The sequence below is a fragment of the Callorhinchus milii genome, unplaced genomic scaffold (genome assembly GCF_018977255.1).
Source record: "Callorhinchus milii isolate IMCB2004 unplaced genomic scaffold, IMCB_Cmil_1.0 Scaffold2, whole genome shotgun sequence".
NCBI classification, from domain to species: Eukaryota; Metazoa; Chordata; class Chondrichthyes; order Chimaeriformes; family Callorhinchidae; genus Callorhinchus; species Callorhinchus milii.
In genome coordinates, this window is record NW_024704743.1 from 29982226 (window position 1) to 30270583 (window position 288358).

The 288358-nt window shown below is 40.4% G+C and overlaps 2 protein-coding genes and 1 long non-coding RNA gene across 5 annotated transcripts; 1 reads left to right on the forward strand and 2 right to left on the reverse strand.

Moving 5' to 3' along the window:
• Positions 1 to 4049: 4049 nt before the first annotated feature.
• Positions 4050 to 116786, forward strand: LOC103184914 (doublecortin domain-containing protein 2; the record flags this gene model as incomplete). Of its 2 annotated transcripts, none has more annotated exon segments than XM_007903170.2 (9): positions 4050 to 4101; positions 32110 to 32186; positions 32897 to 33028; positions 45407 to 45553; positions 48191 to 48245; positions 61445 to 61634; positions 94465 to 94565; positions 106491 to 106916; positions 115681 to 116786. In XM_007903170.2, coding segments are annotated over 9 exon segments (1306 nt in total), but the record flags the coding sequence as incomplete, so codon positions are not given.
• A 3422-nt stretch (positions 116787 to 120208) lies between these two features.
• On the reverse strand, positions 120209 to 128651 carry nrsn1 (neurensin 1). Of its 2 annotated transcripts, none has more exons than XM_042332235.1 (3): positions 128488 to 128651; positions 122734 to 122943; positions 120209 to 121001 (listed from the first exon to the last, which is right to left on the reverse strand). In XM_042332235.1, exons 2-3 carry the CDS (start codon positions 122920 to 122922, stop codon positions 120603 to 120605), a joined length of 588 nt encoding a protein of 195 aa, XP_042188169.1. In that variant the 5' UTR covers positions 122923 to 122943; positions 128488 to 128651; the 3' UTR covers positions 120209 to 120602. The 2 variants fall into 2 exon arrangements, with proteins under 2 accessions (XP_042188169.1, XP_007901363.1); XM_007903172.2 differs by lacking the exon at positions 128488 to 128651 and adding an exon at positions 127696 to 127757.
• A 79703-nt stretch (positions 128652 to 208354) lies between these two features.
• Positions 208355 to 208689, reverse strand: LOC103184913. Its single transcript, XR_488588.1, has 2 exons — positions 208553 to 208689; positions 208355 to 208451 (listed from the first exon to the last, which is right to left on the reverse strand). It is a non-coding gene; the product is annotated as an uncharacterized LOC103184913 (long non-coding RNA).
• Between the last annotated feature and the right edge of the window lie 79669 nt (positions 208690 to 288358).

The window sequence follows — 288358 nt, forward strand, 5'->3', positions numbered from 1 at the left end:
AGGCGCTGGCGCGAGCCAATCAGGAGGGCCTCGGTCTTGCTGACATCGAGTTGGAGAAAGTTGTCCCTCGTCCAGGACTTGATGTCGGACAGTCAGTCGGTTAGGACGCCAGTAGTCCTGGAGTTCAGGGTGGAAGCAGAGAGGTAGAGTTGGGTGTCATCTGCATACATGTGGAAATTTACCCCATGTCTGCGGATGACGTCACCAAGGGGAGCATGGAGAGGGTGAAGAGGAGGGGACCGAAGACAGAGCCCTGAGGAACACCGCATGAGACAGTGCGAGGGCTGAAGGAGAAGCTGTTTCCTGAGACGAAGTGGAGGCGTTGTGAAAGGTAGGACCTGAACCAGTCAAGGACAGAACCTTGAAGGTTGAGGTGGGAGGAGAGGTGGTGGAGGAGGATTGAGTGGTCCACGGTGTCAAAGGTGGCAGAGAGGACGAGGAGGCAGAGGGAGCCCTGGTCACACATAGTCAGGATGTCATTTGTGACCTTGACCAGAGCAGTTTCCGTGTTGTGGGCAGCACGGAAACCGGATTGGAGGGGCTCATAGAGGGAGTGAGAGGAGAAGAAAGAGCGAAGCTGGGAGGCAACAGCTCTCTAGGACCTTGGATAGGAAGGGGAGATTTGAGATGGGCCGGTAGCTAGATAGCTGTGATGGGTCGAGGGAAGGTTTCTTCAAGGTGTGGGTGATAGTGGCTGTTTTGAAGGGGGAAGGAATTGTGCCAGATGACAGGGAGAGGTTAATGATGTTCAATCAAGAAAAATATATTTGGTTCGCCAACCAAAAAAGCTACCACCGAGCTAGAGTGTTGGGAGGGATCAGGTGCAAGATTTTTGAAAGTAGGGTAAAGATGGTGGTTTTAAATAGGAGGGACAGCTTGCCAGAAAACAAGGGAGAAGTTGATGACATTGGCTCATAACATAAGACCATACAAAATGCTAGACCAAAAAGACCAAGGTCCATCTAGTTCACCTTCCACCTTCCTGGCGGTTGCATGCACATGTCCCAAACTATCCATGTACTGTATCCCATATTATTTCCTAAAACAAAACTATCTAATCTGTGTTTGAAAGAATCAATACTTCCTGCTTTAACCATCTCCCTGGGGAGCCTGTTCCACAGGTTCTAGATTCCCTCACTTAAATAGTGTTTGCGTAGATTTGTTCTGAATTTACCCCCCTTGAATTGCAGGCCATGTCCTCTGGTTTTACTATTCAGGACAAGTTGAAACAGCCTGTTGTGATCTATATTGTCTTGCCCCTTTGGAATCTTAAGGGCAGTAATCATGTCGCCTACCAATCTTCTCTTTTTCAGAGTGAACATGCCCAATTTACTTAGTTGCTCCTCATAGTCCAGTCCTGCTGACTGGCACTGGTCCCGCTCATCCCTTGCACCCTCCGCCCCTCCATTGGCGGTCGTGCTTTCAGCCTCTACGCCCTGAAACTCTGGAAGGCTCTCCCTCAGTCCCTCCGCCTTGCCCCCTCTCTCCCCTTTTTCAAGTCCTGTCTGAAGACCTTCCTTTTCGATCGTGCTTACGGCCACCAACCCCTGCCCCCCAGTCAGGCTTGGAGTCAGGCTCTGCCAGTGTTAAGCACTCTGAGACGCTACACTGCATGGAGGGTGTTATATAAGTGCAAGTTGTTGTTGAAGTCAACATTTGCTAAAGTGGACGCTAAGTATCACATGACAAGTTTTGAAAAGCAAATTTTGCTAGGTATCCTGGTGAACAATCCTTCAGATTTACTTCATTCACTTCATGGCTGTATTTGGGATCTTGCTGACTGAATTGCTTGCTGAATTGTCCTACAGAAACAGTCTACATGATAATCATCCCTATGAAGTACATGAGAGATGTTATGATGCGATAATGCCTTTTTATGTAATGTTAGGACTGGGAGAAGGCTGTGGTAGTGGTGGAATACTGCCATTAGAGGGCAGGTGTCCAGATTTGAATAAAGGAACTTAGGAGAGAATAATATTCGGGAGCTGCTATGTGTTTAGAGATTGTCCCCACAAGAGATATGATGGGTGTGTGGAGTCCACTGTCTGGCAGGTTTTCTGGGTCTGTAGACTTATTTGGCTTTTTTTTTCACAAGCCCTCTTATGGTTTTATGTTAATGTTCACCAGTTTGGAATATTTTGATAATAATAATCCTTGCATTTATTTATTATTTATGTATTATTATTGGAATATTTTGGTAATGTACCATGAGTTCACATTAAATCTAGTGTGCAGACTAATTAGTTCTGTGAAATTGTTAGCTCATTGAGCATGTTTACAGAACGTCTGATGGGCATAAATTCCCCTTCTAGGAATTGTTAATATTCCACTGAGAGAGGAAGTGACTTTTATTTGAATACATTATTTTACTTGGTCAGCCTGGCGCAGTGATAGCTCTCTCGCCCTTTAGTCAGAAGGTTGTGGGTTCAAGCCTCAAGTTCGGACTTGGCATTGCATAGTCTTGAAATAACACAATTACACTGCAATGCAGTCCTGCATTGTTGGAGGTGCTGTCCTTCGAATGAGATGTTAAAAGTGAAATCCCGCCTGTTTTGCTCAGGAGGATGTGAAAGATCCCTGGCACTATTTGAAAAGAGAAAGAAGTTTCTCCTGGTGTCCTGGCCAACGATCGCTCAAAATAAAAATTGGTCATTCATGGACAGTTTGTGGGACATTGCTGTGAGCAAATGAGCAAATGAGCTGCCATGTTCACTCACACCTACACAAATCCTGTGAAGCACTTTGGGACTTCCTCACAATGTGAAAAGTGCTTTCGCAAATGCAAGGATTATTATTATTTTATTATTGTTGTGTTAATAGTATATAGTTCAGGCGGATTAGTTCAATTTGACTGTTAAAAAAAGCTCTTGACAGTCCTGAAAACTTATTAAAATTAATATATAGGAGATTGAAACCTTGTTCTCCACAAATAAAGATTAACATAGAAAATGCGTTTGGATGATGATATGAGGTTCGATTTATGAAAATCCTGGGGTACTAAAATTAATTTTTAAAGTTTAAAATTTTGGTTGATTAACTACATTCCGGGATCATGTAGAATTCTATACTGATGAGAAATATTTGTCTGTGCATCTGTGATTAAAATGTACATTATTAATACTTGCAATATTCAAGAAAAAAACTACCTTAAGTACTTAAGCAGCTTCATGTATTATGGAGAATAATTCTCCATGATTTTGATTTCTGTATGAATTATAATGTTATATAAAACGTCTTTTTAAAAAATATTTTTGCAACGTGAAAAAGTTAGATAAATCAATTCCCCTTGGAATTCTAACACAAATATTTTGACTTTTTTTAACCAGAGATCCTTAATGATATTTTTTTACAGAGAGGGTTTATTATTTCTAGATAATTTCTCTCTAATGTCACTTTTCATTGAATTTTGCTATAATTTGGGATGTTTTAAAACTAATGGAAACTATAAAAAATGTGATTCTTTTTTCTCTCCCCAAGCAGTATTTTAGCTGAAACATCCAAAAGTATGCATTCTTTAGAGCTGTCAGACAATAGGGATCTCAGGCTTTAAACGCTCCATTCATATTCCTTTAGCTAAAGATACAATATAAATATGGTTTTAGGACAATTACTTCAATCCTGTGCCTTATTCCCCAAATCATCTGAGGACGTGGTTTCAGCAATATAGTTGATGCTATTGTCTGCAGTGCGTTGATGGATCAAAGGGAAGTTCTTGCAAAGCGAATAAGAGAGGCACTTCACAAAGACTCGCTTGCTTTTCTTCTCTTGAGACTCTTTAAATATATTTTATATTCTGTTGCCTCTATGGTGACAGTTTAGTTTGCAACAATAACAAGTTGCATTTATATAGGGCCTCTTATGTCAGTAGAAACCCCCAAGGCATTAGATACACCTCAGACTGGTGTTAGCATCATAGAGCTGGATAAACTGCAAAAACTGCAAACATGCCTCCAGGCTATAACTTTTGTGTTGATGTTTCAAGTGCTATACTTGGTTCTCTTTAAAACAAGTTCAATATGAAGGACATTAACTATTTTTTCCTCTCTCAGTTATTTTCAGATAGGAGTAAAAAAGAATAAGACAGTGCCAAAAGATATTCAGGTATGTTTTTTCACTAAACTTTAACCAGGTTTTTTCTTACGTTCCATTTTCCACCCTGAATTTGAACGTCAACATTAATTAAGCTCCAAAAAATTCCAAAGCCCAAATTGGTGATCATTATAGTTCATTTGAGTTCCCACTGTAACTGAAGAGCAAACACTTTAATGTTCTAACAGCGTTTGTTCGGTTCACTTTCATTCTTGAATCATTTGTCTTTGGGTATACTAACCAGTAGGGAAAAAAAAATCTAGAAACCTTGAAAATTCTTCATTTCAATCTTGATTTGGAAGCTGGGCTTGTTTTACAATCTGCAGGGAGACTGGCTAAATGCAGCGATGCTGTGATAGAGACCCAGATACAGGTATCCATTTGTCGCTCACCAAACCTCATGTTTCATTATGGAGATACCTGTCAATAGCTCATTTGCCATTGTAACCTACATCTCGTCAGTGACAATATATAGCACCACATTCCCTCTGTCAAGGGACACCTTTGTGAAGGATGCATATATTGTACATTGACATTGAAGTATATCGACTTTGACTGGCCCATTTTTGAGTGTTTACAACTCTTAAAATTTGTAAATATTTGAGAACTTATTATATTATATATAATTTTAACATTTTGAATAATTCTCCATAATTTAGATTTATGTATGTATGTATTGCTTCTAATGTATGGACTATTTCAACATCCCTACTTCAGCAGAGCAATGAGGTTATTCCAATTATGTTCCAATGATTTATCTTCATGTCAGCTTGGCTCAGTTAGTAGCACTCTTACCTCCTGAACAGAAGATTGTGGGTTCAAGCCCCACATTGGGAGTTTGAGCTCTGACACTCCAGTGCAGTGCTGGAAGAGTAGTAGAATCTTTTGTCGGGTGCTGTTTTCCAGTGACATATTAAACCTGTTCAGGTGAATGTTAAGGATCCCATGGCATGTTTTGAAAAAGAAGGGAGCTTCTCCCAGTATCCTAGCCAACAATCCTCCAGATAAATTGGTCAATCATTTCTTGGCTGTTTATGGTATGTTGCTGGTTATGCTACGTTGCTGTGCACTGCACTCTACAGCAATTATGCGTGAAGCACTTTGAGATGTTACAGATGTTTTATCAAATGGCAGGATTATTGCTATTTACTCAAATGTATTTAGTAAACCGTAAACGTGTTTTTTTAAAAAATGATAAATAATAATCCTTGCATTTGATATAGCGCTTTTCACGCTTTTCTTCTCAACGTCTCAAAGCGCTTCACAGAATAGACTGTAAAGTGAATTGACCATATATTTGTGGGCGAAACGCAGCAGCCAATTGTGCACAGCAGTGCCCCACAAACAGTTGTGGATTGAAATGACCAATTTATTATTGTTTTTTGTTTTGGAGGGATTATATTTCTCTACACTGAGACAACAAATCAAATATGTTTTGCTTCAGTGAAAGACCAAACAAAATTAAACCTCCCACTGGTATTTCCTTGTTAGAAATTCCCTGTGTGTTTGTCGAGTAAACATGAGATTAAGCGTTCTGTGATGCTCCAACAGTTGACAACCTGCTCATTGCCGAGCATTACACGTACGAATGGTTTCCTATATAAATTAGTAGAGGGCTGGCAGAACCTATCCATTATCCCAGCATGACGCATTACTTTTCACTAAAGGAGGGGAGAAAGGAAACTGAACAGATTAATGGAATGATGAGATTGTACTGTATTTTATATTTGCCAAAAAAGTTTAATTATTCAACATTGAGACTTTAACTGGCAAAACAAATCTCACTTTCCACAAGTTACATGCCATATACACTGAATTTTATGATGCATTTCAAATGAATACATCATAAAGACTTCCTGAAGCTTTTTTAATTGTGATTGGTGAATTCTCTACCCGAGGGTGGTAAAATGCATACTTTCCAGCATATAATTTTCTGGTTTTCCATTGATGCATTTTTGCATTATTTGGTGCATTAAAATAATAATAATCCTTGAATTTGATGTAACACCTTATCACGTCATTGAGATGTCTCAAAGCGCTTCACAAGATGTAGTGGGCTTCCAGCATAGAGACAAATACAAGAGGTGTTAAATCTGTTTTAGCTTTCTGAAGATCAACTCTATTATAAATAGTCGTGTCATACTTGATTAATCAATTGAGGTTTTCACATGTAAGATCTTATATTGCTGAGACCTGGTTTAAACCCGGATTCTCTAAAGGCAGAATATGCAGTTAATTGCCGCACAGTTTCTGCATGCTAGCAAATAGAAAGAGTGCCCTAACATCTTTACATTGGGGTACTGTCCCTTAAACTTTTAACTTTTACTGTCTCTTTTAAGCTCTTAAAATTGAACAGTGAAATGTTATATAGTTTAAAGAAAGGTATAAAGTATGGGTATAAAGGTTTAAAAGTATAGATTTTATAACAACAAATTATCTTTACCCTTATTAAGAGCTGTGCATAAATATATATTTTTAAAAAACTGCATAGTGAAGCATGATACCATACTTCCAGAAGGTTATTTTATGTGCGAGTCTTGATCATAGTTTTCACTCTTGCTCTTAACTTTCCCGTGGAAACTTACCAACTCACTATTTTGAATTGATGTGAAAGGAAAACCTGCTGCGATCAACTGCATATTCTCCTTTTAGAGAATTGCTGGATAAAATACATTTGTCTGATGAGACTACATCTTCTAAAAGCATCATCAGATCTAAAATTAAGAATGACTGCCTACTAAATGAGAGTAGAGTGCAGAATGAAGTACATTTGAACATTTGGATTTTAAAAATAATCCTTCAACAACCTCCGTCGACAGGGTGACCAAAAAGTCGTGAAATCATTACAATGTCTAAAAAGTCTTAAAGAAATTATTTTTTGTTAATAGGGTAGATTCACGACTTTGGTCATCCTGTATCTTGTGCCCTAGATGCTATCCTGCATGAAGGATACCATATAAATGGAAGATGTTATTGGATTACTTTTAATATTAGCAGTATTGTTTTAAAAAACAGTTTAGTTCCTACTTGTACATTTCTCGTTCACTTCAGAGCTCGTACAAGTGACTAAATATTGGTAGCATTATAAAGTAATCTTGCACTCCTAGTAAAATCAGTTATGATCTATTTCTTTCGATATTTCTTTCTCTAGATGTATCTGTTTATATGGAATTCATAAGACTACATTTACAAATCAATATGAAGTAGTGAATACAAATTGCAATATATTTTCAGTACAAGTGCTAAAACTCAGAGATTGGCATGCGTATCTTTCCAGTTACTTTATCTTAGGACTCTGTAATTCATTGTATTTTCCTTTAGCCTTACCTCGGCACTTAATGTGTGATTGTGACTCTGTTGGGGGCAGAAACATTAAAAGCTGTTTCTATTCAGGTCTGATGCTGAAAACTTTTTTATGTGTTTGTACTCTGTTGACCTTGCTTCCATTTCCTTTTCAACGTTTAGTTTATGGTCTTTACCTGCCCTTACAACAGGTTACCTCAGAATTTATGCCACTTATTATAGTTACCTTTGGCATCCTGCCATATTTCAGGAGTTGTAGCTCTTGCCTTGTTTCTCCTGTAAGATGTGAGTGACTGGGAAAGGCTGAGATGTAGCCTTTCGTGCAAAGCTCACAATCTGATGAGCTGCACTCAAGTTTCAATGGACAAACTCCAGCACTTGGCATTTGAAACAGTGAAACTTGGGCTCCTGGATTATTACTGGGGGTGCAGTAACTTTTTACTGATGTGGTTGAGTGGTCTGAAATTCTATTTGGTGTTATAATAATCTATAATATTTATAATCCTTGCAGATGATGCAATAATAATCCTTACATTTGATACAGTGCTTCTCATGTCTTCCAGCCATCTCAAAGTGCTTCACAGAATATACTGTAAAGCGAATTGACTGTATATTTGTGGGTGAAACTCGGCAGCCAATTGCGCACAGCAGTGTCCCACAAACAGTCATAGATTGAGTGACCAAATTATGTATTATTTTTTTTCTTGAGGGATTATTACAGGCATTTGGAGTAAGGAAACTTGCCCAAGGTTTCACTCTGCCGGGAATCGAACCCAGATCTCTCACTTGCAAGGCTCTAACCACTGAGCTATAGGACTCCAATATAGCACCTTATCATGTTGTTGAGACATCTCAAAGCACCTCACAGGATACACTGTAAAGCGAATTGACTGTATATTTTGTGGATGAAACAGTGCGAGAGGTAGGCATGCTGAGGAATTTGTGATAGCTTTAATCCATTTTCCCTATTTCTTAAAAAGCAGAAAACCAGTTTAAAAATTAAGAATGAATTTAAGAATTTCCAGACTTTGAACAATCAGAAACTTTAAGACATTATTTTGAGGCCAACATAAGGTGGGAACTGGGGCCTCTGACCTCATCGTCCTCACAAACTGTTGCCTTTGGTTCTTTCTGCCATACTAGGGAATTGTTAACTCAATTATCTTGCAGTCTGCGCTTCAGTTCTCGTGGTTACTCCCTTCATTTAGCTCCTGATTGGCAACTGAGGAGTCAACTTGTTTTAGCTTACATATAAATATCTTACCCACAGTGTATACCTTTTCAGTCTTTTTTTCAAGTTCATTGTTTGACTGTCTAATAGAATTCATTATTCGATAAAAGTCCTTAAATGAGTGGCTCTGAAATAAGTGGTAGCAGAATAACTTTTCACATTTTACCATTTAAATAAATGGATTGAGTGAATTAACTCTCATCCCAATTATGGCTAAATACACTCGAGTTATTAAGGAATTCTCATTGGATTAAATTTAATCTTGAAAACATATCAGGTGAATGAGTTACATTATAAATTCTCAGCTGAATAAATTAATTGTAAGTAAATATTACTTGGCATAGTGGATGTTAATTGCATTACATAAGGTGCTTCTAAACATGTATAAAATGGGTTTAATTTCCTAGCTATTTAATAGGAACTGTCAAATCAATGATTGGGTCAATTATTTCATAACAATTAATTGAGTTGGCGATCAGATGACTTGATATTTATATTTAACAGCCCAATTCACTGTTGATAACAAAAATCCACTCAATTTTATTGGAACTAAGAAAGGAAGAACTTGCATTTTTATAGTGTATTATGTCAAACATCTCCACTAGCTTTTGCAAGTATTCATTGTCCAGGTTAATGTCTGTTTTTGTAGGGTAATGTGGCAGACACATTGTGTCAGGATGGTCCCACAATCAATTATGAGGTGAATGATCAATTAATCTAGAGGATTGTTAGTCTGGACACATGGAGAAACTTCCCTCTCTCTTTGGATATTTTGTAGAGTTCACCTGTAGAATAGATCAGGAACACAGGAATTGCTGGACGAAAAATACCAAAGTCCATCTAGTTTGCCTTCTACCATCCTGGTAGTCGCATGTTACAGTAACAATGGAGACGTTGCCTAATCATGGCAATCAAACCCCATCCAGCAGTCTACAACAGACTCAAAAACAATTTACATTTATATAGCGCTACTTACGCAGGGTAGAGTCCCAGGGAGTTTGACAGTGGCGGAGCACAACATTGAGCTGGGGGTAGGGGAGGAATGGTCAAATAGAAAGGTTTTTAGGTGCGACCTGAAGATGGGAAGGGGGGATTGCAAAGTGGAGGGAGAGTGTTCCAGAGATTCAGGGCATAGTCACTGAATCGATGGTGGAACAGAGGGCACGATAGACATGCAAGAGGCTGGAGCCAGTTGAGCACAGGCAACGGGTAGTGGTTTGGGGAGTAAGCAAGTCGGAGAGGTAGGGAGGTACCAGGGCATGAAGGGATTTGAAGACGAGCGTTAGTATCTTGAAATCGATCCATTCGGTGACAGGGAGCCAATGGAGCCTGGCAAGAACTAGTTTGATGGGGGTACGGAGTTTAGTGTGGGTGAATATGCGGTTGGCGGATTTTTGGATTAATTGCATTTTGTGGATAGTAGAGTTTGGGAGACGGGCAAAGAGGACATTTGAGTGGTCGAGGTGGGAGGCGACGAACGCATGGATGAGGGTTTTGACTGCGTTTGCGCAGGAAGTAAGGAAAAGCGGTGGAAAGCTTGAGAACCATAGATCCAAAGTAGCTTGTTTTTTGCAAGTATACTACATTCGTCATATGATTCAAATTACTCATATACTGTAGCCCAAAATTTTATTTTCTGAAAGAGTTCGATCTAATTTACGTTTGAAAGAATTAATACTTTCTGCTTCCATTGTCTCCTGAGGGAGCCTGTTCCATAGATTTACCACTAACTCACTGAAATGATGCTCTAAATTGATAACTGAACTAACTAAATACATTCTCAAGTAACTGGCTTGGTGACCAGTTGTCTAGAATCGTCTATAAAATGGGGAACTAATCACGTGCCATTACATTCGGAAATAATCTTTTCAATATCCAAGACAGACTAAAATTTTATCAATGATCCTTGTTATGGTCTACTATATTGACAAAATATTTGTCATAGCAGGTTTGTTTAAAATAGTCTGATGCTCATTGATCTTTATAGATGTTAGGTTTAGATGATCTCACTGCAAACCTTTAACGTTTTAACGGTCTTCAAAGATTTTGTCCCCCCAAATAACTTCAAAGGATATGGAGCTTTCTCATGGACATTTGTTGTTGTAGAAAATAACTCCAAATGGCTGGCTAACTGTTTGTTTTTCTGATCGAACTATTTTAATGTATTACAGAGTAAATTGCTTCATGGACCAAATTAACTATTATACAGTGAAAAGGTTTGTTTTTGTTAGATGTATGGATGTTGCAATTTAGATAGAGGAAATCTTTTGAATAAAATAATTTTCCTGTTCTCTGATATAATAAAAAAAATTCTCCCTTTTAAAGGTGGCAAATTGTTTAACCCTGCATGGATCATCCCTGGGCTGACAGTCCAGTGCAGTAATAATAACCCTTACATTCAGTGTAATGCCTATAGTGTTGAAATGTCTCGGGAAGTACTTCACAGGTAATTGCTGTAAAGTGTAGTGACTGTGTATTTACAGGTAAATGTGGAAACCAACTTGTGCACAGCAATGCAAAACAAATAGTGACTGATGACCTGTAGCTCAGTGGTTAGAGCACTAGCTTTGCAAGCGAGACCTGGGTTCGATTCCCGGCAGGGTGAAACCTTGGGTAAGTTTCCTTATTCTACACACCTGATAATAATCCCTCAAGAAAAAAGAACAATTACAATTTGGTCACTCAGTCCACAACTGTTTGTGGGACACAGCTATGCACAATTGGCTGCCATGTTTCGCCCATAAATTTACAGTCAATTCACTTTATAGTATATTCTGTGAAGCACTTTGAGACATCTAGAAAACGTGAAAAGCGCTTTATCAAATCCAAGGATTATTATTATTATACCACACTTGACAGTAATTTATGTGAAATGCTTAGAGAAGTTTTGCTGTGCTAAAGCGCAATAAAAATGCAAAGTTTTTTTCTTTCCCTCTTTCCCAAACTAACCGCCCCCACTACTTGTGAATAGATATTTGTTTTAAAATATTTTTTAAATGACTGCTTTTCCGTCTGGGGAAGCTCTATGTGAGCAAGTGCTCTTGAAATCGCTTCAGCACCTGTACTTGATAGCTGCCTCTTTTTCCCTTATTACTGTTTAAACCATTGTGGATCATGTATGGCACAGTTTTAACATCAAAAGGTGGTGGAATACCAAGTGCTTCACAAGAACTAGTGTGACAAACACCCCCTCTTAAGTGATACCCTTCTCAATGACTGTTGAAACGCCAGGAAATCCATACTTACATTACATCTTGCCGAGCAAGATATTGGTTACCGGTTAGCGAGATACTGGCTTTACTCTTTTTTTTTGTTTCGTAAAACTGTTATGCCATTAACCAGAAGGCCAATGAGCAGTGTGACCAACGTCTCAGATGGGTGGTGGGAAAGGATATCTGTGTCCACACTCGGGACCCAGTCGATATGCTGAATATCATTGTCACTAAATTCATGTTGTGTGTTAATTGGTGCCATGGTTTTTAATTAGCATGTCAGATCTTTGCAATTCTAAATCCAATTATTTCCTAATAGCTGTCGGGTGGTGACCTGATGTTTTATTCAGACGGAGGCTCTTGAACTTATTCAATTGATATGGACTCAATTAGGTGGGGGAAAAAGTATTCTTTGGAAACCTTATTGCTGGATTAAAGGAAGCAGACCTTTTCCTGACTGTCTCCAGTGACCCTCAAATGTCAAGTCATCCTGAAGGTGTGAGTAATAACATTTATCCTAACAAGAGCAAAGATTCTTTGTCAACTATGTTAATTAGGTGCGGTGCACAAATGAATGCTGCTTTGCATTTATTCCAAGAATTTAGAGTCCTGTAAATTGTTGGTTAGAGGACTCACCTCGTAAGCGAGATACCTGGGTTCAGTTCCCAGCAGGGCGAAATATTAGGCGAGTTTTCCTATTCCACATGCCTCTGTTTAGCTAGCAGTAAATAGGAACCCAGTTGTTACTTGATTGATGGATTGCTTTTCAGGGAGTAATAATTCCTTCAAAAAAAATTGGTCACTTCAATCCACAACTGTTTATGGGATATTGCTGGGCGCATTTGGTTGCTGCGTTTTGCCCACAGAATATACAGTCAGTTCACTTTAAATTATATTTTGTGAAGCGCTTTGAGACGTCTCAAAGACATGCTAAGTCGCTATATCTTTTTTTTACAAATTTCAATAATTTAGTGAGTATAGTCGTTATACCCCCAACAAGTGAATCGTAACATAACCAACGAAAAAAAAATGCTTTGACCACATACAACTTGGTTTATAACGGTAAAGCAAATAATTGTTGATTTTTAAAATTAATTATTTTTCTCAACAAAACTATGCTTAGCTCCTGATTGTCTTTACGGTTGGTAGGACTCCTTCTACAGTGTTGTTATTCAGCTGAGTGGGAGGATTCAACCTGACTGAGTGTATTGCATTTATTATGTTCCATTAAGGACAATTAGAAACGCCATTCCCAAGCTGCATGGTATATGTGTGTATGCGCTTTAGTAACATTAGAAAGGAAACAACTTCTGTATCTGACATATGCCGAATGCCAATGTTTTGTGGAGGGGTTTGGCTCCGATTCACAGCACAGTATGGCACGTTATGTTCTGGCCAACAATTCCCCAAATAAAATTGGTCATTCACTTCATGGCTGTTTGTGGGTCATTTCTGTGCTAAATTGGCTACCGTGTTCACCCACACTTTACAGTATATCCTGTGAAGCGCTTTGAGACATTTTCCTGGCACGAAAAGGCGTCTTACATTTATCAAATGTAAGGATTATTGTGACCAAATGCAAAGACTATTCATTTAACATTGTGGGTTGTAACATTGATTGACATGGGAGGAATCGGTCTCTTATTGTTGGCAAATAATGCCTCACCTTTTGCTAATATAGCCACTTGGGAATCATTCATCCATTAACTGCAAGAAAAAATGCCTGTGCCATTAATTGTAAGAAAAGTTCTGTACATTGCAACGACTTATGAGGTTTCTACTGAGTATAGGCCAAAGTCTTGCAAAGTCAGTGTGACATACAGAGGTTTCTCCGCAAGAAATGAGGTACACATTGTAGGTGCTTTCTTCCTGGTTATTTTTATTGCCCTGTGCCATTTTAGCACTTTTTGAACCTTATTTACAAAATATTTTACAAAACAGCCAGTAGTCTTAATTAGAGAAGATGTGCTGCAGTCTAACTCTGGAACATAACGATCAACCGTTGGTTTATTGGTTTAACTGTTTTATTTATTCTTGTGATATGGGGAATACTTGAGGAATAAAGGAATTAATTTGTCCTAACTAGGTGTGGATTCCCTCTTTTAGAGTCTGAGTTTTGCCAAGTTTTGTGGCCGGCTTTATATTTGAGGATTATTGAGATACTTACGGCATGGCACATGGTCAATAATTACAATTTCTCGACAATACCTGAACATGACAATAAGATGCCTAATTTACTGAAGTGGAGCATTTAAAAAAAAAACATTTTGCAAACCAAAACTGTAGTTTCAACAAAAATGAAATGAGGGTAAGTATTCTTCTGTGTTCAAACTTATAAATAGCATTTCAAAAATATTTTTAATTGTTTTTGAAACAGTAGAATAATTAAGACAGTTGTCAAATAGGTTCTGAAAACAAATATCCAGTTTAAGTGGTACATACAGTATCAGGCATATTGTGTTGAATACAATTTGAAAGTCATTGTTATCAGCGATATCATTATTTATCGAATTCAGTCAAGCAATAAACAATGGCTGTCAAGTTACTGGTATTAGGACAGACTGGATAGGTCTCTCCCTTTTTCACTAGAGAACAGGAGAACCTAATAGAAGGTTATAATTATAAAAGGGTTCGATAATATAAATATAGGAACAGGAAGAGGCCATTCAGCCCTTCGGGTCTGTTCCGCCATTTAATTAGATCATGGCTGATCTGTACTTCAACTAATCCTTTCAACTCCAATTTGCTGCTTTCTCCTCATATCCCTTAATACCCTGACCTACCAAACATCTATCAAATAGGTTGTTTGCACTGGTTGAGGAGTCCATAACCAAGGCGCACAAAATTAGCTAGTGACTGGGGGATTTAAAAGAGAATTTGGGACAAACTACTCCAAGCAGAAGGTATAGAAGAATATAGAATTTGCTGCCTGAGGCAGTGGTTGAATCACATAGTGTAGATGCATTCTAGAGGAAGCTAGACCTTCATATGAGGGAGAAGGGAATAGAAGGGAATGGGAGGGAGTAAGGAATGACTTAAAAACACCGGCATAGATGGCTTGGGCTGAGTGGTCTGTTTCCCTCCTCTACATTCTTTGTAAATTAAAGTAAGTTTAGAGTAACCAGCATTTTGAATCATGTTTAGTACTGGCACACAAAATATACACCCTATATGAGGTTAGCTTCTGATTACATTTCATATTTTCCTGGGAAGATGTTCATTCCTCTGAGATAATGAGCAGTTGGGTCCTTGAACATAGATATAAGAACGATGGACCACAGAAAGAAAAGGCTGCAGCTTCAGACACCTACCTATCTGCAGGCTGAGAAACAAGCAAGCTGTGGAAGACTGCCCAGAAGCTGACCATATAATAATAAAAATAATAATGATCCTTGCATTTGATATAGCTCTTTTCATGTCTTCTAGACGTCTCAAAGCGCTTCATAGAATATGCTGTAAAGTGAATTGACTGTATATTTGTGGGCGAAATGTGGCAGCCAATTGCACACAGCAGTGTCCCACAAACAGTCGTGGATTGAAAATGACCAATTTATTATTGTTTTTGTTTTTTGAAGGGATTATTATTAGGTGTGTGGAGTAAGGAAACTTGCCCAAGGTTTCGCCCTGCCTTGAAATGGACCCAGGTGTCTCGCTTGCAAGGCAAGTGCTCTAACCACTGAGCTACAGGATATCTCTCTCTCTGTGGAAAGCAGCCTGCGAAGGGCAAGGGCTATCTCTGTGACAAGGGGAGATAGAATTAGAAACACATAAAAGAAAGATGTAACTTTGAAATAGTTGTGTGGAGGGTCAGCACGCTTCCCAGTGGAATTGATATTGATTCTACTGTATCTATGTATGTGTACAGGGGTGAGGGAATTTACCTCCAGTAAGAAAGTGACCATTAAAAGTGAAAGAGGAGTAGTGGGTAATTTGGTTTTGGTTCTGTTTGCTAGGCAGAGAAGTAATAACAGTAGTAGTGGTTGGTCCAGGGAAACCCAGAAGTCAGGTTAGGCAGTATGAGCTCGGTGCTGGGCGAACAGCTGGTTGTGTCTGTTGAGTTTATCGGAGCCACTCTCTGATTTGATGTTGCCATTGTCAATTGAATGTTGTTGTGTTTGACAGGTTGGGTCCGAGGGTTTACCAATCGCCAGTCCCTGATTAGTGTTGGTATTACAAGAGTCAGCTAGTTGTCCCTGAGGTTTTTCCAGGGGTTGATCTCTGCTGTGTATTTCGAGGTGTGTTGTTCGCCTGGACTACTGAGCAGCCCCTGAGTGCATGCTGTGTGGTAAATGTTTTGATCACGTAGATATGTTACTTTGTTATTGTGTTGTTATATGTAGTATAATTTGATTACAGATTATTAAACCTTGCGTTTCATCTTAAGCAATAAACACTATACTCTTACCACTGCCTTTTGAATTATTAACAATATAGTATGTTCTAACTATGGTTAGGACGATTATGGCAATGCACTCAATTTATGGTGACCAATCCAGATATGCTGATCAGAGAAATGTCAGAACCTTGGGTCGTAAACCGTCCAGAGCAGCTGCAGCAGAATTAAGTTCAGATGTAAATCTTTCAACCCTCGCACCTTGAAGTAAGCATGAAGATCATCAATCCAATGTTCATCGACCATGGAATCTGGCATGAGAACAAGAAATGTTTTCATGGTGGGGGAAAAAGAACCCAGTGAAGCAGAAACTGTCCTTCATCTGCCAGGTATGCAAGAAGACCACAAAGTACATGCTGTACATATAGTGATCATGCAAAGCAAATAGTAAGCTAAGTTTCAATCATTACATGGGCCTTTGTTCTCTTTGTTACATGAAATAATAGGGAAACCTCAAGTTTAGGTAGTGAGAATGATTGGTGGTCTAATAAAAACAGAAAGAGGAGTTTTCACCAAGGAATGTCATTTATTGCTTCTGCAGTACAAACTTGCACAATGCTGTGTATGGGTGCAAGGTTACTATGTTGGGTCTGCATGTGTAACCCAGTATTAGCCAGTTTGGGATTGCTGTCACTGGAATGGGTGTGAATCTGGCTGCCCTTAATCCTACATGCTAATAATGGCTCACCTTTTGCTGGTCCATAAATATGGGAATCATTCTTCCACTGTGGGTACAAGTTCGTTAATGCAAGAGTTGACTAGATATAGTTTGGGGAAGAGAGGAGATTCAGGGATTGTATAGCGAGTAAGTGAGATTAAGAACAGTCAAAAAATAATACTTTGAATAAAAATATACAAATATGGAAAGGTTGCAAAGTAATAAATGGAGGGGAATTCTAGATCTGCAAACAGCTTGGAATCCATTGGAGGATATCGCTACAGCGCAGCATAGCAGATTAAATTTAGCCAATATTTCTTGGTATATATGTCATGCTCCTCTGGCCTCAATTAATCTGATGTTTTTGGCTACCACTCTCATAATATAAAAATAATCCTTGCATTTGATATGGAGCCTTATCACATTGTCGAGACATTTTGAAGTACTTCACAGGATTTACTGCAAAGTGTTGTGGCTGTATGTATTTTGTGGTTGAATGCGACAACCAATTTACTTGCGGCAACCAATTTGCGCACAGCAATGTTCCACAAATAATCAACGTGTGTGCGACCAATGTTTTAGGTGGACTGTTGGTCAGGAAGCTGGGAGAAACTCCCTTCAGTTCTATTCTGCTTATTTTCAAGGAAGTCTTCCATTAGCTCTGAAGGTTTTATTTGACCTGAGGTCATCGATTGCCTTTGTCACGTTGTAACTGATGAGGTGTAAGCTGATGCATTTTGTTCACTATTCTGTGAAATCAAGCCTCACTATTACGATTTCAAGTCAAAGTAGTCCTTATCAGGGTTGACCATATTGGAATTTGTACTATGCTGATTGAAATTGAGTCCGTGCTCCAGGAAAGAAAAACATTTTGTGATGTGATAGCCAGATGTGTTATCGTTTTGGTGACTTTATTGTAGCAATATAACCCACATAACAATGCAGCAAGCTCAGCAGCCACCATCAGATCGTTCTGATTTTTATATTTAAGTGATATCTTAGTGCATTTCAAGTATGTATAGCACATTAAATTTGACAGTTCAAAAAAAACTTTGACAGAAAATGTAAGTTGGATTTTATGCAACAGTGATTTTTGTTCAGTACAGTATTACCGCTTCAGCTTTTAAGCTATTCCTTCTCTTTCAGTGCATCTGTGGTTGGTGCAGCACAATGTTTTTGGGTTTTCTTTCAATCAAGCAAAAGTGGGGGAAAAAATTGGAGCAATGCAGACACTGAGGGATAACAATTTTATTCTTTGATTGCGAAGAGGTAATTCATCACGAGAGGATTACTACCTATTGACGTTTTTACATCTGTCTGAAGCCCTAATCATGCAATTGGGGGTGGGGAGGAGATTAGTCTGAGTGAACTTGCCCTTGTTAATACTTGGACTAATATGCTAGTGCTGTTCGGTTGTTGTTTCCTAGTAACCATAGTTTACACTTGGCACTTAGCACCAATGTTTAATTGGTTCAGGGACAATGATATAAATATTACCAAGAGGTTCAGAGCTTCTGGTCACGTTTGTAAAACAATTATGTTTTTCAGTTGCTTTGTTTATTTTTTGTTTAACTACAAAAGCAACCTCAGGGTGTGTATGAAAACAAATTTAGTACTGCAAGAATAATACGGCAATAACAAACTTCAATGTTTTGCATTGCATTGTGTTATTTTAATAGATATAGACTGTGCAGGATGTGCTATGGAGAGGAGGAATAATGTGGACACTTGTGGTGCTGGGCTGATTAAGTAGTGTAGTGCAATAGATCAAAGATTTATAGGTCAGTAAAACTCTTTATTGGAGTGAGTAACTACCTAAATTGAGATTAATCGTGGAGATGTAGCACCAAGGCAATTACAGAAAATTCTGCTATTTATGTTTAAATTTAAAAGAACAGAATTAATAATTCTTGCATTTGATATCGCGCCTTATTACATCATCGAATCGTCTCAAAATGCTTAACAGGATTTACTGTAAAGTGTAGTTACTATATTTTGTAAGTGGACGTGGGAACCAATTTGCACACAAAATCTCACAAACAGCAAGGAGGTTTATGAGCAATTTGGTTTGGGGTGCTCAGGAGAATCTCCTCTTCACAAATAGTGCCAAGGGATCTTTAACATCCACCTGAACAGGCAGACTGCTAAATGTCTCAACTGAAAAGTCGCATCTCTGCCAATGCAGCATACTCCCAGCACTGCACCAGCCGAGAGTGTCAGCCGAGACCAGTGGTAGGCAATTATTTTGGCTGGCGGGCCCCTTCACGAGTTTTGGTAAGCTTCGCGGGCCACACACTTAATCGAGATGCAAATGTTTAATAATAGCTCAAAATCAAGTCTTACACTTGCACATGCATAAAATAAAGTCTATATAACTGACATTCATTAAAATTAGGTTAAATAAAAACAATTCATTGAGCAGGCATTTATTCGATATTTATTCATTTATTCACATATTGATGAGAGTGTGAGAAGCTCACTCAATGGGAAGAATGAAAGCGCTGATGTGAGTTAACCAGACAGTTAAAGTCAGGCATCGTCTCCGTTGTTGCAATGCGGAGTACTGCTGCAAAATGATCATCAGTCATCACAGATCTGTGTTTTGATTTATTGAATTTCATCACAGAAAATGTCTCCTCGCATATGTACGTTGATCCAAACAGCACAAGTATCCTCCGGGCATGAGCCTTTATTTTTGGATAGGTATATTCATTAAGAGAGGCATAAGGAGTCCTGTAGTGGTTAGAGCACTCGCTTTGCAAGTGAGAGACCTGAGTTCAATTCCAGGCAGGGCGAAACCTTGGGCAAGTTTCCTTACTCCACACGCCTAATAATAATCCCTCCAAAAAACAAAACAATAATAAATTGGTCATTTTCAATCCATGACTGTTTGTGGGACACTGCTGTGCGCAATTGGCTGCCGCGTTCACCCACAAATATACAGTCAATTCACTTTGCAGTATATTCTGTGAAGCGCTTTGGGACGTCCTCCCAACATGAAAAGCGCTATATCAAATGCAAGGATTATTATTATAAAAACTGGGAAGCTGCACTGATTTGAATTGCTCCGCAAGCAATGGATCACATGCAGGTCAATAAGCTCGAGTTGGAGGTCAAATGGGGCTTTGTCAACATCAAGTGAGAAAGGTGAAGAGACCAAAGACAGGTCATTTTTGATCAAATTGAAATCCTGGAATCGGCGAGAAAATTCGGCATGTAAGTCAAGTAGTGACTGAGTATACTTTTTAAGGCTTTGATCGCAAACAGTAATCTGCTGCAAAGTTGGAAAGCGGGCAAACAGCTGATGTGATAAAATAAATAATTTTATCATAAATGACTTGACATTGCAATACAAATTGTGCACAAAGGCCCCCTTCCGTCGCAGTTTTGAATTGAGTTCATCCATGTGGCCCATGATATCAGTGGAGTCCTGTAGCTCAGTGGTTAGGGCACTCGAGAGACCTGAGTTCAATTCCAGGCAGGGCGAAACCTTGGGCAAGTTTCCTTACTCCACACGCCTAATAATAATCCCTCCAAAAACCCAAAACAATAATAAATTGGTCATTTTCAATCTACGACTGTTTGTGGGACATTGCTGTGCGCAATTGGCTGCCGCGTTCGCCCACAAATGTACAGTCAATTCACTTTACAGTGTGTTCTGTGAAGCGCTTTGGGATGTCCTCCCGACGTAAAAAGCGCTATATCAAAAATGCAAGGATTATTATTATTATTATCAACGGCAAATGTGAAATCAGAGAGCCCATTCGCATCATTCAGCTGTGGGAAATCCGAATCTTTTTGTTTCATGTCCAAAAATAAATCAGTCTCTGTTCTCAGTTCCCACACTCTTTTCAAGACCTTTCCTAAACTAAGCCGTCTTACATTCGTGTGATACAGGACATCCGTGTGCTCGGATTCCGATTGCTCAAGCAGAGTTACAAATTGCCTGTGGTTTAATCCTCTTGCTCAAACGGAGTTGACCACTTTTGTAACTGTGTCCACGACATTGCTGAGTTTTAGAACACTCTTACAGAGCACCTCTTGGTGGATAATGCAGTGTAGAAAGACAATATTCTATTCTGGATTTGTTTCTTTGACTTGATCTTGAATTCTTTTCAGTAACCCAACGTTTTTGCCTGTCAGATTTGGGCTTCCATCGGTGGTCACGTTCTCCATTGTTTTCCATTCCACTCCTAATTTTAAGATACATTTATTTACTGCCTCCAAAAAGGCTTCTCCAGTATCTTTCATTGACTGCATTGATGCTAATTCTTCTGTGAGCTCAAAATGTTTGGTGACACCTTGAATAAAAATGATCAACTGGGCTGTGTCTTTGACATCACAACTCTCATCGAGTGCCAGTGATAAACATGCAAAATTGCTTACTTTATTTTGTAACTGCAGGTACAGGTTCTCAAGAGACATCCTCGACACGCCTCACAATAGTTCGCCTTGACAAGCTAATGTTCTCGAACTGTTTTTTCTTGTCTGGGCATAAAATTGAGGCAGAGTCAACCATACATTGCTCTATAAATTCTCCTTCAGAGAATGGTTTGCTGTTCTTGGCCATTTTGTGCGCAATCACGTAATTCACTCTTGTAATCTCATCGTGGGACACAAATTGTTTTATGGAAATGCTTTGCTCTTTTTGCATTTGAACAACCATCTCATCAGCTTTCTTTCCTTTTTCTTTGGCAGAAACGTTTTTATACTTGCAAGATTGTTAGCTCTCAAAATGGCGATTCAAGTTGTAGTCTTTGAGCACTGCCACACTTCCTTTGCAAATTAAGCACACATCTGTTCCACCCACACTGGTTAAAAAAAAATTTAGAAGTCCATTCTTTGTTGAATATTGGCCTTCAGCCTCCACTTTCCGCTTCTTTGATAAACTCATTTCGAATTAACGTCCTTTTCAGTGAAAAGTATTGCCGCGGTTGCATGTTTGAAAATTTGCCGATCCGTACATTTTTGACGTCAGCCTGATTCAACCCTTAAGGAAGTGTGCGCACAACTAAGGCGTGTGATTGGCTGATGTTCCCGGTCAGAATCAAATGCGAAATTTGTGCGACTTTCTGGGACTGAACAAACTATAATTTTTTCTATCGCTAGACACAATGACGGGCTGGATAGAATCATTTGGTGGGCCGGATATGGCCCGCGGGCCGTCTTGTGCCCACTCCTGGCCTATACTGTTAGCTCAAAGTCCTGATGTGGGCTTGAACTCACAACCTTTTGACTCTGAGGTGAGAATGGTACCCACTGAACCAGCTCAAACGACTTGCAGCTTGCTGATGTGGCCATTCTTCAGGGGCCCCTCGCTTTCCTCCCGCCTGCCTCCTTTGCTCCCTCTTTCTCAATGTGATCCTCCCCCTTGTCTATTCATTGTCTACCTTTTTAAATGGTCGTTTTATGAGTGGGCTTTTGCATATATGACAGATAATGACTAATTTAGCAACTCTGTGGAATATGAAAAACTTTGGTTGTCTTATTGCTGTTTGGATTTGTTTCAAGATTGTACCTGCTGCAAACTTTTTGCAGATGGTGGAGTGGCCTGGCTTTATGGGAAATGGGGAAATTTCCCGAGTGCCAGGGTGAATGGTTCCCGAGAGCCCCAATGATTGGCTCCCAATACTTACCACGCAAAGCCCAACATCTGGGTGAGTGACTGCTTGGACCAGCCAATTTTCGCCCAAAGTTGTCCTCCCTGATCGATGATAGCTATGATGGGAAATCACCACCTGGATCCCTCTCGGCTGTTTAAACCCTGACAACGTTTTTAAACGCCCTGAGGGTGTGAATCGATCCGCTCCCCCATTTTACCTCAAAATCTTGAGTCCTTTCGGGGAGCCAGACCGCCACTGTGTGTGGACTTATAAACACTAAATTACCGACTCTGTAATTAAGTATCTTTATTCCATCAGGCATTACATTGAGAGAGAAAACCGAAACATTAAATTCTGGGAACTGTCCATATGTGTCCTTCAGTGAAAAAAAATTAATCTGTCTGTTGATTTCAAATGTTTCATTTAAACCAAACTGATTTCTTCTCCTCATACACTGGGTATCCTATTTGATGTGAATACGTTATGGTTAATACAGTTGCCTAGAGAAACCAATAAATGATTAAATTCTAAGTGCATTGAAATAGGCAGGAAATCGGTGATTTTGAATGGAATTTGTTAAGAAGCAGTATTTGTCCTCAGCCCTGCACAATCTTCGGGTGAGACGTTAAATCTGCCTGTTCAGTGGATGTTGAGGATCCCATGGCACTATTCGAAAAGACGAGGTAGTTTCTCCCGGTGTCGTAGTCAAAATCCTCCAAATAAAAAAAAATGGGTTACTCACTGTTTGTGGGACACTGCTGTGTGCAGTTGGCTGGCTGTTAGGACAGTCACTACAACAACAACTTGCATTTATATAAACTGTAAACTACACTGTATAGAATATCCTGTGAAGCGATTTGAGACATCTCAACAGTATGCTATATGAAAGGCAAGGATTATTATTATTTTATAAGCTTTGGTACTGGTAAAATTGCCTTTTGCTGTTGTTTTGTCTATTAACTTTGGTGATTTTATGTTATGTTCCTCTGTGTAAACTGGTTTTGAAATCCTTATATAATTAGACAATCTTAACCCTATGAATAATTAATAAATGTTTACCGTTCTATGACCAAGACAACCCATTAACTCAATCCGCATATTGACTTTTACATTAAAGACTGGGAAACATCGCAGGTTTTAATCTTTTTTTAACCAGCAATGTGCGTTCACTTTTGTTGATGTTATGAAGTTGTTATTGTATTTATGAATCTCAGCATGCAAGAAGAGAGGGTTTTACAAATGCTGTTATTAGCATCCAGCAAGTAATTATTCCAAATATCATTTGCTCTAACAGTTTTCTGTGTGGCAGTTACTTGTTGGTTATTACCCTTATGTCCCTCAAAACAAAGCATGGCAAAACTGACAATACATATTCATACAAATGTTCATAGACTGTTGACTGTGGATGCCAAGCTGAGGAAGGTGAGGGCAAAGATGGCCAAAAGAAAGGTCTTAAGGCGGGTGGCTTTGCACTTTACAGTAAATTCGGTGAATGCTTTGTGATGTGAATACCCCCAATGTGAAACTTGTTGTAATAAATGCAAGGATGTCTTATAGCTTAGAGCACTCGTCTCGCAAGCGAGAGGTCCTGGGTTTGATTCCAGGCATGGCGAAACGTTGGGGCAAGTTTCTCTATAGGTGCTGACAGCATCACCATCCATGGTTGTACACTCCACCTTGCTAAGCCAGTCCGGAACCTTGACGTCTTGTTTGATCCTCAACTATCCTTTCTACCCCACATTTGTTCCATGACCTGCTCTGCCTTGCCCCACCTCCGCAACATCGCACAGCTCCAACACACCTCATACATGCTTTCATCGCATCGAGGCTTGACTATGCAAACTCATTGCTTGTCGGCCTCCCCAACTCTTTCCTCCATAGGCTGCAGATTGTCCAGAACTCTGCAGCCCGCGTCCTCTCCCACACTAGGCTCCGTAACCCTATCACCCTCATCCTCGCCCGACTCCACTGGCTTCCCATCGCACAGAGGATACCGTTCAAGATCCTGGTCCTCACATTCAAAGCCCTTCATGGTCTTACTCCCCCCTACCTCTGCGACCTCCTAACCCCCTACCATCCTGCTCGCTCCCTCTGCTTCATGTCCTCCACCTCAATCGCCCCATTATTGGCGGGTGGGCTTTCTCCCACTCTGCCTCCACCCTCTGGAACTCCACCCTGCAGTCCCTTCGCCTCGCCCCTTCCCTTGCCTCCTTCAAGACCCATCTCAAGACCCACCTCTTCGACCGTGCTTTCTATCTCCCTGCTTCCCCCACTGCCCTACAGCCTCCCAACTCCGACCCCCAACTCCGGTCCATAACTCTGTCTGTCCAGCACCTTGGAATGTACTCCCGATGTGAAAGGCGCTATACAAATGTAATTTTGTTGTTGTTGTTTAGAGTCACTATTAGGACCCTGTTTGTTAGGCGATTGGTAGATCTCTTTTCCGGGCGTAATAATCCCTTCAAAACAAAAAAATTATAAAAATAAATAATAATCAATTGCTCACTGTTTGTAGGACACTGCTGTGCGCAATTGGCTGCCGTGTTTTGCCCAAAAATATACCATCAATTCATTTTACAGTATATTATGTGAAGCTCTTTGAGATCTCTCGAAGATGTGATAAGGTGCTATATCATATGCAAGGATTATTATTTATTGAGTGCATTGTTTATTGGTTTAATGGATTACGAGGGGAACGGACAGACAAGGTGGCAGGAAACTTCCTTCAGCAAATAGAATTTCTTCTCCTTCATAGCCACAATAAGGAAAAATATAATAAAGGGAAGTGTATATAAAAAAAATTGGTGAAGAATTAGAAGCATAAATGCAGCATCAAATGAGTGCTAATATTTCAAGCATCACCAAAAGTGGTGTTATTTTTATTTCCTACTTCACTCACTCGCCTACAGGATTAATTATATTTCCCGCCCTTTCTTTGTGACCTTGCACAGCACTTGTTATTCAATGAGAGACTGAATTTCAGGTTTAAACGCTTTATGGTTAGCTAACAAAATAAATGTTCTTGATTGAGTATTTTGTGAATTATGCAATCAATCAAGAAATATTCAATCCAAAAAAACTGAGAACCATACTACTGGTTGAACACGGACTTACCTAGGTTTGTGTAAATGTTTAGGTAGGGGCAGGGGGTGCTTCTTGACAGCCCCACAGGCTTGGCGACCACTGCTCTAGATTCTGGTAGGAAGGGAAAATGGAGAGAGTAAATGAATTTCAAAGCTTCTGATGTAGTACTGCATATCCATTCCACACTTTTGACGAGAAGGGTTATTGGGATGCAGGATGCGCGTTTAATGCTTAATTGAGTTTAATGTTTGTCAAAAGAAAGACTGTATGTACGCAGAGATATCTCAAAAGCCCCCAAAACTTATTCAGCCTCCCTCGCTGAAGTTTGGGGTCTTGTCTTTGTGTCTGCCTTTTACCAATGTGAAGTTCTATAGCTCAGTGGTTAGAGGACTCCCCTCGCAAGCGAGAGGACCTGGGTTCGATTCCTAGGCAGGGTGAAATGTTAGGCAAGTTTCCTTACTCCACACTCCTGTGTTTACCTAGCTGTAAGTAGGAACCCGGTTGTTAGTCCGTTAGCGGATCGCTTTTCCTGGGGTAATAATTCCTTTTTTAAAAAAAAATGTGGTCACTCAATCCACGACTATTTGTGGGACACTGCTGTGCGTAATTGGCTGCCGCGTTTTGCTCACAAATAACATAACATGTAGGAGCAGGAGTAGGCCATTTGGCCCTTCAAGCCTGCCCCACCATTCAATCATGACTGATCTTCGAATCTAACTTCATGTACGGTCAAATCACTTTACAGCACCTTCAATTCCTGTGAAGCGCTTTGAGACGTCTCAACGATGTGATAAGGGCTATATCAAAGTATTATTATTATGTTTCTGTGTCTGTGTTTGTTAGGAGATGGTGGAAACTATCAGTGCGGGTCAAAATAGGAATTTTTTAACATGTATATATGCATATATGTATGTGTATGTACATATATATATTTTATTTGTCTCTTTCTGCATGAGGTATTATTCTTTGTAAGTCAAGGTGAGCAACTCTAGTGATGGGAATTAGAATTCTTTTTCCTTTTGTCCTCCACGCTGGTAGAAAGCTACCTCCCCCTACGTCAATTATGGCATACATCCAATGTAATGCTGAACTCCCTTTCGATTAGAGTAATTAGTGTCCCTTCTCTGCAACGTGTGCTATGTCAGTGGATATTTTGATCTTTCCCACTCATTACCTTTGCAACTCATTTCACAAGATTTGTCTGGATGAAGAAGGCTCTTTGGCCCCTCTGATCGCATCCCTCCAGAACACCCACCCTACGGTCCCCATCTTGCTGCATCAAGCTACTTTTTAATTTAGTCCATTGACGTGCCTCTACCAGCTCTCATGACAACCTGTTCCATGTGGTCGGCCCTGCGACGTCTCACTTGCCACGAGCGTCTCCAGGATGGAGTGAAATTGTAATTGATTGACAGCGGACACCCAAGTGGCTCAGGGCTGTCAACCAGTGAGGGGTGGAGGAATGGGGAATAAACAAGGGATGTAAATGGAGGAGTCAAATCAGGATTGATCCATTCACAAACCGCTTCAGGCTGTCAATCACCTTGGTCGGCCAGTAATTGGTCCCTTTCCTGTCCAATGGGAACGGAAAGGGAGGTTGGCGCCGCCGCTTCTGCTTCTCCACTGGGTGGGAATAGGTTAGGGAATTTCGGTTGGCCTCGGAAGCCACTTAAACCAGACAAAATGGCCGGCTTCGATGTGTCCGGCTTAAACAGCAGCCACTGCATTTATTCTGAAATTGCCCTTTACAACTCTAAACTTGTGTCTTCTTGTTCTATTGTTATGATGCACCACCAATTTATGATCTGGATTTACGTTTTTAATCCCATTAAAAAAATTTTGCACATCTCTTTGAAGTCCGCTCTGAGTCGTCTCTCTTGAGACTGAAGAGCCCTAGCTTGTCTAGTCGTTGCTCATGGTTGATTCCTTTAGCACTGGGGATCATCCTCGTTGCTCTTCTCCTAACTGTCTCTAGGACCTGGGCCGGACCCTTATATCACGGTGACGTGAACTGTACACACTATTCAAGTTGAAGAGGCCGGATTGTGAATTACTATTCAATACAGATAATATATTCAATACTATGTCGGCTCAAATTGACCTGCAAACCCATTAACAGTTGTGCATGAGTGAGGCCAATGTGTGTGTCATAGTGCTTTAGAGTTAGAACAGTGGCAATGTGTAGCCTCATACTGGTGATTCACTATCAAGGAATTTCTGATCTTGTCTGGACTCTCATGGGGAGGCAGTGAATAGAGGTGACCCATTTCTCCACAGGAATTGAAGTCTTGGCAGAGTCGGTCTGTCTCAGTCCATTGGGCATAAATAAAAGGGAAAAAAGGTTAAACTGTTGTTTAATGATAACAATAGTAATAATTCTTGCATTTGATATAAGAGTCTTATCAGGTTGTAGAAATGTCCCAAAGCTCTTCACAGAAAATACTGTAAAGTGGTTTGACTGTGTATTTGTGTGCGAGTGGAAGCGGAAACTACCTGAGAAAGATAGGGTGATTTGGAAACCAAAAGAGAACTTAAAATCTTGCTGCCTTTTGCTCAAAACCAAGGTTACTACATGTGCAAAGATTAAGTTTCGCTACATTATGCTTAATTTATTTTTCGGGCAGTACAGTGTACCAAATAAGGGTTACCTGAATCCATATTCAGGTTCTATACCATATTGTTCATGTTGTAATTGTTTAATTTCCTTGATTGTATGAAGTGCAGTGACTGGCCAAGCTACAGATACAGGAAATGGGGTTGGTGAGATCAACTTATCTGTCTGATGTATAAATCACACCTCAGTGCAGTTATTTCTGACCTGCACACAATTTTTTTTATGTCATGTAAAATTTCTTTGAGTGTGCCGAGATACTTTTATATAAAATAATTGGACAAGTTGCTTGCTTTAAGGAGCTTCACCATTATTAGAGTGGAGTCCTGTAGCTCAGTGGTTAGAGCACTCGCTTTGCAAGTGAGAGACCTGAGTTCAATTCCAGGCAGGGCGAAACCTTGGGCAAGTTTCCTTACTCCACACGCCTAATAATAATCCCTCCAAAAAAAAAAACAATAATTAAATTGGTCATTTTCAATCTACGACTGTTTGTGGGACATTGCTGTGCGCAATTGGCTGCCGCGTTCGCCCACAAATATACAGTCAATTCACTTTACAGTGTGTTCTGTGAAGCGCTTTGGGACGTCCTCCCGACGTGAAAAGCGCTATATTAAATGCAAGGATTATAGGATTATTTCAATTTTATTGTTGGCCTTTGTCAACAATAAAATATGTGTCAGCCTGGCTTATTGATGGCACTCTTGCCTCTGAGTCAGAAGGTCTAAGTCAAGATGACACTCCAATGGTGGTGTGTTGCATTGTCGGAAGTGCCTTCCTTCAGATGAGAGACTAAACTGAGGACCTGACTGCCTGGACGTTAAAAACCCCATGAAACTATTTGAAAAGAAAAGTGTCCTGGCCAACAAATTCCCCCAATAAAATTGGCCACTCACTCCATGGCTGTTTTGGGGACATTGCTGACTCCTGAGTTTCGCCCGCAAAATACACAGTCACTCCACTTTACAGTATATCATGTGAAGCGCTTTGAGATGACTCAATGATGTGTTAATTTGCTATATCAAACAAATCAAATACAAGGATCATTATATGTTGCCTCTATAATTGTGTCCCATGTTTTAGAACTAACCTTTTTTTAGTAGGAAATTATTTAGCCAATTGAAGAATAAAGTTATTCAAGAGCATGGGAGTAGGATCGGGGAAGATATCTCCATTGGGAAGCAGTGGAACAAACTACGCATGTTAACATTAGATTGCAATTGGACAAAAAAACAAAGAATTTTGTATTACTGTGCGGATTTTAAATATTCTAGTGCTCTTTAAATATTGGTTAAATTCAACCAATGGTGAATCTACAGGCACATTTGACTGAATTTATATTTTAATTCATTAATAAAGTTGCCTTTTTAGAATGGCAGAAACTACTTCTTCCCACATTCAATTTCTGTTGAAGCGACTGAGAATTTGGGAATAGGGTTAGAATTTCTTGCTTCCCTGAATTACCCTTCAGAGGAGACTGGAAAGTCCATTAATTCGCAGTGATCTGATTCTGTTTCTGGTGTCTGGAACATTTAACGGGCAAGATGAAAATTATACATGCAACTAAACTGTCCACCTAGTGCTATTTAAGATTGAAAAGCAAACCGTCTGTCACTGTCATAGATGAAATTACCAATGGTGCACAAATTAAGCTTTGTAAAGCTTCACCATTCATCTAAAGATTTGTTATTCAAGCTTAGAACTTGATTTATCTCATAGAGCAACTCCTTTCTTGGGTACTATAGTGACAAGCACTTTGAATAAAACAGACACTTAAAATGCAAACCACTTTGGAAAGGATAAAATTGGTTGCATGGCTGAACTCACATCATTGCACTTGAAATACGAAAATGCATAAAATAAACCAGTTTATTTGCTCATTGCTAAGATAATTGACTATCAACAGTTGGCTCACTCAAGATGCTACAGTTGATCTAGATTCTGTTAAATAGTTGCTTGATAAAAATGTTGATCGCAACTAAAAGACAGAATTATGAATTACCATCAGAAATTATGTCGCTAGTCCACTGTAGGTATGGCCAGTTTTTCATTGAATTAGCTGATGTTCAGATTTTTGCCAGTATTTTACTCCAGTGAAATTTTAAGTGTACAATTTTGTAAAGTTCTTAAATTCATTAAGCCTTAAGTTGGAAAACAGTTTTGCAATATTAAATCTGCAGCAGTAGAAGTATCAGCCTAGCTCTCAACTGAGTCAGAAGGTTGTGGGTTCAAGCCCCACAGCAGCATTTTGAACTTGTTATCTAGGCTGACACACCCAATATATTGCTGGGGTGTGCTGCATTGTTCAAAGTAACATCCTTCGGATTAGATGTTAAACCGAGGTCCTGTCTGCCCGATGAGGTGAACTTCGAAGATCTCATGGCACTATTCAGAAAGAGAATGGAGATTTTCCTTGGTGTTCTGGCCATGCGGGATATTGATGTATGCAAATTTGCTACTGTGCTTGCCTACATTCATTACGTGACGTGAAGCGCTTTGAGACATCCTCACAACATGAAAGGCGCTGTATAAACATAAAACATGATGAGTAGCTATATCAAATGCAAGGATTATTATAAAGAAAGAAAACAAAGTAACAACAAACATTTATAGATGTAACAAACACATGCTTACATCTGAAAGTCCCCCCCCACCAAGCAATACATTAATTTCAGCTGTTAGACTTCACTTTTTTTAAGTGAGAGATTACAAGTGGTTTGTGTATCTATTTGAATCATTGTGGTATCAGAGAATGATTATTTCTGTAATATCTTTGAGGTCGTCAATGTATATGTTTCTAAATCATTTGTGGAGAGAAATTCCAGCTGGGTCTAGACTTACACTATTTATGTGGCATTTTGCAGATTTTAGCAAATTCTAGAATTCCGTCTCAACTTTGAAGCTGCTTTTCCTCATTTGTTGAAAGAACTTAAAGAAAAACGGCTTCAAAATTAAGGCTGTATTCAAGATTCTGCCATTTTTTGTGTTGTATCTAATGTACAACAAGATACAACAAGATTCCATTTATAAAGCGCCTTTCACGTCAGGAGGACGTCCCAAGGCGCTGCACAGTTGGGTCAGGACCCGAGCAGGGGGGAAATGGTCAGGGTGAGGGGAGGGAAGGAAGGGAGCGAGGAGGGGGGAAATGGTCAGGGTAAAGGGAGGGAAGGGAGGCAGCGAGGAGGGGGAAGAGAGTCGAGAGGGGAGCTGAAGGCACGGTCAAAGAGAAAGGTTTTGAGACCGGCCTTGAAGGAGGAAAGGGAGGAAGCGGCGAAGGCACTGGGGGATAGAGTTCCAGAGCCTCGGGGCTGAGAGGCTGAAGGCCCGACCACCGATGGTCGGGCGGTTGGGGCGGGGGACGTGGAGCAGACCGGAGCCGGAGGAACGGAGGGTACGGGCAGGTAGGTAGGGGGATAGTAGGTCAGAGAGGTGTAGAATATATGGAGCAAATGTAGACCTAGTGGAAATTTGTAAACAAGAAAAATAATGTAATTTCACAGAATTTGAATACACGGAATACTTTAAATTAAAACACTTTTTTTTTGTGTGTTTTGTCCTGATGCACAGAGCTGTTGCCTGGTTACCTTTCATAGTAAATCCCTTGTGCACAGGAATGAAAATGCTCTTAACCTTCAGTCATTGTTGCAACAACAATGAGAAGATCTTTGGAATATTAATAGAAAATATGGCACATTAGTGAGGTACTCTCAGCTGCATGTAAATTACTCTATTAGTATAACCGCAGCTTATTTAAGGAAACTGCTCAACCAACAAGGTGACACTTTGAGGAAAGTATCTTCTATATTTTACATTAGTGGATAGTAGATATCAGATTTGTGAAAGTGTTTTTTAAATAAAGTGATACTCCTGCATTTCTCACCAGTTGTAAGTGAACTATAGCAGATAATGCATGTATTTCTTCATTCAGATACGGCCTGTTGCCCACAGCCGGATAATAGCATCAGCAAGGTTCCGGAGGCCTATTCAAGAGCCTTGTACTATTTGGTGAGTAAAGACCAGAAATGATCTTTAAAGTAGTGAATTAAGTTGTATCATGTTAAATCGCTTTGGGATGTGAGTGAACCAGGCAGGGTCTGACAATAGCGTTTGTTCCCCATCCCTATTTGCTGCACAGCAAATTGTTAGATCATTTCAGAGGGTGTTTAGAATCAACCAGAGCTGGGGTCTTGAGTTGCACGTGAGCCAGCGTGAGTCAGGATGGCGGATTTCCTTCCCTAAAAGACATTAGTGAACCGCTTGAGTCTTTACAACAATACGGCAGCTTTGTGACTGTATTTCAGGTGCCTTGTCAAATTGCCAATTATTTGGTACTAAATTGCCTAAATCTCATTGCAGAATTTGAACTCATGACGTTTGAGATTCTAGTCCAGTAAAATTACCAACATTATTAAATTGTAATACTTTTTTCCTATTGTTGACTGAGCTATCCAGACTCATTTTATAACCTTTTCTAATGGGCATGACAAGTTAACATTAGACTGTAAAACCATTGATAATTTGTGAGGCTGTGTCAAGTCCTTAGTGGTCTGGTGAAGGATCTGCTCTTGCGTACCAACCTTAGTATTCATCTGAATTTATCTGAGTGGTTTTCCTTGCCTTTTCCTTCAGTGATTCATAGCACAGACATAGTGTTGCTGCTTTATGTGTGTTTGCCCTGGCCATTTGTTTTCATTATATAATCCTCTCTCATTTAGTGTGATTGCAAATGGAGACCTCTTAAACCCTGCCGTCCGGCTGCTGATACCTAAAAAGATACTGAGACAGTGGGAACAGGTTCTCGGTATGATCACGGAGAAAGTAAACCTTAGAACTGGAGCTGTAAGAAAGTAAGTCTTACCCAGAATGACTGCTGACTGTACTAACATGACATTTGTTGATGATGGGAACATTATGTGACTTGGTCAGTGATGTAAAGTCCAGGTCAAGTATACTATATGCTTGGGGAAAAGAACTTTTTTTTCTAAAAAAAGTGCTGATCCTCCACAAGGCTACGTCAGTGTATAAAAAGATGTAACTAACTGTCATGATTACAGAACTGTCGACGTTGAAAGTGACATTTGTTTAGCAGTGGACTGCAAACTTATTTAGACTATGGAACTACAGTATTTATTTTGAAATAGTGAAATAGCGTCAGAATGGGTTGCGTTTTTAAACTGATTTAACTGATTGCTGATCCCAATAAGTGATGATTGCCATTTTTTTTTGAATCGAAGGAAAATATTTAATGACACGACATGCAACAGAGATCATTTGCGATAGGAGCAGTAAAGTGAGAGGAGTTATGGAGTGGGGTGAAAAGAGCGTCTCATGTGTGAGTTGCACTGACGATCTATTTCCTGCATACAGACTACACTATGGCCCATTATAACAGGTGGACGTCTATGCAGCAAAAAGGAAGGGACATCGGTGACCTAGTGACCCACAAGTCAGAATGGGTTTAATGTGGGAACCAGTGAGCTGTGCTCGTACGCATTGAAACTGTCTGGTATACCTTGCTACAGCACGGGATCCCAACCACTGTGTTCTAACAAAGCCATACCGTAGTTTACATTCATTGCACTTAATTTAATCTGAACAGATTATGAAGGTGTGAGAGGTCACAAGGAGAATGAAGAAGAGAAACACTCAGTTTGGTTCAAGCTTCAAATTTGTAGTTCTGCTGGCATCCAGCACAATAACTTCATCCAATAGGTTGTCACAAAACAAAATAAGAGTTAAAACAGGGAAAATGATAGAAATAAGAACATTTAAGCTATCCCTAAATCAAAAAGGATATATACTTTCCTTAAGTAAATATCCTATTCTGTTACTTGAAGAAGAGCATTACTCAAGTTCAGTGTGTTTTTTTTTGGTTTGGTCAGTTTCTAAATTGAAATTATAACAAGGTACACAGAAGGACACACACTTCTGGGAGACTGTTTGTGCCAATATGTAAAATAACTGTCTTTGCATTTGGTATAGCATCACAGCATTTTACTGTAAAGTGTAGTGACTGTATTTTGTAGGTGAACGCAGCAGTCAATTTTTGTATGGCAATGCTCGTGGACTGACATCAAATGAATCGCCACAATTATTTGGGGGATTGTTCCCAGCCACCGGGAAAAATTCCCTTCTCAAATAGTGCCATGGGATCTTTAATGTCCATAGAGAGGAACTTGGTTTAAAGTCTCATCCAAAGGATGGCACCGCCCACAATGACAGCAAATCTCCAGCATTGCGTTGTGAGTTCCAGGTCAAAGTTTAATATGGTAACAAACTCTTAAAAGTATAAAACCATGGGCATGATATCCTCCCTCCCCTTTCATAGCAAAATTTCACCCAAGTCTCGAAAATGTGATAAGGTGCTATATCAAATGCAAAGCTTATTATATTATAAAATGAGGAGAAAATTCTGGCCATTTGCTTAATTTGTCCTTTGATATATAAATGAATGCACTGCTTCCTCCTCACCTTTCTCCCTCCAAAACTTTCTCCAGTTGTCAGCTGTTTGTTTTGTTGCTAACACATTAGAAAGTTATTCTTCTCCTTCACTCAACCTTCATAAAAAGTCTTATATAAATTTTGCAAAGTCTTCCTTGAATGCTTTTTTTAAAAGCATATTTTACTAAAGTAGCCGCCATACCCATTGATCTTTTGATCTAGGTTTTGAATGCATTCCTGCTTTGTACAACAGGGCAGTCAATTGAGAAACCCCTGCATTAGTGGGTGCCATGTCCGTTGAAACCTTTCTCAGGTCTGTTGCCAACCTCAATCGTCGCCAGTTCCAGTTTGGCCTCTCATAGTAAGCGGGCAGGAAAGACTTTGAATCAACATCAGCGCAGAGAGTGGATCAGTCAATTGTCACTGCTTAAAAGAGCTAGATTTCTATTAAAAGTAATTTATGTAATGTTGAGACAGTTATCAGTTGAAATAGTTTGTTTAACTTGCAGAGTTAATAGTTTAATAGTTAATCTGTGCACTGAACTAATAATGTATTGTGAACAAGAATACTGAAAAATAGTAGTTATTCTATTTAACTATTCCATGGTGCATTGGTTTGGATCAGTGGAGGGAAGAGAGATGAATGAGCAGAACATTAACTGGCCTCAACCATTCACATTCCTTCAAAAAATGTCTTAGATCCTGCTTCAGTTAAGTTAACAAGAACTTTAATTTTAATGGGTCATTTACTTCAATCCTTTTTGTTTGTTGAAAGCAGTCTGCAGCAGTCTAATATTTTTCTATAACAGTTTGTGAAATTTGAAGAATCAAAAGCCTATTCTACTGCGCTGTCTGGCATTGTGTTATTACCATTATGGTAACTTCAGAATTTTTTTTCTTAAAAGCATTTTAAACACAACAGAGCACATTGGCAATAAATGTCGGTGATTAAGGCAGGAGTACTACTATCTATATTTGCAGAGGGCCCCTTTGCCTGCTGGAACCTCTCTGCTGTGTTCTCAACAGTTGATCACGTACTCCTCCGTCATCCACCTTAGTGGGACCGCATTTGCCTGGTTTGAGTCCTACTTAACCGACCACCATCACTTCGTTTCTTCAAATGTTTTTTCCCGTCCCCGCCACCACCTTGTCACCTGCGACGTACCCCAATGGTCCTTCCTTGAACCCCGTTTAATTATTTACACGTACCATCTCAGCGATGTCATCCACAGATACAGGGTCAACTTCCACATGAACGGATGGCACCCAAATCTACTTCTACCCCTCCAGCTGCAACTCCAGGTCCGTTGATGTTCCGTCAGCTGGATGAGAACAAACTTCCTATGTTGTACTTGAACATTGATAAGATGGAAGGCACACTCCTTGGCTTCTGTCAACGTCTTCTGTCCTGTGACTCAGATCTCATCAACCTCCCTGGCCTATCCTTCAGACTTACTGAATGTTTTTTAAACTAAATATATATATATTTGTTGATATATATTTACTCTTATCTCAGCCAGTATTAAACCCATTACAGAAGAAAAGACGCAGCCTGTTAATATTGCGTTACAGGACGCAACAGACCCAGCCCCTTGTGGTGAGGGGGTTCCCTTTGCGCACTCCACTTTGGTGGAGGGACCAAAGGCTTTCCCGCCTCAGGGTTCTGGCACCTTTGCAGGGCGCAGTTACAAATGTGGTCCGGACAAGTTCACAGCACACAGGATGTGTGTAAGCTAGATGTTGGGTTCGATCCCCAGTTGTCTTTCCTACCCCACACCCGATCCCTAACCAAGATCACTTCCTCCACCTCCATCACATCATGCTTCCCATGATCTAGCCAATTTCCATTCCCCTTCAGATGCTCCCTTCTCATTCTGTGCATTCTAAACTTCTGGAACCAATCCCCTGAGTAGCAGTATAAACATTTTGCTAATTTCTAAACATGTAGCATTCACTAAATTTTGCTTTGTTATTCCATTTGGTGAATTTCCCATTATTGTTTTTCTTACAGAAGATGCCATATCTTTTTGTAAATTGGTTATGTTCTTTATTCTCCAATCCTCAGATGCCACAAATGTTTCTAATGAGCACCTAAATATATCCAGCAGAACATGACCAATTTCAATTCCTCTTGTCTCTGTGGCACACCTTCATCCACTTTGTATCCAGTGGTGCATTTATTTTTCTCTATACAATTTTCTTGTAGTTTTTATGTTCAATTGAATTATGTTAACAGTATGTCCAGAAACCCATTGTTCCTCCATGTATTTCCATTGTAGTACTCAAACAATTGTGCTTGATCCTTCACACATTTATCCAATGCCTTTTCCTGATCCGTTGTTCTATAGTAGATTTTAATACAACAACTTGCATTTAGGTAGCCTGACAAGTGAACCAGAGGCAGTAGGGAGGTGACCATAAGCATGATCAAAATGGAAGGTCTTTTGGTTGGATTTGAAGGTGGGCAGGGAGGGGACAAGGTAGAGGGAGAGAGTTCCAGAGTTTTGTGGCGTAGTCACTGAAGGCATGGCCACTGATGGTGGAGAGGGTGAGGGACAAACAGGAGGCCGGAGCCACCTGAGTGGAAGCAGCGGTGTGAGGGCATGAAGGAGTTTCAAAATGAGTGAGAGGATCTTGAAATTGATCCGTTCAGTAATTGGGAGCCAGTGGAGCCTGGCAAGGGCTGGTGTGATGGGGTACAGAGTTTTGTGCGGGTGAGTATCTGGGAGTGGAGTTTTGAATGAATTGAATTTTGTGTATAGTGGAGCTGGAGAGACCAGTAAAGGAAGACATTGGAATAATCCAGCTGGGAAGTGACGAAAGGCATGAATGAGGGTTTTGGCTGCTTTCGATGCGAAGTATGGACAGAGGGGGGCAACATGATGGAAAAAAGCGGTCCTGGTCAGGGAATGGATGTGGGTTAGAAAGGAAAGGTGGGGATCGAACCTGATGCCTAAGTTGCGCACAGGTTTGGTGAGTCTGAGGGAAAGCCCATGAAGGTTGAAGAGTTCCGACCTGAAGGAGAGAAGATGTTGACAGGAGCCAAAGAGTATGGCTTGTGTCTTGCCAACATTCAGCTGCAGTAGATTTGTGCTCATCCAGGCCTTGATGTCCGTCAAACTGGGAGTTGCAGCTGGAGAAGTAGATTTGGGTGTCATCCGTGGAAGTTGACCCCATGTCTGCAGATGACATCACTGAGAGGAAGCATGTAGATGAGGAAAACAACAACAGCAGCAGCAAAATTACATTTATAGAGCACCTTTCCCGTCGGGAGGACGTCCCAAAGTGCTGAACAGTCAGGTATTGGGGCCTGAGCATGGGGGAGGGGTGATGTAGGGTGAGGGAAGGTAGAGAGGTGGGAGGGAGACCAAAGGTACAGTCGAAGAGAAGGGTCTTGAGACCTGTCTTGAAGGAGGCAAGGGAGGAAGCGTGGTGAAGGGACTGTGGGATGGAGTTCCAGAGTGTGGGGGCAGAGAAGCTGAAAGCCCGGCCACCAATGCTAGGGCGGGTCGGGCGGGAGACATGGAGCAGGCCGGAGCCCGATGAACGGAGGAAGCGGGCAGGTTGGTACGGAGTCAGCAGGTCAGAGAGGTAGGAGGGGGCAAGGCCATGGATGGCCTTAAAAGTGAGGATCTTGAACTCGATCCTCTGAGGGATGGGGAGCCAGTGGAGTCGGGCGAGGGTGGGAATGATGGGGTCAAGGAGCCTGGTGTGTGAGAGTACACGAACTGCAGAGTTTTGGATGATCTGCAGCTTGTGAAGGGAAGAGTTGGGAAAGTCGATGAGGAGGGAGTTCCCATAATCAAGCCTTGAGGTGATGAATGCGTAGGTGAGGGTCTCGGCAGCCTGAGGGGTGAGGCAGTGACGGAGTCTGGCAATGTTGCAGAGGTGGTGGAAGGCAGTGCCGGTCATGGCGCGGATGTGGGGGAGAAAGGACAGTTCAGGGTCAAACAAGATACCCAGGTTCCTGACTGGCTTAGTGAGGTTGAGTGTGCAGCCGTGGAGGCTGATGCAGTCAGTGCCTGAGGTGCGGAGGCATCTGGTGCGAACCAATCAGGAGAGCCTCGGTCTTGCTGATGTTGAGTTGGAGAAAGTTGTCCCTCGTCCAGGACTTGATGTCGGACAGGCAGTCGGTCAGGACAACAGTAGTCCTGGAGTTCAGGGTGGAGGCAGAGAGATAGAGTTGGATGTCATCCGCATACGTGTGGAAATTTAGCCCATGTCTGCGGATGACGTCACCAAGGGGGAGCATGTAGAGGGTGAAGAGGAAGGGACCGAGGACAGAGTCCTGAGGAACACCGCACGAGACAGTGCGGGGGCTGGAGGAGAAGCCGATGATCAAACAAGGGCGGGAGGAAAAAACATTTACCGAGATGTATTGTTGGTGGTTTGTTAAGTAGGACTCGAGCCATGTGAATGCAGTCTCACTAAGGTTGATAAGGGAGGAGAGGTGGTGGAGGAGGATGGCGTGATCGATTGTTCAAATGCGGCAGAGAGGTCCAGGCCAACGAGAAGGTAGAGGGAGCGCTGGCCACAGAGAGAGCGAGAGAGGATGTCATTTTTTATTTTAACAAAACTAATAGTTTCTGTCTCTTAATAATTCTTACCATGATCGACAATATTTCTACGTTATGCAAGTTTGTGTAACTCCTTTATTAACCTGTCTTTCACGTAAAAAAGACGCCTCCTCCTGCTTTATGCTTTCTTTCCTTACGAATAAACATTCCTAAGGTTTAGAAATTTTAACCAAAGGTGTGCAGAAAGAGTTGCTATATTAGCATATGAATAGCAAAGCATAAAATTGTTAAGTGCTGCAATTAGAGAATAATTTGCCTGATATTTGTCTGAGGATCTTTGTCAACATGTAACAAAATAAGAGTAAATGAGGATAATGATACTGCACTCTAATAATAACCATGTACTGATGTATAATTGCGTTTATTCTGTCGCTTAGGAATTTAGCAATGGTCATAAAGGTCTTAGAACATCAGATTCTGAGGTTGGTAAAACTCAATGCACTGCTCTCACCTCTGAAAATGTTGAGTGTCTCCCACTACAGTAGCTGCTGGAGATCTAAGGACTGTTAGGTTAAAATAGTCTAGACTGACACTCCAGTACACTGCATTGTCGGAGGTGCCATCCTTTGAATGAAACATTAAATCCAAGACCTGTTTACCTGTTTAAATGGACATTAAAGATCCCATGTCACTTTTCAAAAAAAAAAATTTTTTTTTCTTTCTGTGTCCTGGTCAACAATCCGCTCAAGTAAGATTGGTCGTTCACTTCATGGCTGCTTGTGGGACAGTGTTATGCAGAAATTGGCTACCTTGTTCTCCTACAAAAATACAGTCACTGCACTAATTCCTGTGAAGTGCAGTGTGAAAGGCGCTATATCAAATTCAAGGATTAGTATATTATGAAATAACTGCTATAATATGTTGTAAGATCCAAAAGAAGTCTGTTAACTCAATGAGTGGTATACTTTATGTGCACTGTGATGGAAAGTTCATTAAATGTATCTTTTGATAAAACTACAAAATGTAAAGTTAAACTTTCTCTTAATTGCCTTTAACCTCTTCTGCTGGAAGGAATAACCTAAGTTACATTGGGAACTTTATTTGATTTGGGCACCTTAATTTGTACTCACACTCTTACTGTAATAATTGGCTCCACTGTTAATGGCAGCAGATAAGTGGGGCCATAAAGCTATGGGAAGGGCTATCTTGTAAAACGGGGATTTTCAATATCTTTATTATCAGAATCCCATTTTCAAAAATAACTAATGAAAATGTCACTATTTAGGCGATCATGAGAAGATAATAATAATCATCCTTACATTTAGTAAAATGTAAAATCAACTTTCACGTCAGGAGGATGTCCCAAAGCGCTTCAAAGGACATACTGTGAAGTGCAGCGACTGTATTTTGTGGGTGAATGCGGCAGCCAATTTGCATGCAGCAATATCCTACAAAGTGAATTTCTCCCATTGTCCTGGCCAACAATCCCCCAAATAAAATTGGTCATTGACCCATAAAGTGAATGACCAATTTTATTTGGTGGTATTGTTGGTCAGGACACTGGGAGAAATTCCCCTTTTATTAGCAGAATAGAATGTTATCAAGCGTGTTGGCGGGAGGGGTGTTGTCAGAGGATGATGGAGGAATAAACTGCTATCAGTTCACACAGGCTGAAAAACAAAAAAAAGTGAAATCATCTGTTATAGTGTTTTCCACCTCCCTGCCACCCAAAAGCAAAGTGTCAACTTGTGGGTCTATTTTGTGCCCTGAATACACCAGGTGCAAAGCATATCACAAGATTGGTTTGGATGAAGAAGGCCCATTGGCTCCTCTAACATCATCCTTCCAGAACATCCACCCTACTATTTCCCCCCACCCACCCCATCACTGCATCAACTGCTTTTTTTATGTATCCAGTGTCCTCCTGGCCTTAACCACATTTCTGGCAACCTGCTTCATTCATTGATTATTCTGAATAAAGAAAAGCTTCCTCGTATCCGTCCTGAAATTACCCTTTGCAACTCTAAACCTATGTCTTCGTGTTCTGCTGCCTTAGTGCACCCTAAAGTACTATTCTGGTTTGAGTATTTGAATCCCAATTAAAAGTCTTATATTCCTCTCTCCGGTCCCATTGAATCATCTTCTCTCAAGACTGAAGAGTTCTAGTTTGTCTAATCGTTACTCATATCCTGGGCCAACAGAAAATTGAGCCTGCGATTTTTTCGTGGGATCCTGCTTTTTGCTCAGGTCCGGGCTCTGGTTCCTCTGTGTGCTTCTGTGGTGGATCGGCTCCGGACACACGTGCACGGTGGGTGTCAGGAACGCGGCAAAGCCACTAGCAGGAAATGGGTTTCGCTCACCCTGAGGCGCCACTGTTGAGATTCTGTATTTCTCTCTTTCTGCCTATATAATAATAATAATAATCCTTGCATTTGATATAGCGCTTTACACGTCGGGAGGACGTCCCAAAGCGCTTCACAGAACACACTGTAAAGTGAATTGACTGTATATTTGTGGGCGAACGTGGCAGCCAATTGCGCACAGCAGTGTCCCACAAACAGTCGTAGATTGAAAATGACCAATTTATTATTGTTTTGTTTTGGAGGGATTATTATTAGGCGTGTGGAGTAAGGAAACTTGGCCAAGGTTTCGCCCTGCCTGGAATTGAACTCAGGTCTCTCGCTTGCAAAGCGAGTGCTCTAACCACTGAGCTACAGGACTCCAGATGTGTGTGTGTGTATCTCTCCCTCTATGTCTCTGTCTGAGTGGGTTTGTTTGTGTCTGTCTGACTGTCTCTCTTTGTCTGGGTGTGCGCTTGTCTCTCTCTGTATCTGTGAGTGTGTGTGTCTCTCTCTCTGGGTATCTGTGTGTGGTGGCTGGACACGAGAGGCAGGAGGTGGTGACATGTTGGAGCCCCGCAGTCAGGACACTGGTGAGCATGGTGAGACATGCTGGTGTTCGGTGTATCTCCAGGCCTTCAAATATAGTGAAGGGTGGAAACGGATCACTCAGCCCTTCTCTGGTGTTTTTCCCCTCCCCCAAGTGGAACACCCAGGTTTTGTTAAAGAAAACATTAATAATGATGTTATTTCTTCATGTTTATTTTTTATCAATTAAATGAAAATAGGTAGGTGAGGGGTTAAGTATGCCTCTCAATAGCACCAATCAATTTATGCAACATTTGTCAAATTTCTCCACAATTTTTGGCAAACATTTTCAGAATTTTCCATTGGCCCTGCTCATAGCTTATAACAATTATGCACCATGTTTTTGTACGAGTATTGTGCACGATGTATGTGTAAAGGCACATGCACTGAGGAAATTACAGGTATCCTCAATTATGTCAATAACTATCAATGAAAGGCTTTATTAATTACAGAATTAATTGCACAATTAAAGGCATCTCCAGCTCCCTCTGTATGTGTGTGATGAGAAATTCAACTGTGACACATCAAAAGTGTAATCTAGGGAAAAGCTTAAAAGATGCAGCACCTTTCTAATTACACCTATGGAGAAATTGTACAAAATGTAAAACCTGTTGATTACTTCTGATCTGCCGTTGAAGGATAAATTATGACAAATCTTTCAATTGTGTTAATTGAATAAAATTCAATAATTATTGATAGGTGTGTTTAAAATTATGAAGAGGTTTGGTAAAGTGAACATAAATAGACTATTTCCACTTAAGAACATAAGAACTTGCTTGGTGAAAGAAGACCAAGATCCATCTAGTTCGACTTCCACCATCCTGGCAGTCGCTCAACAAGTGTGCCAAAGTCTATGCTGCATCCTGAGATATTATTTTCTAGCAGAAATCTATCTGATTTATTCTTGAAAAAAAAAAGACATTTTCTGCTTCCACTGTCTCCCTAGGGAGCCGGTTCCATAAGTTTACTACTCACTCACTGTAGTAGTGTTTCCACAGATTTGTTCTGAATTGCCCCCCTTCAAATACAGGCCGTGTCCTCTGGTTCTACTCTTCAGTACAAGATAAAACAGCTTGACATGGTCTACATTATTGGTTCCCTTCAGAATCTTAAAGATGTCAATCGTATCGCTCCTCAACCTTCTCTTCGAATGTGAACGTGCCCAGCTTATTGGTGAATCTGTAACAAGGGAGTGTAAATATGAGATGGCTATTAGCGGATCTAAAAGAGACTTTAGGAGGAATTTTACACAGAAAGTGGTGAGAACATGGAACTCACTGCCAGAAGCTATGGTTGAAGCACAAAGCTTCAGCATATTTGAGAGGAAACTTGAAGCATGTATGAGAGATATGGAATAGTGTATGAGGATGATTAGGATGGGTGGAGGCTTTTGTGGAGTATAAGCACAGGCATGGATAAGTTGGGCCGAATGTTCTGCTTTGCTGCTGTAGATTCTATGTTATTGAATGTAATTTGCTTACTGTTCACATTATTTTATACCAGTCTCGCCAACTAAGTGCTTTAAAATAGACCTAGGATGCAACTTTTTTTTATTGAAATAAATGAAACTCGCAAAACAATCTGGAGATAATATTTATAATTATAATAATCATTGTATTTGGTATAGTGCCTTATCACGATTTTGAGACATCTCAAAGTGCTTCACAGGATACAGTGTAAAGTATGTATTTTGTAGGTGAAATGCGGCAGCCAGTTGCGCATAGCAATGTCTCACAAACAGCCATGGAGTGAGCGACCATGCAGAAACTCATCACCATGCTTATAAGCATACCAACTAAAGTTTAATGCATCCCAGCTACACGTGGACATTCCAGAAATGTTTATTGGAATGGAATGTGCACTGTCTCCCCGAAGGGACGCATCCTACTTACCTAATTCTGGAAAGTATTAGGCAAAGGTCAAGAGCCAAGGCTTGGAAACCTCAGAGTATGTGTTGGGGTACTGCTGGAGTCTAATCAGCTAAAACTGGACTGCTTGTCCAACTAGGACCACTCTTACCCATTAGGGCTTTGGCATGTAGTGTTAAATACTGAGTGGGAAGAGTCCCAAACCCCCTGTGACTGGTCTGTCTTTCCAGGTCCTGCTGATGCACCAAGCAGGGTGTGCTTTCATCAGCAATGCCCTGAATTACTGTGTGCCCACTTGGCTTAGGAGCTAGACTACCAAGATTGCCACAGAGGGTTGGCTGGATTCCGACATTCCGTTGCCAAACACTGCACGTAATACATGTGGAACACTGTCTTTGTGAATACACTGCACGTAGGTGCCTTTCACCTTTAAAATTAGGAATGCTGGGATGGGAGTTAGTTTCTCGATTGAACTTTGTGCTTCTTGCCTGAGTGCAGATGACAAGGCAGATGATACAGTGAGGGCTTACAAGTTCAAGGACTGACAAGTTCGCCAGTTGTATAAAAACATTGGTATCTGCACTCTTGTTGCAGATACCAATCAATCAGGTAAAATGGGATCTTGTCCCCTCTATTCCCCATAATTTTCCCCATCATCCCTCCTCTTCCCCTCCACCCAATTTAAAGACAGAATTGTATGGTAATGTTTGCTGGCCTTTCGGATGGTTTAGAAGCAGTAGTGGTACCCAAACTGGCATTTTAGCCAGTCACCTTCAGGATGTTTGACATGGCTATGATTGTTGAATAATAATAATAATAATAATAATAATAATATTTCTTGCAAGGATTATTATTATTGTTTGATATAGCACCTTATCATGTCTTTGAGATGTCTCAAAGCATTTCACAGAATACACTGTAAAGTGAATTGATTGTATATTTTGTGGGCAAAACACAGTGGCCAATTGCACACAGCAGTGTCCCACAAACAGTAGTGGATTGAAGCGACCAATTTATTATTTTTAATATTTTAAGGAATTATTGCCCCCAGAAAAGCAATCCGGCAAACGACTAACAGCCGGGTTTCTACTTACTGCTAAGCAAACAGACGCGTGTGGAGTAAGGAAACTTGCCCAACATTTAGTCCTGCCAGGAATCAAACCCAGGTCTCTCGATTGCGAGGCGAGTGCTCTAACCATTGAGCTACAGGACTCGACTATGAGTATTTGAGCGTTACCATGGTAAGCTAATCAAGCAGAGGTTACTCAAGTGTTTCAGTATGTGCTAAAATATCACTGCTGAATGTGGCCATTATTGTACACTCAAGGTCACACTGTAATCCCAAAGATTTAGAGCTTGAAAACTGCAATCATTATTTATTGTACCATATTTTTCAATTTCTGTAGGTTTTGTAAAGCGACTTTATGTAACAACATTTAAGATATTTGATTATTTCACTTAATTTCTTCTAGGCTTCATACGTTGGATGGACGATCCATCAGTGATGGCACAGAACTGGAAAATGGAAGTTTTTATGTAGCTGTGGGCAGTGACAAATTCAAGAGGTTGCCGTATAGTGAATTGCTTTTCAATAAGTCATTCCCAAGAAGATCTAATGGGTATGAGTACTGCTTAAAATAGCACTGCTGAAAAGTTTTTATAAAGTGGATAGTTTTGTAATAATAATCCATGCATTTAATATAGCGTATTTTATGTCAGGAGGACATCTCAAAGTACCGTAAAGTGTAGTGACTGTGTATTTTGTTGGTGAATGCGACTGAAATCTCTCTCATTCATATTTGCAATGATGAATTTCAGTTCAATTCAACATGATGGTATTTCTCCTACGATGTACCTTAGGTCATCCTGAAAGTTATACCAGTCTGGTGCATACACGAGATTGGATTCCAACCCTGAATGAAGGTTGTTTACTCAGATAGACAGCTGCTGAAGTATGGCCAACACAAACTCCTCAGTCTTGAATACTATAAATAAATGGTTCTGTATAGAATAATACAGAGTGCAATGAGCACAAGATTCCCAGCAAAAAAATGATAAGATGCTAACTCTTTGTTCTCACATAGCTGGTGTCTTTAGTCACAAGTAAGAGATCTGTGCTCCTTTTCATTCTCTGCTTGTTATGTTCTCCAACAATAACATTTCCCCGGAGTTCTGCTTCCAATTTATTTGTTGTATATGCTTTCATTCCTTTTACTAATCTCCCTGAGTCCTAAGTTTTTTCAGGCACATATATTCAGGAACAACAATTTGCATTTATTTACCCCCTTTCACATTGGGAACACAATGTGTTTGACGCGACTGAGAGCCTGAAATACAATACAATATTACATTTGTATAGTGCCTTTCATGTCGGGGGGATGTCCCAAGGTGCTGGACAGTCAGGGATTTAGACCTGAGCATGGGGAGGGGTTGGGATAAGAGAGGGTGAAGGGCAGGGAGGGTAGGAGGGTTGCTGAGGACGGTCGAAAGGAGGTCTTGAAACATGCCTTGAAAAAGGCGAGGAGGGAGCGAGGTGAAGGGAATGTGGAATGGAATTCCAAAGGGTGGGGTCAGAGAGGCTGGAGGCCTGATCGCCGATGGTGGACTGGGCGCGAGATGTGGAACAGGCTGGAGCTTGTTGAGCGGAGATGGGGTGGGGGGCAAAAGCACATTCGAATAGGTAGGTTCTTGAGGCTGGTTTTGAAGGAGGGGAGGGAAGGGGAAAGGCAGGGGACTTCCGTGAAAATTCTCACATTCTTCTTTCTACGACTATTGTCTTAGAATGAAGAATGTGAGAATTTTCACGGAAGTCTTAAAATTTAAGGTTGTCGAGCCTCAAAAACCTACCTATTCACCTAGGTAGCAAAAACAGTAGAGCGGGTTATTTTTTAGAAGGGGAGAGATTAGAATGTGTTAGCGTTCAGAGGGACTTGGGTGTCCTTGTACACCAATCACAGAAAGTTAGTCTGCAGGTGCAGCAGCAATTAGGAAGGCGAACGGTATGTTAGCATTCAATATGAAAGGATTAGAGTATAAGAGTAGGGAAGTCTTGCTGCAACTGTATAGGGCCCTGGTGAGACCACACCTGGAATACTGTGTGCAGTTTTGGGCTCCTTATTTAAGGAAGGATGTACTTGCCTTGGAGGGGGTGCAGCGTAGATTTATTAGGTTAGTACCAGGGATGAAGGGGATGAGTTACGAGGATAGGCTGACCAATTTGGGACTATATTCTCTAGAATATACAAGAATTAGAGGGGATCTTATGGAAACCTATAAGATCATCAAAGGGCATGATAGAGTAGATAGTGGGAGATTGTTTCCCCTGGTTGGAGAAACTAAAACCAGGGGTCACAACCTTAAAATCAGAGGCCAGCCCTTTCACACTGAGTTGAGGAAGAACTTCTTCACTCAAAACGTGGTGAATATATGGAACTCACTCCCCCAAAGGGCTGTTGACGCTCAGTCCTTGAACATATTCAAGACTGAGATAGATAGATTTCTTATTGCAAAAGGGATTAAGGGATATGGGGATAAGGCAGGGTCAGGTTATTAGCTGGAGTTAGATTAGAAGATCAGCCATGATTGAATGGTGGGGCAGGCTCGAAGGGCCGAATGGCCTACTCCTGCTCCTACGTGTTATGTTAATTTGGGAAAATTCTTAACTGCAGTCTTTAATCTAGAATCTGATTTTCCAAATGAATACTGAGTGTAAGAATTCTAAATTTAAATTTATATATTGCAATTTTAATCTTAAGGTTACCACAAGGAATTTCAGGCCTCCAGAAACCTGTTCTGCACTAAGGCTGCTTTGTAGCTAGCGATTGGGAAATGGAGGATGAATGAACCGTAGTTATGTCCCTATGATTTTCCCCCCACCCCCCCGACCCTGTCTCTGAAAGAAAATGCTTGGTCTTAAATCTCAACCTGAGCTGCCATCAAAAGTCTTGCTTTCTCAAATGAACATGATCACAGATGAGATTAGGAATTCACCTTGCAGTAAATTGCTCGAGGAAGTCTCCAAGCAACTACGTAACTGACGTCCTAACATCTAACGTACCACTTCAGAAGATAATTGGATCCCTATTTTATCTCATCCTTTATCTGTTTTCACTGAAACCAAAATGGTTAAATATGCAGATGTAATTGTCTGGTTGAGATTCAGTAAAAGACTAATACATCATTAAAACATTATTATTTTATAATGAAAATAGTGCAATACTGATTCCACTGGTTTATGTTTGATTTTTTTATCTTAGGTCCAAAGCAGCATCACTTCCACCCATCCCTGGATCTAAGAAGTCTAAAGAAAATGTGAGTTGCTTTGAGATTTGTGCTATGTAATGCTTGGCATCTAATGTTTGGTGTGCTGATGCCATTGGAATCTTTGTCAATGATCCACTGAAAAATGATCTGTTTCTGTTGAGCTGAATTTTAAATGCAGCTGGAAACTAAAATGTTTTTGCATTAACTGGTGCATTGGAATCATTAAAAGACAATAGCAATTTACATTTATGTAATGACTTTCATGTTGGGAAGACATATGAAAGTGCTTCACACAGCCCCTTGCCTGGTCGTGGTGGTGGTGGGTGGGAGGAGAGAGAGAGGGAAAGATGCCCAAAAGTGCGATCAAAAGATTAGAACTTGTTTTTAATGTAGTGGCCCTAGTCAGCTTCCCTTCAAACCATGTCACAAGTACAACTGAGAAAGGAGGCAGGCAAGTTCCCCCTCCTGTCATTGCAGCTCTTGCGTTGCAGCTCTGAGAGTAAGTCTGGCAATGATTTGCCCTCTTAATTTTTCTCCGTCACCCCATTGTTTGTTCTCCACTTTCCATAGCAGAGTGCATAAGATTAACATTATAGTCAACACTATACTGAACAGTATAACTAGATCATACGGCCTGTGATTGACGTGGGGTAAAATCAAAACAAATCTGCCGAAACTCTACTTCAGTGAGCGAGTAGTAAACATATGGAACAGGCTCCCTAGGGAGACAGAAGCAGAAAGTGTTGATTCTTTCAAGAATAAATTAGATAGATTTATGTTAGGAAATAATATCTTGGAATACAGTATATAGTTTGAAACGTGACATGTGCATGCGACTACCAGGTTGGTGGAAGACGAACTGGGTGGACCTTAGTCTTCTTTCATCTAGCAATTGTGATGTTCTTATGTTCTTGACGCAGGGGATGAACACGCTTTTTGACACTCAGGGATACTCTGTGCTGGAGCTCTGCAGTGCTGCTGCAAAGTTGTAATTCAGTCAAACTATTTAGAAGATATCTTAGATAGGGAACAATTAATAGATTTTTATCTAAATCCTAATTTACTGCAGCTGTGACATCTGTTGCTGTTCTTATAATATATACAGTAGGACTCCATTATACTGAGCTTTGTTATAATGTGGGTTTGCACACACAGCCCGCAGAAAATGTCAGTACAGACACGATGACCCAGAAGTCATTCGTTTTTTATGCAGATACTGTCTGGCGCACAGTGGAAGTGCTAAATGGCAATCATGCCCTATTATAGTTGTGATTTTATGGGCTGGTTGGGATTTTTTAGATCTGTTGTATGTTTTGCTACACCAGTATGTTATACCACGTCAGTGTATATTCCGTTGTTTGTCTATGAATTACTGAAATCTCAGGAGATAATAACCTAACTAAATTTTAAACACCTCCTGGTGACCAACTGAAAATAGTGATTTTTCTTTGCACTACGTCTTCCTAAAGAAAAATTCCATTAAAAAGATGTAGCAAAGTAAATGCTACTTTAATGATCGGCCTCCGTTAAACTCCTCAGAGTGCACCCCATCACATTTGTATTCATTTTAATGTCTTTCACGTCAGGAGGATGTCTGAAAGTGCTTCACAGGATGTACTGTGAAGTGTATTTTGTGGGTGAATATGGGCATATATTGGTTATGCTCCTGTTTTTTCTCTTCTATCAGCATTGGGATTATGATTTTGTACCCACTTGGCCACACTACAGAAACTGTAACAAAGTGAGGTGGTCAGTGCTCATCATTTTGCGCAGTGATATTCCAGGTGAAATTTTGCTGATTCAGTACTGATCAGAACTTGAACCTGCAATGTAATGATTTGTATGGCTTAATGTTGACCAGGTGTTGCTTTTAGCCTCACTTTAATTGTGATTGGAATTTGCCACGTGTCGGAGATATTTAAAAAAAATGCATTAAAGATTTTAAAAAATTTACTTGGTGAACTGCATGATTCACATATAACCATAGGTTCATAGACAGTCTAGAACAACGAAGGGGGCCCATCACATCAATCTTGTGCCCACTCTCTCACTGGAGTTATTGCACTAATCCTATTCTGCTGGGGACAGAATACAGCTGAATGAGATTGTTACTGGATACCTTGTGTATCAGTTATATGATGTCTCTTCTTGATGTCCAGCAAAAATATAGTTTGGCCCTTCTATTATTTTCATCTATCCTGGAAGTTACATGTTGAAAAAAAATAGAGTTTAAAAAGACTAGCCTGCATGCATGAGCCATTTACCTGTTTGGCTGTGTGCTTGCACATGCATTGTTTTGAAGGTGTTTTTAAAGCCATGTATCTTTTATGACTTGGCCACTTTCATTGCAGGTGAAACTGGTTTGGGTTTCACTACAGATTAAAGTTAGCAATGTAAACCCTGCTGGCCGAAAGGATGTTATAAATAATATATATGTCAATTCTGTAACTTCTGGTACATAAGCTTGGGGTTAAAACTCGATGGACTTCCAGTGATTGAATCACCACTGTTATTTCTTCCATGAGGATGTTATTGTTTCTCAGATACATGTAACGCCACATTACTGGTAGTTCACTGCAGGGAAAGAGTGCGTGTCCTCTAGTGAGGCTCATCTATGCCATGCTGACGGCTGAGACTTCAGCTCAGATCAGAGAGCCTCTGGTGGCAGAGGTTATACAAGTTGCGGTGACAAACACAGGCTTCCCTGTTGCAGATGCAGTTTAATTATCAAGGCATTGTCTCTGATGGACAGGTGCCTGTAACAATTTCCTGACTAACATTTTTCAATCCCAATGTTTGTCATGATAACTACATTCCCCCCCCACCCATCTCATCAGCAGAAACAGATACCAGGAACTCAATAGGACTGGGAGTTAAATTGTCCTTCCCATCATTGCCAAGACAAACACGAGAATAAAGATGTACATTCTAATTATTAAGGGCCAAAGTGTTTTCAAGGCATAATCTCATTGCTTTGTTTAATGAGACTCTTAAGACACCAGTGACGAGGACTTTACATTTTGACTTCATCTGAACCCTGAGATGAGATTTTCTCGCAATCACACAGGTATCCATTATGTGTCTATATATAAACATAAAAGGGCTAATCAAGAACAGGGATGCACCTCGAGGAGATTGATTTTAAATGAAAACAGATTGTTTGAGCTCTTCTCGGAGCATGGTGCATACAGGTAGCAGAAAGCTGGGAGGTCTTGGATTTGAAACCACTGGGTCTGGGCCGAATGTCCTATCTCAACTGGGGCAGCAAATAGTCTCATCATCCCTGGTTTGGGGTGGAAATAATCAGATTGTTTAGGCAACTGATTGCTGTCCAGAGATCCCAATGGAGGGCGAGTGGAAATCGGGCAACGACAGTAGTACGTTCAAAAGTGATGCCTCCTACCCCTCCCTCCTGTGATTGAAAAATTGCCATCCCTCACTGTCAAGATGTCAATTCTGACGCCTTGATTGAAAGATTGTGTGCTATTTTGGGCAGCCAACTTTCAAAAAGAGATTTGGTGTACAAACGAGATAATTCTGGCATTCAATACTCCTACAAACCGTGGTGAGAAACTCACAGTAAATTAGCCTGCTTTGGGTGAAAAGAAAATTGTGAGAGGAGTCACGATACAAACTTTTAAAGCGCTGGGAGGAATAGAAAATGCAAAGGATTCAAGCTGCTTATTTAACAAGGACTTTGAGTATAAAAGTACCAAAACCACAAAGAACTAGAGATCAGAAGATATTCATAGAGCAGTAATCATTTAGAACAGGCTCGCAAGCAAAAATAGTTTTAGAATTAGGAATATTCAGGGAAACCATGGAATTGCATTCAATGCATGGTAGAAAATGGACCATTCGGCTTAACTAGTATATGCCGGTGCCATTATTGTACATGAGCCTCCACCCCAACTATTCCACTCTCCTCTACCCCTCTATCCCCTTCTCCCTCATGTATGCATCATTTTCTCTTAAATACAATGACAATTTTTGCTTCAACCGTAGCTTTCGGCAGTGAGTTCCACATTCTCACTGCCATCTACTTGAAGAAGTTCCTTGTAAACTCCCCATTGTATGTATTATTGTTAGCATATTTATGCCTGGCTTGTTTTGGACTCGCCCATAAATGGAAACAGGATTATCAATAATAATAATAATAATAATCCTTGCATTTGATATAGCGCTTTTCACGTCGGGAGGACGTCCCAAAGCGCTTCATAGAACACACTGTAAAGTGAATTGACTGTATATTTGTGGGCAAACGCGGCAGCCAATTGTCCACCTTATTGAATCAATGCACTAGATTTTATCACCTCTGCTTGTCCCCTATCCTGCCATAACCTTTAATGTTTCTACTTCCCAAATGTATATTCAGAATCTTCTTGAACCCCTCAATTAACTTAGTATCAAAGGGGTTTTCTGGAGCAGTGCATTTCTAAAATCGTATTACTCTCTAAGTAGAATTTCACTAAGTGCGTTAATTAACTTCTTTAAAAGGACTATAAAAACATTGTGGGCTACAGTGGTAGACACTGAGGAGAGAAATAACACATTTAAAGGTTCAAACAAAGGCACAATCAAAGAGAGATATGTATTAGAGGCTTTTTGAAGGTAAGCGGGAAAGTAGCCAGACAAAGATTTGGAGGAGAGTTACAAATGTCGGGGAATGGTCGCTGAAAACTCAGAAACTGATGGTGGTTGGAAAACAGAAACTGATGGTAATTGGCCAGTCAGAAGAGTGGAGGGTATGAATGTATGTATAGGACTGCAGGAGGTTGTATAGGTAGGGTAGGGTGAAACTGGGAGAATTTAAAGACAAGAATGTGTACTATGATTATAAAAATCTTATGTTGAATTTAACTGCTTGTCTAATCATTGGTTATAACCATAATTCATTCATGTAACACTGGGGATCATTCTCATTGCAAATAATTTTCTTGTTATATTTCTGATTATGTTGTTTTCTGGTAAACAGACAAGATTATCACTTGATAAAATTGCAGTTGCACTTAATAAAATTGATAAAAATGCCATGATCTTCTGGAGCTGGGTTCAGTTGTCTTCAAACAAGAAATTTCAAAGATTTTTCTTCCTGTTGCTTTATTATTCAGCACTTGTGACCTATCTTACTCAAGAGATTAAATTATTCGGGGTAATAACTATGTTCAAACGATAAACATTTGTTGGTCTTCATGTGCAAACATAGGTGTAAAGAGGGAAATACAGCTGCACTAACTTGTAGAAGTTATTTACTTCTACTGACGCGAAAGGCGCTCTATAAATGCTATTTGTTTTTGTTATGGTGTCTTTGTTTATTTTTGTTTAAAAATATCCAGATATTTATTTGTTTTCAAAGACCTGACATGTCTTCTAATTTTAGCCTAAAAGACAATTTTATCTTAAAAAATTAACATTATACAGATCTGTGGAAATTTCTTAAAACTCAAATGTTAATTTAGAAACCGGTTCTTTTTAAGAACTGCAAAAAAAATTCCAAATTCAGATGGAATTTTTTACAGTTCTGCAGGATCATAAATTTTAAGACAAATTGGTTTTACATGCTACTACTAGGTGGATTTTTGGTCATTAGGTCTAGATCATTTAGTTTATTTGGACTGAAAACTTCTTAATTGAGGTGAAACATGATTTTTTTTTACAAAATGATAAAATATTATAAAGTTTTGAGTAAACTTTTTTTAAAAATTCTGTTTACCAGTCTGCTGCTTGGTGACCTGAATTGTGTCGATCTGCATATCAATTGGATGTGATGTTTTTGTGACTATAGTAACACAATATTCTTCTGCATCTTATCTCTCCCCAAACAAAAAGAAAGGATAAATATCTACCAATGTGGTGAGTCTTAAAGAGGTTTTTTTGGGGGGACCATTACCAAAATTAGCTGCAATTTCCATCCTAAGTGCATGCTGCAAAGTTTGGTAAATTTTCCAGAGCGAGGAATAAACCCCAATTGTAATTTGTGAAGCACGACAGTGTGATTTGCATACCTTAGTTCTTGTGTAATCAAGGTCAATTATATTAAAATACAATTCCGAGATTAGCACTTAGTGCACTTACTGTGCTATTTCTGTCACTTCTGTGTAAACCTTTGATAGTTTAATGCCATGATTTGATTAATGAAAACCAACTAGCAAAATAGTGTGTTCCGCTGAGGATTTCCTTATTTCCTAACTAATTCCACTATTTGGTTCCTGAACTTCTTTAAGGGCTCAGATACTGTAGGAATGATACATTCTTAAATGATGGCTGGCAACATGTTTTGACATGCCCAGTAATTGCATTCGCTCAACACTGAGGCCGCAACCAGATGTAAGAATTAGTTCTCTCAGCTGGGAATGGCAGCAGTTTCCATGATGCATGACTCTGTTTCCCTCTGGTGGCTATTCTTTGCTATCAACTCAACAGTGCATGAGAGGTTTCCATTGACAAAGGCCCTTCTACCAACAAAATAATATTAATCACTCCGTCTTCGAGATGTCTCGAAGAGCTTCTCAGAATATAGTGTTAAGCGAATTGATTGTATATTTTGTCAGCGAAAAGTGCCCTTCGCCCAACAAAATATTTTCTTCCCATTACAGCATTCAACATCTTGCTATTGCACACTATAGTTTTGTTAGAAAATTATGACATTGAGCTGCATTAGCACATCAAAAGCTAAACTAACATCAAAAGCTTTGTTTTGTTGAATAGATTCATGTTTACTTTTGTAGCCTCAGTATGGAGCTTATGTTTATTTTATTTTGTTGCATGTTTAACAGCATTGGATTCCTTTGCCTATCATTTATTTGGATTAAAGGAATAATCATTGTAAAGTTGTCGTGCCCAAATAAATTAGCTCAAAAACAACAATAGCATTTATACAGCGCTTTTCATTGACCGGGGGGAGGGAGTAGGTGGCCGTAAGTACAGTCGAAGAGGAAATTTTTTAGGCAGGACTTGAAAGAGGGGAGAGAGGGGGTAAGGCAGAGGGATTGAGGGAGAGTGTTCCAGAGTTTTGGGGGGTAGTGGCTGAAAGCACGACCTCCGCTGGTGGGGTGGAGGGTGCGAGGAAAGAGCAGGAGGCCGGTGCCAGTTGATCGGAGGTGCCGGATGGTGGATTGGTGAGTGAGGGGGCGTTGGAGAGGTAATGAGGTACCAGGGAGTCGAGGGATTTGAATGCAAGTGTGAGGATCTCGAAGTCAATCCGTTCGGTGATGGGGAGCCAGTGGAGTTTGGCCAAAACTGGTGAGATGTGGGTACGGAGTTTGGTCCGGGTCAGTATGCAGGTGGCAGAGTTCTAAATGAGCTGGATCTTTTGAATAGTGGAGCTGGGGAGACAGGCAAGGAGTGCGTTGGAGTAATCCAAGTGGGAGGTGACAAACACATACACAAGGATTTCGGCTGCATTTGGGGTAAGGTACGGTTGGAGGCGGAGGTGGTCCATGTGGCGGAGATGGAAGAAGGCGGTCCTGGTCAAGTGCGAACTGAAGATGGGCAAGGAAGAGGAAAAGTAGAGGGATTGAGGCAGAGAAGTTTAGAGTGATGAAAATAGTGATGCAATTGAGTTACTTTGTCTCAGTATGCACGAGTGAAACAGTCACTGAAATAAACAAAGGAAAGGAAGGCCCTTGATCTCTGAGCTGCACAATTAGAATAGAGACATGACCTGGGCAATACAAAACACAGGCAGTCTGCGCTTTCTCACGGCAGACCATTGGAAAGGGGATCCGGTAATTCTTTCCCTATGTACTTTAAATAGTGCACACTCTGCCTCCCTGCATATTTATGTTAACACTTAAGAACGAGTTAAAGTTAATCTGAATGGAAATAAAAGACCTTACTTTATGAGAGACCTTGCATGGACATTGGTGCTAATTGCCTCTCCCACCTTCACTCATTTCTCACGAGGAAAGTAAACTACCATCAGATCATGTTCTAATACTACAATGGCTTGTATTGCTGATACAGCCATTAAAGAACCATGAATTTACAAATGAGAAAAATCAGTGTCTATTTCAAACCTCAGCAGAATTCCTCAGAAAATCATCCTGTGCCTTAATATAATAACATAATCTCCAAAGACTGAAATTATACACTCTGCTAACTCACCACAAATGTAACTTTTCAAATGATTTATTACTTATGAATTTGAGTGGAGAATAATTCTCAGCTTTTCTTTTACTCACTTGCAAAACTCCTTCCAGCATGAAATGAGAATGCATTAATTAAACTTGGTGACAACTCAGGTTATTCTAACCAGTTTGATGCAGTTTCGTCACAATTGGTATGAACTGTAAATCATTAATAACCTATGTCTAGATGGGCTATAGATATATTTAATTTTTTTTACTGATACTGGTGTATAGTAACAGGCTTCTCAAGTACATATTTTCAATAGTCTTATTTGCAAAAGGATAGGGCACTCTATTCAGTGCTCAGAACAGTTTCAGGTACTGCTCCCAGAACCAGTATAGTATAATCAATTGTGACAATGCTAGTTTAAATTTCTACCTTTGTTGCTCAGATCGTCTCTGTCAATCAGTGGGCAGCTTTAGGGTGGAAAGATTTCCTCTGTTCAGGCTTTCCCACCCTGTGCAGGCACCTGGAGGCAGTGCAGAAAAAATTGAGGTTGGCAAAAAAGACAGTAAAGAATTTAATAGATGGGTGAAATTACAGTGTATTAATGATATAATCAGGCTCTGTCAATGTCACTAATTTTGAGAAGTTCATGAGTAGAATCAAATGTTAACCATAATAATAATCATAATAATAATCCTTGCATTTGGTATAGCGTTTTATCACATCAGAAGGATGTCTCAAAGTGTTTCACAGGATTTACTGTAAAGCATAGTGTATTTGTAGGCAAACACAGCAGCACAGTTGTGTGCACAGCAATGTGCCACAAACAGCCATGGAGTGAGTGACCGATTAGTAACCCTAATTGTTGAGGCTACAGAAACTCCCTTCTCTTTTCGAATACTGCTATGGGTTCTTTAACATCCACCTGAACAGGCAGATGGGGCCCAGTTTAATTTAACGTCTCATCGAAGGAAGATGTCTCCGACAATGCAACACCCCCCGGACTGTATTGGAGTATCATCTTAGACTATGGGATTCCGAGTCTGGACATGGGATTCCACGTGCTAACTGTACAAATATATCGCACTAACACACTGTGTAAATTACATGTGGAAAGTGAATTACAGGCAGCATTAATTGATTAATCGTGCATTTTAACAACCATTGAACATGATTTATTAAGGCTGTGCTCCGTGTCCTTGATAAACGATGATATTCCCAAGGAGGATGTTGTGAGTATGACTGTCACCAAAGAATGTGTTCCTGTAATGTCGAAAAACGTAATCATTTCTTGCCTGTTTTCTGATGGGGATGTAATCGCAGTCAGCAAAGGATGTCATGACTCCCTCAATTGAAACATACGATTTGATAAATATTAATAATTATACCAAGTGTTCTGAGAAATAAGGATTCCAGGACTCATTTTACTTGCCGTAAGAGCAATATCAGAGTTTCCATGTTTTACACAAGGGTTAAGACACAGAATTGTTGAGTACTCTGTAGGCAATGTTCTATTTTAATTACTTAATTATCCTTTTAATTGAAATCTAAGCAAACTGAGCTTTGGTGTTGCATTGCAGGATTACCTGTGAACCTTTCCAGTTAGATCAATTAGACTAAATAGAGCAAGTAATCTTTACATCGTGTTTGAGCACCGGTTCATCATTAATTCTCCGATTTGTCAATCTGGCCCACTTGGTAGCATTCTCCCCTCTGAGTTAGAAGATTGTTGGTTCAACCTTTATGTTGGGACTTTGAACTCACAGTCTACGCTGACACTTGATTACAACAGTGCTGGGGGCGTTGTGGATTGTTGGAGATGCTGTCATTTTGATGAGATATTAAATCAAAGTCCTGTCTACCTCCACAGGCAGATGTTAAAGATCCCATTGTATTATTTGAAAACAGTTTCCTGGCAGATGATTCCCCAGATAAAATTAATTATTCACTTTATTTGTGAGTCTGTTTGTGTGACATTGCTATGTGTAAATTGGCTGCTACGTTTGCCTATAAAATAGACAGTCACTACACTTTCTAATGAATCCTATGATGCATTTGAGATGTCCTCCTGATATGAAAGTTGCTGTATTAAAAGCAAGGATGATTATTTTAATATCATCAATTCTCTTTCAACGGCTTCTACTCTTACACCCAGACAGTCACTCCCTGTTTCTTCAAACACACTTGATGTTTGATGTCCCCATTGTTTGAGACCTTCTTTCAAATATCCTTTTACATGAAGTGCCACAACATTTGTTGCTGTGCGACTTATTGGGATGTGACCCTTTATTGGAAATGCATCATAAATGTGATGAGGTCAGTTTTGATGCAACAATGTCATTTTTACTAAAACTTGTCTGGCTAGAAAACTAGGCTTGAAAGTCAACGTAATCCCATTTGGATAACAGGCGGTGGGAAACCAGCAGAGGAACAAAGGAGAAAAGTGACTGTACAGGATAAGCTTCTTCTTTTTGAAACAGAGGAAGGAGTTTGGAATTTGTAGACCCCAAAAGGTTACCTAATGGATTTACTATACTTTTATCAAAGTACAAATTGACAAGTGATGATTAGTTTGTTTCTGATCATTTAGAAATGGGGATTTTTTTTGCTTGTTGGTGAATTAATCATCTTCTGATGATGTGCAGTTGTAATAACAACAAATTACATTTGTATAGAGCCTTTCACGTTAGGAGGACGTACCAAGGCACTGGACAGTCAGGGATCCACATCCGTGCTTCTGGTTGGGATTAGGAGGCGTTCGGGAATGTGGGGTGGGTAGGGGTAGGAGGGTGACCAAAAGCATATTCGAAGAGGAGGGTCTTGAGATGGGTCTTGAAGGAGGCAAGGGAGGGGGCAAGGTGGAGGGTCTGTGTGATGGATTTCCAGAGGTTGGGAGCAGAGAGGTTGAAGGCGTGCTCGCTATTGGTGGGGCAGGCAAAGCGGGGGAACGTGAAGCAGGCCGAACCCCCTGAGCAGAGGGAGCAGACGAGTTGGTAGGGGTTTAGGAGGTCACAGAGGTAGGAAGGAGCAAGGCCGTGGAGGGCTTTGAAGGGAGGACCAAGATCTTGAATTGTATCCTCTGAGTGATGGCAAGCCAATGGATTGGGTGAGGATGGGGGTGATGGGATCGCGGAATCCGGTGCAGGAAAGGACACTGGCTGCAGAGTTCTGGATAATCTGCAACCTGTGGAGGGAGGAGTTGGGGATGCCGACAAGCAGGCAGTTTCCATAGTTGAGCCTGGTGTGAGATAAATAGAAATATGATTAGGACAGGATGAACAATCTAAAAGTGTGAAGGTGACTGGCAAGAGGAGCAAATAGGGAAAGATGGATAATTCAGGAGAGCGTGTGAACGTGGAGTCCTGTAGCTCAGTTGTTAGGGCACTCGCTTTGCAAGTGAGAGACGTGAGTTCAATTCCAGGCAGGGCGAAACCTTGGGCAAGTTTCCTTACTCCACACACCTAATAATAATCCCTCCAAAAAACAAAACAATAATAAATTGGTCATTTTCAATCCATGAATGTTTGTGGGGCACTGCTGTACGCAATTGGCAGCCGCGTTCGCCCACAAATATACAGTCAATTCACTTTACAGTATATTCTGTGAAGCGCTTTGGGACGTCTAGAAGACGTGAAAAGCGCTATATCAAATGCAAGAATTATTAATTGTACTAAACCTTCTTAATTATTCATAAACTGAGGCTGCTTGCTTTAAGAGTACCCTATATTTTTATGTCATTAAACCTCTTGGGAACTCAAATGGGTTTATGTTAATCTAAAACAAGATGGACTATTGCCAGTCTGTTATCAATTTGGTTTCAATAATGATAGCTATAATAATAGCTTAAATGGCCACAGTATTTGGGCCCTGAAATCTCTGGGCAGTGAGAGCATGCAAAATAACCAGCTTTCAAAATGGGGATAATTCCTATGTATTTCAAAGTGTAGCTAGGATTAAGTTGTGCACATTGAGAATTGCTGGCAAATGCAAGGATTTAGATTTATCTAAAAATCCAGAAATAAAATTTCGTGACAAACTCCTTAAGAAATCATCAAGTCCTCTGAGGAAAAGAGGGCTTTCATTTTATCTTTCATTATTTTAGGACCTCTTTTAGATCTAGTTACCAATTGTTTGAAACAAGAAAGCTGCATGCTCCATTGCAGATAATACAAAACAATTTATATAATCTGCAAATTCTTTGAAACTATTTCATAAAAGCAGAAGTTCTGATATTTCTTTCATTCTTAGCAATAGGAACCCAGTTGTTAGTCGATTGGCGAATTGCATTCAAGGGGTTATATTTCCATCAATAAATAAATAAATAATAATAATTTGGTGCACAACTGTTTGTGGGACACTGCTGTGCACAATTGGCTGCTGCATTTCGCCCACAAAATATACAGTCAATTCACTTTACAGTATATTCTGTGAAGCGCTTTGAGACATCTCAACGATATGATAAGGCGCTATATCAAATGCAAAGATTATTATATGTCCACTTTGTCCTAATTTTTAAAACAGCTCAGAGTTTATGAAAATTCTTAAATTCAGTCTTAATTTAGAATTTTCAGTTCTTAAAAAGAACGGATTCCAAATGAAGACCTAATTGAGCATTTTCTCACTTTTCTGTGCAATCTTAAATTTTAAGATACATCTTAAAAATTAAGACTAGGTGGAATCTCAAGGGAAGAAAGCAATTCCTTTTGGGCTCTATGGATTTTGTTGCCATTGAAGCAAAGGTGTAACTTTAGTGAATAATGGGACAGTTCATTTACCTTCTCTGAATGTCCTGGTAAATCACGGGATTCCTTAATATTCCCAATAGCATTCTTATAAACCTATAAGAACTCTGCCCCAGAGATAAACTGTATCGCAAAATAGTTTGATGTGTCATATTTAGTTGGAAGGAGCCCCTATACGCATGATTTGGATTCCTTATGAAGGAATATTGGAAATTAGACCCAATTGACTTCATTAATATACCTAAGGGATGTTCAGAAACCCTTCTGAAAGAAACTAGAAATTTGTACTGCTGGCATAAATTCTAGCAAAAGTCTATAATAATTTCTGTAGTTACACAGATATTCTTATTAAAATGAATTGTAAATATCCATGGATGACCTGACTGTATTGAAATATTTAGGTCTCACTGGGCTTTGCTTAATTAATAGGGGGATCGACATGTCAGCTCTACAGGAGCTACAAGTGATATATACCCAGTGACATCACCTCACCTAATAAAGGGAAAAGGCAAGAAGGAACAGTTAGCAACTGGAGAAGAAGCTGTGTTCCAAGTAAAACCCGTCAAAGTGAAGCACAACAAAAATGGTCCTGGGAGCTCAAAAATGATTCCTGGAATTGGTGAGCAGATCCGCTTTTCTTTTTCTTTATATTAAGTGCTTTGGGACTTATATAGCTGCCCTGCATGAGGGGCGCTGTATAATTGCAAGTCGTTGTTGTTGTTAACTCCTTGGTTATGTTATGGAATTATGCTGTATTACCTGAATTGCGACATTGCCTCTGATAGATAGGACTGGCCAGATTTTACCCTGCGCCGCTACGAACTTCAAATCATCGTTTGCTAATGCAATTGGGCTCAATTGTAGTAATTTGCCAAAACAGAAATGATTTTAAACCAATTGGAATTTATTACATGTGCACAATGAAATGCATTGTACTGGCAACAGTCTAATTCGTCAGACAACAACATTGTCCTCACATAATCTGTGCAAATAGGTTATTCTTATTTGATTGTGTCTGCTAGTATTTGAAAATGTGTGCATTGTAATATTTTATTTCAGTTGTCATGGTTTACCAGTATCATTTCTTTGATCTTTTGCATGGGATCTGAGTTTTAGATTCACAAGTTGAAGATAATAATCCTTGCAGAGGTGAAAATGAGTTAATGTTTCAGGTCTATAACCTTTTGTCAGAACGGTTATGACGAAAGGCCATTGACCTGAAACGTTAACCCATTTCCCTCTCTCCATAGATGCTGCCTGACCTGCTGTGTGTTCCCAGCAACTTCTGTTTTTATTTCAGATTCTCAACATCTGCAGTATTTTGCCTTTTGAATAATAATCCTTGCATTTGATATAGCATTGATATATCTCAAAGGAATTAGTTTGTAGTGACTGGATTTTGAAGGTGAATGCGGCAGTGAATTTGCTCATAGCAGTGTTAATAATAATAATCGTGGCATTTGATATAGCGCTTTTCACATCTTCTAGACACCTCAAAGCGCTTCACAATATATACTGTAAAGTGAATTGATTGTATATATGTGGGCGAAAAGCGGCAGCCAATTGCGCACAGCAGTGTCCCACAAACAGTCGTAGTTTGAAGTGACCAATTTTATTGTTTTTTTTTCTTGAGGGATTATTTTCAGGTGTGTGGAGTAAGGTTTTGCCCTGCCATGAATCAAACCCAGGTCTCTCACTTGTGAGGCGAGTGCTCTAACCACTGAGCTACAGGACTCCACAAACGAATACCAATGAATTGAATGACCAATTTTATCTGGGGTATTGTTGGTTAGGATACTGGGATAAACCAGTGTCATGAGATGTTTAATTTCCTGAATAAGTAGATAGTACCTTGGTTTAAGAAAGCATGGCATCTCTGGCAGTCCAACGCTTCTCCAGCACTGCAATGGATGAGGTGCTTGATTTCACAGCCAACCTAAACTATGAACTCAAAGTCCCAATGTGGGGTGTGAACCCATAACCTTCTGATTCAGAAGTGAGAGTGCTACCAACTGGGCCAGGTTGACACCTATGAATATGTCCCATAAGATAGAAACCCAAACAGAATAATTCTTGATCATGTGTCAAGACACCCGGCTGACCCAAAACAAATTTCTTCTTGTCCTACCAGGATTGTACCTGTAGATGGCAGTAAAGGACTGGTTGATAATATTTTAAACCTCAGTGGACAGATTATCTATCCTGCCTACGTGTGACTGAGAATGTTATTACAGTAGGGGCTGACAGACCTGGAGTGTTTAGATTAATTTGAATATTGTGGAACCTTTTTCGCTTTTCGCTGAATATTTCACGTCCTAAAATCTGCTTTCAGCACTATTTGCTACATTGTTATTCATTTTCCTCCGCTCCTCAAAGCCACTTACTCACGATGAGGTATGACTCTCTGGGTGCCATACGGCTTCTGGTGCATCCTGCAAAATGCCATTCCTCATGTGTGAGCCCAGATAATGTGTCAGCAGGATGCCCAAACCAACCCTTTTGTGGCGTTTGTGTATGCGTACCTTCCAGCCGTCTGGAACAGCAATCAAAAAAAGAGGGCGGCGGGGGGAACACACTGGCTGACTTAACCTTCCCTAAACCAGGACTCTGAGGCAAATCTGGCAAATTGTAGCTCTCTAATTGTTTTCCCTGACTAACTCCGCTAACTTAACACAGACCTTCTGTGGGCAAGTATTGTACTGATTGATCATATAATAATCCTTATATTTGATATAGTGATTTATCACATTGTTGAGACATCTCAAAGGGTTTTGCAGGATATGCTGTAAAGTGGTGTGTATTTTCTAGGTGAACGCAGCAGCCAATGTATGCACAGCAATGTCCCACAAACAGCCATGGAGTGAGTTTTTGTTTGGGGGATTGGTGGCCAGGATACTGGGAGAAACTGCCTTCTCTTTTCAAATAGTTCCATGGGATCTTTAACATCCCCCTGGCCATGTAGACGGGACCTTGGTTTAACATCTCATCTGAGGATGGCACTTCTGACAAATCAATACCCCTCCCAGCATTATTTGAAGTGTCATCTTAGACTACATGAGTTCCCAGCTCCGATGTTGAACCTACATCCTCTGATTTAGAGGAGAGATTGCTACCCAACATTAGCATTCCTCACCTTAATAAAGATTGAGATTAGAATCTGATTTAGGAAGAAAATATCCATTGCTGTTGACATTATTTTGCAGGTGATTTCCTGACTCCCATCACATGGAGCACATACCAGTGAGGGCATTTCCATTTGGAGTTAATTGTCCTGAGTTGAATTTGAATGGTATTCAGCCAAACGATGCTTCATATCCAAATACTGTGATCGCATAAATCTTAGTACATTTAATGTGGAGATGAGTTGATGTCAGGCAGTGAATTTAAGGCAGTAATTTAATCTCATGGTTGTGTTCAGGTTCATGATGGGAGTAGATTGCACCATTGCTGCAATTTACTGCCACTCATCTATTCTCGTACATGTATTTGTGAAGTCGGCCCACTAGGTTAATGGCTAAGTACAGCTGATAACAGTTAGCTGTTAATGCATTCAGTGAGCTAAATCTTGTCCACTGATTGTAATAGTACATAAAATTAGATTGTTTTTTGAACTGATTCAGGTGATCAATTGCTCTTCACGCATTGAATTAAAAAAAACTGTAAAATATACATTTATGAAACTGTATTTACCTAGCTAGATCTTAATACTCCCAGAATACATTCCTGAGCATTGTGCGGGTCATGCTGATATCTGCTTAAACGCTTATTTTACTGAATTAAGATCACTTTTCACTGTTTTGATTTTCACTATGTTGGAATTGATGGGTCACCTTCTGAAAAAAATTCACATGGTAATTAGGACATACATATTAAGGGCGTGCGGTATGCAAAAATATCCCTCAGCCTTATTGAAGCATCTCTTTCCAACAGCATATAATATTCATGGTAATATTCATAGACTTTTGCTTATTGATTAGCCTCCTGTGGGGGGTTCACAAACCACAGGTAAAAGTTCACAGAAAATGAAACTCTATGGGGTCTAATTTGCGGTATTTCTTAATGGGTTTCCTTAATAATAGTAGGTTTCCTGTTAGAATTTCCGTTGGCTCATAGGAACTCTGCTCCAGAAATAGATGGATATCAATACAGAGTTCCCATGGGTCGGCACAACGTACTTCCATTTACCGGAAGGAGTATCCATTTGTGCTACTTGGATTCCTTATTAAGGAATCCCATTAAGAAATACTGCAAATTAGACCTCTATATTTTATTGAAAACGTCAGGGTAAATCAAGCCTAAGTGTCTGTTATACAGTACAGATTATTCTACCCTGATCAAATGGATTCTATAATCCTAACAATCCTGGAAATATGTCAAACATTAGAGTTACTTTGGTCACCTATTTGTTTCGGTGCCATTTTTTCATGTGTTACCTATAAGAATAGGCACCTAAAACCATTTTTCAAACAAAGCTAAGACATTTTAAAAAAGCATGTTAAAAAAGCATACGGGATACTAGGTTTTATAAATAGGGGCATAGAATTCAAAAGTCAGGAGGTTATGTTGAATATTTATAAAATGCTGGCTAGGCCTCAGTTGGAGTACTGCGTTTAGTTCTGGGCACCGCACTTTAGGAAAGGTGTTAGGGCATTGGAGAGGGTGCAAAGGAGGTTTACCAGGATGGTACCAGGAATGAAGGACCTTAGTTATGAGGAGAGGTTAGCGAAACTAGGATTATTCTCCCTAGAGCAGAGACGATTAAGAGGGGATTTAATAGAGGTTTTCAAGATCATGAGAGGAATTGATAGGTTGAACCGGGAAAAACTGTTTCCACTGGCATGTGAAGCAGTAACCCGAGGATGCCAATTTAAGATAGTTGTTAAGAGAAACGGAGGGATGGTTAGGGAATTTTTTTTCGCTCAGCAAGTTGTTCGGATCTGGACTGCATTACCTGAAAGGGTAGTGGAAGACGATTCAATAACAACTTTTAAGAGAGAAGTAGATGGATATTTGGGGAGGACAGGATTGCAGGGCTATGGAGAGAAAGCGGGCCAGTGGGATTGAGTTGGATTGCTCTTTTAGGAGCTGGCGCAGACGCGATGGGTCGAATAGCCTCTTTCTGTGCTGTATGATTCTATGATTTTAAACTCTTAATGTGAAATCTTACTGCGACACAGGTTATTATTAGAATTGGATGCAGAAGGCTAGTGATGAGATAAAAGGTGACTTTTTTTAAATTTGGATCTGCTCGACACACAAACACACCATTGGTTTTACAAGAGTTGGGTGTGAAGATGATGTTGTTTGGGGAGAATAATTACCATCATTTGATCATCACAAATAATTACCAACATTTGATCATCACAAATAATTACCAACATTTGATCATCACACAAAGATATGTTTATTCCTTTTTCTGTATTGTTTGTGCTTTACTACTTGTGCACATGTTGTGGATTCCTGAGGTAGTTTGGTTCGATCTGGAGATTTTCTAGGTTTATCCAGGTATTAAACAATTTCTTGAATCTTCATAATGTTATCTACTGAATTGATAGCAATTATATTTGATAAAGGCCCTTTAAGACTTCATATGTCATATAAAGCAAAGGCAAACAAACATCTTGGGTGAATTATTATTAATAATAATCCTTACATTTGATATAGCCCCTTTCATGTCAGGTGGGCATCTCAAAGCACTTCACAGGATTTTATAGTGACTGTGTACCTTGTGGGTAAATACAGCAGATAATTTGTGCAGAAGAAAGGGCAGGTAAATGGGTCTGAAAGTATTGTTCTTTAAAGAGCCAACACATACACGATGGGCTGAATGACCTTCTTCTGTGCTGTCTCATAGTCTATGTTTGCAAAATATACTGTGTTCCCTTGGTTTGATTTTTTTCTTATACTCGGCCATGTTATTTTGTTAAAATATCGTTAATTTTTTTCACTAACTGTATTTATCTCTAATTCCAATAGTTTATTCCTTGCAATGAAGCAAGCCTTTAAGCTGTTTCCTCAGTTCCTCCTTATCCTCATTTAAACCCTTTATTGCTTGAACTCCTCTCTGCACTGAACAACATTATTTCCTTATCTCTTTACTGCACAGCAGCACCCGACTAGTCCTAAATCTTTACAGTACTGATGGGCGGGGATCAGCATCCAAGACTTAGAAGGATGCTGATCAGCTAATGCAATGAAAGCTGCTTGCTGTCTGATTCTCCCTTCAGTGCTACCTCAGCTGAGTGTCTCTTTTGTGACATTGAAACCCAATATGTTGGCCCTCCAGGCTGTTGCTGAGAGGTAAAAAAACAAAATTTCAAAGCAGGTATGAGCAATATTTAACAATTTTTTCTCACTTCCCTCCCCCCACCTCACCCCTCCCCCTCACCCCGCCCCCTTGGTGGGAGGGGTACTTTAAGATGAAACTAGTCTTCCTCATGGTGATTGCCTTTCAATATGGTTGTACTGTACTGAGCTGTACACTGTGGGGTGGTGTAGAAATAGTAAATCTACGTAAATGCTGCAGCAAGTACTCGAGTGTTAATGCAGGTTAAGCCATGGATATGGATGTTATTTAACAGCACTGCAAGACAGTTGTTTAAATCAGACTGGTTAAAATAGTACATAGATTCATTATGCACTAATTTTGATTTAATGTTTTACAAACATCAAAAGGAGGATTGGTTCTCAAAGGAGTGCTTTTGCCCCTTGTGAAGTACAATTTTTTTTGTCATTAATTTTTCTTTTTACAACATTTTTCGTTAGACTTTTGCATTAAGGTCACAAGTGAATTCTGTTCTCCTGCAGGTTTAAATACTGCAAAGCATACCATCACTTGTGCCCACCTGGAAAAAAACATACTGGCCGGGCTAGTGCTGGAAGAATTTATATACATTTTGTAAATTCTGGCACAAAATAAATGTTTTAGTAGTGCAAGTCCTTTCAGAACCACATGTCCTGTATCTCATCGGGTGTATAGGACGTTGCAGTGCATAGACCCATGTAATGCAGTTATAAATTTGCATGAATTAACTGACACATTGGATGGATGCTGAACTTGCCAAGGTAAGTGCAAATAAGCATACAACTGTCAAAAGTGATTTTTCTTGATGATTAATGGAGTGCAGGGATTTCAGTTGATAATATAAGCATCTCCTAGTTTTTGCAGGAATATTTAATGCAATGTCCTTTGACCCCTCTCTTATATGAATTCACTCTTTAAAACCTATTTTTGCATTTCTGACCCCAAAATAAACAACCAGGTCAATATGTGTGCACATAAAGCGTTGAAATCAATTTCCATTGTCACATATCTTCTACATGTCTGGCATTCATTGATCTATTGAACAAGGAGATGGTTCAAACAGTTATTATACCAGGAGTTTAATACCTATACTGTTGCTAAACAAACTGATTCCATAAAAGTTTCTTCCATATTACTTAATTGTGGTCACAGCGTTATGAAATTGGATTGCCTGTTATAATTAATATCATAATGAATTAGTTAGCTTCTGATGCTAACGATGGAATGGGATGAAGTAATAAGCATCAGTTTCTTTCTGCTTCTGAATTCTGGTCCAGAGGTGATTTGAACTGGGAACGTTTAGCACTGGCTAATTATCGTACCTAGCTAATGCTGAATCCTCCCAGCTTGCTTGCATAGTGATCATTACTCATAGGGAAAGATGTCAATTTTCATTGTTTTCCATTTTTGTTGGTTGTTCTGTTGCTCCAAAAGTCTCCACCGGGAGGGAAAACCTCCAATATCTTCTGTGAGCAAGATGTTATTTTAAAGCCTTGTATTCACATGGTCTAGACAGGAGGAAGTGGGTAAGAATTAAAAACCCTCCTGCTTTTTACTTCAGGGTTTTTTGTTTTAACCAGTTCCCTGTTTACTTTCTCTGAAATTCATAATGGTCCTTCTGTGCCTATTTTTTCTACTTTCCTGTTTTTATGCAGAAAAGATATGGAAACTACATGCTTGTTACACGTTCCACATGTTTGTGCATATGCACACACAAACCCACAAACCTACACAGGTACACATTTTTTAGTACTTTGTTTTTAAATGATAAAAAAGTGACAAATATATGCAATACAGCTGTCTATTTTATTGTCACAATCATGAATGCTTAGTACTAAAGACGTACAGAATATTTTTATTGATATAGACTGGTGTCTCTCTTGGTACAAGATGACCCTAAATTCTTTATTTGTTAATATTATTTAGCAGAGTTGTACCAAGACTCAAGTCACTTTTAATTAAATATATGAAATGCCATGGACTGAATTGCATGAATTACAAAATTAATTAATTTTTTAAAGCACAATAGATAATCAAAAAGAGGTTGAATCCTAATAAACATGTAAGTGGTTTGAGAAGATTAATGTTTCTGTTCAGATTAATGCTTGGATCAGAATTTCGACTCATTGCATGCAAATTGACGAATTTGAAATATCTGTACTCCAGTCCATTAAATATTAAATTCTACAACTCAATTAAGTAATAGTGGATGATAGCCTGTACTTGGGAATTCAAGACAGTTTGATTGATCTGAAGGATGAGACCCCGTGTACATTTCTTCAATCATCCGCTGTCTTCAATTCCTCAGTACGGTGCAGAACTGGTGGAGTTTATTCATAGAAACTTACAGCACAGAAGGAGACCATTCGGCCTATCGTGCCTGTGCCTGCTCTTTGAAAGAGTTATCCAACCAGTCCCACTCCCCCGCCTTTACCCCATAGCCTTGCAATTTTTTCCTTTTCGAGTACCTCACCAATTGATCCAACCTTTCCAGTTTGAGAAAACGTTGATTGAATTTGTTGTCTTTTGTGCAGACTAATAGAAAATTCAGCACATTGTGCTTCAGGAGGTGTGGTCATCTTTATGTTGAGTGGAAACCCTGTTTTCAGTGTATCATGTGTGCATTGTAAGATGTTGATAGGTACTACAGGATTTTCTAAACTTTGGGAAATTCATACCCAATGAATAGGAAAATGGCAAACAAAAGAACCCTGCCTGATCACACTGAACGTGAGGCTTTCTGTGTTACCCTAATTCAAGGAATTTGAATTCCCTGATTTTCAAACCTTGGGGTGAAAATGTGACATGTTGCTTTATTGCCCTTTATGTTCATCAATATCTGTGATGCTAATTATATGCTAAAAATGATAAAGTGACCAGATAATAAAACATACACTGGCAGTTGGGTGTGAATCTCGTAATATTCTTTTTAATAGGTTAGATTCAGAATCCCTCAGTGCCACATGTTGGACTTTTGGTTTGTAGATTGTGGAATTGGCCTGGTGGTTAATGGGATATCATCTTAACTCTGTTTTAGTTCAGTTAACCTATGAGGTGTTGTAACTATGGCTGGCTTTGGAATATATGAAAACAGAAACAAGAGGAGGCCCTTTCAAGTCCGTTTCACCAGTTAATTAGATCTTGCCAGATCTTTCGATCCCAATACCCTGTTCTTTTGCCATATCCTAAGATGGCTTCCAGTTCATATAGACCAATCGATGTCTAAATTAATAATAATCTAATAATAATTGCTGCATTTGATATAGTATCTTATCACGTCATCGAGACATCTCAAAGCACTTCACAGACTTTACTGTAAAATGAATTGAGACGTCTAGAAGATGTGAAAAGCGCTACATCAAATGCAAGGATAATAATAATAATAATTTACTTTATATTTTGTGGACGAAACTCAGCAGCAAAATATTACACCCGGAAATGCGATCCACCAATCGACTAACAATCATGTTCCTACTTACTGCTAGGTGAACAAAGGCATGTGGAGTAAGGAAACTTGCCCAACATTTCACCGTGCCCAGGAATTGAACCCAAGTCCTCTCGCTCCTGTAACTCTAAACACTAAAACTACAGGACTCAAAACTATCATTGGGTTGGATTTTTCAACTCATCAGCACCAACATAATTATTAAGTCCTTCAGATGCTATATAAGCACGATCTGGTATGTTGTGTGAGGTTAAAAAACGTGAATGACACAGGTAGATAGAGAAATCAGGGGAAGCAACTGAGTGAAAAGAGAAGCAAAGCTTTTTCAAGAGAAAAAGCACTTTAGCAAGAGAAGGAGAAAATCAAAACTAAGTGAGCAGAGAAACCTAGAGACTGAGGTATAAAGGAAACTGAAGAGAAGCAAAAATAAGTTCTCCTGAATATCATTGATGATTTATTGGTATATTTACCTACAAGTGTCCTTGTACCTTCAATCATGGCGTTATCTGATTCCAGTATAGTGCTGGAGATGCTGTCTTTTAGATGAGACATGAAACCGAGGTCTCACATCTGCCTGTTCAGGTGGATATTAAAAATGTTATGACACTATTCGAACAGAGAAGGGAAGGGAGTCTCTCCTGTTGTCTTTGCCAACAATTCTTCAACTAAAATTGGTCATTCACTTTGTGGCTGTTTGTTGTGCGCCAATTAGGGGAATCTGTAGCTCAGTGGTTAGAGCACTCGCTTCGCAAGCGAGAGACCTGGGTTCTATTCCCGGGCTGGGCGAAATGTTGGGCAAGTTTCCTTACTCCACACGCCTCTGTTTACCTAGCAATAAGTAGGAACCCGGTTGTTAGTCAATTGGTAGATCGCTTTCCCAGAGATAATCATTGCTAACAAAAAACAATAATAATTTGGCCACTTCAATCCACGACTGTTTGTGGGACACTGCTGTGCGCAATTGGCTGTCGCGTTTCGCCCACAGATATACAGTCAATTCATTTATACTATATTCTGTGAAGCGCTTTGAGATGTCTACAAGACATGAAAAGTGCTATATCAAATGCAAGGATTATTATTAATAAGATCGTGGGTCTGAATCTCATTCCATGCTGAGTTTGCTGGTTTCAGGTGGAGTTGCATGGAAAGGCTAAATTAATTCTAGCCTTTCCAGGGTTAGGAAAGGGAAAAGCATCCAGGTTATCGTTCCTGTGTGTATGGCACCCAGGTGGGGAATTGTCAGTTTGGGATGTAATGCCCTCTACAGTCTACCGGTGGAAGCAGATTCAATAACACCTTTCAAAAGGGAATTAGATTTGCAAGGATATGGTAAAGAGCGGGGGAGTGGGACTGATTGGGTAGCTCTTCTAAAGAGCCAGTACAGGCACGATGGGCCGAATGTTATCCTTCTGTGCCTGTAATATTCTATGATTCTATACAGTCGAGTGGTCTGCTGTCACTTACTGCCAAGGCTTACACATGAACTATGGCGACTTGAGCAGGTTATTGGAGGGTAACCAGCAATCAAAGAAATCCACCCCAGCATGAGGAGGTCAAGACCAAGAACAGAGAGGCATGTACTGGTGAGGACAACATAAGTAAAAAAAAATTGAACATTTTAAAAAAAGATAACTTTGAAAGGTTTGGCTGAATATAAATAGATATGTGTGTGTGGGCAAGGGGCTTTAAGAAAGCACTTTGCTGTTATTAAATTAATTATTTTAAGAAATTTTGGCAATGAATCAATGCAGAATTTTTGATATCTTGAAAACATAAATAAGGCAAAATTGCACAATGCAGTGAGGAGAAAGGTTTGCTTGAGTTGGGTCTGTACATCGACGTGTTGGGGATGGATTAGTAATTTTGCGCACTGAGGCTGAAATATTAAGGCCTTAATACACTGTTACTGCATTCTCAGTTTGGATTAAGGGAGGCAGGTATCTGCAGTTAAATCCTGCAAACCCGCTGGAATATTTTGAGATATAATACATGATTCACTGTGATTCTTAATTGATTCAGCAGATTATTGTTTTTCTCCTGCACACCTACAAAGAATACTTACCGATTCAGGGGTAAGTCGGTTGAATTACTGACTTGCTCGTACTGCCCTCCTCTTCCCGCCCTCTTCACTCAGCTAATTTTTTTTACTATATATATTTATTTGTTGATATATACTTACGCTTATCTCAGACAGTATCAAACCCGTTACAGAAAAAAGAAGACCAACAGGTTAATAATGCAGGCCTGCAGCGCAACCCCTCCACGCCACCATCAGTGGCTGTGATTTCAGTCACAGCAGCTCTAATTTCTGGAACTTCCTGCCTCAAATCCTATGCCTCACGCCTTTTTTATCTTTAAAACCCACATGAAAACTTAACTCTTCAAATACACCTATGGTCACTTCCCCCTCCCTCTTCTTGCTCCACGTCCCTCCCCCTCACTGTACAGCTCTAGAACAGCCAAATCTACAGGGTGGAAAAAGGCCATTCAGTTCATCGAGTCTGCACCAGCTCACAGAGCAATCCCATCGCATCACCTTATCCCATGCGTCTCAAGCCCCTCTCTTTTATATGCCTGTGATTACTTTCCTCTCGAAAGCTATGATGTACTCTGCTTCCAGCCCCCTCCTCAGCAAGGTGTTCCACATCTCTCTTTGACACCTTGTCCCACATGAAGGGTGCTATATAAATGCAAGTTGCTGTTGAAGAACAATCACTTTTAACACTGAAGGTTAATTTAGTGTTAGAAGTTCCTGCAGTGTTAGCATGACTTGAGACAGTTTTGCTATGCCACACAAGACCTGTGCTTATTCCACATGTTTTGTACAACTGTTGTGCAGCATTTTAGTGCTCTGCGTCCTTAAAGTAGAGTCAAATTGAAAGGATTTGTGTCTTATTCAGCTTGTTGAGCTGCTTGTATTAGCAGAAGCTCAGCTGAAACAGCGCTGATTGTGTACTGATTCGGTGCAAACTTCGCAGTGGCAGCCAGAAGCAAAGCAATGCCTCATCTGCTGAGCACAGCAGAAGATAATGAATTCCAGCCTCATAAAGAAACCCAGACAGATTTACTTAACTCGTACCCAAGCTGATATCAGTGAGGATTATGAGCTACAGAAGATGACTACTGTCACGCCTGTTTATCTGACCACCGCATGAAAACGCTCCATTTCCTCCCCCCCCTCCCCCCCCACACACACATAAGCAGAAAAAAAGCATCTCATCAGTATTTATGAGAAATAAAGCAGGAAAGCTTTATTTCAGGTCTGGGCTGGACATCTGCAAGTCTCATTAACATTTACTGACCATTTTCTCTCCACTTTATTCACATGTGGGCATTTCAGCTGTGTGCCCTGAGCAAACTCATAACCAAGTGTATCAAATCTTTCACACAAAAAAAGGATTAGGACGCTGCTTGTGTTCTGTCTGGTTAAATCTGGAACTTAATCTTGTGTGTGGTTTTAAAAGACGACTCAATAAAATCACCTCCGAGTTTGCTACTCTGTGTTGTCGAGATAATGGCCTTAAGAGATTTCAACTGTATTGGAGATGCATAGCGTAGAAATTGGCGTTGATGGATTTTCATACTGCTTTATGTGTAATTATTCCTGTTGGCTATGTTTATGTAATGCGACAATAATATTGAAATAACTCTTTTTAAAAGGCACGCAAGCTTAATCGTTTTTTTCAATGCTACTTTCTCTGATTTTTTTTTAAAACTTAGGAACTTTGCAGGCTGTTAAATTCGCTTATGTTAGCTCCCAGCTCTGGCAACTCATTAAAAGAAGGAAGAGGGAGGGGGGAGGGGGAAATGAGTCAGGGAGCTTCATACATCAGCAAAATAACCTGGTGGCTGCCTTTTTTTTTCTTGAAGCTGTCGGGGAAAGCACAATGTGTGCGAGATCCCTGACAGAACCCATTTGTCACAGCTTGGGGGTTGGCTCGAAAGAGAGTCTGGGCTATTCGGTATGTAAGCAAATCCCAGAGGACCCCAATGGTAGCAGGCTGGTGCTGCTCTAACCTTGAGACTCTCTCAGGAGTAGAACAAGGGCAGCACTCGTAATTAGCCACTGGCTGCAGAGACCAATCGCACTGTGGATCTGCTGGAGGCCAGTTCTGCTTTGCTTCCCTGCTGCGTCATGGTAGCAATTTCGGGATTTAATAATGGATGCTGTCCCTGAGAAATTGCTTTTTTTTGCTCACATTTTATTACCAGAAAAGAAGATCTACTCCGTGTGAAAATGGGGAAGGTGTTGTTGTGTGCTGCTGTTTTTCTTATCGGAGAATCTCAATGCCTCGCAATTAATATTTCCCACTGCAATATTACACGTTTCACACTGTCTGACGGCTTCCCCAACTGCTGCTTGAATGTGCCATGATTATGGATCACGCTCTGCAAATTAGTCTCGTATCACAACAATGTTTTTGTACGTACAGCTGTAGTTTTGTCACCGCTCTGCAATGGAGCACTTCCCCACGTCCATACCAATGAACCTTAAGCCCAGAATGTGATGATGTTGATGAAGTTCTTGATTAAGAGCTGCTCACCATCAGAGGGTCAGCTCTGATGGAAGTTTGGAAATAAAAGCTGATGTTTTTCATAATTGTAGCTCAAAGCAAGTACATGCGGGGAATAAAACCAGAGGCACTGATTAACAAATAAACCCCTGTTGTTTTTTCCTTACATTATTTATGCGGTTCTTTTAATTCCCATTGTATCCACGTAGTGGATAACAGGATTCAGTGTGTCTGTGTCTCTGTCTCATGCTAGGCTGCACTCTTTATTCCAAAAAAGGAAGGTTGTTCCTTCCTCATAGAACCAATAAATCTAAACAAATAATGACTGTTGTGTTTGAACGCTGTTGCTTACCTCAATTTGGGTGTGTGTTTTGCATGATGTATGTTTCACAATAGGTGTCAGTCTGGTTCAATTAATAGCACTCTCGCCTCTAAAACTTAGGGTTATAGGTCCCCATGCCCAGACATTGAACTCACAGTCTAGGCTGACATTCCAATGCAGTGCTGGGGATGTGTTGTCTTTCAGGGAAGATGTTAAACCAAGGCCCTGTCTGCCTGTTCAGGTGGACATTAAAGTCCTACAGCACTATTTGAAAAGAGATGGGAGTTTCGCCTGGTGTTTTGGTCAACAATCCCAATCCATCAGATACAATTGGTCATTCACTGGTTGAGGCCATGACATAGAATTACTTGGAATAATAGTCCTTGCATTTGATATAGCATGTTTCCTGTCTTCTAGACCTCTCAAAGCGCTTCACAGAATATACAGTAAAGTGAATTGACTGTATATTTGTGGGTGAATGTTACAACACGGAAACAGGCCATTCAGCAGAACTGGTCCATGCCAGCGTTTATACTCCACGTGAACCTCCACCCCTCCTAATCCCCTGTCAAATATACCTCTATTCCCTTCACCCTCATATACGCATATATCTAAATAGTTTTAAATATTGTGCAGGTTAAGCTTGTTACATTTCTTCTGTTGTCTCTGAGAAAATATACAAATGTAATTCTGTTTTTTTAAAAAAATCATCGGCTGTTTTTTCTATGTACCTTTTGGCCCGTAAAAAATTTCAATTCCTTTCACTGAGGAAACCCAATAAAGCAGTTTCTGAAATGGACATTGATTCAACAACAATAACAACATGTATTTATATAGCGCCCCTCACGCAGGGTAGCGTCCCAGAGCGCTTGACAGTGGTGGAGCACGACTCTGAGCTGAGGGGAAGGGGAGGCGACTGTATAGGTTGAATAGGAAGGTCTTAAGGCACGACTTGAAACTGGGGAAAGAAGGGGCAAGGCGGAGGGATAGAGGAACAGTGTTCCAGAGTTTGGGGGCGTAGTGGCTGTAGGTGGGGCCACCAATGGTGGAACGGAGGGCACGACGGACATGCAGAAGGCCGGAGCCAGTCGAGTGGATGCAGCAGGTTGTGGGGCGTGGGATAAGCAGGTCTGAGGTTCACTGCCACTCTCTGTTTCAAACACGTAATTTTGCTTGTGGTTGACCTCGTTCTGGGAGATAAGTTAAGGAGAGCCTTTGTTTACCTCCCACAACAAGGGTAGCCACAATCAGACTGCTGACAAATAAGAGTTTGGGCTTTCACTGGACTTAGCACATATAAGGTCTATTCCTCCAGAGCAATATAGTGACCCAATTCATTGTAACGTCACCGCTACATTTCATTCACATTTAAACCTTTGCGCTTAAAAATTCGACCCGGGTCTACTTTATTTATTAACTTTATTTTCCTCAGCGCTCCCAAAGCTTGGCAAATTCTTCCAGTCTCAATTTTGACACTAGACTTATTTTAAGAAAGAAACAGCTTGACGCTGTGATGGGAGGATGGTAGGGTGCGTATTCTGGAAGAATGAGATCAAAAGGGCTGAAAGGTTTTCGTCAGCAAAACCAATCTTTTGATTTACTATCCTCCATTGCCTAGAGTTTGGGTCCGCTGTTTATGGAGTTCCTAAAGTATTAACCAGGGCCTCTTCCACTGCAGGATTCTCTTTTGTGTTGTCTTGTCTTCTATTTTCTTCTGAGGAGGAAATATTCTACTTATCTATCGTTGTTCTACCTCCGATACACTATATAAATGCAAGTTGTTGGTTTCCACCATATGGCTTTTAACGGTAAAAGTGGGTGGCAAATACCTTGCCCAATGAACCTTAGAGGTGTTGAAGTTTCTTTTGAGGGACCTAATATAACTGGAGGCTGCCTAAAGTCAAGGCATCAATTGCTTAAAGATAGTCATGCAAAGCCAAATGACTTCATAATTAATAGGTTACATTATTAGTGCAAACAAAGGGGGAGACATTGTCCTCATTGTGTTTGGCTTCGCGGCCCAAAACAGCATCATCAGGGAACCCCTGGAATTGATGCTGAAATGATTAAGGGGATATTTCATCGATATGAAAAGGAAACCATTTTTCAAAGGATATGTTGGCATGGCAATATTCGAAAAGAGATGTGTTCCTCCTGGTATCCTGGCCAATAAAAGAGACAGATAAAATTGGTCACTTGCTTCATAGTGAGACATCCCTGTGCACAAGTTGGTTGCTGTGTTCAGCTACAAAATGCACATTTGCTACATTTCATATTAAAATCATGTGAAGTTGCTTTGAGACATCCTTCTGACAAGGAAGGCACAATATCAAATGCAAGGATTATTATTGTATTATATCATAATATAGTTAATTTGATTAAATTTTATATTGTACCATCATAAAGGCAAATTATTTTAATTCGAGTGGCCTCACATTATGAATGATGGATCCCAGTTGGAGCTCATCATTAATTTTGCTGTAATACCATTTTAGTGGCTTATTTTTAAAAAATGAGATTATTAGTGCCAAAATACCATTGATGAAGCCGCTGGACACTATCTCAGATGATAAAGTACATAAATTCAATGCCTATGACTTTGTTTTGGTACTCGGGGAGTTCGCACACAATATGAAGCCCTATCTCTGTAACAAATAACCATTGATTTCTCATAAAGTCAATTTTGACTTGGAGTGATTAACTGTCGGCAGTGTTAGCTCTGTTTGCATACCTCTACTTTGGTGGTGTGCAGAGAATATAATGCTAAGACTGAATACTACTCATACCTTGATTAAATATCCCATGCTCGGAGGCAGCAGAAAATTGTAGGTTTCTGAACTTAACTTTCTCCCAGCATCAACTAAGTGCCTTAGTTGTGGTTTAAGTATTGCACATTATAATGCACCGTATGCTATTAGTAGGATTCCATGCTTTCAGCGGGATTTTCTATTATGAGTAAAAATGCAAAATATGCTACAGCTAGTAAGCAGCACGTTGTGACTTCTAATTTTTTTGTTAACTGCTTCTTGCAATTTACATTCCTATCCCTTCCATTTAATACAGCACCTTTCATTTTGGGTGGATATCTCAGAGAGCTTCACAGGATTTACTGTGTTGTGCAGTGAATGTGAATATTGTAGGTGAACAAGTAGCCAATTTGTGCATAGCAATGTCCCACAAACGGCCATGAAGTGAATAATAATAATAATCTTTGCATTTGATATAGTACCTTATCACCTCTTCGAGAGGTGATAAGCATTTCACAGAATATATTGTATAGTGAATTGACTATTTTGTGGGCGAAACGCAGCAGCCAATAGGGCACAAACAGTCGTGAATTGAGTGACCAATTTATTATTTTTTTTAAGGAATTATTACCCCTGGAAAAGTGATCCACCATTCGACTAACAACTGGGTTGCTTTTTACTGATAGGTAAACAGAGGTGTGGGGTAAGGAAACGTGCCCAACATTTCGCTCTACCGGGAATCGAACCCAGATCTCTCGCTTGTGAAGCGAGTGATTTAACCACTGAGCTACAGGACTCATATAGTGACCAAAAGGACATTCTAGGAGGAACTTTTAACGTGTATTTTAAATGTGCCTGTACCACTCAAACTCCTATTTTCCATCTGTTACTATATATAGCATTAATTTTATTCAAGGGAGGAAAGATTCCCTCATAAATTCTTTGAATTTCTTCAAAATACATGCTGTGTTGATATCTACTCATGTTAAATTGGCCTCTAAGGAGAAAAAATCCTTCTCTAATAAAATTAGATTTGATACATGAGTGAGAAAAGCAATTTCAGATGTGGTTTTGAAAATAAAATTTATCTTTGATTTTATATCACTTCTGTCTCTCCGTTGTAGATTTGCTAATATGGCAATGAAACTGGACCTTTACATGGTTTCTGAGGCTCAGTACCACATTAGCAGTGCCTTTACAACTGAACCATCAGAGGAGCTGCTGCAATTAATTTTTGTTTTGCACAATAAAGCTCACTGTCCAATAGCTTGCTTCATATTATCGTATGATATTCAATTTTTCATGTGAAATTACTGGTTAATTTCGTATTGCAGGTAATTTGAAAACCTGCCTTGAATAATCCAGCAGCTGAATAGCCTCATTGCATGCTTACTTGCAAAGGTGAATGTTTGTTTAATCATTTTGCTTTATCTGGGATGTTGGATTATCCACCGAAGTAGAATGTATTTATTCCAAAGGACTGCACAGTAAAATCTTTCAGGGCTATTGTTGTTTTCTTGTCCTTTTGTCTAATCGGCTACAGAACCAGAGTTTTTGCAAACAGGGGATATAGTTATCAGGCACAGTTTGATTAAATCTCCTACTGAAGACCTAACGTACTCCCAACGTACTCTTTCTTCAATTCTTATTTGATTTTAGAAGACCTTTAGTTGGAATAGGGCTCCCAGCACACTAATATGGCAATTCATAAGGATGTTACAGTTGCTTCACGACCAGTTTATCTCTAGGGATGAATGAACCAGCCCTTCTCTGGTTGAGATTAATCTGAATTTGCTGAACAACAACAACAAGATTCCATTTATAGAGCGCCTTTCACGTCAGGAGGACGTCCCAAGGCGCTGCACAGTTGGGTTATGACCCGAGCAGGGGGAAATGGTCAGGGGGAGGGGAGGGAAGGGAGGGAGAGAGGAGGGGGGAAATGGTCAGGGTGAGGGGAGGGAAGGGAGGGAGCGAGGAGGAGGAAGAGAGTCGAGAGGGGAGCTGAAGGCACGGTCAGACTAACATTTGTATAACAATATGGCAGAATCTCATAACATTTGTTCTTGAAGGCCAGAGCTAAACTATACTTAAGCTAAACCTGTGCTAGTTTCCATTGATTACCTCATCAGTCTCTTGACTATTATTTTATTAATATGGACATGATAGAGCTCCCTTTCCATCCCCTTCCACAATGCATCTAGTAGGTCAAGTCATTTACTGTTGTGGCTTACACATGAATAATGGCAGTAGTTGATGTACATACTTGTTTCTCATGCACTTGTACCCCAGTAGAAGGAAAAAGGGAGATGGATATCTTCAGGAGAGGGGCAAGGGAAAAATTGGTAGAGTAAAAATATTGATTTGGACAGCTATTCTTTATTTGTATCACTTTCATGTTAAACGTATAGTAACACATACTCAAGATTTTGGTTAAACCTTTATGATTTGATTTTAAAAAGTGTAAAGAGTTTCTGATTACATTTGTAACTGAGTTAATATTTTTTTATTATTTTTTATTATTATAATGTTGGGCTTGATCAGTAATCATTTAGGATCTTTTTTATACCATTGTAAGGGTAAGAGAAAGACATTTATTAATAATCCTTGCATTTGATATGGCTTCTTTCACCTTGAGAAGGATATCTCAAAGCGCTTCACAAGTTTACTGTAAAATGTGGTGACTGTGTGTTTTTGCAAGCGAATGTGGCGACCAATTTGCATACAACAATGTCTCACAAACAAGTTTCGCCCTGCCTGGAATTGAACTCAGGTGTCTCGCTTGGAAGGAAGTTCCTTCCAGTGACCTGGCCAACAATCCTTCATTTTAGAAGGAGTCATCGTGGAGTACTGTCGCTCAGTGGTTAGAGCACTCGCTTTGCAAGTGAGAGACCCGAGTTCAATTCCAGGCAGGACGAAACTTTGGGCAAGTTTCCACACGTCTAATAATAATCCCTCCAAAAAACAAAAACAATATAAATTGGTCATTTTCAATCTACGACTGTTTGTGGGACATTGCTGTGTGCAATTGGCTGCTGCGTTCGCCCACAAATATATGGTCAATTCACCTTACAGTATATTCTGTGAAGCGCTTTGAGACGTCTAGAAGACGTGAAAAGCGCTATATCAAATGCAAGGATTATTATTTATTATTAAGGCGAGCACTCTAACCACTGAGCTACAGCACTCCACGATGACTCCTTCTAATATGAAGGATTGTTGGCCAGTTCACTGGAAGGAACTTCCTTCTCTTTTCAGATAGTGCCATGGGATCTTTAATGTCTATCTGAAGAACCTGCAGATTAGACCTTGGTCTAGTGTTTCATGTGCAAGATGGCACCTCTGCCAATGCAGTGCATAGCCCAGTTTTGCATTGGAGCCTAGACAATGAGCTGAAGACTTGAAATGGAGTTTAAACCTACAACCTTTTGATCAGATTAGATAGTGTACCTTTTGTCTTTCAAGAGAATGGACAAAACTTTGTACATTTCTTTTTTACACATCTACACTATGCCTCGCCACTGAGAACATGACAGCTACTTGGAATTCTTCTTTCAGTGCTGTTTTCTTTGATCTGAAAACTGTACTCTCCTTGCAAGATCACTGAAATAATGTGCTGGTGAATAGAAACTCTCCCCTTGACCCAGTAACAGTGCTTGACATGCAGACAAAATGAGCAGAGTATTGTTTTGGGGTACATAAATGCAAATATTAGCAGAGGTTGAGATGGAAGTCTAGTTCAAGGATCACATGGTTGGTTTGGATTTAGAAGGCTCTTCATCCGATTTGATCTCATCCTTCCAGAACACCATCTTACTGTCTTCCCATCACAGATTCAATCTTTTTTAAATAAAAAGTCCAGCGCCCGAGCCTCAATCACACTTCCTGGCAAACTGTTCCAGTGTTAATTTCCACTGGGTAAAGAAATAGTTTTCCAGTACATAGAACATTGCATTAATTTGTTGCCAGACCATTTGAGAATAGTTAGTTTATACTGTCCCAAAACAGCATGCTATACAAATATGCATGTCACTTAAATACTTTATCATATTACTGATTCTCAATGCCAGGTCTGACTTATGAATCATTGGATACCACACCAAGAAACCTCTGTGTTTCTGAAAGAATCATCATGTTTTATTTCCTGTATATAATTGAATTTGATTCTGTTCTTTCTGAACAAATGTTTTCCTGGCATCTGTTGAATGGCTAATAGCATAATGTTCTGTCTCTAATATACTTTAATGGTTGTTTTCTCTTCCTCTATGTATCTGCCCTGGTTGTAATATAACTAACTTACTTAATGTTACTCTTGTTTCTTATCCTGCCCCATTAACATTGCTCACAAGAAAACTGACTTTTTAATGGGAAATATAAATTACATGAATTCAATTGATTCAATTGAAATTTTCAAGATTGAGGTAGATAGATTTTTGTTAGGTAAGAGTATCAAGAGGTTTGAGGCAAATCCGGGTAAATGGAGCTGAGGTACAGATCAACCATGATCGAATAGAATGGAGGAACAGACTCGAGGGCTTGAATGGCCTACTCCTATTCCTGTGTTCCAATGAAAGATTTGAATGAAGATGGCACTTTGGCACATTTAATCTCATTCTTGCAGAATACTCACCCAACCTTAAATGAGTTCAGTATCCTGGCTTGTACCAGCTTTCCCTGATAAGCAATTAAAGATGTTAATTACACTCTGTGAAAATAAATACTGTCAGATTTGTGCCTAAATTTGTGCTTCACAACCTAGAACCTTGTCGCCCCGTCCCACTATCTTGGCATATCTGAAAGTGTTATTCTGGGTTTACCTTCTCTTTCCCAATTTGCATATTGTATACCTCTACAAGATATACAATATTCAAGACTGAATAGCCCTAGTTTACCTAGTCATTCATCATAGCTTATAACTGTATCTGACATATGCGGAAATCATCTGCATAATAATAATCATCATCATCCTTGCATTTAATATAGAGCCTTTCACATCAGCAAGGCATTGCAAAGCACCACAGCATTTGCTGTAAAGTTCTTCAAATCATTACTAAAAGCTCAACATATGTATCGTTTCCATTTGTCTGGTTTAAGAATACAAACTCTCTTCCTGGAGGGACACACTCTGCTTCCGTAATCCCAGATAATTTAGGTCCAGGTTGGCAAGAACTCAAGTATTCTGGCCCAGAGTTGCAAGGGTTAATACTGCAAAAGTAGACTAATTCAAGTTGTATTCTGGAGCTGATGACATTTTACCTTTGGCATATTCCAAGGTTGCTTGGCTTGTCTTCTCCAAGGTTAGAGTATCCTGTGTGGAATCACTTTTAAAAGTAGCTGCTCATTGCAATGCTGAGGCAAAGAAACTCATTCCATTATTATTTCTGTAACCACAGGTTAATGATTAAGAGTTCTGTGACATAAATTCCAAGTTTTTTTTTAACATAGCTAACAGAGAAATGCTTTAAAGGACTTGCAACCTTGAAGACCTAGCTCAATTCTAAACGGTTTCAAATGCTTAAAACGTTTGGCCACAGAGTGCACAGTATATCCTATGAAGTGCTTCAAGACATCCTCCTGATGTGAAAGGCGCTATATGAAATGCAAGGATTATTGTAAATCCTGATGACTTTATGATCTTGATTTGCTGCATTTTTTTAAAAAAAGATGGCTATACAGATGGCAGATACATTTAATTTGTTCCTAATTAGATAAATCCTTTCATCATGTGAACACATCCTGAACTTTTCTTTTTGGAAAAAATAATATTTCTACCAGCCAGCTTTTTATAGGGGGAAAATAAACGTTATTGAATTGCGCTGATTATATGCCTTGCGAATTGCATGCTCCTTTTACCAGAACAGAAAATAGAAGCTGCTATACACTCTGGTCTGATCTAGCCCCGACCATCTGCTTGAATTACTAGCTATAATTTCATCACCGCCAGAGTCGACCTGCTAACCTCAAACCATCTGACCCCAATTGCTTCTTGTTTACCCTGGGGCTATTTCTCTGGTTCTTCTAAAGGTGAAGCTCTCCATAGTTGGACTCCCAAATGGATATTGCCTCTCATCTTGTAGACAATCCATTGATTTCTGAGGGGAAACGGCAATTAAGGAGAATAAAATGTTGCAAAAATAGCGAAGTCTTTACAGTTGCCCTTTGTAATGTTAACAATAACCACAGAATTGTTTGAGCTGAGCAATCTTTTGCTGTGCAATTTTGTTTGAGATGATCCATGTGTCTCTATTAAAGACAGTCATAATGGTTGCCCTGAATGAGCATTTAATGTCTGTGATATTTTCGCTGGCTATTAATACAAATTGAGGTGTAGTCAATAATGCAATAGTAGGGTTTTTTAACCCTGCAATAATAGGGTTTTTGAAATACTATATTCTGTAAGATTTTGTTGAATTTCCTTGATAAAACTAGCGATTTATTTTGATGGAAGTATACATCAACACAACACATTATATGGAATTGTGGCATGACTTGTGCAATTGTTCTGCTAAACTGTTCTTTTGTAAGGTTATAGATGTGACCTTAATGCAAAGATAATGACCTCCCTCCCAGAAACAATGCTATTTTAGTAAAAAAGCATCTTAGCTTCTGAGAAGACTGAATCCATCAGGAACATTTAGACAATGGCAAATCAATGGCTTATAAAGCAGACCGTCCAATCTGAAGTTTCAGTTTATTCAGTTTCCTTACTCCACACGCCTGATAATAATCCCTCAAGAAAAAAACAATAGTAAACACTTCAATCCACGATTGTTTGTGGGACAATGCTGTGCGCAATTGGCTGCCACATTTCGTCCACAAATATACAATTATTCACTTTACAGTATATTCTGTGAAGTGCTTTGAGACGTCTAAAAGAGGTGAAAAGCGCAATATGAAATGCAAGAATTATTATTTATGAGTATTATTATTCCTCATATCCAAATTGACAGGACGTTAGACAGTCATGCCCCTTAGGTAATTTGGATCAAATCAGTCCAGAAGCTTGCAAGTGACTTAACTTTTTTTATTTTTGTTTATAATGGAGGCAAAGCCGTGGTTTCCATGCGTGATTGATCCACATTAATTGCAACAACAACTTGCATTTATATGGCGCCCTTGATGCAGGGCAGCGCCTTATAGCGCTTAGCAATGGCGGAGATGCTGGTCTCCATGTTTCTCATCCCCGTGCAGCACTATGCTTGAGACAAGGAATTCACTGTGCAAAGAATCACCAAGGGAAAAGCCATGTCATGCTGCTCACAGACTCGATTATAATGACCTGAATCTCCATCTGTAGGTTTGGATTTGTATAATTGAATTTGTGTTTGAATGTGTCCATTGCATAATATACTAAAAGTGAAACACACATACATGTCATGCACACACCACAAACTCATCAGTAATAAAACAATCATACTCAAGTGGTGGCTTTAGTGGTGTGAATGACTTGGGTCTCGCTTGAAGGCAACGGGCATCAGTCAAAACCAAATGTGTGAAGCAATGCTGGGATTCATCTATTGGTACATAAGTTTCACTCATTCTATCGGTAAGTTAAGGACTGACTGCACTTCATACAGCTTTTGTGTTTTAAATCCAAAATGAGTTCAGGGTTTCTTGAACAAATTAATTGTCTTTTGCTTCATCCATTTCTTAGAAATAATAATGATTAAATACTAAACACATTCCTTTGGCATATTATTCATTTGGGTATTGGATTCACTGTTATCTTGTATTGTCTGATCTGAAGCATTGCCCTACATACCATATAAGTGCAAGTTGTTGTTGATCAGTGGAATTTGTCATATTGCATATCTAGTAATCTATTAAGATGCATTTGAAATGAATCAAAGTCAATTAAAAATATATTTCAGAAGGCAGATTTCACCAGCCAGGTGGGGTTATTTGTGATGATGAAGGGAAATCAAGTGGGGAGTAGAAATTATTTCCTGTGTAAAAGCCTTTTCTAATGTGTTGACCAAGGTCTGGTATTAACAGCATTCATATAGAAAAAAACTGCAAGCTGATCTGCTCTGTCTGAGGCTCCACTGTTCCGGCCATGTGTAAAGATGGGGAAAATAGATAAAATGCATAGTGCGGCATAGTATATGCAAGGTGCATGGATTGGGAAGGGAGTTGTGATGAGGTTAACTCAAAATTCAGTGTCAGTTTTTTGAAAGAAAATTCTACAGCATATATTTTCTTTGAAGATCTGCTCCCAGTGAATGTATTTACTGTATCCATCCACACAGTGGATCTATAAAAGCTTAACAAGATTCAGCCTTCTATCGATGGAGCTCTTCTGAAGTCGATATATACATCGATACATTTACACGTTTTTTGAAACCTTGGTTAATGTGATGATCTGTAATGGAAAACAAAGTCCTTCACAGTTCAAAATGTTGGTAGAACACCAAAAGCCAGTCTAATGGCTGTTTACACAGGAAAGCAGTGTTAATATTAGCTACTGCATCATAGATTTATTTTCTCTACTTGATAGCACTGACAAACAAAATGCATTTCTGAGGAATAACTAATAATTTTCATTTATAAGTGGATGCCAAATGATGCAATCTTCAGTTCCTAAGAAAATGATGTGCAAGACAGATGGACTGATAACCATTGTAAATCCCGTTCTTCATTCTCATAGCCTTCTGTAAGATTTAATGAGCTAATGGATTTTTTTTTAAAACGTGTTTTAATTTGATTTTACTTCTTTATGTGGGATTACTCTAGTAAATCACATTAAGAATGTTTATAATTGCATTATCTTTCCAAGTTGCACACCGTGCTTGTGACAGCCGTTAATAAATGCAACTGGTTTCCATAAAATATTCAGAACAGGACATTATTGGAATGATTTTTCATCTCCACCAGTGATCTTCAATCATTTTTGCATTTGAAAATGCATCAAATGTGGGTATAATCTTCTAATTTGTGCTACAGTGAGTCTCTATAATTGAAGCAGGGCTTGAATGGGAGCTTCTGTGAGCTAAATAAAATCTCACTGTGCATGATTTAAAATCTTTAGGCTTCTTCACACTAGAAAATGCAGTGTGCACTCATTCAGCATTTAAGTAATTAATTTTATCAGGTTGTGCCAGACCTGTACATCAAAACTCAACCCCTTTCGAAAATGTATTGCTTTTGTTAATAAAACAAAGACTTCTATATATGATTAAAACTTTTTTTTAAAAATCGATTGAAGGGGTTGTATGATGTACACCGAGTGGAGGAGTTGAATTGAGCATTTGATCTTCAAAACAGTGAACTGTATCCTTAGGGAGTGTGGGCCAGGCACCTCAGGCACTCTTGTACACCTCGAGCAGCCAGTGGTAGAGTGCCACACAGCTGAGATCTGAATGTGATGCATTGGGGAAGGAGGCAATGAAGAGGGAAAGGAAAGAAAACCAGAGTTAAGAGAATAGGAATTGTAGAGATCTTACAGTAACACTGCTTTAACGTCACACTACTAAGTGCAGTTAATAACCTCCTGCAGTGTTTTCAGTAAATCAGGTTTCGGTAACAACAGGAGTTGGTTGCATTTCACCATTGGACTGTGGTCAGGCTGGTTGGTCATAGCGTTAGTCAACCCGCTATTGTCTGTTCTCTCGTACAGGCCAAGTGGAGCCCATTGTTACTTCTCAGTCACACTAATGTTTGGGCTACTGGCTCTTTACAGCTTTCAGAACTGACTATCCATATCATGGAGGCAGAGAACTCACCCAATCCCAATGGAATACTAAAGAAGGAATTGGTTGATGCATCATGTGTTAGAGAGGATTGAGTGATGTACTTGCGTCCTGGTGCCTTTTTGACTGGAGTGTCAGAGGGGTGAGGAATGGATAGCTACAGGTAATGCTAGTAAATAGCAACACAGCACTTTTTACAGTGTGAAACTGTAAGAACAAATTATAGAATTCTATCTTATAAGTACAGGAACAAGAACTAGACAAAACACTTCAAATGTGCTTTGTTCAAATCTTTGCCAAAGTATCTTTGGATATCCAAGTATCCTCAAACTATTGGCTCTTTGAGGATTATTGTGGGATTTCCCTATTAAGTCACACCACCAGCAAGATTTACCAATTTATTCACAAAGAGTGGTTAATTTAGGGGAAGTCACCCTGATCATGAATCTACCTAAATATTCCAATATTCTGTGTTCGCCCATAACAGCAAATTGCATTTATATTGCACTCTTCACGTGGGGAGGACATCCCACTGGTGCCTACAAAACACAAAGTCACTGTACAGTATTATCCTGTGAGGTGCTTTGAGATGCCCTATCAATGTGAAAGTCGCTTTATCAAATGTAAAGGATTATTATTTTTATTCCTATTAGCCTTAATAGTCTATATAATAATAGATTATTATTTTTATTAGTATTTGCACATAATGTGAATGTAATGTGATCATCATTTGATGAATGATCATGTCTGAATCTTTCTCGTGCACCACCTTTTGCAACGATAATTACATTATGCAATTATATTTGCTATTTGTAGTAGCACTGTGCATGACCTTACAATTTTGTAAATATTAAATGCCACCTGACACTCATCTGCGTACTTGTCAAGTGTCTGTAGATGCTTTTGAATAATAGCCTGATTTGCCACACAAATTGATGTCTACAAATGACATTCTATTTACAATACCCTCATCAAGGTCATTACCAGGGAAGGAAAGTCCAGGATGAGTTGTTGCTCTTCAATGAACTGCCCGAGCTATATTAGGAAATCATATGTGTGTCCATATGTAAATCATAAATTCCATGCAGTTTGTCGTACGTACTGCTATATTTATAGCCTCTGACTGAATATTGTGGCGTTTCAATGATCTTGGAAGCCACTGCTTCAGGCTTCAACTCTACTGGGAGACTTCAACTCACACCAGTGATGGGAAGGAGCCACGTACATCATAGAGTAGCTCTATTTGCTCAAAAGGGACAAACTCTTGTCACCATGTATGGTGCTAAATCCGAAGCTGAAGAACCCAAGGAAAACGCCTGAGAATTGCAGGATATATGTTATTTTGGGGTCAACATGAATAAAGACATTGTGTAAAGTGTAAAGGCGAAGGCTTTTTAATCATTAGATAATTATTGATGTGTCCCATCATTAATTTCTTGTGTTTTTTTTAAAAAGGGGCTAAAATTTGTGGTGTTTGATAATTAACACACATACATACAAAGCATTGTGTGAAGCACTAAACAGCCTCAAGGTCACGGTGCCTCCTGCCCAGCGCGCTGGCTCCCAACTCTTGATTTTTTCTGTTTTTGATGGGGAGGAGTTTTGTTTTAAATTGTAATCCCTAGAGTGAGTTTCTTTGTTTTGTTTAATAGTTGTTTTGTGGGCTGGATTGCCACTAGCTGGCAATTGAATGCTGCGATCTGTGAGGCGGAAGATGAATGCTCCACCCTGCTTCACAGATGTTGGCATTGAGAAAGAACAGTGTCGTAGGAGCAAGGTTAGCTTCCACCACCTCCACGTCCTGAGATATTCCTAATTGTTTCCATTTTGACTTCTTGCATTTAGATCTTCTCCTCAACCCAGAAATGTATGCTCTTATTAGCCCAGTATTTTCTTTTACTGATTATGAATGAAACCTTGAGTCTAGTCAGTTTGCTTCTGTTAGAAAAGGCATCAATAGTTTTCCCCATTATACATGATTTACAGACAGGCGGTAATTCCGAGAATTAGGCCTCTTAATTGTTTTCTTTTAAAAAAAATCAGAATCATGTGAAGTTATCAATTGATATTATAACAGATAACAACTGACTAATGAATTTCACAAAGTGTCATCTCTTTTCACTTCTACTTATTTCTTTTCATGACATCATTGAAATTGCAACCTTCAGGATACAAACCATCAAATCTAAACTGGTGCCAACTTATCCATTGGAGCAGACTGCTACAATGCCAATTCCCTGCTCTTCCCTGTACCCATTTATAATTCCTACTATTCAGTACACTTGAATGCAGTCCAATTGGGTCCAATGCTCCTATGAATCTTTTCATGTCCTTCCCTTTCTTAATTACTGTTCCATTGGCGTCCTCTAATTTTCCCCTTAAGTACTGATTCATCCTTCAATTCTCCACCCATTATTACATTTGGAACTGTACTACTGGAGAAAAAAAATGGAAAAAATATTTCCACAATTTTGGCATTAGCTTTTCCCACTATTTCACGGCTTGGTTCTTTGGAGGTCAATAATAATTCCCCCAGTGTCTGTTGGAGTGTTTTTTACATTGCCCCTTTTCATGTGCATTAAGTTTGTAGTTCCTCTTTTCACAAAAAATAAATGTTTCAACTCAGATTTATTAAAATTTTTATAAAATTCATGTTTCCATTTATGTTTACTCAAAGCTCCATATTTACACTCTCCCCAGCACATCCTTAAAATCATACAACTTTTGCTTCATTCTTTCCGTGTCGTATGATAAATTTTCCATATATCTTCTTTAGATTTCTCCTAATTGATTTTAAAAATATTGGGAGAATGTCTCAAAGTGCCTGACAATACTGGCTGGGCACCTGAACTGGGGGTGAGAACCATAGGTGGTGTGAAGTGCGGATGACCGAAATGTATTGATCAGGAATATCCCAGACATGTTGGTCAAAGACACCCACCTCACTGTTCTCAGTGCGGATGTCCAGTATTGGTGAACTGCGAGTTAGCAGGACAGCTCTTTTATTCTTGAGTTTATTTTGTTTAGGAAAGTTGCTCTCTTGCTGATTGGCAATTGAATGCTGAGATCTGTGAGCTCATTCTGAGCACCTTTACGCATGTAGGCAGGAAAACCGGGTTGTGGTGTGGGGAGTGGGAAGAAGGGGTTCTACTATTTGGATATCTGGCAGCATTCCCAGTCTGTACACTTAAAGCGCTCTATTGTTGCTAAATGTGTAATTTCACCATGTCAAATGCAAGGATTATTATTGTATCTTATTTTCTTTCCTCATTGCGTCCTCTTTAGTGAACAAAATCAGTATTAAAATTTAATTAAAAATTAAAATAATAATTTAAAATGTGGGAGAGGTTCCTGTGTATGTGATTTACAAGTGAATGGTGGGTCACTTCCAGAAAATAAACAGTCGCAGTCAGCAAATGCTTTCCAAACAAGATTCACCCCAATTTTCTGATGACTGTTTTATTTAAATTGTGTCTGCATCAATGGTAATTGACACCGACTTGAATTTTCCCATTAATTACAAAGCAAGGGCCTAAGCGGATTTTGACAGTGCTCTAAGTATGTAATACCTGTATTTACAGTATATTTTAAACAAAACTAAGATTTTTGCCTACAGCAGTTGTTTGCCTGAACAATGAAAATTTTATAACTATGTATTTCTTATTGAAAATTCTGTTTAAAATACAACAAATTAGACCTTAAGATATAATTTTTACTTTTAAGGTACCTTTTTAACAATCCTATATGTAACCTGTCTTCATTGTCAATGCGAACCATCGAGCAGAGCACAGCCAATTCCTACCAGAACTAAATATAAATATTTAAACATATGGGTTTATAAACTAGTGCTGGGGGAGAACTAGCTTTATATTTTATGCTGGTAAAATCTTGCTTCTGGCAATTGGAATATAGGGGCTCATTGAGCCTTTTCAAGAGTTTGGGAAATAAAACTGGACATTTATAGACCAATGTCTGTGTCTTTTCCTCAAACATGTATTCCAAGGGTCTCTTTATGTACTCTGACATTATATTTGATATTGCAACACCTGCTGTTTCTGACAGCATTTTCAACATTTGGCCAACTATCCCACCCTGATGTGTTTAACCAATCCACCTTAATTACCATTTTATGGTAATCATATTTCCCATTTGCAGCACTGAAGTGCTTTACCTTACATTGTTTTCTGTGTTAAATACCACCTGTCTCGTTGGTAAGTCTCCTGTAGGTGATTGTGACCCAGAATTTGATCCTGACATACTCAAAATATTCTAAATGCCCATTAAATATACAAATTAATGGCTGTATAATTTGGCTTACGTCTCAGCTTGTAAATTCGTGTCTTTTGACCCAGAATGTTTAGTTTAGCCGTAACTCTCTTGTAGGGGGAGCTTTATTTTTAATTAAATTTTGCATGTTGGGAGGACGTCTCAAACGCAGGATATATCGGAAAGTGCAGTGATTGTGCATTTTGTAGATAAAATATGGCAGCTAATTTGCACATGGCAGTGTCCTACAAACAACCATGAAATGAATGACCAATTTTATTTGGGGAATTGCTGGCCAGCACACTGGGTGAAACTTTTTTATTTTTGAATAGTGCCTGGGATCTTTACCATTCATTTGAACAGGCAGACTCTGGACTTAATTTAACGTCTCATCATTGTGGACACCTCCCACAAGGCAGTACACTCCCAGCACTTGACTGTCAATCTTGAATTTAGTTATTTGGACTCACAACCTGCTGACTCAGAGGTGAGGTTGCTGTCAACTGAGCTAGACTGACACCCATATTACAGTAACACTAATCTATTATCACTGGACTACCAGTGTTCTCTTTTGACGTGGTGTAGGCTATTAATGGAATTGGGTTATTACTGTTGCTTGGACCCCATAATCAACCTGCTATGGCATTTCTAATTGAGTTATTGAGCAAGATTTATTTTTAGAAAAACAGCTTTGACCAATTTTCACAAATGCATTTTCATAAATTCACATGTTTTGGTGAATGTACAAATGTAATCTTCTTGCTGTTGAATGTCAATTGGTGAAAACTGACTTCTTGTAAACTTGGACTTTGTGCTGGTCTGCAAAGGTAAACCTTTAAATGTAACTCCTGATATAACAATGTTTGAGTTATTACTGAAACCAAATGTTATTCTGTATAATGTCCAATTATCCAATTTTTGGATTCTCCACAATAGGCTGATCCCAGTTAGTGTGGATCATGAACTGTCTACTACAATGTAATTGTGTTAGCCTAATAATATAGGATGGATGATGTGATGAATTAGCTAATCTTAGACAATGCAGTGATAGTAAGTGTGGAACAATTCATTCCCAGTTCCTTGGATTAGAGAAGGGATAATCTGCCTGTTCCTGATCACTAACTAACCTCACTAACCAACAATTCCTGCTGGAAAATGTATGGGTGTGGTGCCAGTATCGAGTTGGAATGCGAACAGCTGACATCATTTGCTATCCAAGTTCACATATGACTAAATTACTTGGGGAGGACCTAGAGGGCGGTTGATAGAATGAAAACAAACCTCAGCCTTTAGTAGAGGAAGGGGGAAAATATATATTTTTAAAGCTTTCATTTGCCTCGCAAAGGCTTCTGATGATCAGCGCTGAAATTGCTGTCGGAGGACACATGTAGCAATAGTGATGTGTGTTTAGAATGGGGCAAATCTTGCTTGATGTTGACATTATCAATGTTCCTACTCTTATCAGGAATTTCACATTAAGTCTCTTTAATTCAGGCTTCCAGAAAACCAAACATTTTTTGAAGAATATTGTATGAGCAACCAAGAAAGTTTAATTTAATTTGTTGTGATTTGTTTTAATAAGTTAGAATTGTGCAATGTGCCTACTCTGTTAGTCGGGCTATTAGACAGCTACTAAGATGCTTAATGACTCAGTTGCACTATTTCAGTTGGTTTGTTTTTGGAGATCAGCAATTTTGTAGGGCCCATGTGTGCTTTTATCTATGGCTACTAAAAGTGTCTGCGATATTTGTTATTTATGCTGAGGCAACCATTCTGCTGCGTTCACACTGAATGAACCAGTCTGACTGTGTATTTTTGTTAAAAGTGCTCCACATAAGTCACCAATTAATAAAGATCAATTGAAACCAATCTGGAAGGTGAACAGCTTAATCAGACAACTATGATTTTGCACATTTGTCCCACGTCAAATGCTTTAAATAAATATGATTTTTTTTCCAGTTAGTTTTGTGACATGGAAGCTACTACCAATTGCATTAAATATTGACTAGACAAATTAAACTATCCAAGATTAATTTCTTGAATTGTGAAAGATTTTGGGTGGGTGCCTTACCAAGCAGTAGTTCTTCCATTACACCACCGGTAGGCGTTGTTGTATCATTATTTGCAGTCTGGCTTCAGTTTGATGATGATTTCATTCTTTGCAGAAGACAGCATCTTTAAAGCTTACGAAGAGAGGACAGAGACCCTTGGTGCTGTGGAAGTCCAAGAGGATGAAGGTACACTAGTGGAGCTGCCCATTGATCAGGTTAGCAGTTATGCAAAAGTCAACAGAAAAATATTTTATGATGGACTCGTTTAATAAAGGTATCAATACTGCAATGGGAAAATGATAGGGCTGGTATTATAAAAACAATAATTCTTGCATTTGATATGGTGTCTTATTACATTGTCGAAATACCTCAAAATGCTTCACAGGATTTTATTGTAAAGTGTTGTGACTTGTATTTGTAGGTTAATGTTGTACCCAAAAACAACCATGAAGTGAATGGCCAATTTTATCTGGAGTATTATTGGCCAGGACACCCTAAAAAAACTTGCTTCTCTTTTCCAATTACGTCCACCTGAATAAGCAGACAGGCCGTCACTTTTAACTTCTTATCCAAAGTATGGCCCCTCTGACAATTCAGCGCTTCTCCAGCACTGTGTTGGAGTGTTAGCCTAGACTATGAGCTCAAATCTCTGACATGGGGCTTGAACCACTATTTTCTGACCCCAAAATGAGAATGCTACCAACTGAGCCAGGCTGACACCTAAATTGTAAAGTTAAGCTCATCATTGTAAAGTTATAAAGAATTAACATTACATTTTAATATCCTTTCTTTGTTATTCTCTATTGTTGATGTTTTTGTATGCTGTGTAATGGTGAATGGGTGTAATCAACTTCATCATCTCAGGTGAATGGGTGTAATCAACATCATCATCAATGTCATCATCTCGGGATATAATTTACAAAATGTTACTGAGTTCAACAGACATTGAATTATTGCAAGCAGAAAACTGATGTGAATGTTGAAGCAAAATGGGTTAAGTGCATCTCCTCCAACCTAATTTAAGGGCTCTGAGATGTTGCCCAGCTTGAAGGGCGCTATATAAATGCAAGTTGTTGTTTGTTCCCTCAACAATATCGTGCATAACTAGTTCAAAGAAAATATAGTTTAAAAGAAACTCAATAGACACGTTCAACAAAAAAATAAACTTCAAATATAATTATTTTCATTAGTTTTGTTTTCAGAAGGGGCCCTGATGTTGAGAATTTATCTTTCCATAAAATGGTTTAGAACCATAGAAATTTACAACACAGAAGTAAGCTGTTTTGGCCCATCGTGTCTGTACTGGCTCTTTTAAAGAGCAGTCCTTTCAGTCCCATTTACCTACCCTTGCCACAGAACATGGTAGTTTGCTTTTTTTTAAGGTATTTATCTTGTTCCCTTTTGAATGTTAATATGGTCTCTGCCTCAACCACTGCTCTCGCAGGACATTTCATATCCTAACTACTCTGTGTGTGAAGTAAATTCTCCTAATCTAAGTATCTGCTAGCTGTCTTAAATTTGATACCCTCAAGTTACTGACTCACCGAACAATTTTACATCTACTAGGGAAATTCCACCTGGATCTAGATTTACTCTATTTATGCATCATTTAAAATCACAAACATTATTGAGAATTATCGTGAAGTCCTGTAGCTTATTGGTTAGAGCACTCGCCTTGCAAGCTAGAGGACCTGGGTTCGATTCCCAGGCAGGGCGAAACATCGGACAAGTTTCCTTACTCCACATGCCTCTGTTTATCTTGCAGTAAGAAGGAACCCGATTGTTCATCGATTGGTGGATCACTTTTCAATGGGTAATAATCCCTTAAAAAAAATTCAATCCACTCAATAATAATGGTCACTCAATCCACGACTGTTTGTAGGACATTGCTTTGTGCAATTGGCTGCCGACTTTTGCCCATAAAATTATACAGTAAATTTACTCCACAGTATATTCAGTAAAGTGCTTTGAGACCTCTCGAAGATTTGATAAGGTGCAATATCAAATGTAAGGATTATTGTTATTCACAAGATCGCAAGATTGGTTTGGATGAAGAAGACCCTTCTGCCCATTTGATTGTATCCTTTCAGAATAAAGACCCTATACTACTCCCGTCACAGATTAAAGCTACTTTTTAAATGAGTTCACTAATCCTGACCTCAACCACCCTTCCTGGCAACCTGTTGCAGTCATTAATTACTCTCTGGGTAAAAAAAAACTTCCTGGTATTTGCAACTCTAAACCTATACCTTCTTTCTAGTGTATTGGTGCATCCAGTGTTTTTGTGGATTTACATTTCCGATTGAAAAGAGAAGGGAGTTTCTTTCAGTGCCCTAAGAATCCAGCGAAAATTGGTCAGTCACTTCATTGCTGCTTGTGGGACATTAGTGGGCACAAATTGGCTGGTGTGTTTACTTCAAATACCCAGAAACTATACATTACAATTTGCGCTGCTTTTAGATATTTTGATGTCATAAAGCGTTATATCAATTGCAAAGATTATTTTATTAGAACTACATAAGTGTGAGTCTAAGTGTTTACTAATGATGTGAAGGAATAGGTGCCATTGTCAATTAGCGCACCCTCCTTTCATCTGTGGAATTTGGATCTGCATTTTATCCAGACTGACGGGATTAAATGTTTCTTTTTACCAGTTCTACCAGTGGCCTAGCCACTGCCCTTACAGGACTAGCCGATACAGACTGGAAGGATTGAATCTTTCCCTTTGCGCTGTGAGCTGTGCTTAGCCAGGGAAGCCGTTGGGGTGCTCCAATTGGACTCAGCCTCCTTGAGTTAGACAGGAGAAAAGCAGACAGTGTTCCCACTCCTGCTGATCACAATCCAGAAGGCTCTGTTAGAAGATGTATTTGGATGGACTTCAGGTGAGGGCAGGTTGGGTTTGCGAATGATATCCCTGCAGTTGAATTGCCTGCCAACACTCACACATGAATGACAGTCACTTGGGCAAACTACCAGAGAGAAACCAATGATCATGGAACCATCCCCAGGTAAAAGGAAACATAAATCAAACCTTTAGGAGAGGCAAGTGAGAAAATTGGAGGAGAAAATTTGGTGGAGATTTTAAAATAAAATCTGTTCTTTCTGCTGGTCGAAAGAGTCTGAAAAGTAATGCAGTACGTTTACAGGCCACAGAGGCATTTGAACATGAGGGTGAGGATCTTGAATTCAATCCACGGGTGAATGGGGAGTGAATAGAACCAAGTGAGGATGGAAGTGATGGGCTTGTGGATTCTTCCTTCTGGTTGACTGGTAGACAGTATGTGACTATACATGTGAATTGTGTAAATGCCTGAATAGAAGACAATATAAACATGTGCCCTTCTCCATTAGCCACAACACTGTCATTAATAAACTAAGTCTTAGTTTATGGATCTTCTTTGATGGATCACTTTTGTAATTTTTTAAATTGTAAATCTCCATTCTCAACTCCATCCCAGAGTCCTTCCGACTCCCGCTCTCCATCCCTTTGATCAAACTCCGTCTCAAGACCCATCCCTGACCGCGCTTTTGGTCAGTTTCCCCTCCCTTGGCTCCAACCCCTACCTTGGATGCCTTGCTAGTACTGCTTTGGAGGTCTTGCTGGACTACTCTAATGCCCTCCTCGCCAGTCTCCCATCCACTACCATCCATAAAATCCAAATCACTGAAAACTCTGCCGCCCACATTCTCACCTACACTAAACTCTGCCCCCCGATCACCCTAGTCTTTGCTAGACTGCACTGGCTGCCTATCCCAGAGAGAATCGATTTCAAGATCCTCACCCTTGTATTCAAGTCCTTGCACTCCTCTGCACCCCCCTACCTCTCTGACCTCCTCTCTCCTCAAAACAGTACTTGTTGCCTTTGTTCCTCCGGGTCTGGCCTCCTCCTCGTCCCCCAATTCCTCCGCTCCACCCTCGGTGGCGATGCCTTCAGCCACTATGCCCCGAGGCTCTGGAACTACCTTCCTCACTCCCTTCGTCTCACTCCCTCCCTTCCCATTTTCAGGTCTCTGCTGAAGACCTTTCTTTTCGACCGCGCCTTTGGTCACCTTCCTCCCCATCCCCCTGGCTCGGTTCCGGGATCCGTTACTGTAAAGCGCTTTGAGACACCGTACGGTATGGAGGGCACTATATAAATCCAAGTTGTTGTTGTATATAAATGTAAAATTATATTGTTGTACTAATTATGTTCGAAGATACGATCACAAGAGAGGTTCAGACCTTTCAATCCATCTGATCTCGTCTTTCCAGAATCAGATGTCAGCCTGCCATGTTTGCCTAGATATCGCTTACACTATATATTTACTAAACTTTACAGAAAAACTATGAAGTGCTGTGAGACATTTCAGCATGATAAGAAGCTACATCAAATACAATGATTATTATTTCCAACAGCGCAAAATTACCGTTTCCCTGAGCTGTGTTGCACGCCGGGATGCTTGCAGTGAGTTCCTAGTACCTACCAGCCACCTAGTGAGGCCTCAAGGTGACATGTTTGGCACTGGAATGTTGGAATCGAGCCAGCCCTCTGTGTAGCCCTCTTGGTCGTCTGGTTCCAGGCAAGTCCACAGTACTCAAGGGCACTGCTGATGACAGCACAGCCAGCCTGACTCATTGGCAGGACTTGCAAGGGCAAACGCGTCACTGGGGGCAGGGAATCCTCCTACTCATCTCCTGTTAACCCTGCAAGTCAAAACCTTAATGGGTGGTCCTAGCTGGTCAAGCAGTGGGAAAGCTGGCCAGACAGTGATAACAATGACAAACTTTATGGTTTTAGCTGGTTAGACTCCAGCAGTTGCCCCAACACACACTCTGGGGTCCACAAGCCTTGGCTCTTGCCAACTTGTGCCCTAATACTTTCCAGAATTAGATAAGCAGAATGTGTCCCTCAAGGGAGAGTGTGAGCATTCCATTCCAATAAATATCTGGGATTTCCATGTGTAGGTGGGATGCATGGAATTCTCAGTTTGGTTTGGATACTCTTAAGCATGGTGATGGGTTTCAGGCTGACCCAAAAAAAAGATAATAGTGGTCTTACCAACTCACCTCAACAAACAGTTAATCAAACTGACTGATTCACAAGTGTTTTCAGTTCAAAAATCCTGTGATGAGTTTGAGAAGCCTTTAATACAGAAAATGAGCAGAGATTATGTGGTTTTAAGAAACTGAACCAACACCAGCAATAACCTGTCTGATGTTCCTCAGGTTGTGTCTACATTTGTAAAAATAAAGCAAATCCTACTGTTATCTTGTTATGTGATTTCAGAATCATTTAGCTGAATTTTTTTTAAGCTACATGAATGTAACCAGACATCTTAAAAGTGAGTACTTATCTCAACTTGACACATATATATATATATAAAAAGACAAGCCTCCAGGGCACCGGGTAACATTCTGTGGTAGAGCACTGTTTTTTACCTCTGGAAACTGGATTTAAGTCCAGCAAAGACAGATGGGCTTAAAATCCATTTTCTCCAATGACTGTTAAAGGTACTATGTAGAATAAGTTCTGGCAGCCTAATTTTAGTTCCCAGTGGCACAAGTTCACATCATAAAATCTGCCTTCACAATCACAGCTGGATACAAAAAGTAATAAAGGAAAAAAGAAAAGCTTGCTACTTTAAAAATATCAAATTATATCCTTACTGACACAAAATATAGTTTCCCTTGGCACTTCAAAGAATGTAGAAGTCTGTATTCCTAGTTATGTAAATCTTGTCATGTGAATGTATTGAGTTTGTGTCCTTGATCAAGATTTGGATGAATATACTACCATTGTTTGGTTCAAGAAGCATAAGTAAAACCTGGAATAAAAGATTTGTACCATCAAACTCGTTCCCTCCACATCTTATCCTTTGTTGGGTACAACTGCTGATGATGGGATATAATGATGATACTAATAATCCTTGCATTTGATATAGCGCCTTATCAAGTTCTTCGAGATGTTTCAAATTTACCCAACGTTTTGCCCTGATTGCAAGGCATATTGAGTAGTGAAGTATAATGTTCAACACCTGACATGTTCCTTCCAACACATTGAAGCATCACAACTGGGAATCTTCTACTGAAACTAGGCTTGGTGGTAGCCTTTCAGAAGTCATTGATCTAGATTTTATTATCTTGTCCTGTCCTAACCTTTGTCATCTGTGAATTTCTTAGCTTCACCACTTTCAATAGAGCGGGGGTGAATTTGGCAAGAAAATAATAATTTTGATTATAATATGCAAAAAGTTTGGCTACACATCCCTTTTCAAATGTAATTGCTTGATGTAAATATAATAATCCTTGTAATTGATTATTGTAATATTTATATCAAACAGTTGGAACAGTGATCTGGAACAATAGCCTTTGCGTACTTGTATTGCTTCCAGCAAAGGTGGAGTTTGTTTAGAGGTATTCTTTAATGGACTCCTTGCTAAAGCATACAGTTAGAATTTCCTTAGGTGAACCTCTGGTTCTCTTGACCTCTGCACCTGAAGTAGATTGGAGTTGGTGTAATGTAATACTTCCAATTATCTGAAGGCGTCCTCATTTGCAAATCCTGGATTTTTTAAAATCAATCCCATTAAGTAATACCTCAAATTAATAATAATCATCCTCACATTTGATATAGTGCCTTATCACATCTCAAAGCGCTTCATAGAATAGACTTTAATGTGAATTGACTGTATATTTTGTGGGAGAAATGCGGCAGCCAATTGCACACCAAAGTGTCCCACAAACAGTCTAAAAAAAATGAGATCCTGATGTTTCAATCTTTTGCTGGACAATGAATCTCATCTGGCATGAAAATAAGTTAAATGAAATTAAACATACTGTACCTAAAAATTATATTATTTAAAGTTGTTCTGTTTTTTTTCCAAGGGTGATTTTTTTCCCTCCCTTCTCAGTTTATTGGATTATGTAATGGCAATTTTTTGAAGTAAGTGTTGTCAGATTTTACACCAGGATGAGCTGTTATGGTTACAGGCATGCATATCGAGCTATTAATTTATCGGGGCCAACAAAGATCCTTATGAGCTATTTCACGTAAACCTGTTTAGTGTCTTAATTGATTCATCCATTAATTAAAATTTGGCACTACGTGTGAGGGTAAAACATGCACAAAGAGCATAAGCCATATTATTCAATTAGCTATCTTAATCAGTAATTACTTTTGTAGCCTTTGCAGCATTGTTACAGTGACACAAAATTGATTATTATCTCGTTTCTTAAAATGTATATATTTTTAAAAAATGACAATCAATATAATTTAACAAATTCAAATTGTTCCTTAGGTGGGAGAAATGAATGCATTTCATTATTTTCTTTGTGTGCATAGAATTTTCTTTCTAAGCAACAAGCCTTTATTATTACCACGAGCATTGTTTTTAAACTGTAGTCTTTCCAAATGAAGCGAAAAGATGTGTTTACTTTACTGTTTGTTAGCTTTGCAACTCATGGGTGTAAGAGACTGCTATTAACATTTACGATTCTTGTTAGGACTTTATGCTTTCATTCTGTGGAAACCTTTCTGGGCTGAAATTCCATTGCTGAACCTTTGTTATTCAAAGTTTGTACGTGAAGGGCACAAGTTGTATTATTAATGGTATTATAATTATAATCTTAGCTTTGCACCACAACACGAACAAGCTATTTCTTGTCAGTCTGTGTCTATAATCCTTGTTTTTTTATTATGGGTGCGGGAAGGATGATAGTCTGTTGTAATGAGCTGATCTACAATAAGAAAGAGGGAAAAGTTGTTAACATTGCTGCATGACAATCTGCCTGCTGACAGACTCTTAATACCATCGTGGAGTTGCTCCACCCAATGACTGAGCCTCCAGCAATGGTGCGTTTTGATCTTGCAGGATGTAATTGCGGGTACAGTGCCATGTTGTGACATTTTTGTGACATGATTTTGGTGATGGCAATTGGGAAAAACAGTGTCAATATGAGTGCAGAACGAAAACCCAGAAAAGACAACAATTTTTAAATATTATTGCTCAAGCGTCACTTGCATGTCTCTCGGTGCAGCTGTATGTGAGCAGAGAATAATTCATGCTAACACCATACAATCAAATTAAAAAAAAGATAGGAAAACATATGCAGGAGGTTGACAGCCCAAACACATGGCAGATAACTGAATGTTAGCAGAACCCCCAATGATACCAGTTCTAAAAATTAGCTTTCTGATGAGTTTCCAAGCAGCCCATTATTCCCAGAATCTCTAATAATAATAATCCTTGCATAATAATAATCCTTACTTTGGTGCAGCGCCTTTCATGCGGGGAGGATATCCCAAAGCGTTTCACGGGATACACTGACTGTGTATTTTTGTGGACGTGCTTCTTGCACTCTTTTCCATTCAGTGCTATCCACCAGCAGTGTTGCCAGATTGGACGGGTTGCCGGCCAATTGGTCTAGTATTTTTTTATATAGTGTATGGGGGGAATAAAAGACTTTGGGCAGGTGCCTAATTTGGGTCTATTCAGGGCTGTAGTGAAATCCAGAACAGAACAGCATGTGGCTGAAGAGAAATAAAGAGACAGGCGGATGGTCCAATGGTAGTATGGGTTTGGTTGATGGACAGACAGATGACTCAATGGCAGACTGGGTAGTTGCTGGAAGGCGGGTAGTCCAATGGGAGCATGGAGCAGGTTGATGGACATTTGTTGCTGTTTTGAAACCTAAAATGTAAATAACTAAAGTTGGTCCATCTCTCTCCGCCTCTGATTCTGTTTTTGTATTCCTATGACTGCTTTTCCCCATGCTTGAGAAGTGTGTAAGAGTTTAGTTTATGAATGGTTGGTCCCTGGTGAACTGCACATGTGCTCTTTAGTAAGAAACTGAAAATACCAAGTGTTTTGGGCTTCATTTGAGCTATTTCGGCAACATAATATTTGGGCTACTTTGTGGCTGATATTTGGTTGATTTGGGGCTACAGGTATTTTTAATTTCTGGCAACCCTGTCCACCAGATAGGACAGGCACTGGAGTAATTTCACTCTAACTCTGAATGCTGGTGAATGCAGCGATTTAGCTGCAAAGTGATTAAAAAAATCTTCCCAGTTGAGGCAAGCAAATCCAAACCAAATGCTGGTGTGGTGCGAACCTTCAACCGCTTGATCCATTTTGGCTGCCAGAAAAACATAATCTTTCTGATTTAGCAGATGGAACTTTTTTTAAATGTTGGAAGTAGACACACCAAGTTCAGTAATATTGGAGAACATCATGTCTTCATTGTTAATGTAACAAGCTTTGCGGGCCTGGCTCTTGCTATCATTTCTTTCCACAGTCAATGACCAATTCAATTCCCCCCTTATATATTACAAGGAAAATTGAAGTCATAACAATTATAAAGCTATTACTGACCTGATTTATTATGTATGTAGGTGTGGGCGAAAAGCATTGAAGATGGAACCTTTAGGCATAGGTATAGGTTGTATTGTGTAGCTGTATCAGCTACAGAGATTGCTTTTAACAGATGAAAGGTAACCCTGACCTTTGTTTTGATTCCCTGTTCTGTACATTTTGGGCCTGAAGCTGAACAAATAGGACAAGGTGTACCTGACCTTGAATAAAGCTTACTGTATTGAAGGCTCAATTGTACAGTCTAGCTAGTACATCTTGTGAATTTTTAAAATCCTTTTAAGTGAAGGGATGGTTGGTCTGGAAGTAGATGTGCCCCAAGTATCATTTAACCTCTGTGTTCAGTCACTGTGCTAAATGAACCATTGTGCAATAAACAGATAGTGCTTTCTGGGCTAAGAGAGGCAACCATTGCCACAGCAGTGTCTGATGTCTGGGAGATGGTGGTGAGGGGGAAGATTGTTAAAAATGTAAAAAATATACAGAGTTGCAGCATGTTTCGCACCAGTTGAATCTGCTTAGAATCGCATGTTAAGGCGGTGAATGAGTGAGTGATAGTTCTCCGTGAATATAATGAACTATAATCACAGCCTCAGCTATTATTCACACCCTACCTTTGAAATCACATTTCAAATGCCCCTTGTGTAATAAATGGAATATCATTGTGTTGTCTGTACAATATTTGTGAGAGAAATGCTATATTACACTGCGACTGATTTGATGGTCTGGATTCTTGGATTTTTAAAAAAAATTGTAATATTCCAGCGGTGATAGAATTAAAACTAAACTCCCTTTAAAAATACTTACAGATTGAAATTGTGCCTATATTTGCTATTGAGGACTGTTCTGAACCCCTGCCCCGATTTGGGGTCAGGAATCCTTAAATCACAAATCCTTTTTTATGGTTGCCTAATGTAAGCAGGGCCTGCTCAACATTATCTGTGTGATTTTATCAGTCGAGCCAGGCCAAGACCCAAGTGACAGTGAATAAATTCAGTTGGCATTGCTTGACGTAATGAATGGCAAATGTGGGTAGTTACATTCACTCCATTGTTGCTCGTAGTGTTGGCAATAGAATAGCAGCTTCAGTTGGTTCAACTCTAATATATAATGTATATATATATATAATGGTGCGCAATTTAGGCATCAGGTTAGATCCCCAGCTTTCTTTTTTACCCCACATCCATAACCTGACCAGGACTGCTTTTTTCCGCCTCTGCCACATTGCCCATCTCCATCCGTACCTCACAACCAACGCGGCTGAAACCCTCTTCCACACCCTCGTCACTTCCTGGCTGGACTATTTCAGTGCCTTCCTCATTAGTCTCCCCAGCTCCACCATACACAAAATCCAATTAATTCAAAACTACGTCGCCCAGATACTCAACCGCAAAAAACTCGGTACCCCCATCACACCAGCCCTTGCCAGGCTCCACGGGCTCACAATCACCGAACGGATCGATTTCAAGATCCTCTCACACATTTTCAAATCTTTTCATTCCCTCACACCTCCCTACCTACCCGACCTGCTAACCCCCACTCCACCAACCACTGCCTCCGCTCAGTTTCTGACCTTCTGTTTGTCTCTTGTACCCTCCATATAGCCATCAGTGGTCGTGCCTTCAGCCACTACTCCCCTCAATCCCTCCACCTTCCCCCCCTCCCTCCCCAACTTCAAATCCCATCTAAAGACCTTCCTACTTGATAGAGTCACTTCCCCCCTCCCTGGTTCGTTGTCAGACTCTGCCACTTTCAAGTGATCTGGGACGCTATCCTGTGTGAAGGGCGCTACATAAATGCAAGTTGTTGTTGTGAACACAGCAGCAAATATGCGCAGAGCCATGAAGTGAATCAACAATTTTATTTGGGGCATCATTTGATATGTGAAGCATCTGAAAGTGCTTCACAGAATTTTACCATGAATTGTAGTGACTGTGTATTTTTCAGACAAAATTAGTTTTCCAGAAAAACAACCTTTGTACTCTTATTGTAGATTTATGAGGAAATAATTTGCAGGTTATTTCCAGAAATAACCCACATGCAGTATTTATTCCAAATGCACAAATAGCAATTGTAGGCAAAATCATTCTTTATCCATACAAGCTGTGCAGTTTCTTGGTTCAGAAGTTATTTTTAACAGATCTAAGAAAAATGGAGTTGCTTTCCAGTGTGGATGTAATCCGGTCAGACTCATCTGATGTGGACAGAGTTGTTTTACTTTTATTTGTGAACCACTGAGATTTGAAGTTTATGCACCTCAGTACTGTATGTTAAGATTAAAAAAAGAAAACTCAGTTAAGAGTGATTTTCAATTATTTTAAACATAAATATTTGATATATATATATAAAGAGTAAAACAAAGATTAAGTAATATTTATTGCAATATTGAAGTATGTGTCAAAGAATTAAAGCTCCTCTGAAAACAATAACAGGTCATGGAGTTATGTATTTCCCTATTGTAGTGGGTTTTAACTTAAAGGGGATGGTACAGGCAGAAAGCATGGATAAGGTCTGGTTATCCCATAGGAACAATAAATGTTTGCTCCAAGTGTATGAAATATTTGTGGATTTTGAATGTCTAATGCCACTCTTTTGATCCTTCACAATATATAAAGGATGCCTTCCCTCGTTTCATATTTGTTGCTTATTCATTTTATATTTTTGACTATCCCATCTGTTGAAGTTTGTTAGAACTGTTGAATAGAAATTGTCCCTTCAGTTATTATAATAAGGTGAAAACTAACCTGGTTAATTGGACATTCTCATAAGCCTCCAATTTCTTTGTTCAGAGGCCAGCAGAGACTGTAGACGAGGAGGAAGATCCCCAAGACCTCCTTACAGAAGAAGATATTGATCAACAAAATCGGGATTTGCTAAACAAGGAACAGGAGCCTCATCAAGATTTGTTTTGCAATGAAGGTGAAATAGATAATTTATATCAGGAAGCAAATCCTGAGATTCCTCTGGATGAAGAGGTAAACGGTGAAGACAGTGAAAGTTACCAAGTGGGAAAGGAAAATCCTGAAAATGAGGAGGAGGATTTTGGTCAGGAGAAGGAGAGTCATGGAGAAGATAAGAATTTTTCTCAGACAGAAGATATATACTCAGCTGAGGATTTGCACCAGGAAAAAGAAATTATTTCTAAAGCAGCTGGGGATCTGTTGGATGAGAATGGCAAAGAAAAGAAAATTATTTCTACAGAAGGACATACCAAGGTAAAGTACTTTTGAAATTTCAGTTTTATCTTGCAAGAGTCACCATTTCGTGTAAGGGAAGACATTTAGTTTACTGAGTGTAGTTCCTTAATCAAAATGAATTATTATAACCCCAAGACCAAAACAAATCACAAATTACTTCATATATACTGAGATCTGTTTATACATAACTTGTTTCTTATATTAGCCTCTCTAAAATAGATTGTAAAAAGCGCTCTGTAAATGATTTGCTTGCAGGATTATTTTCTTTTCTAAAAAAATATATATATACTTCATTTTTAATGACCATAAAGGAACATTTGATCCAACTATGAATTATCTTAAGTCCTTGAAGTGAGATGCCAGGGTGCCATGACCTTTGGATGCTCCACAGTCCTGCTAATTAAGGAATCTTTGATCTGGAAAAAACTGAATTTTTCACTCGCTTTATCACAGCCGTGTAAACATTTATTCAGGTAGTGCTGGGTGAGGGTAAGTTTTTCAGTTCAAAACAAAAAGGGCATCATTGCAGTAATGTAAGAAAATGTCAGAACGTCACTTAATAGAAAATCCACTGTTCTGTTCCTTCATTATAATTGGAAAGAATAAAATTGGTGTTTCAGTTATTCCTCAGCTCACCTAGCCCTCCGAAAAATAACAAGTTATTCTAAGGGTTTATTTATTCATCTAATCTTAATTATATTTCTGAATGTTTAGTGGTTTGAGGATTGAGGGTTACATTAAGTTAGGACTGGGTGCTCTAACCAGTCTCCAGTCTGTCAATGCAGTACTAACATTGTTAGTACTGTATAATCTCTTCAAAGTAAATAAATAATAATAATTTAGTTACTCAATCCACGACTGTTGTGAGCACTGCTGTGCGCAATTTGACTGCCACGTTTCGCCCACAAAATAAACAGTCAATTCACTTTACAGTATATTCTGTGAAGCGTTTTGAGACGTTTCAAAGACGTGATCATGCGCTACATCAAATGCAAGGATTAGTATTGTTAGTACACATCTTGCTCATTTGCATACAGGAAGCAAAATGTTATTTGTGCAAATTAGACATTTTAAATTGTCTATTTGAAAAAAAAGGGTTATTAGTCTGCAAGGTAACAGTTGGGTCAGTGGATGGAAAGAGAAGAGGCCTATGTGAATACTTCTGTCACACATTGTTTACAGTGAGAGCCTGAATGTTCAAATAAAATCCTCTTGCTTCAAGGAAGAATGAATGTTTCCTGACATTTTGTTCTCCATTGGGAAATATACAGGGATGTGTTGACACTGTTATGATTTGGTGGTTGATAAAACATTGTGGAGCAATCCTTGCAAAGTTTAAATATTGAACGGTTTGAAATTCTTCACAATGGAAATTATTATATTTCATGTAAATTACTTATGTTGCAATTCAGTTTTCTAAAAAGGAAGTTTATTGTAAAGTTGTAATTACCAAAGAAACCATTAAACAAACATCTTGTTGTCCTGATCTAAATTTGTTTTTATCACACTGACATTCTTTGAAAAATTTAACTACACTTACTATTCACTGCTGCACAGTAATATAGTTAAACTAGTTCATTCACATTTGTCTGCTTTTAAAATGTAATTTCTTTTAAAGGCAGACTTTCACCCATTTAATTTTTCAACTTTTAAGTCATCTTATCCTTGTTTAAAATAGGCTAGTGTTTTCTAAGAAAACAGTGTTTTCTTATTAACTGATTAATCCTAACTTGAATGAAAGTAAAACAAAGTGATCGATTGGTAATTTGATTATTTGAAAAAATATACAATACCAGGTTAATTGATTTGAATTTTGAAAATTGTAACTTAAGTAGGCTTTTAAAACAAAATCTATTTTTTGCAGTTTAGAAAATATATTTTGCTTTGGGAACCAAAGGCAAAGAAAGATTCATTGTGGTAAAAGGTTTGCTGAGTTCCCCAAATAAATCACTATAACAGTTCATAAGATTGATAGTTCACTAGATCTTATCACAGTATGGGACGTCTCACACTTTACTTATTAAGAACATGTTTCAAGAACAGATCAATTCTTAAAATCTGTTTCTTGATGGGTTTATGTTTGAAAAGAGAGAATTGGATTAAATTAGCAATATTTCACACAGCTTGAAACATTTACCCCAGAATCTTCCTGAAACTACATCCATGCAACTCATTTCCAAATTAGACATCATAGATTGTCTAATACTGTACTAACATTCACTGTGATAGTTATTCTCACTTTGTTCAGTGATTATCTCTCATTAACCACTCTGTGTATCTAAAATAATCTTGTAATTTACAAGTCAAATATTTGCACATTAATGTGGAATATCAGTTCCTTTGTGCATCCTCACTTTCCCTGCATATACCCTGCTGTTTTTTAAGAGGAAAAAACTGTTTGGATACATGAACCTTAAGAACCTCTAGGATTACTTTGTACCTTTGTCATAATGTGGTCTAAATTCACAATTTGTAAGAAGTGAATCTCGTCTGTTTTTATGGCCTGTTAACAGGCCTGTAACTGTTATGGCCAACCAATTGTAACTTAGGTTGGACCCTGACTTAAAGAAGATGAATTAAGATGAGTGAATGAATCCCGCAATTTAAGACTACAGCCATCAATTTTAAATTTTTTATTTAAAAATAAAAATAATAATCCTTGCAATTGATATCGTGCCTTATCACATCGTTGATATGTCTCAAAGCGCTTCACAGAATATATTGTAAAGTGATTTGATTGTACAATTTGTGGGCGAAATGCAGCAGCCAATTAATTGTGCGCAGTAGTGTCCCACAAACAGTTCAAATTATTATTTCAATTAAATTCCAAAATTGAGTGACCAAATATATTTTTATTTAAGTTTTTTTTGACGGGATTATTAAGCGATCTGCCAATCGACTAATAATCAGGTTCCTACTTACTACTAGGTAAACAGAAACATAAGGAATCTTGCCTAACGTTTTGCCTTGCTCGGGAATCAAACCTGGGTTGTCTCGCTGGCGAGGCGAGGGCTCTAACCAATGCGCATTGGCGAGTGCTCTAACCAATGCGCTCCAGGACTCCTGTACAGGGCTACAGTACTCAACACAAATCAGGGCACAAATCTTGTTCCTGAATTCATCAGTGAGATTTTTCCTTTATAAAGGGATACAAATGGAAACACTTGCATTGTAGCTGAAATGATATTGTCCGTGGTTTTACAATAAAATCAACATTGTTCATTGATGTTACAATCATGAAACTGCAATTCTGTGAGCTTTTCTTGCCTCACTTATTTCCTAGACCGACTGATGACTTGGTTTCAGTGGCGGATGTTTGCTTTTATTTTCTTGCTTATTCTGACTTTTCTTTCTATGAATATTTATCCTTGCGTTATTATTTCTGAAGACACACAACCTGCAACCATTGAGTTCTGTTCCAGATTTCTGTTCTCAGAGTTGACACCAGATTGTGTTGTAGTGACTTTTTACTCTCATGCTGTTTTCATACAAAATGCTGATATTTTGAAAATGATTTGCTTAATATTTAATCTGCTATAAATCTGATCATTTGTGCCTGAATGGAAATTCCTCCAGATCTTAATAATATGTCTCCTAGATCAATAAGTGATTCCAGAAATTCCAAGATGAAAAGTGGAATGATCCAAATGATGTTCATAAGATTGGTTTAGATGAAGAAGGTCCTTCGGCCTATCTGATCTCATCCTTCCACCCACAACACCATCACAGCATCTCGACATTTTTTAAATGAGTCCAATGCCCTGGGGTATACTATGAAGTGGAATCACTCTGTTTTGTGGGCAAATATACATGTACATGAAGTGCTTCAGAAAAATAATGGGGTTCCCTTCGCAGCAAGAAGAATTGGGAATTTAATGTGTGGACCAAAGGCAGGGACAAGAAGATGACTTTTTAAGAACGGTTTAAAGGGGGTTAAGAGAAACCGCAAGGTGAAGGAATTTTACAAGAACTCTAGAGAGTGGGAATAGGGCTGCAATGGAAAGATTTTAGGATTTGAAAGCCCGGATTAGGGCAGCTATAATGTGGTTTTACATTCTCACGTCTGATTCCTCTGTGCAGCTGTTATTACCAACTCCTTCAAATAAGAACTAGCAAGGTATCTACTTGAGAACAGCATTGGAAGATATGGGGGAGGCCCTTCTCTAAAGGACATAATTCTATCTGAATTGCTAAGACAGAGTGGAATGAGGTCCATGAAGGAAAGGAGGCTGGACCTGAATTGTGGAGGTGGGAAAGCTATCCTGGACTTTTTTGCTTGATTGACTTTGGATCGAAGAGCTTTCTGCTGGATGAAAAAGTGATGGGGTGAAGATAACGATAGTTTATTTTTTACTTGGATTAGTGAAAGCAGGTTTGGCTGAACAAAATTTTCTTGTTCCATACTTTAGCGTGGAGCGTGGAGTCCTGTAGCTCAGTGGTTAGAGCACTCGCCTCGCAAGCGAGAGACCTGGGTTCGATTCCTGGTTGGGCAAGTTTCCTTACAAAGTTTTCCTTTCCAAAGTTTTGACAATGGCTCAGAGAAATGCATTTTATTTGCTTTGTGGGACTAAGTCTCAAGGTTTGTTTCCGTATTAAAGAATCTCGTCACAGTAGAGTTTCTGTGAGTTCACATGGTGTAGATTTGGTTACTGGGAGGAGAGTTCACTTATTAAGGAATCCCATTAAAAAATACTGTAAATTAACGTTCCTCCACCCCCCCCCCCCCCCCCCACACACACACACACACGTGCACAGTTTGTTTCAGGTTTTCTAGGTGACTTTTGAAAAAGTTAAGCAAGTGTGTTTACAGATTAGATCAATCTTCTTTCAGATAGTGGATTTTTTTTTGGTCAGCCGGGTGTCTTAACACATGCGGAAACCGATCACCATGCTTAAGAGTATCCAAATCAAACTGAGATTTCCATGCTTTCCACCTACACTTGGAAATCCCAGAGATAGATTGTTAGAATGGAATGCGCACTCTCTCCTCTGGAGAGACACATCCCGTTTACCTATTTCCAGAAAGTATTAGGCGCAGGTTGGCAAGAGCCAAGGCTTGTGTGTGGTGTGTTCCAAAACCAAAAAAAACAATAATAAATTGGTCATTTTCAATCTACGACTGTTTGTGGGACATTGCTGTGCGCAATTGGCTGCCGCGTTCGCCCACAAATATACAGTCAATTCACTTTACAGTGTGTTCTGTGAAGCGCTTTGGGACGTCCTCCCGACATGAAAAGCGCTATATCAAATGCAAGGATTACTATTATTATTATTATTATGTTGGGGTACTGCTGGAGTCTAACCAGCTAAAACTGCATAGCTTGCTATTGATATTGCTATCTGGCAAGCTTTACTGCTGCTTGTCCAGCTAGGACCACCCTACCCACTGGGGCTTTGGCTTGCAGGGTTAACAGAACCTGAGTGGGATGACTCCCTGCCCCCAGTGACTGGTCTACCCTTCTAGTTCGTCTTGTTGAGCCAGGCTTACTGTGCTGTCATCAGCAGCGCCCTGGAATACTGCGCACTTGTCTGGCTCAGGAACCGGACTACCGAGACTACCACAAAGAGTTGGCTCGATTCTGATATTCCGTTGCCAAGCATGGTACCTTGGAGCCAGTTCAGCTACAAGAAGGTCCTGCTTACCTCCTCCCTCCAATCAGGAATCAGATACTCGAAAGATATAATGATGTTTTTGAGTTCTCAAAAGAACTAGAAACTCAAAAGAAATCCTTAACCTCCCTGAACTGTCCCTCAAGACTCACCAAACCAGTGCGCAATCTAGGTGTCCTTCTTCCCCCACATCTGATCCCTGACCATCTTCCTCCCCCACATTGCCCGCCTCCGACCATACCTTACCCCAAATGCAGCTAAAATCCTTGTGCATGCGCTTGTCACCTCCCGCCTGGATCACTCAAACGCACTCCTCACCAGTCTCCCCAGCTCCACGATTCAAAAAATTCAGCTCATTCAGAACTCTGCCGCCCGCATACTGACCCAGACCAAACTCCGTACCCACATCTCACCAGTTCTGGCCAGGCTCCACTGGCTCCCCATCACCGATCGGATCGACTGTAAGATCCTCACGCTCATGTTCAAATCTCTTCACTCCCTGGCACCTCCCTACCTTTCCAACTCCTCACTCCCCAATCCACCACCCGGCACCTCCGCTCGACTAGCACCGGCCTCCTGCTTGTCGCTCGCGTCCTCTGCTCCACCATTGGAGGTCACGCATTCAGCCACTACGTCCTGAAACTCTGGAACACTCTCCCTCAATCCCGCCATCTTGTCCCCTCTCTCCCTTTTCGAGTCCTGCCTGAAAACCTTCCTTTTCGACCGTGCTTACGGCCACCCCCTCCCCTCCCCCCCACACTGTTTGGGGTCAGGCTCCCCCACTGTTAAGCGCTCTGAGATGCTACTCTGCATGGAAGGCGATATATGAGTGTTGTTGTATCTGGTTCTGTATCATCTACTGGGGGGATTTGGAAATTAGCAGAAGTATAAGATAGGTCTGGAGCAGCCAGTCCCTGTTACCATAGCATCAGATTCTCTGGTTGTCACCTGGAATGAATCACAGTAACTTCCCATTTCATAAAGTGTAGTTTCACATTATACGCATCTCCCTGGACTAGTACGTTCAGCAGTTTGCAACAACGGGATAATTCGCCTGCAATTAGAGCTTTTAGTTTTTATTGCCTTTTATAAACCCAGCCTGTTAGTAATCGTAAACATTTCATGTTAATTATAGAGATGCTGTAAGTCACCCTTTGGTCAATGTGTTCAGCTACAGTTTGGGAGGAGTAACAGTAATTAAAACAGTTGTAATGCTCTTTCAAGTAAACCTTCATTCATTTTAATAAAATCTATATTTTAATTACATTGCTAAATGCAGAATTACCAGTTATTTTTGTCTAAATCTTAGTTTGTCATTGAGAATTCAAAATGGAAAGGATTTGCTTTAACACTCGATGAGTCTTCTGTGAAATGTTATCAAAGCTGAAACATCAAAACCTTATCTTTCATCTACTAAGACATGAAATTTTGCCAGTCTAAAAATTCTGACTGAGCCTTTTACATCTCATTTGATTGAACCCGCATCTCGTGAAGGCATTCATTAACTAGTTTTGACAGAATGCCATGAGGTGGTCTTCTGGAGATTTGGAAACCATTAGCATATTAATTCTTCTGGGTGTGACACATTCCAGATGTATGCATCCTCACTTATTGATTGAAAAGGTGGAATAATGTCAAGTATTTAACGAGGAAGAAAGCTGAAAAAAATGTTTTTCCAATCTGAGAAAGATGGGGCATGGTCCGGGCAGGATGGCGAGTGAAATTGATGGAATATACTTCTGTGTACAGTTCTGGTCCCCATATTATAGAAAGGATATTGAGGCACTGGAGAAGGTGCAAAGGAGATTTACAAGGATGATACCGGAACTGCAAGGTTATACCTATCAGAAAAAGCTAAACAAGCTTTTACTCTTTTCTCTTGAAAAGTGAGGGGTGACCTAATAGAGGTGTTCAAAATTATGAAAGTTTTTGATAGGGTAGACATAGAGAAGATGTTTTTAGTGGAGGAGACCAAAACCAGGGGCCATCGATATAAAATAGTCCCAAATAGATCAAATAGGGAAGTTAGAAGAAACTTGTTTACCCAGAGAGTGGTGGGAATGTGGAACTTGGAGTGGAACTTGAAAGCTAGATAGGTACAGGAGGGAGAAAGGAATAGAAGGTTACACTTGAAGGCTTAGTTGAGAAAGGGCAGGAGGAGGCTCATGTGGAGCATAAACTCCGGCATAGACCAGTTGGGCCGAATGGCCTGTTTCTGTACTGTATATTCCATGTAATTCTATGAATATTTAAATTTGTCTCAGATTTTAAAAATTCAAGGTTATATTGAATCCTGTTCTGAAAGTCAAGAGGTCCCATTTTTGGAGGAGAAACTGCAACAAGTGTTTATTTAGATTTTCACAGCAAACATCGAAAAGCATGAACTGTTAGTTTTCATCCTGCAGTAATTATGAAACATTACAAATTCAGGCTGTTCACAATATAGATACATTTTTTTTCCCTACATGAATCATTTTAACATTTTCCCTCCTCGTTTTGTAGACTTCAGATGTTACTGAACCACCCTAACTGCACTATCTCGGTGTCCCTCAGACTCTTAAACAAAAGCATGGAATGGGAAAAGGACATTTAGCCCACTTGCTCCTTCTATGAACTACGTTCAATTTACCATACGATCTACATGGACTAATTTCATCTCTTGATGGAGGTTTTGCATCCACAGTGGCCATTCACAGCTCTTGATTGTCATATATTCTCCAGCCCCTGGTGAATCACCCCATGCAGAGCAAGATCGGAAATAAAAACTTGACCATAATGTTTATTTTGACATAATCTGCTGTTTTACAGATTCATTGAAAGTTTGTAGCACTGAAGGCTATTTGGCTCATTATATCTGTGCAGGTGTAACTTCGCTAATGGAGCTCTCTAATACTATGCTCCTCTGTTCCTAAAATATTATTTGTCCTCAATGTTTATTCAATTGCCTTTTAAATGCTGTTATGGACTCGATTTCAGTAACTGTTTCTTAAAATTTAACACACTGCATAATTTACCTTTGTATTTATCTGTATAAGAAATGTCTTCTTCTGGTGATAATCCTCAATTGAACCCTCTTGTTACTGATGGTGAAATCAGTGGAAATTATCTGTATTTCCCTTATCGCCACCATTCATTATTTTGAAAACCTTTGTCTTGTGTTTGTTTTCTACAGGATGGTGATCATATGAATGGAACATTAGCCTTGACCAAAACAGCAGAAAGAATACCTAGCTCTTCAGAGACTGACAGCAAAGAAACCATCCCAGTAACGAGTGAACATGCTGTCATGGCTCAGTGAGTCCACAAGGCATTAGAAGATATAAAAAAATGTCAGCACAATTTGTTATGTCCGTTTTTTTTATTTTTACCTTCTTAATCCCTGACTTTTTCACTGCTTTGCTGCTTCCACAGTTGGAATTGTGAACTGTTCTGGCTGGAACCTTCTCGATGACTGCCAATGTCATTCTGTGGTTGGTCATGGGCGAGGCAAGTGGTGGGGTTGGGGGAGAGAGAGGATTGGTTTGCAGTTAGATAGAATGCCCTTGCACCACTGTGGACTCAGCAAGAACTTTGCCAAATCATATAAATTTAAATTTCCAGCAGTGGCAACAAGTGACTGATCCTGTGTCTCTGTCACTCACTGCTGCCTCTGACTTTGATATCTATTATATCTACCAGAGTCTCATTGAACGTTTGTAGATCTTAACAGTAGCATTGGCAATCGGGTGTGGAAGGTGGGCATCAATGTGGCATTGTGTTGCAAGATGAGGTCATGTATTGTTTTGTTCTGTTCAGCTTCAACACTGGCTGTCCGTAGCTCAAATTTAGACTGTTGACATTGTTTTAGTAACCAGCATCTCAGCTTCAGGCAGAAGGATTCTGTTCCTCTTACGATGCCAGACTTCCAATAAACACTTGCTGAAAAATGTGCTTAAAGCTCAGAAGACCTGAAATGCTGGTGAGAAAGATTTAGCGCAGAAAGCATTGACTGATCTGTTAAACCGTTAAACTCAAAATTAAACTGACCGTTTCTTGTCTACATCCAAAATTGTCAACTATTCATTGGAGATAAGCTGACGATTTTTGACATGTTTCATATTGATTGCCGAGTTGATCCTTATCCCCTTCAGCCAGCCTCAGTTGGTGGGAATCACAGTGAATGAGGACGATATCAATGCCTACTGGTGCAGCTTTACCTATATTAAGCAGCTTGGCTAAAAACTGTTATGGAGAGAAAATAAACGTTAAAAAAATTGAAACAAATCTGGTATAGGTATATCAAATGCAAGGATTATTATTATATAAAACAATTGCTGAAAGGGGTATCTGGGTAATATTTTACTGAGTGTAACATGATTTGATACTCAGATAAACCTCAACACAAAATAGAAATACAGCATATTGCAGCTGTATCTATACTATTAAAGTCAGGATGAAAAACATTTAATCAACTACTGACCAATAACAGTTCTCCTTTCATATGTTTGGATCCTTGCAGTCAATCACTTTTATCTCTAATGCCTCACCTACTACCCTTTGAATAATACATCCTAGAATTACTCTAGAAATCCCGAAGGCATGGCCACATGCAGTTTGGTTAGGGTTGGTGCAATAACAAACCGTGGAGGGGTGGGGAGAGCACTGAAAGTAAGTGTATTAGAGTAAGGTAGAGGGCACAGTTAGTCAGACAGTTTCAGTGCTTTTAGGGTAACAGGAAGACCAGAAATTGAAAGGTCTTGGAGAAGGAACAATTTGTGTTTGAAATGTTGAATGGATGTTTCTCTTTGTAAGTAATGTTAAATTTTCTCCACCTTTTGCTTGTCATCTCCCCACGTTACACACCAAGCCGTGACTGAGAAGGCTAGCTGGCACCAACTCCCAGTTTTGCTGGTGCTATTGTGTTACCAACTGCTAAGAAGTGAAAGAGAATGACCCCAATCGTTTAATCTTATTTGCAGCAATGATTGCCACCTCTTCCCCCAGTGGAACAAATAAGAAGGATAAGGCTTATCTATTGGATTCAGCTGTCATGAAGAAAGATAATACTGGATTGTTTACTCCCTATTTCATGTTGTTAATGGTTGCTCAAATTAATAATTGATCACTAGCAGCACAGAAAGATAGTTTATGCAAATGATATAATGATCTGAGTTGTAAATTAACACTCTTACATCTGGTCTATCAGGTCAACCAAATTCTGTATTGTTTTGTAGATTATTCATTAGCGCATGAACACAGGCATGCTCTTCATGTTTATTACAGGACTTTCACTGATCAGCAAAGATGTAGAGCAAATCTAATCTTTTTGCAAAGTGTAGTGCTCCCTGATTATAATCTAGATATTTATTTAAGATACAGTTCTCCCCACTATGTTGATAAAATATTCCTATTGGCCAGTGAATTGGTAACGAGATCTAGGGCATACATTTGTGATGATTACCCAAAACATCTCAAACAGAGTTTAGGAGAATTGTTTTACACAGAGAATTTTTAGGACATAGAATACCATAGTGGTTGAATCATAATCCATAATAGCTTTCAAAACTGAATTAAACAAATATTTGAAAAGGAAAAATAAATAAGGCTATGGGAAAGCCAGGAAAGCGGGACTGAACAGATAGCTCCTTCAGCGACCTGACACAGACATCACGTTCTGAAAACAATGTTCTGTCCAGAAAATTAATTATTCTATTCCATAACTTTTTTAACCTGGGTGCCAACTAGAGAAAACACTCATGGAAGGTATGAAGATAACAAACCAGAACTTCAAGCTGAAGAAAAATCAATGCCTTTTATGTTGTTCTGTTTCAATCATTAGTGGAATAGGAACAAATGACTTAATATAGTATACTGTGAAGGACCACACTACAAGAGGATTGGCCTGTTCTTCATTAAGTGGGATATGTAGCACATGAACGTGTATGAAAGACAATGGACAAAGTAGTGAACATGTTGTGTTTGTTTCTCATCTCTGTTAGAATTGAAACATCACAGTAACAGGAACCTTGTTGTTAGTGGAGAGATTCTGCAGACTGTAAAGCAACAGCTTTGTTCTCTTCATGTTAAAACCAAAGCTCTCTTACTTGAGGTCAACCAATCAGGGGAGGTTTTTTTGTACACCGTGGACTTGCGCTCCACCTAGAACTTCCATTGACTCACTCGCTCCAATAGATAAGACACTTCTGAAGTAAGTGTATTCAGGGATATGGAGAAATGGGAATAAAAGATCTGCCATAATTGCAAACATTGAACAGGCCTGGCAGGCTGAATAGCCCCCTGTTCCTATGTCCTTATGTTCTCTTATAATTTTTCTTCTGTTCCCTCACTATAAAGGTTTGATCTTCTACATGTGCCAGACATCTGCTGGTACTTTGTTCAGGTAGTCAATGTTCTTGCATCAGCCTGGACAGTGTGAGTATTAGCAGACTATTCAACCGTTGGGGATGGAGAGATGCAGATTTGCAGTGGAAATAGTTTCTCCCTATTTACCTTATCAAAGTTGGGGGGGAAATGTATTTTCAGTAAAGTTCTGGGAGTCAGGGAGCATTACACTTTCCAGAAGAATATATTAATTGTATTACCAGTGAAATCTCTGCAATAAGCACGCAGTAGTTTTATTTAACACCCATCACTGGACTTAAACTAAGTCAAAATCATCCTCGACTTTACATTTTAGATTACTATACCATTTAGCCCTATTCTGCATGATGGTTGTGTTTTCACAAGCTCTTAAGTTATTGAGTCACACCAGTAAATATATATGTTGAGTATTGCCTATCCGCTTGTGTTCCAGAGGGGGTTGAAACCTAACCATACAAGGAATGGTAACACACTATCATTGTCCTGTATCCTGTGTTTCTTATATACCCTTAGTTAGGATCTTGGTAGTTTTTAATTCCCACGGTCAATATGTAAATGTTTGTTGGCTGCAAAACGATGGAGGAACTTGGTGTAGGATGTTTTGATAATTCAATGCTTGTTATTTGTAAGAACTGTTTTTTTGTCTTGGCACACATTGTGGGCGTTAAGTTACATACAGCATATACTTTAGCATCAAAGCAGACTTTCGTCATATTTATCTTTCAAAGCCTGTAAAAAGCAGTAGCTTTTATTAACACATGAATGTAGCATTAGATCAACTTTGATTTTAGTCTGTATGTAAACTATAATTTTGTATCATTACTTCAATATTATCAGTATTTTGTTGACCTCTAATGTACTTTTTTATATTTCATTTATGTATTAAAAATAAAGTGACTTATCGTTGTTTAGTGAGTTTTTGTGAGCCGAATCATGGAGTCTAAAACAGATTTGTTAGTGAAAGTGAAATGGGGATTCTAGATGGTGCAGTGGGTTAAGGGTCCTTGCAACAATAACAACAGCAGCTTGCATTTATATAGTACCCCTCATGCGATAGTGTCCCAGAGAGCTTTTCACAATGGACAACATGGTACAATATGGTATCAAAGTAGTGAACAGGTTGTGTTTGTTTCTTGTCTCTTTGCTGATAACCCGGTACACCACTCAGTCTGGTGTTACACTTTCATTGTCACTGAAGGAAATGATATTAAATGTGTTTAATTCTACATTGCTGACAGTGTCTGTGAAAGCAAATGCTATGCCAAAAGGATCGCTAGATAGAGCATGTAACTTTTGAGCAACAGGGAGAAAGAAGAGAAAATGCTGGTAACAAGTTCAGCTTTGCCATCACTTTCAGACTTTATTTAATCCATTTCAAATACTGTACATCCAAAAGCCATTTCACATCAGAATCGGACAAAAAAAAACATTTGCAAATCAGAGCTCTGGAAACACTGCATCTGGATTCTGTTGCTAATTGTTTTGTTGGTGTGCAACAAATGTGCCTGTCCACTTTATAAGGCGACTGACTGTGATATGACACGTACATTTGTACATCACTGAAGATTCTTATATGATTCACTTATTGGATGAAGCATGATTCTTAAGTTGAGCACTTGAGCTATGTGGTGGTGTCTATATTTGAACCTCTATAAAAATATGATAACCATTTAAAAAGATTTGTTCATAAATAGCTAATTTACAATGGCCTATATGATATCTACCATTTAGATTTTAGGATTGAGACGAGGGCTGCACATTCTGAACTTTGGATAAAGTGATGGGAATTCTACCTTGTCCTGGAGTTGGTGCTTTAGTGACTGGCTGCATGGATATGTGAGCTTCCGCTATTCTTTCTTTAAATTTCTGCTGAAGGTATTTTTCTTCCTTTGAGTAGCTTGCGGCAAATGCAGACAGCAAGAGACAAGTGGCCATTATCATTCCACCGATGCAAAAGAGGATGGCACCTGCCAACTTACAGATGACAAGTGCCCCATTGAACTGGACTGCACGACCATCCACTACCAGAAAATCCTCCTCTCCAAACGCTTCAATTTTGGGTGGCACGAGATAGCCAGTCGCGATCACTGCCATACCTATGAGGAGGATGATAGTCCCAGACACAAGTCCGACCTTTAAAACAAAATATAGCACTGGCATAACTTTACATGTAGTTTAGCAGTGATTTATACTTCGTACAATGTAAAACATCAATACACCAAAACAGCTTAGTTATAACCTTTCCAGAAATATTTCCTCTTGGAGATAGTACAAAACTCCAGCGTTAAAATTGTCATACTCTGCAGTAATCATTTTTAGACAGGCTAAGAAGGGCAGGATTAATCTTTTATCGCTACAAGGTCTCTGTATTCATGAGACAATGTTAATTTGCATCTTTATTGGTTAATGCATGAATGTTAATGAAAGTTGTGATGCCTTGTGATCACCCAGAGACTTTTGGAAATTAATCATGTCTTACACCTTCTACAAAGTAACACTTCAGTTTCCCAAAGCATTACCCAAGTTCTAACCTTGGTTCGTTAATTATGGATTTTGCCCATCAATATTATTAAAATTCTGTTGCAGTTTAACCTCCATTGGAATATTGGCTGGTTAGTCAGAACCCCCTCACAGTGGTTATTCAAGTTGTTTATTGTTAAATGATTTCTCATAGATAATCGAGTCTTTCTGTCCCTTTGGCATTTTATGCAAAAACCCACACGCAACACAGCCGAAACCCTAATCCATGCTTTTGTCATGTCCAGCCTCGACTATTCAAATGCCCTCCTTACCGGTCTCTCCAGCTCCACTTTCCACAAAATCCTACTGCTTCAAAACTCTGCCCCTCCGCGTACTGACCCTCGCTAAACTCCGTATCCCTATCATACCAGTCCTCGCCAGGCTCCACTGGTTCCCTATTACAGAACGATCGACTTCAAGATCCTCAAACTTATCTAAAAATTCCTTCACTTCCCAGCACCTCCCTACCTTTCCGACTTGCCTACTTCCCAGTCCAACACCCGCCACCTCCAGCCTCCTACATATTCCTTATGCCCTCTGTTCCCCCATCAGCGGCCATGCTTTCAGCCACTACGCCCTGAAACGCTGGATTGAGGGAAACTCTCCCTCAATCCGTCTGCCTTGCACATTTTCAGATCACGCATTAAGATCTTTCTCTTTGACTGTGCCTATGGTCACATTCCCCCTCTCCTCGGCTCAGCGTCAGGCTCCGCCATTGTTTAGCATTCTGAAATGATACCCTGTGTGAAAGGTGCTATAGAAAAATGCAAGTTGTTGTATGTTGTTTTGAATTGGGCAATAAAGGATAACTCCTGCTATTGGATTTGTCATGCTAATGAATAATTTCACACTAAGATCCACATTTTAATATGGTGGTGCTAAAATATCTCATATTCGAATACTTTAGACCCTAAAGTTTAGGGGACCTTGAGTTTCTTATTAGCTGTGTGGACAATAGTCATTTCAGCAAAGAAGGAACTTTACCACACCTTGATGTCTGTTGTCTAAATAAGGCAATTACGTAAGTTTTTTGTTTATTTACCACCCAACTGCTAGAGTCAAATATCCTTGCCAAGTTGACAACTCAGAGTCAACGCTTGCACATAAATACTTGTCACTTAGAAGAGGCAGTAAAAGGAAAATGAAGGAGTCAAAATAATAATAATAATAGTTTCATTTGATATAACGCCTTATTACGTCTTGGAGACGTCTCAAAGCGTTTCACAGAATATACTGTAAAGTGAATTGTCTGTATATTTTGTGGGCGAAATGCCTTCAGACAAGAAAAAAATGGCAAATAAAATGTTTTCATAAAAGGCATGTATTGGGGAGCATCTAGCCATACCTTCCAGAGAACAGAGCTCCACCTGCTTGGGGATCTCTTGATCTGAAAATCGTCTTCATGTTCCCATATAGATGCAGTGCAATCTTCGTAAAACTGATGCAGATATGATCGGACTCCATAGCGCTGGTGTACTCCATCTGCTGGGTAATTCAAATTCTGTGACCGGCAGATCTCAGTACACAAACTCATTGTTTACAACTGCATTCCGAACTGCAAGACACAAGGGATTGAATTTGGTCAACAGGCAGACTCAAAATGGTCATTCACAAATGCTCCTCCCATATGCAGTCACATACTAATTGGTTTGGCTATTTGGAGTCCTGTAGCTCAGTGGTTAGAGCACTCGCTTTGCAAGCGAGAGACCTGAGTTCAATTCCAGGCAGGGCGAAACCTTGGGCAAGTTTCCTTACTCCACACAGAGCCTAATAATAATCCCTCCAAAACCCAAAACAATAATAAGTTGGTCATTTTCAATCTACGACTGTTTGTGGGACATTGCTGTGCGCAATTGGCTGCCGCGTTCGCCCACAAATATACAGTCAATTCACTTTACAGTGTGTTCTGTGAAGCGCTTTGGGACGTCCTCCTGACGTGAAAAGCGCTATATCAAATGCAAAGATTATTATTATTATTATTTCTACAGTTTGTTGCAAACGTATCAAGATAAACTCCTCACTATAGTTGCTAATTAAAACATGCTTTTTAAAACAAAGCAAAAGGATTTGTTCCTCCTGCAAATGCGGCTGCTCAAATGGCTGCACAATTGTAGGGGTGGGGAGAATTAGAGTAAGTGTAGCATAATTGTTTTCATTATGCATTGAGTACTTTGATGACTCAAGTTAATTTGGCATTGAGAAGCACATTGATTTCTAAATAAATAATTATTTGTTTTAACGCTGCCTCTTAACTATTTAATTTATACCTGCAGGAAATGATCAAGATAGTGATCCTAGCAACCAACGGTCATAGAAGACACAGTGATTCATCATTACATAATAGGTTTACTGACAAACATTGCCAGATATTGCTTGAGAGCAATAAAGAACTAGGACGTATGGTACTTTATGTAAAGTAAATCTTATTTAATCCAGAACATGTACCAAAAACAGAAAACAAAGGTGTTAATTCTCTGTTAGATTAGTTAGAAACACACATAAGGAATTGCAATATGAGCCTTAACTCCAGTGAATGTTAACTTTGAAGGAAAAGGCTTATTACATTTCCTTGTTATTTGCTTTGTGCTGGAAATGATACTTTGTTTATTATGTGGATAAACAGCAAATTGAATTCTCAACCCAATGCGATCCAAGCTCATAGGAAGTAAGGAATGTACATGACTGGATAAATCCATTGGCTGATCCTCACGTGAGGGAAAAAGTATCTATGTACTCAATTTAATTCTTTACCTAATAGCTATTTTGTAAAATAAACAAAGAGCGGTGCACGCACAAAGGCATATTCTGCATTTATTTCACTGAGTGGGTACAACTTTAGAAATGAGAATATGTCACGGGCCAAAGGAAATGTCTTTTTGAAAAGATTTTATAACTCCATTCTGATGCCTTTCATGATCACGATTGAGAGTTTGCATATAATTGGGATGTACGATGTAGTTCTATGAGGGGGAACTACTTCTGGACTCAAAGGATCCCTACTTCAAAAGTAGATTGTGTTGGAGAGTGCACCTACAATGTGGCAATAATGGACTTCCTGATTAATTAAGACGTTCCATTTGAAACATTTTAGACCCAACTGTGAAGTTATGTGCTCTTGGGCTACGTTCACTACCCAAGTTGAGTCTCACTGAGTTGAGACTGCCCAAATACCTTTCACACAGAGCCCTCAAAGGCAGAGACCTCCATCCCATTAGACGAGGCCGCATTCAAGACTTGATCCCTAACCCTGGAGGCAGCAGCTGAACTCGGGTATTGCATGTGAGTCCAGACAAAATAGAAGGACCCATCTCCTAGTTAAACTGATTTTTATTCACGTTCTTTTTAAAACGTATGTCACATAAAAATGATCTGCTAAAGTTCATTACTGAAGAATCACTTTAAGAAGCAAGTAAATTCAATTAAAGAATGGAAGAACTTGATTTTTTCTGTACTTTATCTCATTAAAACGTCTTTCTAGTAATTGCTGCAGTTTCTTGTGACTATTTTTTTGTAGGAAAACATGGCAGCCGTGAGGTGGTTGTTCAGTTAAGCTGGAAATTTGTGGGTGTGGACATGAGGACAAATTTGTTTCTCCCTTTCAAATAGTGTCATACAACTTTAATGTCCACCTGAAAAACAGACAGACAGACCCTCAGTTTTAATGGGCATCTTTTTTGAAGATAGCACCTTTTACAAAAAAAACTGTCACTCAATCCACCACTGTTTGTGCGACACTGTAAAGTGCAATTGGCTGCCGCGTTTCACCCACAAAATATACAGTCAATTCACTTTACAGTATATTCTATGAAGTGCTTTGAGATGTCTCAAAGACATGATAGGCACTATATCAAATGCAAGGATTATTAATAGTATTATTATGAAAAGGTACCAGAAGGGTGTGGGGTTACTATGTCAGCCGGGCTCAATTGGCAAAACTCTCACCTCTAGGCTGTGCATTCAGGCCTCATGTCCAGCTTTTTAACTCACACAAACCAGGCTGACACACCAATACATTGCTAGGTGTATGCTGGAGGTGCTTTCCTTTGAATGAGGCTTCAAACCAAGGGTCCTGTCTTCCTGTATAGGTGGAAGTTAAAGTTGCCATGGCATTAGGTAAAAGGAGAGTTTCTCCTGATGTCCAAGCCAACAATCCCCCAAATAAAATTGATCATTCACTTCATGGCTGTGTAACGAACATGGCTGTGTGCAATTTGGCTGCCACATTTACCTAAAAATGCATAGTCACTACACTTTAGGTAAATCCTTTAAAGCCTTTGAGATGTCCTTATGAGAAATGCAAGGATTATTAATATTATTATTAAGAGCACACCCCGAGTCCTATGTTGCAGTGTCAGCGTAAAATAACAGCTTACATCTATATTTTCTGTAATTTGCTTAATTTCTCCTGCAGTCTTCCCCATACCATACAACTCCCCCCTCCCACCCTCACCCCCAAATATATCTGGGACTATATAGACAGTCAGTGAATGGATATTTCACTTTTCCTACCTATTTGGGTTTAAGCAAATTCTCTGCTTGTCGGCCTCCTCAACTCCTCCCTCTACAGGCTGCAGATCATCCAGAACTCTGCAACCCATATCCTTTCCTGCATCAGGCTCCGTGACCCTATCAATCCTGTCCTCATACAACTCCACTGGCTTCCCATCACACACAGAGGATACAGTTCAAGATTATGGTCCTTACCTTCAAAACCCTCCATGGTCTTGCTCCCCCCCACCTCTGGGACTTTCTAACCTCCTACCAACCAGCCCACTCCATCTGCTCGGTCACCCTCCCCGATCCCGGCCCGCAGTTCGGGTCTGAAACACTGATTGTCCAGCGCCTTGGAACATCCTCCTGACGTGAAAGGCGCTATACAAATTTTGTTGTTGTTGTACCATCTTCCTTTGCCATCTGCCCACAGCAACATGGTTGAGATTGAGACATTTAAATGTGTACGGAATCCGGGAACGAGCTCACGGCTAGCCCTCACTGTATACGGTGAATTCCAACTTTCTATAAAGTGTAAGCAACTTGCATACAGCAAGTAAACCACAAACAGTTATGAAACAAATGACAAGTTTTATCTGTAGGATCGATAACCAGAACATTCTGAAAACATTCCCTTCCATGTTCAAATAGTGCTATGGGATTTGAACATCCACCTGAAGAGGCACCAGTTTAACATCTCACCCAAAGGACAGCACATCCGACAATGCAGTTTTCTACCTGCGCTCGAGCGTCAGCTTAGCCACTCGATCCACGACTGCTTGTGTGACACCTCGGTGCGCAATTGACTGCTGCATTTCGCCCACAAAATACACACACAGTTCACTTTACAGAATATTCTGCGAAGAACTTTCAGACATCGCAACAACGTGATAAGGCGCTATGTCAAATCCAAGGATTATTATAATTAACAGACTCAAAAGTTCTAACCGAAAGCTTGAACCCACAACTTTCTGACGCAAAGACAAGTGCTACCGACTGAGTCGGGTTCGGTGGTGCACAGCACGGAAAATAAACACGAACTGGTCCAGGGAATGTTTCTCTTCCTCTACAGTTTGTATTACGAGGCGACTCGAAAGAATAGCGATGTTTTTTTTTTGCTGTGCCCTTGTGTAAGCTATGGTGATGATGATGAACTCGCTGCTGGAGCTGAGCTACTTGCAGACCTCTCCAAGGTGCTGAAATCTCAAGAGAAAACAAGGGAGACAGATAACCAGAGCCCGCAGCTCAGTGCAAACTAAACCAGGGAACTGGAAAGATGGGAATGTGTCAACATCCAGCTATTTCAACTGGGTCCCATCCACCCCATCCAACAACAACAACAACTTGGATTTATATAGCGCCTTCCACGCGGGACGCTTTACAACTTAGGATCCCGGGACCGAGCCAGGGGGAGGGGTGGGAAGGTGGCCAAAGGCGCAGTCGAAAAGAAAGGTCTGGCAAAAAAAGAAAGGTCTCCCAACACTGGCAATGTAATCGATTCGCATCATTTCACCTTCTTCTCTCAGCATTGGCTGGAACTGCCAGAGAAAAGAAAAAAAAACACTAGTGATCTCTCTGTCTCTCTCTCTCTGTGTGTGTGTGTGTGTGTCTCTCTCTCTCTCTCTCTCTCTCTCTGTCTGTACTCTCTTCGACATCTCCATGGTTCTACCTACATCCAAAGCAGGTTACAGTGTGTGTGTGTGTGTGGAGGGGGGAGAGAGAGAGAGAAATGCACAGAACAGTCGAGTGGATAATTCACAGCGTTTTTCACACACACATACATACACACAAAAACATGTTTCCATTGCAAACCCACCTTCAGACCTACCGACATCAACCTGCTGTTGCATTCCCGCTGTGGGGTGGGTGGTGGGGAAGTTAGACAGACAGGACAGGGAGGGAGGGGAGGGGAGGAGAGGGAGGACATTGCTGGCTGATGGCTGTGAATTTATCATCACATCAGCCTGGATGCGACCAGTAGCTAAATCATTGCAGCCCAAAGCACTGACACCAACCAGCCCCACTGTGCTGTGCAGGGCTGGGCTGTGCAGGGCTGGGCTGGGCTGTGCTGTGCAGGGCTGGGCTGTGCAGGGCTGTGCAGGGCTGGGCTGTGCAGTGCTGGGCTGGGCTGTGCAGGGCTGTGCAGTGCTGGGCTGTGCAGGGCTGTGCAGTGCTGGGCTGTGCAGGGCTGTGCAGTGCTGGGCTGTGCAGTGCTGGGCTGTGCAGTGCTGTGCAGTGCTGGGCTGTGCAGTGCTGTGCTGTGCAGGGCTGTGCAGTGCTGGGCTGTGCAGTGCTGGACTGTGCTGGGCTGTGCAGTGCAGGGCTGTGCAGTGCTGGACTGTGCTGGGCTGTGCAGGGCTGTGCAGTGCTGGGCTGTGCAGGGCTGTGCAGTGCTGGGCTGTGCAGTGCTGTGCAGGGCTGTGCAGGGCTGTGCAGTGCAGTGCAGTGCAGGGCTGTGCTGTGCAGTGCTGGGCTGTGCAGTGCTGTGCTGGGCTGGGCTGTGCAGTGCTGGGCTGTTCAGTGCTGGGCTGTGCAGGGCTGTGCTGTGCAGTGCTGTGCTGTGCTGCAGCTCAACACCCAGCGCATCCTGTTACTGAGACTGACTTACCTGTCAAACGTGACTCGTGCTCCCTGTTGTACCTTTGCCGACGGTCGCCTGTCCCTCTCTGTCTCTCAGTACATGGCCATCCCCTCTGGGTCTCCCTCTACACCGACATCAGCCACTCCAGCTCCAGCTCCTCCGAGCCTGCGCCACCCAACCCCAACCCACCCCACCCCACCCCCTGCCCAGCCCTGCGGAGGCGGCAGCAACACACACACACACACACCACCACCACCACCACCAGGGAAGTGGGTGATCTGAGCAACAGGAGCAGCTCTCTCTCTCTCTCTCACACTCCTCTCTCTCTCTCTCTCTCTCTCACACTCACTCCCTCTTTCTCTCTCTCTCACTCACTCACACTCTCTCTCTCTCTCTCTGCAAACATCCATCACACAGATAAATGCTCAGCAAATCCAATTATCTGCCTATCTCAAAAAATGTCTGCTATATATATATATATATATACACACTCACACACACACACACACACAGTATATATCTTTTGCAGGCGTTTCGCCTATAAAATACTCGGTCAGTCGCGCTATATGCTGTGAAGCGCTTTGAGAGGTCGCGGCGATGTGATAAGGCACTATATTGATTGCAAGGATTATTTATTATTATTATTATTATTATTATTATTTACCAACCAGTCCTTTCTACTTCCCAGTAAAAGTATGTTTTTTTAGGATCTGGCAAATGTCCGCCCTTTGTTTTCTCTTTAATACTCTATTTGTCCAATTTGTGCTATTCCCAAAAGGGGTGGAAAGTGCTAACTGCAATTTCTGAATATTGTATGCATGTGAATAATCAGTCAAGTGAGCAAAACGCCAACCCCCCCCCCCCCCCCCCACACACACATATATACACCACACAGCCCCCACTGCGCTTCCCGACCTTTTGTTCACTTCACCAATGTTTGTAAATTGTTGACTCCAGTATGACCCTTCCGGCCTAACATGGAGGATCATATAAACACTTTGATAATACCTTACATTAGAGTCCAGTAAAATCTATCACCTCTAAGGACCTGACTCACTACCTCCCTGGTGCATTCAGGTACAATAGTCACAACTAATTCTATGGTTCAGCCACTATACATCGCTTATTTCAGCAGTGACATCCTAGCTTTGGAGAAGATGCAAAGAAGGAAACCTGCTTACTCCCCAACCCATTACCCGCTCATTCCCCTCGACTGGCTCTGGCCTTTGCTTGTCCCTTGTGCACTCCGTTCCACGATCAGTGGCTGTGCTTTGAGCCACTATGCCCAGAAACTCTGGAACACTCTTCCGTTATCTACCTTGCCCCCTCCTTCCTCATCTTTAGTTTGTGCCTGAAGACCTTCCTCTTCGACCGTGCCCCTGGCCCGGCCTTGTGCTCCGCCACTGTCAAGCGCTCTGTTACTTTACCTTGCGTGTGGGGCGCTATTTAAATGTAAGTTGTTGTTGTTATCTCATTTAATACTTGGGGTGAGGAATCTGAGCTATGAGGAGAATTTACAGAAGCTTAAGAATAACTACAGTGAAGAAGAGATAATTGAGGAGCAATTCATTGAAGTATTCCAAAGGGTAATGAAATGCTAGATTCCAATATCTTATTCAGTAAATTAAGGGTACACAGCAAGGGATTGTGAAGGGGGCGGGGGGGGAGTGGGGTGAATAGAGTTTATATTTAACAACCTTACACAGAAGGCAGCTAACATGCGGAACAGTTTGCCCTGGGAGGCTGTCAGTGCAAAACAGATAGTGTAGGTGATTTTAAGGGTGAAATGAATTTGGTTTTAAGGGTTGGCTGGTATAGGAACTTTATGTTTTGTGGCAGATGTAAGTGGTCCAGAACAAACTTTCACAATATAACTTCTAATATTTTTCATATTTGTCTTTATCAATTTTTTAAAGAAATTATTTTGCTTATAATGGTGGAGGCGGGGAAGAGAGAGGAGATTTTTTAATTCCATCAATCTCTATTGGGTCCCAGCCCAGATTGAAAGGATAAAGCACAAACCCAGATTTGTAACAACAGGTGCAATCATTTCACCAGTCATGGAATTACATAACCCTCAGCTCGTAAATAACTGTTTTACAAGATATTTTACCTCACCAAACAGCCTCATTACGAAGTGTGGCAGGGCAGCCCTGATCAAAACATTGCCTGTCAATACTGTTCTGGGTTCTCATTCTTAATTCAGACCATGTATAAAGGATAATGACTGGTCGAGTAACTCACAAGCAGATAAATTACACTCAGGATGTGGTTAGATCATATTTATCATGTCACATATTTAATCGACTGTTCCATTTGTTCCACAGCTGACGCATTTTTTAAAAATGTTTTTTTTTCACTTTAATTTTAATGGGGCCATTAGAAAGATGGAAAGGGAACATTCTTTAATGCTTCCCATTAGTTTATTCAACCTGCCTTTCGCCTTCTTCTGATGTGGCTGGCTGCCATCTTGAAAATTCACTCAATGGAGACTAATGTTCAATACACTTGACATCTTGCTAAACAACAAGAGACGGACAGTTGGTTGGGAGTCATAAAGCTAATGTGGATCTTTTACCTTTTGTGATTCAGAATCAATATTTTAAAAATGAAAACATTTCAAGTGCTGTACAGAAACAAATCCCATGGGGACTAAATAATGGCAGATAGCTTTTTATTATAAATAAAGGTAGAGTGATGCATATAGGAACAGGACATGTGAAACGTTTACTCAATGAATGAGTGTCCGTGAGCAAAGGTGAATAAGGATTTTATTCCAATTATTGACCATTATGTTTACAATAGGCCACTCAGGCAATGGTTTGCATCTAAGGGATGACAATTGATTAATACAAACTGATTGTTTTAACCTTGTGAAGCTCGTGTGACAAATTCCAGAATAGGTAATAGGAGGAGGACTTACCTGGTAATAAAGGGCTACAGGAGGAAGCTATTGTTAGCCAACATAAGTGTATTATTATAATCCATGTATATTCACTGCACAGACCATGTATAACTCCCCCTATGGTAAACTTAATGCATTCGGTCTCCTGAGGGAGGCAATTAAAGGTAAATCGCCATAAAAAAGAAATTTCTCCCCAGTTCCCAAAATAACAAGTAAAATCTATGATACAAGTCCAACTCTAACACTGACATCATTCAGCTTTGAGCAGCTGTATTCAATAGACAGCGTACTCTACGTATTTCTAAACAGATTTCCTTCCTAAAGAATTCTTGTTGACTTGGGGAACTTCACTCCAGATGTAGATCTCATCTGAGTGGAATTCCTGTGAGCTAGTGTGATACACATTGTTTTTGGATCAAATGCAGAAACCTACCACCATGCTTACAAATATTCAAACCAAACAGAATTCCATACATGAAGGCCACCTCCATTGGAAATTTCCTTGTGTCTAGAATTGAATGGATATTTGTTCCGTGGAGGGATCTATCCTGTTTACCTAATTTTGGAGATTATTAGGCACAGGTTAACAAGAGCCAAGACTTGGGGGCCCCAGAGTGAGTTGGGGTACTGTTGGAATTTAAATATGTAAATTTGCATAGCTTGACATCGAAAGCAATTTCTGCCATGCTTTCTGCCACTTCTCAGGGCCCCCAAAAAATATTAGGACCTGGAGCCAGTGTCACTGGCACGTTTTCAATTTTCAACTCATGTAGAATTCTCCCACTTCAAAGTCAGTGGCAGTGAACTTCATCCGTGAGGTTAGTTTTATAATCACGGTTCATGTAGAACTAACATCCCCATGCCTCTAATCCTTACAAAGTCTTGTAAGATATTCCTTCTCAATTTAATTTCCTGCATCAAAAAACAATTCATTCTGAAAGTCTCTCCTCAATAATAATAATTTTCTGTCATGTGACCAACTTTTTTGAACATTAACACCGTCCTTTGAAACTTCTTGGCTTCTCAAGATTTCAACTGCATTTGTCTACAAAATACACAGTCACTACACTTTATGGTAAATCTTGTGAGCAGCAGAGAGGCACCCTTTGAGATGTCCTCCCGTGCGGAAAGGCTCTATAACAAATGTTAGAATTATTATTACTGCAACATTACAAATTGAAGTGCTGCCAAAATGACCTCACTCACGTCCTGACATACAATTCCAATTTATACTGTACTGTACGTGGCAAATTAGTATGAAAATTATGTCAATTTGGCACAAAAAGGGCAATATAAATAAGTGCTACAGTCCCAAGTTCCAGAATCATTCTTGTCAATCTTGCCAGTGCATCAATATACTTCTCTAGGTCCAATGTGTAAACAGTGAGAATTTAAAATGAAAACTCTAAAAACTACTTACCCATTGTATAAACAGACAATCAATACCATTACATTAAAAATGTCCTTGAACTCATTCAACATAGCAAACTCATTCATGTGTTATGTAGCTGAGTCTACTTATTGTTTTAATATGGTGTAACTCATCTGATATCTTCTATTGCTTTTACCACAACCACTATAAATGTCCCTCTTCTTTACATATGGATATGAATGAGAGATGAATTGAACCTGTTTTCTACCAGATACAATCAATTTGCGTATGTGTTGACTTTTAATTCTTTCACCCACAAACTACACATTGAATTCACTTTTCAATATATTCTGTGAAGCGCTTTCAGACGTCTCAACGACATGATAAGGCGCTGTATCAAATGCAAGGATTATCATTATTATACCGTATGTAATGGGCTCAATGGTAAGCACTGGCTTAGAGAAGATTCTGCTTTGGTAGGACATTGCCAACTTGTGATGACAAAATAATTATTCAAGCTTGTATTATATAGCATAAAATAGGGAATACCACAATCTGAAGCGATGTACAAACAACTTGATCTTCCCTTTCACATTTGAATGGGTCAGAATCATTCAATTATTTTGCTGTTTTTTGTTCAGTAAAAATGGATGGAGCATTTAGGACTTGCCTTTGCGTTAATAAATTCAAATGGACCAGGTTCGTGAACACTCTCAGTGCATAAAAGAAAGGCAAAATACTGCAGATGCTGGCTATCTGAAATAAAAACGGAAGTCACTGGGAACACTCAGCAAGTCAGGAGCATCTATGGAGTGAGGAAAGTGAGTTAGCGTTTCAGGTCAATGATCTTTCATCAGAATGGAGTTAATACACTCAGTGTATGTTTCTCCAGCCGCACCCAAAGCAGACTGTTCTACAGCTCCACCCCAAACTTCCAGAGAGGATAATTGGTAACTCAATGGAGGCGGAGGTCTAATTTGCGGATTAGGTTAACAACCTATGTACAAGATTTATTGGTTGTGCTTACCATGTGCAAATGCATGTTTACAGAGGGAGTTACAGATGCTCTTGATCATTTTCACCTGGAATTCTTTACATTGGTTACTAGTTTGCCCACAAATATACCATCAATTCACTTTACAGTCTATTCTGTGAAGCGCTTTGAGACATCAAGAAGATGTGAAAAGCACTATATCAAATGCAAGGATTATTATTATATTATATTATTATAGTTGCATTACATAAGTAGGGGATCTGTGTGGATTTACACATAGTTACTCAACTCACAAATTTGCCCCCAGCGATAGCTAAGCTGTGAGTTATCCCATTGATCATGGCTGAATAGCACTTAATAAAATTGCACACTCATTAAATTCTTTGGCAGTATTAACTCCATGGAGCACAGTGGGTTTTGGTTTCCATCATAACTGCTCCCATAAATTCAATTAAATCATTCTAATCTTACAAAAATATAATGGATTTACAGTGGTGATTTCAAGCCAGTAATATCCTTTTGAGCTTCAGTTGCTGGCAATAAACTATCAAACTTTATTATCTTGTTTTGTAACAATCTTCCAGCACAGATCCCCATAAAACAACAACTTGCATTTATATAACCCACTTCACGTGGGGCAGCGACTCCGAGCTGGGGGAGAGGGAGGAGGTGACCGTAAGCGTGGTCGAAGAGGAAGGTCTTGATCTGAAAGAGAGGAAGGTGGGGGCAAGATGGAAGGATTGAGTGAGGGAGTTCCAAAGCTTCAGGGCGAAGCTGCCATTGGTGGAGCAGACGGCACGAGTGACGTGCAGGAGGACAGAGACAGCCAAGCGGAGGTAGCGGTAGTGGAGCGGGGAACTGTTCAGACAAGTGACTGGTGTGTGGTACCATTGCTTTCCAGATTTGGACAGTAGATATATATATGAATGATAATGAGGCAGAACATTCAGATGGTGTATAGATACACAAAAGTCCAAAGTGCGTACATGCACAAACATACATGTGCATAGACACTCACACATGAATACCTGCATAATGCACACACATGCACGCACACACACACACACACACACACACACACAGATACAGTATACATACATGGACACATGCACACACATGGACATCAATACCTGCATGCAACTCCATCTGTTTCCATGCTGTAATGCTCTATATAATTCTATGACTTCATATGAACCCTTCAGTGTGATTGCTGCTTGTAATTATTCTGTCTTTATTCTAAGAAATTAGACTGCATGTGCTCTTGGAAATTATTTCCATATAACTTCGAAATAATCATTATTTATTTAATATCTATCCAAAGAAGCAAATTCAATTCAATGAAGCCAGTATAAATGATTACTTTTGCATTGCAACTGAGCCATTCCAGGGCTCACAGCAGAGGATTGTGTTCAAGCCAGGAGGACGCTATGAAACCTACTCCAGAGTTTGCTGAATATAAAGTACAATACAATACAAAATTACATTTGCAAAGCGCCTTTCACATCGGGTGGACGTCCCAAGCCCTGTAGTTCTAAAAGCAATTGTAAAATGTGTGTACATGTATGTGTGTGCATTTACATGCACGGATGTATTGGTGTCTATCTGTGTGCATATGTACATCTGTGGGTGGGGATTGGGGGGGTGGTGTCTGTTCACAGACATATTTGTGCATGTGGTGTGAATGTGTGGGGACGTGAGTGTGAGTGTGTGAGTGGTTGTCTGGGGACGTGTGTGCCTAGGTATGTGTTTCTGTGTATACAGAGGTGTGTCTCGGGGATATCTGTAGGTGAGTGGGGACATGCATATGTGGTAGGGTGTGGAGCAAATCTTTATTCCATTAATGGATTGCTGCATCATACTGGAGACACAAAATATGCTTCTCAAGTATGAAATACATGAGAATTGATGGATGAAGATTCCACCTTTGCTCTTTTCTGTTGTTTATCGAGGCAGGAACACTAATTGACCATAGGAGGTACTCTTCTCTATTCTTTGTGAAGAAACCAATACGAAAGCTCAATCTGCCTTTGAGGTCTATCCGAGCATTGACCTAGGTGCATGTATCTAACCTCATTTATGTGGATTGGTTGTGACAGTCCTATTTCTGGGCTTATTGATTGTGTGATAATAAATTAGCCATTCAGACAAGTGACTGGTGTCCAGTACCATTGCTTTCAAAATGCAGACTGTAGAAATGGATACAAATTATAATGAATTAATAAGAGATAACATTCAGATGGTATAAAGATACACAAAAGTGCAACACTTAGCTTTTATATTGTAGATGTTGGTGGTATTTTCTTGATTTTTTTTTACTTGACTCTGAGAGCTAAGAGAATAAGTAGATACATAACCCAGTTTAAAGGCCACATGTTCTCCTATCTCTTAAAATCAAGACAAGCACAGGGACATCTTCTACTATCAGCTCACATTAATAGTGTTAGTATTAGTCAGGGTCTTTGCATACCTCACATATTAATAATAATATTAATAATAATAATCCTTACATTTGATAGAGTACATGTCGTTGAGACATCTCAAAGCGCTTCACAGAATATACAGTAAATATATTGTGTTGGTGAAAATATACAGTCAATTCACTTTGCAGTATATTCTGTGAAGTTTCATCCTAAACTGCTGTCAGCATGACTCTGGGCCTCGGAACCAGGATTTTAGAGTTAATGGTTTATGGAGGTGGATGAGCTGGAATTAGATTTCCTTTGTCTCACTCTGTACCAAATGAATGATGTTGCTGGATCACTTTACTCTGCTTGGAAAAGCTAACTCCATTAATACGGCTTTATTACAGCCATTAAAAATAAAATTATTTTAGTGAGCGACCTCCCCATGAAATTCTACTTGTATATTCTCATCATATTTTAAGGATTATGCAGATTTACATGTTTATTGCAGGATCAATGGTGTTTGCTGAGCCAGTAGTTTGCACCTGAACATGATCCCAGTGCCTTGGGACGTCCTCCCGATGTGAAAGATGCTATACAAATGTAATTTTGTGTTCTTTGTATCATTGAAGCCAACGCAAGGCAACCTCCTTTGTCTATTTGGTTACCTCAGCTTGGCAGACTGCAGCATTCATAGTGTTATTGAGCTTCGATGAATGCCTGTGTGTAGGAAGTGAATGTGAATTGATTTTATCTCACATGCTTTGAATTCTGCAGCACAGAGCTCTACCCAACAGGTTACATTCATTTTGAGCCTTTCAGTACCTCGTGAGTATTTTATTTGGAGCATTGTTTAGCAACGTCTGTGTCGCACTTAGCTTCAAAGTTTGGTTTCCTTGGGCCCCAAAATGGGTCTGTCGGCTTCATGTCGATTACATACCGTTATCGATTATCGATTGAAACCGTGTGTAATAAATCAGGCTGATGTAAGAGCAGGGCTATCAAGAAGAAAAGACCTGCAGTAAATACCCAAATTACTTTTAAAATAGTAAAATGACTAAAAACAATGAAAGAAGGAGAAACTATAGATATGAAATGGGAACAAGCTCGGTTCATCAGTCATTAATGAATTGCGTGACTGGCTTTGTCTCTGGGGAATTCTGTCTCGCAGACAATGCTGACATCATTCTTTGTTTCAACTTTCTTCTCATTGCTATTCCCTCAGACGTTTCTCACTCTCAGCAGCACTTTTCCATGTGCCAAAGCTGTCTACCTGCTTAATTGGCCTTCGCGTGCTGTGACCCAATTGCCCTCCTGTCTTTCTTGGAAGCGGCAAGTAAGCAAATTCATATATCAGAAAATAAATGACTTTTCTGACACGACCCTGTGGGGCAATGAGCATCAGTGGTGTAACATCTCGATCTGAGCTGTTTCTCCATGCTCCCAGCATGAAAAACCTGCCAATGCAGCATGAGGCAATCAGTCACACAGCATTACCCTTCATTTTGCCTACTATTCACAAACACACGTAGAAAAAAATCACTTAGAAGCTGCTTCCGGTTAGTTTTGGTCTCTTTCAGGAGCACTACTATCCTGTCATTCTTTCTTCCAGGACTTGTGGTCACAGGATCCTGAGAGGTTCAGATGAAGAAGGTCCTTCAGCCCATTTAATCTCATCCTTTCAGAATCCTTTCAACACTACCATTCTCCCATCACAACATCAGGCTGTTTGTTAAATGAGTCCAGCATCCGGCCTCAGCCATCCTTCCTGGTAACCTGCTCCAGTTGTTAATTACCCTATGAGAAGAGAAATACCTCCTGGTGTCTGTCCTGAAATTGCTTTTTGCAATCGCTGTCCTCTTTTTCTACCACTCTCACAGATCTGTAAGTATTGTGCTGGATTTAGTTTCTCTCTGTCATTTAAAATCCCTCCATGGCCTCGTCCCACCCTACCTCTGCGACCTCCTAACCCACTACCAACACGCCCGTTCCCTCCGCTCAGCCGGCTCCGGCCTGCTCCACGTCCCCCGCCCCACCCGCCCCACCATTGGCAGGAGAGCCTTCAGCCACTCTGCTCCAACCTCTGGAATTCCATCCCCCACTCTGCCTCGCCCCCTCCTTAGCCTCCGCCTCAAGACTCTCCTCTTCAACCATGCCATCGGCCACCCCCCTTCCCCTCCCCTCTCTTCTCCCCCCCTGAGACCAACTTGGGTCTGAAATGCTGTACACTGTCCAGCGCCTTGGGACGTCCTCCCGACAAGAAAGGTGCTATAGAAATATAAGCTTCTTGTTGTTGGTAAAATTGTATATATACCTCTTTCAAATTCTCTCTGAGATGTCTCTCTTCAAGACTGAAGAACCCTAGCTTGGCTAAGTATAGTCCACAGTTCATTCCTCTAACTTTGGAGATGCTGCTCTTCCTCATCACTGCCTCTATTACATGGAAGGCCTCCTTATGTCAAGGCAACCAGAAAACCAGTAAGCAGTCTTCTAGGTATGGTCTGAACAAAGCCTGAGTATAATTTCTAGGGATCTGAACTCAACTAATTTGGTAACATAATCCAAAATTCTGCTTGCCTTATTTATTGCTGCCTCACACTGTTTTGACATCCATACCCTATCAAGCATTCAGCTGGTTCAGTTTGTAGCACTCTTGTCTCTGAGTCAGAAGATTTGAGTTCCACATCAGGCCTTTGAACTCACACTCCAGCCTGACACTTCAATGCAGTCCTGGGGGTGTGTTGCATTGGTGGAGGTGCTGTCTTTTGGATGAGAGGTTAAGGCTTGGGTCCCATCTACCAGTTCAAGTGGATGTTAAAGATTACAAATCACTACTCAAAAAGCGAAAGGAGTTTCTCCTATTTTTCTAGCCAATAATCACCCAGGTAAAATTGATCATTCACTTCATGCTTTTTTGTGGGACATTGCTGTGTGCAGATTGGCTGATACATTTGCCATTCAAATATGCAGTCACTACACTTTACAGTAAAATCCTGTGAAGCATCTTTGATGACATGATATCAAATGCAAAGAATATAAACTATCATTGTAAGACCTTTGCTGCTTCCTGTTTCCACAGCGCCCCAATTTCCTCTCAAACTCTCTCACTCTTTCTTTTTCACTCCCTCTCAGCTTCTCTTAGGGAACATGTTCCGCCAATTTATTAGATTTTAACAAATCATATACTCCCAATGCACCACTCTTTCACCATATCCCTGTATACCTCTATCACCAAAGTATTTGTCTATCTGTCTTTTAAACAACAACAACCTACTTTCTATCGCCTAATTGAGTAGAAACTGTTTTCAACAGTGCCTATATCTACCATGCTACTAAATATTGGGTCATTCTGTACATGAAGATACTACCAGGTTGAAATAAAATGGTGTCTAGGCACACACAAAGATGCAATGCATTTATTAATGAGTTTTCATTAGAGGAAGCTTGTTAAAAATAACCTAAAGCAGAAGAAGTGAATAAAACACTGTTATTGTGTCACAAATTTTTGTGGTATATTTTAAACTCAAGCACTGAGGCAATTGAAATATTTGGGTAATGTAGCAAGATTAGCACTGTTCTCAAGTGCATTATGAAAACTGGTCAGGAATTGTGTGGAGCAGTCAATATTATTCTCAACAATACAAATACATATTCAAAAACAGAAAAATATAATTAGAATTAGATTTCTGAGAGGAGCAACCCTTGAAGATATTGCTTGTACAAAGTGAAATGCGGATGCGATTAATTATCATTAGTGTTGCATTGATTTACAATTTTATTTATAAGTGCTTTGAAGCAGAGTATGAATTGTACTTAAGATACATGCAGCTGAATTCCCTGGAGCTTTTCTTAATGATTGAACCTTAGTTGGTAATACAGTACAAACTGCGCTTTTCCATTTTTAATAAAACCCTTCAGAATAATTTGGTCCCTCGATCCATGACTGTTTGTGGGACACTGCAATACAACAAGAACAGCAAGATTATACTTGTGTAGCGCCTTTCACGTCGGGAGGACGTCCTAAAATGCTGGACAATGTACAGCATTTCAGACCCGAGCTGGGGTCGGGTTGGGGGGGAGGGAGGGGAAGGGAAGGGGGGTGGCCGATGGCATGGTTGAAGGGGATGGTCTTGAGGCGGGACTTGAAGGAGGCTAAGGAGGGGTCGAGGTGGACTGACTGGGGGATGGAATTCCAGAGATTGGGAGCAGAGTGGCTTATATTATATAAGCTATACATTGGCTTCTGCATTTTGCCCACAAAATATACAGTCAATTCACTTTACAGTATATTCTGTGAAACACTTTGAGACGTCTCAATGATGTGATAAAGAGCCATATCAAATGCAAGGATTATTACTATAGAATGTGGCCACTTTTGCAATTTCAGTATCTGCTGACTGTCTACAGGTGGAATATATAACACCACTGGTCTACAATATGATCTGTTTTTAGCCTAGAAGAGCATTTTGTCTTAAAACTTAGTGTTGTGCAAACATGTGCAGAATCCCAACTGATGTACTGCAGATGTACTTTATAGTTAAATAGTTTAATAATAAAAAAAATCTTGCATTTGTTACAGAGCCTTTCACATCAGGAGGTCATTTCAAAGTGCTTCAACAACAACAATAACAACTTGCACTTATATAGCGTCCTCCTTGCAGGGTAGTGTCTCAGAGTGCTTAAGGGTTCACAGGATTTACTGTAAATGTATTATATAGTATAGCAACTGTGTATTGGGTAGGCAAGCATGGCAGCCAATTTGCACGCAGCGATATCCCACAAACCAATCCAGAACTCTGCAGAGTGTATTTTCCTATACAAGGCTCCTTGAGCTTGTTGACGGCATGCTTGTTTAGCTCCACTCCCCATCCCATCTGACAGCAGATCAAATTTAAGATCCTAGTTTCCATTTTAATAGCTCTCCACGGCCTCGCTCCTCCCTACTTCTGTAACCTCCCGCAACTCTATTGTTCCGGTGTCTTCCTCAGCAAACATCGCAATGTTCGTGATCCCAGCTCAATCCACCCTACTATTGGTGGGCGAGCGTTCAGTCATTCTGTCCCTACTCTCTGCAATTCCATCCTGGAGTCCTTACACATCTCTCTTCCCATTTAAAGTACATCTTAGGACCCATCTTTTCAGCTGGGACTATATGAGTTTAAGATCCCAACAAGGGGCTTGAATCCTCAACCTTCTGGCTCAGAGGCAAGAATGGTTCCAACTGAACCGGGCTGATACCTATGAAATACTGATGATAGCTTGAGGGCCTGGTGGAATACCTCTTGATCTAGGATGGATTGTTTAAGTGTAGGTTGTAGTCTCTTTGACTCTCAGTGTGGAGCTGATGATCAATGCAATACAGTTACTGTGGATTCTGACCTGAGAATGGGACAGGCTGAAACCTCAGCTGAGAGGAAAAGTAGCGTTTGGTCCTGTAGGAGGGAAGGAGAATCGTCAGACGTGTTACTGAACAAGTATTACATTGTTCGGTCCTGTTCTCGTACTAAACTCCATACCCCATCGCAGGCTCCCTGGATCAATTTCAAGATCCTCACACTCATCTTCAAATGCCTTTATGCCCTGGAACCTCCCTACCTCTCCAACCTGCTTACTCCCCAACCCACTACTCTCTGCCTCCGCTCAACTGGCTCTGGTCTTCTGCTTGTCCCTTGGCCCTCAGCCACTATGCTCTGAAACTCTGGAACACTTCCTCTATCAATCCACCCTGCCCCTTCCTTCCCTATCTTTAGGTCACACCTGAAGACCTTCCTCTTCGATAGTGCTACCCCTGGTCATCTCCTTCCCCCCGGTTTGGCTTCATGCTTAGTGGATGCTAAGCAGGGTAGCAGGGATGCTACCCTGCATGAAGGCTGCTATATAAATGCAAGTTGTTGTTGCTGTTCACGTTCGCCACCTGCATCTGAAAAATAAAGATCTATTTTATACCATCATTCGTCTGCAGATTTCTGAGTTGCTACAAAGGTGTATCAAAATGCAATTCTACCTTCGAAAGTTCTCAGTCAAGACTGTGGCCAAAATTCACAGGTGGGTTTGTCACAGGATTTGTTACCTTAGCATGTAAGTCAGTCTGGATCCATTTAAGAGAGACAAGATCATATAACAGTAAGTTTTTCTTCTCTAGGGTCAATCAGTTCATGGATCAGATATCCTTCACACATCAGCAAATCCATTATATCGAGGTGCTGTTAATGCATAGTGGAAGCCATTTCTGAGTGGTCATTTTTCGGTTACTTCATTGAGGCTCTGACGGAATATTATTCCATTTTAGTTTTCATTTCTTCTCAATGCTCAGTTTGTGAGAATCTTATAGAAATAGAAGTACAAAATATTACATTTCCACCACTGGCCTTAAAAGCTGAAAATATTCCATATTGTGAATAATAATCTGACACACGAAACTAGATAAATACCTAAAAAGGAGTCAACTTCATGGGTCTGGGGAAAGGGCAGGTAAATGGGGCTGAAGTGATGGCTCTTAAAAGAACCAGCACAGATGCAATGGGCCAAATAGCCTTCTTCTGTGTTGTAAATTTCTATAGTTTTATTAGTTATGATTTCAAATAGCAATTGAGATAACTACTGGAAAGTGTGAATCGTTCAATTTAATAACTCTCCAAGCTCTCCAATCTCAAAAGCCTCATAGAGACGTGCACAGCATCACTTCTATTAAATAAAGAGCCCACCTGATGTAATTCAGATAGATACTTTTTGGTCATTTGGTGTGTCTAACACACATGAAAACCCACTCCAAAGCATTAAGAGTCTCCTAACCAAACTATTGTGAGTTTTGTATAGTGTATATATAGTGAAGGTTTGTTTGGTATGGAATGCATACTTTCTCCCCAAAGGGATGCACCCTACTTACTAATGCAGGTAAGTTTCAGAGTAAGTTTTTCTTCTCTAGGGTCAATCAGTTAATGGGTCAGAAATGCCAAGAGCATCAGGATGACAAGAGCATCATGGAGTACACATTACGATACTGCTGGAGTAGGATTGAAAAAGTAAACCCAGATCAATAATGAGGATGCACCAAGACAGTAGAACAAGAGGACATGGGTTTAGAGTTGTAAAGGAAATTTCAGGACAGATGCCCAGGCATTTTTCTTTACCCAGAGGGAAATTAATGATTGGAACAAGTTACTAAGAAAGGTGTTTGAGGCCAGGACGCTGAAACACTGCCGAGCAAATGTCCTACTGCTTGCCAGCAACTCCACCCTTTACATTAGGGCTTTAGCTTTCAAGGTTAACAGAATCTAAATAGGAAGAATTCTAGCTGCCAGTAACTGGCCTGCTCCTTCCTCCTAGTGCAGCTAATGTGCAAGGCTGGCTGGTCTGTCATCAACGATGCCTTGGAGCCCTGCAGACGTATCCGAGAGCTGACTTGATTCTGATGTTCTGTTGTTAGGCAGATCGACATTGGAGACAATTTAGTCCCGAGGAGACTCCATTTACCTCCCTTCCAGCGAGGACGGTCACTAATTGGTCATTAGACATCTGACAAGCACAGGTTTGAGCTCTCTCTTGGTGTATAGCAAGTACCAGGAACTCCTTGTGAACTGTAAGGTAAGGAACGCAGCACGGCATGAAATGTGTGGGAGCATTGCCATTCACACTTTGCAGTCTTCAGTGTAATTGTTACTTGAAGTCATAATTTATCATTCACATTATGGCATATTTTGAGTTTCAAAACTACTGGTGCAAATGTAATTCTTTGCAGGTCCATTTCCATAAGCTTCTCACAAACTAACTATTGAAAGAAATCTTTGCTTAATGATGATAGACAATACTTATGGTCTCCACTCTTGCTATCCTCAAGCACCGGCAGAAAGGGATCAATTAAATACAGTAGTTCTATGTGCTAAAGTAAACATTCAGGGGCTTTTATTTCTCAATGAGATATATTGTCAGCGACAGGAGAGACATGCAGTTCAGCAGTGATGTGTGTGGATGGATTTATAGAAAAAACAGAGCTTAATAGGAACAACAACAACAAACAACAAATTACACATTTTCCCCTTGGTATAGCTCACATTATATTCCCTGCGGAACAGCACTCTGTCCTCACCATGCTTTTGCTCTAATCTACACCTAAACTGAGTTGTTAAGTCTGGTTGAACAGAATCTATTATTAGTTGACAACACAATACGGTCTAAAGTATTTGTGCACAGGTTTGCAAAGAGCAACTCTGAGTTTTAAATGGTGAACATTGATGGTGTACCCTAAAACGTTTGAAGTTCTTCAAGGAAGAAGTTTGTTATAACACACCAACAACTTGCGTTGATATAGCGCCTCTCACGCAGGGCTGAGTCCCAGAGCACTTGAATGCTGTCACAATGCCGTACCTTCAAATTTCACATCGAAACAAGAAATTTTGATATATAGATTGTGGTATAAATCGAATATTTATAAACAAATTGGTATATAACAATTCTGCTTTGCATGATGTAAATCCTGCTACTAACTTCAATTTTGTCACGCCAATTCATGGCAACTCCAATGCAGATCAACTGCGCAAGAAAAAGGATTATATTTTCACTAAGAACTATATTGTAGCTTAACAATGTTCAACTGTATAATCACTATTGGGCTTGCACAAGCATTGTATTGCATAGAACACTGGGCAAGTTTCCTTACTCCACAACCCACAAGATTGTTAGGCGATTGCCAGATCGCTTTTCTGTGGGTAATCCTTCAAAAAAAGTTGTAATAATAATTGGGTCACTCAATCCATGCCTGTTTGTGGGACACTGCTGTGCGCAAATGGCCGCTGTGTTTCGCCGAGAAAATATGCAGTTAATTCACTTTATAGTATATTCTGTTAAGTGCTTTGAGACATCTCAAAGACGTGATAAGACTCTATCTCAAGTCCAAGGATTATTATTATTTTCAGGGTAACCAAAAAGTCGTGATAACTACCTATTATTGAAAAACAATCATAATTTTTTGGAGACTTATTAGACATTGTAATGGTATCATGACTTTTTAGTCACCCATTATTATATGGAATGTAACCAGGGGTGCAGCAATTGCCAATTTGTTTCATATTATACAACAACTTGTTGAAGTACACTGTCGGAATAAAATGTCTAAGCAGGAAATATGGTATGGAGATTGTCCTGTCTGGGATAATGTTGCACTTGTTCAGTGCTTATTGTAGTTTGGTTACATTGATGTTAAACCAACTTGCCAAGTTGCAATGCTTAACCCTATAATAATAATAATAATAATAATAATAATCCTTGCATTTGATATAGCGCTTTTCACGTCTTCCAGACATCCCAAAGCGCTTCACAGAATATACTACAAAGTGAATTGACTGTAAATTCGTGGACGAACGCGGCAACCAATTGCGCACAGCAGTGTCCCACAAACAGTCATGGACTGAAAATGACCAATTTATTATTGTTTCGTTTTTTGGAGGCATTATTATTAACTCTCGTTAAGCATTGCAGTCTCAATGTTTCATCACTAATTTAACACTTACATGTACTTTCACATAGAGCATTGTCTGGAAGCACTTTACAGGTGCGGGACATTGAGCAGGGTAGAAGGGAGTCGTGGCACGGTTGAAGAAGTAAGTTTTCCAGAGGCTTTTAAACACTAGGCTCGACTACTCTAACCACCAGCTGCAGATCATTCAGAACACTGCAGTTTATGTCGTCTCCCACACCAGGCTCTGTGACCCTATCACCCACTTGCTTGCCCGGCTCCACTGACTCCCCATGCCCCAGAGGATAAAATTCAAATTCCTCATCCTCGCCTTCAAAGCCCTCCATGGCCTTGCCCCTCACTATATCTATGACAGTGGGGCTGGTCTTTATCATAAGGTGGAGAGAGGAGTGGACGTGTTAGATTCTTTACCATGGGGAGCTAGAGTGGGAGAAGTATTTGACCCCAGGAAGCTCCTATATATCTCCTTGAAACTAACTATAGATGTTGATCACATTGAGGATTTGCGAGCAGTTTCCCAGCCTACCTTCTAAATTGCGATTTGTATAAAGTTTGAAGGGCGCTAAAGCTGTCAGAGAATAAAAACCTTTTGAAACATAGAGGGGAAGTCCAGTGAGCCACTACATATATAATGACTATCATGGTTCGGGTCATTCATTCTCCTAATAGAAATCTTACTATAACTTGCCTTCATACTATCTTCCTAATTAAATAGTTCCATGTGTCATTACAGGAACATTTAAGAATCCTTGACTGTACTCAGCAATAAGCTATCCCTGAACACAGCCAACAAGAGTTGTTTAATGCCTCGTGTTTTAATGGATTCCTAGGTTTATTGCTCAAATGTCCTAGTACTGATTGACTTATGTGCTGTGGTTTGAATCTTTATTAGTCACTAAGTATGTGATAAGCACGGATGCCTGTTGTTCTAAAATTTAACGGTTATATTCACGTGTTTGTGGCTAGAGGGTTGATACTATAACTGCAAATCTGTATCTAAAATGAAAACAATTATTTATTATGGACATAAATATTTATTCATGAAAATGTAATTTCGCTGGCTTTAAACCCATTAATAAATGAATGATTTTGTACCGCTTCGGAATAGTTAGCTCAAGGGAAGGTTACCTACCATACCCTCCCCCATCCCCTCTGAAATTAATGATAACTTTCATTTTCAGAATTGATATTAAACAAACCATTAAACCTGGCTATGCCTAATGAAAATTCAGTGGATGGCTCAGAAGCTAATAGAATTGAAAGCAGCTCTGCACAGAAACCAGTGCTGGATTTAGATCACACTAAGGCATGTTATTGTAAATCTCTGCTCATATCAAGCAAATGGAGAAGAGCATTAGCTGGGTCAGGCTCATGCAGGTAACCAGGGCTTTCTGGGAGCCAAACCAACTCATGTAAATCAGTAACAGACTGAGAAGCGTTTCAGCTTTTTTTTTAGAAAATTGATAGCTTTCTTTCACAGAAGCTGAAATAAGTGTTGCACCTCCCAATTACCTCAAGAATGGAGGACAAATACACATATGATAATACAGGCTAGCAGTGAGATACAAGGCAGTAATTCAATTCAATGGTTCTGATGATGACCAAGCTATAAGAACAACACTTTAGTGGTTTAGGAAGATCAATAGAGCACGGAGATTGAATCGCTTGCCTCAAATGTTCCTCCAGCTGTTTGTTAGTCTTCATAATGCATGGTGTCATTATTTATTCAATTAAAATGCCTGCATTTGATATATTGCCTTATCGCATTATCGAGATGTCTCAAAGCCCTTCACAGGATTTTACTGTAAACTGTAGCGACTGTGTGTTTTGTGGGGATTAATGTGCGCATTCATTTTATGTTCTCTCTAGATAAGGACACTGTCACCTGAGCACAAAGGTATTCCGAGTAAAGATTATATTTCACATTGATCACATTTTTTTGTTCTATCTTGAGGATGTGATTTCCTAATGTTAAGTGTTCCAAGACGCTACCCTCGAATGTTATATAAATACAAGTTGTTGTTTAAGAAGGAGCAAAAGCTTTGCTATCTTCAGCGATGTGACCCCTAAACATTCGCATTAGACTAGGTAAGTCCATTTTGGATCGTTAGTGTGTTTGCAGTTTTTTCTTGATGTTAAAAGTCAGGAAATATTCAATCAGGAATGTTTATTTTGTTGGCCGACCATAAAGGTTGGCCATCACTGATTTAAGGCATGGGTGACTGGTACAATTGTGAAAAATGAGACATTGACATGGCTGTAAAACAATCTAATGTAAGATAAACAACCTATTGCGTGTTTTTCATCACCAAACATCCGGTATGAAATGCCAGAATGGAATTCACATAATTTTTTTTTAACATGGGAAAACTACAACCACAAGATCTTATTGATTTAATGAAGACACCACAGCTCATTGCACCAACGTGTCCCAGTTTACCTAAGTATCTAGGTGTACAGTGTTAGTTCGGTTAGGCTAGAGTTCACTGCAAAGGTCACAAGGGGATGGGATGGTTAAAAAAAGCAGCAAACTAATGATTAATTGATTGACCAACAATCAATGAAAGATCCAGCAACCAACTAGCTCTATATATAACTGACTGTCAACTCCTGGTCATTATAATAATTGCACAAAGTTAACTTAGGTTTTGCTGATTATGTTCCTTCACCCTACAAAAATCAATTGAATAATTTCTTCAAAATATGACCATTTGTCTTACATAATTATACTGACTTAGTCCGGATCAATTTTTGGGACCTATTCAATGATTAGCACATCAAATGGATAGCCTGATCTCTCTCTTCCCCGCCTTTGCTCGTCCTCCAATACTGTTCTCAGGGGTGAGGTCTGTGAAGCCAATGCTGCAGCATTGGATTTCTATCTCTTTTTAACAAACGTCAAACTAGGAGTAGCCTGGCTCCCTCTGTGGAATGGCTGAGGCAGAGATCCTAGCCACAGATGTCACCATTGAGAACATTGTCGGGTGTGCAACAATGACACATTTAGAGATGACTTGATAAATTATTACAATACCATCTATTTATACTTAGAATCATAGAATCATGCAGAACAGAAGGATGTCATTCGGCTCATTGTGCCTGTGTCGGGCTCTTTGAAAGAGCTACCAACTAGTCAAACTCCCCTGTTCCTACCCCATAGCCCTGCACATTTTTATTTTTTCAGTAGTTATGGATTCCCTCTTGAAAGCTATTATTGAATCTGCTTTCAACACCCTTTCAGGCTGTAACAATTCTTTAACAATGCTTGGATTTCCGCACTTCATTACTATCCATTTTATATGGCATCTTTCATGTCAGGTGGATGTCCCAAAATGGTTGAATTTCTTATGGAATAAATTATTGCTTGAATACATTATTGATTGGGGAGCTTATTACTTTGTTTTATAACCAGTTACAAGATTTGTTTACATCATCTGTCTCACAAGCAAAATAACGATTGTTATAGTGGGATATTGAAGAGGCTGAATACTATTGTTCTGAGTCGAAAGGCTGTCTGGCACTGTGGACCAATATTCATTGCCAAACTACTTTAACTTCCTAGAAGATGATATGTGAGCTTCAATGGAAGCCAAAGTGACATTTGATTTATAAAAACGTGCAAAGAGACATCTATTCAGCTTTGGTACCAGGCTCTGCACTTCCGTCATTGTATCTATCAACTCAATAAGATCTTTTCTACTATTTAATTGTCTAATCTGGTAGTATTTGAAGCTTGATCAGGAAGGAAATAATATATAGGGTCTAATTAGTGGGTTCTCACCATGTGTTACACAAAGGGATGATGCTCTGTACTTTCAACTGGTGGAACCATTGCTCAATGGGAAAGGACCGATATCGGATCTGTGTACAGGAAGACAGTGGCTCTCACACATTTCATGCTGAGCTGTGTTGCCCACCAGGAAGCTCGCAGGGAGTTCCTGGTACCTAACAGTCACGGTGAGGGCTCAAACCCACGCTCGTCGGATGTGAATGTGCCATAGGATACAAGAAAATGTTGAGTATCTGGACCTGAAAAAATAACAACCACATACTGAGATAGGGTGTCAAATAGTTTATAAAGGCATCCAATAAGGAAACTACAAATTTTCCTCTATTGGATAATAATAATATTGCTTGCATTTGTTACATTTTTGGGGGTGAGAAGGACATCTCAAAGTGCTTCACAGGATTCACTGTAAAGTGGAGTCACTGTACATTTTGTAGGTAAATGATCATGGCATATTGCGCACAGCAATGTCTTACAAACAGCGATGAACAGTCACATAACCAATTTTATGTGGGGTTTGTTGGCCAGGACACAGGGAGAAATTTCCTTCACTTTTTGAATAGTGCCATGGGTCTGTAATAACTCCCTGAATATGCCATCGCGTCTCATCAAAAAGATGGTTCGTCCAACAATGTAACACTCCATTGGTGTGTCAACCTGGCTATGAGTTCCAACCCAACATGAGGTTTGAAACCATAACCATCTAATTCAGATGTGAGAGTGTTACCAACTAAGCTAGGCAGGATGTCCATTACAAAATTGAAGGTAACTACAATTCCTTCTGTACACATGGATTTGCACATTGTTAGCACAACTCGCAAATTAGTCCCACATAGATGCTATCTATGTCACTGAAGTGGCTCAGACCTGGATTCTTTAGCAGGAATAGTCTCTCGACATCAGTGTCTTTCGACATGGCACATAACAGTTGAATAGAGGGGCATGGCAATGGTTTTACACTCAAGTAAGATTGGCTTTCAATTGATTTCTGTGGTAGCTGGCTACTTTATATGCCTAGCTTTACCCTCTCAGGGCATATAACACCTTTTATATTTCTGTAGCCCTTGGAGGAAGAACTGAGAGGAGCCACTCAGTCCCTTCTCTTGTCTTGGCATTGAGAAGCTTATTAGCAGTGGTCAAGCATTACTGAAAATATACTGCTCAAGGAATATGCATGTCTGTGATTTGTTGCGTATCCTGAGTAATCTATTTGAATTACTGTATTTCCTGTACCACAATGTGCTATGAATGCATTAGGGTTGTTATGGAAACAACTGGAGATGCTATGACTAATTGCATGCTATTTCCATTGGGGGAAAACATCTTGTGATACACAGTTAACCAGGGCTGCTGATGCTTTGTGCAATTGGCTGCTGCATTACACCCACAAAATACACAGTCACTAACACTTTACAGTATATTCTTGAGCACTTTGAGACATCTCGAAGACGTGATAAGGCGTTATATCAAATGCAAGGATTATTATTACTATATCTCAAAGTCATCACACAGAAAGGCTTTGATGTCAGTTAGTGAGTGACCACATGGTCTATTGTAGGTAAGGGTCAGCTTCCTACCATATGGTCAGGTGGGCATTAAACATACCATAGTGCTGTTTTAAAAGTGAACAGAGTTTCTCCTGGTGTCATGGCCAACAATCCCTCAGTTAAAATGATCATTCACTTCACAGTTCTTGCTGTGGAATATTGCTGGCAAATTGGCTGACATGTTTGGCTACAAAATGAACAGTTGCTACCCGTTTACAGTAATTACCTTTGAGAACTTTCAACATTACAGGCACTATAACAAATGCAAAGATTATTTATTATATTCCAGTATTCTATGCATCTAGGCTATGAACCTTAAATTCTCCATCCTCTCCTCACTTCTTGGTGTTCCCCATCTTTTCTGTAAAGTGCTTTGAGATGCTCTTTTGCCATGCTCTGCTCAAAGTCTTGTGGCTATTGTAGGTGGACAATTGTCCAAACAGGCTGTGCTATATTTCAAAGGGAGACGGACCTTGATATGAACACAACTTATGTTATAGCAACATCAGGGTGGTTCAGCATAAATAAAAAGTAGAACAACATAAATAGATGAGAGATTTTTATTAAATACCATTACTGGGAACAGAATCCATGCTGAAGGTACTTCAGTAGTTACAGTACTGAAGTCATAATGCTGTTATTCACTTAAAGGGTTCATTATGATGTACTGAAATGTATGATTCCCAATTAACTGATGGGAAAGCACTTTGAAGTAGCTGGCAGCATAATGCATTATCAAGTTAATAGAATGCAAAAGCTGTGTACCTCATTTTTCAAATGGATTTCAATACCATCGATGCAAAGAGAGATTGCCTCTTATACATGTCTCTGACAGCCACGTCATTATGTTGGCCCAAAGTGTAGCATAATCTGTGCCAAGTTTGATAGTCAATGTCAAACACAAAAATAGTCATTACGAAATTGTTACAATGCAAGTCCAAATGAGGAAAACACAGAGGCAATGTACAGTGACCATTAATAATAATAATAATAATAATAATAATAATAATAATAATAATAATAATCCTTGCATTTGATATAGCGCTTTTCACGTCGGGAGGACGTCCCAAAGCGCTTCACAGAACACACTGTAAAATGAATTGACTGTATATTTGTGGGCGAACGCGGCAGCCAATTGCGCACAGCAATGTCCCACAAACAGTCGTAGATTGAAAATGACCAATTTATTATTGTTTTGTTTTCAAATGGATTTCAATACCATCGATGCAAAGAGAGATTGCCTCTTATACATGTCTCTGACAGCCACGTCATTATGTTGGCCCAAAGTGTAGCATAATCTGTGCCAAGTTTGATAGTCAATGTCAAACACAAAAATAGTCATTACGAAATTGTTACAATGCAAGTCCAAATGAGGAAAACACAGAGGCAATGTACAGTGACCATTAATAACGTGGTATTTGGAATGACTTCAAGTATGGAATATTTGTCAAGACTTAACATTTCTGAGAATTATACTTTGTTGGGCGAAATACATAAAAATGAACATTAAACAAGAAATAGATCAAATACACATTGTTGGAGGAGCAAAATACAACTTGTGACCTTTAAACAGCACAAAACTATTGCTTGAAAGGTCAATGTGATTACAGTATTGCTACATTAAGCAATAGCAACATAAATATGTCTTTTTAATATCTACATGCTCCTGCTCGGCGATATCATCCACAGACATTGTATGATACACTTCCATGTATGCAGGTGACACCCAAATCTATCTCTCTGCCTCCACCCTCAATTCCAGGATCACTGCTGTTCTGACCGATTTTCTGTCAGGCATCAACAACAATAACAAAATTATATTTGTAAAGCGCCTTTCACGTCAGCAGGATGTTCCAAGGTGCTGGTCCTGGATCAAGTCTCGCATGAGAGCTAGCTTTCTCCGGTTGAACATCAACAAAACAGAGCCCCTCCTGATTAGCTCACAAGGATGCCTTCTCACCTCAGATGCTGACAGCATCAAACTATTTGGATGCATATTCCACCTCACAGAACCTGTGCAGAACCTCGGTATTGTGTTCAACTCTCAGCTGTCCTTTAAACCTCACATTTGTGCTTTGATTCATTCAGCTTTCTCCCACCACTGTAACATTGTCCACTTCCGTCACGAACGAAGGTAAATGGAGTTGAGGTGCAGATCAGCCATGATCTAAAAGAATGGGGGAACAGGCTCAAGGAACTAAATGGGCTACTCACGTTCCTATGTTCCTAACTGTGGCCGCTTCCTCCAGTCACTGCCCTCCATCTTTACCTGACCCACCATCGGAGATTTTTAGTGTATATACGCCCACTCTCTGGAATTGCATCACACAATAATTTCCACTCGCCCCTTCCCTTATCTCCTTCAAGACCTACCTGAATACCTTCCTCTTTGAGCGCACTTTTGGCCATCTTTCCCTCCCTCAGCCCCTTGCCCCACACACTGTCCGGCCCCCACCCCCAACTCAGGTGCAAAATCTGGACTGTCCAGAGCCTTGGGACTTCCTCCCGATGTGCAAATGTGCTCTATAGATGTAAATTTGCATTGTATTGTATGTATATTTTGTGTTAGCGGTACATGGAGCCAAAATTTGCCTTTTAGAAAATCAGAGCCACTTTTCACTGAGAGAAGGTCAAACCAATGCATGGTCTGCAATAAGTCCATCGTTTACAGTACAATCACATAATGATCAAGAATGCATCCTGTGCTATAGATTAACTTGCCTTTGTTTTTATCGCGTGTTTCTTTTCTTTAAAATCATTCTTTCTCTGAGGACAAGGGATCACACCAAGATCTGAGCACTTTAATAACTAAGTGTTGGAATTGATAAATAAGGTGAAGCAATTCCTCCCAATGGTGGATGTCCATAATGTATACTTTAAATTAAATGGTTGAAAAGGATGTGTCCGTCTTCCTCAAAGACAATATAAAAGCTTCCTCTTGGGCAGTGACGGAAGTGCTTTTCTTGGTTGTCAGGGCAACACCTTGAACTCTATCTATCCTACAATTTCTGTCCGAGACCAACACTATTCCCAGATTCAAACAGGAATAATATTCCATTCTGCAGGAGTGAACAATGATCAGACATAAATCAAAAATAATAAAACATTTGCAACTATGAGCTTATTGGAGTAGTGACTAGGGTCCATAAATAATGTCATGTTGATAGATTATTTTATTGTGAAAGCCTTAACATAGTCTAGTTATAGAAAGTTTCCTGGTGGACTCCTGGAATCATTCAGTTACTTTCTTCCTCCCGTTTTTCCCCATCAACAGGAGTTGGGTTTTCAGCCTATTGCCCCTTCTCTCTGAAACTCCATACTACAGTCCCTCTGACCTGCTTCCTCACTCATCTCGTTCAAGGCCCGGCTCGTGACCTTAATCTTTGACTGGGCTTTTAGCTATCTTTCCCTCCCCTCGGCTCCTATCCCCAGCTTGGGTGCCGAGCCAGGACGTAGGGACGTCCTCCCAATGTGAAAGGCGTTATACAAATGTAATTTTGTTGTTGTTGTTATGTCTCCTGATGTGAAAGGTGCTGTATAAATGGAAATTTGTATTGTATTGCACAGTAATGTCTTTATCAAATCTAAAGTCATTTAACCCACGTGCCCACATATTGGTGCTGTGCAGAAACTCTTCCAGGATAATTTCACTCGCTTCCTCAAGTCTTCTGCAGCTTCTGGTTGAGTTTCAAGTGAGCAATTCAATCATACAATCCTGGAGGAGTTTACAACAAGAACTAAAAATTGGAACAAAGTTAAACCCCCAAATGTACATATATAAGAATACAAGCCTTGCATTTTGACACAGTGCTTCATCACAGTGTCGAAAACATTTCAAAGAGCTTCACAGGATTTACTATAAAGTGTGGTGACTGTATATTTGTAGGTGTTGATTTTGAAGCAGTTTTTTTAGTAAGATATAATAATAATATAATAATCCTTTCACTTGACATAGTGCCTTATCAGGCCATTAAGACATCTCAAAACACTTTCACAGGATTTACTGTAAAGTGTAATGATTATGTATTTCTAGGCCTTGATTTTGAAGCAAGTTTTCTGGAAGTTCTTTTAAGAACTAGAGAAAAGGTCTTCAAAGTTATAACTGGATTTAACAGTCTGCCAAGTTCTGCACACTTTGAAATGCTACATTAACAGAGTAAATCTACACCCAGGTGGAATTTTTACGCTTGGGGATGTCAGAGTAGGTCAGGAGTTGATGGGCTACACATGCTTGTTATTGAAAGAAGCTTTTGTGGCAGCTTAGCATTGACTGAACTTGAGAACTCCACTTGTGGTCAGAGAGAGTGAGCCTAATGATCTCAGTAGTTGGCGGTTGAAGCCACGAAGGCAGGAGGCAGCTGTCGGTTGGGCTTGTGAGAGGCATGAAGAGGCTGCCCATTGAAGCGTGGGGAGAAAATATTTTCCTTGCCCTCATGGCGAGGCATAGAATAGATCAAGGTTCAGTGATTCACCGCAGTGCATATTGGAAAACATTGATAAAATGATGTACATTCCTTTAAAAATAAGGTTGCTGCTTGAAATGGAAATGAGTTGGAGAATTTTACAAAATTGCCAACACTAAATATCCATTAAAGGTTGATGCCAGCTGCGAATCTTTTGCTAATTGCTTGTACAGCAATATCTCGCCATGCTGGGATATTACTATACTCCAGTCACTAATATCTTTCAGTGTCATGGCTAATTGGGGTCAGTGAATAAAATTTAGGCCACATAACGCAAGAGTCTAATTACATTTTAATGATGCTGGGCCCGTGTCTCATCTTTGAGGCTCATCAATGCCCCAAATTGGTATTTATTCCCATTTAATCCTTGAACACCAAATTATGGTGTGAATGTCGAATGCACCGCATGACCTCTTTCCTTCTGGATGCCATCAGGAATTTATTTTTGTTTGCAAGCACAATATTCCAGATGTAAATATGAAGGACACAAGCTGCTGTCTGCTTTCGCCGAGTATCTGTAATAAAAATCCTAAGCGGTGCCAGCAGACCACTTTGGTGAAATGTTTGCAATAAACATTGCTTCAGACAATCTCAATAGTGAGATCTTCATAATAACTAATTTGATGAAGATACTATCATTCAGACAATTTACTGCTAATATCATTTTAATTACTAAACACACTTGATATCATCAACAAATACCTTATGCTACCAACATTGGCCCAAAGTATTTTGTTGTTTGCAGTGAAGACAATGACAGATGTCTGACCATTAACCCTTAGACTGTCCTTCAGATCCAGAGATAACTCCTATCTAGTAAGTCAACAAGAACACTTACATTTATGTAGCGCCTCTCACTCAGGGTATTACCCCAAGTCACTTGGTAACCTTTATTATGGGGATTCGGTCCTGTCAGTTCCAGTTTATATGCACAGGAATTTCTTAAACAGAAAAGTCTGTGTTTTCTTTTCAAAAAAACAAAAGCCCATTTTTCCTCTTACTTTCGTGCCATAAGTTGTGGAGATGTTAGTGAATAAGAATAAATGCTCATCTGCAGCAAGCCTCAGAACTCAACCATGAACCCACATACCCTGTAAGAAAAACGGTAATTTAATTCATGGATCTTTAATACAAATTGACTGACTCATTCATCTAAAAACACACAGTCTCTACATTTTACAATAATTCCTCTCCAGCGCTTTGAGATATCTCAACAACGTGATAAGGCTTTATATCAAATGCAAGGATTATTAGATAGTATTATATTATAGATGTGCTAAAATGACTCTAATTTCCTACATTATTATTAACCAGAAATTTATCACTTAGGAAACAAATTCAATCTTTGATTTTTCAGCAATCTAAAATAACTTTAATTTTTATTTAAACTGTAAAAAGAAATGGTGCTGCTATTTTGCCAGAATCCAACTTGTATATTGGAGTGAACTTGCATTCGACCTTTCAAGCTCTGGTGATCTTTCCTCTCCTCCCTGTATGTGCAGCTCGGGGGATTTAAAGATTAACAGAGTGCTCATCTTTTAGCTCCAGTGAAATTCCTCCTGATATGTCTACGTGTGACATACCTCATACCCAGCTTTCCGCAGTGACTTCAGTAACCAAACTGCGTGTTTAATTGTCTCATTTGTCACACTGATAATGTGGAAGAAAACCCTTTTTTTACTGCAAGCATAGCCCAGTTTAATTTGGCTGTCAATATATTTGGTGAACCTTAGCCACCAGCGGTACATATTATTTACGTGAATGTACTGGAAATATCGATTTGAAATGTGGCTCTTCTGAAACTATTAAAAATGTATTAAATTCGATGCAATCCTGTTATGTACGACAGGTTGGAATAGGCAAAAAAAGCTGCTGATAGTCAGACGTGCAATAAACAGTATAAATCTCTGAACCAGCAGCAAATTATGATTTGGTTTAAAAATTGCTACGTGTGGCGCTAATAACTTTCCGATATCGGATTTGTAGGTTTGCAGATTGAATGGTATTTTCTGGTACCTTCATGTAACGATAAGTATTTATCCTGGTAAATATGATAGAGTATAATTTGCCATTTAGTCTCAAGCAGTACACCAGTGCACACTCTGGGTCCCAAAGCCTTACTTTTTGCTAATCTGCACCTCATTCGCTTTGGAATTAGGTAAGCAGAATGCTTCCCTCTGGGGAGAGAGTGCTCACTCTATTCCAAAACATCAGATTTCCATGTGTAGGTAGCATGCATGGGACTCAGTCTAGTTTGGATATTCTTAAGGCATGGTAATGGGTTTCTGTATGTCACAGAGTTACCATCTAATTCTATTTAGTTCAGTATTACTTAACGCATGTGATGAAAAGAAAAGCGGTGAAACACTGTCAAACTGAAAATAAACACACAGAAAATGCTGTAGTAGATGGGGACCTTAAAAGAGAATAATGGGTTAATATTTCCAGGTTGAGCCTTTTTCATAACTGGAATGATCTCAGGTCGTTTCACGTGAACCTCCCAGAGCCTCAGTTGGGGAGCAGGTTTGGGAGGCCATGGAATGAACAAGAAACTCTTATCAAATTGAAATAGGAATTTGATAATCATCAAATCAAATCTGTAATGAAGCGTCACATTCCCCCCCCCCCTCCCCTCCATACATTTAAACAGATTAATTGATAGAATAATCATCCTCAAACAGTGCCATCAAGTCCCCAGGCACAGCTGAACCCTTTCAATGCCAAAATTTGCCAACAAGTCCTAATTCTAATAGGTTTCCATTTCCACAGGCTGGAGCTTTCCTCCCTCAGGGAGAGGTCCTGGTACACTAACAGTCCCTGTGTATTCATCAATCCCCTGTGCCTGCCGTGCCAGGTTTGTAAACAGGCTGATTACATTGCCAGAACTGCTCCTTCTCAAAGTACTGCAAATATGTCTATTTTCAATCTGGCTCATTAAGCCACGGAGAGCTGAATATCAGCAGCCAGCCTTGTAAATGGGCACATGGGCTCCAAACAGCAGCAATTAAGGAACCACAAAAGCCACATTAGGATCGGTTGTGTTGTTTCAGTCCTGTGATTTGTTTGTGTAGGATGGAAAAGCACAACTAATATGACTCAATCTCTGTACAAGGACCGCAATGGAATGCATGCAAAACTTCCCCAGCAAATGCTGTGTGGTTCAAGGGTCTAAGATACTGGATTTCTAATAGGATTCCTTTTTACTCCAACTGTCCTGACTTTAATGGTGTTGAATGGAATTCTGGTGAATCATCTGGCAATTTCCTATTCCCGCCAAGAGACCCCATTTACACAAAATAAGGGATCTTGTTTGAAATCCCATACTTTAGACTCCCCACATGGTATCTGTTTTGCACAGCATTAACTCTGCAAGCCAAAGCCCTAACAGATAGGGTTGTCCTAGCTGAATAACAACAACAGCTTGCAACTATACAGCGCCCTTTACCCTGGATAGTATCTCAGAGCACTTGCAAATAACCATGAAGTAAATGACCAATTATATTTGGGGGAATGCTGACCAGGATTCTTGGAGAAGTTCCCTTCTCTTTTCAGATAACGTAATTTTTTTTAACATCCACCTGAAAAGGCAGACGGGATCACAGTTTAACCTCTGATCCATTGGATGGCTCCTCTGACACTGTATTGGAGTGTCAGACTAGACTGTGAGTTCAGAGTCCCTACTTGGGGCTTGAACATACAACCTGCTGAAACCAAGGCTATTAACTGAGCCAGGCAGACATGAATATATCATACATATTAAAATTTGAGTACAATATAATGTATACAATGTTATTATTATTATTATACAATGTGTATGTCACAAACACGCACAATATACAGTGTATATTTCCTCTCCACATTTGTTTCCTGAAAGGTCTGTCTTATTAGCAATTTTCCTCTTTTAAACAGAAAAAAACAGAACTACCTTCTAAAATCGATTTCTTTATGGTCACTGGCACTATCATTAAAGCTGGAGGTGTGATTCGCAGACCAAAGTGGGCCACATCAATAGATCCTTTATAGAATATCTCTCCTCTCACTGGCACTAGTTGCTTGGTGAATACTGATAAAACCCCTCAGCCTACTCATTGAATAAGTCCTAACACACATTTTGTTGATCAAATTATTTCTCGGGTCCACTTGTACTTTTGGGGTGTTCATGCCAGGTCACTGTCGTTCAAAACACTCGAGGAAACCATGAGCAAACCATGCGTGGGGTTGAGCAGCTTGTAAAGCTTATTTTTGAGTTTCCTGTTGCTCGATAGAGGACAGCTTTCACTATATATATTCCCCAATCTAATCTCTGTGACTGTTATTAATGACCCGAACAGCTCTGTTTTCATCTTGCCTGCATTTCAATATGTTTTTGAGAAGTTACTCCATATCTTGGCAAAGTCAGAGCTTCATTAATTCATGTAGGACAAGTTCAGTGGAAACGCTCAAAGGCTTTTATTTGAATGTTCATCTCATCCCATTACATGGATAGAGTGAGGTCATTTGTTAGCGGGATCCGGTTTAACAATGTTTCTTTTGGTGGGTATATCAGAGAGCTGGGGACATGTGTGCAAGTTGAGGTGATGGGTGTCAATTAAAGACCTCTTGAAGCTAATTTCTCAGAAATTAATTCTCTTTTACACAGTTGTAAACTTCATAGAGGCTCTGACCCCTCACAAAAAATCTTTGATTTTTAATCAACTCGCCTCCCTTCAGGAGATGAGCTGAATTCCGAGCTCCCTCAACAATGAAGGAAGCTGGTGTTTCGTTCTCCTAGGATCAAATTGTCGAGCTGCTCCTCAGTATTTTAATACGGTTTCTTCCTTCATCGTCTCTATAGCCACAAGTAACTCTTGCAGCCGGTTCATTGTAATTGCTCGAAATGTAATTGGATAAGTGCCTGAGCATTATAAATAGGAAGGGATATGGAGAGAGAGTTGGAAGGTGGGATTAATGAAACAAAGGGGCAATTTAGAAAAACAGTAGCAGGGCCACAAACATGATGAGCTGAATGGAAGGCTTCTGGATCGTAATGTCTGCTGCTTTGATTCATAATTGCAATGGGATAACAAGGCTCAATTATCTCACTGTGGCAATACATAATACAGACAACGTCCTGAGAACAGGCACACAAAAGCCCTAGTGACTGAGTAGCTGAAAGCTATTTCTACAGTGACTTACTCAACAAGGTGACTTTTGACTCTCAATTAAGGAGTATTTAATTATTTGACCTTAAGCGACCCTTGCAGCTGTTTGTTTGTAGTACTTTCAGCATAATTTAAAGACACAAACCCAAATGTTTTGATTTCATGCCTGGGGACAGACTTCCAGTCTTAACACATGCGATTTCTTTCTAACTCATACAATAAGATCACAGTTACACAGATTTCTAGGTCGTATTTTTTAAATGTACAAAATTGATGCCCCATCGTTCATATTTTGCAACAAATATCATTAAATCAATTAATAATGTACCCATAATAATATCTTATTAAAATGTAAATGGAGGAAAAGCATATTGGAATAATCGTCGTGGGTTTAAGAAAACGGGAGAAGAAATTAAACAAGTTTGGGATGCAATAGGAGATCAGTGTGGGTTTCTTTATTTAACCACTATAATAATTTGATATAATAATCCTTAGATTTGATGTAGCGCCATATTACGTCTTCTAGATGTCTCAAAGGACTTCACAGAATATACTGTAAAGCGAATTGATTGTGTGTTTTGTGGTTGAAACACGGCAACCATTAACGCACGACGGTGTCCCACAAATAGTTGTGGATTAAGGGACCAAATTATTATTTAATCTTTTAAGGGACTATTACCCCAGGAAAGTGATCCGCCAATCGACTAACAATCTGGTTCCTACTTACTGCTAGGTAAACAGAGGCGTGTGGAGGAAGGAAACTTGCCCAACGTTTTGCCCTGCCGGGAATCTAACCCAGGTCCTCTCTCTTGTGAAGCAAGTGCTCTAACCACAAAGCCACAGGACTCCACAGACTCCACACTAGAAAGTTTTGTCCACAAAATATAGTCAATTCACTTTACAGTACATTTTGATACGCTTTGAGACGTGATAAGGCGCTATATAGGATTATTATTATTGTTATTTAATGCTGTTGTATCTTCTCAACCACAGAAATTAAATCTGCTCCCTCCTTTTCTTGAAAATATCCATTTGTGTTTCCGGATGGAAGGTCTTTCTTTAGCGAAAAGCATTAATTCTCAATAATCAATAACGAAGAGCAGAAATATTTTTTCAATGCTTCTCTTCACTCAACCTTCATGACAGAAAATACCAGAGAATGGTCTGATTGATTGGTTTATTTATTTTGCTGCAGCTGGCGTTTTGTGATGCTTGGTTGTGTCATTTGGAATGAGCTCTCTTATACTAAGTGAGGCATCAGATACTCCCTTGTGTGCTGATCTTTTTGGGGTTATCAAGCATCAAGCAATACTGACTGGTGAGCCCTCTTGAGAAGGTCGTCATTTGGGAACATTGAATATCAATGTGGCCAAGAGGCCCAGTCCAGCCTTGCTGTGGCACGTCTGGTTGTATTTCACTAGCGCGCTCACTGTCTCCTGGAAATAAAAGTGGAATAAAATGCACGAGAGAGAGCTTTTGAGAAAGAAAGCCTGAAATTGCACTATTTCAAGGACAATTTACTACTCTGCTATGAAGTGCAGTGGGAATATGCCAACATAAGTGCTTGAGCAACTCTGTGGCAAATACTAGCTCATTTAATCAGATAATTTTGTTATTTTGTAAAGGGGATCTTAGAGTGTACCTACTCTGCCAAGGCAGGGTGGGGGGGGGGGGTTGGGTGAGGGGGGTGTGGAAGTAGGGAGTGGGGAATGGGGGGGAGGGAAAGGATGATTCACATTTTCTGAATTGCTTAACATTATGTGTAGTGCTTCCTTCTGCTGGTCTCATGCTGTCATATGCACTACAGATTGGTCCTGTGCAGTTTTTGTCAGGATTTTGTGAAATCTTTATCTCAAACTGGCAATTTTCCAAACAGAAAATAAATCTGCTCCCTCCTTACTGCTCGATTTTTGAAATTATTATTTGTCAGAAGATTTTTTTGTGTCTTTTAGTTGAAACAAAAAGGGAGTGTTTGGCAATCGTGTCCTTTTTTTTCCTTCTTGTGGAGCAATTTTCAAAAGGTCATTCCTCTTACTTTTGGATGCTGCAGCCATTTCTGTTCTGGTTCAAAACTGATAGCGAAATTGATTATGATCTCATCAAAATGAAAGTCATTTAAGGGTGGTATCAGAGGATTGTCCCTACAGCATCCACCTTTGAGACTGATTTCATATGATCTTCGGGGTAGAGGGTTTCTCAAAATAATTGCTGTCATTAGATGGGCATTATTGGCAAGTTGTCTTCCTCTACGAGTCCTCTTGTTTGCTCAGTATTTGTTTGTGATGTTCTTTATTAGAGACAATATAAATTGGTGAAAACACACAAAGGGTAAGTAGATGAATTTACCATTGACAATAGCCCATTGCTGCCAACTGAGAACTATTATATTTAAGCTGATTTACTGGATCTTCGATAGATCTACCTCATCCCCTGGAAAAAATCTGTGTGCAAGGTTATCATTATATTACTCTGTACTAATGTAACTTGATGTATGTGTGAAGGAGAAGGGAATAGAAGGTTTGGGATTGGGATAGGGAAAGAAGATAAGGAGAGCAGAGGCTCATGTGGAGAACAAACACTGGAACTAGTGGTCTGTTTCTGTGCTGTCCAGTCTATGTAATTCCAGGTAACTTAGTAAGAAAGCGCTCCGAGATGCCATCCGGTGTGAAGGGCATTATATAAACGCGTTGTTGTTGTGACGGTTCATATGGCTAGCCATTCTCAATTGGATATCGTGTCCCAGAGTAAACATTAGGTAGGCCTGTCCTCTATACTCAGACATGATTGACTTACTGTTAACATCCCCATCCATCTCTGCAGCATAAGGTGGTGGCAAAACATCCAGCAAAAGGATTGATGATGGCAGCTTTTTTGGCTTCTGTTCACTCCCATTAAAAGGCCAGACTGGAAAACTGTGCGGATGAAAGGCGAGATAATTATATACTGTGAGCTTACTGAGCCAGAGTAGAATTACAAATCCAAGCCTCTCCAACTGGCAATGCAAAGAGATGGTGATGCCAACCTTCTGCCAACCATGCCATCTGAAAAAGAAGAAAAGAAATATATAGGGATGTTGTTCTTGTTTTATCCCCTGCTGTGATCCCAGAGCAGATGGAGGAGCTGACATTCTTTGAAACTTTCCACGCTGGTTTGTTTTTTAGCACTCTAATAATAATAATAATCCTTGCATTTGATATAGCATCTTATCATATCTTCAAGACATCTCAAAGCGCTTCAAAGAATATACTGTAAAGTGAGTTGACTGTATATTTTGGGGGTGAAAGGTGGCAGCCAATTGCACACAGCAGTGTCCCACAAACAGTCATAGATTTTAAGTGACCAATTTGTTATTGGTAGTATTTTTGAAGGAATTATTACCCCTGGAAAACCGATCCGCCAATTTAGTAACAACCGGGTTCCTACTTACTGCTAGGTAAACAGAGACATGTGGAGTAAGGAAACTTGACCAACATTTCGCCCTGCCGGGAATCAAACCCAGGTTTCTCGCTTGCAAGGCAAGAGCTCTGACCACTGAGCTACTGGACTCGACAAGGCAGACAAGCCCATTCAGGTCCTAAGTTGGAGGCTGGTTTGCCAATACTTTTCCATTAAAACGGTGTCCCAAATGAGGGTAGGAGATTGAAGTGCTTCTATACGTTACAGTTTCATTACCAGGCAACATAGCAGTGGGTTTCATTCCATTCTTTCATCACTTTGGAAAGAAATGGCTTTGACCTTGAGAGACATTTTTCCAAGAGATTAAAAAAAAGCTCAAGTGTATTCGCTTTAGGCAGAAACAATGCACAAACACATAAATTATGTTTACTTTTAAGTAAAATATGGGTCTTAATTGCAGCGATTACTAATAGGATTCCAAATTGCCAATGGAGACATTTTCTGGTAGCAGGAGGTGTGTCTTCATCAAGCAAAATCTGCACTCCAACACTCAGCACAGTGCAGCAAGCTTCTGACACTGACTAGACAGCTTCCCAAGCTAAATAATTTCTAGGTCATTAGATTGCCTTTGATGTAATTTCATGGCGCGCAAGTATGTCTTGAATAGAAAGTGTAGCTGAGATCCTTTCCTGTGTACCTCACGTACATGCCTACATCATTTCCTGTGTGCATCTTGAAGGAAGTGACATTAGCGGTGCTTCCCATGCTTTGCACAAATGCATTATAACAGAGTATCTCTGTAGCGCCTTTCACTTAAATTCATATAAGGCTTTTCAACAAGAACATCAAATTTACATGTGTATAGCGCCTTTCACGTCAGGAGGATACCCCAAGGTGCTTTTTATAGCATGAGTTAATGCCATCATGACTGCAAGGGTGTAGGGGGAAACTTATTAGAGAAAAAAACAGATGTGATTGCCGAGAGGACAATAATAATATAGTGAAAGTGCAATGACAAGTGCCTGAATAAACAGTGGGTGAGATCATTGCTTCCTGTTGCTGTGGTAACAAGCAATGTCACTTTTCTCTGCCTATGTATTATTCAGTTCTTTGAATTCTTTTGTCGCGTTAGTCTACTCTTTGGTGCAGAATGCATTTGAAAGCCTTTATCTCTGTTCTACCTTGCCTGTCTTACTCATATCTACTCACAAATCATTAGCAACATCTCCTCTGTTACCACAACAACGGGCACAGAATGCTCTGCCAACTCAGAATGTGTTAACACTCAAAACATAGTGATCGGGAAAGACAAATCTAAAATAAGTCAGGCAGAGATTCATATTCTTTCTTTAATATGAATTTTCCATACAGCACACTATGATGATGAACCAATTTCTCAGGTAGGTTGTCATAAAAATTTTAATGCATTCATATTTCCCAGAAAATGAGTGTGTCATTCTTCTGGTTATTCTTCTCAATTCAACCCAGAAGAGCCGTTTAAAGCACATTTGTACACTCAGTTTGACTTGATCTAATTCTAAGTACAGTTGCCTGTTTTACCAGGAAATCAATTTACACAATACTTAGAAAAAGACTCAATGTTCCATCTCAATATATTTGAGATCTATATTATTGCCTCTTCTTCTCGTAGTATAAAGAATAATGATCCCTACATTTAGTATAATACCTTTACTGTGAGGAGGATGTCCTAAGGGGCTTTTTTATTTGTGGGACACTGCTGTGTGCAATTGGCTGCCATGTTTTGCCCATAAAATATACAGTCAATCTGAAGAACCCTTTCCAGTCTGAAATCTCAAATTTCTGAAATACCATTAATTGCACTCTCAGATTCCTCAATCTTTGCTAATAGCCCCCTTGCATAATAATAACGTTTGCATTTGATATAACGACTAGAACGTCTCAAAGCTTCTATAAGCGCCAGATAGTCCTTCTGTAGTGCAGACACCAGAACTGTGTTCAAAATTCCAGGTGAGGCTGGACTGATGCTTTATGCAAGCTTTGTGTTACAACAACTTGCATTTATATAGCATCCTTCACACAGGGTAGTATCTCTGAATGCTCGGAGTGCTGTTACTATCTATGACTCATACTCTATATCTTTGGCTATGACACTGAAATGTTTGCACACTCTGTGCTGATAGTTTCAATGAGCTAAACTACTAATAACCCTTAACTCTCTGGCTTATTTCCTTCCACAAGCAGAATCCCACCTCAGGCCTCTGCAGCATGGCTACGTGTGGAATAGTTATTTATCTCAGTCTGTACCTATTTGCACATGTCTGCATATCGTCCAATACTGGTCTCAAACAGATACTTTTTTGTGAAGCAGTAAAATGACACAGCGTCAACTGAGTATGGATGTATGTGTTCCACACATCCATACTCGGTGGGGAACAAATGTCTTCTAATCTGTATTCTCACTTGGAGCCTGTTCATTTGAAATGTTTGCCCTCTAGTTTTGCACTGGTACTGAACATTTCCTAGTGGCTGGCTGATGAGCGACATTGCCAGGGGCCTGGGAACAGGTCACTCAGCTGCAGTTGGTGCACGTCCCGTGGAGATCCAAGTGAGAGGAGTGAGAAAATAGCTTGGGGGAATAATAATGAAAGGACACATACTCATGCAAACTACTCATTCTAGGCACCACTTTAATATGCATGGGTGATTTTAAAGCACTTTGTTACTTGCTTCAGTGTTGATTGTCATAAATTGCTTCATTGGCACATGTTGAGGTAGGTAGCAAATCCTCTGACAGAGATATCATGAAAAGATCACTATTTTTAGCAATCAGCATATGATAGACACCATCGCCCACCCACTGCCCTGATATCAATCCTGAAAAGTCATACTTGATGTGCTGTTCTAAATACATGCAGCGACCACAGTGAGGGATTCAACTTCTAACTTTTGATTGATATAAAATCCACCCAGGGGCGTCCAGGCAAACAGTTCAGAAGACCAAATTAATTTGATGGATGCGAGTTCTATATCCCAGGACAGCAGAGGCAATCATAAGTGAGGAATATTTGCATTAAATGTAACGTACGGTGACCAGACCGAACCTGAATTCAAGATGCAGCTGCACCCTGTCAAATATTTATTATTAAAAACTCACATTTTTTACCAGGAAGTTAGTTAACAAAGAGTCCATTAGTTACAACTAATGAACAGCCAAATATTTATAGTCCACTGGGTCCATTCTCGGAGGCACAATTAATAATGCAGTAAGCAAGAGATTAATATTTGTCATTGTTTTCAAGGAAACCTTTTGCTTTAAATGCTTCGTACTGTGTATTAAACAAGGGGCAGATATAATAAGATTGGAAAATTGTGGAATTCCAAAATACATACTTGGGGACAAATTCCACCTGGGTCTAGATTCACTCTATTTATACAGCATTTCAGTGGGTCCAGAATTTAGCTAATTGTTAATTCAGTCTTAATTTTGAAATTGTTTTTCTGTAGTTTGTAAGAGAGACTTATAGAAAACTGGCTTCAAAATTAAGACTGCATTTACGAATTTTCTAAATTCCAGACATTGAAAGTTACATAAATAGATATCGATGCTAGATCTGGATGGAATTTATCCCCAAGCCTTCCTCAACTGAACTCCAGCAGAGGGAACAAGGGAGTCAAACTCCTTCAGATGAGGGGAGATGAATGAAGAAAATTACTGGAGAAGATTGGCAGCTGTATTCCACATGATAAGAGGAGGTCTACCAAAGGGTAGACCTCAGTTTCACAGTTGCGTTTACTCCTGTTGCCGAATATATTTGGTGCAAACTTTGTGTTGTAGAGTCGCCGTGCTGTACTACCATTTGAATCTGTCCCTTTTGCCACGTTTCATCTAAAACTAGCTTGGTAGCTAGAGCAGTGTGATGTCCAGATCCAACACAAAAACTTGCATTTTTATTGTGCCCTTCACTCGGCGTAGCGTCTCAGAGCATCGCAAAATGACAATGGCATAACATATATTGAAACCACTCTAACTGCTTCTTGGTGTGATTCCTAGCTGTTTCAGTCCAGTGGACTTGCCCTAGTAAGTAGCTTGTAATGTACATTGGACATGTCAATGTACAATGGGAACTTTGGTCGCCTATGAAGAAAAGTGCTTATAATAGAAAATACATTGTGTACATGTACAATGGCATTTGGACCATAAAGGAAAGTGAAACAGCTCTATATGTCGGGAGTATAATGTACAGTTTTGATGGATCTCACTCAAGCTGGCCTGAGTGTCTAAGGACATAATAGGTAGGCTCTTTGTGTCTTCTTCCAGAAAAGATCTACCTTTAAGTGATGTTTCAGAAGGTCAGAGTTTCCAGCTGGCTATTAGTCATTCTGCTCCCTGTGGGGGTTAATTTGTGATATTTGCAAAAGGTCTTTTCGTAGCTTGGGAAAGCCAGCAAAGTGTGTAAAAGAAAGGGCAGAGGGTGAAATGCTACCTGATCTCTTATCAAACTTTGTCACCTTGTAACAATGAGCCATTTTGCAAATATGACAAATTAGACCTGCAATGCAGTATTAGCCCTATGATTCTGCCATTTACTGCTGAGGTCGCTGGTGCTGTACAGGGCTACAGAGCAAAGGATTGAATGTTGAGGAGAAATAACTTTCACAGGTCACAAAAAGCTTTTTGAACAAAAGCCAAAATTGTCAGCTGGCAACCGTTTGACAAGTGTCAGTGTGGATCTTCCGAAAGATCAAGTCCTTCCCTTTAGGCTTCATTCATTTTGTCACATCATAGCTAAATGTCATCTTGCACCTTTAGGTCTACTGCTGTACTCATTACTTAGTGCGAAGAATAAACTGTCAAATGTGTGAAGTAAATGGGGAGGTGAGGGTTGGGGTCAGGCAACAAATGTTTGGCCGAACCCCTGCTCCCAACACCACCAGGTAGAGATGTATCAGGAGTTGCCTGATTTGTACCCACGCAGTATAAATGATATGGGTATGAATTACATTGGGCTGACTCTCTTTTGGGTTAAGCGCCCTGGGACACTACCCTGTGTGAAGGGCGCTTTCTTAATACAAGTTCGAATTCAAGATCCTCATCCTCACCTACAAGGCCATTCACGGCCTTGCTCCCTCCTACCTCTCCGACCTACTATCCCCCTACCTACCTGCCCGTACCCTTCGTTCCTCTGGCTCCGGTCTGCTCCACATCCCCCGCCCCAACCGCCCTACCATCGGTGTCCGGGCCTTCAGCCTCTCAGCCCCGAGGCTCTGGAACTCTATCCCCCACTGCCTTCGCCGCCTCCTCCCTTTCCTCCTTCAAGGCCGGTCTCAAGACCTTTCTCTTTGACCGTGCCTTCAGCTCCCCTCTCGACTCTCTACCCCCTCCTCGCTCCCTCCCTTCCCTCCCCTCACCCTGACCATTTCCCCCCTCCTCGCTCCCTCCCTTCCCTCCCCTCACCCTGACCATTTTCCCCCGCTCGGGTCCTGACCCAACTGTACAGCGCCTTGGGACGTCCTCCCGACGTGAAAGGCGCTCTATAAATGGAATCGTGTTGTTGTTGTTGTTGTGGTTCTTGTTGTTGTAAAAGCTCTCAAGCCTTTCACTGCTTAATAATAATATAATAATCCTTGCATTTGATATAGCGCTTTTCACATCTGCTCGACGTCTCAAAGCGCTTCACAGAATAGACTCTAAAGTGAATTGACCGTATATTTGTGGGCGAAACGCGGCAGCCAATTGCGCACAGCAGTGCCCCACAAACAGTCGTGGATTGAAATGACCAATTTATTATTTTTTTTATTTTGGAGGGATTATTATTAGGTGTGTGGAGTAAGGAAACTTGCCCAAGGTTTCGCCCTGCCTGGAATTGAACCCAGGTGTCTCACTTGCAAGGCGAGTGCTCTAACCACTGAGCTACAGGACTCCTATATTGCTTATTCATGTTCTTAAAGAGAGAATTACACAAATGTGCATGTCCTGAACGTTGGAATTGAGCCGAGTTAGTGAGGGAAACAGGGTACTGAGCAAATGTGGATCATTATAGTCTAGCCCAATCCTTCCCTCATCTGATGCCCACACACTGGGGTTCCACTATGGTGCAATGTGTACAAGTCCCAGAGCACTGAGGCAAACTGTGGTGACCCCAGAGATGCCCTGGCTGAGATGAAGCAGCTCAGCCCAGAAAGCTTGGTGAATTGAGAGCTACAGGAGAATGTAGTTCAATTTCAATTTGGACAGTGACTTTGGCAGTTCAGCTCCATGGAGCTGATATCTGATGTAGGCTTTAATGCAAATTATTTCATACATTCAAGTTTCAAGTTCACAATTTCTGTACCATTTGTTTATTTTCAGTTCTGATCTGGAAATATAAATCAGCCATCCCCCCACACATCTCTATGAAACCGGGAGCAATGCCGCTTTACTCCTAATTATACCAAAGTGGCATTAGTGGACACCCAGCCTTTTTATACTGGTATTGTTACCATGGAACCCTTCTAGTTTGCTCCTTGAACCTGATTTCCCAGGGCCGTTAATGACCAAAGGCCAGATGTAGTTACAATACAATACAAAATTACATTTGTACAGCGCCTTTCATGTCAGGAGGACATCGGTAGTCATGGAGAAGGTGGCAGCAGTCTGATGGTGATTCTCCCTCTATGATTTTCCTTCCACTCTATTCCGTGCTGCCTAGTCTACACTCCTCTGTTTGCCAAGTAAGTGCGTGGAATTTAACAATCTGCCCATCAATTTGTATTACGTGGCATGCAGCACCAACCCTAACCTGAATGTGCCCTTCAGGTTACGATGTTGCCCCTAAGAAAATGCTCTCTCATTCCAGTCAATTTCCTCATTGAACAATCCTCTCTTGTTCCATGAAATACAGTTTCAGTTGTCAAATTTCATCCACACACCGTAGACATTTTATAATTATAATCACTTTCTTAATAACAATAGTAATCCTTGCATTTTTATAGCGCTTTATTGTGTCATCGAGATGTCTAAAAGTGCTTCACAGGATATACGGTAAAATGGATTGACCGTATTTTATGGGTGAAATGCGGTTTTGCGCACAGGCAGTGTCCCATAAACAGTCATGGAGTGAATGACAACTATTATTTGGGGGATTTGCTGGCCAACACGCTGGGAGAAACGCCCCTCTCTTTTCAAATAGTGGCATGGGATCTTTAACATCCACCTGAACAGGCAGATGGGACTGCCTGTTTAACATCTCAACCGAAGGACAGCATCTCCGACAATACAATACATCCCAGCACTGCATTAGAGTGTCATTTTAGACAATGTGATTCTGAGTCCCGATGTGGGGCTTGAAGCCACAACCTTCTGACTCAGAGGCAAGCGTGCTACCACTGTGGCAGACTGACCCGCATGTGTAAGTTATGTAAAGTACTTTTTTNGTTAAGCTTGTTTTCTTCTTGTTGCTTCATTAGGTTGACTGAATGAATGATTAAATGGACGGTACTATAAAGACTGGCAAATTGACTTTTTTATACATCGGCAATTTAGCCATCTGAACCAAGCATGAAGGTCCGCAGCAAGAATTTGCTTCTAAGCAAGTTACACCCGAAGTTATCAGAATTAGACTCAAGTTCTCTTCCTTTTCCCTCAAAAGGTGCATCAATGTGCATTTTATATCTCGTAAGCAAGGAAACAGCAAGCAATGTGCAAATAAGTAGGGGGATTGTGGTCCCTCATTTATGTGGCACATTCTGCTTAATATGCAGAAACAGATGTACATTAAAGATTATTTATTTTCTACAGCTGTTGGGCATTACCATTGAGACAGCCACTGGCTTCATCAGCATCAATAAAGCTCTTCTCATTGAGTTTGATCATTAACAAAAAACGCACAGTATTGTTAACAGGCACTGCCTCTAAAATCATTACCCAGCATGTGTTGTGTGTGACAGAACTTAATAACTGGAGAAATGAATTGCCTGCTGTAACAATACACTACTAAACCCAAATGGAAATGAGGAGAATTTGCATGGCTGTTTCTTTTAGTATCATACAGCCAACCAAGGCCTAACCCTATAACTCAACAAAGGCTCTCAGAATGCAGTTCGCTACAATATTTGCATGGTAATTGTGATAAAGTTGCCTGATGCACAAATATGATATTGATGGCTAACTAAAGGCATATGGAAATGGCACAATGAAGTGCAGAGTTTAAAAAAATGGAATAACCACACTGCATTCACTGCAATCTTCCGCACAAGTGAAACGTCACTTGTTAACATTTTGTCACTTTGTTAACTGTTTACACGTGGCTTTGAATTAACTTAAGAATTAAAGCCTTCAGTGATTTGTTCCCTGAAGCAACACTCTGAAAACCCAGTCTAATAAATGTCACCAGGATTTTAATGGGCTTTGTATCTGTACAAAATGAAGACAGATAATATAAATCCATCCAACTGCAGGACAAATCTTTTCCAACCCATGATGGATTTTTCACCCACAGAATAAGCAATGACAATAAATATTTGGAACACACATAAATTATTAATACTTCTCACAACAATGCTTTCCATTCCCCATGATGCTATATCACAAACTCTGGTCATGCAAGCTGAGCGTGATCAGGAGAGACAGGAGAACTGTGATCTTCCGAGAGCTGTGACATAGGGATCTGCTCCTAATTACAACAACAACAACTTGTATTTATATTGCACCCTTCACATGAGGACGTGTCTTGGAGCACTTAATTAGGGCAGACTCACATCACAGCTTTTATGTGCTAGATCTTGTATACTTTATCTGTATTCAGCTGACAGTAAATATTGAACCGTTTCTACTGTCCACTTATAGTCTACACGCCTAATTGAAAACAACATTTATTTAGATAACAATGTATCATTGAATATCTATTATAGGACAAAGACGAGCAACAGAATATATTTTTCTAATGATACTCAAAGTAAAATATCCATATGTTTGTTAAGGAAAGGTGCACCCTTCATGGGCTAATGTGCTAGCAGCTATGTCTGATAAAGTATTTCTGATTTGTGCTTCCCTTCAATGTTTATTTCAATTCTCGAATGATTGGATGACCATGTTTGCTGTCCACTCTCCATTTAGTTTGCTGCTTTGCATCTTAAGTGCATCCAGACCTTTCTGCCACAAAAGGCAAATTTGTGCATTTGAGAATGAGAAACAATCTGAATCCAGGAGTTTCTTGAGGTTTGTCCATTGATATAACTCTATAAATCTATGTAACGGGGCACAAATGATTGGTCTGTTTAATGTTAGAATGGAACAGTACTATTTCCAATAACCAGATTAGACTATTGATAGTTTGGCACTTGTGTTTGGTATTGCTATGTAAGTATTAAACATTTTGTAATGTTTCATGTTTGCGGGTAGTAAATGTATGGTGCAGATAATGCACATAAACTCAGTATCGTTTGCTGAATGCAGTACAATTAGTGGAACTATTAAAAGCTTTGAGTCAGCCATCAGCTAAGCAGCCAGCAATGGGTAATTGAGACTGACAAGAGTTATGTCCCAGAGGGTCTTTGACATTGTACTGGAGATGAGATGATAAAATTGGACCAAAATAAATAATGGACAGTGCATTAGGAAATAGCCTTGTCAACTTTGGCTGTCATATCAATAAAAGTTGTAAGATTATCTTGATGTCTTTATTTAATAGACGAGCTATGACAATGATAGGGCATGCACTACTGCTGTAAACTCATATCGAAACTGACCTAAAGGAAATAAGCCAATGATGTAATTTGCAGAGGGATTATAACAAAAAAACGGTGCCTTTGTAAGGTGTATGTTTTCCCATTAAACAAAACAACCAGCAGTCTTTTCTGACCATTGTTCTGTTTCTCATACTGTGCTAATTTATTACATTCACAAAACAAGGCCGTAAAAGTCAATTGCTTTTCTGATTGGAAGGACAGAAATACAGTAGGTACCATGGTTACCCAGATGTACCTGATGGAGGTGAAAGGTTTCAGAATTCAGACATCACATAGCAGATTGCTGTGCATGTTGGATCATGAGCTAGATGTGAGTAAGCCGCCTCCAAAAGAACAAAAATTAAGATCATATAACATACTCAAGGTTATTCAGCTGAATGTCTCTGTAAAACTCTTTCCCCTGCATTTCAGTCTCACTTACGTAAAAGAGGGGTGGAGAGTGTGATGTTTTGACAGATTGAATGTGATGATACTGGCTACAAAGAATTCGAATCAGTCGGGCAGGGTTCAGAGTCCTGATCGCTCTTCAGTGAACCTTTACTGGAAAGTGTGTTAGGATATTTGGTTAGGACATCTGTCTTAGCTCTGAGAGCTCCCTTCTGTTTGCATCGCCTGCCAACACTCACTGTCCAGGCTTTCACGTGAAGAATAGCCACGAGGGCAGGGTAACTGTGTAACATGTCAGGTCGGGGTGGCACAGTGCACTGAAGAACTGATGGATTGTAAATGATTGACAGAATGTGTGTTCCTGACCGCAGTCCCACTTGCATAGATCTCAGTCAAAATCTATTAGTTGTTCCACCAGAGGGGCTTGGTGAGTGGATGTGGGAGCGAGTGGACACATCCTGCTTACCTAATTCTGGAAAGTATGAGGAAAAAGCCAAGGTTTGGGGACCCCAGAGTGTGTGTTGGGTACTGCTGCAGTCTAACTAGCTAAAACCGCAGAGCTTGCCATTGATATCGCTGTCTGGCAAGCTTTCCAGCTGCTTGTCCAGCTAGGACCACCCTATCCATTATGGCTTTGGCTTACAAGGTTAACAGGAGCTGAGTGGATGACTCCCTGCCCCCTGGTGAAAGATATGATGTTTCACAACAGATTTCATAATTAGAAAGTATGTTATCAAACCCCTAGATATACAAACATTTTGTTCAATTTTTTTATTTCCCTACAACTACACAGTCACTACACTTTACAGAGACTGTGCAGCTCTTTGAGGTCATTTTGCTGTGATGAGGTGTCATATCAAAAGCAAGGTTTACTATAATGTTATTTTTTATTCCTGGAATTGGTCTCAATTGTACCTGAAACCAACTAACATCTTAAGTACCTACAGCTTCCCACTTGGTGACACGACTTTGTTCCTGACTCTGGAGCTAGAATTAGAATGCTGCTTAACAGCATATCTATTACACGAAGCTACTGTGTCATTAACCTGCATTAAACAGCCACAATTAGTGATCGGGAACAATAACAGTGTTGAATCCTTAGGGCACCACCATTGACTTGTTTTGTTTTCTCTCCAATGTCTTTCCTCTTGAACTGAAGTTTGGTTCCATTTGTTCTGATAAAGGCAGGAGCAGGGCTGGGTCCGAGCAGCAGACACAGCTGGGAGAGAGGGACCTGACATAAGGACTGGAAAGCAGCATGGAAAAAGCTTCTGCCACGTCAAAGGGCAAAGCAAAAAAATTGCCAATTGGTGCTGCTCTGAGTCATCCCGAGAAATTCCCTAGAAGTTAAAGGTCAACAGAGTATTAATAATATTATTAGTCGTCAATCGACTAACAACTGGGTTCCTACTTACTCCTAGGTAAACAAAGGTGTGTGGAGTAAGGAAACTTGCCCAACATTTCACCCTCCTGGGAATCGAATCAGGTCACTCGCTCACGAGGCGAGTGCTCTAACCACTGAGCTACAGAACTCCACGGGAGGGGGGGGAAGAAAGGATATGGAGAAACGGCAGGTAAATGGGACTGAAAGGATTCCCAGCATAGACATGATGGGCCAAATGGCCTGCTTCTGGACTGTCAACTCCTACGGCTCTGTGGTTCAGATCCTGTCCATATTGAACATCTGCGCATGCATTTTTCAGCAATAAAGATCAGGATACATTTTTGCAAGACCACAATCACTGTACAATCACAATTATTACAGCACCTAAATTGCTACCTTGGGGAAGATCAGCTAACTCATCACAGACTTGGGAGAGAATTTGGAGCTTTCCATATCAGTGAATGAGGCAGTCCGCCTGTACACCGAAATGTCCCACAAATAACTTTGAAGTGAATGACCAATTTTATGTGAGGGGATTGTTGCCCAGGAAACAGGGAGAAACTCCCTTCTCTTTTTGAATAGTGCCATGGAATCTTTAAAATCCACCTGAACAGGCAGACGGGATCCTTGGTTTAACATCTCACATGAAGGGCAGCACCTCTGACAATACAACACCAACCACCCACCCCCCCACTCCATCCATCACTGCATTGGAGTGCCAACTGAGATTGTGAGTTCAAAGTGTTCAAACCCATAACCTTGTAACTCAGCTGCCAACTTAGCCAGGTTGACAATATAAAAGACAAATGTTGTCATCTATAAATGTACAATTCTAAGACACAGAGGTTAAAGCTCTACCTTATGCATTACACAAAAAAGTGTTCCCTCTAGTTAAGGCATGTGCCACAAACCGATAACTGAAAGAGAGCTTTTCACTTCTGAACTGATAGGTTGACAGTTTTGTCTCTTCCAGGCTAATTCTGAGTCAACCAAAAGCAGCTGTTAACAAGATCTTTAGCTGCTTGAAGAATACTAAATGTCTGGTCTAACAGAACACTTCAGAGAGAGAGGATTCAGTTGGGAGGATAATGAACACACAGTGTAGCCTGTGTTCACTGTGAAGCAGCTCGGAAAGACACCACTGAACTTCAGAACATTGATTTGTTATTGGCTATGTTCTGCCCAACTCTGATGTACTACTGTAGTAAAGAGAGCTTGTAGACTCCTGACTGACGGGCAAAGTGGGTTATTTTCATCCTTCATTTGTTGCTGGCTCAGAAATTAGCTCAGAATCACGGAGTATAAGTGGTCCTCTTGACTCCGCATCAGAGGAGTATCAAGCATCGTGTTGAGAGATGAACTAATACTGCTAGTGCATTTCCTGTTCTTCCACCAGATCTTATATCATCACCACAGGACCACTTACCTAGCAGAGTCTAGGTGGCTGCATAATATTAGAAACAAGTTTGCACTGAAACAAATCATCCTGATTCTCTTTCCCATTCACCATAAAACTATTTTTTTGCAGACGCTACCCCTTTAAATATAAATTTACTATAAACAGCACAGCACCACTTCTGTACCTAACAATTAGAGTGAATAAATTGTTTATGCAAATTTGAAAGTGAAATGCTGGGAGCTGCGAGTGTACATACTGATTGGGCTCCCAGTGTCTATCAAAGGAAGTAACCTCGACCTCCATATTCACAAAAATGATGGATTGTGTTGGAAACAGGAAATAACCTTAACCTGCCTATGCAAATCAATGTAACTGAAGCAGAAATACGTTTGATGTATTCATTTAAAAAGAAAGTGTCACTGAATTCACAGGCATTAACAGCCTGAGTTTATCGCTCAAGAGGCAATTTGCTACCATGTAACTGAACTTCAATCAAATATATTCAACAAACATTTACCACTGTTTACATTTATAAAATATGGGTTATCTCTCATCTTGGGTCTGATGAATTCTTCAGGCTCTTGGCAAATGTAACATATTTGTGTTAGAAATTGATTTCAATGCTTGTATTTTACTCGGCACTGTTAAGACTTCCGAGACGTTGCCCCATGTGAAGAAGGGTGCTATAGAAATGCAGTTGTTGTTGTATTTGATACACATTACTGGAGGAAAACTGGAGCATATCTAACCCATTCCTGAGCTTTTCCTAGCAGCCCCTTCAGGATCGTCAGCAGATGTCACTGCTCGTCAGGTTTGCTCCACTCAGGGTCAATGCACCACCTTTCTGTTTTTACCCTGAGGTGCGTAATCCTAGTTTGTAAATTGTAAGCACCAGTGGGGGAGAAATTCCACCTGGGTCTATAAGGTCTATAAAGAACCGGATATAAACCAACTTCAAAGTTGAGGCTGAATTCAACGATTTGCCACATTCTGGAGCTCTAAAATGCAACATAAATAGAGTAATTTTAGACCCAGATGGAATTTCTCCCCATACACTAGGCTCTAGTGTTTATTTTTGCTCAATGGTTTATTTGTTTAGGAGGGCTGAAAGACAAAAAATACCTTTTACCTCTTGGTCAAGTTAGGTCTTGGTCCTGATGTAAATTTACATTGTAATGTGTAGTAAAGTGATGCTGTCAGAGCAGATTATTGGGTAAAACACTCATCACATTGACACATTGTTAGAATTCATAGAACAGTCTTGACATGTTGACATATTTCACTTCTGTCTGTCCATCTCAATATGCAGATTGTTATCATTAACATTTTTACTTACTTCAGTAGTCATGGGAGTGCTCGATGAGAGATCAGTTGTCATATTAAAAAAGATAAAGTAACGTTTGAGTAATTATTCAAAGTGCGTGCAGGTCTTTAAGTCACTTCACAGATTGAGTTGAACTTGTATCTTGATAAACATGACTAGTTAGCCAAAAGAATGGGATTTTAAATCCCTATGCATTGCTTATACTGCAGAAAATGATATTTCAATCGAGACTCCTTCAGAATTAATTTGATAGTTGAATTGTAACTACAGCTGTATTTGATTAGATAAATATTAATAAGAATTACATCTTATAAGGTGTTAATATTCCTATTTCTCTGTCTTCCTTATTCCCTTTTCCCTATTTTACTTCTCATTCAGTTATTTTCTTAGTCAATTTACGCTTTCTGGGGGTAATTCCTCCAAAATCAATGAATAAATTGGTCACTCAATCCACGACTACTGTGTGCAATTGGCTGTCATGTTTTGCCCACAAAATACACAGTTAATAAACTTTACAATATATTCTATGAAGCTCTTTGAGACGTCTCAACAATGTGATAAGGCCCTTTATCAAATGCAAGAATTATTATTAATATGAGACATATTGTGGGATATTGCAGTGTGCAAATTGGCTGCCACATTAATCTAAAGAATACACAGTCTATACACTTTAAGGTAAATGCTGTGGAACTCTTTGAGACAACCTTCTGACGTGAAAAGAACAATATGTATATTTCATTATATTACCTACAAATACACAGTATTAAACTTCACAGTAAAATCTTATGAAGCACTTTGAGTTATCTCGGTGATGTGATAATGTAGTAATAATAATAATAATAATCCTTGCATTTGATGTAGCGCTTTTCACATCTTCTAGATGTCTCAAAGCACTTCACAGAATATACTGTAAAGTGAATTGACTGTATATTTGTGGGCGAACGCGGCAGCCAATTGCGCACAGCAATGTCCCACAAACAGTCGTAGATTGAAAATGACCAATTTATTATTGTTTTGTTTTGGAGGGATTATTATTAGGCGTGTGGAGTAAGGAAACTTGCCCAAGGTTTTGCCCTGCCTGGAATTGAACTCAGGTCTCTCGCTTGCAAAGCGAATGCTCTAACCACTGAGCTACAGTAAATACTACTAAGCACTAAGTATTAGAATTATTATTAACATTATTGCTATCACTGTGTAATCACCAAACGTCAGCCTGTCTCAGTTGGTAGGACTCTTACCTCAAGACCTCACTTTGAGCTCATAGGGAGAAATTCCCTTCTCTTTTCATATCGTGCCATGGATCTTTAACATCCACCTGAAATAGGCAGCTGGGACGTTCAGTTTAACATGTGATTCAATGGACAGCATCTCTTTTATTGCAATACTCCACCAGTACTGCTTTGGAGCATCAGCTTGGATTATAAACTCAAAGCGACTGTATGGGTTTTAACCCACAACCTTCTGCCCCACAGGCAAGAGTGCTACCACCTGAATCAGGCTGACACTTTATGCTCCAAGCACCTGACAGGCCAAGGTAGGCAGACACCTGTGGCCGCAAATAGTAAATCACCAACATTATTTGCTGCCACTGGGCAAACTGTTCCATGTATTTGTCATCTTAATTCAAAGCTAATACTCTTGCCTCTGGTTCACATGGTTGTGGGATCTAATCCACATATTGTGAACTCATAGATCAGGATTACACAAGTGGAAACTGTCAGCAACACCTGGATTATAGTGGAGTCCTCTGGCTCTGTGGTTAGAGCACTCGCCTCGCACTGGAGAAACTTGGGTTTGACTCCCGGCAGGGCGAAATGTTGGGCAAGTTTCCTTATCCCACATGCCTCTGTTTGGCTAGCAGTAAGTAGGAACCAGGTTGTTAGTCAATTGGCAGATTGTTTTTCCGGGGGTAATAATTTCTTCAAAAAAATAAAAATAAATTGGTCACTTCAATCCACGACTGTTTGTGGGACACTATTGTATACAATTGGTGCCACGTTTCGCTCGCAAAATATAGTCAATTCACTTTACAGTATATTCTGTGAAGCACTTTGAGACATCGCGAAGATGTGATAATGCACTGTATCAAATACAAGTATTATTATTATTATTATTATAAGAGCAGCCTTTGGTCCCAACCACAACACAGCAGATCCCTTCCAGCGGAGGTGGTGATGGAGTAGGGAAGTGAAAACCTGCAATAGAGGGGTGAGGGGAAGAGCGATAGAGAGGGGCTAACACTGTGAGGAGGAGAGAGGTCTAACACTAACTAGATGGTGAGAAATAGTAAAAGATTGACTATGGCTGCTGCACTGTTGGACTCTCATCAAAATCCCAGTTATTCGCAACCTATTGTACAGCGTAAACAGTATTTCATCCATCTCAGTTGACTTTATTCCAGGTTGTAAAACCTCTTATATTATAGATTATTGAGCGAAAGTGCAGCATCGCACATTACCTTTCTCCTTCAATAATACTGTGAGTGATTTATTATCATAAATCCACATTCCACACTCCCATTGATCAGTTTTACATGGAAATATTGACATTATGGAACATCATCTTGACAAAAGTAGAAGTGATTTGCAGAGTTTTTATCTGAAAATATAATTTCAGGCTAAGCAAGCTCAAAACAGGAGTCTTCCGTCAACGCAGATAAAGACTCATTAAAATTACACACCACATGCCACTATCATTCCTGAAGTATGCAATTGATCCAAATGTTGTGTCTCTAGCTATCTGTTAAAATACAATCTATGGGTGTATTAAAAGAGAAACCCCATTGAGCTATTGAGAAAATGTCACAAAGTACAGAAGTGAAACACGGGCAGTTTGTTTTGTCACATCCTACATGTTTTATTCTATAAATTATCGAAAGAACTTGTGTTGTTTTCTGTTTTCCTTCTTTTGCCAACAGGGTTGACAGGCATGGATGGTTGGCTCCACCCAGAGAATCACGTGAACAAAATTTATATTTTACTGTGCAAGTTAAAGAGTGGTGCTCTCAGCATTGATTTCACTGTACATTCAAACTGGCTTTAAAAAAATGTGCACGGAATACAATCCTTTTGGTTCATTTTGATGTTTTAATTCCCCCCACCGCCCCCGTCAGTCAATTGTTGTATAATATTTACAGGTTTTTAATTTGAGGTGTGTAGAGTCCAATATATTTTACGCTTGATCAAATCATGTTGTGTCTTTTTCACCTCATTGTTTAAAAATCCGGCTTGGCACTGTCCAAATGCATCCATAGCCCTTGTCTCATTTCCAATAGATTATTTACTTTCCAGAGTAAGGTAAGCAGGAGGTATCCCTCCTGGGAGCGACTGCACATTCTATTCCAACAATCTATCTCTGGGATTTCCACGTGTAGGTGGAATGCATGGAACTCTTTGCTTGGTTTGGATACTCTTAAGCATGGTGATGACACTTGGCTTACAGCAAAAAACTGTTTATATGTTGCATAAGTGTGTGTGTGAACATGTTCCCATTTACATGACTGTAGATTCATGTGGAAGTCCATACTGTTTTGTGTGTATGGCTATGCATATAAATGCATGCACAAATGCATGTATGTATAGACATGTGGACTTGTGGGTCAGTGCACCTGTATGTGTGTTATTGGGTGTGTATTCATGTGTGCATGGGTATTCAACTCTGTATTTACATGTATGTGCATGTGAGGGTCTTCTCTTTGGCTTTCTGTGAGATTTGGCACAATCTACAGTATTCTGTTTTAACTTGTTTAAATTGCACGACTTTGGATATCAAGTACAGGCAGTGCTGCAGTTAAAGTTATGACAATAATAATCCTTGCATTTTATATAGTGCCTTTCGTGTTGGAAGGACATTTCAAAGTGCTTCACATGAATTACTGTAATGTGCAGTAACTGTTTATTTTGTAGGTGAATGTTATTAATATAAAGAAGATCCACGCAGTAAAAGGCAATCACGGGTTATGTTTACTTTGGAAAGGATGAGGCTTTGAAGTGACCTCAAGATTTTACAAAGTTAAGTTTATGAAGGATTTTGTTTTTATAGCACATTAAGATTTAATTTACCGACATCACTGAATTTATAATCAAAAGCAGCAGCCAGTTTGTGGACAGAAAATTCCCCAAACAGCCATAGCAAAATGTAAAGGATTGTTAGCCAGGATACAAGGAGAAATTCCTTTCTTTTTCTGAATAGTGTCATGGAATTTTGAATAAGTGAATATTTGACCCCATTAACAGTATTGAGTACCCTGGCTAGCTGTATGGTTCTTTAGACTCACTACTGCTTTAGGGCAGCTAAAGTTTAATTTTTATTCAGGACGTTCATAGTCTTAAAATGTCCAGCTGTTCATTAACTATGGTTTGTCTGAAGATCATCATTCTGATTGTAGTCTTGACCGTTGCCTTAAGGAACTAAAGCAATTCATCAAACGTTTTTCACTTGCCTGGTAGGCTGCTCCACTTTTTTTTGTCATTTGTAATGCTGTTTAAATGTGCAATAAATCAACCTTTTGCCAATAACACAATTGGAGTGATTGACCACATGGGACTAAGAACAAACTTGAAAACTGCAGAAGGTCCAACTCCATGATTGCCACAACTAGCTCTCAGAATGTCGGCCGTGAACCCAGCATTCAAAATGGTAATGTCCAAATTGACTGCAATTATGAACACATTTCTGTCTCTTGTGTATCAGAGTGTGAGCTTTACCACATGGTGGGAGGTTGATTAGATTCTTGTTTGTAATGCAAAGTGCTGTTCTACTCCTCCTACACTTTCAAGCTCCAGACATTATTCCAATTGCCAACTTACACTCTTCAGGAAATTGCCTACTCACGTCCTCCCGATGTGAAAAGCGATGTACAAATGTAATTTGTTGTTGTTGTTGAAATCGTTATTATTTCTGGTGTTTTAGAGCTTCATTGTGCTTCAGTTATCCTACGATTATTTATTTTCTGGTGGTATAGCCAGGAGTTGAGATAGTCTCACCTGTTACAACATTTTCCTTCTGCTGCCATTCTTTGTGAAATGTATTGATGTTTTGTGACAGGAAGGCACTAATTTTAGAAACACAGGATGAAAATCTCTCTCTGATGACTGTAAGGCTTTTGAGAGAAAATTGGTTCAAAACAATGCAGCCTAACAGTGCTTCCTAACAGGGAAGAAGCTTGCTGCTCAGTGCAAGTTGCCAGTCAAACCCACATATTTGGCGAACAGGAGTATCATTAGCAGTTGTGATAGATAGAAATAAGATGCATGATTGTACATCTTACAAATGTGGATCTGTAATGAAATTCCTGGACATGTAAATCTCCACCACCCTCGCCTCTAATGCCAGGAGGTGTTAACAAATAGGCAGTGGTGGTTATTCTGCTAATGTTTCCTTCCCAGCTCTTGTGACTGTCAGGAGCAATGAGGCAAAGAATGGAGGTCATTGGAAGTCCACCAACTGTGTGGTACTCACATTGAACTCTGCTCATGTAAACCTGATACTCTTCGTGATAAAACTGTGTAGTGCACTGGGTTAGGATACAGCTTTTGACCCAGTGGAAAGAACGCTACCAGGTAAACCATACTGACACCTGATAATTGTTTAAAGGTACTTATGCCATTGAACTTTTGTCTGAATAGGTGATGGACATGATAGTCACATGACTTTACATGATTCTCACTTGATAATACTACTAATAATATAATAATACCAATCCTTGCATTTAGTATGGTGCCTCTTCTACATAAGCATTCCTCATGTCTATGGCCCTCCCAAGTATTGGGGGTTGTGCCTCCCTTGAAGGCAGTGGGTTTGAAGGCTGGGCAATACCCATAATAACAATAATAATTCTTGCATTTGATATAGCGCCTTATCAAGTCTTCAAGATGTCTCAAAGCGCTTTTGCATACCGGAGTGTCCCACAAACAGTGGTGGATTGTGTGACCAAATTATCATTATTATTTATTTTATTTTTGAAGGGATTATTACCCCGAGAAAAGTGATCCACCAGTCGACTAACAACCGGGTTCCTACTTACTACTAGGTAAACAGAGGCGTGCATGTGGAGTGAGGAAATGTTTTGCCCTGTCCGGGAATCAAACCCAAGTTATCTTGTGAGTGCTCTAACCAATGCGCTATAGGATTCCACTAGTCCTTCATGTCGGGAGGACGTTTCAAAGCAGTCAAAGGATTTACTGTAAAGTCTAGCGACTGTGGGTTTTGTAAACAGGCGCAACATCCACTTTACCCAAAGCAATTTGCACACGTAGGTCATAGGGATACAACCATGAATATGATAACACGTACATAATGTTGATTCCAATTATGCATTAGATGCTCCAAAGTGGTCCTTTAGTTTGCTGTAGACCGATTTGGAGTGTGGAGCAGGATTCACATAACGCACTCCAAATGCCTCCAACCCAAAGCTGCCAAGAGCTCAGAAATTGCATAATCATCACTAAATGCATTTGAAGAGCTATGCTCTGTTGCTTTTTACTGTTCTTAACTAGCTCTTTAATAACATTGAAAACGATCCATTAAAAGTTCCTGGCAGTTCAATGTTTTAGAGCACCTTTCAAGTGGAGCCTGAATTAATTTGCTGTATCTGTGTTTATACTGTTCTACTGGGGCACCACTGATATCCTGCTGAAACCACCTCAACCCAGATTTATAATGGGGGGTGGGTGGGGGGAAGAGCTTTATGACCTTCCGCTGTGACTTTGGTTGTAAATTACAGCTAAAACAGCTGTATAAAGGGAGCGTCAGATTATATATAGCCTTCTATGGTCAATGTAACACAAAGAGAGTAGTTCAGAATTCTGAAGCTGTATTTGTTTTGAAGTGGCAGGTCTATAATAAGGTCAGCGCTCTGCAGCACATTTGTTTGAAAGTTTCCTGAGCTGAACACCAAATGCTACAGTATTTATACCGCAGCTGTATGTCTTCACATACCTGGTGATCACTCGGGGCATCAGCGTCTCAGATGTCATCATCACCAACAAAACTATCTCTGACCACGATTTCATCTCACTCAATTCCTATATCCCTCTCCCCACTGTCTCCAAACCTACCACCATCTTCTACCGCCCGTGGAAGTAGATCTCCCCGCAACCCCTTCCGCTGCCCTGGAGTCCTCTGAACTCTTCTTCTTCTGGCCCACCTCCCGCACCAACCCATCCTCTGCGTTTACTCTCCTCCACAGCACCCTCTCCACCACACTCGACGCCCTTGCCCCCCTCACCTCCTGAACTGCCTCCTATTCCTGATCCTCACCCTGGTTCATCAGCCACCTCCGCTCACTCAAGGGCTCGGGTCCTGACCCCTGACTGTCCAGCGCCTTGGGACGTCCTCCCGTCGTGAAAGGCGCTCTATAAATGTAATTTTGTTGTTGTTGTTCACAACACAGACTTTCTTTGAAGACAAAGAAAAAATACAAGCCCATGATAGTTTAACCCAATGCAAAAGCAATCCCTAATATATGTATATATACTGTATATCCTGATTTTTCAAATTTAAGCATTAATAAAAAGTTAACATTATTATATGTTTTATCTAACCACCTACTAGCTTTTTATATAAAATCAAACACAATAATTGTTAAAAAGAGTGCATCTCATGACAATGAATTATCTTGTGTATGTTGATTCACTGTTGCTTTGTCGCAGTGCGCAATTGGCTGCCGGGTTTTGCCCACAAAATATGCAGTCAATTTACTTTTGTGAAGCGCTTTGAGAAGTCGCAACGACATGATAAAGTGCTATATCAAATGCAAGAATTATTATCATTATTAATTAGACTTTTTTTGCAATGCCATCATTATATAGAGGGAAATTTGCCACCTGGGGCATGATAATAATAATGATAATAATAATCCTTGCATTTGACGTTCAGTTAGAAATTACAGAAGCTCCAATCCCAACAACCATAACAATTTGCCTTGGAAGCCATCTTTAGCTCATTGTCAATACCAAAACATCTACACCAGCACCATCAAGTGCTCACACACAGCGCCCCATTAACAGAAACAAGCTGCCTGTGTCAGGATAACCATTTATTTACAATATATATTTCTATTATATGAAGTGGGCTGATATCCAGTCCATCACATCCAGCAAGGGCATTAAACGGGACAAGAGTTATAATAGAAATATGGCTTTTATCCTGAGAACAATAAATGAATAAATAAATAATAACAAAAGGAAGATGGCTCAAAGCACTTCACAAGATTTACTACAAAGCGGAGTGACTGGATAGTTTGTAGGCGAAGCTGGCAGCCAATTTGTGTACAGCAATGTCCCCCAAATAGGTATGAAGTGAATAACCAATCTTATCTGGATACTCGTTGGCAGAACACCAGGAGAAAAATCCTGTCTCTTTTTGAATCAGGGACTTCGGTTTAAAACTAAATTGAAAACAAGGGAAGAAAAATGAACTGGAAAGAAAGGCAACACAGAAATAAATGGAAAGAATAAACAAAAATGTTTTAACTGTGTCTAACATGTATAATCTGATGCTCCCTTTAAAATCAGATGGTGAGCAATTTTCTGAATAATACCGCTTTGCAATTTGCATGATTCCATGATAGATTTAATGTGATAATTCTCATTGATAAAAGAACCCATCAAATCCACGGAATTTCAGTGGGTAATTGTTTGAGATCTGATGCCCCATGAGCTAAGGCACAAAGATTTGCTCTGTAGGATCGTTTGAGAATTGTTTGGTCACAATCTTTGATACTGGCCGAGTGTAAATTGAAAAAATACGTTTTTATGATCTTGGAGGTAGCTTTTTTTGAGGCTCAAGTACACTGCATGGAGTCCGGAAATCTTTGGGATTAAAGACGCAAGTTCAGACCTGAAACTAGTCGATAATTAATGACTAAAATTCCAGCATTTCTCTGACAGATTCAGTGTGTTAATTATCACATCAACTCTGTTTTGAAATGTCACAAAATTCACACCAATTGGAGTGGGGATGGGGGGGTGTTATTGCAATCAGTGACATTAATTATCACATTGTTGATAAAATGCTGGTCATCCCGAACAGCATATCCCCCCCTCCCCCCATGAAGTGAATGACCAATTTTATTTTGTTAGCCAAACGTGTAAGATTGAGTTTGGTTGGTATTCTGCGAAATAGCAGTAAAAGGTGGTTCTCTGCAATTGGAAACAAAAATGGCTCCGTACATACTAAAGAGGAAACCAACGGAAACCAACCTCAACATACCTCAGTCACAAAAGACGTGTAGATGGCCTCGAGCCTTCCAAACTATTATTCGGCCAATTTTATTTGCCTGGACACTGGGAGAAACTCCCTTCTCTTGTTGAATAGTGCTATGGAACGTTTAACGTCCATCTGAACAGGAAGATGTAATCTCAGTGTAATGTCTCATCCAAAGGACAGGACAAATGACACTTTGGGTAAAGAAATGCTTACTGATGTCTGTCCTGAAATTGTCCTTTTGTTTTACTGTCTTTATGCATCTGCAAGCAATGATCTGTCTTTGTTTTCTCAACCCTTTTACAATCTTATTGTATGGTAGGGTGGTTTTAGTTGGACACAAGATTCCATTTTAGCTTCACGTCAGGAGGATGTCCCAAGGCGCTGCACAGTTGGGTCATGACCCGAGCAGGGGGGAAATGGTCAGGGTGGGGGGGGGGAGGGGGGAGGGGGGGGGGGGGGGGGGGGGGGGGGGGGGGGGGAAGAGAGTCGAGAGGGGAGCTGAAGGCTCGGTCAAAGAGAAAGGTTTTGAGACCGGCCTTGAAGGAGGAAAGGAGGAAGCAAGGCGAAGGCACTGGGGATGGAGTTCCAGAGCCTGGGGGCTGAGAGGCTGAAGGCCCGACCACCGATGGTAGGGCGGTTGGGGCGGGGACGTGGAGCAGACCAGAGCCAGAGGAACGGAGGGTACGGGCAGGTAGGTAGGGGGATAGTAGGTTGGAGAGGTAGGAAGCAGCAAGGCCGTGAATGGCCTTGTAGGTGAGGATGAGGATCTTGAAATCAATCCTCTGGGGGATGGGGAGCCAGTGGAGGCGAGCGAGGGTGGGAGTGATGTGGTCGCGAAGCCTGGTGCGGGACAGTACACGAGCTGCAGAGTTCTGAATGACCTGCAGCTTGTGGAGGGAGGTGCCGGGAAGGCCGGCGAGGAGAGAGTTCCCATAGTCCAGCCTTGAGGTGACAAAGGCGTGGACCAGGGTTTCAGCAGCGTGAGGGGTGAGGTAGTGCCGTAGTCTGGCGATGTTCCAAAGGTGATGGAAGGCGGTGCCAGTTGTAGTGCGGATGTGAGGGAGAAAGGACAGCTCAGGGTCGAACAAAACGCCGAGGTTCCTGACTGGCTTTGAGAGGTGGAGAGTGCAGCCTTGTAAGCCTTGTAAGCAGCTGTAAGCTTGCCAAACAGCACCCTAAATGGCAAGCTACATGGTACAACAACAACAACAACCTGCACTTATATACCGCCCTCCACAAGGGTAGCATCTCAGAGCGCTTAACAGTGATGAAGCCTGACTCTGAGCTGGGGTGGGGAGTAGTGGGGGAGATGACCATAAGTGTGGTCAAAAAGGAAGGTTTTCAGGCGGGACTTGAAAAAGGGGAGACAGAGGGCAAGGGTGGTGGATTGTGGAGTGAGGAGGTTGGAGAGGTAGGGAGGTGATGGGAAGTGAAGGGATTCAAACATGAGTGTGAGGATCTTGAAGTCGATCTGTTCGGTGATGGGGAGCCAGTGGATCCTGGCCAGAACTGGTGAGATGGGGTTACAGAGTTTAGTCCGGGTCAGTAAGTGGGCGGCAGAGTTCTGAATGAGCTGGACTTTTGGAATAGTGGAGCTCGGAAGATTGGTGAGGAGTGCATTTGAGTAATCCAGGGAGATGCCAAATTCATGCACGAGGGTTTCGGCTGCATTTGAGGTAATGGCTTCATTTGGTGTTAGCTGGTTAAGCTCCAGCCTTATCCCAAAGTACATTATGGGGTCCCCAAGCTTTGGCTCTTGCTCACCTGTGCCTAATACTCCAGAATTAGGTAAACAGCATGCGTCCCTCCAGGGAGAGAGTTCACATTCCATTCAAGAGGGAAAGACACCCGGCTGACCAAAAAAACACAAATTGCTTGAGTTCCACAAAAGCAAATGGAGCCATTCCAGCTTCTCCTCAGAACATAATAATAATAATAATAATAATAATCCTTGCATTTGATATGGCGCTTTTCACGTCAGGAAGACGTCCCAAAGCGCTTCACAGAACACACTGTAAAGTGAATTGACTGTATATTTGTGGGCGAACGCGGCAGCCAATTGCGCACAGCAATGTCCCACAAACAGTCGTAGATTGAAAATGACCAATTTAATTATTGTTTTTGTTTTTTGGAGGGATTATTATTAGGCGTGTGGAGTAAGGAAACTTGCCCAAGGTTTCGCCCTGCCTGGAATTGAACTCAGGTCTCTCACTTGCATAGCGAGTGCTCTAACCACTGAGCTACAGGACTCCACGATAATAATAATAATAATCCTTGCATTTGATATAGCGCCTTATCACGTCATTGAGACATCTCAAAGCGCTTCACAGAATATATTGTAAAGTGAATTGACTGTGTATTTTGTAGGCAAAACCTACACAATCAGACTTACAGGTCCAAATCCCCCAAATAAAATCAGTTGTTCACTTCATGGCTGTTTGTGGGACATTGCTCTGTGAAAATGGGTTGCCGCATTTGCCTACACATACAGTCACTACACTTTGCAGTAAATCCTGTGGAGTGCTTTGAGATGTTTTGATGATATAAGGCACTACATCAGATGCAAAAATTATTGTCATTATAAATTGGAGAGATGCAGAGCCTGAATCTCTTGGTATAATTTTACTCCATCTTGCAAGATTTACATCTTGTAATGGATGCACTATTGACACTATGTTTTTATAAAATGATTTCCATTAAATAATCATTGAAGTCAAGTCATATAACATATCCAGCAGTGTAAATAGTCTGCTTACATTTGCTACGCTGTGTATCGCTCTCATTACTTAGAAGCTTTTTTCTTTTAAAAACACACCCTGGCTGTACTTGTCACATTCACAAGATGATTACCAAGCTTAAAATCACTGCAAACCTTAAATTTTATGAAGGACTAATTTTCTGAATTTGCAAATACGTCATTAGCAGACACTACAGCTGGGAAAGTTTCATTTTTCTCTCTTGCTAAGCCTGTAACATTTTCAGTGCAAAAGCAGTGCCGCTTGCAACTAACGGTAAGAGACTTGTATCCATGGCTACTGCTCTGAAAGGGTCACCTTCAGGAAATTCTACATGAAGAATAACAGGGATAATGAAACTTCATGTTGGAGCTGATAAGTACAAGCTTTATCATACAGCATTATAATTACCTGTGTTTTTGAAGTCTGTTTGTTATAATGGGCAGTGTGTGTTTGAAACTATTACAATGATTTTATAATAATAATAATCCTTGCATTTGATATAGTGTCGGGAGGACGTCACAAAGGGCTTCACAGAACACACTGTAAAGTGAATTAACTGTATATTTGTGGGCGAACGCGGCAGCCAATTGCGCACAGCAATGTCCCACAAACAGTCATGGATCGAAAATGACCAATTTATTATTTTTTTTGATTTTGGAGGGATTATTATTAGGCGTGTGGAGTAAGGAAACTTGCCCAAGGTTTCGCCCTGCCTGGAATTGATCTCAGGTAGTTATCTGTAGTTCTGAGGTAGAAGCTAAAGTTCTGAGCTTTCTTTTCTAAAAACAAACAAACATTAAATGATGTGATTATGCAGATAATCTGGAGGGCAGTCACTGTGTTTGTCAGTTGTTGTGGGGAGAAGTGAAAGGGGTTTGTTCCCTGTCTGCTACCTGGAGGCGAGTATATCCTCAGCTCTCTATATTCCTACTACTCACCAAACCTGAGGCTTATGACTTTTCATATCAACGTACTATCAGGAGAGTCCTTCATTAACCTGACAGGGCACAAAATGAAAGCACCAGTCTTAAACCATGAGGATATTCTACCTCAAGACCCTCCTCTTCGACCGTGCTCCCCCACCCCGACCCTCTGTCTGTCCAGCGCCTTGGGACGTCCTCCCGACGTGAAAGGCGCTATACAAATGTAATTTTGTTATTTTGTTGTTATCATCCAATAACAAAATGCATTTATTTCAATAAATTAGTCTGTTGCCCATTTTTTTTCTTCATCCTGGGCTACTGTTTCCTAAATGTTTTCTAAATGAAAGCTTCAACCTCTACTGCAAACAAAACATAATAATCATTTAACGAGATAAGAGTAGGTGCAAAAACAAATTCTGAGCAGATTCTTGGAAACTTAGCCTCTGTAGACTTCTAGCCTCGTTGGAGATTCTTTTAACCTTGTGAAAAATGATTTTATTTGTGCGTGCTCGCACTTTCCCCATTTCACAACATAATGAATTGTAATGTTGTCAACCGCTCGGTCCATTTTCTCAACAAATGACTGGCTGAGGGCTGTGGGCACCATGTGCATACCAAAGAAAATGAACCTCATCAAGCTTGTCTCGGAGATGACAGATCAGGCTGGACTGTCTCTTGCATATGCCTCGGTGCCTAAATTGCCTTTATCAGCAGGTTAAAAAGCTCCTTAAAATTGTTATATTTACAAACGGTTGCAAAACTAAGGCCAATGTGTGTCAGATGAAGGGTCAGACCTGGCTCAGTGACCTAACTTTCTATTTCACATACCAATTGACCTCCTCGGTATTTCAAGCAGTTTTCTGTTTAAATTATTATTAATATCAAATGGAAAGACTAATAATAGTCTTTGCATTTGATATACAGCCTTCCAGGTCAGTAGGCCATCTCAAAAAGCTTCACAAGATTTACTGCAAAGTGCAGTGACTATGTATAGATGAACTATTTCAATTTTGCATTTTTTCTCTTTCTCCTTAAAGCTATTTCAGAGCATAATCTGCCTTGCCACTTCCTTCCCCATCTTCAGATTGTGCCTGAAGACCTTCTTCTTTGACCGTGTCTATGGTCACCTCCCCACCTCCCCTGGCTCAGGATCGCGCTGCACCACTGTCAAGCGCTCTGAGACGCTACCCTGAGTGAAGGTCCCTATGTAAATGCAAGTTGTTATTGTACGGTATTTCTAAACTTATTGCTGGCGATAATTAAGGAAAGAAATGCGTTAAGAAATGCTACAATTTTGACCCCTTTAGGTTATCATGAAAGGAATTAATGTCCTAATTTGAAGGAATGGATGCAGGACACAAAGTCAGGGACACTCCTCACCACTTTGATCGTAGCTTTGAAGTTCGGGGGCTCTGATCTTGCAATCTGGTCCATGCCTTCCATTGACCAATAAAAGATAATAGTATTGAATCTCCTTTCAGACATGGTGTTGAAATGGTGGTGCTGAGTACAGTCATTGCTTGATTCATTGCTTTCTTGACATAAGCTTTTTAATTAACCCTTGTGTTGTGGTATCCGGGGCCTGGGATATGCTCACCATACGGCCTCGATACTTATTCAGCAGGGTAGGGATTATGATAGATAATTATTCAGCAATTGTCATGCTCATTGGTAAAGAGCAGGGTGACTTAGAGCAGGATGACATCATGCAGGCTGGAAAAGTGAGATTCGCAGGGGGCCCGGGCAGAGCACAGCTACACCAGGCAATGTTAAACAAGCTGATTGTTTCAGCCCAGGGCTTACAGCAGCAGTCAGGAGTAAGTACAGGCACGCTGAGAGGTTTATCTGTTCATCATTTTCCTCGTTGACAGGAGCACACAGCCTGCAAGGGCTGTGATAACATCACAAAGCAGCAGACAGTGCACTGGTGCACCATTACCATTTTGCAAAGGCAACACTTGGCAACCTAGTGTTTAATGGTTACTTAACCTATACTAATCAAATAACTACTGTACAATATTAATTGATCTTTAAATGATTGTTTTTTTACTAGTGATGCAGACAATGCAATAATTACAGGTTAATGGGGGAAGTAAAAAGTAGAAGTAACCTAATTCTATCAATGACTTGATATCTCAATCTATTATTTGTAACAGTTTTGATTCTACGATGAGTAAGCTGTTTCACTATAATTCATGTTGTGTGATAGTCTGTTAACCATGAAAAGATGACCACATTGTGGTCTAACCTGTGTTTTTTCTTGATAAGGAATCACCTTAGAATACCTGTTCATCCATGGGAACTGCATTCTGGAAGCAGAGAGATTAACATCAACAGATGGGTTAAGGTCACATCAGCAGATCATATATGCACATCAACAGATTGGTTACATACCAATAGATAGGTTAACATCACATCGATCCTCGGGACCTCTGATCCAACACGGTTCACTTCCCAATGCAGAGTTTCCACTGGAATTGCATTGGACGGTAATTCTAACTGGATTTCTTATTGAGAAATGCTGAAAGTTAAACCCACAGTGTGTTCACGTTTTCATGGTTGACTGACTAGATGCTATATGAATTGAAAGGGGCATCTTTGCCTAGATTACGACCCAAAACCAAGGATGAAGCTCTCTGTCTCCCAAGGGTGTGAATACTCTGGGGCTGAATGAGCGAAAGGCGACATAAATTGTACATCTTTCAGTTCATACCATTCAGTTGCAAATTAAGTAAGAACCTGCTTCAAGATTGAGGTGAAAGAAACATATTTGAAATGCATACTCTTCCGTATTGATATGTTGCTATTATATCTGTGTTAGTTTGATTTCAGGAAGGAAGCCGTGCTACATACAGAATGTAACATGGATAGATGAATTCCTTCACTTGTGGTTACGCTCCCTACGGAGTTAGGCTGCATCAATATATTACCAGATGTCAACGCACATCTTATTGTGGAGATGGGACTGGCCATTGTGTGACCTTCTGAGAAGACATCTTGCTGAGGCAATATACCATAGCTCGTTATTTCATTAAGAAGCAGCTACTATTTATAGATATTGGCACTTGTACAGGAGAGTAGGGGGCGGGGAAAAGAGGCAAGTAAATGTGTCAGCTCTTCCATTAGTGAAGGTCAGTTGGCTTTGGTGGGTCACCTATGCCTTTATTCATGGTACTAATTGTCTCATTCTGAAAAATGTTGTCAGCAGATCCCAAGGCTCAGAAAGATTGAGCAAAAATGAACATAAGGTGCAAGCTAGTTAGTTTCCCCAATGCAAATGGTCCTCGTAGCAGCTTGAGCAACTTGGAAGCTCGGAAGTGTTCACTTGTGACCACTGCAGAACAATTCATTTCCAGTCACACATCTCAGAGTGTATTGGTCAGGTTCAACAAGGAAGACCAATAGGCTAGAATATGTTATTTATTGAAAAGAATACCTGGCATCAAAGTTATTTGAGTTAGTCAAGTATTAGTTCACAGACCTGACCTTCATTTAACACAGGTCAGTAAGGTGGGAGGAACGAGAGTGGATTTTTTATTTTAATACCCAAAGGGGTCTTAAAATAGGGGTTCCAAGGACTACCTAGAATTCTTTTTTTATTGGTGGTTAGGTACACAATAAGGACATCTGTGTTGCTTTGGACAAGGTTAACCAACCCACATTTTAGGCACCAATGTATTGGAAATAAGCAATTATACTTCTTTAAACAAGAGGCATTAATGGAGAGAATAAGCAAACAAGCTTTTGCACAGTGCTTTATGTGGTGCAAATTTACCATGTGTACATTAGTCTGAAAGCCCACTTACAGAAAAGACACTAGTGCAATATTTACTTGCAGGTAATAATAATAATCCTTGTATTTGATACAGCAATATTCGTGTCAGGAGGATGTCCCAAAGCGGATCACAAGATTTACTGTAAAATAATAATAATAATAATAATCCTTGCATTTGATATAGCGCTTTTCACGTCTGGAGGACGTCCCAAAGCGCTTCACAGAACACACTGTAAAGTGAATTGACTGTATATTTGTAGGCGAACGTGGCAGCCAATTGCGCACAGCAATGTCCCACAAACAGTCGTAGATTGAAAATGACCAATTTATTATTGTTTTTTGGTTTTGGAGGGATTATTATTAGGCTCTGTGTGGAGTAAGGAAACTTGCCCAAGGTTTCGCCCTGACCTGCCTGGAATTGAACTCGGGTCTCTCACTTGCAAAGTGAGTGCTCTAACCACTGAGCTACAGGACTCCACATGTAGTGACTGTGTAAATTGTAGGTGAATATGGGAACCAATTTGCATATAGCAATGTCCTACCAAACAGCCATGAAGGGAATGGCTACTATTTTGTATCTGACTGATTGTTGACCAGCACAGTTTCCGTGACTGCAATAGCAAAAAAGTTTTTTTATATAAAAAAGGAAAAAAAAGTCAACTTGATTTCATGTGAAAGATTAACCTTTGGTAAAATAGAAGCTGCTCTGTGTTTCTTAATGTAAAAATTGATAGGGAACAAAATTCATGTCCCACTGAGTAAAAACGTAAGAAAACATGCAACAAGAAAGGTCATTCAGTCCATGGAAAATCTACCCTATCCATTCATCTACCTGGGGAAGCTTTACACAGATACTTCCTTAACCCCAAGTCAACCAAACAACAACAACAACTTGCATTTGTATAGCGCTGTTCATGAGGGGCAGCGTCTGGGAGCGCCTAAACAAACACTCTGAAATACTTTACCATTGCCACATCTCCTTCCTGAACCTATCCATGTAGCATAGCTTTGCACCTGCTACCCATCCATGCATCTATCTCACACACTTACTTCAAAGATGTGGAGCAAATGTTATCCTTCAGCCTGCCACAATGGGGTCTTGCAGCATTGAGACCCAAACCTTGGGCAGCTGAGGCTGCTCAGATGGATACCTTGCTACTGGCATTTACTTGGATAATTGTCTCGGTTAAATTTGACCCCACTCCTCATGACGGCATTCAGGTCAAGAGATAGTAAACATAATTAGGATCGGCTGGAAATTGGGAATGATTGACCTTTCCTCAACCAACAGTATTTTGGCTTGATGGAAGCAGAAGGCGGTAGGTGTAAGATGAACGGCTGCTTCACGATGTGCCAATTATTCTGTGCGAACGATACAAATAATAAAGATGAGCTGGGTTCGTGCTGGGTTCCATGCACAGACTCCACAGTTGAAGGAAGAGCTTAGATGATCCTTCTTATGAATATAGGAGCCCTTGGGAAGATGAACAAACAGATTCTGAAGGTAACATTGAGAGCTGTAAGAACAAAATTAACGTTCTCCACTGCCGCAAACATGTTTAGAGTTATTTTCTGATAAGTTTCACTGTTGTTAGATTAGGCTAAATATTAGCTGAATATTAATATATAATGCAATACACATTGAAATGTTTTCTCAGTGATTGCTTGTGGAATTGGCTGGCCTGCGGGTCAGCGAGGAAGATAATGCTACGGTGGAATAAGGCATTTTTTTCAGTTAAGTTTTCAATGAATCTTATTTTGTTGATCTGAAGAAGAAGAGTCAGAAGAAGTAAACATCATACGTTATGGACAGTTCAAAGAGCAGCGAAGTTCACCTTTATTGTAAAATGAGATTGCATTCTTATAGCTGCTTATCACAGCAAAATGTAGCAAAGTGCTTTACAAATAAAGATTGACAAATGTACTGTCCCACTTCTTCCCACTCAGCTCCTGTTAACCCTGAAGGCAAATGGTTAGCGTGGTCCAAGCTGGACAAGCAGCAGGAAAGCTTGCCAGGCAGTGCTCTCAATGGTAAGCTGTGTGGTTTTAGCTGGTCAGATTCCAGCAGAACCAAACGCACACTCTGGGGTCCCCAAGCCTTGGCTCTTGCCAACCTGTATATAATAACGTAAGCAGGGTGAGAGAGTGCACATTCATTTCCAATAAACATCTTTGGAATTTCCATTTGTAGGTGGAATGCATGGAATTATCAGTTTGGTTCGGATACTCTAAAGCATGGTGATACGTTCTTCATGTGTCAGACAGACCCCCCCCAAAAAGAGTCTGCAAACCCAGCTACCGAGAGCTCCACATATGTGTGGTTTCTGTTTGTCTGGTATTTTATTATTATTATGGATGCACACTCTCTTCCCAGAGGATTGTAATACCCACATTGACTTCAGGTGCAGGTGGGCAAGTCAAGGCTGTGTGTTGGAGTTTAATCAGCTAAGACTGCTCAGCCTAACTTTGCAGTCAGGAGGGGTTATCAGTGGGAAAGGCAAACTCAGCATTGGAAATGAGGAACTATGAAATTAAAATTGCACAGGCTAGAGAGCAAGGAGATGGATTAGGACAAGTTAGAACCAGGGGAGAGAACGAGAAGGTAGGAAATAGTCAGGGGAGAGGACATGAAGCGAGAAAATAACCTCAGGAGAGGATAATATTAGTAATAATAATAATCCTTGCATTTGATATAACGCCTTATCACATCATTCAGACGACTCAAAGCGCTTCACAGAATATACTGTAAAGTGAATTGACTGCATACTTTGAGGGCAAAACACAGCAGCCAATTGCGTACAGCACTGGCCCACAAACAGTCGTAGTCAGGACTTAGTCAAGAGAAAGGACAGGAAACTACGAGATAGCCAGAGGGGAATAGACAGAGAGCTACCTATCTAAAGAAAGTAAAGCTGGGGGAGAAGACAGGGAGTTGAAATGTAGCAAGTTACTGCCAGTCAGGAGATAGCAAGACAAAGACAGGATCAGAGAGCTGAAAGAGAATGAAACAGTTAATACAGAGAAATGAAAGAATTGGGACAGAATAAGACCAAAGCCAGGATCAGAGAACAAAATAAGAGCTAGACATAGCTGGGAGCCAGATTAGAGAGCAGGTACTGAATGATAAACAGCCAGGAGAAAGCAGAGCCAAGCAGGAGGCACGGTGTTGAAATAGATTAAAAAGTGGGAAAGAGCCAAGGTAAAAAGAAGAGGTCTGTATTAACCTGAAATCCTACCTTTATCTGTATGCAAGTAACTCACAACTAAATTATACCTGTGCCACAGTATTACAATAGTGTTCATATACAAATTGTCATTATACAACAGTAAATCTTGTGAAGTGTTTTGAAATGTTTTGACGACACGATATGGCGCTATATCAAATGCAAGGATTATTATTATAATTATTGCAAGATTTACTCCAATTGGTAATACAGATTGGTAGCTTTCTAACACTTTGCCCCTGTGATATGCAAATATTTAAAACTGGACAATATGTCCACTCATCACACTGTTTTTCTGTCTGCAGGAAATTTGGCACATTTAAGTGCTCCGAGATGCTACCCTGAGTGAAAGGCACTATATAAATGCAAATTGTTTTGCCTATTGTTTGGTACATCAGGAGTCCTGTAGCTCAGTGGTTAGAGCACTTACCTCGCAAGCGAGAGATCTGGGTTCGATTCCTGGCAGGGCAAAACCTTGGGCAAGTTTCCTTACTCCACATGTCTGATAATAATCCTGCAAAGAAAAAGAATAACGAAATTGGTCACTTCAATCCACGACTATTTGTAGGACACTGCTGTGATTCGCCCACAAATGTACAGTCAATTTACTTTACAGTCTATTCTGTGAAGCGCTTTGAGATGTCTAGAAGATGTGAAAAAGCACTATATCAAATGCAAAGATTATTATTATTATTATCTGCATACCACTGCACATTTTTCACGATTGCTGCTGATGGGTTCAATAGTTCATTTATTTTGATTTCAGACTTCAAAATCAGAAAAGCTGAAATATAGATTTCTGGACAATGAAACCCGCAATTCTCTGTGAGTGAGGAAGTAATGTGAGAGCCCAAAGTTTCCATGTTCTTGATTATGGAGAACGGCAGTTTTGATCATATAAGAATAGGATTCTGGCTTAACTCGGGTGGTCTCCAGCAAAGTAGCACTAAAGATGCTGCCTCAGAGCTGAAAAAATAACTTTTTTATTTGCTTGGCACTGAAAAAAAGATGGCTATGATTTTTTTTAACAGCTCGTAAGGTTCAAACCATTGTGCCCAAACTACGGGGATGTTTAGACCTGAAACCAGTCAATGATTATCAGCTAATTTTCCTCCATTTCTCAAATTTCCTGCTATTGAATGAGGTGCCCCAGGGTCTATACCCAATTTACGATTTCACATTGATGTCTCACTCTTGACACCATTTACATTGGTTTGTCAAGGAGTCACTTGTGTGGTATAATTGGATGTCTAAGTAATCTACGCTGCACATAGCAATCTATGTGGTTTTCAATGTCAATTTGGGATGTCATGTCCTCAAAGTGTCTATGAGGATGGGCAGGAAAGAACCATCCCCTCTGAAGTCATATTGACTATTATTTATTAGTTTATTTTCATATGTTTAGATATGTTTTCTTGGAATGATTGAGAGTATCTGAGGTTGGAATAATGGGTCTGAGATTGCCGGGTAAGACTCTGTCACCTTGAACATGATTGATGTGCATGTGCATCTGAAAGTTTCCACATGTATGCGGATGACAGCCAACTCTATCTCTCTGCCTTCACTCTCGACTCCAGGATCGCTGTTGTCCTGACAAAATGTCTGTCAGACATCAAGTCCTAGATGAGAGCCAAATTTCTCCAGCTGAACATTGACAAGACTGAAGCCCTCTTGCTTGATTCCCATCATCGCCGCCTCACTTCAGGCACTAAAAGCAGCTTGTGTCCTCTCCCATACCAAGCTTCATTAACTTATCATCCCTACCCTCTCCCAGCTCCACTGGCTTCCCATCCTTCAGAGGATCAAGTTTAAAATCCTCCTCCTCACTTTTAAAGCCTCCACGATTGTGCTCCTCCCTATCTCTGTCACCTCTTAGCACTATAACCAACCTGTCCACTCCCTCCGTTCAGCAGACCTGGCCTGCTCCATGTCACCTGCCCTGCTCCCCCACCAATGGCAGGTTTTCTGCCCCCACCCTCTGGAACTCCATCCGTGAATCCCTCCATCTCACCCCCTCCCTCGTCTCCTTCAAGACCATCGCTTTGACCACGCTTTCGGCCATGCTCCCACCCTCCCTCCCCTTGATTCCAAACCCCAGCTCAGATTAAACCCTTAAAAGTCCAGTATTTTGGGACATCCTTCTGATGTGAAAGGTGCTATATAAATGGAATGCGAACATTTCTGAATCGGAGGTAAATGTCAACTGAATGTGCATAAACCAAACTGGCCATTCTTACATCTCCATGTCCTCTGTTATCCTATGGGCTCTGTGGGTTACCAATTCACATGAGTCTAGATTTACTTTATTTTCTTAGTATTTTAGAGCATCCAGAATTTGACAATCTTTTAAATGCTGCTTTAATTTTAGAACATAAGAATATAAGAATTAGGAGCAGGAGTAGGCCATTCGGCCTTCTAGCCTGCCCCGCCATTCAATAAAATCATTCTTATTGAATCTATTCTAACTCCACCTACCCGCCTTATCCCCATATCCCTTAATCCCTTTATCCACAAGAAATCTATCAATCTCAGTCTTGAATATGTTCAAGGACTGAGCATCTACAATTCTTTGGGGTAGAGAATTCCATAAATTCACTACCCTCTGAGTGAAGAAGTTTTTCCTCAACTCAGTGTGAAAGGGCTTACCCCTAATTTTAAGACTGTGACCCCTGGTTATAGTTTTTCCAACCAAGGGAAAAAGTCTCCCACTGTCTATTCTGTTGTGCCCCATAATAATCTTATAGGTTTCTACAAGATCACCTCTCATTCTTCTATATTCTAAAGAATATAGGCCTAAATTGCTCAACCTATCCTCATAACTCATCCCCCTCATCCCTAGTACCAACCTAGTGAATCTACGTGTACCCCCTCCAAGGCGAGTACATTCTTTCTTAAATAAGGAGACCGAAACTGCACACAATACTCTAGGTGTGGTCTCACCAGGGCCCTATACAATCCATGCTAATATATTCCCCTTAATTCCATGAGCCCTAATCTTGTGGATCAACCTTTTATGTGGCACCTTATCGAATGCCTTTTGGAAATCTAAATACACTACATCCATTGATTTCCCCCCTATCTAATCTACTTGATTTGTCCTCAAAAAAATCTAAAAGATTTGTTAAGCATGACTTACCTTTTTTAAAGCCATGTTGACGCTGTCTAATCATATTGTGATCCTCTACGTATCCCACTACGACATCCTTAATTAAGGATTCTAGAATTTGTGAAGCAGGTTTTTCTGCAAATTCTTTTAAGACACTACAAAGCTTCAAAGGTAAAATTGAATTCAACAACTTGCCCAATTCTGTACTCTGATTTCTCCCCTGGCTTCGTGATTTCTGTTTTACAGCCTCCTAATCTGATTTTCTATTCTGACTATTGCGTCTCTCTTGCCTCTGATTTCCATCTCAGCTCTCTACAGTCTCACTGTCTCGCTCCTGTTTAGCTGCTGCTCTCTAATCTCTGTGCCAGAAGCCGCCTGTCAATTCGTGGCCACAGTGAGGCGATGATTATTGCTAATTGAAAGGCTTCACACTGAGTGGGGGAGGTGGGGAGCAGCTGTGATCTGAGGAAGCAGAAGAACATATCCTGAAACACCGAGAGTAAAATAACAGGACAAAAAAAGCACGAGAGTCAACAAAAAGTAAAGATGAAGCAATCGTGGAAAGGAGAGAACTACAGGACAAGAACGATAAGAGAAAACCAGGGACATATGAACGAAAATGCAACCAATTTCACAGAAAGAAAATGTGTTAAAGGAGTGCAAAGCATAAAGAGAATATCCACTGTATGACTCAAAAGCCACAACTACAGAAGAGAAAGACAGTGATACAGAAATGGGATGAGCAATGATAATCAGCAGTTCAGCTCATTCAGCTTCGGAGCAATTTGATATTTTCACAACATTGACTTATTTTGTATGAATTTCTTTACTTAAAGAAAAAAGGGCCATGAAATTATATTATTTTTGTAAATGATTTTGTCTTAGGTATATGTTATATTGATATAGAGGCACTACTACTACTATAATATTAATAACAATAATTAATAATCCTTGCAGTTGATATAGGGCTTTCGCCCACAAATATACGGTCAATTCACTTTACAGTCTATTCTGTGAAGCACTTTGAGATGTCGAGAAGACATAAAAAGCGCTGTATCAAATGCAGGGATGATTGTTATATTATTATTATATTATTTACCACGTTATTGAGACATCTCAAAGCACTTCACATGATATCGTAAGGTGGATTGAATGTGTATTTTTGGGGTGAAACACAGCAGCCTATTTGCGCACAGCAGTGTCCCCCAAAAAGCCATGGAGTGAGTCATACAGGCATATCTTCACATCACTGGTGTTTACAGGATATTTGCAATATCTTGCGAGTGACCACATCTGGTATGTTTTCTATAAAAAACAAAATGGTTCAAACTGTTCATGCCACTGAGCATTTGCTCCACCTACTTCTGGTGTGGTGACTTCAGTTCTCAACATCTTTCTGATGGTCTTGTAATGGCTTTGTGACGGCTGCACATTGGCATTGAGGCGAGCCGAGCTGGCAGATGGAGCACACAGCACCCGTCAGGCTGAGAAATGCTACTGCAGGGCGTCAGTCTACAACTCTGCAAAGTATTCCCCAATGAGACATTAAAGGGCAAGTGTCATCAGCAATTTCCGTCGCACAAACCAGGCAGCTTCTTTGCAAATATTTGCCCCACTGTAACATTGGAAAGTGGCAGGGCAGCTAATTTATTTTTATCAATGGTGGCAGCGAGCAGATCGAGTCTGCTGTGAACTTTAGGTTAAATATTGTTTCTGACGTTCGCAGGAGAGAGCTCTTCACATTAGCATGTTTTCATCGAGTTGCCTCTCCTGACAATAGGAGATGCTTTGCTGAAAGAAGCATCGAGAACTAAGGGTACTTCATACAATGGCTGTAGCAGTAGGATAACTCCACTATGATAGCACATTGGCATGGATTCAGCTCTGGTTGACCTGCACAGTCACACTGCCGATGCCTCATATCTTCATTTCTAATCAGTTATAATTTATAAAATGATTCAGAATGTTTACTTTATGTGAAAGGTGCTTTATCTAATGGCATTGGTACTATTACTGTTACCTCTAGCATCACATTTTGTTATAATAAATGGAGAACAATATCATTTAAATTAAAAGGGATACGCCCCTTGGATGACTCGATAAATACATATTAAAGATTTGGGTGCTATCTTGCACTGATTAGAAAAATCCCTGGTTTAATCTCTGCTCTGTGATGAGTCACCGTTGATCTCAGCCAGGACAATAATTAGACCATAGAATTGGCCTCAGTGGCCTGAGGGTCGGGAGGCTAATCATAAGGCAGGCATATGATGATGAAGATTCTCACCTTTCACATCAGGAAGTCTCAAAGAACTTCACAGGATAATAATAATAATATACTATAATAATCTAGTAATATAATAGGATATATTGTAAAGTGGAGTGACCGAATATTTTGTGGGTGAATATGGCTACAAGATCAGCCAAAAAGTGCAAGCTGCTTGGTCTAAGTTGTAAAAATGTGAGTGGGAGACAAGGTGGAATTTTGAGACTCCCCTTTGTATTTCACCTCCTATTTGCACTGTAGTCGATCACAACTGGAATCACTAATAGTGATTTGGAGTCTCTCACTGGGAATCCTGTTGGATATGTGTGGCTGATATCACAGTCAGGTTAGGGCACTTTGGAGCGAGGATTCCTTGAGTCAGCTGTGATTAACGTGCTGCGGGCCACCGATAGGATTCCCTACCAGCAAATCCTTTTGTGGACCATCAGGTTTTCAATCCCATTGAATCACAATATCAATTTTATTTTATTTATTTTAGGTCACATATTGATCACTATATTTTGTTACATGCCCCTTTTTACTGTATTTTATTTAGATGTCTCAAACTGAACTCTGCTTTGCTACTCTGATGTCTGAAATGCTGCACACTGTCCAGCGCCTTGGGACATACTCCTGACGTGAAAGGCGCTATACAAATGTAATCTTGTTGTTGTTTTCATCATGAATAATTCTGGTATAATGAAACCTCTTCCAAATCATAGGCACAGTTAATTCAAGGATTTGTTGCAGCAACTGGAACAAAAGGCATTACATATAGGAACCTCCTTACAGTTTTAATGACTTAATGTCTAGTAAATGCTGAACATTTTTTCTTCACTCACACAGAAAAAGAACAAAACTTTAAAGAAGATTTTGATCTCAAAGAAAGTCTTGTGTTGTTGTGGTGCTGTTATAATAAATGGTTTGAATCATTCAGTTGGTCCTGCTCAATGCATCAGAACAACACACTGGAATAGATGAAAGAACGGGCAACAGTAAAAAGAATAAGATAGTTATTACAGATACAGTAGTTATTATTAGTTCCTAAATTATTATAGATCATACTTTTTTGAGGAATGTTTATGTCGATCTATAAAGACATCCTGGATCGCAAGAACACTAAAAGCAGTAGTTAAGATCCCCTGAAAAAGGCTTTATGCAAATAGATGTTTGTAGTTTTAATGAATATCTCCGAAATCCCAGAGCTAATGCATGAACCAGGGTGTGGAATAAGGTTACTGTAGCTGTCAACAAATGTTCATAAGCTCATAAGGCAAATGTTCTACAATGAACAAGTATGTACTGGTCTAACTCCAGATGCATTAAGCCATATACCATCAATCTGTCTTCTCGTTGCATTGTACAATACTGAATAATGGTGTATTATTGCATTAAGTTGCCCTTCACCTCAATTGGGGATCAAAAAATATTAATATTTTAGAAGACACAAATAGTCACTTGGTTTAATTAAATATGGTGCTCAATGGATCTATTGTGTGCTTAAAGAATTATTTAGATTTGGTTAAATAATATGACTTGTGTCCTGACTCCAACAAAACTAAGGGAAGGTTTTGGTCAATTGCCAATCAGAATGCTTACATTTGATGTATTTTACATTTCATGTGGGAGGACATTTCAAAACGCTTCAAGAATTCACTTCACAATGCAGTGACTATATTTAACAGACCCATGTGGCAGCAGATTAGTGTACAACAATGTCCCACAAAAAGCTATGAAGTGAATGATCAATTTTATTTGGGGTAATTGTTGGCCAGGAGAAACTTCCTTCTCTTTTCGAATAGTGCCATGGGATCTTTAACATCCACCTGAAGAGCAGACGGGACCTAAGTTTAATATATCATCTGAAGTACGGCACCTCTGACGATGCAGCATACCCCCAGCCCTATATTAGTCTAGCCTCTAGACTATGAGCTCAAAGTCCCGATGTGGAGCTTGAACTCACAACTTTCTGTCCCGGAGGCTACAAAGAGTGTTACTAACTGAGCAAGGGTGCCAGCTTTTATAGAAAAAGTTAAAGAATTCCAACAAAGGAATTTTGACAGTGAAGATGGTAATTTGGCAGCCAATCTTTTTGAGATCTATAACAAAAACAAGAATTTTGTAAGAATTCAAGAACTGAAGAATATGTAATCATTTTCCATAATTCTTAAATTTTAAGAGAAAATGGTCTTACAGACAAACGAGCTGGATTTCAACGGGCCTAAATTTTAAAAAATCATGAAGGGATTATTTTTTGCACAACAACTAAAATGCTCATATATACATATATATATGTCTTTCAAGCTGCTTTTAGCTGCCAACCAATTAAGATAGACATTTTACTTCATTGAATTAGCTCGAAATATTAGGATATTAGTTATATAAAGATTTTATCCATCGGGACCATCCAAAAAAAAACAATGATCTATCTGCTTATGAAAAGCAATGATAGCGCTCCTGAATACACTGATGCCTTGCAATACATCATAACTATTGCAGACTAGACAGGCTGTACATAACATGAGTAGACACTCACTGTATAAGACGAGGGAAGTAAGCTGCATAGATCTTCAGGGTATTTATGAGGAAAGGATCTTATCCCCATTGAAAACTGAATCTAGGAGATTTACAAACTTTAGGATTGCAAATCCAAGCAATTAAGTGAAATCCTGATAAATGCAAATAATTTTGACCCGAGAGAAAAAAACCTTGGAAATATCAAAATTTACATAGAACCAGATAACGCAATATAGTCCCATTTAAGTCTGCACACACAATAAACTGAAATCATGTTTGATAATCACTGAACAGTCAGATGATTCATAAGAAGGTTATTATTCATAATGTGTGCAGCATTGGAAATGAGGGCAGGAGCATCATACAATTGCTACAGCTACATCTGAAGCTGCATCCTGACATTAATTCTACATTTTATTGGAACTGTCAGGCTTGCATACAAATGAACTTTGTCCAGTGATTACAGGCTAATCCGTGTCTTTTCTTTACACCTCTCAAAAATTTGCATATAGATTCAAGGGAATTGTTATGGGTTGAGATTGGCGGGGGAGGGGAAGCCCACAGGAACATCATTTCCCTCAGTGCTGCATCACAGTTATGTTGTGTAGAAGGGAATACAATGATATGTTTTTGCAATGAGACACAAAGCTTTCCTGGATTTACAGGAGTTACAATAGCCCTTTAAAATGGACTCGCAAACTGTACAATGAGTGAGGGGAGAATTAAATAAAAATTGTGAGTAGTCTTGCCTCTTTGTACAGCACTGAAAAGTATGCATTAACTGTGGTTAACTCAGTTGTGGACAGACTTGTCCTAAATTGGAGATCAAACTAATAATGTATTTGTCAATCAATCCGTCTGCCTTGCCTCTTCCTTGCCGTTCTTCACATCACACCTCAAGACCTTTGACTGTGCCTATGGTCACCTCCCCCGGCTTGGTGTCAGGCTCCACCACTGTTAAGCTCTCCAAGATATTGCCCCGCGTGAAGATGCTATATAATTTAAGCTGTTGCTCCAGATATAAATTGTGTTGGGAGTGGATTTTCTGTGACTTATTTCTGGTAACTTACAGGAAGGAGTGTCCATTTTGTGTAAATCACATTCCTTATTAAGGAATCCAATTAAGAAATAATAAAAACTAAGGAACCCAAGGAGCTCTGCCTTTTTTAATAGTTTAATTAGGCAGCGTAACTGATGATTTGCAGAACATTGACACCTCTTATAAGCTGCGCTGTACTGAGCGATTCTCATATGTGTATTGATGTCATTGCATATACAACAGTTTCAAATGCAGGTGTCGTAAAATGTTTAGTAAATAGTGAATGCTGGATAAGCAACAGCCAGACTCTAAACCTCCACTTGGACACTGACTTCACAGATGTCGGAATTGAGATCAGTGCCTGAACCATTTGATCACTGAACCATCCATCTGTTCTCTATAGGTACCAACAAAGTGGTTTTAAATCCACAGACCTGGGCGATGATTCCCCTCCCCCCACCCCCATCATCAAATTGAATCAAGTAGGGAAACTGCAGTGTGCAATTGTTTGCCGTATTTCACCCAAAAAGTATACAATCAATTCACTTTACAGTATATTCTGTGAAGCGCTTTGTGACGTCTCAAAGACATGATCAGGCACTGTATCAAATGGAAGGATTATTATTATTATTACTATTATCATTATCAATATTGTGAATCAACAACAACTGTTTAACAATTGTGATTGTGTTGCTAAAAAAAAGCCCACAATATGCCGCAAGCTGTGTTCATTATTACAGCTTTGCTTCCTGTAGCAGTTTTTCAATATAAATGCATAATTAGTGTTTCGAGTTGAAGTTACCTAACTACCAGTGGCAATATTGAGACCTATTGTCTTGTGGTATCAATCGACCACTAGCTAGAACCGAATCAGCAGCTCAGGGAGGGCTTTGTATAAATGAAACAAGACGTGCTGTTCACCTTGTGATGACTCAAACCACTGGGATGGAGTATGTAGTGGTGAGCGTATATGCCATAATACTGCCTGTGTCTTTCGTCTGAATAATCTGTGTCAACACCTACATGCCTACTCAGCATTATATCTATTGAGGTTTGGATACATTTTTAACCAGCTATAAAACTGCTTGTCTTGCATTCAACCACACCCAGCCTTTCGGCATTAATGCTGATAGCTGCAAAATTGTTTCACTTTACACTCAGAGAAATGGATATGAGATTGTAACCTAGAGAATTTTGTTGAGGATTTAATGTCGAATTTTTTTTGTTAATTCAAACGTTGGTGTGAGAGTCAGCTTCAAACTATTGTAAAATTCATGGTTTTAATTCATAGCCAACATATGAATAAGTAAGAACATAACAGATAGAGGTAAAGCCTTCATTTAGGCTACCAGGGATTTTGTTACATGCTCCTCCATACTGACGAAGGATCAGACTTACACTGAATAGCAGGAAAATCTTGTTCCTTAATCCTCGGAATGTATACAGTTGTGTTTCATGAATAATCGCCATCCTGGCGTAACATGCTTATATTGTTCATGTTAAAAGCCAAAGCTGAAACAAAAACAGAGCAATTTGACTACTGGTATTTTGCTAGACAGTCCAAAGTCTTTTGTAACAGTAAACATTGCAGCTTGGGAATCTTGAACACTCACAAAGTCCTTTTGGTGATAGATTGATGATTATTTATCAGAAGTTTCAGATATATTTATCAGAGTCCCGGGATGAGTCAAGTTCCAATTTATCAGCCCTAAGACATGTGTAAATAATAATAATATTTTTATTTGTTACAGTGCCTATCACGTCATCAAAACATCTCAAACTTGTTCACAGGATTCACTGTGAACTATAATGCTTGTATTTTTGTAGGTGAACGTGGCAGCCAATTTATGTATAGCAATGTCCCACAAACAGCCGTGAAGTGAATGACCAATTTAATCTTGGAGATTGTTGGCAAGGATACTGAGAGAAACTCTCTTCTCCTTTCGAGGACCACCGTGGAATCTCTTGCACCTGAATGGACAGATGGAACCTCGGTTTAACTTCTCATCTGAAGGTCAGCATCTCTAACAATGCAGTTCTCCTCCAACATTGCATTGGACAGTCAGTCAGAGACTCAATGTCTCGACTTGGGGCTTGAACCCACAATGGGAGATGAGAAAATATGAAACAGCCATCATTTGTGAGAGCAAAGCAGGAATTAGCAAAACCAGAACATAATCCTTACATTTGATATAAAACCTTTCATGTCCAGAGGAAATTTCAAAACACTTCCCAGGATATACTGTTAGTTGTAGTGACTATGCATTTTGTAGGCAAAAGATGGTTAAAAGAGAGGTAAATAGATGCTCTGATATTAGAGGTATTAAAGGGTGAAAGGTCTCCTCTTGTGTCCGTTTTCCTAAGCACAGAAAGCAAACCTGATCGTAGGTCCATAGAAAAGTGAAAGGTTAGAAAACAAATAGTTGGAAAACATAAAACTCATATTTACTAGTGATCAAGTGAAGTAAAGTATACATTATAGTGAAAAGTACATGATTTAAGTTAATTAAGCAATAAAGTATAGCAGGAGTTAAGGTAATAAAGTGGCCAGAACCTTGGCAGATAATCAGAACTATTAAAGTAAGACAGGTAAGAGAGTCAGGAGTACATGTGAAGGGTTTCTCACAGAGGTGACAACTCTAACAATAAGACATAATTTGAGAAATGAACGAAAGATGGCAGAATGATGAAGGAATGACAAAGTCAGGGAAGTAATGGTAAAAGTTTCATGTCTACTAATCTGTGTTCAAACATGTTAGAACTATTTCTGTTCAGTCACGGGTTTGACACACACAGAATGATATTACCATGTTTAAGAGTATCCAAACCAGAGTGCCTCATATTATGGAAATGTAACTGTATTTGGAATGGGACTTGCACTCTCTCCCTGGAAGGAGGCACAGTGCTCACCTAATCCCAGAGAGTTTAGGTGCAGTTTGGCAAAAGCTCAAGGCTTGGTGGCCCCAGAGTGTGCGTAGGTGTCCTGTTGGAGTTTAACCAGCTATCCCTTGCGCTTGCCATTCCGAACACTAACACAATAGTATAGCTTGTTGACACTCATTATGTGGCTTCAAATGGGATACGTGGCCATTTGGATAAGAGGGTGATCAGCAGCCGTTGGAGGTGTACCCAGGCATGAGCCAGCACCTTGAATAGAGGAAAAACAAAAGGCATTAACCAGTGGCTGATAACATGCATCAAACCACATCATCTTCACTTGCAGAGGCTTTTTTGGCATAAAGAAAGTTAGTTGATGAGCACATGTAACTCTTTTTCTTTCCTTTCTTAGAAACACCTAGACAAAACGTTAATAACACTTCATTCAGACTGTCCGCTAATTGAACACTTAGCGATAAGCGGAAATCTATAATAATATAATAATCCTTGCATTTGATATAGCACTTTTCACATCTTCTTGACGTCTCAAAGCGCTTCACAGAATATACTGAAAAGTGAATTGACTGTATATTTGTGGGAAAAACCCAGCAGCCAATTGCGCACAGCATTGTCCCAGAAATAGTCATGGATTGAAGTGACCAATTTGTTTTTGTTTTTTTTCTTGAGGGATTATTATCAGGCATGTGAAATAAGGAAACTTACCCAAGTTTTTGCCCTGCCGGGAATCAAACCCAAGTTTCTCGCTTGCAAGACGAGTGCTGTATCCACTGAGCTACAGGACTCCTACACGATTACAGCCACAGACAAGCTTACTCACCTAGCAACTGTGGTTTCAAACAATTAATATGTGTTCAGTGAAAAAAATGTTAGACCATGAGAAGAATGTATTAGTCGATGTTTTGGTAAAACTATAAATACCTTAATCAGCTCATGAATGCATGCTAATGTTATGTGACTGCTGCAGTATTCTTCACTTCTTATAAAGAGTGGTTCTATAAAATGTACAATGTGTTGCTGTCCTTTTAGGTCCACCTCTTTTAATGTTTATTTCTTCACCTAGAACCGTACGCAATTCTCATTTAAAGTATACTTAAAGGTTCATATGTCACTAATGAAAAGAGAGGGTACCACACTGTGCTAGCTTACCCACATATTCAAGATATTTATTAACCCTGGTGGCAGTGCCTCATTTTTTAATGGTCTGTTACTCTGAATCATTCGAGAGTTTATAAGGCATGTTCTGTAAAATATTAAAACAATGACACCAAAATATTAATAATTATCCTTGTATTTGATATCCTTTCAGGTTAGGTGGACGTCTCAAAATGCTTCACAGCATTTATTGTAAAGTGTTGTGACTGAAAGTGGCAGTCAACTTGCAGCCAATGTCCCACAAGTAGCTATGAAGTGAATGACGAATTTCATTTGGGGGATTGTTGGCCAAGACACAGGGAAAAAATCCCTTCTCTTTTCAAATAGTGCCATGGGATTTTTCTTATGTCAACCTCAATAGGCAGAGGGGATCTTGGTTTAACATCTCATCTGAAGGACAGACCCTCCGACAATACACGACTACCCCAGTATGACATTGAAATTTTACTCTAGTCAATGACTTCAGATTTCTTACATGAGGCATGAACCCACAACCTTCTGACTCAAGAGGCACGAGTGCAGCCAGGCTGACCATTAACAGGTCCAGTTAATGGTTTCCAAGGTTATTTGAGGACACTAATCATAAAAAATAAATAATAAATAACTAAATGTTTGTCACTTTGGACGAGTTATCCGGAGTGGCGTTTTAGGCATATGATAAATACATAAATAAATGTGGCCAGGATATTAACAGCAGTGATGACTTGAGTGATAGTGACAAGTTAAGCCAGGGTGGAGTTATCAGTGGAGTTATCCACAAATGGGACCCCAAATGTACTTGCTCAGCTAAATCACCAAAGTGTTTGCATTCAAACCTTAAGTTTCTGACTGTCATCTCATCTTGATAGGAATATCTGTTCAATGTGTTTTGCATGCCTGCATGAAAAGCAAACGAGAGAGCGCGTGCACACATGCAGGGATAATACTGACAGGTTTCTCTGTATTGCAGGTATTCTGAAACAGAGCTGATTGACAATCTAACCTCCTTAGGCATGCAGAGAAACTGAGGTGGTTGGGGGGGTTCAAGGAAAGCAAGGTTATTCAGTCAAAGAGAAAGTTGAAACTAATTTTTGATCATTTCTTAACATAGATGAGCTAATAAAATATTAGTTGTGCTTATAGATGTTTCTCTGTGAGCCAAGTCATTAGAACCATGATTCTAGCAAACAAATCAGACTTTAGTTTCTCCTAGTTACCCAGCCCAGCTGTAAATCCAGATGATCCAGGACTATCCGCTTCAAGTGTGTCTGCTGTATCCACCCTGTTCTGTGCATTTACCATCAGGTCACCATGTTACTCAACCATTATGATAACTTTTCAACAGCACAGGAGCTCCATATGAGGTGAACTTTGTTCAGGCTCAGGGTATGTGCAAAACAACAACAATAATTTATACAGTGCCTTTCACATAGGGGAAACATCTCAAAGGACTTTACCAAGGCCGAGTTGGAATCCGAGCTGTGAGGGTGCTTGGGTGAGGGGGTGGTTCAGAAGAGAATTCCGGTGATTGGGGGAATGAGGCAGAAAGCTCACAGAAATACAGGAGATCATAGAGAAAGGGTGGGGCAGTGTCATGGAGGTATTTGAAAATAAGGACAAAGAGGTTGAAGTCGATCTGCTGGAGGGTAGGGAGCTGGACAATCTAGCTGAGGATGGCGGTGGGGTGGTGGTGGGCGTGCTGATGGGCTGGCAGGCCTCATTTAAAGGTGAGTCAAGGAATGAGAAGTCTTTCAAAAAAGGCACAGTTGTAAATCTTCCCTGAATATTTGCCAGTTCTTATGAAAAATGCTCCGGGATGCTTCCCCGTGTGAAGGGCGCTATATAAATGCAAGTTTTTGTTATGAAAACCGCTGAACTGACTAGGCTGTCCAATGACGCAGAATAAGGGGAGGCTGGTTGGAGTGTTCACTCGGCTGCGTTGCTAGTCTCAGCTGGACCATATGGAGTGGCACCAGGTGAAGTCTTTATGCTCTTCATCTGGAATAAAAGCCTTTGCTGAAGCAGTTCTTTAGCTATGCAATTGGAGACGTGCACATATTTAAAGGGGCGATGCCTCCACGTTGAGACATATTAAATTGGGCTCACTTGTAGGAAAAGCCTGTTCCGGGATTATGGCATGCATCACTGCCAGCCTTGCAGCTGTGGTAGATGTGCTAGCCAGCAGATGCTGCACTTTCCCACTTTCTAAATCCTAGTTTTTATTTAGATAATTTCAATACTTGTGCCAGGCATATTGCACCCAACGTTGTCCATGAATAAGCCAATGTGCCTCATTTGATGGAATTGTCCCCTTCCTCTTTTAAAATATTTACATTCACTATAATATGCACTATAATAATAATAATAAATATCAACCTCTTGCAAAAAGTAGTTATTTGGCTGACCCATCACTGAAAACCATTTAGAAATGACCTCTACAGAGTGATTTAAACAGTAATTATCTAATAATAATCCTTACATTTGATATAGCGCCTTTCATGTCAGGAGGACATCTCAAAGCGCTTCAAAGGATATACTGTAAAGTGCAATAATTGTGTACTTTGTAGGTGAATGCAACAGCCAATTTGTCCCACAAACGGCCATGATTTCAAGATCCTCTCACATGTCTCCAAATCTCTTCACATCCTTGCACCTGACTACCTTCCCGACCTTCTTTATCCCCATTCCATTACCCACTGCCCCCACTCAGCTGGCTCTGGCCTCCTGCTCATCGCTCGTCCCCTCCGCTCCACTGACAGCAGCCATGGTTTCAGCCATTACGCCCAAAGCTTTGGAACTCTCTTCCTCAATCCCTCCCTGCTTCCCCTCTTTTATATCATGACTGAAGACCTTCCTCTTCAACCGTGCTTACGGTTACCTTCTCCCTCCCCCAGTTCAGGGTCAGCTTTCACTACTGTTAAGCTCTCCAAGGAGCTGCCCTGCATGACAAGTGCTATATAAATGCAAGTTGTTGTTGTTGAAGGAAGTGACCATTCTCATAAGTTAATCATAGGAACCTAGTTGGCTCTGTGTTTGCTTCTGTGTATGCTGAATCTCTTGTAAACTTGCTGGCATTTTCACACATGTCGCCCCTGCTTTGCAGCGAGTAGGTTGGCTCAGGACATCCCCACGTCAGTGCCAACATCAAGTGAATAAACGCAGCTGCAAATATCTCATTTAGCTTTGGCTAACCCTGCCAGAAACATACTTTATAGCATTGCTGTAGGAGTTGGACTGGGTATTAATTGGAAAACACAGAGGTGAATATTGTGATCCGTAATATAGTAATTATTACCAGGGATAATTATCACATCACTGATAAGCATTGTCATCGAGGCCAATTGAAAGTAGAAAACAATTGATTGCTGTGGATGAGACCTTTCTCCTAGTAGCTGTGCCCAAAGCTGTCTGTACCCTCTGATTATTTTGAGATCTTGGGAACCTGCACTCCAGCAACAACAACAAATTACATGTGTATAGCACATTTCACGTCAGCAGGATGTCCCAAGGCGCTGGGAATGCTGGGAATGCTCAGATCATTCTAATGTTGTGATCAATGTGCATGTGCTGAGTGGTGGGAGAGGGGGTCACAACCATGGCTAGTGTTTGGTTATCGACTGGCTTCATTCACTGCTTTATCAATGATGTGATAATCATCATTGGTCATAATTAACAAATCACATGCTGCAATTTTCATTGTACAGTTTTTTGAGTGTAAGTCAGTTCCCAATTGCTGCTGATTTTAGTTGTGTGGTGGTGAGAACACTCACATTGATCTCAATGCCCTGGAAAAATCGGTCAGGTTTCCCACTCCTGAATGCTATCTAGCGTTTCCTGATGGAACACACTCCTGTATGGAAGAGGAATGAGTCCTGACTGTAATTTCTTCCCCTTTCTCCTGGTCACTCTGCTGCACTTCCTGTTTAGGTTTACATAAACAATAGCCACTTGGGCAAGGTACCAGTGGGACCCGCAATCATGCTTTCATCATGTCCAGGCTTGACTTTGCCAATGCCCTGTTCACTGAATCACCAGGTCTTTTCTATGCATGCTGCAGATGATCTAGAACTCTGCAGCCATGTCCTCTCCCGCACCAGTCTCCGTAAGCTTATCACCCCCATCCTCGCTCAGCTCCAATCGCTCCCCATTCCTCAATGGATCGAATTCAAGTTCCTTGTTCTTACTTTTAAATCCCTCCAGGGTCTCACCCCCTCTGAGACTTCCTACAGATGCAAAAGCACTGTTGCTTTTGCTTGGTGAACACTGGCCTGCTTATCACCCATTGGTGGGTGAGCTTTCATTCCATCTGTCCCAACTCTCTGGAATGCTATCCTGAGCCCCTTTGACTTGCACCCTCCCTTTCCTCCAAAAAAAAGCAACAATAAAACAATAATAAATTGATCATTTTCAATCCACGACTGTTTGTGGGACATTGCTGTGCACAATTGGCTGCCGCGTTTCGCCCACAAATATACAGTCAATTCACTTTACAGCATATTCTGTGAAGCGCTTTGGGACGTCTAGAAGACGTGAAAAGTGCTATGTCAAATGCAAGGCTTATTATTATTATTCAAAGCCTGACTCAACACCTCCTTCTTTGACCATGCTTTCCATCATCTTTCCCCTCTCCACCGTCCTCAAGCGCTCAAGCTACCCCGCGTGAAGGGCACTATATAATAATAATAATCCTTGCATTTGATATAGCACTTTATCATGTCTTTGAGAAGTCTCAAAATACAAGTTACTGTTGTTGTGTTCAGCTCGCACCCCAAGCCAGCTGTGTGAAGTGCTTTGAGATGTCCTCCCAATGTATAAGGTGCTCTATAAATGCAAATCATATTGTATTAGTATGTTATGATCAGAACTGAGAGACTCTGCTATACCTGCTCCAATCTCCATTCATAACATTCAGGATCAGGTCCCACTTCAGATGTATGTAATTCTCCTGTAAGAACTCTAGTTCAATTTCAAACCATCAAAATCACCTGAAGACAGATTAGGCTCACTTCTAAATGGATAAGAAAATAAATCTTTCAGCTAAAAGTTGTTATCCAGCACTGTGCTCCTAAATTACTCACACAGATGGTTTAACTCAGTACAATGGGTACCTGCCTATTCTGTTGTATGTATAGAGTTAACCCCCTTCCCCTCTTCTGAAAACATTGGCACAACTTGCAGAGCAGGTGTGCTCTAAAGGCCAGTGAATACATTCAATGCAAACAGCACAAGCGGAGAATCTCTGATAGAGCATCGGCTGCAGTGGAAATGTTTGCTGCTCAAAGAAGCTGACTATTTTGGCTGAATGACGGATACATCAGTGCGTCTCACAGCAGGTGTGAGGAAACATTTAAACAGCAGTTAAACAGAGGATTGTAACCGACATCCATTTCACAGGGCTAAATATTTGGGTAACAGCAAGGCAGATGTTCTCGGACTGGATTCAGAAAACCATCTAATATTATTGTCAGATCTGACAGGTGAAAGTGTGGTAATTTCCTGCACTACTCTTTGTCTTGGTTGCAATAGCCAAGTGTAAGCAGATGCCCTGAAAATAACAAGCTCTCAACAATTGCCAATTCATTGGTCAGTTTCACAGAGTACTGTAAACAAGGCAACACATTGATAAGTGAGGCCACTTTGTTTCACATCAAAGGCAGCAAAGACGAGAAGTGGTTTGAAGCAGTTGCTTGAATACTGGTAGCCATGGCATTGTGGGCACCAGGGTGGCATTGAACAGATTGCGTCCGCCTTTATAATTACAGAGCCCCATGCTGGCGAGACTACTCCAGGCTGAAAAGACTAATATTTGGTCCTTCAAAGAACGTGATGGAGCAAATGAGACTGGTGCAGGAAGCCTTTGGTTGCACCTGCTCCCAGCACTCAAATTCCGGTACCAATGGGAGTTGATGGGCCTCTTCTGTTTGGCTTCATCATTACGGACACCTGCCTCAGTTCTCCACGCACCAACCCCTCCACCGATAAGGAGAACAGAAACTGTACATTTCCATCAGGCTATTACATTGGTAAATAAATGCGAGAGAGATCTGAGTAATCTGATTAAACAGCAATCTGTTCACAATGTTAGCATATTGGTACAAATATGCTATCGATGATGGAGGGAATAATGCTTAAATCAGTGTGTTGAAAAAGCACTCCTCAGGTAAGTACTGGTGCCTCACTGGCAGAAAAAAGTGCTTTGCAATTTCCTGCATGAAATCTCGGATTGAAACCGAACTGAGGTCTCATGAGTCGGAGTGATGAAAAAGCACTTTACATCTTGAGAGGTTTTTTCCAACAGTCAGGCATCAGTAACATGCCACTATCCTGAGGAGCACCTGTTCAAGTAAACATCTCGAGAGAGATTTTGCCTCAACCTGATTCAGAAGATCACAAGACTAGTCTGGATGAAGAACGCCCTTCAACCTATCCAACCTAACTTTTCCAAAACACCCCCCACCCTTCACTGCATTAAACTGTTTTTAAATGAGTCCAGTGTCCCGGCCTCCAAACCCTGCCAGTCATTAATTACCCTACCACTCCACCAATCGTACTTCACCATTGGGTTAGATAGCTCTGCTCCCCACAGAAGTTGAGAAGCACAAAATCTATAAATATACTGTTGAATATGTCTTACGGTTCAAATAGAAATATGATAATAATAATCCTTGCATTTGCATTGATATAGCTCCTTATCATGTCATCGAGATGTTTCAAAGCGCTTCATAGGACATACTGTGAAGTGGATTGACTGTGAGTTGTGTGGGAGGACCTATATGACACAAAGTGACAGGGACAACAACAACTTGTATTTATATAGCTCCCCTCACGCAAGGCAGGGTCTCAGAGTGCTTAAAGAAAGAGTTCATTCAGCCTGTTCTGCCATTTTCTTGGGTCATGGCTGATTTGTCACTCACTTGCCCGCCACTTCTTTATTCCCCATGATACCTTTACTAGTATTTATCTAGTTCTCCTTAAACATGCCACAGGACCACTACTTTTTACAAAAAATTCTAGTGAATGTTGGCAGAAAAATCAGTGAATCACCAAGTTCATCTCTACTTTTACTGTAATGATAATAATAATCTTTACCATTGATATTTCATATCAGGAAGACATCTCAAAGTGTTTCACAGAATATAATACAGGAGCCAATTTGTGCACAGCAACAAATACCTTAAAGGTCCATCTGAACAGTCTGATGGGGCCTCGGTTTAACGTCTCAACCAAAGGACCACCCTTCCAACAATACAGCACACTCCAGCACTGCACTGAAGTATCATCTTAGACCATATAAGTTCCAAGTATTGAACTGGGAATTGAACTCAGAGGCAGACTGACACATACTGGCTGGTCTCCAGCACTTGCTGGAGGTGAAACATGGTGCATTACTCAGAGTGCCATTGCTCATTTACAAAGGGATGATTCACAGATAACTGTACCCCCAAGTCTGAGTCTTCATCATTCAACTGAGGTCAGCAGATCAACTCCAAATCTGCAGTCCCCTCATTGTACATGTCCGTCTACACGTATGTGAAAGTAATCATCCATTATTTTTTGAAATTAATCTCTTAGTTCTACTTTCTATTACACATAATAATAACCTATTGGTACCTATTTGGATGGTCTTTTTCTTTGATTTATTAAACCAGTTTATCTCTCAGATATATGCATAGTCGACGCTTACCTCTGATAAAACAAGAGATTACTATCTTTTTTCCCCTCTCCTCATGATTTCAGCCACCTTCGGCTATACAATGTTCAATGAATGGATGGACTGATGAGTTTTTTTCTCTCTTTTCATCTTGCCTTGGACACTATCAGCAGAAGACGGCTGCATACTGCAATGCAACAAAAGCTCACTCGGAATTGTTCCCTTCTCTCTGTGAACCTGTGGTGACCTGAATTCCACCTGCAAAGCATAAAACCGTATGAGACTGGACAGCTGGCGAATAATAAAGTTCTTATTTGTTTTGCTATGAAGCAGCTGTACTTGAACAGATGACCAGAGGCTGTTTAATCAAAGTGTGAATAGCTGAATTACTAGATTGCTTGGGCTCTCCAGATAGCCTTGAAAATGCTGCGTGTGTTTTTTTAATTCTGTTTGATTAACATCTCACAAAGGCTGCAGAGTACACATAATTGGTGAGTTATTTTCTCATTAATATTTAAAGCACTTTTGAAATCCGCCATCTGGATTAATCGAGACAACTGTAAGACGTACACTTTATGATTTCTGTGGGTCTCTTACTGTGCTTTAACAAAAAGCAGAATTAAAGGGAGGTTAATTGGGTATTGTGCTTTGTATCCCTGCCGCTCTCTAATGGCTTGTAAAGTCACTGGTACTTGGAGTGTGGACATTGTTTGACAAAACAATACGATAGAAGGGAAAGGAAAGATTGTAGAAGACTGAAAATTAGCAAGGGACCATAAGTGCAAAATTACATTTATAATTTTAAAGAGGTAAATATCTTCTTGAAAACATTTCCTTGAATCTGATGCATGAAGAGAGTGAAATTCTGGAATAGCTGAGTATCATGGCTACATCATTCACTTGAAAGTTTTGAGTACATGCTGTAATTTACGATGTCTTTACGCTGTAAACAGACAAAAGAGTGTCCAAAGCAAATTTATTAATGAAAACAACATTGGTTTATAAATGAAATGCAATACTCCAAAGTAGTATATACTCCACCCACCTCCAAGGAGACCCTGCTGTGTGAGGAGATGCATGGGAGAGTGCCGGATTCTCCAACATCACTGGAGGGTGGAGTGGAGGGGAGAACAAGGGGAGAGTAAACTGTATTACAATTTTCTTATGCACCTCCTGGTGGCAGGTCAGGTCCATCTCCCTATTGGGAGATAGTCTGGCTTCAGGAGGTGAATTGAATGATGGGGAAGGCGGTAACCTGCAAAAGCAAGAAACAGAGTAATACAAGGCTGTGAGCTGTTATAAAGAGCTATAGACACCAAATAATAGTAATAGTAATAATAATAATCCTTGCATTTGGTGTAGCGCCTTATCACCTCAAAGCACTTCACAGAATATATTGTAGAGTGAATTGACTGTATATTTGTTGCGAAATGCGGCAGCCAATTGTGCACAGCAGTGTCCCACAAACAGTCGTGGATTGAATGACCAAATGATTAATAGTATTATTTTTTTTGAGGGATTATTATCCCCGGAAAAGCGATCTGCCAATCGAATAACAATTGGGATCCTATTTACTGCTAGGTAAATACATGCCACCTTTGGAATTCAGTGGAGTCCTCAAATACAACAACATCAACAACTTGCACTTATACAGCGCCCTCTACTCAGGGTAGGATCTCAGAGTGCTTAACAGTGGCGGAGCCTGACTCCGAGCCGGGGGGGTGGAGGGAGGTGGCCGTAAGCACGGCGGAACAGGATAGTCTTCAGGCGGGACTTGAAAGAGGAGAGAGAGGCATCAAGGTGGAGGGATTGAGGGAAAGCGTTTCAGAGTTTTGGGGCGTAGTGACTGAAAGCACGACCTCTGATGGTGGGGTGGAGGGTGCGAGGGACGAACAGGAGGCTGGTGCCAGTTGAGCGTAGATGCCTGGTGGTGGATTGGGGAGTGAGGAGGTCAGAGAGGTAGGGAGGTGCCAGGGAGTGAATGGATTTGAACACAAGAGTGAGGATCTTGAAGTCGATTCATTCAGTGATGAGGAACTCGTGGAGCCACTATCATAAATAAACAAATGTAATAGTGGCTGCTTTGAATGATGTCTTTGGGGATATTTTAACGAACTGAATGATGTCTTTGGGAATATTTATTCACGAACGGAGAAGCTATTTTATATTTCAATACTTTTTCAACAAGCTGTCCAACTCTTTCCAAAATTTATATTTCATACGTTTCAGTGGTTGTCGTGTAGAGGCAAAGAACGACTACTTTCCAAACATAATAATAATAATTCTTGTATTTGATATAACACTTTATCATGTCTTCGAAACATCTCAAAGCGATTCACAGAATACACTGTAAAGTGAATTGGCTGTGTATTTTGTGGGCGAAACGCGGCAGCCAATTGCGTACTGCGACACTTCAGTACAAACATGAAGCCGGGAATTTGTCTCCACTTTTTCATACACAAAATGTTGATGCCTTTGTTTGACTACCAACCGGTAACATTGATCCAATTCATGCGGAATCAACTGCAGCTTTTATAGCAAGGAAACAAATCTTTGGGCTTCAGAACAAAGTGGTCACACTAACTGAACAATTTCACAAAGAAGCTATCACCATATCATGGGCTGAAACAATATAAGCAGTTTATGAGACAGAAACAGAGCAGTGATCTGGAGACACAAAGTAATCTGGAGAGGAATTAATCAAAGAAAATGAAAAAGAGACAAATGTAATATGAAGGGATGAATAATATGACAATAATAATAGCTGAACAACAATTTGCACTTATATTGACACCATCTATTTAATAATAATGAAATCTGTTTCAGTGCCTTTCATGTCGGGAGGATGCCTCAAAAGAGATAGATAGATAGATAGATAGATAGATAGATAGATAGATAGATAGATAGATAGATAGATAGATAGATAGATAGATAGATAGATAGATAGATAGATAGATAGATAGATAGATAGATAGATAGATAGATAGATAGATAGATAGGGCTTTAGATGGGTTTAGGAAGCAGAGATCCAGGGTGTGAGGTGGAGGGATTTCAGAAGAGAGTGCAAGGTTGTGAGGGTAAAGTGACTGAAAGTTTCACCACCAATGGTGCACTGAGGTGGAACAGGTGTGGGCATGAGTAAGCCAGGTGGAGTGGAGGGATTGGCCGAGGATGTAGGATTGCAGGAGGTCACAGAAATAGGGTGAGACAAGGCCATGGAGGCATTTGAAGGCCTGAGGATATTAAAGAAGATCTGCTTGGGGATAAATTGACATTTATCTGATGCCTTTCATGTCGAGACATCCCAAAGTGCTTAACCAAACTGCCTCGGCACCTGAGCTAGAGGTGGGAGCCAGATGGGTAAGAGGGGAAAGATGACCGAAAGTGGAGGTAAGGCTTGAGGTATAGTTCCAGAGAGTGGGGACAGAAAGGCTGAAAGCCTGACTTCTAATGATGGGAGTATAGTGGCGTTGGGGAATTGAAGCACGCTGGTGCTTGCTGAGCAAAGGGAGTGGCTGGATGAGTAAGGTTTGAGGTGATATGGAGCCTCGTTGAAGATCTCAATGGCATTATAGAATCATAGAATCTAACAGCACAGGAGGAGGCCATTCAGCCCATTGTGTCTTTTTGAAAGAACTATCCAATTAGTCTCACTCGCCCGCTCTTTCTCCATAGCCTTGCAAATTTTTTCTTTTCAAGTAAATATCCAATTCCCATTTGAAAGTTATTGTTGAACCTGCTTCCAGCACACTTTCAGGCTCTTGGCCTGAATTTACACGCTATAAATGTACATTTGTATTGTTGTATTTTATCTTCCCTCCGACTGAGGTAAATGAATGAGTGAGAAATTGTGGAAAGGTTGCAGTCCAGGTATGAAGAAAGGAAAAGATGAAATCTGTCTTATTCTCCAGTTAATACTTCATGGAGCTAAGGGAAAGTCATTCGTACCTGACTGTCAAGAATGAGATATATTTTTAAAAACTAAAGGGATTAAGGGATATGGGGATAGGGCAGGTAAATGGAATTAGGTTAGAAGATCAGCCATGACTATAAGACCATAACACCATAAGATGTAGGAGCAGGAGTTCTGCCCCTCGAGCCTGCCAGACCATTTAATAAGATCATGGCTGATCTTCTAACTTAATTCCATTTACCTGCCCTATCCCCATATCCCTTAATCCCTCTATCCTTTAGAAATCTATCAACCTCAGTCTTGAATATGTTCAAGGACTGAGCATCCACAGCCTTCTGGGGTAGAGAATTCCACAAATTCACTCCCCTCTGAGTGAAGAAATGTTTCCTCAACTCAGTTCAAAAAGGCTGACCCTTAATCTTGAGACTATGACCCCTAGTTATAGATTCTCCAATGAGGGGAAACAGTCTCACACTATCTCTCCTGTCAAGACCCTTAAGAATCTTATAGGTTTCTATAAGATCATCTCTAATTCTTCCATATTCTAGAGAATTTAGGCCTAGTTTACTCAACCTGTCCTCATAGGTCAACCCCCTCATCCCAGGAAGCAACCTAATGAATCTACGCTGCACCCCCTCTAAGGCGAGTATGTCCTTTCTTAAATAAGGAGACCAAAACTGCACACAACATTCCAGATGCGGTCTCACCAAGGCCTTATACAACTGCAGCAAGACTTCCCTACTCTTGTACTCTAACCCTTTTTTTAAACGAATGCCAACATGGCATTAGCCTTCCTAGTTGCTTGCTGTAACTGCATACTAACTTTTCGTGACTGGTGCGCAAGGATACCCAAATCCCTCTGAACACTAACACTACCTAGTTTCTCCCCCTCTAGAAAATAATCCGCTTTTCTATTTTTACTACCTAGGTGAATAACTTCACACTCCCCCACATTATACTCCATCTGCCACCTTCTTGTCCACTCACCTAGTCTGTCTATTTTCCTTTGTATTCTTCTTGTGTCATTCTCACAGCTTACTCTCCCACCTAGCTTCGCATGGTCCGCGACCGACTATCCTGGTAATTTTTTTCTCTTCCACTGCAGAAGCCATAGAATATTCTTCAGCTCACAATATAGTATAGACGTGTGATTCCATTTGGACTGCATGCATCATTGCATGACATATTCCAAGAACAAGCTCAACATTTTTATTACTATGAATCTATCCCATGGTCATAATGAACAGCCCAGTGAGTTTTATGATGGCGTAGTGAGCTTCATGCTGATCAAACCTTATGCTTTAATGGCTGCTGTCTATTTGGTCATAAAAGGTGCCACCATATCTACTATGTCCATAGAAAAGTCTTCGTGAACTGAACAAAATAAATAGCAACACTAAAACAATAGCAATTCACATTTATATTGCACCTTTCATGTCAAGAGAATGTGTCAAAGTGCTTTGCACAATTGACTGATCAACCTGGCGTGGGGGAAGGTGGGTCGGTGTTGCGGGGGGGGGGGGTCTGAGTGGGGGTGGGCTGAGATGGAGGGGACAGATGAGAGCACAATCTTATGGTGGGTTTTGAAGGTAGGAGGGAGGGGATGAGATGGGGAATTCCAGAGAGAGGGAGCAGAATGGCTGAAAGCTTGTCCATCGATGGGGTGGATTGGCTATGGAACATGAAGTAGGCTGGTGTTTGCTGAGTGGAGGCAGCAGCTAGGGCAGTACGGTTGTCGAAGGTCACAGAGGTTACACAGGAAGGATTTGAATGTGAGCATGAGAGAATTCAATCCTCTGGGGAATGGCAATCCCAAGGTTGAGGCCGTCGACACTAAAGAGTTGAGAGAAAACCCAGTTAATAAGAGCCCAGATGTAGTGTTTGGAGGGATTGAACAAGACAAGGATCTACACCAGCTTTGAGATGGAGTGAACATTTACCACTTACCACTCAGTTGGGTAAATTGGTTCAGCTGTTGCCACTGTATACGTTAAAACACACACACTGTGGTAACTTCAATTTGTCAGTGCAATGGAAACTCTGCATAAGCCCAATGCTTCATACCAGGTTTACTCAGCATCAGTTGATCAGTCCAAGGCCTCATACCAGGGGCTGGGGCAAATCGAAGTACTCACCTGGACGTCCAAGATGGGAGGGGAAGCATCATTTATAACTTCACTATTGTGTCACTGTCAGAGACACAGGAACAATATGACATAACTCTCCCAAGGAGTCCTAGGCTCAAGCTCCTATGGGACTCAACCTGGTAATCTCGGCTGACACTCCAGTGCAGCACTAGAGGAGTGTACATTGTCAACCATGCTGTCTTTAGGATGAAATGTTAAAGATCCCATGACACTATTCAAAAATAAAAAGAGAGATTATCCCTGTGTCCTGGCCAACAATCCTCCAGATCAATCGATCATTCACCTAATGGCTGCTTTGTAGGACATTACTTTTGCAAACGGCTGCCTGCAAAAATAGTCACCATAATTGACAGCAATTATCTGTGAAGCGCTGTGAAATGTTTCAACATGAAAAAGACACTATTACTTTCCAAGTTCTTTCTTCTATGATTCATGATAATGGATTCCCTGAGGGTTAGACTTTATTATTGAAATCAATGGAGAAGGAAACATTTTGGGATTCTAATATTAACTGAGTCAGTCACTGAGAAATGCAGCCAATTCCCTCCTCTGAATGAGATAGTGGCTGGTAAATACTATACTTGGATTTGTGCTTAGACTAGTTTCATACCACTACCCAAGGCAACCTATTTATGTGGAATGACACTTTGAACCTTTGAACCTATTTGCTCTAGACTTTGCATTCAGCCTCAGGGTAGAGATTGTAAATTTAGTGCTGTAATGAGTTAGGTTTGTACAGGTTATTTTGAAAACCTATATTTGCACCAACACTCAGATAGAATAATAATACAAATGCATTCAGTGCTGGCATGACTCCAAAGGGTGTTTAAAATGCTATAACATTGTAATAGAAAACAGTAGGAATATGTACAACACTGGGTGGAATATCTGACCTAATCGCTGCTTGCTTTAATTAGAATTGGCCAAAGTTTTTCCTCAAATACATGCCCTCTAGTTGCAACAGCTGAGCCAATTTTCACCTGGTCGTCACTGAAAGAATAACACTTTTATCATTTTGTTCTTTCTACTGCTTGTGTATGTGAGAAAAAGTCATTGAAACTATAATAATTTCTATAAGTACCATTCATGTGCAACACAAATATACTGTCAAAGCTGGCAATATCTACTTAACCCAAACTTCCATCCTACTTGATCTTCGTCTTGCCTCCATCTTGCCTTTATTGAACCCCAAATTCATCGCAATGTCTCCTACACAAGACTGTGGAACGTCTTTATGCCCCAGACTTTCCTTCCTCCTACAACCTAGAGCTTTTTAAAAACCAAGTTGTGCTTTAATTAACTACTCCTTAACTTATAACCTAACCTCTTCCACCTTGACCATGTTTGTTCACTAAATGAGCATTGGCCCTTTACCATGTTTTTTCAATAAAACAATCTTCCAAGAAAGGAACATCAGATTATCTTATGATTTTGAAGGATAATATCGCATTCACCCACACTCGTTGAAAGCCTTTATTAAGCTTTAATGCTAAATATGTCTGTATATCTCCCCTGCAATTCTGGTCGATTATTCACATTACTTAAGAACAAGAACAGAACAGGCCATCCATTCTATCAAGCCTGTTCTATTAATTTGTTAGATCTTTTAATCTAATTTTCCTATATTTCCCAAATGTACTATTTAATTCCCTTACTTTCTAAGTATCTACCTTCATTTTAAACAATTGATTATGTCTCTATGGCCTTTAAAACACAGTTTATTCCATATATTCACAACTTTATGGATGAAGAAATATCTTGGGAGAAATAAAGATGTGCCTCTACCATTAACTCACTGTACAGCAAGATAGCTCATTGAACAATAGGTTGGACCTGGCTCTGAGCACAATAAGAACAGGTTAGTTCAGATACCATGTAGCTAAGTATCTGTACTGAAGATGGTGTATGTCTTCCCATTGAATACTAATGGGCACTAATTTAAGCTTTTCTCTCACTGCAAATCTAAATGCAGGTTTCACTAGTTTCATTGCAAAATGGACCAATTTAAAAAAGGTTGAAAGCATAACAACAAAGTGGACAATATTTTGACTGATATTAACCAGAATTAATATTACTGCCAGATATTTTGAAACTCATTCAATGTGATAATTCCCTATCAAACCTGCTATAAAACATCAATTGTTTTCCTCTGTTCCTACAGTCTGGCTGTAGGTATGAACCCTCCCCTATCCTTCCTCACTTCTCCCCCACAACTGGGAGTTTGGCTCATTGATTTGCATCCAAAGCCGGTTCCAAGGTCTAAAGGCCACCTGGAGGCAGCGTATTTGTATCTTACATTTGTTTGTAGCAGAAATAATAATAATCCTTGCATTTGATATAGTGCCTTATCGCGTCTTCGAGACATCTCAAAGTGCTTCACAGAATATACTATAAAGTGAATTGACTGTGTGTTTTGTGGGCGAAACATAATAAAACAATAACATTCTCTTGTTTTACTGTCTTGCTACATCCTAGAGTATTGATCTGGGTTTACCTTTTCAATCCTATTTAAAATTTTGCACACTTTCCTGAGTTGGCTTCTCTCAAGACTGAAGAAACCTAACTTGTTTAATCATTGCTCATAGCTCATTCCTCTAACACTGGGGGTCATCCTCAGTGCTTTCCTCTGCACTGCCTCCAGAGCCTGGACAGCTTCCTTATGTCCCAGCGACCAGAACTCTATGCAGTTTGAAGAGTTTGATAATGTTTTTGATTCTGCGTATGTGACAGATCAAATCGAAATCCTTTGTGAAACAAATGCCACATTCCAAATGTTGTTGAAATAGCTAAAAGAGAAAAAGAAAATCTAATGCAATAAGATTTACATTTTTATAGCGCCTCTCATGTCAGTAGGATGATTCAAAGTGCTTAACACTGGGCACCCAAACTGGAAGTAGGAGTAAAGGAGGTGGGAAAGGAAATATGACCGAAGTATGGCCAAAGACATATGTCTTGAGAAGGAATAAAGTACAATGCATCGGCTAAATTTTCTGACGCAGTCAAAAAAAATGAGTTGAGACTATTCTCCCTTGTCTCTACCAACCGTGCTGAGACTATGAAAACAGTGCTGAGATTTAAGTATCCATGTTTATTCTGAGGGAATAGCTAGTGCAAAGCATTTGCCACAGTTGCTTTTAAACTGTAAATCCTTTTGGAAAAAAAAGAATGATTGTTTCATAAAATACAGCTGGTGAAACAATACAGATGTTTGAGTGTCAGGACAACGTGTTCATTCAGACTTTCACACCAACCTCCTTTTGTGAAAAAGCAGGTGTTTCACCTTAAAAGAAATCTGTGCCTTCTCGAGAGGAAACAATTTTACTGTACCTGTAAATAATACTCAGATAGTCAGAAATATTTAGCAAATATTCAAAGTTTGAAATGGTTTGTATCTAGCTCACGGGAATATACCTTTTTTCTTTGTCTTAAGTTTAACTAATGGAAAAAGGTGCTGTAAATGTATTTCTCTCTGGAAGAGATGAGCATTGTTTAAAAATGCACAGTAACATAGTGTGTTTTGACATTGCCCTTCCACCTCTAGGTCTAAGAGCTGTGCTGTCAAGAAAGATGAAAAAGAACCATGCCTGGCAACTGCAGGCTCATTAGCCTGACCTCAACAGTTGGAAAACTGATGGAATCAATTACACTTACTAATGCGAGAGAGATCCAACAACAACTTATATAACGCCCTCCACACTGGGGGGTATCCAAGTGTACCAATGGCGGAGCCTGGTGCTGAGCCAGGGGGAGCGGGAAGGTGACTATAGGCAATCTAATGAGCCAGAATTTCTGGACAAGTGGAATTGTAATGCCAGTATTGGCATTTACTGACATTTTGAAAAAGGAGGTGAGGCTGCTCAGCAGGCGATGGCACCTGTTTAGGAGAGTTGAGCTGACGAGAATCTACATGCACACGGGTCTGCGATGATATTCAAAAAANTGTTATGGTGTCAGGTCCAGTCCAGCAGGGTCAGAATTCCGGATTTGCTGCGGGTTTGCTCGAAAGAAAATGGAAGATGATCTGTATAAAAATAACTTACTAAATGACATCCAGCGTGGTTTCTGAAGAGATAGATATTGTCTGGGCAACGTCATAGATCTTTTTGAGAAGGCAACATCCCATTGATTGAGAAGCCATGTCATGCATCTGGCTCCATGAGCCCATCACCCTCTTCCTCGATCTGTTGCACTGGGATCAAATTCAAGGTCCTCATTCTCACTTTCAAATCTGCATCGCAGCTTTGTGATTATACAACCCATCAAGATCCTCAGTCTCACTTTCAAATTGAACATTCTTGCAAAGAACATCACAATTATGTCAAATCCACCTGAACTGTGATGTGAGAATGTGATTGATTGTGATTGAATGTGATTCGCAGCGTAGATTTACTAGGTTAGTACCAGGGATGAAGGGGATGAGTTACGAGGATAGGCTGATCAATTTGGGCCTATATTCTCTAGAATATAGAAGAATTAGAGGGGATCTTATAGAAACCTATAAGATCATCAAAGGGCATGAGAGTGGAGATAGTGGGAGATTGTTTCCCCTGGTTGGAGAAACTAAAACCAGGCGTCACAACCTTAAAATCAGAGGCCAGCCCTTTCGCACTGAGTTGAGGAAGAAATTCTTCACTCAAAGGGTAATGAATGTATGGAACTTACTACCCCAAAGGGCTGTTGACCCTCAGTGCAAAAGGGATTAAGGGATATGGGGATAAGGCAGGGTTATGGTATTAGCTGGAGTTAGATTAGACGATCAGCCATGATTGAATGGCGGGGCAGGCTTGAAGGGTCGAATGGCCTACTCCTGCTCCTACATGTTATGTTATGATTGGATACGAACGATGAGGTTAATTTGACTTGTGATAAGCACTGAACAATATTAAACCAATTATGTAATAATCCTTGTATTTGATATAGTAGCCCATCACATCGTTGATACATCTCAAAGATTTCACAGAATATACTGTAAAGTGAATTGATTGTATATTTTGTGGGCGAAATGCGGCAGCCAGTTGCACACAGCAGTGTCCCACAAACAGTTGTTGATTGAGTGACCAAATTATTTTTTTATTAGCATGCGGCCACTGAAACTTGGTTCTATGCATTTGTGTAAGTATAAGTGAGGCCCAGATGAATAAGCAGAAAATATCTGAGTAAATTCAGTACTTTAACTAAACAAAGTAGGAACAATCCTTAAAATGTATATTAAGTCTATAAATCGTAAAACAATATTTCACTCCTCTTTTATGAACCCTTTGCCCAAATGAGTTGTGGCACCGAAGGGCTCAGACAGTACAAATCCAGTATTCATCCCCTGGAACCATTCTCAAAGTGCTATGTAATGCTGAGAATAAAGCTGAAATTGAAATTTAGAGGAATTTTAGGGGGTTGATCACATTAATTTAAATTTTGTCTGTTGGGTTTAGAAAAATAATAATAATCCTTGCATTTGATATAGTGCTTTTCACGTCTTCTAGACATCTCAAAGTGCTTCACAGAATATACTGGAAAGTGAATTGACTCTACATTTGTGGGCGAAATTCGGCAGCCAATTGCACACAGCAGTGTGACCTGAAAAGCTTTTTTTAAAAAAAAGATTCTGCATACATAGGCGTAATTCAGAAAACACACAGAAGCCCTTTTTAAATTCTCTGTTCCATTAGTGCAATTCATTCAGACTTGGATTAATGCAAAAGAATGTTGAGGGTTACAAAAGGGTGAGAAACCCTTATGAATTTTCAACTGGGCTGCTTTCAACCCAAGTAAATTTGAATAAAACTTTTGCTGTTGAAGCTTACGCACAATGTGCTTCAACATCTTCTTATGCACAATCTGATCAGTGTGTGAGCATACAGAATCCCAAAGCTTGGAAAACTCCAACTGTAGGCTCAAGCAAGAGATATCATTTGATGTGGTGTCAGTGAGCAGAGCTGCCATGTGGGTAGGGCAGAATCCATGATGTGGCTGTTTATGCACAGTCTGGGAAAACAGTGAGCTTGAAAGGTCCAAAAGCCCTTTATTGCTCCATACTTTACTGTATTGTTATTGTTCCCTGAGCATTGGTCTTCACAGAAAGACATCTTGGCTAATAATGCCTTGCCAATCCTTTCAAACACTAGGGCTCAGTCCTTATGAATGTCTTGTATTATATGAAGACATTCCATGCACTGCAGCTTTCTGGCTTATGCTGTTTTCTGAACCCTCAAGTTCACAAAGTGATCTAGAGTTTCCAATAAATCTCAGGCTCCTGTGTTGGACATTTTTACAACATCTCCATTGAATTGCACAACCCTTAGGGCTATATTTTAACACTGCAGTTGTCAAAAAGAATCAGCATTTTTCTTATATATTACATTCACTTCACAATCAGAATCAATTTTGTTTTAGGACTAGCTCAGTGGTATTGCCGTGGGCTGCTTCGACATTCACATCCAAGGGCTACTCTTCCACATTATAACTCAGTGGAGGAAAGAATAACCCCCTCTGGCCTTTCCCCTAATTGCAATGTGCCAATTGTGACCTGACTCAACTGGCAAAGTTTTTGACAAGGATTCTGAAGTGCAGGGTGGGGGATGGTTGCTTTTTAACAACGGTTCCTATCTCGGTTCATAAATTATGTAAATATTCATTCTCATCATATCATCACTTAAATCAGTATATCCCCTGTCAATCAAGCAACTTGCTATTCACTTGGTATGCACCTGAAGCAGAATAAGATTTAAGATCAGCAAAATGTGCAACGCTTGATAAATGCAGCTCACGGGCGAACTTGCTGAAGGCAATAAGACACAAGTGCTGGTTTCTATCCACCGAGGGAGAGTTTTCATGTCACTAGCTGCAGTCACAGCAAATGCTTCTTTTGGACACTGGTAGAAGTGATCCCTGATACAAAGCACCATCTGCTTAACACCTACCATTGCCAGTACTGTATTAATGCAATAAATCTCACTAAACAGAATGTAAAGTCATCTGTTCTCTGGATCAGCTCTTCAAAAGCTTTTCATTGTGAAAGCTAAATCAAGGATAACAAACATATTTGAGGATGAAGAAACAATTTTTAATTATTTTCATTCTGGTACACTGAAACTTAAAGATTCGACAGTGTATACTTCTGCAGGAATGCATATTACTGTGAAGGAAGAGCAGTAGTAGTGATGCTTAGTATCTAGACACTGGTTGGAGAATTCTGCCTATCACTATACCCCCTTATTACTTTCCAATGTAAAGCACAGTACCATCTGGCAAATCTGCAAGCTAGGGCGATTAGAGTTTAGATGAAGGTGATATTTTTTCTGTGATGGACTTTCAATGCAAAACTATATTTTTCTGGAACGGCAACACAATAAATACGTTGTGAGCAGAATTCTATATTTTGGGAGAATTCTATATTTGTACAGGGAGCAACTGGGATTTAGAAATCTGACATTGATAGTGTGGTGTTGATGCTGGGTGCAGAACAAGGCTGACAAACCGATATTAAGAATTTCATTTCTACTGAGCTTCAGCATGCTTTGACATTGGTGACTAGAATCAAATAAGCCACACATAGCAGGAATGCAGCTATCCTCTCCCGAGATCCTAGAAATACAGCTAGAGGCAAGGTGGAAGCAGATATACAGGCACAGCACCTGAGCTGGCAAAAACATAAGAGGTAATAATAATACTAATCTTTGCATTTGATATAGCGCCTTATTATTGAGACGTCTCAAAGCTCTTTACAGAATATACTATAAAGTGAATTGACTGTATTGTCAAAGTGAAATGAAATAGCCAGAAAATATACAAGATGTGAACAGATTTATTAATCATGATATTATTATTAATAATCCTAACATTTAATTAAGCACCATTCACGTTAAGAGAACTTTCAAAGCAATTCACAGGATATACTGTAAAGTGTAATGACTGTTTTGTGGGTGAATGTGGCAGCCAATTTGCACACAACAATATCCCACAAACAGCCATGAAACAAACAACCAATTTTATTTTGGAAATTGCTGGCCAGGGCACTGGGAGGAACTCCTTTCCCTTTTTGAATAGTGCCCTGGAATCTTTCACTTCCATCTGAACAGGCAGACAGGCCTTGAGTCTCTTGTGAAGGACCAATCTGCGGTTTATAGTAACCACCACAAATTTGTTATTGGTTTTCAGAAATTACACTTTTCCCTAAAATGACTTAAATGCTGATTTAACTTTCTGGAAAGTTTCTTCCAGTGGTAACTGCCAAGCACCACCGTCTCCTATAAGCTACTCAGAAATGTTTGTGGGTGTTGCTGAACAACCAGTACTTGCAATGCTTATTTGTGCTCCTGTACGGACTTCAGAATGTACCACATGAAGGCTGATGTGAGATGGGATGAATATTCCAGACTTCTGCTTGAATATGTTTGGAGATTGAGCAGGATTTATGCAGAAATGTTCCACAGGAGATTGTGGGTAGGGTGGAATTCATGATGTGGTTGGTTGGTTATGCACAGTCTGGGAAAGCAGTGAGCTTGAAGCCCTTTCTTGTTCCATACTTTGTTATATTGTTATTGTTCCTTGTGCAGTGATGCTTGTAGAAAGGACAGCTTGACTAATGCCTCGCAAGCTCTTTCAAACACTAGGGCTCAGTCCTTATGAATGTGTCGTATTATATGAAGAAATTCCATACACTGCAGCTTTCTGGCTTATGCTACTTTCTGAACCTTTACCCTCAAGTTCAGGAAGTGATCTAGAGTTTCCAATAAATCTCAACCTCCAGTGTTAGACATTTTAACAACATCTCCATTGAATTGCATAACCTTTAGGGCTATATTTTAGCACTGCACCTGGAAAACACATATCCAGCATTTTTCTTTTGTTAGATTGACTTCAAAAAAAGAATTTTCTATCAATTACATTTGAAATTTATTCCAGTGGCATAAGTCAGAAGGTTGTGGGGTCAGGCACCATTTGTTGACGTCTGACCAGAATAAAACTCGGTTTCGATTCCCGGTGCGAAAACTTTCCTTATTCCACACACTCTGTTTGCCTAACAGTAAGTAGGAACCTGGGTATCAGTCAATTGGTGGATCGCTTATGGGATTCTTAAAAAAAAGTTTGGACACTCAGTCCATGACTGTTTGTGGGACACTGCTATGGCGTAATTGGCTGCCAATTTCGATGACAAAATACACAGTTAATCTACTTTACAATATATTCTGTAAAGCTCTTTGAGACATCTCAATGACGTGATTAGGTCCTATATAAAATGAAAGGATTATCATTATATTATAAATAATGGCTGACATCAGTACATACGTTATACAGTAATACACACGCAAACCATGTGGAGTGCACACACTATTTGAATGCAGATTACAAGGACATCAGAGTAAAAGTGGCATCTGTGATATTATCCCTGGTGATAGTTATTACATCAACCAGAAAATGGGGTCAATAGCAGTCAGCAGCCCAGCGATAACCATTGATCACTCATTTTTGGTCACGTGATAATTCTTACTGATTCCAGTATTACATAATGAATAATAGCCCTTTCATTTGAATTAGCACCTTTCATATCGGGATGACCTCTGAAAGCACTTCACAGCCACTAAATGTCTAGGTGAACATATATTTTACTCCCATTGGCTTCTTTTCAAATATAAGAAACACTATTACTGTGTAGACTGAAATGTTAAATGAATATAGATATTTTATTCAGAAACATACAAGACCCATGCAATTTCAGACATGGGTGATTTGCTACCTTTTACAGTCTTCTTTGTGCAAAGACAGGAATTGACTGAGACATACACCAACCATACAATTCCAGACATGAGCAAACTGTTAACTTTCACTTGATAGATATGTAACAATAAAAAAAAGCTGCCATTGATAAATACTGATAAAGGTACTTACTCATTGTCTTAATTTCTGATATAAAATGTGGATCATGTGCCTTAAGGGCTATCTACGAGTAAAATTCAGTGAGTCATTCAAAAACATTAATCTTGAAATGTTGTGGATAAGTTTTCTCCTGCACAGAGCCTACATAACCTGGTTTAGATATAAAATACACAAAAATAATGTTAGTTTAAAACCTCGGAGTCCTGTAGCTCAGTGGTTAGAGCACTCGCTTTGCAAGTGAGAGACCTGAGTTCAATTCCAGGCAGGCCAGGGCGAAACCTTGGGCAAGTTTCCTTACTCCACACAGAGCCTAATAATAATCCCTCCAAAAAAACTAAAAAAACAATAATTAAATTGGTCATTTTCAATCTACGACTGATTGTGGGACATTGCTGTGCGCAATTGGCTGCCGCGTTCGCCCACAAATATACAGTCAATTCACTTTACAGTGTGTTCTGTGAAGCGCTTTGGGATGTCCTCCCGACGTGAAAAGCGCTATATCAAATGCAAGGATTATTATTACCCCTTATGTTTCCCAGCATTTCTTCAAATCCCACTTTTAATAATAATAATAATCCTTTATTTGATATGGTGCCTTTTCATGTGGGGCCGATGTCTCAAAGCACCTCACAGGGTATACTGCAAAGTGTAGTGACTGTGTATTTGTAAGTAAACATGATAGCCAATTTGTGCACAGCAATGTCCCACTAAAAGCCATAATAATAATATAATAATAATAATCCTGCATTTGATATAGCGCTTTTCACATCTTCTAGACGTCTCAAAGAGCTTCACAGAATATGCTGTGAAGTGAATTGACCGTATATTTGTGTGCGAAACGCGGCAGCCAATTGCGCACAGCAGTGTCCCACAAACAGTCGTGGATTGAAAATGATCAATTTATTATTGTTTTGTTTTGGAGGGATTATTATTAGGCGTGTGGAGTAAGGAAACTTGCCATGAAGTGAACAGACATTTTATCTATCTTTTGGAAGGTGAGAACACCATCTGAAGGAAAATAAAATCTTTTCAAGGCTTCAGATTCTGTTTTTCAAGCCAATGAAACACAGTCACATTGAAGACTGACTGATAGGGCTGCACGCCAGCTGTCAATCACTGGGTCTAAGTTAAGGTATTTCTTAACTGGATTGCTGGCTCCATGGGATAACCTGAGTATGTCATACTGACTCTGCAGAACACTATTTTGATGCATGTGGAAGTCCTGCAAGTGGACTGGGAACTCTGACCCGACTCCTCATTAAGGAATCCTGTTAAGAAATGCCGCAAATTAGACCCGGTGATTGACAGCTGGAATACAGTCCTGCCAATCTTTAAAGTGGCTGCTTTTCATTGGCTGCCAAACCAGAGTCTGAAGCCAGTTAGGTGGTGCAGAATACTTACTGTTTAATAAAATGGAAATCCAGTCTTCCAACAATGGGATTCATCGCACCAGTCCTTGCCGGCTCCACTGGCTCCCAGTTATCCAATGAATCGATTTCAAGATCCTCCCACTCGTTTTCAAATCCTTTCATGCCATTGCACCTCCCTACCTATCCGACCTGCCTACTTCCCCCACTCCACCACTCGCTACCTCCACTTGGCTGGCTCTAGCCTCCTGTTTGTCCCTCGTCCCTTCCGCTCCACCATCGGTGGCTGTGCCTTCAGTCACTACACCCCAAAACTCTGTAACTCTCTCCCTCAATCCCTTCGCCTTGCCCGCTCCCTCCGCAACTGCAAATCCCACCAAAAACCTTCTTTTTTGATCATGCTTACAGTCACCTCCACACTCCCTCTCTCCCTGGCTTGGTGTCAGCCTCCACCACTGTCAAGCGCTCTGGGACGCTACCCTGCATGAAGGGTGCTATTGTTGTTACAAATTGTTGTTGGGGAAAAAAGATTTGGAAAAATATGGAATGTTAGGTTTTAAATTAAGAAACGAGGAACAAATAGAATTAATGGACATGAGCTAAGGAGGGTAGCAAATAACAAAAATATAAATACAATTTTTAAATGCAATTTAAAAATATGAAAGTATGGAGAACAGAAGGAAGACACAATGGTAGCAAAAGTACAGATAATGGAATCAATTCCACCAGGTCTATTTATGTAGCATTTCAGAGCATTCAGAATTTGGCAAATTCTTAAAGAATTTCTGTATGTTTCTGCAAGTTCTTTTAAGGCACTACAGATAATGAGCTTCAAATCTAAAACTGAATTCAACAGAATTTGCCAAATTCTCGATCCTCTAACTAAAACGCTGCATAAATAGAGTAAATCTAGACTCAGGTGGAATTCCTCCTAAAATATTTTTAAAATGTTTCATTTTTATTTAAAATTGATCTGGTTTGTACTTAGTTTGGTGTGTTAGGTTTTATATTTTGTTGATAAAGCTGCCTCGAAGTAATCTTTCGCTTATACGGAAAAGCTGATAATGCACAAAAGCTGCCTCCTTCAGAGTCCAGATATTTTTGGTTCCAAATTCAAACATAATAATAATAATGCTTGCATTTGATATATCACCTTACCATATTGTCAAAACATCTTCATAGGATTTTACACAATTTTTGTAGGTAGCCGTGACAGCCAATTTGCGCATAGCAGTGTCCCACAAAGAGCCATGTAATGAATAAACGACCAATTTTTTTCTGGGGGATTGTTGGCAAGGACACCAGGAGAAACTCCCCTCTCTTTTCAAATAGTGCTATGGGATCTATAATGTTCACCTGAACACAAAGATGGGACCTCGGTTTAACCTTCCCATCCAAAATTCTGGATCCTCTAAAACACTATATTAAATAAGATAAATCTAGATCCAGATGAAACGTCTCCCCAAATGTTTAAGAATCAACATAAATAACAAGGTTCTTTCTCCCCTCTCTTCCCTTTCTCCACCGAGCTCAGAGTCAAGACCACTCCCTTATAATTGACATCAAACCATTGAGTAATTATTTATTCAGTTTAGGGTAGCAATAAACGTTGTCAAAGGCAAGTCCTTCCTGGAAAGCATGCTGCTCAGCTTTGATAACGACCAACAATCCCCCAAATAAAATTGGCCCTTGTTCTGTGGCAGTTAGTGGGACATTGCTGTGCGCAAATTGGCTGCCATGTTCACTCACATAATACGGAGTCACACCACTTTTCAGCGTATCCTGTGATGCCAATTGAGATGTCTCAATGACGTGATAAGGTGTATTGAATGCAAAGGTTATTATTATTATAGAATAAAACTAGTGATTTACAAACTGTCTTGAGTTTCTTTGCCTCTCACTAATGTTTCTTAATCAAAGTTAAAATGGGATTTTCTATTCTGTAATTATAATAATTCTTGTATTTGATGTAACGCAATTGATATAGTGCCTTATCACATCTTCAAAATGTCTCAAAGCGCTTCACAGAATATACTGTAGGTGCAGTTGGAGAAGAAGCTGAGTAGGGTCTGTATTTCTACTGATCTTTATTAACGAGTGTCAGTAAAGTTTTAATAATTAAAACTCTTGATGTAAGAACATTTTCTTGAGTAGAAGATGCTTTTGGCAATTGACCTTGTATGAGTTAATAGTTTTCTTATCTTATCAGTCTTTAAATGTTCAGCAGTGGGATGTGGGATGTTCAGCAGTTACCAGCAGGAGGCAGCATCCCTCTTCAGGAAAGAGCTTTGTTCTTCACAGGCCTGAGTGCTAACATTCAGTTTGATTCTGAAGTGAGCACTTTAAATTTGTAAATCTCAACTACTTACCTGGTTGTTAGTCGAATGGCGGATCGCTTTTCCGGGAGTAAAAATTCCTTCAAAACTAAAATAATAATAATTTGGTCACTGAATCTAGGACTCTTTGTGGGACACAACCGTGTGCAATTGGATACCGTGTTTCGCCCACAAGACATACAGTCAATTCACTTTACAGTATATCATATGAAGCACTTTGAGATGTCTCAAAGACGTTATAAGGCGCTAAATCAAATGCTAGGATTTTTTTGGGTGGGTTTCTGAGTGTCAGGCATCCAGCTGACCAAAAAAATTAATTAAAAGCTATAGATAACTACTGTTGCTGGGTATGAAAATCACTATGTGAATATCCCTAACTGGAGACTAAGAAATGCACTTATTTTATTTGCAATATTTCTCTGTGCAGACCTGATCCCAGGTAGCTAGTACAACATTTGTACTGCTAGAAGCCCTTTTCCTATTGAAAGGAGCCTTAATGACCATTGGCTGGATTGGTATCTGAAAGTTGAGGACCAGGGGTGACATATTCAATAAACCTGATGTCAGCCTGGCTCAGTCCGCAACACTGTCAACTCGGAGCCAGAAGATTATGGTTCAAGTCCTCCATAGCACACTATTCAAAAAGAGAAGGGAGTTTCTCTTGATGTCCTGGCCGGCATTCCACCCCGGATTGCTGGCCAGGTCACCGAGAAAACATTATCGGACATTGGTTGTTTGTAGAACACAACTGTGCACAAATTGAATGCTGCGTTCACCTACAAAATACAGTCATTCCGGTTTACAGTAAAATTCTATTAAGTACTTTTCGGATGCCCTCCCGACATGAAAGGCATTATATCAAATGTAAGGATTATTATTGTTATTTTTTGAGGCACATTAAATGCTCTCTTCTTTTTGATCTTGATCCCATCTTATGCAATGCAAGAGAGCAAGTGACACGTGGATACAGTTTAAGTTTAAGGAAGTCAACCGCAACAGGGAGGTTGCAATTTTACATACTGTGGAATGTGCTGTCAAAAAAACACTAGTGTATCAAAGGATATGGAGAATCTGCAGGGGATTGGGACTAGTGTGGATCAGCACCTGCACAGGCACAGTGGGCCAAATGGTTTCCTTTTCTGTGTCGCAATTATGATGATTCTTTGAAGCAGGAATACCACAAAGAGGAATAGGCAGAGATGTAAAATGAGTCAAAGGAAGAAAAACTATTACATTACTTGCCTTGCTAACCAGGAGGGAAATAATTAATATATTTTAAAGAGAAAGGCACAAGATGAAAGGATCCTATAGAAAAAAATGTTTTGCCAGTTTTTTGTTTGACATCAAGGTTAAATTATCCACAGGAATTTATTTTTCTGACCAAGAATAATTCAACATCATTTCCAATTAAGTTTGACATCAGTCAGCCACTGTATCACTGCCTTTAGCAGCAAGTGCAATAATCCCATCAATTATAATGTTCCTGTCCAGAAAGGTACAGCGCACAAGAAATGAAACAGATCTCTCTCTCTCTCCGTTGCATATGAAGAAAGAACAAATTATGAATTAGTTCAATTTCTTAATGAAGTGAAGTGAATGTACCTTGAAGCTTGCTCTCTCATGTCTTAATAGGAAGCACATGGATGGGAGAGGATTTGTCAAGGGGAAGCAGAAAGAAACCTAAAGGTCTTAGATGACTTGTTGCTTACCGTGTCTAAAAAGAATGAAACAGTGTTAAGCAAGGCAAATAGGATCTTCAACTCCATTGTTAAATCAATTGACATTAGATCTCCAGAAGTCATGCTTGACCTGCATAGTACTCTGGTCAGGACATGCTTGGAGTGCTACGTGCAGTTCTGGTAGAGTGACACAAAAAGGCTGCTCTTGTGATACAAGGTACAGAGTGGAGAGGAAAAGCAACAAGATTGATTCTCAGTGTTAGAGGGATGAACTGTGAGGGAGGATCAGGTAAGCCTGAGCTCTTCAGATACTTTTCAGAGGGGACCTTATAGAGGAATGTATGCCACATGGGATTGAGAAATTAAACCCTGAACAGTCCTTTCAGATATGCCAAGGCAGCAGGACTAGAGGTCACAGGTTTAAGGTTGGGAAGGGTGATTTCAGGATAGATACCAGGAAGTCTTTCTTTACCCAGAGGGTGATTGATAACCGAATGGGTTACCAGGAAAGATGAATGTAGCCAGGACACTGGAGGCATTTGAAAAACAGCTTGATGCTGCAATATGATCAATAATGGTTTGTACCACTCTTGCAATCTTGTGCACCATGTCCCTGTCTAATTTCAGCCTCTTGAAATGATGTGGCTATACTATCACCAGTGCCAAGCTCAGCGGTCTGAAAGCGGGCAAGCAAGATCATTTTCCCAACTCACCGGTCGCACTTCACTCAGCGGCCCTGATATATCAGAGCTGAGGTTGCATTCTGGTTTTCAATAGACTTGAGAAAGCTAAATGGGAAGAAGTGACTGGAACAAGTCATTAAAGAAAACCGATAGAGAGTGTGAACACTGCCTTTTGTGCAGGTCTCAGCAGTGACCAGAATTGCAGGAATGAGGAAAGCAGTGAATATCTCATGTTTGAACTATCCATCTACACTCTCTCACCAATATATCCTGTGAGATCCCAGAGACTTAATAGATAATAATAATAATAATAATAATAATAATAATAATAATAATCCTTGCATTTGATGTAGCGCTTTTCACGTCGGGAGGACGTCCCAAAGCGCTTCACAGAACACACTGTAAAGCAAATTGACTGTATATTTGTGGGCGAACGCGGCAGCCAATTGCGCACAGCAATGTCCCACAAACAGTCGTAGATTGAAAATGACCAATTTATTATTGGTTTTGGTTTTGGAGGGATTATTATTAGGCGTGTGGAGTAAGGAAACTTGCCCAAGGTTTTGCCCTCTGCCTGAAATTGAACTCAGGTCTCTCGCTTGCAAAGCGAGTGCTCTAACCACTGAGCTACAGGACTCCACGAGATGATATGAGACATATTAAAGTGACGCTTATTTAATGATTCACAGTATTCTAACGTTTGGATACAAACATCCAGACTTCTAGAAAACATGAAAAGTGCTATATCAAATGCAATGATTACTATTACATTATAGCATCCATTTTTTTGCTCGGTGAATGTGTGTTTGTGGCTGAACACCTAGTTCTTCTCCATCTTCTTTGAAATGAACCAATGTTTGGTGTATGTTTCACTAGAAAGGTGCTAGACACAAAGCAGAAATAAAATAATCAGCAATAGCCACAGCCACTAATAAATCAACAATATCAAGTAGGTAACCCATGTTGAATGGGTTACCTACTTGATATTGTTGATTTAAGACTTTTTATACCCTTGAGTCAACCAAAGCCAGTTGTTCCATTTAGAAATTGTGGTTCCATAAGCTCTGTCACATCTGTTTAAATGTGCATCATTTTGAATGATGTAAATGCCATTCCATGTAGTATTGCTTCTTCTATTCTAACATCCTCTGCCATTTACCTTTCTTAAAGAGGCTCTCAACTGATACATAAATTGTTCCACTTTCATTGCACGGCACACATATCTATGAACTGGGCAGATATTATATGCAGGAACATCTCCCTGTTATACCCCTGCGAGTTCAAAATCTAAACATATTGCAAATTGAGTGATTCACAAGCTCTCCTCTATGAATTTCCTAAGCTATGAATATCATAGATTCATTTTATTTTAAGGGAAATCAGAATTACTGCTGCATGTGCTATCTTGATATGTATTACATGGACACTGCTTCTGCCTGTGACTGCATGGTGCTGCTGGATAAGAACCCATTACAGAGAAGCTTAAGTGGGATAGTCAGCAGAACTCTCTGAAACACAGAGATACACGAACAGAGAGATTGAGGCACAAATAGACAATCTGTTGTAAGCTGATAGATCAGGCTTGAAGCGCGACACATGTAAAAGCTTCATCGCAAGGCAATAGTGTTTGGGTTTGTGATCACTGTCGTTCCACAATGACTGAGGGAACTGTTTTCAGGAGAAGGTTCTCAGAGAAGAAGATTTAATGAGCTTGTTGGGGTTCAACCTGCAACTTGTTTGTGCCGGAATAGAACATGTAATGCTGCACAAAGCTCCATGTGCACCATGCACTCTAGACACAGATGACATACACAGAATTCATATTTAGCCCAACAACACCAATGTCCAGGGTGCTTTGACACAAATGGATGGAAAATGTAAGACACCGCTATGCACGATTGTCTGCCGCATTTTGCCCACAAAAATACACAGTTCTGTGAAGCTCCTTGAGACGTCTCAACGACGTGGTAAGGTGCTATATCAAATGCAAGTATTATTATTATTATAAGCTAAGAAGCATGGTTATTTCTCACTTTTATTCTTAATGTATGCTTATTAAAAATGTACTTTGAAACAAAATTAGAGTGCTTTTGTGCTATACAGTGTGATTATTTTACACCCAACGTGTTGCAACCTGTATGTGTGTTTTCGCACGTTTCTGACTAATTTATATCTATGAAAGGATTTGTAGGAGCAAAACTTTCAGGTATGTCTCTCTGGACCATTATGTGTCAGCCTGGCTCATTTGGTAGCAGTCTCGCCTCTGACTAAGATGGTTGTTGGTTCAAGCCCCACATCGGGACGTTGAACTCATTTTGGCTAAGATTACACTCTAATTCAGTGCTGGAGGTGTGCTACATTTTTGGAGGTGCCGTCCTTTGGATGAGACTTTAAATCTGTCTTTCTGTCCTGTCTTTATGTCCAAGTGGATGTTAAAGATCCTATGCATTATTCGAAGAGAGAAGGGAGTTTTTGCCAGTGTCCTGGCCAACAATTCCTAAATAAAATTGGTCATTCACTTCATGGCTGTTTGTGGGACATTACTGTGTTCAAATTGGCTGCAGCATTCACCCACAAAAATATATTCACTACATTTTACCGTATATTCTTTGAAGTGCTTTGAAGCATGCTCCAGTTGTGAAAGGCGCAACATCAAATGTAAGGATTATTACTATCATCTCCCATACTGATAGGATAAAAGTGCCCTCTTTCTACCCGTTGAAAGTATCCATAGTCAAATGTGTCTGAGGAGGTTCAATCCCGTTGCTGATGAGTACAAGCCCTCACAGCAATTGGCAAACTTCCCGTTGCCGCAGTTACACAGCAGGAGCAATGTGGTATCGCTTCTAGTAGTGGAGATTTGGCACTGGAAACATAGTTGCACTGCTCACAGTGAATTCCTCTCGCCTAGGGCCGAGTTTAAAGAAAGCAGAGCTTTGTGCATCCAAAGCATAGCTTCCTCTGCTTCGCACTGAGTGACGCCTATTTTACTAAATGTTCTTGAAGAGCTTGGAATGCAGGAAGCTCTCGAATAATGTTAGAAAACTTGGGGATTTTTAAACATGATCCCCTCCTGCATCAGCTACTGTAAAACCAAGTTGTCCTGGGAGGCAATCACAGAATTTATTTAACCATTTGGCCATAGTACCTGTGCTTGTTCTCTGTAAGAGCTCTCTGTTCAATCCCCCTCCCCTGCCTGTTTCCACCATCTCCTCCTATATTTTTATCTTTCTTCAAAAATGTTCGCAACCATTTGGTTCTGGAACCAGCTCTCATACTCAAATCAATTACACTGAAAATCAAGTTCTGATAAATTTCTGGACTGTGTCATTTCACTGGAGCTTCAGACTGTCGGAATGGCTGGGATGGTAAAGTGCCACTAGGGTGGGAGGGGCATGTGTGTAGGTTTCATCAGCCGAGCATGTGTTTTACTGGTTAGCCTCAGTTGTTATTATGTCAATAAGTCAAGCTGTCAGCTCTCAGCAAGGCCTTGAAGAGATACATTACAGATGTGCAGTGAATAATCAGAAAAAGAGAGCTGCTGTTACAGGGTCCCTGTAGCAGATGAAGTCGAGCCGTATTGGTGACACCTGTAGCACTCTCTGACCTACCCTACTGCTGAAGGAGAATGTATGGAGGTAAATGTACCTCTACGTAGAAACTTGAAAGAGTAAAATGTAACATGTATCATTTGACTTCTATTTGAGAATGTTTTCACTATTACCCTGGCATGTTACCAGTATCACATGTAATATACACAGTGCAATATATAGTCTGTATCCTTTCCCATGCCTAACTCAGCACATCCATCACACCTATCCTCGCTAGGCTCCATTAGCTCCCTGTGTTAGAGATTCACATCACAAGAGAGATGTGGATGAAGAAGGCCTTTTGGCCTATTTGACCTCATTGATGCAAAATACCTGCCATACCATTCCCCACCCCACACCCATTACACGTCAAACTGTTTCTTAAATGGGCAGCTGGTGATTCTCTTGTTAAATCCCGGAGACAACCTTGGAACTCTGCTTTACATGTTATCAAGTGCATTGCTTCTTCGGTGACCATTCAAATGCTAATCTCTGATCAGGAGCAACATTGGAGCAGACAAATCCTCTTGGGTATCTGAGACCTTGGTAACTAAAAAGAGTGGAGGGGAATGGAGAGGGGAGGTGTGACTGACTCATTGGATCAGGCACACACACTTTAAATAAGTGGATATTTTCCCCCTGCTCTTGAAGGCTGTAACTCGCTCCAGCAGTTCCTGCCCTCAAATGTGAATTCTTCATGCCTGTGCCTGGAAAGTGAGATCTTGCACAGTTAACCTAAGTGCTGTCCTTTTCAGTGTTGGCTCATCAGAAGATCAGACCCGCCAGTGTAATGGGAAAGAACATCTTTGGGAGGGCAATGAAGACATGTTAATTTAACAGAAATCGGCTGTAATAACTAGGAACAAGAAATAAATATTCCTTCACTGACCACACATAGCCCATAGCTTGTAAATCCCAGCAGTGAAAAGGTGCAATGACAGGTACATTAGTACTATTGGTTTTGTGGGACTATGAGCATTGAAACTGCACATAGTCACAGTATAAACATAATCATTTCCTTGTATCACAACTGGTCTCGTGGGATTAGGCTCCAGCCTTTCTTAATCTTAAAACAAAGGCAGCTGCTCTGGGATTAAATACATTCCCTCTGTTATGGTTACCATTTACAATCTGAAGTTTCATTTGAATCAGATATTCTTATTAATTTTTAATAGCAGCAATTGTACGACTTTTGTCTTTCATATGATTTCATCTCCAGGCAACAGTACCATAAGAGAGATGACACTGTATATTAATGTAAAACATCTTTCAAAGGGAAAGGAAGAATTAAAAGAGTTTAGTTTGTATGTGTTTGTGTGGTGGGGAGGAGAGGAAGAGGTGGATACGAGGTGGAGAAGGGGAAGAGGAGAGTGGGTCAATTTGAAATGACTGAGAGAACAGGTGTTTCTTACAAGAAACATAGAACATGAAACAAGGTTAGATCACTCGCCTTGTTCGCGAGAGGACCCGGGTTTGATTCCCGGGGAGGACAAAACCTTAGGCAAGTTTCCTTCCTCCATACACTTCTGTTTTCCTATCAGTAAGTAGGAATCTGGTTGTTAGATGATTGGCGGATCACTTTCCGGGAGTAATAATCCCTTCAAAATAATAAAATAAACAATAATAATTTGGGCAATCAGTCCACGACTTTTGTGGGACCCTGCTGTGTGCAATTGGCTGCTGCATTAGCCCACAAAACACATAGTCAATTCACTTTACAGTATATTCTGTGAATTGCTTTGAGGTTTCTCAATGACTTGATAAGGTACTGTAACAAATGGAAGGATTATTATTATTATAAATACACAGAAGAACCGAGACCTGAAAAAGACTAAAGACCTGGAAAAGGTTACTTGGTAATTGTGTACTGTGTAGCGATTATTTAGAATTGGGAGCCAGTACTTTCACGTAGACGGTTTCTACGATTCGATGAAAGAGGAAATTGTGATGTGTGCCCAAACCACATTTCATTCCTTAATTAGCATGTTCATTAATTAAACTTCATGGACTAACTAAAAACTGCAATGCAAACCTATTGACAGCCTTGTCAGAAGGCTGGCACAAGTCTACTGTTTCACACAAGACAAATATCTATCAAACTGAATTAGGCTGCATGTTATTGTGCCAACAATTTCTATTTTGTAACACTCATAAGATGCTCCATCAACAACAACAACAATAAAATTACGTTTGTATTTAATGCCTTTTACGTCGGGAGGAAATCCCAAGGAGCTGGACAATCAGTGTTTCGGACCCAAGCTAGGGGTTGCGATCGGGGAGCATGGAGGGCCGAGGGGAAGGAGGGTGCCCGAAGGCTCAGTTGAAGAGGAGGATCTTCAGATGGGTCTTGAAGGAGGCAAAGGAAGGGATGAGCTGGAGGGACTTTGGGTTGGAGTTCCAGAGGTTGGGGGCAGAGTGGCAGAAGCATGGCCCGCCGATGATGGGGCAGGTGAGGCGGGGGACGTGAAGCAGGCCGGAGCCCACTTGGAGGAGGGAATGGGCAGGTTGGTAGGGGGTTAAGAGGTCACAGAGGTAGGGGGGAAGCAAGGCCATGGAGGGCTTTGAAGATAAGGACCAGGATCTTGGACTGTATCCTCTGTGTGATGGGTAGCCAATTTTGTCGGGCGAGGATGGGGGTGATAAGGTCACGGAGCCTGGTGCGTGAGAGTACATGGGCTGCAGAGGTCTAGATGATCTACAGCCTGTGGAGGGAGGAGTTGGGGAGGCCGACAAGCAGGTAGTTTGCGTAGTCAAGCCTAGATGTTACGAATGTAACTTGCATGAATGATTGGATTGTGTTTCCTTGGCAATTTTCTCTTCTTTTTCTTGAGTCAGCTAACCTGAAGGGTCTAACTGTTCATTGGCCTGTAGTCCTATAGTTTGCCAAGAGCTAACTTTGTGTACGACTGAGTGGAAACTAGTTATTAAGTATCAGTGCATGGTCATTGTAAGATTAGTTTTTAAAACTTAGGACATGGCAAGAGGAAGAGAAGTGATTAGCAAAGCAATTCAAAAATATTTCATTCAGCATTTGAAGTATGTCAAAAGTGCTATTGGTCTCAACATTATTTTACCCACAGGCTAACTTATGACTGGAACAGGTTTCCAGGGAGGGTGTTAAGACAAAGACACTGGACTCATTTAAGAAACAGCTAATAAAGTGACATTAGGATGAATATTCTGGGAGTTTGAGTTCAAATGGACGGAAGGGTTTTTTACATCTAGGATATACTGCAAACTGGTGTGACTATGTATTTTGTGGGAGAAACAACACAGTCACATCACTTTATTGTATATCCTAAGAGCTTTGAAATATCTTGATGATGTGATAAGGCGCTATATCAAATGCAAGGATTATTATTATTAATATCCAAATTTCTCTTGTAATTTTGTAACCTGCTCAAATGCCATATGAGAGACAACAATCTCTTACTTACCAGAGGCAAATACCAACAATATACACTGAACAATTTGGAAATAAAAATAATGTACCCTTTTTAAATTCACCATTGACTGATTGAACACAACAATCCTGTTTCAAAGATCTAATAAAAGATCCTTATGTTTAATGCTCAGCATATGATCGACTCCAACACTGGGGGTGCTCTTGCTTTGCACAGAACCGTGACTAAGACAAAACTAAGACGGTGCTGGATAATGTATTTCAGTCAAAGAGTTCAGATGATATGTTCTCTAATACAAAAGCTTAACCAATCCATAGATTGCTAGAGGTAAAACTTGATTTAAGTAATTTCCGCTATTCAAAATTCATACTTTTGTGTCAAATTGGCACTCATTAAGTTGAGTGATTTTGTTTTTAGTGGTTTATATCACCTGGGGGTGAGGCTTTATTTTGTAATTAATAATAATCCTTGCATTTGATATAGCGCCTTATCACATCTTCGAAACGTCTCAGCGTCTTGGGACATCCTCCTGACATGAAAGGCACTATACAAATGTAATTTTGTTATTGTCTTAAAGTTCTTCACAGAATATACTGTAAAGTGAATATTTTATGGGCGAAATGCTGCATCCAATTACACACAGCAGTGTGCACAAACAGTCATGGATTAATTATTCTGAAATATTTATTCTATATATGATCCAAGTAATCTTCTTCCATTAGATTAATGTCTTGCTGTCCCTTCCAGGGATACATTATTTTATACACTGAGCACCCCATTTTAATACACTTCACTGGATCACTTATAATGTAAGTGTCCTGTAGAAAGGTTTGAGAGGTCAGTTATGGCTGACCAGCCAGCGTCCAGCACACTACGCTGTGAGCAGGAAACTGGCCAGATCATACCAGAAGCCAGACGTGATATCAACAGTGATCTGATCAAATACATTAGATTCCTGCAATCACTTCCAGATAATGTCTTATTTTTCTGGTCCTATTTCGTCTGAAAATCATTCTGTGAGCTGAAGAATGATTATTTAGGATTCTGGCTCCATTATAAGGGAATAGTTGTTACAATTGAAGAAAGATATTTATTATAAAAATAAATTAGTTTAGCTAGCTTACATGAAAAAAAGCTCTGAAAGATTTTTAATATAATATATGAAAGTTAGGGCCTGTAAAGGGTGTGGGGACAGGGCAGGTAAAGTATGCCTTTCTCTGAGAACCACTACAGACTCAATGGGCCAAAGGGCCTTCTCCTGTGCTGTAAATGTTTGAAAAATGTAGAATATTGCCAGTAACAATATCCTATTTATGCGCCAGTCTAACAATTTAGTAACGGCCATGGGCATGGAGCAAATGCTAATTCAGTAACCTTTTGGATTGATTTAGCACTTAGAATAAAGCTTCACCTGGTGCTGTCAAACAGTTTGCGTTTCAATAAAGTTTGTATGAAGATAGATTGGGAAACAAACAAGCTGGCCACAGCACGTTGAAAATGGCCTTGCTCCGTGTCCTTGTGTAATCATGCATTTGTTGAGAGCTTGTGATGAATAGTCATTATATAACTACTGTACCATTGTTTACAGAATGCACAAATATCCCTTCTCTGCTCTTTCTTTAGATAAGGCACAATGGGGGCACAACACAGAATTAGCAGCCTCCCCCCACCACCCACTGGCTATGTGTGCCCTGTGAGACTACACATACAAAGGCATACAAGTTCCAGCAGCATCAAAACTTTCACCTGTTTGTTACTTTCACCTATTTCACTCTCATCATCAGTTTTACTTAAAATTAGCCAGCATTCACCTGCAAGCCAGCAGCTGCTTCTCTTTCATGCGTCCTTGTATTTACGGGATAATCTTTTTTGACATCCAGAAGAACGGTTCTTTATGAGTTTTAAGACCACAAATACAAATGTAAGGCACTGTACGAACAATGTATTCACATTTGTTGATTAGAGCCAATATGAAATAACAAAACAACCTCCCTCCTCTGGTCTGGAACATCTATCAAACTGCAAACATTCGTATCCACTATTAACCTCCGTGGTGTGACTTGATCTTGCTTATTTAGCGAATCTTTAGATTCAACTAAGCGTGAGGGTGACAACAAGCAGAGTTAGATTCCTGAACAAAACTATCAAAGTGATGTTTGCTGAAGAGCAAAACCTTTCTTTGAGGAAGGAGGTCTGATATCATCCCTTGTGATTTTTATCTATGTGTTTGGTCCTGGTTCTTTCAGTATTGCTAACCTGCATCACATAAAAATACTTGCTGCCTGCAGTCAAGACCAAGTTATTATGTCTGTAATAGAATTCTACTTGCATAGACTAGCTCCCGAGGTCCTTTTGTTTAGTGTTCAAAGGCTCCTGTACCATCTGCCAGTCCCCTAGGTAGGTTAAGGTATGCTGGATACTGTGTGTAGAGCCTTCAAGTGTGCAATAATGCAAAGGGCTCAGAAAACCTATATCAAAGAGCAACGCTGGACATGAAACTCTTGGGAGGGAGGGATGTCTTTCATAAGCAAAGATAGCATTTTATAAAATATATGACAGGCTCGTGACTGTTCAGATGCACATCACTACACCATTTGCCCACAGTCAATGCATTTAGTGCCATCGGTCAACCGCCTTCCCCTCCCCTCCCTTCTCCCTCCCTGACCCCAGCTCGGGTCCGTGAAACGCCTTGGGACGTCCTCCCGACGTGAAATGCGCTATACAAATGTAATCTTGTTGTATATTCTGTGAAGCGCTTTGAATTGTCTCAACGACATGATAAGGCACTATATCAATGCAAGGATTATTATTAATTCAAAACCGCTTGAAAGTTATAAGCAAACAAGGGGCATCACAGATGTGGGTTTTCTCGTGAGGTGGTTATTCTGTAGCAATTTGTGTTGTGTTAGTTTAATGAGGTGTAATCTGCTCCCCACACCTTTGTATTCAGGCAGCATTCATTATTCAGTTAAATTACTGGTATCACCGTGAAATTTGCTCATTGTTCCATGACAATGTCTCAGCTAATAATCAATCAATAAATGTGACAAATACAACTTCTTTTTGCTTTTGACAAAACAGTGCTGGATTTTGGCCTCTGATCGCTGTACCTTTTACATGCTTATGAGTTGCAATAATCTACACAAGATTCTGCCCACGGTGCTAGGTTCCAGCTTGAACCGCACGTCATCAAAGTCACCGTATCAAAATAAAACTCGCACAGGCTGTTTAAAGGAAACATCTGCTTTCCTACATTAACGCCGGCAGCCTGTGCGTCTGTGACTCAGGTTGTTTTTCTCAGTGTAATCAGACGGGTGTAGCTAACGTTCTCTGTTTTTGTAGACCTGTGATCACCCGCTCTTTGTTGTGCCCTTATTCCACCCTTTTCCATTGCATGGACACTGCCCGACACCCTACGCACTTGGCATTAGGAAGCAGAGCTGCCCAGTTGCTAACATTAATAGGTGGCCACCTCATACTGGAGAACATTGGGCCACTTGATGGCGCCAATGCATCAAACTCTAAATTCACCATATGCAGTTCCCCTCCCCCAACAGCTCTAGACTATGCACAACTAACTGGAAGGAACAGCTGATTCTACACGAGCCAGACTGCGGCAGCTAAGCTTCAATTCTGCACTACCCACAAATGTGTTACCAGTTTGTCTATAGATTTTTTTGCTGACCTCTGTTTTCTTTATTGTTTGTACCCAGCACAGTTATAGTTATGGGTAGTGAAAGATGTGGGGGGAGGGGAATCATGCATATAATGTAAAATCCATAAATGTATCAGCATTTTTTTGATATGAGATTCTGATGAATTTATATATCTCAGGAGACCCAATGACCTTTATGGGAAACGTGAAGAGACTTTTTTTTTCGGTGGTAAATATGCTGTCTTTAAATCACCCCTTTAAGTTCATTATACTTTGATCTGGTGCTGGAGGTTGGAAGGTAAGAATCACAGACAATATGAATTAGTGATAAAGGCAGAAAATGCACAGCCAGTGAAAAGAGACAGGCAGGTTAATGTTTTCAGATATGACCCTTTCGTCTGGTCTGGTGAAGGGTCACACGCACAATGCTGACTTTCTCTCTCCTACGGATGTTCATTGACCTGCTCGATATTTTGTTTGACATATTCTGTGTTTTTTACTTCTGATTTCCAGCACTTGCACATTTTTTTTCTTTTCACTTCTGCATCTCAGCTGGTCAATTGTAAGCGTTTTACCCTTTCTTCAAGTTATCTCTTGTTACATTTTCAAGAGGTGAAAATTATCCAGGCTTCCTGTTGCACCCCCCCACCCAACTACTCCATTCCCAGTGGTACAGCTGGCCACTGTCTAGTATGACACAGAGCTATATAGACACCGATGGCCCCAAGTTTAAATCTCAGTCTGTACTGAGTAAACTGATCTCACTCAGGGCAGCAATGGGACTGCTCTAATTGGCTTCAGCAATGCTTGATTCTCATCTGAAAAGAGGGGAAGAAACAACCAGGGATCATGCTCCTGACTGCAATCCAGTGACTCCAGTCTGTCTGTATGGGCTGCGTGTGTGTGTGTGTGTGTTTGAGCGTGTGAATGCAGTTTGTGTCACCTGCCTGGGTACATATATAGTAGGTGTATGTATGTATATACTGTGTTTCTGTCTGCATATGTGATGTGTGGATGTGTGTGTGTCTGTGTGTGTGTCAGTGTGTACACAAACATTCCCCCAGCTTGGTGCCAGCCAGCATTGTCAAACACTGGAATATCCTCCCGATGTGAAAGGTGCTATATAATTTTTGGGGGATCAGCCAGATGTCTGACACATGCGGAAACCTATCACCCATACATGGAATTCCCAGAGATAGATTGTTGGAATGGTAAGTGCACTCTCTCCTGGAGGGACACATCCTGCTTACCTAATTCCGGAAAGGATTAGACTCAGGATGGCAGGAGCCAAGGCTTGGGGACCCCAGAGTGTGGGTTGGAGTACTGCTGGATTCTAACCGGCTGAAACCATATAGCTTGCCATTGATATTGCTGCCTGGCAAGCTTTCCCGCTGCTTGTCCAGTTAGGACCATCCAAGCCACTACAGCTTTGGCTTGCAGGGTTAGTGGGAGCTGAGTGGGATGACTCCCTGCTCCTAGTGACTGGTCTGCCCTTTCAGGCCCAGTGTTGCCCTGGAATACTGTGGACCTGCCTGGCTCAGGAACCGGACTACCGAGACCACCACAGAGGGCTGGCTCGATTCTGACATTCTATTACCAGACATGTCACCTTGTAGCTCCAAAGAATCTCCGTTTATGTGCTATATCAATGTGAAATATATTGCATGTATTGGTGCGGTGAGTGTTTCTGTGTGTGTGTGTGTGTGTGTCTGTGTGTGCATATGTTGGCGTGTGTCTGTGTGTGTCTGTATGTGTTGGAGTTTATGTGGTATGTGTATCTCTGTTTGTGTTTGTGGTGTGTATCTGTGCTACAAGTGTTAGGTGTGCAGAGTGCGTGTATAACACATACATGAGAACAAAACATGCTTAGCTGTGAAATCCTGGCAGGTGAGTTGCCTGCCAACACTTGATGTCTGGGTTCAGGGTACAGAATGACCATTTGAGACAGTACCGGAGGGTGTCCAATGCCTGATTTATGAGACAGCAGGTTCTCAACAGGAGGAAAAANTTGCAGTGAAGTTTTTTTTTACAAAAATGAACCAAAAACCTCTCGACAGATTTGATATTAGGCCAGGTTCTGACAAGTCTCTGGAGCGGTCCACATGCTTAATGTTTTTTNGCATGCTGACTGGAATAGCCCTTTAAAAAGCATGTTGTTCAAAAAGAAATTCCAATAAAGGGAACCAGTGCGAATATGGGTTGAAATGTCTTGGTGGTATTTTGACTCACGGAATCTTAATTGTGTGATACTGAATTTAAAATATACCCCAAGGAATTATGGTCAGCAATACAGCACAGAACAGTGCTGGGATTTGGCTGTTCACAGGCTGAGCAGCCTGTGCACCAAGAAACAGAGTTGCAGCTACTGCCTAGAAGTGCCCTGACAGATCAGGTTAACTTATGCAGGATGCACTGAAACCTATAATTAAAGGGCACTCCACTGGCTGGCCAAAAAAANCGCTTTGAGGATGTGAATGCAATTTAATTCTGAGGAATTTTCCCCAGTTAGTTTGACTCTTAGTCGTTTTGCTCAAACAAGCCAGAACACAATTATTCTTGTTTTCTGTGGAAAGAAATACTGAATACAACTTCATGTCTATTGTCCACCTGCAGAGGAAGGGGATTGCCATTTAAAACAGAGATCCGCTTTAACAGAACATCATTAACCTGGGCTACAGTATATATTCAAGCAAAAAATTGTACTATGGATTTTTATATTCAGCAATTTATTGCCAATTTAATGTTATTTTACTTACTGTTAACCATACAAGCCAAAGCCTTAAAAGGTAGGGTGATCCTGGTTGGACAAACAGCGGTAAACTTGCTAGACAATGTTGGCAATGGCAACATGTTTTAGCTGGTTAAGCTTCAGCGGTATCCCAAACAGTGGGGACCCAAAGTCTTGGCTTCTGCCAACCTGCACCTAATACTTTCCGGGATTCGGCAGAGTGCGTTCCTCTAGTGGGAAAGAATGCATGTTTCATTCCAGACAAGGGGAAATTTCAATAAATATTTGGAACTCTCAGTAGTTTTGCCCACAAAATACACAGTCAAATTACTTTACAGTATATGATTTGAAGCGCTTTGAGACGTCTCAATGACATGATAAGGCACAAATCAAATACAAGGATTATTATATACAGTATTACAATTATACTGTAATTATACTCCACTGGCTCCCCATCCCCCAGAGGATTGATTTCAAGATCCTCATCCTCACCTACAAGGCCATTCACGGCCTTGCTCCCTCCTACCTCTCTGACCTACTATCCCCCTACCTACCTGCCCGTACCCTCCGTTCCTCTGGCTCCGGTCTGCTCCACGTCCCCCGCCCCAACCGCCCTACCATCGGTGGTCGGGCCTTCAGCCTCTCAGCCCCCAGGCTCTGGAACTCCATCCCCCAGTGCCTTCGCCGCCTCCCCCCTTTCCTCCTTCAAGGCCGGTCTCAAAACCTTTCTCTTTAACCGTGCCTTCAGCTCCCCTCTCGACTCTCTTCCCCTCCTCGCTCCCTCCCTTCCCTCCCTCACCCTGACCATTTGCCCCCTCCTCGCTCCCTCCCTTCCCTCCCTCACCCTGACCATTTGCCCCTCCTCGCTCCCTCCCTTCCCTCCCCTCACCCTGACCATTTCCCCCCTGCTCGGGTCACGACCCAACTGTGCAGCGCCTTGGGACGTCCTCCTGACGTGAAAGGCGCTTTATAAATGGAATCTTGTTGTTGTTGTTGTTGTTGTATAATTTGGATTGGTTTTATCTTAAGCTTGGCGATTTGCTTCCTTGTGTGTCAGACACCTGGTTGCCAAAAAATTCTAAATTAAAATGAATTAGGAGTAATAGGCGTGTATTGTGCACATGGGTTACATGGAGTGCACTGGTCATCAACCCCTAGAGTGGAGAAAGTACAGAGCATGCTCACCTCGGTGTGAGAGGTGGTGCAGTTCACTCCATCAGAAAACAGTTCATAGAGTTTCATTGAGTAATATGGCACAGAAGCAAAATGTTCAGCCCAACCAATCCGTGCTAGTGTTTGTACTCCACGCAAACTCCCATCTCTCTACACCCCTCCTATTCACTTCTCCCTCATGTGTGCATCCCTCCTCCCTTAGGCAGTTCAAAGTAACTTTGAACAATAAAGGAACACGACTAGAAAAAATTGCTGAATGATTACTATAAACAAAAGAACGTCAAAGGGGAATTAAAGTTTACATCCAGCGTCGCACAGAACCTTGTAAATGTTGCATGCCTACACCAGCATCGTAAAACACAGCATGTGATATTGATACCTGCTCTGTCTTGAAAGAGTGGCTCTGAATTATCAGGTGAAACTAAACAGTGCACAGCCATCAGCACAAGGATCTGCTGTTATTCATAACGGTAGCAAGACGTTTTTGGGGGAGTGGAAAAGTTGTTCCAGGACTATGTGTGTGAATTGTTGTGCCTGTTGTATTTATCTTTCCTGGTAGTGCAGTGTTCCCAGCACTGTCCTGTGATCAGATTTTCAGTAAATTGTAGAAAGCTTATGCATTGTGGCCTCTTGCCGTGAATCTGTCACATCGACCAATGCAAATGAATACAGATGAATAATACAGGCACTTTCATTTGTCTGCATGTATTGCAAAAAGGATGGCAAAAAGATAGCGATCGCAGGCTGTGCACGAAAGAAAAGATCACAGATGGAGTGGGGGGGGGGGGGGTGGGGGGAGTAAATGATGGATGTAGCAGCAAAAAAAAAGACGAATATGATTTAACAGCAAAGGAGAGATAACAGGATCTTAAACCAAGTGGACACAGGTCACGAGGGTTTTGGACAGAGAAGAAGAGAAGCAGAATCACTTTCATGATATTAGTCCAGAGTGAATACTGAACTTACTCACTCCATCTCTGGGTTTCAAAATGGCTTGCCTTGGAGACCAGTTCAGATGACCTGGGTCTGGGCTGATCTTGTTTGAACATCAAAGGAGTGGCAACAAGATTAAACTGTCATTAGCCACAGTGAGAGAGAGAATGAAGAAGGAATATGCAGATACAGTAGAAAGAAGATGCATAGGATTGCAGAAATGTAGAGAAATGGAAATGTAGAGAAACATAAACATTTTCAGTACAGAGGCCATTCATTGAGCTCAATGTAACTGTTGCCCGTTTTTCTAAATTTCCCATTTTTTATTAATCCCACTTTCTAGGTTTTTCCCCTTATCCCTAGAGGCAGCATTTATAAGCAGAGTGGGGCACTTGGCAGGCAGGCAGAACCTGTAAAATGACTAACAAGAGCACAAGAACAGTGGGAACAAGGAAAAAAAGGAGTATGGAAGTCATTACGATACAACTTGTGCAAGAGTTATTGTAATGGTTACTCACACAGATAGTTAAGTTCTTGGTTTCTGTCAAAGAAAGGTAACCATCATTTATATTGTGCAAACGAGGCAAATTAATCTCAGATATAGGGGGAACAAGACAGCAGGAAAAGACAAGCTAGTTCTAGAGATATAGCGGCAACAAGGGAACCACCGGGTTCTATCGACAAAGGTCGGTATGAGGCAGACGGGATCACAGAGCAGGACTAAACCAATGAGGATCACTGACAGAGTGGGAGCTGAGCAGACAAGGTTATACTGAGACTATGCAGAAGAAACAAAATCACAGACTGAGTGGGAATAAGATAGCCCGATAAGCCGCAAAGCAGGTGTGATCGCAGAAAATGGGAACTTTTCCGGGGGTAATAATCCCTTGAAAAATAACTTGCTCACTCAATCCACGACTGTTTGTGGGAGGCTGCTGTGTGTGATTAGCTGCCGTGTTTTGCGCACAAAGTATACAGTATATTCTGTGAAGAGCTTTGAGATATTTCAAAGACGTGATAAGGCACTATATCAATTGCAAGGATTATTATTATGATTAAATAATGGACATGGAATTTGACCCTCAACTTTCTGATTCAGAAGTGAGAGCATTAACAACTGAGTCAGGTTAACATCTAACCTGTATGCTTAACCGCCAAGGTAGGTAAATTTAGCGAAACTTAGAGAGCTGATCGAGGAGTGCCATCACACAGGATACCAACTAAAACTGCACTAAAACACCATGATTGCTATTGGAAGCAGCAATAGCAGTTTTAAAATTTTTAATCCAAAGTCGGGTGAGTTGGGGTGGGGGAGAAAATATTCATCACCAACAGCCAGTCTTTAGGAATAGAAAGAAAAATAGGATGTTTTGTAAGAGATTCTATAACACATTGGATAATTACCACACCTGACTCCAAACTTTGCATTTTTCATCCCCAGGTTCTAGAAGTGAAAGAATATTGTTCTGCCTCAAGGAAAGACTAAAACTGATAATTTAAATGGATTGGCAATGGAAACAACTACTATATATTGTATTGCAATATACAGCAATTCAATAACTATTATGGTGGCATGATTTCACTGTGAGGGAAGAAATCGCCCACGTACATTTGCAACTAATAGGGTTATTCAAACCAACCTTTTAATATTCTGGTGCCTCGCTAGTAGACTTTTATCCACATGAATAGAGTAAATAAAACTTCTTTTGTTAAAACAGATACAAAGTCTCAGTGTGGGAAAAGCAGAAAGTATAAAATCTATCAGCCCTTTTCACAAATCTTTTGTTCAAGGTATAAATTGGTCGACAACACTTGAAGAGAAAATGTCTTCGTAATTATCAACCTATTCCATTTGCTGGAACACTCGATTATAATTTTTCTTTGGGATGTGATCCTTAATTATGCAGTTGTCTATTCATTTTGAATAACTGGGAGATTGTGCTGAAAAAAGCACCGAGAATGAAAAAAAAACATTGGAGCGCATTACCGTCTAATCATGTTAAATGGCTGCTCAGCCCATATAGGAACAAAAATTAACCTGACTGCATAGAAGACAAAAANGAAGAAAATTGCAAAACAGTAATGTAAATAAGCTGGAAAGAGTAACGAAAGTGGTGCACAATTGGACGTCTGTTTAGTCCCTGAAGGGAAACAGCAATCTGTTTTGTCATCTCTTGTTGAATATATTGAAGGAGGCAAATACCAAATGCCATGAAGTGCTCACAGCAATTTGTTAGCCAAGCTCTTTGATACATTGCCATTAGTCAGGCTCCGTCTTAGCTTTACATCACAGGACAGCTGCATCAGGTTTCTAGACATCAGCGTTCATCTAAAAAACAATGTCCCAGCAGGTTGTCTAAGTCAGAGGGGCAAAGTCAGCTCATCAATTCGGGATTTAGAACCTGCAATGACTTTTAGTCTGGCTGCAACCCCACATTCAGATTTTAGGCCTATGGCTATGGTCTCAAGGATAGATCAATGTCAAAGCTAATAAAGAGCTGATCTCAGAAGAATTTCGACTGCTCAGGGCCGTAAAACTTCTATCAAGCCTCTTGGCCACACGTGAATCCATTTTATGAATTTTTCAAACCAAGACTGAAACCAGTTTAATCATTCTATCACACAATAATTGAAAATAAAGGGCGTTGGGAGGGGGGCTGGTGGCAGGTGAGGCGGGGGGTTGGGTTGGGATCACAATTATTTTTTTCCCTTCCACATAAAATTGATCACATAGATTTAATCAAAATAATTACCTTATTTTGTTTATTAAAAAAAGGTTCTGAATTCATTGAATACACTAATGATTCGTGCTGTGCCATTTGTGGTCAAATGATTGTTATGATCGATATTTGGCCACAATACATTGATAATGAATTTAATGTCTTTAACTTTGTATGGCCAGCTCTGATTCGAAACACACAGCAATTAATAGCCTTTTTAAAAATATCACATCCTTATACTTACACATCCACGCATTATATATGTGATATAATTCACATTGTGAAAGATAAATTCAAGATCTGTGGTGTAATTAATTTTTAGCACATACAGGCATATTACGAGGGCATGTCTTCAAGAACTTTTGAGTCTAATTGGTGGGATTTGTTAACACGATTCTGTAATAATTAATATATTGAGGGAGGGAATACCAAATGTCATAAAAGGTTCACAGCCATTTGTTAGGCAAGCTACCAGTTGTGCATCGATCATTCCTTGTAATTGGACATATATCATGCTGACCTACAGAAAATCTCATAGAATCATAGAAATTTACAGCACAGAAGAAAGCTATTCAGCCCATCTTCACTGTGCTGGTTCTTTTGAAGAGAATCCTTTCAGTTCCATTTACCTGCCCTTTCCACATAACCCTGTAGTTTAACAACAACAACAACTTGCATTTATATAGCGCCCTTCACATAGCTCAGCGTCTACAGAGCAGCGTTTACAACAACAACAAGATTACATTTGTATAGCGCCTTTCACGTCTGGAGGACATCCCAAGGCGCTGAACAGTGTACAGCATTTCAGACCTGAGCTGGGTTCAGGGAGGGAGAAGGGAGTGGAGAGGAAGGGGGGTGACCGATGGCATGGTCGAAGAGGAGGATTTTGAGGTGGGACTTGAAGGAGGTTAAGGAGGGGGCGAGGCGGAGTGATTGGGGGATAGAATTCCAGAGGTTGGGGGCAGAGTGGCTGAAGGCTCTCCTGCCAATGGTGGGGGGGGGGTGGGTGGGGGGACGTGGAGCAGGCCAGAGCCGGCTGAGCGGAGGGAGCGGGCGGGTTGGTAGGGAGTTAGGAGGTCGCAGAGGTGGGGTGGGGTTTTGTAGGTGAGGACCAGGATCTTGAACTGGATCCTTTGAAGGATAGGGAGCCAATGGAGTCGAACGAGAATGGGGGAGATGGGGTCGCGGAGGTTGTGCGGGAGAGAATATGGATTATCTGCAGCCTGTGGAGGGAGGAGTTTGGAAGGCCGACAAGCAGGGCGTTTGCATAGTCGAACCTGGAGATGATGAAGGCATGAACAAGAGTTTCAGCGGCCTGAGGGGTGAGTAGTGGCAGAGTTGGGTGATGTTACGGAGGAAAGAAATGATAGTTGAGGGTCAAACAAGACACCTGGGTTCCTGACTGGCTTGGTGAGTTGTAGTGTGCAACCATGGAGGTTTACTCCTTTTCAGATATTGAAAATGAATATGGATTCTGGCTCAATCACCACTGCTGGCAGGACATTCCATATCCTGAGTGTGGGACAAAAAATTATCCTAATTTCATCATTTGCTCATTTGCTAGCTATGCTAAATTTATGCCCTTCAGTCATTCACTCACAGAACAGGGGAAATAATTTCTCCATATTGCCTCTATTAAAACCTCTCATAATTTTGAAGACCTCTACCAGGTCATCACTCAACCTTCTTTGCTCCATCCCGATCTACTTCCGGAGCAGAGTCCTCGTGGGTCTGCGGAATTTCTCATGGGAATTCACATTAACGAATTTCAGTTACAAACTTGCAAATTCAACCCCATCTTTGTGAGAACTTTTCCTTGTTTAGCCTTCAACAAGAGACAGAAAATCCATGTGCCATCTTATCATATGGCTTATTATTATTATTATTATTATTATTATTATTATAGTCACCTCTCTCTTTCTCTTCTCTAACTCTCAGGTGTCCAACCCCACCATTGTGCAATGCACCAAGATGCTACCCTGTAGGAAGGATACATAAATAATGCTGTATAAATGCAAGTTGCTATTGTTGTTGAAATTATAGGCACTCATTATATCTCCGGTCCAGCTACAAATTGAAAACTTTAGTTTGGCTTAATGGAACTCTTAACATTAAACCTTCAATAGGAAAGCACCTCTATGTGACAATACACAGTAGGAAGCTATACAGTATTCTATACAGTACTATGTCTGTGACCGCATCCAATGATCGAAGAACTCTTGCAGTTCTTAAACTTTTATGTATTTGACTGTATATATTGATTCTCCTGGATGCAATGTGGAGCTGGAAGTCAGATTTATACTTCACATCTCATTGGTCAGGGCTGCTTAATATTTAACACCTTATATTGGAGGTTTGCAAATACGCAAACTCCAAAATGGGATCATTAGATGTTTAAAATCATTAGATCTTTAACATTATTAATGTTATTAAACATCTGTTGCGATACAAGAAAGGTTCAGATGAAGAAACCTTTTTAGAAGCAGAGAAAGACTCAGGGAAAATGTGCTACAGGAATGGACAACAATTCATTTAGTCCATTGGATGCTTTGGTAACACTGTCAGCAAGTTTTGGTTACCTTTGGAGTAAAGATTTTGCCTTTACTGCAAAGGGAAAGAATTCCAAGAACAACATGCTTTGTGCCAAGCCCTCTGAGACTCTGTCCTGAATGAATATAAATGTATGTAGTCAAGGCTGTATGTGAAGCTCCAGCACTGGTATTCTGTTCCTGGCTTAAATGTGAAGGCCTGGCTTAAGTCCTTTCAGATGTTGTTCACACTGCTCCCTCCTGTCATCATTTTTACACTGCACGTTTGGCAGAGAATAGCTGTAATTTTGGCAGAGAGACGTTGCCAAATGTGCAGTCTAAATGGGAACTCTGGGAGGAATAATCCCCTGGGAGTCCAACTCCAGATTTAGACAGACAGTGCCATTGCCTAGAGAATTACCAGACAGTTTTTTTTATTGCAAAGTTAACACTTGGAGGAGATGATTTATGGAGCGGTGTGATTCTCCCTCACACAATATGAACACAGTCAGTATGAATCACATTGCCCTATTCCTGTATAATCCTTTTAAAATTCTCCAACATATCCAATTGTTAAGCAATTGAATGTACAACCAGCTTTGTGAGAACATTAACAAAAATCTACCATTAAACATTCCTATATTGCTCAGAGTATAGGCAACTGGCTCCAAGGTGACATGCCTGGCAATGGAATGTCCGAATCGAGCCAGCCCTCTATGGCGATCTCGGTAGTCCGTTTACTGAGCCAGTTGGGTCCGCAGTATTCCACGGCACTGCTGATGACAGCACAGCCAGCCTGGCTCTGTGGCAGGACATGGAAGGGCAGGCCATTCACTGGGGGTAGGGAGTCATCCCACTCAGCTATTGTTAATCCTGCAACACAAAGCCCTAACGGGTAGGGTGGTCCTAGCTGGACAAGCAGTAGAAAGCTTGCCAGACAGCAATATCTTGGGGACTCCAACGCACACCCTGGGATCCCCAAGCCTTGGCTCTTGACAACCTGCGCGTAATACTTTATGGAATTAAGTAAACGGGATGTGTCCCTCCAGAGGAGAGAGTACACATTCCATTCCAACAATCTATCTCTGGGATTTCCATGTGTAGATGGGTTGCTTGGAAATCTCAGCTTGGTTTGGATACGCTTAAGCATGGTGATGGATTTCTGCACCCGGCTGACCAAAAAATATATACTGCCCAGAGTGAAGGTACATTTGCTCCCAGCAAGACAAATATAACATTGTAATCTATGAAAGTCAGGACTCATTCATGTTTGAGTATCATCCCAGCAGCAGGCTGAATGCTAAGGTTGCACACCACTTGGTTTAGCATGAGGAAACAACCAGGTGGTTAATGAGTCAGAGTTAGAGGCATGGAAGTGTAGGTGGTGATGTGAACCAAACAACATTTCAGTCTTGCTGACATTCAGCGCAGAACGTTATGGGTCATCCAGGGCTTGAAGAAGACAGTCAGAAGAGTAGAGTTGAGGAGAAGTAAAGCTGGGTTTCATTGATATACACATAGAGGGCTAGAGTCACAAGTGAGAAACAACTTGCAAAGTTACACAGAGAACCAGTGGTGAATGCTATTCCATGACAGCATAGGGGAGAACGCCCAGTGCAGAGCACAAGGAAACGATGAAGCTATCCAAGATGACTCTGGGGCTCATTCCTTGACTTTTTTTACACTCTTATATCCACAGAGACTTGTGTGTTTGACCCTCACTCAGAAAGAGACAACCAACTAAAAATGTGCCAACAACAAATCGCATGCATATAATGTCTCCCAATGTGAAGGTGCTATATAAGTGCAATTTGTTGTTGTTTTGTCATACGTACTATTCACGGATCTAATGTCCTTTGCTTCAAATGACTTAGCTTGTTCCTTTTTCCTTTATAAGTCAGTGGGAATGAAGTTTCGCCCACAAAATACACAGTTAATCCACTTTTTCTTTTACATTTAAAAATATACTGCATTAATCAATGCAGAGCCACTACATTTTAACAATAAAATCTTGTGAAGTGCTTTGGGACGTCTCAACGATGTGATAAGGTGCTATATCAAATGCAAGAATCATCGTTATACATTAAACTGTTTTAATACAAGGGCTGGGCAAGGAGTCTAAACATTTCTCTGAAGGAGTCTCTCACTTTCCTTAAAACCTGATCTAAATCTGATCGGGCAACCAATGGCATTTCTGCCAGCATGAAATCACCATATTCTGAAAAGAACAGAGAACTCCCTCCAAATTACTTTCACATCTATAACATGTTTCTATGGTTCAAGTGGTTGATGCATAAAATACTACTGTTACATTTGTACAGATCCTATCCTTTGAGCTTTCTGGTTGGGCTTGGATGAAGCAATAGAGAATACGTGTGGGTTTGGGTTTCTGTCTGTCCTTAAAGCCAAACGTAAAGTCTAATTACATGGATAGGTCTTTATATCAGTGACTGTAGGAGTGGGGTGTAGCAGCACAGTGATTAATAACAGAGTATCATTTGACAAATTCTATTTGATAGCATTGTTCTTTCTCATCCACAAAATTCAATATTACTTTCTTAATTTTTTGATGTCAACGAGATGTCAACTTCTGCTATTGGCTTAAACACTTTGTTCCTAGGGTTGTTAACATCTTGTTGCATTCTCAAACTTTGTTTTGTAAAAAATCTCACTGAGTGCTTAAAAGCATACCTCAAGGGAAAACTCTGGTCTCTGAACAACTTTGAGTCAATTCAAATGTTTTACTTATATGGAACACTCAGCTATTAAACTGGCTCGCGGCATTTTTCATCATTTTCATCTGCCTGCTAAAACAAACTTAAAAGTATGTTCCACTTGTGTGGTAAGAATAAGTGCCTCGGGAAGATCAATGACAATACTTTGTTATGGGATGATGATGTCAGGGTGCCAGCTGTTGTTGCCTGCAACATATGGGAAGTTACATACAGGATAGCTTTGCTCATGGGTTCTCATGCTCCCCACACTCCCCCCACCCAACCCCCCACCCCTCCCACAATACCTGATTAGTTTGCAATTGAGCCATACAGAATGGGAGATATGGGGCAACCCCATTATAATGCATGGTTTGGGTCCATAATCTTTGAACTCGTCACTCCAAGGGAAAAGGGCGTAGAACAGATATCCGAGTGGATAGTTAGGTCCTCCTGGGCCACAAGGGGGTACTGTGATTCGTGTGGGCATTCAGTGGAGGTTGAGCGTGCGTGCTCAGATGCATCCCAGATTCATCTGATGTATTGAAGGAGTGTGCTGTGGTCTTTCACCTTATCCTGCAGCTTACTGTTTAGAGCACTCACCTTGCAAGTGATAGGACCTGGAATTGATTCCCGGGCAGGGCGAAATGTTGGGTATGTTTCCTTACTCTGCACGCCTCTGTTCACCTAGCAGTAACCTGGTTGATAGTTGATTGGTGGATCGTTTTTCTGTGGGAAGAACAGCACTTCTGACAATACAATGCTTCCCCAGCACTGTGGTGGAGGTCAGCCTAGACCAACCCACAACCTTCTGACTCAAGAGGCGAGAGTCTACCAGCTGAGCCAGGCTGACACCATGTTAAGGAATCCCATTAAGAAATTTGACAAAATACATCCCATTTTCAAAATGTAGCCACAATAATACCCAGATTAGTTCCCATAAAAGTCTGCAGCGAAAACCCTTCAGTCTTCAAAGGGTTCAGTGCTAAAATATTGCACAGATCAATAACCACATGGTACAACCGTACCTGTTTCCCCACCTTCACAGAGACATTTCCCTCTTGAACACTGGGGCATGGTGATATATAAGATGCAGTGAACTGCAGCAAATCCTATAACTACTCACCATGGATGAAAGCCTCGCAGTGTACCTGGCCACACAACGCCACGGCCTGTTTTTATTCTGATTTAAACTGATTTCTGTAGACATTGAAGATGCTTGTTTCAAGTTTCTATCAAACTGAATCAGCTTCTCTTCACAAACTGGATCCAGTTCAGATCACCCACTGTGGCAGTCAGACTTTGATGAATCAAAATTAATTCATTCTGCCAGTCACACCAGTTTGATTCCTTTGTTTGATTCCTTTGAATAAAGGCTGTTTTTTTTTGCCAGTAGCTTTCAAAATACAAATACATTTTCCATTGTATATAATAGACGAAGAATTCTTTAAGATTAAAGAAATCTAAATAACAAGACACCTCTTCACCATGTTTTTACGGATTCCTCTGGCCCGTCTAGATATAGTGTGAGATTCTTATAATGTTACTTTTAATTTTTGCTAAAACCCCTGAATTAATCTAGTCTGTGGAATTAAAATCTATATGACATGATTATAAATTATGGTCTATAGTTAACTACATATTTTAGTAATTTCCTATTCATCATTCATGTACAATTGTGGCCTAATTGATAGTTTTATAAAACACCTTGTTACCATCTCACCAAAGGCACAATACAGGTTTACTGTTGAAGTCTTTAAGGCCGTGAATGCTTTGACTTTTTTTGCTTATTTCCCTCTCCAATTGCATCCGCTTTTCTTCTCTTGAAGCCGCTCATTCCTTGCTGAGGTAGGGCATCAGCTCCAATCCAGTGCTTCGGCATTATGGCAATTCTTCATATGTGAGCCTGAAGAGAGAGTGTTGTCAGGGTCTTAACTGTGGGAGAGGGCAATCCTTGTCCTGTTCTCACCCGATGTACACACACACATGTATACACACAGGACTTTCTCTCAGGGGTCTCTCACTGCGCAGTGATCCGGGAACAGGAGCTGGAGCAGAGTCTGGCTACCTTCCCAGTTCTGAGGCCTTGTGAAGCCCAATGTGCTATCTGACTGCTGCCCAGACTAGGATAATTAACTCAGTACAGAGCTAGAGTGAACCTGGGATTATCTGGGTCTTCATGGCTTAGTTTCACTTGAGACAGTGGCTCTACCTCCCTCTGCCTCACCCTCTCTTTATCTTTAAATCCCACTTGAAGAGCTGCCTCTTTGACCATGCCTATGGTCCCCTCTCCCTTCTCCTTTGCTCGGTATCCAACCTGGCTACTGTGCAGTTCTCCAAGACGCTATCCTTTGTGAAGGACGCTATATAAATGCAGGTTGCTGTTACATTGAGAGAGCTGAGCTCACTTCTTCTAAAAGCTTAACAAGATGTATCTTGCTGGAACCCAACTATAGTTGATTTATGAGTCTGTTACATTGCAAACAGGAGATTAAAGGAGAAACGCAGACTGGAAACAATTCATGTTTGATAGCCAAGACTCTTCTCTGGTACTTAGCTGCAAGCATTATTTCATGTGTGCTCAATCTGATGTATTAACTGCTTCCAAAAGATTGTTAACAGTCCTTTGTCACTATGTGACAATGTTATACTAGGTGCCACCGGCTGATACAAATATCAGAATATAAAATCTGTGAAACAAGAAACCATGGCTAGTGCTTTGCCCAGAACACTTGTCTCCTAGTTTGACCTGGTAATATAGTGGCCCCTCTCAGTGTTAGTTGAGAGTGATTGTGTCTTCCTCTCAGACCATTAACCTTTATCCTTCTACACCTTTCTGAATTAGAAATTTCTTATCCAAAATTCAGTTAGCTCACCGCTTTTGAATGTTCAAGAAACATTGTGTGGTGGGGTAAAGAAAGGAAATGCAAAATGTGTCATCATATCACAAGTTACATTCCCCCTTCCATCCTTTGTTTTTATTTCAAATCAATACTTTACAATCTTATACTTCACGTCCTTTCCCATTATTTTAAACATCTGAATTTTCTCTTCTCTCACATGCAATTTGACCAAAGAATATGATGCTGTTTCCTTTTACTTTTAGCCCCTGAAGCCCTTGTCTACAGTGGCTCTCACAGAAGGTTCTTTGTTCAAACTCCAAATTGCAACTTTGACCTCATATGCTAGGCTGACTCTCCAATGAGATACAGGGAAAATGATGCATTGTCGGAGGTGCCATCCTTAGAATGGGATGTTAAACTGAGGCCCCATTTGTCTGTTCAGGTGGACATTAAAGCTCCCATGGCACAATTCAAAAACACAAGGGAATGTCTCTTGGTGACCTGGCCAAGTCCTCCAGAAAAACATGGTTGTGTGTGGGACATTGCTGTGTGCAAATTCGCTGCCCCAGTTGCCTACATATACACAATCACTGCACTTTATTGTAATGCCTGTGAAGGCACGCAATTGTGTCTCACAAACACATAGCCATTCCACCTTACAGTATACCCCATGAAGCACTTTGAGACATCATCCTGATGTGAAAGACACTATCCAAAATGTAAGGATTATTATATGTTATAATAAGTGAATGACCACTTTTATTTGGGGGGATTGTTGTCCAGGACACCAGGAGAAACTCCCTTCATTTTTCAAAAGTGCAATGGGATCTTTAACAAGCACATGAATGTACTACCAACTGAGCCAGGCTGAGACGAGATATCCAGGTATACAGATATATTTGTGTGCTGATCATGAGAAGTAGTGCCAACTGGAGAAGCCATTTGACAATATCACAGTCGTGCATAAGGTATCATTGATTGTACCTACCGAAGCAAGGACAACCCCGACATATTGTGTCCAATGTGAATGAAACGGGTTTAGCAATATTGCCTGCAAGGTTATTTCAGGTTGAATCCAAGGTCACGTGAGTTAACAAGTCGTAAATTTGGTACATTGGATTCATACACTATGTTTAAGTAGACCTGTAGCAGCACTTGTGTTCTTGACATGAGAATTTCAAGCTTATTTTGATCAGAGTGGAGGAAAGCAGTTTGAGCCAGAGGCACTGCAAGCCACTGAACCACATAAATGACTTTGGTCTGCTCTAGACTTCTATTATTGTCCTATCATGCTTGGGGTTGCCCTCCATCCCCTCCATGCAACCTAGTTCTCATTAACCTGTCTTTGGATCAGTTCAGGTTTTTACTTTGTAAAAAAGGGAAACAATACATTGTATTTTTTTTAAGCTTAAGATTTTCTGTCATTCAGTAATAATGACTGACAAGTGATTTGACAAGTGACTAGACCAGTGGAGCAGAGCCAGTGTTTCTCCCGCATGCCTCTGGCATGTCTGACTATTCAAAAGGGCCTTGATTGTTTGGAGGTTTGATTGTCATGCGATCTCAGACACTCTCCAACTATGACTGTTGACACCAGGGTCACATCTGAAAACTGCTGCTCAGCATTTCTTCAACACAGACCTGACAACAACTCAGGTGAGTATTGAGGAGATGTTTGGGAGAATTGAAGTGCTTCGTATGATTTGATCACTCAGGTAGTACTCTGCAGTATGTACTATCATGTTGGTTAAGGTCATATTGAGGCCAATTTAGCAGCACATACTATATTTATCAGATGTACCTAGATCTACAACAATGGATTACTAACTCTAAGGCTCTTGGCTGTCAGCTGGCAGAACACCAGCTGCTTAACTAAACTAATTCTCAGAGTAATCAGTATCTTACTAACCAGCAATCGAAAGCCACAATCTGCAAAGCAAGATGTCCAAAATCTGGCTTCAGAGATGTTGAAAATGAGAGCTGTGTGGTGAGGTCTATCTCTGGCCCAGATACATTCAATGTGATAAATGCCACTAGATTGTATTCACCCCATTCTCTACCACAATAGGGTTCTTCTGCTTCTGGGTAATGCCATGATTTCGGAGCAAAGATGTGGAAGCTGCTGGGAAGTCTTGGAGGCTGCCCCTGCAATTAGAGACTCCTGGGTATGAATGGTGCTAAACCGCCAATCGTACCTTGCAAACTGAACATAATTCCTGAAAAGTGGATGTTGCACTAATTCACACAAACTGCATGTCTAAGAAAGCTTCTCAGTCACTAACCATTTCTCTGTTGTTCTGTAAACTGCCTTCCACTCACATATATAAATGCAAGTTGTTGTTGTTCTTGTTGCTTTCCACTCACATTTAGTTATTAAATAGAATTTGTTTTTAATAAATATACTGTAGGAAACACAGCTGTAGCAAAAATGAACTCATTGAAATCTGCTGTATTTGATGAAACCATGTGTTATCCTAGGGCAACTTAGACCTCTGTTCAGACAGCAGGAAGTCAATCAAAAATGAAAATTCACATTCACTTAATTATAATAAATAACAGAGAAGCATTCTCCAGATGTATTAGACATTTGCATTATTAATAATGAACGGATACATCCATTATTGAATATGTAAAGGCCATCACCTGCATACATGGCGTTTTTATACATATGCAATACTGATCATAGGCTCTGATACGACACACAGCTGATGTCATTTATTATGTGTTGTGCAGGAAATGTGGCGTTTGTCACTTCTTTACGATGTGATGACAACGTGACCAGACACCCTGGAAACTGGCATTATAATAGAGTTGGCCTGTATTGATACATGTGTATTATTCACATAAGGAGGCACCTTTTCTATAATCACTAAATGTGCCCCCTTCATACATGCCCTTTTAGTAGCATCAGCTTTAGAAGATGACAACTATTGTAATTCCCTATATTTAAGCGAATCCAAAATGGAGGGGATACGCTAAGCCACCTCTGCCCCGTCCACTGCCACATCACCTCTCCCTCATGGCCCACACCCCCACCTATCCCCCCCTATATTCCTTTGACCCTATCTCTCCCTCCTCCCTCACCGCAATTGATCGCAAACTCAAACCCACCACCTGTTCCCTCGATCCCATCCCACCTCTCCCCTCATCTCCCAGCTCCACCTTCTGGCCCCTCTCCTGTCCAACATCATCAACCTCTCCTTGTCCACCAGTTCAGTTCCCACCCCCCTAAAAACAGCCGTCATCATCCCCATCCTGAAAAAACCTTCCATCCCTCCTCTCCAGCTACGACCCGATCTCTAACCTCCCATTCCTCTCCAAGGTACTGGAACGAGTCGTCGCGTCCCAGCTCCGCTCCTTTCTTTCTCGCCATTCAGTCTTTGAACCCCTCCAATCCGGCTTTCGCGCTGCCCAAAGCACAGAAACAGCCCTGGTCAAAGTCACTAATGACAATTTGAACACCTGTGATCAGGGCTCCCTCTACCTCCTTGTCCTCTTCGACCTCTCTGCCGCCTTCGACACTGTCGACTACTCTATCCTCATACACCGCCTCTCCTCTTTACTCGCGGACCTGCCCTTGCCTGGTTCGATTCCTATCCCTCTCACCGTCTCCACTTTGTTGCCTCTAACGGTTTCTCCTCCAGCCCCCGCACTGTCACGTCTGGCGTTCCCCAGGGTTCTGTCCTTGGCCCTCTCCTCTTTAATATCTACATGCTCCCCCTTGGTGACATCATCCACAGACATGGGGTCAACTTCCACATGTATGCGGATGACACTTAACTCTATCTTTCTGCCTCCACCCTCAACTCCAGGACCACTGCTGTCCTGACAGACTGCCTGTCGGACATCAAGTCCTGGATGAGGACAAGTTTCCTATAGTTGAATGTGAACAAGACTGAGGCCCTCCTGATTGGCTCACACCAGCGCCTCAGCACCTCAGGCTCTGGCAGCATCAACCTCCATGGTTGCACACTTCAACTTACCAAGCCAGTCAGGAAACTTGGTGTCGTGTTCAACCCTCAATTGTCTTTTCTTCCCCACATCCAAGCTATGACCCGCTCTGCCTTCCATCACCTCCATAACATTGCCCGACTCCACCACTACCTCACCCCTCAGGCTGCTGAAACTCTTGTTCATGCCTTTGTCACCTCCAGGCTCGACTATGCAAATGCCCTGCTTGTTGGCATTCCAAATTCCTCCCTCCTTAGCCCACAGATAATCCATAACTTTGCAGCCCGTGTCCTCTCACACACTAAACTCCGCGACCCCATCTCCCCCATTCTCTGGAGTCCTGTAGCTCAGTGGTTAGAGCACTCGCTTTGCAAGTGAGAGACCTGAGTTCAATTCCAGGCAGAGGGCGAAACCTTGGGCAAGTTTCCTTACTCCACACGTTTAATAATAATCCGTCCAAAACAAAAAACAATAATTAATTGGTCATTTTCAATCGACGACTGTTTGTGGGACATTGCTGTACGCAATTGGCTGCCGCGTTCGCCCACAAATATACAGTCAATTCACTTTACAGTGTGTTCTGTGAAGCGCTTTGGGACGTCCTCCCGATGTGAAAAGCGCTATATCAAATGCAAGGATTATTATTATTATTATTATTATTATTCTCGCCCGACTCCATTGGCTCCCTTTCCTTCACAGGATCCAGTTCAAGATCCTGGTCCTCATCTACAAAGCCCTCCATGACCTCACCTCACCCTACCTCTGTGACCTCCTAACCCTTACTAACCCGCCTGCTCCCTCCGCTAAAAGTCAGAATCCCTATAAGCTGATGCAGGTTTTTCCAATGAAGCTCATTTTGAGGATGGAGGCTTGCATTGGCAATTGTTTAAAGTGTTATCTAGAGTCTGGGTTTGTGAAATCACAGTTGACATATCAAAGACTTGATATCCACCTTGATTGGTATGCAACAACAACAACAAATTGTATTTATATAACACCTTTCATGTTGGGATAATGTCCTGAGGTGCTGGACAGTCAAAGGTTTGCACCCAAGTTGGGGGTCGGATTTGGAAGTGGTGAGGGCTATGAAAGTTGGGAGTAAGAAGATGACTGAAGGCGAGATCAAAGAGGATGGTCTTGAAATGGACCTTGGAGGAGGCAATGGAAGGGGCGAGGGATTCCGGGATGGAGTTCCAGAAAATGAAATCACTTCACTCCTTCCCAAGTTTTGTTCTGCAAGAAAGAAATGACATTTGCGGTGATCTTTGAACGAACCTTAATTTATTTAAGGAACACTTTAAGGAATACCAGCAGGTGGCAACCCTCTCCAGGAAAATGGTATGTTTCTCTCAGGTTCCTAGTGTCACCATTTTGTGATCCTTAAAGTGATTTTACGAAGCCAATGATCAGCATTGATCATTCTATGTCACAGAAAGAAAGTTGTGTTCAGCCAGATTGTGACAACTCCCAAATGTAATCTAACTAACACGTCAAGACTTTGAATTCACATAGTCTAGGCTGATACTCCACTGCAGTGTGGGGGTGTGCTGCATTATTGGAGGTGCGGTTGTTTGAATGAGATTTTGAACTAAGGCTCTGTCTGCCTGCTCTGGTGGACATTAAAGATCCCATGGCCCTATTCAAAAACAGAAAGTGAGCTTCTCCCCATGTCCTGGCTAACCATCTTCAAAATAAAATTGGTTACTCACTTCATGGATGTTATAATATAATAATAAATCTTGCATTTCATATAACACCTTATCACGTCGTTGAAATATTTGAAAGTGCTATACAGAATATATTGTAAAGTTAATTGACTATATTTTGTGGGCAAACCGCGGCAGCGAATTGCGCACAGCAGCGTCCCACAAGCAGTCATGAATTGAGTGACCAAACTATTATTTTTTTGGAGGGATTGTTACTCCTGGAAAGCGATCCACCAATTGACTAACAACTGGGTTCCTATTTAATGTTGGGTAGACAGAGGCGTGTGGAGCAAGGAAACTTGCCTAAGGTTTTGACCTGCCTGGGAATTGAACCCGGATCTTCTCGCTTGTGAGGTGAGCATGCTAACCACTATGCTAAGGACTCATCTATGGTTGTGGGATATTGCTGTGCACAAATTATTTGCCTATAAAATATAATTCACTGTATGTTACAGTAAATCCTGTAAAGCACTTTGAGGTGTTCTCCTGATGTAAAATTAGCTATATCAAATCTAATAATAATTATTGTTATAATTAAGATATACTTGAAACTATTTTACACAGGAACATAGGGTAGAAAGACTCCCAGAAATTGGCCTCTTTGAGATTACTGGCTGACTGCTAATAGAGTTTCTTAATCTAAATCCTAGGGCACTGCTGACGGTTTGTTTTTTTACTGGTTAAGCTGTACTCTTCATGGTCTCTAAGTGTTTAGCCTTAGAGTTGGCAGCTTATTTCAGTGAAACATCCTCATTGGAATTTGGCTCAGGTGCTTTTAAAGCTGATTTACAATTAGAGACTCCTCTAGAGTAGATTCTCCCAAGACCCACTGATAAGAGGCTAGAAATATCTTTAATGAGTTGCTCAATGGAGCCAGCGAGCCGATGATTGCCCGCCAAACCTTTCATTGTCCTCCGGGATCCACTATTCCACTCCCAGCTCCTCTCCAAATCCCCAACCTGTGAAGGAAATCGTCAGTTAACATTGAGGTAAAGATAACATGGTCTGGGATTCACACAAATAAATGCATTGTTTCCCTGATGGAACAAATTGAGAAGAGTACTGTGAGATTTATCTTTTCCCTGTCTAAAGCCCGTGGGCATTGAAGCCCCTTCTGCAGTCTGTAGCTGATGGCTCCAGTTTATCATTTGCTTCGTCTCAACCTTTCATCCACTCACAGGAGGAGAGACATCCCATCCATTTAAGTGACAACCAGCAAATCAGCTAATGCTTCCAGATAAAGTACCAAGGAGTTTTGGTGCACATGCAAACAATATGGTGTCATGCTGGATATCACAGCCACTTCGTGAGATGTTAAACTAGCTGCAGTTAATAATAAATAATAATAATAATCCTTGCATTTGATATAGCGCTTTTCACATCGGGAGGACGTCCCAAAGCGCTTCACAGAACACATTGTAAAGTGAATTGACTATATATTTGTGGGCGAACGCGGCAGCCAATTGCGCACAGCAATGTCCCACAAAACAGCCGTAGATTGAAAATGACCAATTTATTATTCTTTTTGTTTTGTTTTTGGAGGGATTATTATTAGGTGTGTGGAGTAACGAAACTTGTCCAAGGTTTCGCCCTGCCTGGAATTGAACTCAGGTCTCTCGCTTGCAAAGCGTATGCTCTAACCACTGAGCTGCAGGAATCCAAATATACAGCCATACAGTTATATACAGCCAGCCATATGCATCTGAGGAGACAAGAGAATGTAGGTGTAGAAGGATGCATTTTCAATAAGCCAGTTTGATTTCACTTTAGGAACTAATAGCACAAGAGCAACATGAGGGCTCAATGGCAGACTGAAGCAAACGGGGAGTCATTAAACTGCACATGAGCTGAGCCAACTCATATAAATGTAGTCTCAGAGGTTTTGCAAAAAAGCTTCCTAAAAGAGCTTTGATGGCTACATAATATTTCTTTAGCATATGTGCCAATGGCCCATTGGGTAAAGGCATGGCCCAAAGCAGCAATAAGCCATTCAGTCCAGAAGGTTTCAATCCTGGTCTGAGCTAAATTTGCTAATCTGAGGCAGAAGAAATTGAGTCACTATAACTGGCCGTGGAGGTGCTTTCTTCTCATAGTTTGAGGGCTTGAATTTACTTTTTTCCCCTAATTCTTTCTAGAGATTCAGCATTGTGTGTATGTTATACACAATTTTCTTGCTAATTTCTTATTTATTTCCAAATAGCTGTCACTAACTCAGTTATCCTGAGTTATATTCCCCTCCTCGTCCAAATTTATTATCAAATTAGGATGAATTTGCTGCTTATCTCATCATTGCTTATGGACGTTGCTGGCACAGGTTAGCTGCTGCATTTGTTTGTGAAACATTCACTTATAATAATAATAATACACTAGGATGTTCCTAGTACTTGCATTTTCAATGACCAACTACTCAGGGGGAGGTAAGCAGGACATGTTTGGCAACAAACTGTAAGGATTGAGCTAACTCTCTGTGGTGGTCTCGGTAGTCCAATTCCTGAGCCAGGCGTGTCCATTGTACTCCAGGTCACAGCTGATGACAACACAGCCAGTCTAGCTTACAGGCAGAACCTGGAAGGGCAGATCAGTCACTGAGGGCAGGGACTCTTCTCACTCAGCTCCTGTTAATCTTAACAGGTAGGGTGGTCCTAGCACGACAAGCAGCAGAAAAATTTGCCAGAAAAAAATATAAGTGATAAGCTACGTAATTTAGCTGGTTAGACTCTAGTAACACGCCAACGCACACCTGGACCTAATACTTTCTGGAATTAGGTATGCAGGATGCATTCCTATGTGAGAGAGTGCACATTCTATTCCAATAAATATCTTGTGCATTGCCACGCGAAGTTGGAACTCTCAGTTTGGTTTGGATACTCGTAAACATTGTGATGGATTTCTGCATGTACCAGGCACCCAGCTGACCCCCCCCACACAAAAAAAGCACTTCCTGCACTTCCTTCTTGACAAACAATAAAATGAAGGCAGAGGCCTTTTAGTAAGTCTCCTATTTCCCCCTCTGGTCCGCATGAAGCCGCACAGCCAGAAGAGACAAAGAGAGAAGGTTATTGGTCACGATTTGAAAGTCTGGCCTCAGAAGTGAATGACCAGTGACATCCCATCTCTCAGTTACAACTTTGTTTAAAGGAAGAGAAAATGTGATGCCCAGATTTCTAGATCATCAACATTCTCAAAGTGCTAAGGTTGGCTGCTCAGTCCCAAACCCACCTTCCTTCCGTTGTTTAACAGACTGCATACCTCAGTCGTTTTCACTCCATTAAATGCAGAGCAACACTCATGTCAGTGAGGGTGGTGCCACGGCAGGTTACTAAATAAAGCACACAATGAGCTAATTGGGGCTCAAAACGAGGCAAAGTGCTGCAATTATAGAGACGGCTCCTAACAGCAGTAACATGAGCGCTGCATTCACTGACAGATCTTTCATCCAATTTAAATCTCTTTCTTGTGCACTATTCTGGTTTTGAATGGTTATTAAGCTGAGACATTGTGCCCACGTATATGGTTATTTATCATTTCACAAGCTGTTTTTTCTAACCTGCTTCTCCAACCTTGCAGAAAAACATCCGATTGCAACTTCTTAAGAATAAACATCCAGCTATTGAAGCTTGTGACTATTTTCCCAAGATTTTAAATTGCAAGGACCACCCTTCAGTAAACGCTCACTCCAGAGCATCTGTAACATTTACCAACCTGCATAGTTGTTTTATCTGTGGAACATGGGGCGAGGGGGGGAATTTGTACATCATCTTATAACCATTAAACAGAGTTATATGTTGATCTTTTATTCAGACTAGCCTGATAGGTGGTGGCTACACTCATTTCACAACATATTTAATTGAACACTGGGATCTTCAAGTAACATTCAATGAATTATATAAACACTCCTTTTATAAAGAAGGTAATTTCATGTGAAATAAACTATTCCATGGCTCTGAATGTCTGAACTCAATGTATCTGGATTGAATGAAGAGTCTCTCCCTGAGATTTTCCAAACGATGGCTGGATGTGACTATAGGTCGATGTACAGCCGACTCCTTGTTTACATACTGCACTGTAAAACATTTTAGTCATCCTTCATGTGAGTTGGGTTGCATGAAATTCTCAGTTTGGTTTGGATACTCTTTCGCATGCTGATGGGTTTCCACATATGTCAGACATTTGGCTGACCCCCAAAAAGTCACCCTGGATCAATCAGTAGCACTCTCACCTCTGAGTCAGAAGGTTGTACGTTCAAGCCCCACATTGAAACTTTGAGCTCATAGTTTAGATCCTGTCTGCCAGGTGGATGTTAAAGATCCCATGGCACAATTTGAAAATAGAAGTGACTTTCTGGGCCAATAATCCCCCAGATAAACTTAGTCATTCTCTCCAGGGCTGTTTATGGGACGTAGCTGTGCACAAATTGGCTGCTGTGTTCGCCTACAAAAACAAGCGCCACACTTTACAGAAAAACTCTTTTCAGAGTGATAAGACGCAATATCAACTGAATGAATTATAATTTTGTTTCAGAAAGGGCAGGTGCCAATTTAGCCAACGGTTAAATGAGTAATCTACATCTTTGTCAAGCCTATAGACAAAATTGGAATGAAAAATAAAGCTATGAAGAACATTGCACCATTACCTTGTTTCAGTGTCACTCCCACAGCTCTGCTTTTGCAAATTAAATATTCACATTACACTAGAGGAGTTGTGTAAAATAAATATTTCTAAAGTAGTGAATAGAAAAATAACAGCTTGGGAGACATTCAGAAGCAGGAACCTAGCTTTCAGATTAAATTGTCCTACAGAGGCTACACTTTAACCAATTACCTATTCATTCCCATTTAATCTAATTTATCCACTAAACCCAAATCTGATGGAAAATTTTTCCCACTGGATAAGACTGAAGCCGAGGTTATACTTCCCAATCCAAATCATCCTTGCAGCGAGAGCTTATGAAACATAGATATGCTATTTGTAGAGCTCAGCACAACGTAAACTACTCTTTAATGTTATTAAAGAGCCGTTGCATGATCAGCTCTTTAATAATATTAGAAAAATGTCAGCTGAAAGCTCCCACGCGTTTAATAGACCTTTAACTTGACCATAGGGGAGTGTGAATTTATTTATACTTAAGCTCCAAATTGCATGGCTCTTGAAACCTCCTCCACCACATGAATCCCTGAAACCTCCTACACAATGTGAGTTCCTCCAATCTCATGAAACCCTTTGCTTTAACCTTGTCAGTGAGATTGTGAAGTGAAAGTCAATAAGTTTTAACTTTCAGGCAGTTTTGTTCTATTGTCTGGCAGAAACTTTGCTGCCCTGCATGATTGTGAAACAATTGTTTAGAAAGAGCCCACTTCATCCAGTTCTCTAATGTGTAACATGACAGGCCTGGCTTCTTCAGTAGCTATACTCCTATAGAAGTGGTGGACTCCAATAAGTTTCACTCCATTAAGAGGCTGAGGTTTGATCAGATAATTTGGAACAAAAGATAAAGAACTTGCATTTTTATAGCAACTTATCAATTAACATGTTCCTCTGCGGTAATTACCATCAAGCACAGTGACTGTTTTTTTAAATAATAATAATTTGGTCACTCAATCCACAACTGTTTGTGGGACATTACCGTGTGCAATTGGCCGTTGCGTTTCACCCATGAAATATGCAGTCAATTCACTATACAGCATATTCTGTGAAGCGCTTTGAGACATCTCAAAGATGTGATAAGGTGCTATATCAAATGCAATGATTATTATTATTGCTATATCTTAGCATCCTGTTTATCTTGCCTCATACTGTTTAACATGGTAAACAATGAGTCACCTAAAATCCCAAGATCTCTTTCAGCTTCCCCCTTGGCAAGTTCTATCTAATCCATAAAGTATATGCGTTTCATATTCTTACTTTCTATCTTTAGTACCTTACATTTATCAGTATTAAACTTCATTTGCCAGTCATCAGCCCATGTGCACACCCTGTCAAGCTCTCTTTGTGAGTCTTTTATCGCCTCCTCTTTTTGCAGAGTTTTCCTTAACATGGTGACATCAACAAAATTAGTAACCTTATCCTAATTCTGTGAATCCAGGTCATTAATATCTACAAGGAACCGGGGGTGGTGGGGTGGGGGGCGGTCCCAATTCGGACTGCTGATGTGTCCCACTTAATATCTCCTTCCATTTTGATCTAGCTTCCCTATCTGCTTCAGCCAATTCTAAATCCATGTCCGTGTCTTGCCCTTGATACCCAGTGACCACAGTCTGTGAAAGAGTTTTTCATGTGATACTTTGTCAAACACCTTTTGGAACATATTTTATTTTAAGCATGCACCAATACACACCATGGTCAGTTAAGTGAAATTATTGTATCAATGCGTGGACAGTCCAGGGTTTGCCCCCGAGCTGGGGGCTGAGAGGATGGGGGCCAAAGGGATGGGTATGGGTCAAAGAGGAAGGTCTTCCAATAGCAGAGCTGGTGTTGGCAGCATCTAGACTTACGCACCAGCTAGAAAAAGTATAAAAAGGCTCTGTTTTGCTTTGACATGTCCTTTTTCTCCTGCCATGAGCACACATTAAACAAATTGATCATTGCTAGACGAAAGAAGACCAAGTCCATCCAGTTTGCCTTGCACCATCCTGGCAGTTGCAATGCACATATCGTATCCCAAACTATATTCTGAATTCCACAGCGCTATCTGCACTCATATTTATTTGGGCTTCTACTATAGAGGGGTGGAATCCATTTTTTTTAAAAAAGTCCTGTAGCTCCTCAGATAAGATGTAGAAAATAATTATCCATGACAAATCAAACTTCTCTCAGCCACAGCCAAATTGCTGTTAGATCAGAAACGCAGATAAACACAATGATTTCATAACAAGTCATATTATTGCAGTCCTAAGTCACAATCAAGCCATTCTCCGCCACATTGCTCTTGATTATTTTCTCTGTGCTGCAAGATAAATGCAATAATTCAACGGCTCTGATGTACATGTTAAAAGGGATAAGCAACAATAAATCTATAGGTTTCCAGCAGCTTTCATTGTCTCAGACAATTGGATAGCACTTCAGGATGTTATCCCATGTGAAAGACGCTTATAAATGCAAGTTGTTGTTGTTGTTGATAGTTAGTTGTTTCAATACCTCCAATTTTCCTTCCAGTGTCCCATTTTTGTTGCTTCCCATTTATCTTTTGTTTGCTGTGAAAAATGATAAAGTTATAATTAAAACAATACTTTCCAGGTCCACGTTGAAAAAATAATTAGTTAATCCAACAGCAAAAGTGGTGCATCTTTCACAACTGGTTACTATGGAAATGTAGTCCTTCAATCAAATCTATAAAAAAATCTCATTGGTGATGTGTTTAATATGTTGCAAACCTCTTACAGAGGCGATAATTAAATGGTTTTAATCCACACCAATAAAAAGCATGGATTTAGGTATGTATTTCAAAACAATAATTTTCCTCATTTTGACAGTATTGAAGAAATTTGATCTGAATTTCTTATTGAATGACTTGGTCTGTGAATGAGAAAACTCGGTGGATTCCTCTCACTGTGAATGCAGTCACTTTGACAGCAAGTGTACCGACATTGTCAAGGGTACTATGCTTAGCGGCAACCTGAATTTCTCATCCGTTGTCTACTTGTTGCACAATTAATGCCTTTACTGTAAAACTCACATAAGTTGTATCAGTTAGGACCATAACATTTAATATGACTTATGCAAAGTATGAGTTATGACAAACCTGGATAAGTTGTATCATATATGACTTATGTAAAGTTATATTTAGCCATGTGTGCATGGCTATTTAAACACATTATATGTATGTGGTAACAATTTCTCTAGTCAGGCTTTAAAAATATTCATATTCAAAAGCATCTCTCTGTGCATTGACCTGATCTACGATCACTTTCATCAAAGGAAAACACAGATCTCTCGTAACAAACAAACGTTTGGTGACAGAACTGTGCTGTGCATTTGCGCAATCGTTTTCACCAAATTTTCAGAAACTAGTTGAGAAAACCCACTGTCAAATCTTACACTAATGTGTTGTTTTGCTTTTATGTTGCTAATATTTGCTTATGTTTGAGTTTTGCTGCTGTCTATGTGGTATTCTTGGTATTGCCTTTGCCGAGAAATTACTATGACATGCTTATACATAAATGTTATGGAGGAAATTCTGTGACTTATTTCATTTTTTGACTGGTGTGGCCCACACTGTTGTTCATAAGACACAGATGTGGCTCAGTACAAATCTGGGTTAACCACTGTGGCGTAGCAGCAAGCCCTCAATTGGAAGCCAACAATTATAGAGCTAAAATGAAATAGGTATTCAATGTTTCTTTGTTTTGATAGAATAAGATAAATTGTCTTGAAACTATACATAAGAATGATCTGATTTATTTTAGTCATTTAAACGCTTCCTGTTTGCTCACGTTATATATTCGGCATAAGGTCCAAGGGCAAAATTACAGTGATTGCTAACCAATTTGTTAGTTGATGAACATATCACTGAATCTGTTAAGAAAGATTGTACAAGGCCATTGGAAAACTAACATTTTGTATTGGCTCCCGGTCAGTAGAAGCCAACCATGCAGTATGAGATCACATGTTCCACTCCTGGACATGTCAGTGACTCCTGGGGGCGAACAGTACTCCCCACCCCACCCCCAGATGTGGGCTGGCTCAGTGGCTACGATGAGGGTGTTTCAGGTGAACAGTTATCACTGGGACATATCCAGAAGTGGTGGTTAAGCTACTTATCACTAGTGATATTTATCAAATCACGTACCACATTTTTTCACCCTATAATCTAATGGTTCCAAGCACTTAAACTGTTCTTTAATTAGAAACACAGTACATTCATTCCGGGATGCCAGATTGTACAATGAGGAAGATCTGAGGAATTTTTCTCACCAAGTACATTTTTGTTTCATTGAAGAATTTTACTGCTTAGCTAGGGGTTTCCCAACAGAGTTAAAAAGATATTCAAATACAACCAGATACATGCTCAGATTTCTTTAAAAAAAATCAAAAAAAGAGCATGGCATTTAGTGTATCACTGTGAAGTCCTGTAGTGTATTGGTTAGAGTATTTGCCTTGCAAGCGAGAGTACCTGGGTTCGATTCCCTGATAGGGCGAAATATTGGGTATGTTTCCTAACTCCACACGCCACTGTTCACTAGAAGTAACTAGGAACCCATTTGGTAGTCGAATTACAAATCACTTTCCTGGGGGTAATAATCCCTTCAAGAAAAATAAATAATAATTCGGTCATTTAGTCCATGACTGTTTGTGGGACATTACTGTGTGCAATTGACTGCTGGGTTTCACCTCCAAACATACACTTCACTTTACAGAATATTCTGTGACACACTTTGAGCTGTCTAGAAGATGTGATAAGGCTCTGTATCAAATGCAATGATTATTATTTTATTATTATCATCAGCCGAGGCTTGTAAAGTCAACATTGGAGACAGAAAGCACTGATTGTTTTCCAAGTCTTTAAAATAAAGTTCGAGGTGAAAATTGTTAAATAACAAAAAGAGTTCACTGAATATAATTCAGTGAAAAGAATTATAAAATGCAAAGTAAAGAGTTTCAGGTAAAATAAAACACATGCTATAAATCCTGACATTGTGTGCAATTATTGGCCTAACACAGTTCATTCAGGGCTGTCATACTTAGCAGGCTTTTGTTTTCTGTGTTATGTGTGGTAAGCCTCAAGCTAAAATAAAACAAATTGATAAAAAATCCTGTGAAGTGATGTTTATTCTAAGTGGCACAGCGAAATTTGAACATGGCATTTTCTTTGGTGCAGATTAGAACAATGGTGGCTGGTGATTTGCCACAAGGCGTGCACGGCAAACTGGGATGGAGATAACATGAATGGCACTGGATCCCACTGGTGACACCATCTGGAGGAGGTGGAGGTGGTTTCAGGAGCAATGTGCTTTGCACTCGCTGCAGTATACATGTGGTGGATGTGAATCGCACTGTGCTTGCACCTGCCCTTCATTGGTTGAAAGCTCCAGGATGGTTAAATAGACAATGTGGGAACTTTCAATGGCCTGGCTTTTGATGGACTGGTTATAAAAGAGCTGCGTGTGACAGAGAAGGTGGCTGGAGCATAGAATTCTCTCCCACAATCTGTCCTTGAATTTCTTTAAATGACAGTGAAGTACAGGTCGTGCCTGAAGGCCTTCCTGTTGGACCGTGCCTACAATCACCTCCCACTCACGGATCGCCATCGTGCTCTGCTACAGTCTGGGACGCTACCCTGCATGAGGGGTGGTATATAAATGCAAGTTGTTGTTCTTTAAATAGAATATTAAAGGGTACTGGGATCGAACAGGAGAGAGGATTGAACTGGATGGCTCAAGTGGAGGAAAGCAGCAGTGCAGATTCAATGGGCCAAATGCCCTGTTTCTGCTCCCGTTTCCATTTCAAGGGAATGAACATCTTTTCATACAGCTTGGACATGATAAGTTAAGATGTCATGTCAAGACAGACAAAGGTAGTGGACAGTGGGAGGCCAGTTCCTTGCAGATGCATATAGATATTAACGAAAGATACTGGCTTGTTCACAGGAATGTTAAAAGCTAGTGTGAACCTTGCAGCGTATCACTCATGTTTGCACAGCATCATGTGTCTGACATAACACCCCCATCAGGGGTCACTTTTAGCAAGCAAGGTGGGAGAGGTAAAATTGTCATAATAATTTGAGTTAAATAATCGACACAGGTGAAATGTAATACTGAAGGATTTCAAAACTAATAACGGTTATAATTAATGCTCGCAATAGTTTTGAAACCCCACAAACCTTATCCAATATATCTTGGAATTTGAACCAAATCATATTTGAACAGATTTCACTTCTATTGCCGCTGAAATCGACTTTACATCATGCACAGCTTTCCTTAAAGTTATTACTGGTAATTACCCCAGGGATTTGATATCAATACTGCTCCACAGTTCGAATGCTTGTATTTGTATTTGTAAAGTAAAGTACTTCCTTGTGACAATCTGTAACTTGACTCAGTTGTAAGCCAACTCCGCTCACCATTGGTGGGCAGGCCTTCAGCCTCTCTGCCCCCACCTTCTGGAACTCCATCCTACAATCCCTGCGCCTCACTCCCTCATTGCCTCCTTAAAGACCCTCCTCTTCGATTGTGCCTTTGGTTAGCCTCCTACCCTTACCATCCCCACCCTCCACCCCTCCTGATCCCAACCACCAGCTCGGTTTCGGATCACTGACTGTCCAGCACCTTGGGACGTCCTCCTGACGTGAAAAGCGCAATACAAATGTAATTTGTTGTTGTTGTAAGAAGTTGTTCTTGTTCACAAAATATATGTAAGGATTCATCACAATCATATTCATTTAACATATGCAATAAATGTGCTCATCCCTTGCAGTAAGGTTAAACTGTAATGTCAGACAAACTATAACAAGAAAGTTTGCAGAAAGCAATCCAAGAATTCAATGCTTCCGAATTCCCCCTACTAACTTATATAGTCTTATTCTGACATAAAACTGCAGAGGTCTTCTAATCTAAAAAAGATTGAATATAATGTATTATCCAGTTAACATAAATTCACTTGGGATAGGATCTTGTGAGGTCCATATCAGTTTTCAGGACAATCAGCTTTACTGTACATGTTCTTAAAAGGTACAGGAAACATTGCACTAGGAAAGGGAAAGTGTGGTTGTTTGCAGTAATGGAGTCCTGTAGCTCAGTGGTTAGAGCACTCGCTTCACAAGTGAGAGACCTGGGTTCAATCCCCAGCAGGTCAGGGCCAAACCTTGGGCAAGTTTCCTTACTCCACACACAGCCCTAATAATAATCCCTCCAAAACAAAACAATGATAAAATTGGTCATTTTCAATCTAGGACTGTTTGTGGGACATTGCTGTGCGCAATTGGCTGCCGCGTTCGCCCACAAATATACAGTCAATTCACTTTACAGTGTGTTCTGTGAAGCGCTTTGGGACGTCCTTCTGACGTGAAAAGCGCTATATCAAATGCAAGGATTATTATTAAGGATTATTAATGTAGCTCTTGATATTCTGGAGGAAAATCAATGTATGAAGGCCTGGAATAAGTGGAATATGGCCCACAGCCTGAATTCTGGAATTTAAAACGCATCTTTCATGAACTGTAAGTTGTTGCTTTAATTGTGACTTCTACTTTATAACCACAGTTGATGTTTACCTTTGGAGGCTGTTCTCGGCCAGGAAAAGGCTTGCAAAGTCCAACAAAATGTTGGAAAGCAAAACAGTGGCCTGAAACATTTTTTGACAGCATTTGAGATTGCAGATATTAGCTGGGTTAAGGGGAGATATGACTAGTTGACACCTCATAAGACACACCAGTGTCCAGCATAATAGAGGATGTTTTTGTTGGCAAGGAAGTGATAATTAAGTCCAAGAAAGTGATAATTGAAAGTAGCAAAGTTGCACAAAGTCGAAAGATCGTTCACCCTTTACCTGGTTGGATGTTTAGAATGGATTGTTCCTGAACCAGACAGCTGAAGATACAAAGCTGTTCAAAGAGCCATGATCTGATCCTCGGACTCAACCCCACTCTCCTCAGATCCCCTGATAAGGTACAGCCAGTCAATCAACTATTACTTTATTCGTGGACAGATTACTTCATCCTTCTTAACATTTGCCTACAAAATACAGAGCCACTTCACTTTACAGTAAAATCCAGTGAAGCATTTTGCAACATCCTTCCAATTTGAAAGGTTCTGTATCAAATGTAACTATTATTATTATGATTATTACTACCCTAATATCCGATGAATTATGGACTAATGTGAAGTAAAAAGGTTCCTCCATTCCTATCAATTTAACACCATAGTTCAGTAAAACAGAGTAAATCTATGGGAACTGATCTGATAATCCTTGTTAATCAGATAATGAGATTAGAGAAGCTATACCAACAATAGCTGTGATTATTAAATGGGATAATGTGACAATCCGGATATTAATCAGTGCAAATTTCATTCTGACTTTTTCCCCATATCCGTCTCTGCACCTGACTCATTTGGCTCCAATGGCTCCCCATCCAATAGCAGATCCGTCCCCAATCTCAAATACACCTATTGTGCCCACCCTACCTTGTGATTTTCTGTAACCCTACTGCCCCAGCTTAACATCACCGGCCTGCTTAATGTCCCCTGCCCGCTCCAGCCCAACATCAGTGAGTGAGTCTTAAGCCATTCTGCCTCCGCTCTCTGGAACTCCCATCCCCGAGTCCCTCCCATCCCTGAGACCCTCTACTTTGTCACCTCCCTCTCTGTCTTCAAAACTATCTCAAAAACTCTCTTCTACTGCATTTTCATTCACCTTTTCTAACCCCTCCTCAGCCTTCCTCAATTATGTGAAGCTCTTTATTGTCCTCCTGATGTAAATTGTTGGTGTTGCCTGGTTGCATTTCAACTTAAGTTGTTCATTATAAAAGGCAATAGCCTATGAGATGTAAGCATTATGAGCATGAATTATGAGAATTAAATCACCCAGGATAATAATAATAATAATCCTTGCATTTGATAAAGCGCTTTTCACGTCTTCTAGACGTCTCAAAGCGCTTCACAGAATATACTGTAAAGTGAATTGACTGTATATTTGTGGACGAACGCAGCAGCCAATTGTGCACAGCAGTGCCCCACAAACAGTCATAGATTGAAAATGACCAATTTTATTATTTTGAAAATAATCAATTTATTATTGTTTGTCTTTGGAGGGATTATTATTAGGATTCAGTAGTTAGAAGTACTTTTAAAAATATTCGACCTTTAAATATAAATTATAATTCAGCAATGTTAAATGATATTAGCTGCTATTAAGCAAGTCTTTTGTTTTGCTCAAAGTGAAGCGGAGTACATGAAACTATAACTTTTTAAATATGAATTTCCTTTCATTGATGTAGTGACTTTTACTTAAGGTATCTAATATGCCAGGCAACAGCTTGTACTGTATATATGGGAGCAGGGTGGAACTTCAAAATATTTTTTCGATCTTCTGCTTTTCACCATTTATATGTTCTCCCTTAGTGATATCTTCCATAACCATGGGGCCCATTTGCATATGTACACAGGCAACCTCTGATCTATCTCTCTGTCTTCACCCTTGATTCCAAGCCAACCACTGTTCTGACTGATTGCTTGTCAGACAACGAGGCCTGGATGTGTTTTGACGTTCTACAGCTGAATGCTGACAAAACTGAGGCTCTCCTATTTGACTCCTATCAGTGGCTATTCACTTCAGGTATTGAACGCATTCACCTCCATGGATGCATGCTCTACTCTCACTGAGTCAGTGCACAACCTGTTGTCCTGTTTGATGTCCTGTTGTCCTTTAAGCCCATCATCTGGGCTCTCACTTGCTCGGCTTTCTGCAACATTTCTCACCTCTGCGACTGCCTCTCTTCCCAGGCTACCAATACCCTCATTCCCCTTCATTATGTCCAGGATCGACTATGTCATTTTAGCTGGTTAGACTCCAACAGTATCCCAACGCACACTCTGGGGACCCGAAGCCTGGACTCTTGCCAACCTGCGCCTAATACGTTCTGGAATTAGGTAGCAGGATGTGTCCCTCCAGGGAGAGGGGGTGGTGGTGGGAGTGGGGGGCAACATTTAATTTGCAATATTTCTTAGCCGATTTCTTAAAGGAGTGGTGATTACATTTCTTAAACACTAAATGGACTGAGGAATGGAAGAATGGAATTCTTGGTTTGGTTTGGATACTTAAGCATGGTGATGGGTTTCCCCATGTATCAGCTGACCACAAAAAATCTTCAAAACTATTTTCCCACACATTCAGAAATGTGATTGCTTGTTCTTCAGCACATTCAATGCTTTAGAAATTCTATATTTCTTACTGAGAAATCTTTTAAGAAATACCACAAATTAGATCCAACTTTGAAAGCATTTTTTATTTTGTATGGTGCTAGTTCTGGTGTTTGCAATGCCCAAAGCCAGGAAAGGACAAGATTGTGTGATTGTGTCAGAGGGCGGAGGGGGAAGCGAGGAAATCAAAAGCACGGTCACGGTCAAAGAGGAGGGTCTTGAGGTGGGTCTTGAAGATAGCAAGGGAGGGGGTGAGACGGAGGGACTGTGGGATGAAGTTCCAGAGGGTGGGGGCAGAGTGGCGAAAGACCCGCCCGCCAATAGTGGGGCGAGCAAGGCGGAGGATGTGAAGCAGGCCGGAGCTCGCTGAGCGGTGAGAGCGAACAGGATGGTAGGTGGTTAGGAGGTTGAAGAGGTAGGGGGGAGCAAGACCGTGGAGGACTTTAAAGGTGAGGACCAGGATCTTGAACTGTATCCTCTATGTGATGGGAAACCAGTGGAGTTGAGCAAGGATGGGGGTGAAAGGGTCGCGTGTCCCCTCCTAGTGCAGGAGAGGACACGAGCTGCAGAGTTCTGGATGATCTGCAGCCTGTGGAGGAAAGAGTTGGGGAGGCCGACAAGCAGTGAGTGTGCATAGTCGAGCTTTGATGTAATGAAAGCATGTATGAGGTTTTCGGTGGCCTGTGATGTGAGACAGTGTCAGAGCCAAGCGACGTTGTGAATATGGGGGACAGCAGAGCGGGTCCTGGCGCAGATGTGGGGTAGTAAGGAAACAGGTAGGGATGGGGTCGAGGAAGCAAGTGGTGGGTTTCATACGGGTAATGGTGGTGATGAGAGAGGAGGGGGAGACAGGTTCAAAAATGTGGAGGGAGGGATGGGTAGGGGCCAGGGTGGGAGGAGGTGATGGGGAGGGGGTAGCAGTTGCAGAGGCAGAGGCAGCTGAGTGGATT

Bases quoted from the DNA above. Each gene is read 5' to 3' on its own strand.
- nrsn1 (XM_042332235.1), bottom strand. From the start codon at position 122,922: ATGAGTTTGTGTACTGAGATCTGCCGGTCACAGAATTTGAATTACCCA. The intron at 121,002-122,733 runs GTATGGCTAGAT...TTTGTTTTAAAG, and splicing joins GGAGCTCTGTTCTCTGGAAG to GTCGGACTTGTGTCTGGGAC.